Below are 228,893 nucleotides of genomic sequence, written 5' to 3' on the forward strand. Positions count from 1 at the left end.
AATACCCTGGAATTTAAACTATGGGGAATCAAACTCATTTGTGATTTTAATACAGAACTTCTTTAATATGATCCAACAGACGGACCCCTCAGCGGACGAGCCAGGGGCTCGGAGAGCAGAGGAATCCCTCGGCGGATGGGCCTGGGGCTCGGAGAGCAGACGGACCCTTTGCACAAGGCCTTTTTAGAAAGGGGAAAGCCAAAGCTGTATTAATAGGAAATCTGTGTTGCAGAGCCCCTAATTATCCTTGTACAGCCCCACAGAGCCCATAGGACTGAAAAGCAGAGCTCTTGTCCACCCCCCTGTGACTGGTTCTGGCTGTCAGCCGGAGGCTGTGGTCATTACTGGGACCAAATTGCTATTTCTTAACACTGGTTTGTAGCCTGTTCAGGTATTGCTCCAGGCTCCAACTCGGAGGTGCCTATCCGAGGGTCACCCAGCAGCGGTGCTAGTAGAGTGCAGCTGATCCTCATTAAATACACACTGTGGCTGGCCCAGAATGGATCCTCCAAGGGGTGAGAAGAAGAGTACCAGAGTCTCCTCCACTCCTTCGTTCCTGCACGGGGACCAGCCACAATGCTCCCGACCTTGCTCCTGTCCCCTGATGAAAGGTCGAGGGTGAGCCAGATCCACTCTCTCACACCACCCAGCTGAACCAGCCTGCTGTGCCCTCTCACGTGGGGGTGACGCCGGTGGGGAAAGCCTGGGCTGGCTGCTCCCTCCGCTCTGGCCAGCTGAGTCAGCCTGTGCAGAGCCCCAGGGGAGGGACTGTGACTGCAGCACAGCCCCTCCACTCCCGCAGCGGAGCGCTTCTGGCTTCAAACACCTGAATCTGGTCCAGAAGCGGTTCCGCTGTGCATGATCAGGCTCAGCTACCGATCCGTTCTGATGGGGATTTGGAGTAAGGGAATCAGGATTTGTCCCAGACTTTTTCTTATCAAAGGCGTTTTATGGCCTGGAGCAAAATACACAACAAACGTTAACACACTACAGAATACAAACCAAAGAAGGGAAATGGGAATATGGGACTGATCGCTCCAGCATGCACTGCAAGGAGCAGCCCACCTCTGCCCCTCCCCCTGCCAGGACAACAGGCAAGAATGGACCCAGCAGACTTTTCTGTTTTGGACTCTTGAGATTCACTGACAGTCCTAGCCAAGCAGGCACTTGAAGAATGACAGGCGTGGCTAGGTGCCTCTTCCATTCAGGACTCCTCCCAGGCTGCATGTGAATCAGCTAAACCAGAATTGCAGGTTTGAGAGAGCAGAATTGCGGGTTTGTCAGAGAGGAGGAGGGAAAGGTTGGGACTGGGAGACACTGCAGCAGCCCTGCGTGGGGATATACCCAGCAATTCCCCATGGAGAACCCAGAGGAAGCCGAGGTGGATATTGACACGCTCATTGAGGAGATGGACTATATTCCTGGTCACTTCCACCTGGAGATGAACCTGAACTTCGAGCCCTGCTCTGCTGTGACTTTCAGAGGGAGGGACATGAAGCTTAAGCGAGATAGCCTGATGTATGAGCTAGAGCTTGAGTCTGGCTCCCAGCGATTCACCATCAGGAACCTGCTCGGGGTCTTCTCCTTCCACCTGGAGGAGATGGAGCAAGCCAAGGAGATCTTCCTGAGCATCTCCCAGGAGGACCCTGACAACCTCAATGCCTGGGCCAACCTGGCCTGTGTGTATGACAGGCTGGACAGTGAGCAGGAAGAGGCTGACTGCACCAAGAAACTAGCCCACTTAATGGGCCTGGGCTCAGAAGACGCATCTCAGGGGGATCCCAGGCTCCGAGCGGCCCGCTGCCTGGCAGAGCAGGGCTATGCTTACGTCTTTGACATTGGGCTTGTGGATGAAGAAGACCGAATGGAGAAACTGACTGCCGGTCTCATGCTCTATGACAAGGCTCTTGCTTATGGGGAGCAGGTCAGTCACAGCTCCTACCTATGCGTAGATTGCTGTCTGGTATCACCGGACGTACTTGCCATGTGTCTTTGTAGGCCCTCTACCCTTTGGGCAGAGCAATTCAATCATGGGTTCATTATGATAGAGTAGGAACTAATTTACCAGCTAATAGCTGAGCTTGGGTATGACAGTGCAGACAAGTATAAGCCTGAGGGAGTAAAGTCCTGCCAGGAGAAAGCTTCTGGGAATCGCTCCTATCTTAGTGTTCCGCCCTCCTTCGTGCTGTGTCACTTAAAATTGTTGATCTCTATGGGCCCAATCCTGCAGATCAGCCCCTATAAAGGCAACACGATTCTGTAGCTGGATGGGATTGTGGAAAGTTTTAAACCCGTTTTAAGTTACTCTGGTCTTACGTGATCAGAATAAACAGTGTTCTGCACTTCCAGCCTTATCTTCTCTAGCTGTTCAAACAAAGGCGCGTCCTGCTGCACACGCAGTGTGTGGCTGCCCTTTGGGAGCTCATAAAACGCAGGTGGCTGGTATGCTCACTTAAGGGGAGCGCTTGGGTGGAGAGGTGGTTTTGTTTATCATTAGAATAAGAATTGCACGGTGTATGCTCTCTGAGACATCAGAACAGATGGAGCATCAGGGTATCACACACACTGAATTTGCTTCAAGACACTAACTGTTTTCTGTTGGCAAAGCCGCAGAAAACGTCCTTCCTTAAGCCATTCAGCTCAAGGCTTTCTGTCAAGTGCAAATACTTCTCAGCTGTGTTTGGAAAGGGCTTCAAGGCCTTCAGCTAGAAGGTGCTATCAAAATGCTCAGTAGTGCTACAGCTTAGTTCATTCCTTAAATTCTCGACCACAGACATGTTATCTGGGAAGTTCATAACTATTACAGAGAGACAAGGTGGGTGAGGTAATAACTTTTATTGGACCAACTTCTGTTGGTGAAAGAGACAAGCTTTTGAGCTGAGAGCTCTTCTTCAAGTCTGGGTAAGCTCAAAAGCTTGTTTCTTTCACCCAATAGAAGTTGGTCCAATAAAAGATATTGGCTCACCCAAACTGTCTCTCTAATATCATGGAAATAACATGGAACACTGCAAATAGTGTTGCCAACCCCCAACGTTCAAAAATCATGAGTAAAGCCCCAGAAAATCCTGAGATAGACTTAGCAAATCATGAGATTTGTACAGCTAATTAATCTGGGGTTCTTTTTCTTTGCCTCCTGTTTCCTGAGCCTTTACGCTGCACTCAGGGGACATTTTCAACCTTTTCTTTGCAACCCTGAGGGCTAGAAACTTGCTTTTACTTTTAAATGCAAGCTGAGATTCTCATGGAATCACATCACTCCTGGAGCTGGGGCTTTAAAAAAACAATCCCAAGAGTTCGCAATATTTCAGTGAAGGGCAGGATAGAGAACTCTAAGATAGAGAACTCTAAGATAGAGAAACAGATGAAAATGCATAGTAAAGAATAAATGCTGCATCATTCTCTAGACCCCCTGTTCTAGGATGTTCTGTTGTTTCAGTAAGATGAAAACTATCAGACCATTTTTTTCATTTTAATTAGGTGCGGGGGATGTCACCGGGTGACTGGCCCTTTAAGGGGAGATAGGTCCAGGGCCCCACCTGTGACCCACTTAACTTGTCTCCCCAGGTGGAGATGAGCAGTGCCACATTTTGTGTGGCTAGAATCAGGCCTTCTGGGGGTGGAGATAACAGAGAAGCCTGAAGAGAATCAAAGGGGAGACTCCAGGTAGGAAGCCCTGGGAGCTGCTGTTGCTAGATGGAGAGCAGGGAGGGACTCAAAGGAGCAGGAGAGCAGCATGAGCTGCTCAGAGACTCTCCCAACTGCCCAGGCAGGAGGGTTCAAGCCAGCAGGGAGCAGCAGCCAGCGAGGATGGCTGGCGGGTGGAGAGGAAGTCTGCTAGAGGAAAGACTCAGCAGGGCCCAGTCTGGGATCACTGCACCAAGGGTTGGGAGCCACCTAGGAAGGCTAGGGGAGTTCTTGTGTATCCAGACCCCAAGAAGGGGTGTTACAGGACACATAAAAGCCTATGCTGAGCTTACTGGGAGCCCAAGAGGGGGGAAACTGAGGCAGACGCTAGCCTGAAGCCAGAGTGGGTAGGCAGTGCCGCTACAGGGGATTCAGCGGCTATTTAAAATTCTGCAGTCTGGCATTAAACTTTTCACAGTCCCCGTTCTGCACAAAGCAGGGGGTTAGTGATGCAGGGCCGCTCGGTGTGACTAAGACGATGGTCTAACACTGAGCGATGTCATTTAGCGCATCACTCAGGCTATTGTCATAAGTGGACTCACGGACAGCACAGTTGTCCCCACATCGAGGGACATCACAGCTAAACACTGCAGAGCAGACAGGAGCTGCCAGGGTGTCAGCAGCCACATGTAATACAGTCAAAGCGATCTGTGCTCATGAAAGCCTTGGAATAGCTGGGCAGGCTTCTGATCCCAGGACGTGGGGTGGACCTGTCTGCATTACAGCTCTTAGCCCTGTTTCCCTGAGGCCCTTGACAGTGTAGACAGGCTGATGTTTCTTGTGACAAAGCCATGCTTATGAAAGGCACCGGATAAACAACCCTTGGATTATCCACCGAGCAAGCCCAGCAGACGCTGTAAAACAAGATGATAGCGTTTTTCAGGCACTCATGGCTTGGGCCAGTGATACAGACGTGAAAGGTTCCAGCCCACCACCAAAGCCCCAGGCCATCCACAGAGATGTGATTTTAGCCCTTAGGATGGTTCTCCAGGATCAGTCAAGCAGTGGTCAGTTCATACCCAGCCACCTTGCTATAGACATCTCTAGAGCGTGGAGACAATTTGCTTTCTGTTCATATTGCTGTTAACCCCCGCCGGTCTGTGTGAAGTGGCAGAAAGCAGGACAACTCCAGAAAGCAGCTGGACTTGGCCAGGTGTGTGTTTCAGAGAGGGGGGCCCAAGAATATGCAAACAGCAGCTGGGGAAATCACCCTATCAACACAGGCAGAGTTGGAAATCCTCTTCTGCAGCCTTCCACTGCTATGAGAGTAACCTCAGAACCGAACGTGTCCTTTTCAGTTTGTCACCTCTAGAAGGGTAAGGTATAAAGAGCAAGAAGGTTCTGCGGTGAATTATAATTATTTATTTTATTTGTATTACTGGAGCCCCAGCCCAGGACCACGGCCCCATTGTGCTAGGCACTGCACAAACCCAGAACAAAAGAACAGTCCCTGTCCTAAGGTGCTTACAATCTAAGGATAAGACCAGAGACAACAGATGGTCACAGACAGACAGGGGAGCACAAGGAGACAATATTGGTCATCCTGATAAATATGGTCTCAGCCTGACGGGTGTCAAGTTTTTTGTAGTGATCATGGCAAAGGAGAGTTTTAAGGCACAGTACTGGGACTGTGAAAATCTGGGTTCCTCTCCTAGTTCTCCCTATGTTACCTAAATCTCTCTGTGCCTCAGTTCTCCAGAATCAGAAGGATAAGAATCCATCCTTCCCTCCATCCTGTGACTGTCTTGTCTATTTGGAGTGTTAAAAGTTTGGGAGGAAGGGCTCTCTATCATTATGTTGTTGTCCAGTGACTAGCACAATGGGCCCTGATCTCGGTTGCGGCCTCTAGATCATAGAATCATAGAATATCAGGGTTGGAAGGGACCTCTGGAGGTCATCTAGTCCAACCCCCTGCTCAAAGCAGGACCAATCCCCAATCAAATCATCCCAGCCAGGGCTTTAAATGCTACTGTAATATAAATATTAAAAGTAGCTGGGACCCAGCTGGTGGGTTTGTATTGGGATGGGAATCTGAATGGTCTCTACATTCGGGGACATTTTAACAGAGGCTTGGTCTACACTAGCAATTTATGTCGTATTCATTACTACTTGCTCAAGGGTGTGGAAAATCCACACTCCTGAGCAATGCAGTTATACCGACCGAACTCCTGGTGTAGACAGTGCTATATTGACCGCAGGGCTTCTCCTGCCGACATAGCTACCGTCTCTGGGATGTAGAAATGGCTCTCAAGTTCCCAGTGTGGGGCTGGTTCTGCTAATGGCTGTGTTCAGCTTCCTCCCCTTCCCGAATGGTGATTCCAGCCACCTGAGCAGACGCAGGCTGCAGTGGGCACTGATGCAGTCAAAGTGCGCTGCCTTCTCTGCTACGCACCTGACCCCTGAGTGCTTAGTGAACATTACAGAGGCCTGGCTAGCACAAGCTGTGATTTAACACCACCATGAAACAGCTTCATCCTGTCGGAACTTGGTTCGGCCACAGTTAAGTTGAACCCATGATTGAACCTTGGTTGAAAGGCTGCATAGACGTGCTTTGGTCTCCTCCAGGCTAGGCAGCCGGACTGTGCTCGACTCCACTCCACAGGGTATTGGCTGAGGATGGTGCCCTGACTGGGTGATAATACAGCTTGGCCGTGCCTGTGTTGATGGTAGAGCCCAGAACTCTAACATGGCGCAGTAACATGACTCTTAACATGGTTTGGTCCCATCCACACAGGCCAGGCCAAACCATGCTCTAGAATGAATGGGGCACTATTGTTATAACACGGCAATATGCGTGGTGTAGATGGAGCCTCACCAGTGTCCAGTCCCAAGTCTGCAGCCACACAGACCGAAGCAGCAATTATCAGAGAGGTGTGAGCTTTCTCCCCTCAATAAATCCCAGCTCAATGATTCCACTAACATTATTCCCTTGTAAACACTAAGGGCCAGATTCTCAGCTGGTGTAAATCAGTGTCCCTCCATTGATTTCAGGAGAGTGATGCCAACATACGTCACTTGCAGATCCAGCCCTGGCACTGCTGATCCTCTTATCCAAACCACCCGGTTTATGTACCTGCCCCTGCCAGCCACTCTATTCGCTGTGCAAGGACACTGCCTAGGAAAAAGGTTGTGAATATACAAAATAATTGACTCTTCTATCAGCTATTCTGTGGGTTGCTCAAACCATTCCCGTGCTGGCCACCAGCCTTAGACATTAGGAGGGGAGCGATGTTTACAATGTTGAGAGCTGCAAAAATGTTGGAGCCATGTGGGCAGGTTGTAGGATTCTGAGGGGCTCCTAGTAAATCTAGTCCAGCAGCATTCATGCCCTTCACTTGAATAATCTCAGGCAGATCTTATCTACTATAGGGCCAAGTGGAATTGTAACTAAACTAAAGCCCTGCAGCCGCGGGGAAAGTGCGTGCAGGAACCCTGCAGCACCTTAGGGTGCTGGTTGTGTCTAAACTGCCTGTAGGTGTCCCTGCCGATGAGCAGCCCAACCTAACACCTCTGGAAGTGTTCGGAAAGGAGCAGGTTTCAGTTTAAAAAATGAGGGATTTGAATGGCAAATCTGCTCTCCCAGCTGGAGAGCTTAGCAAAAGCTCAAGTGAGACTTTAAGCCCCAGCCCCAGCCCTGCACTGTGTGGTGGAGACACCCTGTTCAGTGGGAGCGCCAAGAGGCATTGTTCAGGCAGTGCTCTGCCTCCCAGAGGTCCGGGTCAGCACAGGCATCTCTCTGTTCCAGGGTGCACTGTCTGCTCTGCTGCACAAGGGAGTGGAGGCATAGGCCTGCCCCCTCTGGAGCCATGAGTGTGAGCCTTGGCGGGCTGTGCATTCTGCACAGCGCTGGGTCCACGGCAGGTGTGAGTCTGTCACAGCTCCAGCTGCAGAGGCTGGGTCTTTAGTTCAGGTTGTAGCTGCTTATGCTTCTTAACGCTGGAGATCCCTGGTTCAGTTTCTGGGGTGTTGGTCAAGATGGTGGCTATCAGACTTGCACTTAGCAAAGCACAAGGGGCGGGCAGCGTCTTGGTGCCCTCTCCTGCTTTCTCGCTCTTCCACTGAAGGCCAGGCACAACCTGGCTCCAGAGAACGTAGCCAGGCGGCTTGTCAGGAGTGATGAGTGATTCTGAGTAGAGCTGCTTAGACATTCCCTAGTGGAACGCTTCTCCTAGAATGCCGAGTGGTAAAACTGGAAAAGTTTCATGGTGATGGCTCCCTTTTGACCAAGTTCCAATGGATCCCGCCCTGCCGGGCAGGTTTAGAAAACTGCCTGGTTTCCTGCCAGCTCACCCACCCAGCCCTCCACAGCCGACCGGGCAGTCTGGGTTTCCAGGCTCTAAACTCTCAGGCAGCCTGCCTGGTGGGGAGCCAAGAAGCCCTGGGAACTGCGACTCCCAAGCTCCAAGGCTCTCTGTTCAGCTGGGGCTCCCGGACTTACAGCTCCCTGCCAGTCCATCAGGTGGCTGCCAAAGAGCCCGGAAGTTCGGAGCGCCAGCTAATGGCTCCTCAGCAGCCAGAGCTTCCAGAGTCCTCGGCTCAGGGACAGTCCGCTGGGCAGAATGTCCCTCAACTGGGGTTCCATTCCCTTTCATGGAGACTTTCAAAATTGTTGGGTTCCATTCCAAATGGAAACATCTCAGTCCTCCCTGGAACAGAATTCCCTTTCTCCGCACAGCTCTAATTTTGAGGTACCCAACTTGAGCCACTTTAAAGAGACCTGTTTTTTGGAGGGCTGGGTGCTAAGCACTTTCTACAGATCCCTGCCCCCTTAGGCATGTCTCAAGTTGGGCATCCAAAAAGTTAGGCATCAAAATCATGTGTCGAATTCCTTTTTCATTTAGTGCTGGCTGCTTCCTTCTGCATCATGATCCATAGTCTTGCTAGGCCATTTAAGGTATGGGTTTATTTTATTTATGTGCACAGATAAAATGAACCCACAAAGAAATCAAAAAAGAAACTTAAACGGAATACCTTCTAAACAATCCAGCCCAGCTCAGCGCTCTCCAAACCCATTAACTTGCAAAATCTGCTCCACCACCAGGTCTAAAGGGAATAGCAATTAGCACTTTGCCCACAACCCATTACAATTAAATGCAAACAGAGCCACCAGATGGGAGTATAGATCACAAAGCTGGTTCACTTTCAACAGATCATGGGCAAAGTACCAGGAACAGTGCTTGGTTCAGCTTCAGCCAGGGAGGAGGAATAGCCTTTCCAATTGTATTCAGTTCTTCTAATGAACTAGGAGTGCAAGTTTCCTCCCTCCAACCTTAGAGGATCCCCACATGCTTCCCAAACAATCTGTAAGACCTTCACAAGTGTTGAGTACCCACAAATCCCATTGAAATCAAGGGAGTTGCAGGTGCGGAGCATCTGATTCAGCATTCCTAACATTGGTATCAGTGGAGGCTGAATGAGCGAGGGTCTGCAGAAACACTTCTCCCGTGAATGAAAGGCAGCCACCTCTGGTGGCAGCCAGGCAGGCGGCTGGAGCACACCATGGTGCACAACAGCTGGGCTGGGGAATGCTAGCCAACAACCGTCCGCAGGGCAAACTCCTGTTGTTACTAGAATGTGCCATGAGATGTTTAAAGTCGGGTTGGCCCTGTTAGGGTATGTCTACAATGCATGCTAAGCTCGGGCTCCAACTCAGGTTTCAGCCAAGCCCCTTTTCTGTCCACACACACACTCGGGTCAGCAAGCGCTCAGGACCCAGGTCCTAGGACCCTCCTAGTGGAGTGGGTCAGAGCCTGAGTCCCGCTGTGACTTGGGTCCAAGCAGTCATTTTGCAGTGTGGATGCAGGTCAAGCCACAGACCCAAGTCAGAAGGTCTGCATGGTGCAGTATGGATGTGTTAGCACTGCTGTGAGACCTGGGTCCAGGTTTACAATGCAGTGTGGATGCAGCATGGGCTTGGAAACACCAAGTCCACAAGCCCGGGTCCCACAGACCCAGGTGTACAATGCAATGTAGACATACCCCTGGACACCAGCCCACCTTGGGGTGCTGTGGAGCCTCCTGCCCCACGGGGGGAAAGCATTGTGCTGCAGGAAGACATAAGGCTCCCTGGAGCTTCCCAGCACACAAGGTGAGCACATCTGCTATCCTGTGTCTTAGCAGAGCGGGCTGGCTGCAGAGGGTGGGCAGGGCAGTGGCCTCACCTCCTGCCCACCACCACCACTCCTCTCGGGAGCCTAGTGCCCCAGGGACATCTCTGGACTTGGGAGATCACAGAAACTGCAATGATGCTGTGGGGAAAAGGCTCCGCCTTTGCACAGCTGCCAGGCACCATCTTCCCCAGGCTGCCCATGCACGACACTCACAGCCTTGATGTCTAAGGATCCTCCCAAAGGGCAGTCAGTTCCTTGGCCGCAACAGGATGAGAGGGTCATTGCAGGCACGGTGGGAGGCTGTGCTCTCGGAGTTTAGATGTTTGGAACCACTCGCTTGGCTCACAAAACTGTCCCTTAGGGCAGCTACGCACCTGGAACACTGTTAGCTGGCGTTTCTGCAGTGAGCTGGCATTTCTGCTTACAGCAGCAGGCTAAATATCAGCCAAGTGCTTTCAGATATTTATAGTGCACTGAGAATTCTCTTTCATTGGAACATATTTCTGCCACCTACGTGGTATTAGATCCAACAAGCCGACAGCTCTTCACCACAGAATCTCCTGGCTGTTTTGAAGGCTTTATATTTGTGCGTCTGTTATTCCTGTCGTACGTCCCCATTTGTCCTTCCCTTACACACCAGCGAAAGATGCTAGCCCTCTGCACCTCTGCAGCTGCTGCTGTTTGAGCATCTCAAAGCACTTTGCAAACATGAATAAATTTACCATCAACCCCTCTCTGAGGATGGCATTATTATTATCCCCTTGTAGCAGATAGGGAACCTGAGGCACATGAGTTAAATCCTTGTCCTACAGAGTATGTAGGAGTTTTGACTTCATTGGGGGGCCAGGATTTAACACTGCAGATTTGATGCTCCAGGGCCTTGCACCTTGTGTGTTATTTACACCAGTGAAAAGTGAGTGCAAACACAATCGGAGCAGATTGGCAACTTTTATAGCGACTCTGCACAAGAGTGAAAGCCTGCACGATGCAGAGACAAGGTGGGTGAGGTAATATCTTTTATTGGACCAACTTCTGTTGGGGAGAGAGACAAGCACAGACTTTATCCTGGGACTAACACAGTACCAACAACACTGCGTGCACAGTGCAGTTACCAAGAAGACTCTGAACTGAGCAAGGCGACACAGAAGGCCTCTGGGAGAGCTGAGAACAGAACTCCAAAATCTCCTGATTACCAGCACTGTGTTGTGCTCATGAGACCATCCTTTCTGCAAAGTGAGTGGAGACAAATCAGCCCTTACCTCCTGCTCCCTGCACGCCTGCATGAGGCAGCAAAGATCCTGTGTGTAACCCTCACTAACCCCCCCCCCAATTCCTTCCTCCCTGAATCCTCAGCACAGGGCAGGAAGGTGATGCTTTGTTTGGGAAAACTGTCCATTTGGTTTCTCCACCTCACTGGTGCAACTGGCTGGCTGGGCCTGTGCTTACTAAGCCGCTGTCCATGCCAATGACGCAGTGAGCAGCTACAGTATGGAATCGCTCTGATCTGGATATGATAAGCGGGAGCCAGGATTGTTGTAAGGCATTGCTTTGCCTCAACCTTCGGCTTTCATCACAAGAACACGCTAAACCATCCCCACCCCTTGATCCCCCAGCATGTGCCGTCTTCTGTGTGTCAGCCTTGGAGACTTGTGCTCTCTGGGGCAGGGGCTTGCTTTCTTTGTGTGCCCTATGCAGTGCTGAGTGCAGTGTGAATAATATAAGTAATACTGAGAATGTTTGCTCCTTTTAATTGTACCTGCATCCACCTCTTGGAAACTGCTAACCTGGCTAATATTGCAATCCCTCTGCCCATTGCATTATGTACTGTCCACCAAGACTTACCCCATTGCACTGTCCTGTGCAATTTCCATTTAAACAGAAAGCACTCTCTTCTCTGAGCAGAGTGAGGGGACTGTGCTGCAGGCAAAGAACCTGACAAGCCTTATCTCCATGTTGCTGGCCCAGACTGGCTCTGCTATGTACCATTTTTAAACACAGTAAAGTATACAACAACCTCATAGGATGCAGACTTATACAGACGCACACTTCATGGAAACCCACTTCTAATCTGCACGGAACAGAGTAAACACTAATAAACCACCCAGAGTGGAATGGTATAGCCCAGCTGCGGAAATAGGGGGAAGAGAGGAAATCCATGTGTCTGTGAGGACACCTGCACTCAGGAAGTGCCTTCTAATGGGTAGCGCTGTGGCCTGGGAGTCGGGATTCCTGTGTTCTAGTCCTCGCTCTGCCACAGACTCCTCAGACCATCCTTTCCCCCCTCTATAAAATGGAATTATTAGTGCTTTGCTTGTGAGCCAATTGCCATTGACACTATAGACCTCAAAGGGTTTTACAAAGGTGGATAAGCATTACTGTCCCTTCTTACCGATGGAGAAACTGAGGCACAAAGATTTGCCCAAGGTCTCACCGCAAGTCTTTGGCAGAGTCATAAGCAGACTCCTGACTACCCGCTCTGGCTCAAGGCACTAGACTGCAGCTGCCACTCTCTGTGGGGCACTCCCCCAGTGGGTTGAGGATTCACTCCTGTGTGTTTACAAGGTGCTTTGAGATCCCTGGATGAAAGTGCAACATCTACTGTGGAACTGAAAGGATAGTGTGAAAGGGCAGAGGTTTGCATGACATACTGAATGGGTTTTGAAAGGGACCACCTCTGTTTAAGAGGGATCCTTTGTGTCAGATTTTGGCTTGGTAAAAACTCATGGAGCGCCAATGGTGCTACACTGATTTACACAGGTGAGGATCTGGCCCAGCGTCTTTTATTGAATAGCAAAGTAAGAATGTTTTGAGTGTTGTTTTCCTGGCAAAAGTGCACGTTCGTCTTGCCTCAGGATGTCTAGTTTCATAGGCCAGTGGATTCGGGAGGGTGATTTTCAGGTGTTAATGATGACTTTCCTACAAACCTTTCCCTATTTCAGATCCCCCTGGAGGAGAAGAGAAGCTGGTACTTCACTATGGCCACTCTGTACATCAGGTAAGAGAGGGAGTGCCTGGCGCGGAGCTGGAATAAGAGAGCGGAACAGCACCAAACACCTTCTCCAAGGGTGCCATGAGAAATAAACAGTGGCAGATTACACTGGAATGGGGGAGTTTGCCTGCACCCTGGCAGACCATCTGCTTTGTTTCTTGGGCAGTTGTAGCAAGGACTATGAGATGCCTACGCCTGGCTCAGCCAAGGCAAAAGCATTGAGAGCAGGGACCGATAGCTCCAGTCTGGAATGGATTGTGACTGCCCCAGGTGACAGGTGCTAGTTAACATCTCTCTCCAGGTGAATTAAACAGCCAGTCTGTTCAGACCCCATTCAGGACACTATCAAAATCCCTGTGACAGATCCCCTAGAATGATCTCTTTGAGCCACAAGCCAGGGAGTTTCCTTAGTTGTTTCCTCACTAGCATGTTTAATTTGTTCTGGTTTCTCAGGGGCATTTTACCTTTGATTCCCTGTAGGAACTCCTCACAGGCCAACATTTCCTGTTCTCTGGTGACCATGGAGGGGAGGTGGTGTGTCCCTGGCTGTGGTGCACTATGGGAGATATTTCTTCAGTCGGATCAGGATTTGCCCCATGGTGCAGAGAAAGGAATTTTCTATGTAGAGATGAGTGGCTTTTTTCACTCTCTTTTTAGTGCACAGCAAACCAAAGCACACCCCTCTAGTGAGGCCTGGGCTAGCAAGCGGTGGAAAACAGGTAATGCATCAGGGGAACTGAAACCAACTTAGCATCACAGTACAATGGCGCCAAATGCCAGGGGGAAGTGGATTCCACAGATAGAGGAGGACTTGTGTAAACGACCGGGAGAGAAATCTTGGTTCCATTGGCAAAACTCCCAATTATCTCAGTGGGGCCCGGAGTTCACCCTATATCAGACTCGTTCTTTCTTTCTGCCTGGTAGGAGAATGTGCTTCATAGAGAAACTCAGATACCATGGCCATGGGCACTGAATTAGTGAATAGTGAGGGCAGAGTTCATTCTACCTGGCATAGGGTGGCTGGCCCTTTAAAGGAGTTGGGCCTAGCCCTCCTTTGCCTAGTTACCTGCCTCTCCAGTGATGGCTCTGAGGCCAGGGATCAGGTGATAGACTGCAAGTCACTGCAACCAGATCCACAAAGGTATTTAGGCTCCTAAATTCTGGGCCTTGGCCCTTAGATAACAGGCCAAACAAGCAGCCCAGCTGAGAGCGAGACCCGCGGGAGACTCTGGGTCTGGGCCTGATTTCATGAGTAGATTTGTGTTGTGCTGTTTGATTTGGAGAAATAAAACTAAGCCCTTAAGAAAGGGCCTTGAAATTCTGCCCCTAGCCCTGAGTCGCCTCCCACACACCCAAACTGCTGCTGCTGACCCAGCACCAGCCGCTGCAGAAGTCACGGAAAGTCATGGAATTCATGACCTCCGTGACAGACTCACAGCCTTAATTATAGTTACAGCTAGCAAACAGAGCATCAGGTGCGAGATAAAACCTCATGTTTCAGGGCTCAAAACAATTTATAACTAGTAGGGATTAGGATTAGACGTTTGTGGGGGGCAGATTACCCCACATCTGCCTACTGCAGGGTTCGTACCCTTTCCTGTGAAGTGTCTGGTGCTGGCCACTGTCAGAAACAGAATACAGGACTAGATGGACTGTGGGTCCAATCCAGTATGGCAACTCCCTATGTTCCACTGTTGCAATGCAGTGGAGAATCAGGCCCCTGAGTTCCAATCCTGACTCTTTGTTGACTCGCTGTGTAACCTTGGACAACTTGCTCTACCTCCCTGCGCCTCGGTTTCTAGTAAAGCAGGGAGAACAATATCCACCTCTGAGATCCTTGGATGATCCTTGGATGCTGTGTAACTGCAAAGTCTAATTAATCATCGTGCATTTGCTGTTCTAGGGGTGTGATACATGAGCTGTGACTAGTAAGCCACCCCCACCGATTGCAGAAGTGAACCATAATACTGAGCAATCAAAGCACTATTTGCTAAGGAAAGCAGTCCTATTGATAGAGGCGTTTGTGTAGCTAGGATCCAGTAACCAAACTGCTCCTGCTCTTACAGATTAGATGGGATCCTGATGAACAAGGGAAATGATGAGCAGAAGCGGCTGCCCTCCTTTAACAGAACGCTGGCTCTGCTTCGACAAGTGACCAAGTCCTCAAATTCTCACTACAGAGGTATGAGAACCAGCTCATTCCAGGCACACTCCATGCCTCTGCATGAGAAGCAGGGCTCAGACCGCAACTCACCAAGCTTTTCACACCTGCCTGCCTAAGGTTAGGCTCATACATGAACGTGGCCTTATATGCAGAAGAGCTAAGGACCTACAGATCCCATTTCTGGTAGCCACTAAGGCCCTGATTCAGCAGGGTGCTTAAGCAAGTGCCTAATTTAAAGTACATTAATAGTCTCATTGAAACAAATGGGACTAGTCGCATACTTAAAGTTAGTCACGTACTCAAGCACCTTGCTGAATCAGGGTCTAAAAGTTATCATACAATGGTTGTTGGGTGGCCTGGGTGAAATAAACTGATGGTCTCAGTCCAGTTCCTAGTCAACAGAGATCAGGGAAATAACATTTTCAACAGCAGCACAATTGCAGCTTATTGGCAATCTCAGCAGAGAAGCCAGGGAGCAAACAGATCCTGGAAAGTGACCTAACTTCTGATCCCTTAGAGATCTGGGGTGAGGTTGAAGTACATGGGCAGGGCAGTGCGTGGGCAGCTTGCACTGTTACTCTTCATGCTGCAGATAAACCAAGTACTCCAGGCTCCTGGGCACTTCTCAGAAGCACTAAATTCACTAAACTAAACTAACTTTGAAATGCGTCTTTTGCCAAAGCGGCTCAGTGAATTCTTGTTTCCAAAGAGAAATGTCCCTTCAGCCTGATTGTGCAGGATGGATAGCTTCTAATGTTAGTGTCTTTACTGCTAACCTGCTCTGACTTTTGTTCTCCACCCCCTCTAGCTCTGGCCTGGTGCTACCTCGGGATGCTGCTGGAAAGGAAAGAGACGTTTTCCACCACCCCAATGGGGATCCATGACTGTGGTTACTCTGGGACTGGGCCCCTTGATTGCTTTGGCAAGGTACTTTTTTACTTCATTGCTAGCGTGTAATGAGAAGACTTGTGGAAGTCCCCATTGCTCACTCCTTTACACCTACATCCCCCATAAGCCACGCAGATTGCCATCTCTCTCCTCTGCATTCCCTTCTTATCTGCTCCTTCCCTGTCACTCCATCCTCATGCCTCCTTTTCCCTACTCTGAGGCACTCCAGAATGAGCAGTACATATCGGGCAAAGCCAGCAGAGCTTAGGATCTCTGTTTTACACAAGCAGACCTCACCATCAAGGACACTGGGTCAGATTCTCAGGTGATGTGAATCAGCCTTGTTCCACTGATAACAAGAGCTACCACTTACTGCAGCCCAGGGGCCCAAGCTGTAAGATGAGGCTGGAGGAAGCATCCAGGGGTTAATTTTTGTTAAGGGTGCAGAAATTCTAGGGATGGGAGAGTCCCGGGGAATGGGGAGAAGGGAGAAGGATTAGGCCGGATGTTTGTTTTACCCCTCCCAGCCTTCACATCTTATACAAGCACCTGAGCCTCCCTCTGACTACACCCCTGCTCCCAATGCAGCACAGAAGCTGAGGAGCCACATGCTCCACTGGCAGCCCTGCCTGGGTTACATGTGCAACTCAGTAGTCCTGCCAGCTCTCGGGTTAAGATTATAATCACACAAGGCAGCGTTGGCATGTACAGGCCCAAACCACCCACCCAGTCAGGATCCAGAGCTAAACTCTCCCAGAACTCAGGGGTGGCTTGAGCCATTGTTTGGGCTGACATCCACCTCTACCAAGAACAGCGGCTAAGTCTATTGCCGTTATCAGTCGGGTCTAGCCTTATGGGAGTGCATGAAGAGGGAGGAAGAAGGAGTCTCCTCCCCCTTTCAATGCCCTATACAGAGCGCAGGCACAGTTCCAGTGCCTGCACGTGCCACTCTATGGAGGGCTGGCAAGGAGGCAGGGCTATAACCCAGTCCCCATTCCACAATGGCCAGCAAAGCTCACCTCATACACAACCATACTCTCCCTGCATTGCCTCCCAGAGTTCCCTGCTGGGATAGTGTGGCTCCAGACCTGTATCTGTACAGCCCTTAATCAGGCACCAAGATACTGTGGTAATGGGCCAGGTGTATTAACCTAAGCCAATTACTTTGGAGTTTTAAAAAAAGAGCACGTGATATGGAAACTTTAAGGTGCTTCCTGTTTCTGAGGTAGTAGCTGTGTCCTGTCTTAAATAATGTAGACGCCAAGGTGTTTATTAGTCCAGGGTGTCAAGGCCAAGTTGTAAGCAGCCAGACCTAGTGGTCAGAGCTGGAGTCCAAAGTCAGGAGTTGAGAGTCAGGCGGGGTCAGGAAACCGGGAGATCAGAATCATAAGCCAGAGGTCAGGAGCCAAGCCAGGTCAGGACACTGGGAAGTCAAGCCAGGGGAGCGGGAAGCACCTAGTCCAAAACAAGGTGAATCCCAGTTGTTCAGACAGCTGTCCTGTTCCTGACTTAAGTAGGGCCAGCAGGCCAATTGGCTGCTCTGGGACTCCACCAATAGGATGTCAGGGGCGGGCCCTCAAACTGGGGCTGTGTTTCCTAGGTCAGACGTTGTCAGCAGGCTGCCAAATGGAGGGTTGAAGTGTGGCTGCTCCCATGGGCCTGGGTTGAAGGCCAGGGGTTATGACACCGGGTATGGTTACTACTGAGTTAGCAGAAGGAATCATTGGGTGGTGGCTATTCTGGGCCAGAATCTAATGCCTCTCCTTACAATGGGTAGCTTATGCTCAGCCAATGATCCCATTGACTTTAATGGGGCTGGATCATGCATGGAGAGAGGTGCTACTCAATAAGACAGAGTATCAGAATCTGCCCCTAAATATTTAGGAGAAATGACCAGCTTTTTCTTCTTCCTCTTGTTGGCTAGGTGAAATGAGAAGTTGAGGCAACCATGTTTGTTGAGGGCATGTGGATGCCAAGTCCTGAGGGCAGCTGTCATAAATATAAAGGGAAGGGTAAACACCTTTAAATCCCTCCTGGCCAGAGGAAAAACCCTTTCACCTGTAAAGGGTTAAGAAGCTAGGATAACCTCGCTGGCACCTGACCAAAATGACCAATGAGGAGACAAGATACTTGCAAAGCTGGAGGGGGGGAGAAACAAAGGCTCTCTCTGTCTGTGTGATGCTTTTGCCAGGAACAGGAAAGGAATGGAGTCTTAGAACTTAGTAAGTAATCTAGCTAGAGATGCGTTAGATTCTGTTTTGTGTAAATGGCTGATAAAATAAGTTGTGCTGAATGGAATGTAGATTCCTGTTTTTGTGTCTTTTTGTAACTTAAGGTTTTGCCTAGAGGGATTCTCTATGTTTTGAATCTGATTACCCTGTAAGGTATTTACCATCCTGATTTTACAGAGGTGATTCTTTTACTTTTTTCTTCAATTAAAATTCTTCTTTTAAGAACCTGATCGCTTTTTCATTGTTCTTAAGATCCAAGGGTTTGGATCTGTATTCACTTATGCAAATTGGTGAGGATTTTTATCAAGCCTTCCCCAGGAAAGGGGGTGTAGGGTTTGGGGAGGATTTTGGGGGGAAAGATGTTTCCAAGCGGGCTCTTTCCCGGTTATATATCTGTTAGACGCTTGGTGCTGGCAGCAATAAAGTCCAAGGGCAAAAGGTAAAATAGTTTGTACCTTGGGGAAGTTTTAACCTAAGCTGGTAAAAATAAGCTTAGGGGGTTTTCATGCAGGTCCCCACATCTGTACCCTAGAGTTCAGAGTGGGGAAGGAACCTTGACACAGCAGTAAAGCAGAGTGCAGGAATCTGCATATTTAAAAATACCGCACCATTGTGAGTCAGTACCCGTGCAGCTTTTGACTCATCATCTGAGTCTCAACAAACTACAGTCAGTCAGTCACAAAAGCCAGTCTGTGAATAACACAGACGGTCCAATTGAATTCAGGGATGTTTGATCAGTACAGTGAAGGGCAGTTCACTGATGGAAAAATGTTTTGCTTTCTTGGTTTCAAAAGGCAATAGAAATAGCTAATGACAATCCTCCCACACTAAACCGACTGGCAAAAATTTTCCACTTCCTGGGCAAGCAAGAAATGGCTATGGGAATCTGCAATATGGCGCTAGATGTCCTACAAGATCCAGAGCTCAACTGGCAGGCCTACTGCACGCGGGCCAAGGTACGTAGCTTGTCTTTGACACCAAATCTTCAAGGGCCCATGCTACATTGTGAACCAGAGCCAGAGCAGCCCCTACCTTTGCCAGGGACTGGCCTTGTGGCAATATTTCTAGCAACCTCGTCATTTGCACAAGATTTTAGGCTATGCTAAACTTACCAAACAAACGCAATAACTCACATTTCTGTCTATGTTATTTTGCTTGATTTCTGGAGTGGCAGCTTGCACAGGCTTCAGCTCATCCTGGGAAGCCCATTGGAACATACAATTTTCTTCTGAAAGGGACTGCATCCTCACCTTAAAAAAGTAAGGCTCTGCTGCAGCAAAGCGCGTAGGCACATTCATCACTTTAAGCACATGCGCAGTGCCGCTGACTGAAATGGAACTATTCACCTGCTGAAAGTGAAAGATGTGCTTATGTGCTCTGCTGAAAGTGAAGCAGGTGCCTAAAGTTCCGCTGAATTGGGGCCTAATTTAAGAAACTAAGTAAGCATGTGCATATAGTACCCTTCATTTCCTCTTCTAACCTGTTGTACAGTGTTGCTCTGTGGTGTGAAACAGCGGCCATGTTCCACCCCAGAGGTGGCTGTATATCAGTGGTGGGTGAAATGATCCCTCTGTTTAGTTTGTTACTCACTTTGGGAAGCTTCTAGATAAAAGGCATCATAGGAGATGTACATTGTTGCTGTAAATATTAATAATTATGGAAACTGATCTGGCCCATCAAGGTATCAACATTTCTCTTACGCTGTCATTACACAAGAGCAGGTTGGTGGACTCTTGGGCCTGATCCAAAGCCCATTGAAGTCAATGAGAATCTTCGCATTAACTTCAGTGGCCTTCGGATGGGGCCCCAAATCTCAGGAAGGCGCTTGAGTTCCAGCAGAAGGTAATGCTGGTTTGCTGCCACTCTCCACCCAGAATAAAAACCTACCGCTGCTTCCCTCCTTCCAGGAGCCAGCCTGACTCTGTGTGTTTCCATTAAGGGCTTTATTTGACAGAAGATCTATGAACTTCCAAAATGCAGAATCCCTGTGTAAGACCATTAATCTGCTTTTCAAGCCCTGCCAGCTGAGTGCAGTCAGCCAACTGGAGAGGGCATTTGCCAAGATCTGCAGCCTCTCTGTGCCACTGGTGAATATTGGAGGGATCATTTGAATAAGCATCTTCATCCCTGAGTGGCTTGCCAGCTGATTCACCCAGGATACAGGCCCCAGGGGAGATTTCTCTTGGAAAATGGGGCTCACCAGGCCTGGCCTTGTACTCAGGAGTCAAATTCCTCTTCATGATCAGAGAAGCCTTTCACTGAGATGGCTCCTGGAAATGGCTCTGACTGTGCCAGGGGATTCCACGAGGGATTCGCGATAGCCGAAGCTAAACACTAGAAAAGAAGCTATTGTTGTCCTGGGCTATGTTATATGATAGTCAAAGCAGTCACTCAAAGGGAAAATAAGCTGGGGAGGAAGGATGGTCTTATAGTTAAGGAGCCAGTCTGGAGATCTGAGTTCAGTTCTGGCTCTGCCAGAGGCTCCTTGTCACCTAGGGTAACATTTTCAAATATTAATAAGTGACTTATTAGACTTACCTAAGTCTAATTTTCAGGCATTTGGGAGCCAAAGTCTTATTTACTTTGAATGAGACATAGGCTCCTAAATCACTTGGGATCTTTTGAAAGTGTTACCCTCTACCTGTCTGTACCCGGGTGTTCCTATTTGTACAATGGTGTTCATGATTCCTACCTCAAATAGACAGGAGTATTGTTACTGGTTATTTCCTATTATAACAGCAGCAAAATATTGAAATGGGAGTTGGTTGGTTTTTAAATAAACCTGAGATTAATTCTCACTTTATTTATTTTTTAAGACAAGAAATATTCCATTGCTTAAGAAATAAGTTGCCTCACAAGTGAATGTTCAGGCTGTCCTGGGTATCTTTAGTATGTGACTAGACCTATCCTTCAAAGGAGGTTTCAAATTTCTCTTGAAGCTCAGCTGCATGCAGGTATGAGGCCAAAAAATGCAGCATTAGGGCGGTTTCTAAAAGCCAGACAGTGTCTTAAATAGACTCAGCTTCAGAAGACTACAAAACAATATAAAACAATGGGCTTGATTCTGCAGTTCTTACTCAGGTAAAACTCCTAGGGTCGCCAATGGGGTGCAGTGGTGCAACCGACAGAAGCATGTAGTGCTCCCCAATTCCTATTCGTATAATAGTATCATTAGATCAATTGGTAGTTACATCCTCATCACTGTGAAAGGGGATTCCAGTAACTGGTCAACACATCTCCAGGAGGTGTGTGGAACTATGTTGTCCTAGGCACTCAGCCACTTTGGTAATGATCAAGATAGATAGCTCCTGGGCTCATGTAACCTGGCTTGCAGTGGAGCTACACTGATTAACCCCAACTGAGGATCTGGCCCAATGTGTTCCATTTTTTTTTTTTTTTTACTAATATTAATATATTTAGTGCTATATATGTTAAAACGGCCCTACAAGCATGAACTAACCCCAAATATTGTGGCAGGAGGGATAACATTGAAACTGGATGTATACCAGAATGAGTTTCCTCCTGTGTTTAGATCCACATTAAGCTCTATCTGCGAGATCTGGAACGTGCAAAGATGGGTTTGGGAGGCATGCCAGACAGGAAAAATCTCACCAGTGCTAAAGAGGACCTTGAAAGTGTTGTAAAGGTTTGTCCATGCTTGAAGACATACCTGGAGATAGGCCAGGTGAGTAAATACACAGATGCTCTCCCAGTGATATCAGTTGTTGCTTTTTTCATGTCTTCATGTTTTTATTTACATTCACTACTTAAAGAAACAAGAGGAACAATAGAATGTAGAAACATTGAAGGCTCAGTCCTGGCTCTTGGGGTATGTCTGTACAGGAAAAGCTGGACAAGGGCTAGCCTACACAAACTAGCTTGAATCCAGTTAGCAGTGAAGATAGCACAACGTGGGGTCCTGGGTGGGCTAGCGAGCCATGTATGTACTCAGGGTCCCTGCTGGACTTATACTACCTTTGCTGAAGCCAACACCGCATTGACTTCACTGCCGTTGTTACCAGTGCTAGCTGGATTCACGCTAGCTTGGGCAAGCTAGCCTGTGCCCAGCTTTTGCTGTGTAGACGTACTCTAAGAGCTGGAGGTGGAGGGAGGTGAACTGGAGTGCTCAAATGATGGTTGTGTATAATGTATGCAGACTGGCCCAGAGCATCGACTATGCTGTGGCCACTTTGCATGGTCCACTGGTGGATTCTGCTAACGAATGTTACCCCGGCGTAGTACAGTCATCTCAGGCAGTAGTAAAAGGCTCTGCAGTTTTCTTGTAAACCATGGCTGTGAATCTGCAGTCATTCTGTCATTATGTCCTTCTAGGTCTACTATTACATGGGTGTTGATGCCATGCGGGAACTATTCCCAGTGGATGAGACAGCACTGGACAATGCTTTGGAGTTCTTTGCGAAAGCCATGGAGTTTGACCTGGGAGATACACTACCGGAAATACAGCTGCTTAGGGGGAAATGCCTGCGGCTTAAAAATGAGGAGTCCAATGCCATTGGGTGCTTCAAGCGAGCCATAGAACTGGACGATGTGGGCTCCACCTACACAGAGAGTTTCCGGTGCCTGATGGAGACACTTCTTATGCTGTTCAGTCAGAAGAGGGTGAATGCCGAGATGCTGATGCAGGAGGTGGAATTGTGGGTAAAGAAGGCTGAGGAGAAATACCCAAAGCAGCGTGTCCACCAGGAGCTGAGACTGGTGTGTCGCAATCACACAACAGAGGTGATCGAGCTCTCCAAAGCCATGGTCACCAGAGGGAATACCGAGCTGGTGAAGATGCTGTTTGAGACAATAAAGACTGACTTTTCCAAGCCCAAACTAAATGAGCGATCACTCTCCTTCTGAACAACCGACGTCGGCATCATGTCATGCAGCACAATTGCCTCCTGGCTAATACTGTCTGAACACTTGTAGTTCTCTCAGATCTCATCAAACAGGCAGTAGACAATAAACTATTTAACTCTTATCTGCAGATCTCTGAGCAGTGTGCAGAAGTGGCCAAGTATTACTATCTGTTTCACAAATGGAGATACTGAGGTACAGACCAAATAATGAAAAGTGATCTCTGATTATGGGTGCCTCCAATTTTTGGAATGCATCCGATGAAGTGAGCTGTAGCTCACGAAAGCTTATGCTCAAATAAATTGGTTAGTCTCTAAGGTGCCACTAGTACTCCTTTTTCTTTTTGTGAATACAGACTAACACAGCTGTTACTCTGAAACCTCCAATTTTTGAGTTCACTTGAAGCTGTGAGTGCTCAACCCCTCTGAAAATCAGGCCCCCACTTTCTCAGGATGGACCTTGTCTTAAGTGATGTGCTCAAGGCCACACAGCAAGTTACTGGCAAAGCTGGAAGATCTGCCACCGTGGGACAACTCTGCCTCCATTACATTCTGGGGATGTGATTTCATCCACTGTAGAATAGCCTCTGTGCTGGTTTTGGTCTGCACTCCAATTATCCTCTTTTTCATTAAGTGAATGCAGCTAATGCAGAGCTCTGATCCTGCAGACTCATTGGGAATTGAGGGTGCTTAGCACCATGTGTGATCAGGCCACAATCCTTGGATTTCATTCTAAACAAATGAATAACACATCTGTTAATAAGGTAAGAAAGATTTTAGTGCAGGAAGGAAACATGATCTGTTGAATACTAGAAAATCTCATATGTTCAGTCTTTTCTACCTTATGCTTTTACATTGCCTCCCATCACCATTGTATCTGATCCCCCAACTCAGCTCTGCACTGGTCAGGAATCAAACACAGATCTCCCATACTATGGTGATAAGCGCAATATAAAAACCTGTATGAAACAGACACACACACACACAGTGAGAATTTTACCACTAAACCACCCATACTAATAGCTGAACTAATGATGGTTGTTGGGGGCTCCTGGGAGCACCTAGAATTCTTCTGAATTGGTAGGAAGTTTGAGGTGGTTTCTCTGCCTCTGATGATATTGCTGACTCTGGCCTGGTGCTCATAAAAATACTTCTGAGGGGCAAAGTTCTTCTAGCTGGGGTGCATCAGATGGTGCAGAATGCTGGGAAGAGGATAATTTCCTAACTCAGGGCAAGGGTTTCATCTCTCTCTCTCGTCAATGTCCTCTGTATATTTTAGCGGCACAAATTATATACCTTTCCAGCAAAGTTGTGTTTAATGTAAGTTTCTGTGCCTCATTCACTGGTTTTACATTAGTTATGAGAAAGCATTTTGCTTCAAAGAACTAGATTCTCTCTCCTTTTCCAGGGATGTGCATACCTCCAGCACTTAGGTTTATCACAGTCTAAGGGGGAAATGTTTGGGGGGGTAACTGTTAGCAGCACATCACTCAACCATACCCATATTTTATTTCATGTGAGGTGCTCTACCTACTTCTATTGGATTTCTAATGGAGTTTTAAAGATATGAAAGGTGCTTCCCATGATAATACTCTGGGGGCCTAATCTTGCTCCCGTATAAAATAAGTCACAAATTTCCCATTTTCTTTGGTGGGAAGGGAATCAGGCCCTGGAAGAAGAAGAACTTAATTACAATAACAAACAAGAACCAAGACACAGAGTTGGGCCTCTTTCCGTCTGCACAACAATAACAGTATGTAGAAATCACCTGGGCACAGTGGGGTCCAGATAACCATGTTTACTCAATACACACAACATGCAAGATCAGTTATACAGATATACTGCTACTCTGGCAGCTTTCTAAACCACAGAACACAGTGAGCACTACTAGAGGGTTCACAAACTATTTAAACAGATACTACCCAATTCCTATACGCTAAACAGGACAATGAAAGGGCCCCTGCCTACATTGTGGTTGAAACTGGACTGCTGTTTCTCTGCCTTTTAGGATGCTCCCAGATTATTTTTGAAGATGAAATAATATATAAGTGTTAATTATTATTACCTGGTAATGCCTGAAATTAATTATCCTCAGTTTCTGAGAATCGCTCTTAGAGTATCCCAGCTTCCAAGTAGCGGTACAATGAACTAGCAAGTAGGTATGTGAACCACTGCTCTCTGCTGGATGAAATCAGAACTGCTTAGCTGTTTGTTGCCACCTATAGGTGGTAATTTTCCTTTAGCTCAAGTGGTAGTGGCTGTGAGTTCTAACCCCAGCTGTTGCTGTAAAGTTCCAAATGGTCATTGAAATGGAATGAGGAGCTCCTTAGGGCTGGGGAGATACAGCATAGTGACAGTCACAAAGATCCTATAAGACCATGGAATTGTTACAATATTTATATTTCCTGTCAACATAATTTATTAAATGAAGGTAATAACATTTGTTTAGCAATTTATGACTCATCAGTAAAACAGACAGATGGAAAGCAAATTACATATTACAGAGAAGACAGATGATGTGTTTCATAATTACATGTAGTCTTACAGCATCTCTATCAATATTTACTGGGCGGGCAACATATAAATAAAAATGGCTGCATATCGAGTTCTCATTAAATAAAGACATTTACACGGTGAAAGTGTAAAAAGGGACAAACTTGCCATTTCTTCCACATTGCTACTGTCTATTGACATTGTTTCAATCATTATTATTCTTTATTGTTTGTTATTGTGGTAACGCCTACAAGCCCCAAATGAGATCACAATGTGCCTGGTGCTGTTTACACACACGTAACACAAAGACAGTCCCTGGTGCAAAGGGCTTACAATCTAAGTATGTGACGAGAGACAACAGGTGGATACAGCAAACAGGGTGGGGGATGAAAGGAAACAGTGAGGCAGGTCCTATTGCTGTCAGAAGCAGCCATCACAGCACACCAGCTATTTCGGAATATGTTGCCTCATTTCAAAGCAATGTCTGTAGAAATTAATTCTGCTGCATTAATGTACCTACTGGCCACTCTTTCTTGACTGACAGCTGAGGGAAGCTCAATGCACTCGCTGCTTGACAGCCTTTACCCCACCCCTGAGAGGGAGGGAGGGGAGAGGAGAAAGAGCCTGTCACTGTAGTGCAGCAGCAAGCCTCTGAGCCCAGGTCAACAGAGTCAGGCTTGTACTAATAACAGCTGTGTAGAAAGTGCTTCTAAGTCATGGCTCATGCTGGAGCTTAGGCCCTGAAGCCCACCCTCCTCCCTAGGCTTCAGAATGTGAGTTACAACATCTTCATGGCTAACTTTAGTACTGTAGCCTGAGCCCGAGTCTGTTGACCTGGGCTGGGAGGCTCACTGCCGCAGGCTGGGTAGACACACACACGAATGCATGCAACATTCACAGAACACCCTTTGTGTTAGAGTGACCAGATAGCAAGTGTGAAAAATTGGGACGGGGGTGGGGGATAAAAGGCACCAATATAAGACAAAAGCCCTGAATATCGGGACTGTCCCTATAATTTCGGGACATCTTGGTTACCCTACTTTGTGTCAAACTAGTGCTCAGTCTGGAGTTAATTACTTTAAGCCAGTTTGCCTTGTTGAAATATGCTCTGATCCTGCCCCGTACAGCCAACCCGAAGTGTTCAAAAATCACAAATCAGGCCCTCAAAATCGGGAAGACATTTTTAACATTTATAAATGTTGGAGTTTTTATTTATTGCCTTATGGTTTTTGAGCTTCTAACTTACACATGGGTCACGTTTGCAAGCTTTTCCCCACAACCACAAGGGCTAGTGGGTTACTTTTTTTTAAAAAAATGAAAGCTGTGATTCTCACATAATCATAGAATATCAGGTTTGGAAGGGACCTCAGGAGGTCATCTAGTCCAACCCCCTGCTCAAAGCAGGACCAATCCCCAACTAAATGATCCCAGACAGGGCTTTGTCAAGCCTGACCTTAAAAACTTATAAGGAAGGAGATTCCACCACTTCCCTAGGTAACGCATTCCAGTGTTTCACCACCCTCCTAGTGAAAAAGTTTTTCCTAATATCCAACCTAAACCTCCCCCACTGCAACTTGAGACCATTACTCCTCGTTCTGTCATCTGCTGCCACTGAGAACAGTCTAGATCCATCCTCTTCGGAACCCCCTTTCAGGTAGTTGAAAGCAGCTATCAAATCCCCCCTCATTCTTCTCTGCTGTAGACTAAACAATCCCAGTTCCCTCAGCCTCTCCTCATAAGTCATGTGTTCCAGTCCCCTAGTCATTTTTGTTGCCCTCCGCTGGACTCTCTCCAATTTTTCCACATCCTTCTTGTAGTGTGGGGCCCAAAACTGGACACAGTACTCCAGATGAGGCCTCACCAATGTCGAAGAGAGGGGAACGATCACGTCCCTCGATCTGCTGGCAATGCCCCTACTTATACATCCCAAAATGCCATTGGCCTTCTTGGCAACAAGGGCACACTGTTGACTCATATCCAGCTTCTCGTCCACTGTAACCCCTAGGTCCTTTTCTGCAGAACTGCTGCCTAGCCATTCGGTCCCTAGTCTGTAGCGGTGCATGGGATTCTTCCGTCCTAAGTGCAGGACTCTGCACTTGTCCTTGCTGAACCTCATCAGATTTCTTTTGGCCCAATCCTCTAATTTGTCTCGGTCCCTCTGTATCCTATCCCTACCCTCCAGCGTATCTACCTCTCCTCCCAGTTTAGTGTCATCTGCAAACTTGCTGAGGGTGAAATCCACACCATCCTCCAGATGATTTATGAAGATATTGAACAAAACCAGCCCGAGGACCGACCCTTGGGGCACTCCACTTGATACCGGCTGCCAACTAGACATGGAACCATTGATCACTACCCGTTGAGCCCAACAATCTAGCCAGCTTTCTATCCACCTTATAGTCCATTCATCCAGCCCATACTTCTTTAACTTGCTGGCAAGAATACTGTGGGAGACAGTGTCAAAAGCTTTGCTAAAGTCAAGGAACAACACGTCCACCGCTTTCCCCTCATCCACAGAGCCAGTTATCTCATCATAGAAGGCAATTAGATTAGTCAGGCATGACTTGCCCTTGGTGAATCCATGCTGACTGTTCCTGATCACTTTCCTCTCCTCTAAGTGCTTCAGAATTGATTCCTTGAGGACCTGCTCCATGATTTTTCCAGGGACTGAGGTGAGGCTGACTGGCCTGTAGTTCCCAGGATCCTCCTTCTTCCCTTTTTTAAAGATGGGCACTACATTAGCCTTTTTCCAGTCATCCGGGACTTCCCCGGATCGCCACGAGTTTTCAAAGATAATGGCCAATGGCTCTGCAATCACATCCGCCAATTCCTTTAGCACTCTCGGATGCAGCGCATCCGGCCCCATGGACTTGTGCTCGTCCAGCTTTTCTAAATAGTCCCGAACCACCTCTTTCTCCACAGAGGGCTGGTCACCTCCTCCCCATGCTGTGTTGCCCAGTGCAGTAGTCTGGGAGCTGACCTTGTTCGTGAAGACAGAGGCAAAAAAAGCATTGAGCACATTAGCTTTTTCTACGTCCTCTGTCACTAGGTTGCCTCCCTCATTCAGTAAGGGGCCCACACTTTCCTTAACTTTCTTCTTGTTGCTAGCATACCTGAAGAAACCCTTCTTGTTACTCTTAACATCTCTTGCTAGCTGCAACTCCAGGTGTGATTTGGCCCTCCTGATTTCACTCCTGCATGCCTGAGCAATATTTTTATACTCTTCCCCTGGTCATTTGTCCAATCTTCCACTGCTTGTAATCACATGACTCCGGGTGGTGGTGCTTTCGTGAAAACACCAAATTTTGAAAAACATGTGCTGACGTTGCCGCCGTGGGCAAGGCGGCCACTAGCCCTGAGAGCGGTACACCAGCTAGAGCGACTAAATTTCCATATTTAACGATTCCCTCCCCCTTTAAGGTGTTCCAGGCGGCCAGTGAAAGCACTGATCATAGAGTTCAGCCGCCCAGCGGAAGGAGAGTCTCCATTGGAAGGAAGTCCCTGCTCCAGCCACCCTCTCTATGGTATCAAGAAGACTGGCTTCTTCCGGCATATCCCCTGCACGGAGCTGTTTCGGGCTCTGGAGGCATCACGTGCCACGGAATTTTCTTTCTGATTGGCGAGCTGGACCTAGCCTCCGGGTAAGCCCCTTTTGGCGCATGCGCACATCGCAAGACCCTCGGCGTGGGGACGGGGTGAGGCGGCTGCTCGCGGGCGGGGGTAGGCCCGGGCTGGGTTTGCGGGGAGGCAGCGGTGGGGTCCCGCCGGCAGCTCCGAGGCCGTTAACCCGGGAGCCGTCACCCTTCTCGGGCCTGCTGTGCAGCGCGCAGCCCCGGGCCCCTGCAGCCGCGGGGGTCGAGCCCGGGAGCTCGGCCGGCAGTCCCCGCTGCAGAGTCGCCGGGCCCCAGCGCCTGAGGGGAGCCCGGGCCCGCCTGCCGCGCCCTGCCCTGGTGAGACGCCCGCGGGCGCCTTTGGCGGCCGGGAGCGCGCAGCGCCGAGCCCAGCGGCGTCCCCAGAGACCGCGGTGCCCCGCGTGGGGCGGTGCCCGGTCACAGCAGCCGATGCTCCATTTTATGGCAGATGGGGGGGGGGGGTCTCTGCAGCCTTGGCCACTTGGGTCAGGATGGAGCGTGGCTTGCCAGGGTGCGGGCCACGCCTCCGCAGCGCCATGAAGTTGGCTGCAGCCTGCCCCTCGCTTATGTCAGTGGAAGGTGGCCCTCACTTGGGATGTTCCTGAGCTAAAATAATTTATGTTCCTATTGGTATGCTAATGCTTTGTGTGCCTGGCACTCTGTCCCACTGCAGGTTTGACAGAGGTTCCTCCATGGCTCTTGCGATGAAATGGCTGCTAAGAGGATGGAAGGAATTGCTTCCTGGTCTGGCAGCCCGTGGCCTCCAGCAGCAGTATCGTTATAGGTGTCACCATGGTCCCCCTCACAGAGCAAAGCGTCTGGTGCTGTCCCAGCTCTTTCAGCCTCTGAATCTTCGAGAGGACAGTGTGGTTGGGCTGGAGAGCAAATCTGATGATCTGACATGTAAGAGCCAGAGGCTGATGATACAAGCTGGGTTAATCTACCCCTCTAGTCCTGGCTGCTACTACTACATGCCTTACACTGTTCGAGCAATGGAGAAGCTTGTCAAGGTGATAGACCAAGAAATGCAGGCTGTCGGGGGGCAGAAGCTAAATATGCCCAGTTTAAGTTCTGCAGAGCTCTGGAGAACCAGTGGGCGGTGGGATTTAATGGGCAAAGAGCTCTTCCGACTTGCAGACAGGCACAGCAAAGAGTACTGTCTGGGGCCAACTCACGAAGAGACCATCGCAGACCTGATTGCCTCCCAAGGGAACTTGTCCTATAAGCAGTTGCCACTCCTGCTATATCAGATAACACGGAAGTTTCGAGATGAGCCCAAGCCCCGTTTTGGCTTGCTGCGCAGCAGGGAATTCTACATGAAGGACATGTACACGTTTGACACCTCTGAGGAAGCTGCTCGCCAGACCTACAGCCTGGTGTGTGAGGCCTACTGCAACGTGTTTAACAGCTTGGGGTTCCGCTTTGTCAAAGTGCAGGCAGATACGGGCAGCATTGGGGGGAGCATGTCCCACGAGTTCCAGGTCCCCGCAGATATTGGAGAGGACAGGCTGGTGATCTGCTCCAACTGTAGTTTTTCAGCCAATGTGGAAACAATAAATCCTGACCAGACAGACTGCCCAGTTTGCAAAGGAAAACTGGCTGAGACCAAAGGGATTGAGGTTGGGCATACGTTTTATCTTGGCACCAAGTACTCTTCTGTTTTTAATGTCACCTTCCACACTGCCCAGAACAAACCTGTCCTAGCAGAAATGGGTTGCTATGGCTTGGGCATAACTCGGATTCTGGCTGCTTCTCTCGAGGTGCTTTCAACAGAAAACAGCATCCGTTGGCCAACCCTCATTGCACCTTATCAGGTCTGCCTCATTCCCCCTAAGAAAGGCAGCAGGGAAGAGATGGGTGCAGCGCTAATGGATAATTTATATGACAGTATTATTGAAGCCGTGCCTCAGATTAAAGGGGATGCTGTGCTGGATGACAGGACTCACTTGACCATTGGTAAAAGATTAAAAGATGCTAACAGACTTGGTTACCCATATGTTGTTATAGCTGGGAAGAAAGTTTTTGATGATTCCCCTGAGTTTGAAGTTTGGAATCAAAATGCTGGGGAGATCATGTTCCTTACTAAAGAAGCCATAATTGAATTGCTAAGTAAAGTCCAAGTTCCCTGACCTTCCAGTCTTTGGTCTGTGATCCTTGGTGTTTTATCCATATCTAAATGTATCTAGTTCCCTCTTTAAGAATTACAATTCAGGTGAAAGATTACTCTTGTTTGAGTGGAAACTGCACATGACTTCACGTGTTGCTAAGAACTGAGGCTTGTTTGTATTAATGGCACATATTTGGCTTGAAATCTAATCGGTTTCAAAACATGGGTCAAAAGTACTTTCAGATCCTTCAGCTGTGTCTGAGTCTCCCTGCTAACTTCTGTCGCTTCACAATCATGTTTCCCTGTCCTTTCTGTTTTTTCTCTCCTCTATGGTTGTGTAAAGGACCCACACAAACAAAGGGGGAAACCAACCATGGCTTTGATCCTATCAAGACTTAAGTGTGCTTACTTGTATTCACAGAAGTAGTGCCATGCTTGAGTGAAAATGCAGGCTCAGACACTAGCTGTCTGTGCAAGGGCAACAGTGAAACTGACTAGACACAGTTTTGTCAAATGTATGAAGGGGAGAGGGTGAGATTCTTCTCTGATCGCTTTCAGGTGTTGCATTCTCACATCCTGTTTAACAGGTTAGAGTAATAGGTTTAAAAAAAAAAAAAAAAACTTGAGACAGACATTTGTCCTTGTTTTAGTTGACTGTCTTCTCCCTTTAATTTGAGTCCAAATGCTAACTCTGAAGGTTAATAGGAATACAGATTTAATTAAGTTTCACAAATACCTAACCCAGAAAAATAGTGTTCATAGTCTTTCTCTTCTTCAAAGTGCTTTAGAAATGTTAATCTGAAATAATTAAAGTTAATATCAGTCACGTAGGCCCAGTCCTGCGCTCAGATTCAGGTGGGAGGACTCTGGCACTAGCATATAGGCTCATGCCTATGGGTGCCTATGGGTAGGGCTCCCTGCCGTAGGGTTAGGGGTCCTGAGGTAGGCCAGTTAGGGTTGTGGTGGGTACAGTCCCTGCACTAGGGGTAGGGTTCCTATGAGTAGACCACTTGGAGTTAGGATGGGGTTCCTACTGGGTAGGGCTCCCTGCCTTGGGGTTAGGGTTCCTATTGGTAGGTCTTCCCAACCTAGGTTTAGCGGGCCTATGGGTAGGGCTCCCCGCCCTAGGGTTAGGATTCATATTGGTAGGGCTCCCCATCTAAGGATTCACGTTTCTATGAGTCAGCCACTGGGAGTTAGGGTTAGAGTTCCTATGGGTAGGGATCCCCACCCTAGGGTTACGGTTCCTATGGGTAGTCCACTTGGAGTTAGGGTTAGGTGTTCTAGGGGTAGGGCTTCAGTCCCTATGGTTAGGGTTTGTATGGTTAGGCCTCTTGAAGTTAGGATTAGGGTTCCTATAGGTAGGGCTCCCTGCCTGAGGGTTAGGATTCCTGTGTGTAAGGATCCCCAACCTAGGGTTAGGGTTCCTATTGGTAGGCCACTTGGAATCTGGGTTAGGGTTTCTATGGGTAGAGCTCCCTGCCCTAGGGTTAGGGTTCCTATGGGTTGGGATCCCTGCCCTAGGGTTTGGGTTTCTGTGGGCAGGCCACTTGGAGTTAGGGTTCCTATGGGTAGGGCTCCCCATCCCAAGCTTAGGGTTCCAAAGCACAGGCCACTTGTAGTTAGGGATAGGTCATGGGCAGTGGGTGGAGCCCCCCTTCGGGGACGCTAACCCCCAGCGATACCCCTTTCTTGTGCGTTCCCCTTCTGTAGCCAGAGCCCTGAGGACTCCTGCCCTGCTCCCCACCCTTGGCCAGAGGTGCCCTGGGCTGGCCGGTGGCCTGAACATGCTCCCCCCTGGCTTTGGTCGGAGCTCGATCCCCCTCCCTCCCCGAACCCCACCTGCCCAGAGGAGCCCTGGGCCAGCCACAGCCTGGAGCCCCCCCTGCCCAGAGGTACCCTGAGTTCCCCCCTATACACACCTGCTTGGAGAAGCCCTGGGCCAGCCACAGCTGTGCCATGCCACCTCTCCCCAGATCCCAAGACGCCCTGGGGAAAAGATCTCTCTCGAAGAAGGTTTTGATATGCCCCATGCAGGTTCCATGGTGGCTGAGGAGCCAGTATTTATTACTCAGATTCCTCAGTTCCTCAGTAATCTCTCTGGAGTCCAGGGAGATTACGGATGAGCCCTGGAAGCTGAATAGCACATACTGCCTCCTCAGTTGCTGTGGAACCTGCATGGGGCATAATAAAGCAAAAACTTTGCCTGCCAAACCCCCAACCGGGGGTCCAGCGGCCCCGGCAGCTCCCCTGGCCTATTATACCTGCTGTCCATGGATAGGGTTCCTATGAGTAGGCCACTTAGAGATTGGGTTAGGGTTCCTATGGGTGGAGCTCCTATGTATAGGCCACTTTGAATTAGGGTTAGGGTTCCCCACCCTCCCCAGTTCAGTAGGGTTCTACAAAAGTCCTACTGCAAGGATCCAACTTCAGGATCTTGACTTTAAATACAACCATATTCTTTCCCGAGCTTCCCTCAGCTGCCATCCAAAAAAATATTAAACCAGGCAATTTTAAACTGTGGTGATTTGAACTTATGAAACAACATGAAGGAATTCTGAAAAATTCCAGATAGCATCAGACCTAAATGCTTCAGGTAGGACTGTGACTTGGAATGTTTTGCTGGCCTAGGTAAACTGGAAAATGACAGTCCTTTTCAGTCCCTTGGTCAGACATTCACAAAACAGTCTAAATAAGTTGGTGTCGCAGTCAATCTGCCTGCTCTTGTGTGCAAGATCTGGCCATTGGGAAAAGAAATTTACATAAGAACGACCATACTGGGTTAGACCAAAGATCCATCTAGCCCAGTATCCTGTCTTCTGACAGTGGCCAATACCACGTGCTTCAGAGGGAATGAACAGCATACGTAATCAAGTGATCCATCCCCTGTCGCCCATTCCCAGCTTTTGATAAACCGAGGCTAGAGACACGATCCCTGCCCATCCTGGCTAATAGCCATCGATGGACCTATCCTCCATGGATTTCTCTAGTTCTTTTTTGAGCCCTGTTATAGTCTTGGCCTTCACAACATCCTCTGGCAAAGAGTTCCACAGGTTGACTATGCATTGGGTGAAGAAATACTTCCTTTTGTTTGTTTTAAACCTGCTGCCTATTAATTTCATATGGTGACCGCTCGTTCTTGTGTTATAAGAAGGAGTCAATAACACTTCATTATTTATTTTTTCCACATCAGTCAGATTTTGTAGACCTTTGTCATATCGCCCTTAGTCATCTCTTTTCCGAGCTGAAAAGTCCCAGTCTTATTAAAAGTCCCAGTCTCCTCATATGGAAGCTTCTCCATACCCCCTAATAATTTTTGTTGCCCTTTTCTGAACCTTTTACAGTTTCAATATATCTTTTTTGCAATGGGGCAACCACATCTGTACACAGTATTCAAGATGTGCACGTACCATGGATTCATATAGAGGCAATATGATATTTTCTGTCTTATTGATCCCTTTCTTAATGATTCCCAACATTCTGTTCACTTTTTTGACTGCTGCTGCATATTGAGTGGATGTTTTCAGAGAACTATCCACAATGATTCCAAGATCACTTTCTTGAGTGGTAACAGCTAATTTAGACTCCATCATTTTATATGTCTAGTTGGGATTATGTTTCCAATGTGCATTACTTTACATTTATCAACATTGAATTTCATCTGCCATTTTGTTGCCCAGTCACCCAATTTTGTGTGATCCCTTTGTAACTCTCCGCAGTCTGCCTGGGACTTAACTATCTTGAGTGGTTTCATATCATTTGCAAATTTTGCCGCCTCACTGTTTACCCCTTTTTCCAGATCATTTATGAATATGTTGAATAGGATGGTCCGAGTACAGACCCCTTGGGGACATCGCTATTTCCGCTCTCCATTCTGAAAACTGATCATTTATTCCTGTCCTTAGTTTCCTGTCTTTTAACCAGTTATTGATCCAGAAGAGGATCTTCCATCTTACCCCATGTCAGCTTATTTTGCTTAAGAGCCTTTGGTGAGGGACCTTGTCAAAGGTTTTCTGAAAATCTAAGTACACCTTTGGGTCATGCCTCTGGTAAGGCACAGGTTCCATTAGCCATTCAGCTCACTAGTTACTAGCAGGCACCAGGAATGCAAAGGCTGCCTGGGGCTCTATGGACCTAGGTTCAAGACCCGTGGATCTTCACAGCTTGGTTATCAGTGCCACTTGCTGCAATTCTGGCTGGAAGGATTCTAGAGTAGAGAGAGAAGCCACGGATGTGTATCTCAAATGCAGGGCTAGCCCATGGCTGGTGCCTGAGCTCTAGGAATACAAAGCAAGAGCTGGGACTGGGCTGCTGGATAGCTGTTGTGGCTTACAAGTTGGCACATGAAAGATGTGCAAAGGCATCTCCCCCGTTAGAGGCACATCCTCAGCTCTGTTCTGGCCCATTTGTGCTGCTCAAGTGTTACCCGGGGTTCCCCCGAACCCAAAGCTCTCGGTAACTTTAGTCTATGCAAGGTAGTATCAGGACAAATCAAGGGAGACGCAGCGTTTCCGTCCGCTATCTGGCTAGCACGGATGAGTCAAAACCACGTGCTTTCACTTAAAGCCAGTACTTTATTAGTCTCCAGCATTCCCATTGGAATACCTTAACTCAAAGTCACTGCTTTGTTTAGTCTCAAGCACACGCAAACACAATAAGTTATAGAGCACCCCAAATTGATAATTACCCTTCAGGAGTTCGGAGCAGTATTCAGGTTTCCCGCGGCCAATCTTCTGCCTATGGCTGGAGATCTTCTTGATGTGTCCATGAAGCAATCCGCTTGACCCAAACCCACAGTTCCCCTCTTATACTCAAAAAGTTACAGAGACATGTCAATCAAGAAAAGCGTTACATAGCTGACCAAACAAAATCAGTCTCGAGGCAAGAAGCAGGGTTTACAAAAATATATCATCAAAAAAAAATTGTTAAGCAAGCAGTTAATCTAGCAGTCGTACTTCCCCATAACAGCAGCCCTGAAATATATCCAGACTTCCTGTTTTCCACAGACACTTACCCCAGCATATCAGAGAGGGTGTAGAGTCAAGCTCACTTCATGTGATAGCAATTCCCCACTGTGCCCAGCTTGCCTTAATTATGCTAAGTGCAGAATAATTTATAGTTCATCCCAATAATTGGCAGTGGCCTAGACACCTGGCTGGTTGCTAAAATGCTCCTCTACCCAGGTAGTGCAAAGTTGTAGCAATGTTGAGTGAAATGGCCAGCTGAGGATTCACACAGCTGGTTGCGGGACGGGGAGAAGGGCTCTAGGCCACTCCCACCACAGACCCCACATTAGGAGGCATGGCCAGAGTGCTACTGCAGCCAAGTGATTCCCTAGCAGACATAACAGCTCTTTGAGGATCATGGCATCTGGCTGTGACAGAGCCACTCTGAGGTCATGATGGCCCCCAGGGGAAGAAGGTCCTGCACCGAGCGTAGTTCAGCCATATTTGAAGGTAAAGGCCTTAGCCTCTAGACTGGACACTTTTAAAGTCTTTGCGGGGTCTGAGAAGTCTGCTTAGCCTAGCTCACTGGGTTGGCGTGGGAGGAAGGGTGAGATCAATAAAATTCATGTGCTGCCTCTCACGTTCCGCAGACCGTCCTTCAACAGACCCCCTTTCCAGGGCTGGAGATTGCGCTGTGGTTCTACCCCGTTTAGCAGGGGTGCTGGAACAGTTTTTATAGAGGGGGTGCCAAGAGCCATTGAACCAAACTGCAAATCCTGTATGTAATGGAAATCACTGCAATCCAGGAGGTGCTGCAGCACCCCCTGCACCTCTAGTTCCAGCAGCTACACCTTTCTGAGCAGAGCCTCTCTGAAATCTGCCTGCTACAACAGCTAGGCCAGACACGCAGCCCCTGGATTGACTAAGTGCCCATACAATGGATCTCTCAGCTGAGGACAGGGATGTGAAATGCTTCTTAAACGACCGATGCCCACCCCGCACTCTGCTGACTTCCCTGCAAACGAGGGTGTTTTCAGTGGAGCTGGAAGATGTGGTCTTGCTCTCCCCAGGGTTTTTGTGCCTTTACGTTCCATTGCCATTAATGCCAACCCTTCTGCTGGGTTTAACAAAATATTTATAATCTTTTCACTCTCTTGTTCACTGCGTTTGACTATCAGTAAAGAATGTGGTATTGTCCTCTACAAAAATCCAATTTCGGTTGTCCGCAGGCGTGGCTGTGAGTTAGACATTTTAATCCCTACCTGGGGACGTAGGCTACTTAATCTCTTATTGAAATCAATGCAAAGCAAAGCTAAGATGTGGGAGGAAGGGGTATGGGAGGGTGTGTATAAGACAGGGTTCCAGATCCAGGGTGAGCCCATCATCCCCCTGGCAGAGGGGCAGGCGTACCAGCACCTCGGCCCGCCGACGGGTTTCCGTGTCCGGCAGACACCTGAGGACACCATCCAGGAGATCTTGCAGACAAGATCGTCCGGCAGCTGGTGAAGAAGTGGCAGTTCCTTCCCCAGAGAGCCAGCAACAAGCTGGTCTATATCGCCCACAGGCATGGCGGAGCCAATGTCCCCCGCATGGGTGGCCTGTGTGACGTCGCGGTGATCACCCACGCCTTCCACCTGCTGATGTGTCCCGATGCCATAGTAAGGAACATCGCAGCAAATGCCCTCCATGACGCAACAAAGAAGCGGATCGGCAGAGCCCCCTCCAACCAAGACACCGCCAGCTTCCTGAGCGGTTCCCTGGATGGCGAATTCGGACGGGACGGGCGCAACATCGCTTCACTGTGGTCCCACGCTCGCAGTGCCACGCGTCGCCTGGGGAAGCGCATTGGCTGCCACTGGGAGTGGTGCGAGGAGCGCCAGGAGCTGGGAGTCCTGGTGCCGCAGATCAGGTCCGACAACAACACCATCATCACCCCGAGTGCCAGGGGCATGCTGGAGAGGACCCTAAAGGCAGCCATCCACTCACTGTACATGGAAACCCTGAAGCGTAAACCGGACCAGGGTAAAGCCTTCGAACTGACCAGCAAGTGGTACGCCAGCAACCACTTCCTCGCCAGGGGCGGCTTCACCTGTTTCGCTGACTGGCGGTTCATCCACTGCACCCAGCTCAACTGCGTCCCGCTCAACGGAGCCATCCGCCACGGAAACCGAGACAAGTGTTGCAGGAAGTGCGGCTACTCCAACGAGACCCTGCCCCACGTCCTGTGCAGCTGCAAGCCCCACTCCAGAGCCTGGCAGCTGCGCCACAACGCCATCCAGAACCGCCTGGTGAAAGCCATCGCACCACGCCTGGGGGAGGTCACCATGAACTGCGCCATCCCTGGGACCGACAGCCAGTTGTGACCTGATGTGGTAGTCACCGATGAGGCCCAGAAAAAGATCATCCTCGTCGACATCACGGTCTCCTTTGAGAACAGGACCCCGGCCTTCTGCGAAGCCCGAGCTCGTAAGCTGGAAAAATACGCTCCCCTGGCCGACACCCTGAGAGTGAAGGGCTACGAGGTGCAGATGGATGCCCTGATTGTCGGAGCCCTGGGCGCTTGGGACCCCTGCAACGAGTGTGTGCTGCGGACCTGTGGGATCGGTCGACGCTATGCACGCATCATGCAGCACCTCATGGTCTTGGACACCATCTGATGGTCCAGGGACATCTACATTGAACACATCACCGGCCACCGACAGTACCAGGAGGTATGAGCCTGTAGGATATCGTGCATCAACTATGGGAAAGTGACTGAGAGACTTTTTCCATTAGACCATATGAACTGGAACCAAAACTCACTGAACATTAAATCTCACCAAATGAGGATAGATCCATCCTCATCATCGTATCCACTCATTATACTCCACACCTGAACATAGCCATTATATGGACAACATACCCCCATATCTCAATGTCTGTACTTTGACCCATTAAACTTTTGCCCCCAATCGGGGAGATTGCAGATTATGCATTCCTTACGCCACCCGTTCCTAAACCGAATTTCGCACCCCTTGATAATCTGTACCTTATTCCCTGATAACCAGAAACTTCTATGCTTAAACTCTGTACCATTTTCTTTTTACTTCAACATTATCTTAATAAAAATCCTCACTTGGTTGACTTAAACATCCGATAGCAGATGCTGTTAAAGCCTCTAAGATGCTACAGTTGAGAGACCAAAGGTTAGGGGTCAAATTTTTCTTTATCGACACCCACTGAAGTCCCTAGGATTGTCCGAGTGTAGCTGAGAATAGCCCTTATTGACTCAACTGGAGTGTGGTGTGCTCAGAACTACTGAAAATCAGGCCCTAAGCTAATTTGGCACAAGGTGGGGGAATTCCCTCCTTAAACAGAAGGTGCCTGTCTCTAAAAAGAAAAATCATACCTAGGGGATGAACTAAGAGCCTCACAAAAACGCATGGAACTTAGATGTGAGGTTGCAAGTTCCTTTGGATTTCAGACCCTCCTTGTGGGGAAGAAAGTTTGTTCTTTTCTTTCAGACAGATCTCCATTTGTCATGGTAGTTAGAGTCCCCTTGTGGTTCACCAGTGATTGCAAAAGGGCTCTTGAGGAGAGCAAAGCAAACTGCACTATCCTATTATGTGCCGTCGACAGGATGTAGATTTCTGTACTGGGGGTCTGTTTTTCCATTGCCTTGTATGACATCTGTGCGAGGTGGCTGTAAGACTCTTCCATCTGACCTGGTGGCATTTTACCCCACTCTGCCCAGGCATCAATGACTGCACAAGGTGCAAGGCACTGGAGGATCAGCCAGGGTTTCTTTCTTGCTCTCACCAAGTTCCCCGCCAATTTTGCTTGATGACTTCCCCAGATCTCCCTGCTTTCATCCTCCTGGAGCTCACCCTGCTCCCTATAGTGTCAATGTAAAACTGCTGATGTTCAGTGGGAGCAGGATCCCATCTTTCATGAGGAATGGCCTTCAGCTGGAGTCTGCCTGCATCCATTACTGTCTCCACCTTCAGTCAGGGCAGGTTTCTGGAGACTTTCGCCTACGTGGGGGGAGAGATTAACTCATTGTCTTCTCAGAAGAAGGCAGGCATTCACCACCCCTCACTGACTGTAAACAAAATAGAAATGTTCATGTCCTGGCAGTTTTTCACTGAATCGTTTCCCATCTGGTCTTCAGAGCCTTTTATCCCTAAGTCAGTTTTCATGGTTCTTTTCAAAGGTCTAATTTCCCCTTTCCCTGCCTTTCTTTCCTTCCCTACCAGCAGCTTGGTTCCCCGTAGCCTGCTGAGCTCCAAAGAGGATTTGGGCTATCCTTTCCATTTGACAAACCCACTACATGGCCATATGTTTGCAGACCCACTGGCCCCTACCTTGCCCAGAGATTCCCCGTGCTGAGGGCGTCTCCGTGGGCTACGGCACTATAATGCCAGGAGGATATGGACTGCCATGGACAGTTCTACTGCACTGCAATCATGGCCTTACACACCAAGGGCAGGATTTGCTCCAAAGTCAATATCAGGAAAATCCATTTGTGACCGGGGTCCCAGTGCGGGCCAACTGAGTTCACTCAATTAGGGTGAACTGCAAAGAATGGGGCAGACAATTCCCCAAAAGCTGGTGGATATTCCTAGACTTACCTTTACCAAGCCAGCATAAAATAGCTTCTTTATTATCTCACTGGTTGCCCAGAAGCCAACAACATACTTCCCTTGAAGTAACCCAGCCTCAGGCCTCCATCCAGGTACCCAAGTCAAATATGAGGAAGATTTCTGAAAATCTTATTTTATCATATAAAAGAAAAGGTTCCACAGGATTGGACACATTACCTCCCAGATTAATGAATATTCCGGATCTTACCCAAATACATGCTACAGCCAATTATTAACTAAACTAAAATTTATTTAAAAAGAAAGAGAGAGTATGGTTAAAAGATCAATATACAGACATAAGTTCAATTCTTGAGGTTCAGATAAATAGCAGAGATGGTGAGCTTTGTAGTTGCAAAGAGTTCTTTTTAGAATTTAGTTCATAGGTTATAGTCCAATGTCCCATATCATATCCAGGGTGGACCAGCTGAACTGGGATCTCATCTTGTGACTCAAACTTCCCCTCATGAAGCTTAAGCAGATCTGAGATGAAAAGGATCAGGGCCCAAGTATCTTTTATACAATTTCAGGTCGTCTTTGACAAGTTTGAGTCCCTCTGGGAACAATAGGTAATCAGGTCATCTTTGAAGTGGGTCCATCACCAGTACTTAACTATACGAATTAATATTAGACAATTGCCTGTTCCTCCATCATTCACCAATGATCTGCTATACATTTCAAAGAGAGATGAATACAGAGAGATCCCGTGTTTACAATTCATTTAAATGCTAGGATGTTCTTTTGATCTCTGAATTAATAGTTATACTGACAGACAGGAACTGTCTGTTTACATGGCTAGCACCAAAGATACACACAATTAATATTACCTCTAACTTCTAACAACATAGGTTTGCATTTCAAAGTTCTAGCCTATTTATCATGAATGGCCTTAATTACCATTCACATACCTTTCTAACATGACTTTAAAGGTGGGCTCTTGGTCATTCAGCCTGCAAGCTGCTTAACCCTTTCTGGCCATGAGTTATATTTTGTATAAGTTTTGCTGCAATTATATAGCAGTAGTAGCAACAATGGTTTGTATAATTATATTTTAATCAGACAACATCACACCATTAAATCCCACGTTTAGGGGAGAATTGCCTTGTTTCCATGACAAATTCTCCATCATACCTCTCTATTGTGACAGCTCCCCCTGCTGGTGTGTGCTACAGTGACCTCTCCTTGTCAGTCTTAGTCCATGCTTTCCTCTGTCATTGTTATCTCCTGAAAGAAGTTGAATCTACCTGACAGCTGTGAACATCCAGCACAGACAAGAAGTAATTAGATGTGGCGATTTCCCTCCTGCTCAGTTAGACCCGCAAACGTGGTCGGACAGACCAACATTAAAGGTGCTTTTGGCAGGATTCAAAGTGTTAACAGTTTGCTATACGCTAGGGTCTAGATCCTCAGCTGGTGTAAATTAGCATAGGTCCATCAGTGGAGTTACACCAATTTACACAAGCTAAGGTTCTGGCCCTAGAAGCTTCTCCCCGACAACCTCAGTCTAGGGTTGAAAACTGCAGTGATTAATTCTAATGCTATAGATGGCTAGATAAATACTGAATAAGAATATGTATGCTGTAAAAAGGAGTTCGCAAAGTAGTCTGTAGAAAGACCTGTAACGGATTCACCATCTCCACTGAACAAATGGTACTACATCCCACTCATTGAGGCTGCCATTTTAATAATTCTTCTCAGCTGGAGGCACCGCTTTATAATGCAGAATAGGACAGACAAAAATCTGCTTTTCCATTAGAGAGCATGGGAAATTAGAGTCTGAGTAGTTGTAAACTCCTTGATGTAGCTTATTCACTTCTGGTTAATTCAACACTTGCGTAAACTCTGTTACATTCATTTTTAAAAATGAAGATATTTACATCAACTGTGGAAGTCCCTTTCCAGCTGTCTAGTAAGAGAGCTATTCTACAGTCCTATTCTGCATTTTTCCAACTGTCAAATTAGCAGCCTCCTCTTTGATGGCTTCCTATTTTTAAATATTATTCACAAGCATTTTTACTGGTTTACATTTCTTTGTACTTAGATATAGTGATTAGAATAACTTGTATAGCACACTGGCATTTTCCTTAAAGCACCAGTAACTGGAAAAGCTGAACACGCTGGTTTTTAGTTTGCTTTGGCATCATTTTATTTACTTTTAAAAAATATATTTAGCCTGCTGGGTAAGAGAAGCATCTTTAGGCCACAGATGAGATAAAATAAATTGAAAGCATGATTGTAAAGAATTTTAACCATAAATTCTCCCCAAATGAACTTTTTCTTTCGTGCTTGAGAAACAGAAATAGGACCAAATTCTGCTCTCATCTGATGGACACAGGCTTCACTGGGGCTGCACACCTGCACAGGGACTCCCTGCTCACAGATCTAATTGCAGGATTGGGGCCAAATTCACTGATTTCTGTCGACACTGGGGTTACCCTGGATTTACACTGGTGTAAATGAGAACAGGGAGTATCATACAGTGTTTACTACCTAGCTATACAGTGCAACTTCTGTGTGCTTCTCATACCTAGCTAATCTATAGTATTTGTGGAAGATTTTATTTTTGTGTAACTCAAAGAACACAGACTGTATTGTTTTTAAAACAGCAGTACCCAGCTGATTGCACACGAGTGGGGCCATTATTGAGAAGTGAAATGTATGTTTGAAAGGGAAATGAGCTGTTATGCAGAATCGCAAGCCAGCTGGACTGGACAGCCCCCTGAAGACTTGATCCTACTCCCACTGGAATCGAAAGAGCCTTTGATTAATTTCATTGTGCATTTACACTTCAGTGAAGTCAAGGCTCTCATGTTTCAGAGTAGGCTGCACAGTAATCTGTGTAAGGTGGCTGAGGGCAGTGATTGTCCAAAGCAAGAAACTGATTGGCTGTTAGATGCTGTCTTGGCTTCATCACCAGTGCCTGTTCAACACATGGTTATGACATCGATTGCACTTTGGCTTCATTTGCATATTCAAACCAGTGACATTTGGTAGGTAACCATAACAAGCTGGGGTAAAATGACTGTTCCTGATTCTGTTACAGGAAGGCTGCATGTGTACATGGATGCTCCTCTTCAAGAAGGTGCAAGTGGCTCACTGGGGCACCTTAGCCTGATGCTTGAGAGGAAGAGTCAGGCATAGACCACAGGAGCCAACAGTATCTCTTGAGCAAGTCATGGGAGCGAGAGAACATGAATCCAGTCCATGGAGGTGAGGAGCCAGGCACCGCTCTGAGGGTCCACGAACACACCCCTATGACCCAGGAGGGGGAGGAAGGTACCAAGAGTTTGGTCACTGGAGGTGAGGAGTCAGCTGATGTCCTGATGACCCAGTTGTGCCCTCTGAGGCTGGAGGAAGTGGTGGTGACCAAGAATGCTCTACCTGATGGCCTGTTGGAGCACTGCACAGCACAGGCCACTTCTGAAGGTGAGGAGCCACGTGTGTCTGGGGGGATGAGAGGCCTGTGCGTACAGTATCCACACAATAAACATTAGGTGCTGCAGTGTCTCCAACCAGAAAGATCTCCAAAGAAATGGCATTGGGAGGCCTTGGGCCCAGCTGCGTCCTAACTACCAAGGTGCTTGTATGGCCCCAACACCACAGTGCCTTTGAATATCACCCAAACATTCACGGATCAGGCTCCCACTTTCAAAGGTGCCGCGGGCACTCAACACCCATTGGCTTTCAGTGGAAATTGGGTTCCTAACCCCCCAGGGAAAATCCCAACCTCAGTCCTCACAGCGCCCGTCTCAGGTGGGGAGGGTTATCATCTCCGCTTTACAGATGGGGAAGTGAAATACTGAGAGAAACTGGGCTGGATTCTCCAGTCTGCCAAGTTCTTTTTGCTGCATGCACCTCCTGTGCTGGAGATGCTCTTTCAGGCATTACCAGACTGTGGTAAAGAAGGAGTGGAGAGGTGGTGTGAGATCATGAGGCTCTACCCACCTCCTAAGGGCCTTTAAGTCAGCAGCATAAGCCACATTCCACTGCAGCTTTATCTTGCACCAGAACTAGGCATCTGAGACTCAGGGAGCTGTGACTGGCTCCCGGACAGCCACCTCTCTCCACTGCACCCAAGTTAAGTGACTTGCCCATGATCACACCAGAAGTCTGTGGCAAAGCTGAGAATTAAATCCTCATCTCTTGATTCCCATTTCTGTGTCTTACATACAAGACTCGCCTCCTCTGAATGCCAGGGAGGGAGGGGCAGCAGGTATTTCTATATTCTTTTTCCCCCCCATGCACCCCTTTTAACCAGCTACAGCAGAATTTTACCCTCTCCCTTCTTATCAAATTCAGAAAATTCCAGTGAAGCTTGTGGGACAATAAGGCAGGATGTGGGAGAAAAGGAGGACAAAGTGCAGCCGGCACTGGAGATGATGGCACTGAATGATTGCAATATGGTAGGAACATGCTCCATGTCTCTAGTGCAGAGGTGGGCAAACTACAGCCCGCAGAACCCTCCTGCCCGGCCCCTGAGCTCCTGGCCCGGGAGGCTCGCCCCCGGCCCCTCCCCTGCTGTTCCCCCTCCCTCGCAGCCTCAGTTCACTGCGCCGCTCGTGCAATGCTCTAGGCGGCAGCGCAGCTGCAGAGCCGCTGCCTGACGCGGTGCTCTGTGCTGCTCAGTGGCATGGCTGGCTCCAGCCGGGTGGCATGGCTCTCTGTCCTGGCGCTCTGGGCAGTGCGGTAAGTGGGCAGGGAGCGGGGGGGTTGGATAGAGAGCAGGGGAGTTTGGGGTGGTGGTCAGGGGGCAGAGGTGTGCACAGGGGTCGGGGCGGTCAGTGGGCGGGGAACAGGGGCGTTGAATGCGGGCAGGGGTCCCCGGGGGGCAGTCAGGAAGGAAAGGGGGGGTTGGATGGGGCGGCGGGGGGGCATTCGGGGCAGGGGTTCCAGGGGCAGTCAGGGGACAGGTAGAAGGGGTGGTTGGACTGGGCAGAGGTCCCTCGGGGGCAGTCAGGAATGAGAGGAGGAGTTGTATGGGGCGGTGGAGGACAGTCAGGGGACAGGGAGCAGGGGGGGTGGAAGGGGCAGGAGTCTCAGGGGGGCCGTCAGGGAACAGGGGGGTTGGATGGGGGCGAGAAGCAGGGGGGGTCGGATAGGCGGCAGGGGCCGGGCCACGCCTGGCTGTTTGGGGAGGCTCAGCCTCCCCTAACCGGCCCCCCATACAATTTCAGAAACCCAATGTGGCCCTCAGGCCACAACGTTTGCCTGCCCCTGCTGTAATGTCTCTCTCCCCTCACACTTCTATGCACTTTAATCTAACCATCCCATGACATTTATCATGCACTCAATCCAGCTAGGCATTTATGCAGTGCTTCTAAGTGCCTAAGGTTCTGACCTCATTCCATCCACTCAGCGCACACATTCAGGGGCCAAGTAACTTGATTTCTGATTTTACTTCTGTGGGCGGGGGGGGGAAGGGGTGCGCTTGTGTATTTAATAATTGCTTCACAACAGAGAATGTGTGAATCTTCAGGAGGTGTTTTGATGGGAGCAGTGTCTAATGACTGATGTTTGTCTCCTTTCCACACTTATATCACATGTTCTTTCCTTGCTTGGGTGGGTCCACGATCCATGAAGGAACTTGGCAGGGATGTCAGCGGGCACGAACAGAAAACGAACTCCCTTCACAGCCAGAAACTCATGGTTGTCAAGCAGATTGTGGTGAGTAAGATCTGCCCATGTGACAGAGTGGGATGGATGAGCTATATCTAGAATTTCAAGGAATGCTGCTCTTAACCTGCCTTACGACAGCACAGATGACACAGGCGTGGGCTCAGACAGAGCTCAGACACTCCAGAAGCAATGAGCTGTGTTATCCATGGTATCCTAATAAAGGTACTCATTGAATAACCAGAAAGGTTAATGTAGAGGGAGGGGGTAGCTATAGAGGGCCACACATGGGTGGTGAGTTTTCCTGACAGGGGGACACTGTTCCAATGTATGTCTTTGTGTATTTAATTTGGAAGGACTCTACTGCAAGCGCCATACAAAAGCAAGAACACTTAGCATTACATTGTCACAAAGGAGATCCCACTGGCCCATCTGTGTTGCCCAGGCAGCAGCAGACCAGCCTGGCACCAGGTCAAACTTTCGGGCAAGCCACCTCCCAGTTCAAGGGATCTCTTCCCCTGGGGCGAGGGAGTTAATGCAGAATCCAAGAGGCAGCCCAGAAAACAGTCGAAAATAAACCAACTGGAATAAATGAGCCTTGCAGAGTACTTTAGAGGTAGCCAGTGAGTGGCTCTGGCCTACATCTCCTGAGGTAAATTCCTCAGCAGAGGACTCTCCACTGAGAAAGCTCCATCCCTGGCTCAGCTAGAGAATGGACTTGCCCCAGCTCACTCTGACTGTCAAGCAGGGACACAAGGCAAGAGGGTCAGAGAGGGCTGCTCATTATGGTTTTATTCACTTGGGGGCCTGGCTGGGACTTTGGTCTGGCCTTGGGGGTCAGCCACCCCCCTGTGCTCTCTGGAGATTGGGGTCACCCCCTTGTTAGGGCAGAGGGACAAACACTGGGGTTGGCAGTGCTGCTGGGAGCTCATCACTACGTTTGTCTCCTCTGAGATTCACAGAAGCATATTAAATCGCTGCCGCAGGATTCGCTGGACTTGCGCTCCAGTGCCGTGCGCCGTCAGGGGATGCTGCTCATCACAGACTGCAGGTACTTGGACGTCTCACCCTGACTCTGTGGAGCCAGGAGTCCCAACCTCCCAGGAGGGACGTCCAGCTCCCATTGCCGAGCATTCAGAGGGATGGAACGGGGAGCACTCACCTTGCTCGCTGCCTGGCTGGGTGGGTTGTTCAGACTGACATGGAGGATCTTGAATCCAAGCACTGTGAATGGAGTCTCCCCTCCCACTCTGTTCAGATGTTTGCAGAGGTTCCCCTGTGAGTATGGGCTAATCCTCTCCCCAGCAAAGATACAGGATGCCAGAATAGCCACACCCCTGCTGCTTTCCCCAATGCCAGTCCTATACTCTGCCAGCAGACGAGGAAATGTGGTCTCCCGGTTATGGCCCTGGACTGGCACTCTGGAGTCTGGGATCACTTCCTGGCTCTGCCACAGACTCCTGAGTGGGCAAGTTGGTGTTTCAATTTCCTGTCTGTAAATGGGGGTAGTAATGATACTTCCTCTGCCTGTCTTGGGTAATTAGATTGTAAGCTCTTTTGGGCAGGGCCTGTCTCTAACTATGTATGGGGGCCAATGGGGCCCAAATCTCAGTTATGGCCTCTAGGCACGACTGTAACACAAATAACAATAATATTAATTAGCCCGGTCCCTGCTGTTCTCATCCATGCTGCTCCTTTATGCTGAAAGCATTAGCACAAACCTCTGTCGGCCACGTTTTCCCTTCCTTTCTCACGGTCCCACAGTGACAGAAATGAAAGTCCTGGTGCCCCTTCCACAGCAGGAATGCCAATAGGTGCTTATTTTTCTACTAGCAAAATGAAGCCGCCTCTGGAAGGTAAAGAGAAGTTGGATGTGGTCATTGTCTGCGTTGCCAGCATCTTTGCCCTGCCCTCAATCAAGGCCTTGCAAAGGCAGGAAGGCCACAAAGTAAATGTGAAGGTAATTCATTGTCCTCTTCTGAGCACATTGCCTCTGTGTCCTTTGGTTGATTTACACCCACTCCCTTGGCTTGCCTAGAATCTGAATCCTTCCTGCACCATCAAATGTTGCTTAGGCACAAATAAGGCTCGGCCATCCCTGTGTATCCTGGGCCATTCTCTGCATGTCCTCCATGTGTTACGTCCCATAAGGGTCCCTCTCAAGGTCCTGTTTGATGGAGGGGTTCTTTAAGGCAGCCCCTTTCCTGTGTTCCTCCAGCTGCCCAATGGCACACCTGCCATGGCAGACACACTGGCTTCATTCTTAACACATGGCCCAGATAGTTCCATCTTTTTTTCTGCAGAACTTTGGGAAGTTGTGTTTTTGTAGCTTAACTCCTTTCTAGGAGGATAGGTGGTTGGCCTATCACTTGACTCCCAACCTGGAGGACCCATGGACTGCTTTTCATCTGGTCCCCAGCCTTTGACTTGTCCAGCTTGGGTGTCCCTCCCGGGAGTTGCAGCTCTAATCACCATAGCTCACAGGGTCTTTGGTGCGCACAAGCCTTCCCAGCACATCAAAGTTCTTTCTCCAGGGAAGTTTGGTTTGCCTAGAGCTGATTAGAAAAGCTTTCCCCCTGGTGTCTGGTGAGTAAGAGGCATGTGCATGGTGTGAGGTGGAAAAAAGACTGGAGATAACAGAGCAAGGAGGAGCTCTCTCCACGCTGCTGAGACGATTACACCCTGAAGCTGAGTCCTTGCTGGGCTTTGGGTCACGAACAGTGTCCAGAGCCCAGTGATTGTGTTGCAACTTCCCTGTCCTACGCCATGCTGCCGATGGAGCCCTCTGCTGAGAATGACCAAGAATCTGGTTTCATATCAGGCCTCCTGGCAGTAACAGCCAATGGAGGGATCTGAAGCAGAGATTGTAAAGTGTGTGTGCGGTGTCACAAGACCCCCACAGACAGGCTCCTAGACGTCACAGGCTTTGTCTGATGCCAAGTGCTGCGGCTCTTCTTTGTCTTTTCAGGATTTGTACAACCAGACTGTGGATGCCCTGGAAGTGATGCTGAGAGCTCTCCTGTCAGAGAAGCCAACCCCAGCTGAACTGCAGAACTTCTTGGATGTAAGCAGCATTGAGCTGGTACGGGCAGAGGGTGGGGGAAGTGTCATCTTGTGGCGGTGTGAGGAGGGGAGGGTATGAGGGAGAGACGGGAGGGTTTGTGTTTCTGTGTTGTCTCTTGAATGGGACCCTACATCTTGCTCCATAGAGCGGAGATCACGTGTAGTGTTAGCTGCTTCAGGGCAGTAGAAAAAGTCATTTCAATTGAAAACAAGGGAAAGGAAATCTGATATAGCTTTTCAGGAGGCTCGTCCTGTTCTTCACAGCCAAGGACTCCCTTTGTCCTTCCTTCCAGTCGCTGACAGCTATGGCAAGGCTCGCCCTTTCCCCTGTCCCTCTCTCAGAGGAATGGGAATGGAAGGTGGGTCTCTAGCATCAGATTGTGGAGCATTAACTCTGGGGTTTCCTGTCTAGCTGGGCGAGTTTGAAACCAGAAGTGAAATAGCAAAGACTCTCACCCTCCTTCCTACAGAGGCTATCAGACCTGGAAAAGTAGGAATGGCTCTCAGGTGCAGAGGAACCCACTCCTCCCTTCCTCTCCAGAGGGATTGAGTGATCCACGGATGGGGGAGTAGTATTCAGAGGAGACTCACTCCCTTGCTTCCTACCTAGAAAGTCCCTGAGGCCCAGGATGAGGAGGATTGTGAGATCTACCTGAGTCTTATCTGAGTCTCTGGACATGACAAAGGGCTCAGAAGGAGAATGGGATCAGTCCTTTGGAGGGATGGAATACTGCAGCAGTCCCTCAACACAGTAGGCTGATTACGGGACACTGCAATCCTGATGAACACAGGGGTGAACCGTATGGTGCTAAAGCCAGATTTACCTCTTTATAGGGGTATGTGTCAGGGGGATTGTCTGACACACAAATCCTGCAAGGGAGCAGGACTCAGACAGCCTGTCTGGTTAATACTGTGGTGATCAGGTCAGAGAGAGATCAGCTTTCGGGGTTCACTGCAACACATGCCCCTGTTCTGCAGTTTCTAACACAGGCCTCCCTTGCTTATTCCTGCAGCACTTGGCCCACTGGATGACATCAGAGAAAGCTCATGAGCGAGCGAGGGCTGTGAAAACCAGTGTCTGCCTGTTACAAGCGGCAGTCGAGCATCCTAAGTTCTGTGTGAGTGATCTCTGACCCCTGGTAGCCTGATGCCATGCTCTTTTCCCCTTGTGTGGCACATTTATGGCTACTGATGACAAGTTCTCTTTGTCCACCAAACCAACATACTGTTTCCTTCCCCCTTTGATTTTCACTCAGATGTCACACGAGTTCCCCAGGCTGGGGCTCCTGATTGGACGGCTGGCCCTGCGTGTTGGTGACCCGGAGAAGGAGATTGGCTGCCAGGCTATGGAAGGCTTGTATTTCCTCTACTCCCTCATGTGGTGCCAAAAGGGTAAGAGGGGGCTTTCCAAACGCAGAGGACCCAAAGCTCCTGCCTGTGTACAGCTGGACACGAACCCTAACACAATGATGAGTCCCTGTAGGAACAGGTGTCTTCTTGGAGAACTAGGCTAGAACACAGCTTGTAAGCAGACGACCATCTTCCCTTCTCTATGCTATAAACGGATTAGTTTAGAAACCCCAATAGGTCTTTAGGTGAGAGCCCGCTAGGGACTTTGCTGCTGCTGTTGATTTTCTGTGGAAGGTGCTCAGATGCTGTGTTGGTGGGTGGCACTATAATACTCATGGAGGGATGGATGGAGAGCAGGGCCACTGTTAATGAAGGTTACATTTAAAAGGGGTATATTTTGTAAAGGGGGGTAAGGGCAGAGTATGCCACAGGAACTAAGCTATCCGTAGGTCACTGCGAGTGTGTAATGTTTTGAGGGAAAGAACCAGTGAAGAATATTCTCTAGGGAATAGGATAAGGCTGTTAGATATTTTCCATGGTAGGGTGTTTGTTGCGCAACAGACCTGCTGCTCCTTCAAGCACTGTGACTTCAAGCCTGAAGTGCAGCTATGGTTCAGGAACATGAATGAGAATGGGAGGAAGCCAGTCATTTAAGGGCAAAATGGGAAGCCTTTCAAACATAGAATCATAGAAATGAAGGGCTGGAAGGGACCTTGAGAATCATGAAGTCCAGCTCTCTGCACTGAAGCAAGACTGAGTACACCTAGACCATCCCTGACAGGTGTTTGTCCAACCTGTTCTTAAAAACCTCCAAGGATGGGGATTCCACAGCCTCCCTTGGAAGCTTATTCCAGAGCTTAGCTGTGTTTAGAGTTAAAAAGTTTTTCTTAATATTACCCTAAATCTCCCTTGCAGCAGATTAAGCCCATTACTTGTCATACCTGCAGTGGGCATGGAGAACAATTCATCACCACCCTCTTTATAACAGCCCTTAACATATTTGTTATCAGGTCCCCTCCTCAGTCTTCTTATCTCAAACATGCCCAGTTTTTTTTTAACCTTTCCTCATATAAAAGGTTTAGAAAACCTGACCTCTTTTTTTGTTGCTGTCCTCTGGACTCTCTCCACCTTTCCCAAACGTATTGTCTTCTCCTAGAACCTGAGAGGAAGATGGGGTCTGTGACAGCAGTGCTACATCAAATGCCCAAAGAGATCTTGGGTATCTACGAGCCCACCAGGACTTGTCAGAACATCTCTGAAATTGTTAAGGTGAATCCTCAACACAGCCAGAAATACTTTTCATTACACCCTGCATGTGTGTTCCCAGTGTTGTACCTCTCTGTATACAGTGCAGAGCGGAGCAGGCTGAAAATAGGAATTTCTGTCCTGTGGAAAATTCTGATATTTCAACATTTTTCATCCCAATTTGGGATGAAAAATGTAAATATCAACATTTTTCACAGAATGGAAAGTTCAAAAATATTTCAATTTGGAAATGTCAAAATACTTCATTTTGGCTCAGTTTGACATTGAATTGTATCAAGCTGCCACGGTGTTTCATGGGAGTTGTAGTTCGGGTGCCTCTTGCCCCCATTCCCTTTCATGGTCCAGGATCCCCAGGTGGATTACATTTCCCGTAATGCACTGTGGCAGTTCAGCCAGAGGGGGATCCGGGGTGCATCATGGGAGTTGTAACCCAGCCCATAGAGGAAAATGGGGGCACCTGAACTCTCATGAGATAGTGCGGCAGCACAGGTGGATACAGATTAATGTCAAACTGAAATATTTCAATTTTTTTTCTTGTGAGGAAAAAAATAATTTTCTGGAAAAATTGAACAGAAAATTCCTGACCAGCTGTTGCTCAGAGCCTGTCAGCCATAATACTTTCCTTTCATCTATATTTCACAGAATAACTACCTGTCCTTTATCTAAGGCTCAGTGAGCACAAAAGAAGATACCTATGAAGCTTGGTTGGCCTCACGGACTGAATAGTTTGAACTAGTGACTAAACAATATCTACGGGAGTATTTGGTTTGAAGCAGTGACTAAATAATACTCCCAAGGGTATTTGTTTACAGGATCCCATACACGCAGCTCAGGAAAAAGTCGAAGGTTGAATGCATCACACACCAGAGCAGTTGAGCTCTTGTGAAGCATTGGTAAGGTTGAATGGCCTTGAAATTGTTGGAGGCAGCTCATTCTTAAATAAGTTGAAAAAAGCCAAACTCGTCCTTGTCTGGATTCTGCTTATCAATTGTGCCAGCGGCAGAGTTGGTGTCCAGCTAGGTCACCTACATCAGGTGCTTTGGTTGTGTTCTTCCAGGGATTTGGACAATTTCTCAGCCCAGACCAGATGGCAGACCTTCTCCTGACAGCTGTAGAAAGCCTGAAGAAGGCCAATGAGAGCACCATTGAAGCATCAAAGACTATTCTGAATGTAATCCTGGAGAAGTACAAGCATAAGATACAGATGAAGGTATTAGGCTCTTGGGAGTTGGGGAGCATTTAGAATCTCCTGTCCTGGGGTACTGTCAGCGGGACTCTTTCTTCATTGTGATGCTGATATTTTAAGTGTTGCAAGTGGACTGTCTGAAGCTGGGAAATGAGCCTTTGTTCCATTGTCTCGGGACTTGAAGACTGCATCTGGAAGCACAGGGGGTTCTCTTCAAGCTGTTGCAGTTCCCTCTTGTTCTGGTTAAAGAAGTCCTACTGATTTGCTCTTCAACTTTGTTTGTAGCTATCAATCTCTCCTACAAAAGACTAGAAAATCTATCACTGGGAACACTCCTGCCTTGGCAAGGAGAAGGACCAGGCAAAGTTAGAGGTCTTCTATAATGATGCTTGATGTGCTCTCCAGAAAGGTGGAATTGCTCTCATTAATAGTGTCTGCCCTATTATGCTCTGATTCTTACCCCAGAAGGAACCCCTTACACATGTGCACGCACACACACTCTAAGCTGTATTGTTTTCTTCTAGGTGCCAAAGATTGTGGACAGGATCCACTCCCAGCTCAGAGCCATCCATCATTCCCATGCCAGACAGGTAGTGATGATGGCCTTATGCCTCCTGGCTCGTGCTTTCATGGAAGAAGTGTCCACAGCCCTTCTAAAATGTCCGCTTCCGCTGGACAGGTATGAAACTTCCTAATGACCAGGATACTGACAGCTCACTCTTTGGATTCCTTATTCCTTCCTCTCCTCCTGAGAGGTCTCAGACTGGCAGTAGCTTCCTTGCTGTGCAGAAAATGTCTTTCTTGCAGGGTTAGATTACACCACTAACCACTGAGAAATGATACCCCCTCTGGCTTCCATCCCATAATGGCACGAATCACAGATTTGCCCAGATGCCTTATGTGACATTTACTAACTATGCTATTCGATGTGTGTCACTCGCTTGCTTGCAATGAGTGGAAGGGGGGAAATCCCACAGAGGAGAGCACCTGAGGCTAAATTCTCAGTCTGCAGAACTGGCGCATGACCACACATACAGCTGCCTGTGCTTGAAAAACAAAAATCTGCATGTGTACATGGGTTCTTGTGTGCACTGGTACCGTTGCCTCCAGATGCTGAACATGCTCTCCCTAGACTCTGGGTGCCTCTAACCACAACTTAAAATTCTCAGTAGTTGGGGGGGAAAAATCAGAGTAGATGGCTGAAGTCCACTGCCCCTGCCCCCCCACAGCTACCGTCAGATACAGTCCCAAAACATGATTTCCCCAGGCCATTGAATAACCCTCTTCGACCCGTATCCTGTCTGCTCCCCAGACAGCCAGGGTAAAAGATGGGCTTTGTGGTGTGTTCCGAAGGGTGACCAGTCCAGGCTGCAGCAGACCAAGAGGGAAAATCCATTCCACAGCTTCCACTGTTCTGTTTCAAGGGTGTTGCAGCTTGAGGGCTTTCAGAAGCTGCAGCTATGGCAATATGTTATGGGGAGAGATGGTCTCCCAGGTAACCCAGAAGTACAGGGCTTTCTTTGTTGGTACTCATGATGGGTTCCCCCCGGGAGTGCCACCAGGAAGTGGGGTACCACTGAGCCCCCTTGACCCACCAGCCTGGGCTCTCTTTTACACTGCACTGCTGTGACACGCTCGCTCCAGCCTGCACTTTCATCAGCACACATGCAGGTAGGGACACACCCAGCTGCAGTTACATGCAGATGCTCTGACTAGCTACTGCATGGGAAGACTCCAGCTAGGGTATTTCCCAGCTATTCAGACACACACCTCCTCTGGAGTGTAAACCCAAAATTATACCGTCTTGCGCTGCACAGGGAACTGTACAGCGTAAGCTCATGAAATTCGCCCCCTCCTTCAATGTGGAGAGGAAATGCAACAGTTTTCTGCCCCGAGTTATGACTTCCACACACTGGGGACACACTAGTTTTAGATAAAGCAAAACCAAGCTTATTAACTACAAAAGATAGATTTTAAGTGATTATAAGGGATAGCAAACAAATCAAAGCAGATTACCTAGCAAATAAACAAAAAACGCAACCTAAGCATAATGTACTACATAGCTTGATATGAATAGCAAATTCTCACCATAAGTGATGATACAAGCAGGCTGTAGATTCTTAAGGGGCAAGCTGCACTTGCTTACCGCTTGAAATCCCCAGGTGTTCTATTCACAGGCTAAAAATCCCTCTAGTCTGGGTCCAGCACTTCCCACAGTTCAGTCTTTGTTCCTCAGATGTTTCCAGGAGTCTCCTTGGGTGGGGGAGTTAGTGAAGAACTCTGATGATGTCACTCCCCTGCTTATATCGCTTTTGCATGTGGAAGGAATCCTTTGTTTCAAAGTTTGGTTCCCACGCCAGTCAGTGGAAAAATACTGACATCCCAAGATGGAGTCCAGCACCAGGTGACCAGGTCACATATACCTGTAGTGTCACAGCAGCTATTCCTTGGAGGCTGTCTGTAGCATCCTCAGGAAGGTGCCCCAGGCAGGAGATAAGCTTCTCCAAAGGCCTATTGTTCTCTCTAATGGCTCATTAACTTGAATGGGCCCTTCCCAGCCAGCCATCTAGACTGAGAGGCTTTTGCCTTGTGGGCGTTCCCCAGGTGTAAACACATTTGAAATACAGATACATAGTCAATATTCCTGACTTCAGATACATGCATACAAATAGGATAATCATATTCCGCAAATCATAGTGTTTTCAATGATATCTCACGTGACCTATCTTGCATAAAATACATCATAATTGTGTCATAATCGTATCATCATAATATCACTGTGAAGAATATGGGGTGCAGTGTCACAGTACCAACACCCTGGAATTCCACTTGGAAGCCCACGTGCAGCTCCTAGAACACCAAGGTGATGTGCTTGCAGCGTCAAGCTCCATTCAGGAAATGAACTGCTGCATTCTGGACCAACTTTCGCTCCTGAATGGTATCAAGATGTAGCCCCAAGGGACAAGTGGATTACAGGCGTCTAACCTCAAGGTGACAGATAAGATCAGCAAAGTGCCCATGTCCAAACCAAAGATCACACTTGGCTTACCAAGCAAGATGAGAAAGCCCTTTGGCATGGCTGTGCCCTGGGCTTCAGTAGTAGCCTTGAGTCTAGTACGACCCCAGAACTGTACACTGACTCAAAAATAATGGTCGTCCCTCATTGAGGTTAGTGGAGGTGATGTGATTCTAGTCAGTTTTTCTGGTTGTGTCCCACAACCTTCCAACAATCTCTCTGCCCTGTCTGGGCTGAATCTCAGCCAGCTCGGCCTCATCCAAGCTCAAGTCTCCTGTAGACCTGGGGCCATCCAGTCCCCTTCACCAGCGAATCAGCTGTAATGATGATGATATCCAGCTGGTATTGTCCACAAAGAGCTGGCACCATTGCCCATGTTTCTTTTGTCACCCACCTAGCAGCCTTGTGTACACATGAAACAAGAAGTGAGGGCAGAACTCTACAGTATTCCACAGAAGATCAGTCTGGGGGGTGGACAAACCATTCACCGTAATCACTCTCTCAGCCATGCCATGTATATAGGAGCAAAGCCACTTCAAATGGGTTCCATCTACTCCTAAGCACACTTCATGATCAACCATATCGAAGGCAGCTGACTGACCTAATAAAATCCATGTGGACATGTTGTCTTCAGCTGTAGCCAAGAGACAATCAGCCAGTGCCACTTGTGCAGCTTCAGTCCCATACCCAGTTCAAAACCCAGGGTGAAGGGAATCTAAAGACTGCAAATATTGTCATAGGTGCTTTGTCTCCACCTCCATGACGATCCTTCCCAGGAGTGGGAGATTCCGTACGGGTGGTAGCAGGACACAGTGGGCTAGGAGCCCCCGTGCATTGCAGGAAGTAATGGTCTGTTCATGGCAAGGGTGTATTTGTGATTGTACATCCCCCAACCCAATGTAGACACTAGGTCTGCAGTGTGGCGAGGTATATGTGTAGAACCAGCAGTCATCTGTGACAACCCCACATGCATGTGTGTGACCTGAATGTATCTTTTAGGTAAAAAACATGGCTGGTTATCTTCTAGCAGACTGCAGGTCTGACAGTGATCTCAGCCCACCATGTTATCTCAGGGTGATGGAACATGTAACATGGGTCACTTACTGCTTTAGGTACATAGTTTTGTTTTCTTGGTATCTGGGATGAGGCCCCATTGTAGTCACCATCTCGCCGATGGAGCCCCTGACTCTAGCTTAGATGTCATTTGTCCAGTCAGACTGTAGTGTTGGCAGAGCTATGTGTATCCGATCCGGCATGCAACTGTCTGTCTCAACTCGTAGAGATGCAGCTGGGATGTGGAGAACACTGGCCAAAACAGAGGCAATCTGTCACTCCCACAGACTTCTGGATGTGCTGCTGAAGGAGCTGCAGGAGAGGCCAAGCACCTCTGAGGATAAAGCCTTCTTCATACCTATAGCTGTAAGAAACTATTCACACATGACTCTCCTCTTCCTTCAAAGAGGAGAGAGGTCCACGTCTGAGGGATGTATTGCTGTGAATTCTCCCTGGGGAAGGGATGGGGAGAGCTGCCCTGTATCTCTGGCAGAGCCCTGAAAATGCTCCCGTTTTCCATTTCTTTGCCTTCCTCAGGAAATGCTGTGTCCCAGACACCAACTGTCTTGTCATACACGGCTGGACAAAGCTCCCTGTGGAGCCCATTTAGCTACTACTTAATGACCTGGAGAGGACTCACTGGTGCCATTCCCTCTGCTTCCGCAACAGGGACTGAGCAGTCAGTCTCCTCCCACTGTCTGCAGCACTCCACCTCCTCCCTCTCCTCTTTTCTCCTGCTCAGGGTCCAGGCAGGCTAGCTCCTGCCTCCATTGTCAGAGGGTAGGTGCACTGCCTCCCATCTCCATAGTGCTTCCTCTCTCCAAGGCCTGAGCACCCCACTTTGGTAGCAGCCCCAGATATAGCTGGTCCTGGTCAGTAGGACTCAAAGCATTTTCCAAAGGAAGTCAGTATCATTATCCCCATTTCACACATGGGGAAACTGAGGCACAGAGTGTGGCAGTGACTTGCCTAAGGTCACCCAGTAGGCCAGTGGCAGATCTGGGAACAGAATCCAGGCTTCCTGAATCCCAGTCCAGTGCTCTGTCCATTAGGCCATGCTGCCTCTTCTTTGGCATTGAAACCCTGGTCTCCTGCGTGGCAATGCAGAGCATTAAGCGAACGGGTGGGGGTACCATGACAAAACAATGCAACCTCTTCTTACTGGCAAAGCCCTGGGCTAAGCAGCCTTGCTGGGGTCCATGCAACCGAGGACTGGATAGGAAATAGAAGTGCTGGGGAGAGGCAGAGGATTTTACCTGCATTTGTTTCCCTCCTTCAGGCAGCCAGTGCTCTGTGCGAGGTGTTATCTGTATCCATGTGCACACAGACGGTGACACGCTTCTATCCCCGCCTCCTGATGGCCCTGCTTGTTCAGGTGCACTATAGCATTGGGCTCAGCCTGTCCGACAGTGGGGTCTCCAGGAAGGAGCTCATCCCTGCATGGTAACTACTGAAAGGTTGAGATGCTAACTGTATATATCAGACTCCTCCCTGGGTTCAGCTGCCTGGATAGGTTACTTGTCATCATGTTCCAGGCCTTTTATGGCCTGTCCCCACCCTCCCTATCATAAGAGCATAAGAACGGCCATACTTGGTCAGACCAAAGGTCCATCTAGCCCCGTATCCTGTCTTCCGACAGTGGCCAGTGCCAGGTGCCCCAGAGGGAATGAACAGAACAGATAATTATCAAGTGATCCATCCCCTGTTGCCCATTCCCAGCTTCTGGCACACAAAGGCTAGGGACACCATCCGTTATCCATATCATCTTTCATTCACTATTGAGAGGTCGACTTTTACCTCCAGTCAGCCCCCAGTGCCAGCCTCCGTCAAACAAGCACCTTCACTGACCCTCCCACCTGGGTGGCGTTCCGCATACACATCCGCCAAGCTACTTCCAATCCCTTCTTTAAATGCTCCTTTGCCACGATGCCGGCAAAAAGCTCGACAGCAGTCAGGCTGCTGGGGTGCTGAGACCACTGCCTGCCATGCGGCCTGGGATTGGCTCATTGTTTGCTTGGCTCTGTCTGTCTGCCTCGTCTCATGCTGAGATGTAACCTGTTTGGGGCAGAGACCATCTTTCACTTCTTGCTTTGTACAGCGCCTAGCACAATGGGGTCCTGGTCCAGGACTGGGGCTCCTAGGTGCTACTGTAAATAAATACAAATAAATAATTATCGTAGCTCCATGCTTTCCATACGCTCACACCAGTGAAACCACCCCTCAGCACCCCAATGCTCCTCCCTCTTACAAGCAGTGATGTTACAGCTCCGTGCACGTGTGCTGTGCAGGGTGGGGTGTCACTGATATAGCACAGTTTCGTGTATGTGCAGTACGCTTACACTCAGCATGGTGTTGGGCTCAACAGCTCAGTTATAGCAGTGCAGGTACAGTATGGGAGCCGTGTGGGCTTGGCCTTGGAGGTCTCGTGTGCAGTACTGGGCTGGCCATGCTGCCTGTTTTAGGCCTCAGTGCAGTGACTGTGCATTGGACATGGAGTGCAGAGTTGGGGTTGCCATCTCTATGACATCGCAGTGCACTGCGAGTCCCGTCTTGACACAATGCAGGTATCTGGGGCGATGGGATAGAGGATTGCTCTGAGCAAGGCCGGTGTTGCTTTAATATGGGTTTTGCTCTGAATGCAGCTGTGTTGTGAAGACCGTGAAGACCCTTCTCCTAAAAATGGGATGCCACTATGAGTTCACCTCTGTTGAGAAGGAGGGAGGCTGGGAACTGCTCACTAGCTCTGAGGAGCACCATCGCGGGGTAGGCCTGCTTGCAAGGTGAGAGGCAAGAGCTTTGCTCTTGACAGATCTCCCCATTCCTCCCTTCTGCCAACTTCCCCCCATCCCTCCCTTCTGCCAACTTCCACACACACACACACACACACCCCTCGCTGACTCACCTCCTCCGTAATAAGGGCATCTGTTTGCTCCCACAGAGCCATGGTCCACTATTCTTGCTGTGAGCTATGGCGGATCCTGTACCTTCTGGTCCCGTTCCTCGAACGAGGTGATAAACAGCACAAGCTCACAGCGATGGCCTTTTTCATTGAGGTAAAAGTTATTGGCTTGCATCTATTGTGGTACAAAAGAGCATGAGCTGCATCTTCCCTTTCTAGGCTCATCAGCTGACCTCAGACTCCAAGTGTCTCCTATATCTGATTCACTGAGCATTTGGGGGAAGCCTGAATAGCCTTTGAGAGTGTTCAAGAGACTATGTGCGTGTGTCAGAAATAGCGATAATACTTTGCCCTTCTACAGCATCTTCCTTCTGAGGATCTCAAGGCCCTTTGAACATTTCTCCCCACCGCAGCACATTGAGGTAGATGAGTGTTATCAACCCCATTTTACAGATGGGGAAACTGCGTCAACAAAGCCTTAACTCCCCAAGTCACATAAAGAAGTCTGTGGCAGAGACCAGAATAGAAACCTTTTAGTCCTGTGCTTTGGTTTGTGCTCCCTCTCTTTTCCTAAATGTAGGTTTATAGTATGTAAGTATCTTTTATAGACAGGCCAAAATTCTCAAATATGGGTACCTAGCTTTGAGTACCCACTCTGTCTTTAGGCACCTGAATAAGTAGCCCAATTTTCATAAGTGCTGAGCACCTGGAGTTCCCAGTGCAGTCTGTAGTTGCAGGAGCTCAGCACCTCTGAAAATCAAGCTGCTTAATTGAGTCCCTAAATATGGAGTTAGATGCCCACCTTTAAGCACCCATGTTTGAGAATTTTGGCTTTTAGGACAGTCAAGCACCTTCGTAATGGCAAATTATTTTGAAATGTTTGTCCAGTGTGTATCCCAAGTGCCTTTTTCCTTCTGCAAAATGTGTGTATAGTTCCAACTCTTATTGCCACCTGCTGCTACAGCTCATACCTGACCTATAGGTTTTTCATTGTCCGAGCTAAGGAGAAGAATGTTTGTAAATTTCCTTTACCTTGTGATGGATGTTTGTAGTTCTAAGAGAATCTAACGACTAGCCATGGTTTTACTGATATGGAGAGGTTAGAGAGACAGCCCTTGAGCTCTCAGGTACTGTGGTAAGCATAGTAGAAATACCTCTAAATAAATATTAGCAGTGAGCATTCTGTAGAAACAAAATAGGAGTATTTGGTGCCAAGGTGAAGACATTAAACGTTCTCCTTGAGAACTAATCACCAGTTCCCTTGTAACTGCTGGGGGGCTGGAATGGGAGGAGCCAGTATTGACCTACACTTAGGGTTCCAAAGTGAAGCTCAGCCCTAGTCTATTGCAAACTCCCCTGGACTTGGTTGGGGCCAGAATTTCATGGCTGGTGCTTGCATGGGAACAACAAAGCTGTTGCACAGCAGAAAGGGGGTGTGGCCAGCATGCTGACTCCCACACACGAGCGAGTGGTCTGAGATCATTGCTTGGGTAGCATATGATTCACCTGCATAATCTCAAAAATCTCGTTATGTCAGCCCAAGGAATGGGCATCATGCCCACTGCAAACACAAGGGACGGTTTTTGCACTTGTTGTTGGTGCATGGAATAGACTTCATGCCCACTGAGGGATAGTCTATAAACATATGGAATGAAATTCTTACCTGCCTTGAGCACAAGGAGCAGGCTTCATTCCCCTCTAGGCATGGCAAATAGACTTCATGCATGCTGGAGCATTTACAACAATTTCATGGTAATGTTCATCCAGAGAACAGACAGACAGCCCTCTGTTTTACAGCCTGTAATTGGCCTGCTCTTTGTGTTTTTAGCTTCTCCATATGCCACAGGCAAAGCGGCTCCCAGAAAAATATTCTGTGATCCGTCTGCTGAAAGGACTGACTGACCCAGATCCAATTATCCGAGCGTTGTGCGTCAAAGGACTGATCACCATGGCAGACTGGCCAGGGAAGGTGAGATGGAATCCATTTCATTACGCAATCAATATCCGTGTAATTGCTCCAGAAGTATCAGTAACACTAGTAGAAATCTAGAGTAACTCTCTCAGCACTAAGAAACTACTGCTGATGGAAGTGAAACAGATTCCATTCCTGTTGGTGCAGAACTAGAACTGCTGGCCTGGACCAAGCCTAGGTGAACAGCATCTAGAATTGCTCCAGATCCCACCCTTTCAAAGCAGGCCCAGAACCATTTACCTCGATCTGGGATCAGTGAGCAGCATTTAATATTGCTCCAGATCTCAGCTTTGCAAAGCATATAAAAAAACCTTTTAACTGGATGGACTTGAAAGTGCTACTGTGGATATCAGTGAAACTTTCAAGGAAGAGGCATGTCCTCACTGATAGGGCACTACCAAATTCATGTCCATTTTGGTCAATTTCACAGTCATCGGAATTAAAAAACGTAAATTTCATTATTTCACCTATTCAAATCTGAAATTTCATGGTGTTGTAATTGTAGAGGTCCAGACCAAAAAGGAGTTGGTGGGAGTGTGGGGGGTCTGCAAAGTTATTGAAGAGGGGTTGCAGTACTGCTATCCTTACTTCTGTGCTCTTGCTGGCGGTGGTGCTGCCTTCAGAGCTGGGCAGCTGGTGTGGTCTTGCCACCCTTACTTCTGCGCTGTTGCCTGCAGAGCTGGACCCTCAGTCAGCAGCTGCCACTCTCCGGCCACCCAGCTCTGAAGGCAGCAGTGCAGAAGTAAGGGTGGCAATACAGTGACCCCCCTAAAATAACCTTGTGACCCCACCCCCACCACTCCCTCTTGGATCAGGACCCCCAATTTGAGAAACACTGGTCTCCCCCGTAAAATCTGTATAGTAAAGGGTAAAAGCACACAAAAGACCAGAATTCATGGGGGAGATCAGATTTCATGGTCTGTGACACGTTTTTCATGGCCATGAATTTTGTAAGGCCCTGCTCATTGGGTATCTAACACTGCACACTAGAGACAGGGTAGGAAATATATTTCTGCATTACCAGATAAAATGCAATCTGAGAACTGTTTATGGATTATAGCAGTAGTTTTCAACCTGTGGCCCACAAACCCCTGGGGATCCGTGGACTATGTCTAAGGGGTCTGTGAAAGATTGTTGTTTACTTAGAATAGTGCTTTTCAACTTGTTGTCTGCGGACCCCTGGGGGTCCACAAACTATGTCTAAGATTTCTAAAGGGGTCTACACCTCCATTCAAAATGTCTTAGAGGTCCACAAATGGAAAAAAAGGTTGAAAACCACGGGATTATATTAAAGAGGACTAGTATTATACATTTATATACAAACATGAGCAGAAATCAGTCATTTCATTAGCAATGAAATAAACACAAAAGGGAAAAGAAAACCTCATGTCAGCTTTGTTTCAAAGGGTTTTTATTATTGTTTGCCTCCTATATTCACACATTGTGAGCCAAAAAAAGCCTCACACCATAGCTATGACAAAGAAGTGAATTGGGGAGGGGAAAGAATGTGATGTAGGCTGTAATTTTCAGGGAACAGGGTATGAATTCTGTGGAAAGTCCATTTTAAGCTAACCTTGCCATTTTCTTGAGGGCTTTTTCAGTATTTGGAAAAATTCTCTGATAATTAATGTCTCACATTGATTGTTTTCTTTTTAAACTGAAAGCCAGAATCCTTGGTGAGACAGTGTGGGGTGGTTACTGCATCAACTTCTTCTGTATAGGAGATAAAGGTCCTGGTGCCAGCCATGATAAACAGCTTGTGTGGAGTGGACGGGAGGCTGGTTGTGGAGGCTCTTGCTGATGTGAAGAAGATTCTCAGAGGCTTGGATGGAGCAAGTTATGTTGGCTGCATCACCAGTCCCCTTAGGCTCCTCTTTGATGATGTAAGACAGCAGTAAAAAGAAAAGGAGGACTTGTGGCACTTCAGTGTGAAAGGGCTGAGGGAAGGGGAGGTGAGGAGCATGTCCATTGCACACCAGCACTCAGTTGTATCAAATAATGGAAATGAAACAATGTCACTCTTCCTGTTTTCATTCCCTTCATTCTTGTTTCTGCCCCACCACAGTTGTCTTGTGCCTGTCCCAGCCCAGTGGACCCTGCTGTCTATGACTTGGAGGCACAGCCCATGCTGTAGCCATGCCTAACAGGTTAGGCCCCTACTGTAGCATGTGATGGGGGCTGTTCATGGTGTGATACTCACATGCTACAGCTGCGCATGTTGTACATGGCATATTCAATTACACAACACACTTTGTGCAACCGAAGGAGTCGCAGGGTTGAAAGAAGAGCGATTTCAGCTCTTATCATATATACTGACCTGTGAAGTGCTGAGTGCCCTCAACTGTGATTGATGAAGTCAGTAGGAGATGAGGGACTCAGCACCTTGAAGGATCAAGCCCTCTATCTGTATATCATGCATCGCGAGCACCACGTTGCACAGCTTTCCCTTACCAAAAAGGGAGACTGTGTGTGAGATACATTATGGTAGGGGTTCTCAAACTTCATTGCACCACGACCCCCTTCTGACAACAAAAATACTACAGGACCCCAGGAAGGGGGACCAAAGCTTGAGCCTGCCCAAGCCCCACCACCCTCAGGTGGGGCGGGGGGGGGCAAAGCCAAAGCACCACTGCCCCAGGCCGGGGCGGCCAAAGCCGAAGCCCAAGGGCTTCAGCCCCAGGCAACCCTAGCCTCGCTGCCCAGGGCTGAAGCCATTGGGCTTGGGCTTTGGCCCTGGGCCCCAGTAAGTCTAAGCGAGCCCTTGCGACCCCATTAAAAAGGGGTCGTGACCCACTTTGGGAGTCCCGACCCTCAGCTTGAGAACTGCTGAATTATGGGAAATGTAGTCCAACTTGGGATCTTGGCCCATAGAGGAGAATGGGAATACAAGGCGCAGACTACAACTCCTGTGGAGCACTGCAATTCCCATTTTCCGCTGAAATCTTTTGGCCAACATATTTCAATCAAAAAACACATTTTCCACAGAAATTTTTTGTGAAAAAAATTGTTTTGTCAAAAGCCCTGATGTGGACCATGGAGCAGCATAAACAGTGCAGTAATTTTCAGTACAAACCAAGAGGAGTACAACAGTTCACTAACAAGACCCCTGTCTTGTTGACTTCCTCTGTTTGTGTGTCTCTCAGGAGAGAGAGAGTGTGCGTTCTGCTGCCATTTCCTTGTTTGGAAAAATGGTCAAGAAGGTGAAGAAGAGTCGGGGGCTTATGAAAGAGGAGGATGTCTTGGACAGCTTGATCCCATTACTTCTGCACCTGCAAGAGGGCAACCCTGACATGGCTGAGGCAAGTTCCTACAGTCATGTAGCTCCGAGCCTCAATCATCACTATCCCCAGACACCTCTTTCTCCTGCTCCTCCTTTCAATGTAGGATCTTCTCCTAATCTATCTACTCTAATGTGTTTCCTTCTGGAAAAAACTTAGAACTTCCCTATCACCTTGTGAAGAAGAAATTCCAGGAGATTCATTTTCATTGCAGGTTATTAACAGTTGGAAAATATTGCCAGTTCCCAGTCTTTTAACTGTGGGAACTCCATCCTGTCTTGTAGAAATGTAAGAATGCCTTGGATGAATGTTCTCGACTCCTGGAATGGAGACTACCTAAACAGGTGGGCAACAGGAAGGCCTGGCACAATCACCAAGAAGATGTGGATGAAATATGTCAGTACCTTGTAAGTAATCTCTGGGTTCATTGTTAGAACTGTGTGTTGATTTGGTTGAGGGAGGGTTTACACAGAGTAAGATACCCATTTATCAGGCTGTGCGGGTAGGGTCATGAGGGATTGTGTAGGGTCATCCCTGTCATTAAGCTTTCATTCTGTGCATTATTGATGTCTTAGGTGAAGACACGTCAAGAAAATGTCCAAAGGTTCTTGTTCCAAAGCCAGTGCTACCTCAGCAGCACACAGCCTTCTTTACGAAGGGCTGCAGCCATGTTCATAGGTAAATACAGAAGAATTTGCATTTCTTTAGCCAATTCCATAGAAGCACTTTTTCAATCTGTTGCACTGTTCCTTCTAGTAGTGCAAGTTAATTGCTTTTTGCCAGATACCCTGATTTCTTGACCTTATAGGATTTAGTATTAGGTGCAATACAGAAACAGGAGTCACTCCTGGATTTTATGCTACCAGAATACCCCTAAGAGCTCCACCCATCAGCAACTAATCCTGTGGGCACCTCCAAAATTCCCCTGGATGCTCCTATAGGAATTTCTCTACAAAAATGTATGTCATCATCTTGAAAGCCAGCCTCTCAGTATGACCCCAATCCAAAGCTCATTGGAGTCAGTGGAAAGACTCCAGTTGACTTCAGTGGGCTTTTTGATCAAGTCCTATCTCCTTAGCTTCTCCATCTCAGGATTTAGGAACTTGTCCAAATACCTGAGGGCATCCTTGTGAGAAAGACAAAAACTGTGGAAGTCCCTATTGGAGGGTGGGAGAGTAATGGGAATGCCCTGCTTTTAATGGCATGTTCAGGGTTCCTGGTTATGCACATGGACAACATGATGGAAATGAAAGATTTGGACATCATAAGTAATGGTAAGTAAAGACCTCATTTTTAAATTCCTATGGCCTTGGATGAGTATGTGTGTGTCTGAGTGTGTATGTGTGTCTGAGGAGGCACTGGGATTTATATGCACAAAGATCAGTACTCTTGCTGTGCAAGGAACTATATAAATAGTATCGGTGATAGTTTGACTCTATACCTCTTCTTCCTCTATGCTTTATTCTTGTTGGCACCCCCGCTCGCATGTGTTTGACTACCACTTCTATCAACACTGATGACTCTCAAATCCACTCTGGATCTCTCAAAGTTCAGTCTCTTTTTTTACACACACTCCAACATCTTATATTGTTTGGCTCACCATTAATTCAAAACTCAGTATAATGAGAACTAAACTCTTCTATTCCCTTTTTCCAGTGTTGTAGGCAACACCACCATCCTTCTTGTCAACCAGACCTGTAACCTTGAATCATCTTTGTCTCCTCTCCAATGTCCATGCTATGACCAAATCAGGTTGCTGCTTCTTCCATCACTCTTCAAAATTCTGCTTCTTCCTTTCTGCTCCGATAGCAAAAGCACTTGCCTACTCCCTAATCGTCTCCCAGACTGATAACGGCAAACTCCTTCTGTCTGGTCCCTTGCATACTCAGTTTATTCCCCGTCCAATCCATCCAAAATCCTGAACCAAAACCATCTCTGTGTTATGACTGTATCATCCCCCTTCTTAGAATGCCTCCACTAACTCCCCTTCACCTTCCATATCTGTCAAGATTCCTTCCCCACTCTGAACTCTAGGGTACAGATGTGGGGACCTGCATGAAAGACCCCCTAAGCTTATTCTTACCAGCTTAGGTTAAAACTTCCCCAAGGTACAAATTTTTACCTTTTGTCCTTGGACCTTATGCTGCGACCACCAAGCGTGTTAAAGAAAAAACAGGGAAAGAGCCCACTTGGAGACGTCTTCCCCCCAAAATATCCCCCCAAGCCCTACACCCCCTTTCCTGGGGAAGGCTTGATAAAAATCCTCACCAATTTGCATAGGTGAACACAGACCCAAACCCTTGGATCTTAAGAACAATGAAAAAGCAATCAGGTTCTTAAAAGAAGAATTTTAATTAAAGAAAAAGTAAAAGAATCACCTCTGTAATCAGGATGGTGAATACCTTACAGAGTAATTAGATTCAAAACATAGAGATTCCCTCTAGGCAAAACCTTAAGTTACAAAAAGACACAAAAACAGGAATATACATTCCATTCAGCACAACTTATCTTATCAGCCATTTAAACAAAACAGAATCTAACGCATATCTAACTAGATTGCTTATTAACCCTTTACAGGAGTTCTGACCTGCATTCCTGCTCTGTTCCTGGCAAAAGCATCACACACACAGACAGACCCTTTGTCCCCCCCCCCCCCCCCCCCCAGCTTTGAAAGTATCTTGTCTCCTCATCGGTCATTTTGGTCAGGTGCCAGCGAGGTTATCTTAGCTTCTTAACCCTTTACAGGTGAAAGGGTTTTTCCTCTGGCCAGGAGGGATTTAAAGGTGGTTAGCCTTCCCTTTATATTTATGACAATATCAAATTCAAGCTTCTTTCAAAGCCTTACATCAGTCAGCCCCAAAGTGTATATTTGATTTGATCTCCTTTCATGCACCATCTCCACTACTGTGCCACCGTCATCAGCTTGAATGCCCCTTTTTTAATTCTCCCACTACTGCCTTTGTAAGTTCTTCCATGCTCCTTGGGGTGGCTGTCTGTCTAGATATTTTTATCCCATGCACCAGAGTGGCATCTGAGCATTCATAGATGTGTCCATGCCTCATGGAGTTAATGTGAGATCTTATTAATGTAACCATTTTCCTAGCTCTTCCCTTCCCCCCACCTACTCCCCTTTTTTGATCCTCACTTGTTGTGTTATGTCTGAACTTATGCATCAATCCTGCAAGTTGTTCCTCGTGATCTGACTACTGTGCTCATGCAAAATCCCATTGACTTCAGTGAAGCTCCCTGCAGGTGGAGGCATCTGCCCCCATGGAACAACTTGCAGTATTGAGGCCTTACATCATAATTTCTTCAGGACCTGCACAGTGTCTAGACTAGTTCCTGTGAAGCACCCAGCACATGTTTAGGCATCAAGCATAACAAAGTCCTGTCAGGCAAGTACTTTTAAGTACTTTATGGTAGTGTTCCGTGGGTGCTGCCGATGAGTAGGAGGATGCAGAGGATCTAGCCGGGGGAGGGGGGTATGTTACAGGTGCTGTAGATGAGGGGGAAATGCAGGGGAGGGCTTTAGGAATGGTATTTCAGACAGCTGAATGTGAATATGCAAAGACCCCGGTGTGCGGTGCATTTCTGGATATAAATGGTTCTTATGACAGTTCTGTAGTTTCCAGTAAACATTTTGTCTTTTGTTTCAGCTCTCGGGGGCTTAATACATGACCCTGAGGCGTCCGTGTGTATCTTTGCTGCTCAGGCACATGAACGCGTCCTGGCAGTTTACTGGAAATTAAAGTACGGCCTGGTTGAGCAACACAAAGTGAACAGTGACTCTGCTGAGAAACACAAAAGCCCCCCAAATGCTCCTCCTACCGAAAGCACCTCATCCAGGCTGTTCAATGCCCTCAACCTCTGGAAATTAGCTGCCAAGCACTAACTGGCTCAAAAAGAGAGCCAGGGCTTATGCCCCACTGAGCCCCATGCAGACACAGCCAGACTCTGATTATTTTTCTCAATGTGGCTGCCTGCTCTGTTTTCCCACCAGAGGGAAAATCAAAGGGACTCTGGAAGGGTCATTAACATGCCAAAGAAAGTGAACTGAACATGGGTAATAAAGAGCATTGGGAGTTTATTGCGAACAAAGCCTGCCAGGCAATCTTGACTTCTTTTCTGGAGCAGAATTATAGTGTTGGTGGGTGTTGGCCACATGTAATAGCTGGATGTTAGTGCCCAGTGCCTTCCTCAGAGAGCGTCTCTGGTTTCTTTACTCACTGAGCTCTCTGCTGCCCAGTTATCAGTTGAGAGCTTTCCTGACCCACACAGTTGGGGTGGTTTCTTACCACCCCCACCAAGGGTAGAGCTGTTCCTGTGGGGGAGCAGGCTTCACTCTTCCAGGGCAATATCTGGACCTGACTCTATGCACTTGTTTCCTCCTCTGGGTTTTCCTCATTGATTGTTGTGTTTGGGGGGCAGGGGATATTCCCTCTCTTTGCTCCTGTCCCTAGGGCTGAGAGGGAGTTGGCCCTGTTTGTGGGGATGGGGGGAGAAGAGGGGCTGTGTCTCAGCCCTGTCCCTAGGGGGGGAGGTGTCCCTGTCCCCCAGATCCTAGGTTTGTGGAGGGGAGAGAGGGGAAGCAGGTACTCAGCCCTATCCCTAGGCAGTTGGGGAGCTGTCTCTGACCCTAGGCTGGGAGTGGGGGGAGTGGTCCCTAGGTGGGTATGACATGGCAGGAACTCTCCCTAACCTGCGGGGAAGCTGTTCCTGGGTTTTTATGGGGCGCGGGAGCGGTCCCTGACCCCAGGCTGGGGGGGGGGGGGGGCTGTCCCGGGGTTTTTATGGGGCGGTGGGGCGGTCCCTGACCCCAGGCAGGGGGGTGGTGGGGGCTGTCCCGGGGTTTGCAGGGGGCGGCGGGAGCGGTCCCTGACCCCAGGCGCGGGGGGGCCGTCCCGGGATTTGCAGGGGGCGGGGGGAGCGGTCCCTGACCCGAGGCGGGGGGGGGTGTCCCTGGGTTTTTATGGGGTGGCGGGAGCGGTCCCTGACCCCAGGCTGGGGGGGGGGGGGCTGTCCCGGGGTTTTTATGGGGCGGCAGGAGCGGTCCCTGACCCCAGGCTGGGGGGCGCTGTCCCGGGGTTTGCAGGGGGCGGCGGGAGCGGTCCCTGACCCCGGACGGGGGGGTGGTGGTGGGGCTGTCCCGGGGTTTGCAGGGGGCGGCGGGAGCGGTCCCTGACCCCAGGCGGGGCGGTGGGTGGGGCTGTCCCGGGGTTTGCAGGGGGCGGCGGGAGCGGTCCCTGACCCCAGGCGGGGGGGTGGTGGGGCTGTCCCGGGGTTTGCAGGGGGCGGGGGGAGCGGTCCCTGACCCCAGGCGGGGCGGTGGGTGGGGCTGTCCCGGGGTTTGCAGGGGGCGGCGGGAGCGGTCCCTGACCCCAGGCGGGGGGGTGGTGGGGCTGTCCCTGGGTTTTTATGGGGCGGCGGGAGCGGTCCCTGACCCCAGGCGGGGGGGTGGTGGGGCTGTCCCGGGGTTTGCAGGGGGCGGCGGGAGCGGTCCCTTACCCCAGGCTCGGGGGGGGGGCTGTCCCGGGGTTTGCAGGGGGCGGCGGGAGCGGTCCCTGACCCCAGGCCGGGGGGTGGTGGGGCTGTCCCGGGGTTTGCAGGGGGCGGCGGGAGCGGTCCCTGACCCCAGGCCGGGGGGTGGTGGGGCTGTCCCGGGGTTTGCAGGGGGCGGCGGGAGCGGTCCCTTACCCCAGGCTCGGGGGGGGGGCTGTCCCGGGGTTTGCAGGGGGCGGCGGGAGCGGTCCCTGACCCCAGGCCGGGGGGTGGTGGGGCTGTCCCGGGGTTTGCAGGGGGCGGCGGGAGCGGTCCCTGAACCCAGGCCGGGGGGTGGTGGGGCTGTCCCGGGGTTTGCAGGGGGCGGCGGGAGCGGTCCCTGAACCCCGGCTGGGAGGGCGGTGGCGCTGTCCGGTGCCCGTGGGGCAGTTGGCCCAGGCCCCCGCGGAAGCTCCGCCCCGGGGCTCGGGCAGGAGCGGAGCGGGGCGGAACGGAGGGCGCCGGGCCGGGCCGCGGGGGAAGCGGCGGCGGCGGCTGCGCGGCAGGCAGGCAGGAAGGAAGGAGCGAGCAGGGGGGCGGCCGGAGCCGGAGCCGATGGAGGCGGCCGAGGGGCAGGCGGAGGGGGCCGGGCCGGCCTCTTTCCTCGACAAATTCCGAACCCAGCGCTACACAGGGGGCTTCAACCCGGAGAGCTGGGAGCAGGTGCGGGCTGGGGGCCTTGGCCACAGGGCGGGAGGGGGGCCACCCTGCGAGCGGGGGTCTTGTCCCTAGAGATAAGGGGTGGGGGGCGAGGCGGTGGGGCAGGAGGCCCGGGGGGCGGGGGGGTGTTGTCCACGTTGCTGGGGGGCAGGGGGCCGTCCCTAGAGATGGAGGCTGGTGTCTGGGGACCGCAGGGGGTCTGATTCCCAGCGATGGGGGGAAGGGGACTATCCCTGGAGATGGGAGGGGTGTTTGGGGGCAGGGGGTCTCGGCTGTAGAGATGGGGGCAGAGGGATCTGGTGGGGGGGAAGGAGCTGGCCCTAGTGATGAGGTGTGCAAAGACAGGGTGTCCTACTTGGGCCAGGGAGGGGTCTCCTGTCTTTTGGAGAGGGACTGTGATGGTCTGACAGAGCTGGCAGGTGGTGTGTGTGTGTGTCTCCAAATGTGGGTGTCAGATCAGTCTGGGCCCTGGAGAATAGTGTGGATCTCCCGTAGTGAGGAGGCAGTAATGGCACCAAAGTTTGTGGGCCTAATGCTGGGACAATCGGAACAACAGAGGTTGGAAAAAAAAAAATCTTGTGTGGGATATGAAATGTCCCAGTGAAATGCTGACAGAGAAACTCCTCTTTCCTTCAGATGAATCACAAATGAGGGGCTTTTGCTCCCAAATTGAGGTGGGTGTGCTCTGAATGGCTTCTTCCACTCCTTCAATGTAGTACTGGCTACCTGTGCCCTGACTGGGTTGATGTGCTTGAAGAGAATATTTTGCCAGACCATATTGATAAGGACTTAACGATTTCCAAATGTGGACTTAATTCCAATTCTGTAGTTGTGTTTTCCACTCTGGCTGTTATTAATAGGAATTTGACAAGATCCCCATGTTTATGAAGAAATCCCCTGCTGAAATTGATCCTGAACAGAATCCCGATTTGGCATGCCTTCAGTCAATCATTTTTGATGAGGATCGATCTCCTGAAGGTATTTCATAATTTCATGAAAATTTAAATCTCTGCTTTCACACCATTCTGGTGTTGTGCTACTGCCCTTTGGGATTATCCTTGGGATTTGAGGATTTAGTTGTTTGTAGGTGGGTGTGGTGGATTCTAGACATCTGCTTTTCTATGAGTGGGGATTGGGTATCTAAGGGGTGTTTGAATTTTTAGGTATGCTAAGGTCATAGGCAGGGGCGATCTGTCGATTGCATTGCACAATGAAAGGTGTTTTGTTTTGTTTTGTCTTTGCAGACCAAGCAAACACCTATAAGAATGAGGGGAATGAATACTTCAAGGAAAAGAACTACAAGAAAGCTGTAATCTCATATACTGAGGGGTTAAAAAAGAAATGCAGTGACCAAGATTTGAATGCTGTGCTTTATACTAACCGAGCTGCCACACAGTTTTATCTGGGTAATGTCCTTATGTTGCATTTTATGTCTGACCTAGATTCTGTGTAACCAAAAATGACTAAATTGCTTTGCCTGTCATGTGCTTTCACTGTTACAAATTTTTAAAAGATTTTCAGACAGTCAAGAACTGTCCCTGTGGCTCTCAGAGAGACTGGGTGAGCAAGGTAATATATTTTAATAGACCAGCTTCTCTTGATGAGAGAGAAGCTTTCAAGCTACACAGATCTGTTGTTCCTCAGGTCTGGGAATGGTACTCAGTGTCACAGCTAAATACAAGGTCGAGCAGATTATTTAACAGAAGGGGCCATTCAAGGTGAAGTAGCCCTGTGGCTCTAACTCTTTTTGCAGGGGTCAAACCTTGGAGCTTCTGTTTTGCACAGTGCTAAATTTAAAACTTGTGGCCGAAGCAAAGTGCTTTGGGGAGGAGTGTGAAGTAAACAGGTTGATGCTGGGCTTCTCTGGGCTAATTCCTAGAGCTGCTTTGATGAAGGTCCTGGCTTGGCAGTAACACCGTGAACCTAGGTCAGGGGTTGGGTGCAGGAGGACAGTGATAAAACTCTGGTTCTATAGAGAAGAGATAAGGAGACAGAGAACTATACATGTGCATCAGATTTTGGTAGGCCTGTGTATTCTCATAGGTCCCACTGAGATCCATGCAACAAAACAAGGAAGTTATAAATATTGAGAACAGTCTGTTGTATGTTAAATGTAGTAGTCTGTGCATTGTCTGTCCTAGTTCCTGCTATCCACCCTTCACTTTCCTGGGCATCAGATTTACCCCAATCATTTATTTCTATTGTCATTAATGTGCAACCTCTATCTGTACCTGTCTTGTGGTCATAGAAGATGCATTGTGCTGTGGCTCAGGCTAATGATTTCTGTTGCCTTCAAGTCTACTTGTATTTTAGAAGTTGTTCATGTGAAATGTTCTGACCCAGGTTTTGCTTTGTATAGGTAACTACCATTCTGCTCTCAGTGATGTGATTGCAGCAAGAAAGCTAAAACCCAACCATCTCAAAGCAATAATAAGAGGTAAGATTTTAAAAACAAATGGATAGTATGGCAGTATTTTGAAGTACAAAGGTAATTTAGAAATGCTAAATCCAGATTAACGAAGGGATGGGGGGTCACTTTATTTTGCAAAACTATATTTTTTTCAAGGAGTATTTTACTCTGTGTATAATAACACAATGATCATGGATGTTTCAGTTAACTAATCAAAAGGCAAGGTTTCAAAATGCTATATAAGGATAATTTGTTACATACTGTTCTTATGGGTAGACTGTCAGATTTTTTTTATTATGTTTGACTAAATGTACTTTTTATAAGTTAGTTAGTTTGTTTCCATTTTATAATATAGTTTTGTTTATCTACCTTGAATGACTGATAGTTTGTAATGCGCTTGTGCTTGTCACTGTATTCTCCGTCTGAAAGAAAATCAGTTACTGAGGTGCTTTATCCTGCTTAGAATACATTCCGGGCAGGGGAGGGAGAGAATCCCTTCCTGACCCCTGAAGCGTGAACTTTCAGGATCAGGTGGAGTGCCCCAAGGATCAAGTGGAATGCCCCAAGGGTTGGTCCTCGGGCCGGTTTTGTTCAATATCTTCATAAATGATCTGGAGGATGGTGTGGATTTCACCCTCAGCAAGTTTGCAGATGACACTAAACTGGGAGGAGAGGTAGATATGCTGGAGGGTAGGGATAGGATACAGAGGGACCTAGACAAATTAGAGGATTGGGCCAAAAGAAATCTGATGAGGTTCAACAAGGACAAGTGCAGAGTCCTGCACTTAGGATGGAAGAATCCCATGCATCGCTACAGACTAGGGACCGAATGGCTAGGCAGCAGTTCTGCAGAAAAGGACCTAGGGGTTACAGTGGACGAGAAGCTGGATACGAGTCAACAGTGTGCACTTGTTGCCAAGAAGGCCAATGGCATTTTGGGATGTATATGTAGGGGCACTGCCAGCAGATCGAGGGACGTGATCGTTCCCCTCTCTTCGACATTGGTGAGGCCTCATCTGGAGTACTGTGTCCAGTTTTGGGCCCCACACTACAAGAAGGATGTGGAAAAATTGGAAAGAGTCTAGCGGAGGGCAACAAAAATGATTAGGGGACTGGAACACATGACTTATGAGGAGAGGCTGAGGGAACTGGGATTGTTTAGTCTGCGGAAAAGAAGAATGAGGGGGGATTTGATAGCTGCTTTCAACTACCTGAAAGGGGGTTCCAAAGAGGATGGATCTAGACTATTCTCAGTGCTAGAGGATGACAGAACAAGGAGTAATGGTCTCAAGTTGCAGTGGGGGAGGTTTAGGTTGGATATTAGGAAAAACTTTTTCACTAGGAGGGTGGTGAAACACTGGAATGCGTTACATAAGGAGGTGGTGGAATCTCCTTCCTTAGATATTTTTAAGGTCAGGCTTGATAAAGCCCTGGCTGGGATGATTTAGTTGGGGATTGGTCCTGCTTTGAGCAGGGGGTTGGACTAGATGACCTCCTGAGGTCCCTTCCAACCCTGATATTCTATGATAACACGTAAACCAGAAAGGATCCCCAGGGCTGCTGAACTCTGCCTCCCACCATCACAAGCAACCCTGTCATACTATCCCACTCATAAATTTGTCCTGTTGTCTCTCAATTCATTTTAAGTTGTTTGCTCCCACAGCTCCTATAGGGAGGCTGGTCCAGAACCTCATTCCTCTGATGGTGAGACACCTTCTTGTAATTTCCAGCCTTAATTTGTTCAAGGCCAGTTTATACCCATTTGTTCTTGTGTCAACATTGTCCTTTAGCTTCAATAGCTCTTCACCCTCCAATGTATTTATAGAGGGGAATCGTATACCTTCTCAGCCGCCTTTTTGCTAGGTTGAATCTCTTCCAGTCTCCTCTCATAAGATAGGCCCTCTCTTCCCCGGATCATCCTAGAAGCTCTTCTCTGCACCTGTTCTAGTTTAAATTAATCTTTCTTTGAACATGGGTGACCAGAACTGCACACACTGTTCCAAATGAGGTCTTACCAGTGCCTTATACAATAGCATTTAATATTTCTCTATCTGTACTGGAAGTGCCTCTCCTGATACATCCTGGGATTGCATTTTTCACAGTGCATCACATTGATGACTCCTAGTCATCTTTGATCAGTCTCTCTCCTCGTCTGTTGCTTCCAACTGATGAGCCCCCTAGCAGGAATTCTTCTTCTTAGACCCTAAATGAATGACCTTGTACTCTGTACTATTGAATTTCATCCCATTTCTGTTACTTCAGTCTTCAGGATCTCTTCCTAGAAGAGACAAGTCTTAAATCTTTAAAATAGTAAAGCTCCAAAAGGTTATTGCTGCAGTATAAATTTAAAGTTGTTGTAAAGACATAATACTCCATTGATTTCAGAGCAGTTACACCGTCAAAGAATTTGGCCAATTTTCAGAGATTTCTGTTTCACTTATCTCCTTGCTACCCCTGCTGAAATCCTATCATTGAGCCTGATCCTGTGAAAGCAAGCTAGCAGGCATGGTGTTTGCTACTTCAAATAGCCTCATTTAAGTCATTAAACTTCCTAGTTGTGCTTGTTTATATTGAGGGGAATATAGACTACTCTTCGTATAAACCAGGGGTGGGCAAACTACAGGCCGCGTCCAGCCCGTCAGATCTTTTAATCCAGCCCTCAAGCTCCATTGCCCTGCTCCTGCCGGGGAGCGGGGTTGGGGTCAGGGCCTTGCCCCGCTCCATCTGCCTGGCAGTCCCACGTGTTCAGGACCTGTGTGACCAGCGTGAAGACACGCATGTTACTCTGGCTGTACAACCCAAACACACCTCACATGCCAGCAGAGCCTGGAACATGCAAGCCCACGTGCCTGCTGCTTGTTGGCTTAGTAGTGTTAATTTTCCATTGTTGAGGATAAAACAAAGAGTAGTTGGCCAGGGAGTGCTCAATAGCGGTTTTCAAAGTTGTGGGCTGTCAGAACCTACGTGGGAGGTTTCTGAGAGCAGGGGGCTGGTGAATCTCAATGAGTTCCAATGACTGGAAGCTGATGCCCAACAAATTCAGGCTAGAGAGAAAGGGCGTGGAAAGGGAGTAAGTTCAGTTTAATTATTGTAATAAGTTATGATGGTATATTTATAATAGTAAATAAGGTTTTATGTTTATTTCCACTAAAATGTATCTTTATTAAATAAAGTTTATTTTAATATCTCTGAATTTGTTAATTTTGTGAGCATTCATGGCCCGCCATACAATTTCCATACCTAGATGTGGCCCTCAGGCCAAAAAGTTTGCCCACCCCTAGTATAAATAGATTTATACACTGGTCCTGTGTCTGAATTTTTAAAATTTCTTTCAGGAGCTTTGTGTCATTTGGAGTTAAAGAATTTCCCTGAAGCAATGGCATGGTGTGAGGAGGGTCTGAGGATAGATTCGAAGGAAAAGAAACTTGTGGAAACGAGAGCCAAAGCTGACAGATTAAAGGTAAAAACCAAAACAAAACCTGCCCATGGCAATATAAGATTTACCATGCCAGATCAGACCATTAGTCCATTACCCCACGTCATGTTTGGGAAGTACTTTGGGATCCTCAGATGGAAGGCACTTTATAAATGCTAATTGTCATTTTTTTCCAGAGGGTGATACAGTTTCTGTCCACAGGATCTAAAGATCATGAAAGATGGATTGGATAGCCTAATGGGTCTCTTCCAATCTTTAACTTTTGAGTATAGGTCTTGTCCAAATTCAGTGCATCCAATTTTACAGCTAGTGGAGCCAGCATCACTGTAACTAACAAGGGACGTGGTGCCATATTGGAGACCGAACTGCTTATTATGGCTTTGGTTCTGTAGATAAAGAAAGAGACCTCTTAAATCATGATTGACAGAAATTAGCCAGGTATTCCCTACTATTGTCACAGAATGAGAATGCTTCCTCCCATACCTGAAAGGTATAGTCCGCTGGTTAGAGCAAGGGACTTAGATCCCCAGAGTCCAGGGTTCATTTCTGTCTCTCACTGACCATTGGGTGATCTTGGGCATGGAATTAGCATAATTTTACCTTCTTTAACCTTCTGTTAAATGGGGATAACAATATTTGCCTCCCTCACAGGGGATGTTGGAGGTTGAATTAATGGTTGTAGAGAGTTTTTGAGCATGGAAGAAAGGTGCTATATAAGGACAAAGTGTGAGTAAAATACTAAAAAAAAAAAAAAATCGTCTAACATTTGCATGAAGTGGAATTGAATGGTGATTCCTAGCCATGTCACTGTAAAGAGATGCACTGAGAGGAATCATAATTTTTCTGGTGACCCAAATTGGTTTCACAGCTTTTCAGTAAAATAGAATAATGAGGGATGTTGACTTATTTCACATGATTGTGATGCAAACTTGTATTACGTGCAGCGAGCTGAACAGCGGGATGTAAGGAAAGCAAAACTGAAGGAGAAGAAGGAACAGTCTCAAAAGGAAGTCTTACTCACTGCTATAAAGGTATGTACCTAAGATGTGTTTAGGATTCTCTTTTAAAAGTTGTCTTTCTGAAAAGTTGCTCTTCATATGTAGATATTCAAGTGACTAAACTTTGATTTTTAGGTCATGTTCTCAAATTGATTCTTTCAATGTAGGAAAGGAATATCAAGCTGTTTCTAGAGGCCTGTAAAGAGGAAGATGAAATATCAGATGGTCTGGCTGAGATGTCTTTAAATGGACTGAGTTCTGACAGTGCTACGGGCACAAAGGTCTACTTAGATGATAATGGCAGTCTAAACTGGCCTGTGCTCTTCCTGTATCCTGAATATGGGCAAACGGATTTCATCTCAGCTTTTCACGAGGACTGCAGGTGATTTCTGCTTCATGTGAAATAATGATTATATCAGATATTCTGTTTCTTTGCTGAAATAACACCAGACTTCCAAAGTAGTTCAGGGCCAAAATCTAGATTTTATGAGTTCATAGTGGGGAGGAGTGTGGAAATCTAATGATAGTGATGTAAAGGTGACAGGTTATCTCAAGCATGTCTTACTGGAATCTGTATACCATATATGTTACAAGAACTCTATTTAGGAATTAATCAGGACAGTGTTTTGAAGCCACCAGATGCCTTAGGTGCCAGGAGTCCAGTTGTGCAGGTCTCAAAGGAAGAGAGAAGTTAAAGCTGATAAATATAAAACACCTCCAAAAATGACCTAAAATAGCTCTTAGAGACCTGATATTGTCCTGTTAACTCAAGGCTTGAAGTGAGTGCTGCATCACATTAGAAAGGGGGAAACTCCCCTTCTCTTGATATGAGCTTTAGTTTCTAGCCCTGCAGGGTTACAAGTTAATGAACTTGAAATTCATAACACTTTATGGTGGCATGTGTATTAACCAAACGTAATATTAATAGATTATTTTTTGTTTTAAATCTCATTGCAGATGGTTAGGTAAGGGCTTTTAATGTTGTCCTAATGTTGGAAAGCAAGAGCATTGTACTGTGTTCAAGATCCAAGAAAGTGAAAGTGAATCTGACAAACCAGAGCAGTTTCACTATGTAAAATGACTGAAGTGCAAAAAGTAAACAGGCGGCATAAACAGTGCCATGTAAATTAGATTTTGAAAGTTTTTCATTCTGATCTAAGACACTGTTAGTAACACAGAGAGGGGAAATCAATTTTAAATAAATATACATTTATCTTGGCAGTATGCCTGAAAACATTGAAATCAAAGATTAATGGTAACCTTGGTAGCATTAATGGTAACATTTTTTGTTGCACTGTGAAGGTTGTTAATGAAAGTATGTGTTTAAAGCAAAGGATAAACTTCAGTATGTGAAGAGTATGTTTCTGAAACTTACATTGGCCTGAATATAATCAGATAATTAGTCTTGAAGCTATTGTTTAACCTGCTTATTACTGTAATCTTTGCCATCATTCATATTTAAATGTATGAATTAGAGAAGTTGAACTAGTAGATTTATTAACATGGATTTATAGTAGCTACTGAATGCTGTATAATGCTGTGACTAGGGTCATAACAAGATCCACCTTGACTTTTAGATTTATTGATCATATACTGGTGATGTTTGCTGAGTTACCTCCTTGGGATTCGGAAAGAAAATATCATCCCAGCAACCTAGAGGTAGGAAATTTAGCCCTTCTTCTGTTTTATATTGTACATTGGTTTTTTTTAATTAGTTTCTCATAAGCAGCTTACTAAGTATATAAAATATATATGTAAAATTTTTGTTTAGCATGCCTTCCTGTGAAATAAAGGTGCGGGCCACAAATTCATTTGTACATTTCAAGGCTAGGAGGCTTCCTAAATTTATTGCAGCTGTTAGAAATACACAACACTGTTTAAAGTAAGAATGTGAAAATTCTCTCTCTCTGGATTTATATTTTTTATTATGAGATATTTTATTGCCTGGATTCCCATGTATGTAATAAGAAGTAGACCAATAGGTTGTTAACCTAATAACTTTTTAATCCATAATTTAGTGAAAAGTGTTCAAAATAATGTGTACACTAACACATGATAGAAAAGCATAGGGATAATTGTTAGAATTAAGTAGCCTAGCTCTGAGTTGAATGCTATTACCTATGGAGACTTGATGAGATTAACCCTTTAGAATTTAATTAGGCTCTGACTACATTTACAGTAGTTTTCAGTATATTCCAACATGAATTACTCGCATACAAGTATGTGGGATAGTTATTTCCCACTACAGTTTCATATCCCCAGGCAGCATTGATGGCCCTTGGTGCACTGAGCAGTCCTTTCTGAAAGCATGATAATTCCTCAGGCACTACTTTATCAGGATGGACATTTTGTTGATAAGTGCCAACAGGCATATGCAATCTAAGGGGCTTAAAGACGTCAGGATAAGTTTTGTTTTAGACCTAGCTGCTGTAATAATGATTCTTAAACAAAACAGGCTAAATTTATCCCTTGGGTAACTATAATGAAGTGACACCAGGGATGAAATTTTAAAAAGTGGTCCCAAGGCTTTGATTCCCATAACCCCATCACTTCATTGACAGGCAGAGCACTTCACCTTCTTAATGCAACTGTTCTTTGGCTGGAGACAGTCTTATGCAAGAGCAGTCATAACAGATCAAATATATATTGGTTTATATAGGGAAAGCCGTGTAGATAGTAAATAAATAAAAAGCCTGCAATCTATACAAAACAAGCTGTTGAAAGGTTTCTATGTCTCTGGATTTTTTCCCCCACCCCCTGCTAGTCCCTTTTAGGTAAATGAAGCTCTAAGAGCCCTTAGTGGTACATCCATTTTAGAGACTAGAGGACACACATGCAGATGCTCTGTTGTATGACCACGGGTGTGATCATGACAAATCTTTCAGCAGGCTTTTAGCTAGTGTCCCTGGTACCTCTGGCTTGCCCACAGGTGTATCTTAAATATTTAACCTTATGCCACATTTTATCCAGCTGTATTTTGAAGATGAAGCAAGAGAAGAAATGTACCAGCTGAACACAGAAAACACACTGCTACAAGTGCTGCAGCACCAAAGGTGAGCAAGTGGCCTGGACCTGCATTTTGTTCGTTCATCTGCCGTGTGAGGAGAAGTAGAGTCACGCTCTCCATGTAAACTTCAGGTGCCTCCTCTACAGGGTTAAATCGCTTTTTAAAAAACAAATCACACTTCCCAGTCAGACTTTTCGTATCCATAAGCAGGGGAGGAATAAACCACAAGAGAGGGAGAGCGCACTAGTTTTCGGGTCTGCATCCATAATGTGTGTGTGTTTGGAAGAGCAGAAACAGCAAAAAGCTGCCTCTGTGCCACTTTATGTAACACCTCAGTGGGTTATATGAAAATTGCACTGTCATTGGTCTGCTGTTTTTGCTCACACACACACACAGTTATTAATGCTGTTTCCTAACAGTGAAATAATCAAGTGCATGGAATTCAGTGGAATGAGTGTATTGAAGGGATCAAGTGTCTGGTACTGTTTAAAAATGGTTGTATCTACATGAGCAGCCCACAGTGTGTATGTGAGATCCAGAAAAACCCATGCTGATAAAGAAACTGACTTCAGCTCCTCAGAAGCTGACAGGCTGACCCTAACCTGCAGTGTAAAACAACAAAAAATAGCCTTTAGATTGTGCCTTTAGATTAAAAAAGAATCTATCCTCTGTGTGTGGGGGGAAGGAATACTGTGCTGAGTCAGCATACCACTTCTTTTCTAGCTAGAGATCTTGCTGCAAAGTCACCAATAAAAACTCGGACCTGGAATCTTGCTGTTCAGGACTGCATCTTAATTATCATTCCATAAAACTCAGCAGCATGCATAATCCTTGCCACTAACCTGGCCTCTTGCAGCTTTACACTGGCAGGATGAATGTGACGTTCAGGGTGACAATACTATCTTAATTTTAATTAGAAAAGTTGTGGGGAGAGGAATTGATTCAGGAACCACTCTCCCCAGACGTGCACAGACCTCAATATAACAGGCGCTGTGAATTCAGCCAAAAAATTCTTGTCATCAGCCCCCATGAAGCCAATGTTTTTAATTGTTGAAGAGGGGCCCAAGCTTTCACTCTGTATAACGCTGGGGTAGAAAGGAGGAGGATGAATGACTTTTTTGTGTTCATTGCAGGTACTTCGTAAAGGCTGGGACACCTACTTTTTTGGTTTTAGTAAAGCTTTCTCCTTTCTCTAAGAATTACTTTTTTGGCAAGAAGGTGCATCGACTAAAATGAGCAAGTGCAAGCCAAAAAGGGACGAGAGAAACCCTTGCTGTGGGCTGTATTGTTCATATCCACAGGTGGGAACACTCAGTCTTTCCACCTGTATATTTTAATAATTTTTTCTACTTCAATCAAATAAATGTAACCACTATTGGACCTTTGTCTTACAGTTCTTGCACATGTAGAACTCCCCTTGGAACAAAGTCACCGAGTTCTGAGTGGATACGGACTGAAGCTTGGTTCCCTCCCCCCCGAAATAGATAAATGGATGGTAGTCTTCTTTAATCTATTGAAATGGACTGCTGTTCCCTTAAGCCTTGTGCAGTGTATGAATGGCAGCTCTGCATGTGTGCCAAACCTTAATTATAGATGAAGTGACCTCAATTTTCAATGTACTTGCATTGTGGAGGAGTGAAGAATTCCACTGCTGACCTCCAGCACTGGAATGGTTGTAGTTAACTGGTTTTGAAGTCAGTGGAACTGGGATATCCTCTAGTAGCACTGGATGACTCTGCATTAATCCACTGGCCCGGAGCAGTCAAATCAATTCAGCAGCAGTTCATTCACTAATGCACTGTGCTATTGAACGAAGGAATGCCAAGCTCTTTATTAAGAGCTGTACATTTACTGATCTTTCACTACCCTTTCTTTTTGTCTGATGTAGATTGCAAATAAATATGTTTATGGTAAGTAGACAGGTTGGTGCCTAATGAATTAGGCTGGCTCAGTTTCCTTACTGTATTCCTGAATGGGAAATTGTGCAGATATCCTCAAGGAAATACCATACAGTAGTTTCAAAGTGAGAGAACATCCTCGTGTATCTCAATAACCAGTAGTCACCTAGGGCTAGCACCGAGTGAATTCTGATTCTACAACAGCAGGCTGCTCTAGCTTCTAAGTTTTTTTTTTTTTTAATTTTTAAAAATATTGGTTCTAACCTAGAGCTCCCTGGTCTCCCCACTTCCAGAGCTACAGTGATCAATAACAGGTGGAAAGATACACTGCACGTGTAGTCCAACTAATGCATCAGCCGTTAAAAACAATCCAGCTTCTAACAGAAGCTGATATAACTTTTACCTGAAAGAACGTAACCCACCTTAAGAGGACTCTCAAGGGGTTGGAGCATCTCACATCAAGGCTGGATTTAATCTAGCAGCTCTAAGCAACTGTATCAGAACACTACTTTACATCTACGTAGCACCTCACTGTGCATAAATAGTACACCCATTTTACAGATGAGAACTAGGAGGTGAGTCTAGGGGAAGAGAAAACGGATCACCACCTCCCTGCTCTACCCTCACAACCATGCTATCTTTCAGAAACTCCAGTAATTAACAGCGATAGAGGGGCTTTGGAGTTAGGCTGGTCAGCTGTCACCACTGTTGAGTGGAATGACTGTTGCTCAAGGCTACAACTATTAGTATTTTAACTTTGTTTACGCAATCAAAGCATTGTCAATAAACACAGAACAGATCCACTCCATGGTACGGCACATAAGCCAAGGTGACTAGTTCATAAGTCAACAGAGGTGAATTTTGCTTCCTATCGAGTATGATGGGCCATTTGGTACTCATATGCCCATTTATTTAGATACAGTATAAAGTTAGGGTTTAATCCAAAGTTAGTTATTTGGTCAAGAGAACCTGTTTGCCCATTCAGAAAAAAAATAACTGGGCTTTTCTGTACTTCAGTGCACACACTGGAGACCGCCTATCTGGATAGCTTGATCAAATAAGCGTGCCACGTACCAAAGATACCTTTTAAAGTAATCAGAGGTGCTGCCTACATAAGCCAGGCAACTGCTTGTACAGAAAAGATCAGTCTGTCATCAAAACACAAGATCACAGGAAGCTTGGAAGCTTCCTGACTCTTCCCTTTAAAAAAGTCTTTGACCTGCTGCCTCTTTAACCTTCCCTGGTTCTGGCTGTAGCTGAGCTACAGCCCCTTTCAGTGGCAGTGTAAGATGGTCTGGAGAGTCTGCTTTGACTAACTCCACGTAAGGTAGACAAAGCCACCTGTGAGGTACTGCAGAGAGCAGCAACAATGCAGAAGGAATCAAATGATGAGGAACAGCCTAAAAACTAGACATGTATAGCCGGTTTAAAGAGATGGCTGAGGGCTGTTGTGAGCACCACTTCATGGGCAGCCACTTTCATTAACCCCAAAGTAATGATCCACTTCATAGCAGCCAGTGTGATGGGCCATTACTTTTTTTGGGAGGAATAGTTAGACGTAATGTGATCAGCTAGAGGCTAGATTTCCTAACAGTAAGGATCAATAACACTATAGGTCCCTGGCCCAAAGGAAGTAAAGAATCTCTTTACCTGCAGATACTGAAGCTCATACTATCCAAAGTGTCAGTCATGTTCTGTAGCGAGGCACAGACTGGAAAAGCTAATGCATCTTTTTCCAAATCTTAAGTTCTGGCCATGCAAACGAACTGTTGAGGTTAAAATTGCCTTTTTCATTTATAATATACAAAGGTGAGCAGCCATGTAGGACAGACTCGAACCATTGCACAATGCAGCACAGGTTGCAGAGGGAGGAGATGCTGGGTTAGAATATCACCGGGCTAGACAGTTTCTTGTATTTTGGGTCCAATTCACTCAGCGTAGCATAGGTTTTGTTTGAAAACAGGCCAATATCCTCTCCTAGCCCATAGCGCTGCTCAATCAGGTGTGCGTCTGCTATAACCTCTGAAGTCATCTGTCCGAGCCTGTAGGCATTCTGTGCTGCCAAGTGGCAGAATGGAAGATTGTGATCTGCAAGAGAGAGAGACAAGCCATGAACATTTAATGCAAGTCAGTGTAGATGCAGCCTCTCCTTAAATCCTTCCTTCCAACATTCACAAGATTCTGTAAAAGCTTGCAAGCCTAATGGGCTTCTCTTCCAGCCAGATGTGTGAGCGTCTACCCAGGATTTGCTAGAAATAATGAACTAACCCTAGTGTAACAGAACTTAGCAACAGTCTGCTGATGAGGTGACTGTTAGATGTAAGTAAACCTCATTTAATATCTTAAACAGGAAACTGGCTCCATCGTCATTAACGAGTTCGCTGGGATGAGGTGTAGCAAATACAGTCAGATTAAAGAACGCACAAGCAGAGCTGATATAGAAAGAGTAGGGGAATAGCCAAGACCTGTCTATTTTGAAAGAAGCCGAAGGTATGTCCAGGGAGCTTGCTGCCTGTTACAAAGCCGGCCAGGATAGGGACAGAAGAAAGCAGTTACTCTAATGTGAAGCTGAAAGGTACTAGCTTGAGAGTACTAGAGAATAAAGTATTTCTATTTACCCAAAAAAGAAGTGCAGCTTTGGCATCTCCATGTTGCTGGGGGGAGACCAGCTCTAGAAATCAGAAGGTCATTCAGTCTCCCCACCCACTCAGTGTCTGGCCAGTAGTTGTACCTACATCCTGGACTGGACTGAGACCACTAACTCATGTCACAGAGGCACCCAGACAGCTGTCAGTTGGTAATGACGTTCAGACACTACAAATTCAGGCTGGATTCAAACTGTGCCCTGCAGATACAAAGCTTCACAGCCTGCTATAAGTCTCTGTACAGAAACCCCAACTTTCTAGGACTTCTATCTTCTTCAGAATCTAAACTTTCATTATTAAAAATAAAAATAGAGTTTTTCTATCAGAGTCTTGCCAAGGTAAGATTCCAGTTTCCAACATTGTTAGTGACTGATAAAGCTCATCTCAGAATCAAACTGATTAAAAACAATGATCAGAATGGTGGGGTTTTAGGAGTAGGGTTAGAGACCATGACCTGCAAGGAGTAGACACAAAGCCCTTATACCATGAGAAAGCTTGCAGTCCCAGGCTTCCGGTGATGTGCATTCTCTCAGCTCATTGATTTGAGAGGAGTAGCTCCTTAAGGAAGGGATGCTCAAAAGCACTCAGGTGCTTTACTTCCACTGAAGTCAATGCAAATTGCACAGTTGACTTCAGTGAGAGCAGGACTCCCCCTCTGCCCTTTACTCCATGCTCTGCACTATGAGTGTCCAATCCTGGTTGCAAGCATCCAAGGGCTATCAACATCCAACATGGCAAATGCAATTTCCAGCATACAAATTGTGCACATTGAGAGTTAAGGTAGAAGCCTGGTAGTATGGCAGTGTGATGTAATGGACATGCCCCTGGACTGGGAGTCAAGAGAAGGCAATTCTCTTCCTAGCGCTTTCACTGACCTGTCTGACTGTAAGCAAGTCACTTCACTTCTCTGTGCCTCCACTCCCTCCCACACTTTGTCTTGTCTATTTAGACTGTAAGCTCTTCAGTTCCGGGGCCATCTCGTAGATACTTATATGATATATAGCACAATGGGACTCCAATTTCAGTGAAGGCTTCTAGACATATAACATATAAGAACAAATATTTAAAATGCAGCATACCAGGTATAAAAGTGACCCAGATCCACATCCCCCAGAAGGCTGAAAGGAAAATTCAAGTATAGCTCTCTCACTAAGGTTGAGGGCTCAGCATCTGTTGGTGTGGTACTTAAAGAGGCAAAGAGGTTCACTCTCAGCCAGCCAGCGTTCTTATCCCAAGGTCACCGGGTTTGTTACCAAGCTGCTGTTGCTGTCTTCAGCCTGTTCCCAAAGAGGAGGCAAAACCAAGGAATGTGGTTTCGTTCATACAATCTTTTTATTAAATGAGGAAAATCTCATCACAGCTACAATATATGATTGCTGGAAAAGGACTAACAATTTTCTCTACACCCTGAGTGACGTTTTCGGTTTGGTTTTTGTTTTGATTTTACTCCTCACAAACATAGGGAGGGTAATAAATCCCTGCTGGAATTACTGAAGGCATTAAGTAAAGCAGATCAGTTAACGATGGGCCCAAGACACACAGGTTAGAGCTGGAGCTGAATGCTAACAGAAGCTGAGCACATTCATGGGCTCACTCTCATTCACCACCTTGTTAATCCTGGTTCAAATTAGTTTGAGAGAGAGAGTTCCTTAGTACTGCTCACTGGGCTAGCACCAGCCCAACATGCTGACACATGGGCAGTCAGTGTTCAGGTCTGGAGGAGGTGACTAATGGGCAGGGGCTGGGAGAGCTAGAGAAATTATGTGTGTGACCTTTAGGCAGAGGGTGCATGTCCTGGCCAGAGAGCAGTTATTTTGTGCCATGCACTTGAAAGACTGCTGTGCCACCACATCTCTAGTGGCTCCTTCACTCTCTCACCTTTCATTTCACCAAAATCCCTAGCCCCGTGGTTGCAAAAATCATCCAGTTATGAACCAGTCAAGAAGTGTCCTGTTGACTGTGAACATAGAAACAAGAGCCCTAAACAAGATATGGGCTGTCCCCATTTGTCTCAATGAGGTGTTAACCCTGAAGTCTAATGACAATAACTTCTACAACATGAATCATTTTAGAAGAAACATTCAGCTACTCTGATTTTGGGGCAGAGCTTTAGCAGAGTACCACCACTACACTAAGCCCAGATTGATACCTGGCAGGAAGGATGGGTTACAGAGTAAATACAATAAAAAATAGCAAAAAACAGCCACAGCCACCCCAGTGTTACATGGATAATGGTTATTCCTTGAAGTTCTACTAGAATGAAGTCGCTTTTTCTTGGCAAAAGCAGCATCTGATTAAAAATAAAGCCACAGCAAATAAACAGCTTCTGTAGGCTAACGGTGCACAGAAGAGTCTGGGTTTTTGTTTACTCTGCCAAGACCTGAGCTCAGACAGGCCCTCAGGTCTGGTTCTCCTCGTAACAGTTGGCAATATCCCTTGTCCCTACAGAAGAGAAGAAAACCGTGGTCTTTACTCGGCTGTATGCGTCAATGTTGCGCCCAAGTGTAGCCCAAGGAACAGCGAATCCCAAGGGTCTGGGATCAGGATCCAAGGAAGGGACTGATTTTAAAACCAACTGGGCCGCACCCAAGGATGTCTGCACGGTGCAGCAATTCCCAGGGTTCACCAATTTTTCTACAGGTGATTTGTTACAGCATTCTCCAACCTGGCTGCACCCATAGGCCTGAAAAAGGGGGTCCAGTTCGCCTGGTCCACAGAGTCTCAGTCAGCCTTTGACTGACTGAAGAGGGCATTCACCCCGGCACCTATCCTGATTCACCCAGACCACCCAACCATTTACAATCAAGGCCAATGCCTTGAACTTTGCCATAGATGCATTATTAGCTCAACACGAGGGGCCACCTGCAACCAACTCTACCCACATGCTTCCTACTCTTGGAAGTTAACCTCAGTGGAGAAAAAGTATGACAAGGAGCTACTGGCTATTAAGGTTTGGGCTCCTCCTTGACAGAGCCTGAGTCCTGACAGATTATAAGAACCTGGAACACTTAACGGACTGTTATATGCCTTTACCAGCGTCAGATCCACTGGTTCCTCTTCTTCGTTCGTTTCAATTTTGTTGTAAGGGATGAGAAACAGGAAGGTGGCTGTCCTTTCCCACAGAGACAAATACATTAAATCTGTCAAAGAGCCCTCTGCCACCATGCTCAAGGCATCCAACTTTGTCAACAGGATGATCGTCAGCAGTCTGACATTCTCCATCTGCTCCCCGATGACCCGTTCATAACCCAGATCTGCCAGACCCTGAATGATATGGGTATCCAACCTGACTCTGAGTTCTGACTACAGTATGGCCTCCTCTATTCCAAGGGTTGTCTTTATGTTCCAGAGGGACAACCTAGGCTCCAGGTATTGAAACTATCCACACTTTGACACTTGTGGGTCATTTTGGCCAATTCAAGACGTGGAATCTGTTCTCGAGAAGCTTCTGGTGATCAGGCCTTTGATCTTACATCATGGATTATATAAGGTCCTGTGATTATCAAGATCCCACGATCAAAGCCCCTAGGTCTTGTCTAGCCTCTGACAATGCCTTTACAGCCTTGGTATACTATATCAGTGGACTTCATTGTAGAACTGCTATGCTCCCAGGGACACTCGCTAATCCTGGTTGTTGTCAACCGCCTAACTAAGATGGTGCACTTCATTCCATGCTGTTCTATTCCTACCACACATGACACTGCTCAGCTCTTCCTGGAAAATGCCTTCTGCTCCCATGGGGTACCAACGGGCATTGTACTGGATGGGGGTTCCCAGTTCATCTCCTGATTCTGGAGGGAATTCTCAGACTCCTTGGCATTGAGTCCCTCTGCTCGTCTGCCTATCACCTGCAGGCTAATGAGCAAACAGAGAGTCAATCAAATTGCAGAGCAGTATCTTTGCTGCTTTTTGAGTAGGGTGATCATACTGTTGGGGTATGTAAGGGTCAGAGGTGAAAGTAAGCCGGTACAGTCCAGTACGGTATACCGGCAAGAGGCGGTATGCCGTGCTGGACTGGACCGGCTTCCCCAGGCCAGCGATTTAAAGGGCCTGGGGCTCCCTACAGCAGCCGGAGCCCCAGGCCCTTTAAATCGCCCCCCGAGCCCTGCTGCCGTAGCCTTGGGGTAGTGGCAGCAGGGCTCCAGTGGTGATTTAAAGGGCCCGGGGCTCCAGCTGCTGCAGGGAGCCCCGGGCCCTTTAAATCGCCACCCGAGCCCCACTGCTGGAGCCCTGGGGTAGCGGCGGCAGGGCTCCAATGCTGATTTAAAGGGCCCGGGGCTCCCAGACGCCGCTACTGCAGCCAGAGCCCCGGGGCCTTTAAATCTTGATTTAAAGGGCCCGGGTCTTTAAATGTTGTCTCTTCACTTGATCGATAAAGTTGCCACCCTTTTCCCTCCCCTTCTGCTTGTTAAGGATAGATAAGCGTTGCAGCTGCATGAGGAATATGGTTGTCTGAGGGATGCCCTTTAAGTGAAGAAGTGCTATCTCCCCCCTCCCTTCCTTTCCCAGCTACATAAACGAGTTCGGGGTCATGGCCCCCTTCCTCCCTCCCCTGTGAACTGCTGATTAAGGGAACTTGTGGCTACAATTACTGCAAAGAAATGTATCTTCAAGGTAAAAATGTCTGTATAATATGCTTAATGCTGTAAACAGGGGCGGGTATAATTATATTCAGTTTATGGCTATTAATATTCATTATGTGGGCATTCCTATGATCAAAAAGGGTTTTGGGGGCATTGTAGTAAATGTGGGTATTTACATATTAACGTAGATAAAAGAGTGTGATGTGATTAACTCAGGGCTTACTCGACAATTGGGTCGAGGGGAACAAGTACCACAATAAAGAAGCCCGTTTACTCAATCTGCCTCTGGGTCAGCCTGCTCATTCTCTAACACCTACGTCCCGTTCTGGCCGGGACAGTCAATTTCTTAAGCCCTGTCCTGGCCGGCCTGACTTTTTTGGCAAAAGTGGGCATTTGTCCCGTTGGTGCTTGCCCACTTTTGCCAAAAAAGTAAGGTGCGCACCCCTAGCAGGGCGGAGAGGAACGTGCGGGGGTTTGGGGGGTGAGTGGCAATGGCAGCTCTGTGGGGGAAACAGGGTTCCGGCAAGCAACAATGCCAGCCGTGTGGAGGGCCAGCCAGGGCTCGGGCGAGGAGCGACGCCACGTGGGAGCAAGCTGGGCTCAGACAACAGCCTGCACATGAGGGAGGCAGAGCTCACGCCAGCGACTCAGGTCAGCCCTGTGCATAGGAGGGGCAGGGCACAGGCCAGCCCCATGTGCAGGGTGCCTAATTGGCTACACCACCTGATTGGTTGGAAGAGTCAGCAGACCAGCTCTTAAGCCCAACAGCAGTTCAGCGGGTGCTCAAGGAGTTTGCCCACGGCGGTGATAGCTCCTGCTTGTTCCTCATCCTGCACCTGCCTTGGACAAGACAGTCATTGCTGATTCGCTGCGTGACCCTCTGTTTCTCCACCTGTATAGTGCAGCCCACAGGTTAGCGATGTGCAGTTTCCTTCACCAACTTTGGAACGGTGCCTGGAGCTCCTCCGATGAAACACCTAGACCAGAATATCATAAGTGCACATACAAGTGACGGCTGAGGACAGCTGGCCCTGTGCTTTGGGCGCTAGCCGAGGATGCAGGAGTCCTGGGCTCAGTTCCCTGTTCTGCCACAACCATCCTGTGTGACCTTGGGCAAGTCACTTAGTCTGTAAAATGGAGATGACAGCATCTTCCTACCCCCCCCCCCCCGCCAAAGGTGCAGTGAGGGTAACTGCATTACAGATTGATAGGTACTAGGGGCCATATGAGTACCTACAGCAGACAGTAGAAAGGAGGGGTGCATTGCAGGTGTGGAACACAGTGGGTGAAAAAGCATGTGGGTGTAGTGCATGGGGCGGGCAAAGTAAATGGGGCAAAGGTGACATTTCCCCCCCCCACCTCCAAATCAGTTGCATCTCCTCCCAGACCTTCTGAACAAGCAGCCCCCACCCTCTGGGTAGGGTCTATGGGGCTGGTCTGAGGGCAGGCTGTGCCAGGAGGGTTGGTCTGCAGCAGCTGCTGTGGCTTTGCGGAGAACTCCTTGGGACGCCCACCCACACTGCCAGATAAGACCCCTCCCCACTCCTTCTATGGTCCCTGTAGGCCACCACGCAGCCCCTGCAGCCAGGGCTCCCCCCCCCCCCCCAACAAGCCAAAAACCGCCTCCCTCCAACCCAAGCAGAGAGAGAGAGAGAAGGAAAAGCCGATTCATAGTCTGTTCACTTGCCCACTGCCAAAGTCATGAGCATTTGTCCTCAGCACATTGCAATATGTTATTGCTGCTACTAGCCTGCTTCTTTCTGTCCCCTCAAGGCTCCCTGCCTGTGCCGGACTGAATGGGACCCCACTGAGAAGGCCTCCACCCATGCTTTAGTGTTTGCACAGCCAGAGAGGACCTTCCCCTCTTGGCAGTTGGCGATTGCTACCAGCTTACACAGGGCTATGGTGCGTTCCTTGGTCAAGCTGAGCTCGCTCAAGAAGTCCATGGTGTCTTTAATGAGCTCGCATTTCTTGAGCTTTCCCTAGAGGTAATTGTGGCAGAGTCTCTCCAAGAAGTGACAATTGTGGTGGTCCTGACTTTAGGCGAAAATGAGGATGTCATCTAGGTACATGATGCCAAATTAGCCCAGGAGCTGAAGGTCAGATCCTGGTTCATAAAGTGAGGCAAGGTAGGGACAGGGTGGGAACAAGCAGGAGCTAGCACAACCATGGGCAAATGGCTTTGAGGAGCCATTGAACTGCTGCTGGGCTTAAGAGCTGCTCTGCTGTTGGTTGGAAGAATCAGGGGGCGTAGCGAATTAGGCAGCCTACTGCAGGCCAGCTGTGCTCATTCGGTTGCCCAGAGACTGGCTCTGCTGCAGGCCCTGCTTCCTGACAATCACGCCACTGGAGTCAGGAAAATATTATTATCCCCATTTGACAGACGGGAAATTTAAAGCAGAGAGAGAGGTTAAGTGACTTGGCCGAGGTCACACAGGAAGTCAGTGACAGAACTGGGAGTAGAAGCCAAGTCTCCTGATTCCCAGTTCTGTGCTTTGACCATTGAATAATCTTCTCCCACTCCATGGGCCTTATGGCCGGCAAAGCGTCCCTACAGAGTACACAGAAGCAGTGGTTGCTGCTTTGTGTTTTAGCCAAGATGTCGGCGTGATCTTTTGTGGTGCAGTTGCCACCTACAGACCAAAAGTGAGCATCACATCAAATGTCGTCTAAGCTTCATAAATAAAAAAACTGGGACGGTCTCTGATATTTACCCTAAAGCTGGCCTTTTATCCGTGCAAAGCATTGGCCTTCCACAGCAAATTATCTGCCTCAATCAAGGAAATTGATGAACCGACCATTTTTTACTCCCCAACACACCTTAAGATGAAAGACGCCAGGTTTCCATGCTAGACGGGATAACAAATTCTCCTTTGCTCAAACACTTCCGGGGCTGGGCTTTTGAAGAAGTCGCTAATGGATTGTATTTGTCACATCCCTTTAGTGAGTTAGCTCAAGAGTGTGGCGTTTGGGTGTGCATGGAGCCAAGCTCACTTCCACAAGCTGATTCATTCACACCGAGAACATTGGGAGGACCAGACACCACTAATGTGAGTCGTTGTGTTACCTAGAGAGGGGCCAGAACCAAACATGCCCAGCCCTGGCATATATGTTCAGATTCAAATCTAAACTTGTCGGCTGGTTCTGCAACACGCGGAACCAAAACTTCAGATCTGAACACTCCCAAATGTGGGGGGAAATTCTCATCCAGGTTTGGATCCAAACTCTGTCCAGGGGACCCATCTCTGGAACCCTCTAGGCTTTGGGCAGCCAAAATCAACATTCAGCCTGGAGAAGGAATTCTGAGAATCCTAGGGGAGATGTTAAACTAAAGCATGAAGGAAGAGCCAGCACATCTCTCCCAAGGAGCAGTGAGGAGCATCAGCCAGCAGGTGGGAGTAGAAGGGAAGGTTTGAAGAAAGTGCTATCTGCTATTACAGCGGGCTTGGAAATTAATTAAAATAAACCTTCTGAGGAGCCACATGGCCATTGCTACAGCCCATCAATGCTGCCTCCTGCTTTATTTTCATTCACCTGAAAGGGTTTGGCTGTGTGAGACACCATCTTTCCTTACCACATCTCGACACACTCAGGGCATAAATTACAGGAGTGGCCTCAGTGCGGACAGCCTTGAGAAAGATGTGCTGTCATGTAATTATGTCTTGTTCCCGCTGAAAACAAAAATATTATCCAATCCTTGAAACCATTTTATAACCACCAGGGCTTTGTGCTGGAGATGGGCAGGAATCTGCTCACGTCCCAGCTGCAACCCTGTCGCATAAATCATCCCATCAGCTTCTCGCTCACACCTCTCCTTCACCGAAAGCCAGTGGGTTGTTTGTGCAAAGTGTTTATAGGGGACAAAGAATCCTGTCCACTCCAGGGTCAGTCTCTCACTGGGAGTTTGCTGTTGCTGCTTTAAAGAATTTGTAGCCCTGGACTCATTATACCAAAAATTTAAGATTGAAAAGGGGATTGGATATGGTTAAGGATAGCAAGAATAGCCAGTTATCCTAATGTATAACAAAAGTTTGGCAGCAGCATTAAACCTCATATTTCAGGGTTGAAACCAATCTCTATTAGAGATCAGGCTGAGACCTGTGTGGGAGGTGGATTGTCCCACATCTGTCTACTGCAGTGTTCTTACTCCTTGCTTGGAAGCAGCTGGTATTGGCCACTGTCAGAGACAGGAGACAGGACTAGAGGGTCCCTGGCTCTGATCCAGTCTGGACAATTCCTGTGTTACCATGGAAGCTTTCAGCATGTCTAAACCCACGCAGACTGCACAGACCTATGCCAATTAGGCCGTTTCTAATCCCCATGCCTTTGGTGACTTGGGGACATCCATTGATTGTTAATTTTAAAGAGCGTGGGTTTTTTTTATTACACGTTTCAGTGAATTCTTACAAATGGTTTGTCCCTCGCTGTCCAGCTTGCTGAGTGCCATGGCAAGGAGCTACAGAAACAAAGGGATGATCTGTTGATGATTATCTGCAGAGATATTTGTGGGACTGCTGAAGAACAAAGAACAAGCCAGTTTAGATGCAGCAGCATCTTAATGGAGGGAAGGATTTTTGTGCTTAGAAGCCTCTTTGAAATGCACAAAGGTTTCCAAAGTGGCCCTGTATTGGTTAGCGCACAGTTAAAATGGGTCTGGTCCATCGAACCAAGCCTGAGGGCATGATGAGCAGCTGTAGTGCCTTCGGCAATGCTCTGAGTGAGAGCCCTGACTGTTTAGCACAAATCTTGTCTACGAGTGTTGAAATATTTCAAAAGCATGGTCTTCAGTCAGCCTGGGGGAGAGGATTTGATTCATTTGAACCCCGCAAAAGCCTTTCATCCACATCTACCAGGCTGTCAGATTACAGACCGGGGGAGTGAGTACTCAGCATAATGAATAAAACACACGCTCACCAGAGGAGGACTTGAAATTGCTGAAGATGTTCCTTGTCATCCGGTTGCAGGGATTCAGCAGACAAACCAGTGCCACAGATCGCTTTAGAAACACCATTCAATGTATGTAAATGACTAAGGGGCATTTTGATCCCTGGGCACACACATGTGGCATCTTTTAACTTACTAGAGTTTGGCCAGTAGTGATTCAGAACCGTTTTTTACGGCCCACCGCTTGAACTAGGCAAGTGCCAATGTCAGCATCAGCTAAGTGTGCAAATCCCTGTGCACACTTGCCAGCCATGGTGGTCTATACAAATCCATTTTAGTAGGTGTGCAATCCTCACTCGTGTGTATGCATCCACAGAGGGACACATCCATTTAGACATACCCTTCTACACTCCCCCAGTTGAAAATTCAGGTCAGCATGACGTCCCATGGAACTTTCCTTAAGTCCTGGTCACGTAATAACCAAGGCAGATTGCTTGCTCAAATGCAGCTTGGGCTTGTAGTGAAATTTGCTACCACGTCATGACTGTTCAGTGACCTGTATGTAATAAATTAGTGATCTCAATCCAGCTGCTAGTGGACAGATTGCTGCATTACAAACATCACCAGCAGAATTGCTGGACTTTGGGGTAATTCCAGCACTGGATGGGCCAGGATCCTGCAAACACTTACACACATGAGTAATTTATGCATGTGAATGGACTGCTTGAATTCATTACAAAAAGTTACTCACATGCATAAGTGTTTGCAGAATAGGAGCTAGAAATTTCTGTCTCATTGCCAACCAGTGGTGGCCAGTATGAGGCTCAAGTGTGGAATGTCATGTCTCTTTAAAAATAGATGATGATGTACATGACGTGCTATGTGTTCCCATATGCATGAATGTGCTACAGATTATTCTCCGGCTTCTAGTCTGTGTGCAAAATAGCCACTCCTCTGTTTCAGTGATCCCTTTACAAGCGAGCACATATTTTTCCAGCTAACGTGCTCCACTGGTGAAGTGAAGTGAATGGTTTGTATGTGTGTGGTGAGAACATGCCGGTTATTGGCAGTGGAAATATTGCTAAGTGGGGTTATGTTGATCACTTAATTTTAAAGCGAGGTGGATGTTTAGCTGTTTCTTTAACTTTGCTTGTTTTCATAGACTCATAGACTTTAAGGTCAGAAGGGACCATTATGATCATCTAGTCTGACATCCTGCACAGCACAGGCCACAGACTCTCACCCACCCACTTCTGTAAACAATCCCTTGACCTATGTCTGAGCTACTGAAGTCCTCAGCTCATTGCTGTTGTGGGCCAAATGTCTGTCACCTGGAGGCTGGATCACTGCAATGCACTCTGCATGGAGGACCACAGCTTAAACCTATCCACCACATAAGCTGATGCAGAGTATGGCAGCCTGCTCGTAAAGCAATACCGCCTGGTAGCAGTATATGTAACCCGTGTTTTGGGTCTGCGCTCGTAGCGTATTGGGTTCTAGGTGGAGTTTTGGCCTAAGGCCCTAAACAGCTTGGGACCTGCTCGTTTAAGAGACTGCTTCTCCCCAAGCCATACCGCCACCGCTGTGTTTGGCAGAGGATCTTGAATTAGCCACTCTTTGGAAGGACCTGCTGGCAGAGCATTTGTCATAGGGCCCATTTCCTTTGGGCTATGCTGCCTCCCAAGGCCTGAAATAGCCTGATTCTGCTGACCGTCTGGGCATGTTGCATAGCCCACGTGCTTGGATGGGCATCACTGGAAGGTGGCCTTTCTGTCTAGTGGAAAAGCGCCATGGGGCTTTTTAAAAGGGGTACGTGTCACAAGACTGGTGCACAAATGCTGTGTAGTAGGGTGGGAGGAAGAAATGCTACCACTCTGGTGAACTTTTATTGTCTATCTCCTACAATCTTGTGTCTTAATGTATGTCAAGGATGCCTACAGCCTTGGTTGGGAGCCCTTTGGTGTGGAGTTTGAATAAGCCTGAAATCTAATTACATACTACAACTGGGCTACTGGTGAATGTTGGTCAGAGTTAAAAGTTGCAGAGTGTGTGTGTAGTGCTGGGGACGTGCTCGGGAAGGCGCGCACCCTCTCTGTAGTGCCGGGGACGTGCGAAGGGAGGAGGGCACTGCGTCTGTAGTGCCGGGGACATGCGAGGGGAGGAGGGCACTGTGTTTGCAGTGCTGGGGACGTGCTTGTGGAGGAGTGCACCACATTTGCGGTGCCAGGTTAGGGTTGCCAAGCATCTGGTTTTCAACCAGAATGGCCAGTTGAAAAGGGACTCGGGCGGCTCTGGTCAGCGCTGCTGACCGGGCTGTTAAAAGTCCGAGCGGCGGCGCCACAGGGCTAAGGCAGGCTCCCTGCCTGCCCTGGCTCCGCGCAGCTCCTGGAAGTAGCGACATGTCCGTGCGGCCTCTAGGCAGAGGGGCAATCAGGGACGCTCCACTCACTGCCCCCGCTCCCTCAGTGCTGGCTCTGCAGCTCCCATTGGCCCTGGCCAATGGGAGCTGCGGGGATGGTGCCTGCGGACACAGGCACCACACAGAGCCCCCTGGCCCCTCCACCTACGGGCCGGACATGGCACTCACTTCCAGGAGCAGCGCGGAGTCATGGCAGGCAGGCAGGGAGCTCGCCTTACCTGCTGCATCGCCGACCGGGAGCCACCTAAGGTAAACGCTGCCGACTGGGAGCCCACCCCCCCTCCAGCACCCCAAACCCCTGCCCCAGGTTGGAACCCCTCCCACACCCTAACTCCCTCCCAGAGTCCGCACCCCAGACCACTGCCCCAGCCCTGAACCCGCACCCCCTCCCGCTCCCCAACCCCCTGCCCAAGCCCGGAACCCCCTCCTGCACCCCAAGCCCTCATCCTCAGCCCCACCCCAGAGCCCACACCCTACAGAACTACAGACTTTGTGAGAACCAGACTCTACCGGCCACGTATTGCACGGGACGTTGAACAATACTCCAAAAGCTGTTCTCTGCATTGCCAGGAAGACATCGCCCAAACACTCAGCTGAGTTAGTTCCCAGCACAAGTAAAGGGCTCATGGATCTGGTCTGTGTGGACTCTTTATCTCTTGAACCAGAGCAACACCACCAATGTCTTGATCATCACGGAACACTTCACGCACTAGGCACAAGTTTTCCTGACTAAGGACCAACATGGTAAAGGTACTCTGGGAACAGTATTTCCATCATTATGGCCTGCCGGCACGAATACAGTCTGGCCAAGGCAGAGACTTCAAGAGTAGTTTAATGAAGGAAATTGCTGCAGGTGGCAGGTGTTAAGAATTCCCACTCCGTGCCGTAGCTTCTGCAGGGTGACCGTCAGCAGGAGCTTGATCCTGCTCAAAAGCCCCATCGGAATCAGCCCATAAGTCATCTTGTGCATGCTTACAACTTCACCCAGAATGAGTCTACCAGATTCTCACCCGACTACCTAATGCTTGGTAGGGAAGCTTGTCTGCCTGTGGATATGTGCTTTGGAGTATCTCCAGATGGCGCCAGTCAAGAAGTCTACGTGCAATACGTAACGCAGCTTAAAGAACAACTGAGTGCGGCCTACAAGTTCCCAAGGAATGCTGCAGAGAAAGGGAACTCCAGTAATAAGTACAGATACGACAGACAAATAATTGAACAGGATTTGCTACCTGAAGACCATGGACTCATACAAAAATCTCAGTATCCCTGGGGAGCACAGTTTCAGCAGCCGTTGGAGGTCTGGCCCGTACATCATAGTTCAGAAGCTACCAGACATTCCAGTGTACCACTTGAAGTGAGAAAGTGGACCAAGCAACATAAAAGTTTTGCACAGAAACCAGCTTCTGCCAATAGGACAGTTAGTTCATTTTCTTGAAGCACCCACAGTGAAACCCCGTGATTCACCCAGTGGCTAGAAATCAGGAACCCAAGTCATCTGAAGGAAGTAATCTTGCTCCTCTAGAGGAAGAGTGCAAGTCGGCCTCAGATGATGAGACACAGTGTGTTTATCCATCGCCAATGCTTTTTGACACCCCTATATTTGACAGGCACCCTTCTTCTGCTGCAGAGAAAGCAGTCACCGTACCCGGTCCTGGAGCACAGCTCCAACAGAAAGGCATGGTAGAAGTACGTAGAGCACAAGAAAGTGAGATTATAGATGCTAGCACAGTTCCTCAAGTCACACACCCACCTGACTTTACCCCTAAAGTCGCGAAGACTACAGCGAACACAGAAGAAGGATTTTCAGAGGAAGCAAGGCCTCAGAGACTGATAAAGCCTGTGTGCCATCTCACCTACGATTCCCCTGCAGTGCCTGGTGAGTTTTTGTTGAGTGTGGTGCAAAGGTTCATATCAGCTCTGGCTAATTTTGTCAGATGCTGTCTCATGTGTTCCCTGTGAAGGTTCATACTATATAAAGTAAAAGATAAACGTTATGATGTGGTTAAGCAGGAATTATGTGTAACCAGATAGCACTGTTTAGATAAGTGACTTGCAGACCTTGCAGTTTTGGACATTGGACACTTTGGACTTTTGAACAGTTAGAGTCTAAGTCTTGATGGCGGCATCAAGATTAAGGATGTAGCCCCCCCCCCACACACACACACACACACACCCTCTTAGTGAGGGGGCTGTGCCCCAAGAGAAGAAACTCACCTTTTAGGCCTCCATGCGGTCCCCAACAAGAGTCCTACACTGTTGACTTCCCAGGCAGCAGGAGAGGGATGCAACTCCCCAGTCACCCTGGCAACCCTCCTCCCTCGACAGCACTTCCAGGCCCAGCAACTGGCCAGTCTGTAACCTCGGCCTACAGAAAAGCCTCAGGAGAAGACAATCTGCTCCTCCTTCCCCTAGCCTGCCTGCAACAGGCCGAGACAGTCCAGTTCTCCTCCTGCCACCATCTGCAGCCTGCCTGCCCTGCAGCCAGCCCACACCAGAGCTGGGATTTGGGCTCCAGAGACCTAACTACAACTGAACCCAGGGGTTCCAAGCTTTAAAAACTGTTCCAGGAGAGAGTGGGCAGTTAGTCCCTCTCCAGCAATCCCCAGGGAGGACCTGCTTGCCTGCATGAGTCTCCTGCCTGCTCAGCCAGAAAAGGACCCTGAGTGAGTCCCCTGTGTTAGAGTTAGATAGGTAGGGTTTAATGTCTCACCATTAATGCACATTGCATGTGCAAAAGGGCTTTCAGCTACCTGAATCGTCAAGCCCTACATTGCCAGTTCCCAGTGTAGTGAAGTGTGTTTCTAACGCCATCTCCTTACAGGCCTGCAGCATGTCTCTATGTGCAACACCCAGGTACCTGAGCCATGGGAACAGAGAGCGGGGAGACTCTACTGTTTAGGAGCACTGGGGAGATGTGTGATCACCTGACTTCGTATCGGTGTAGCCTTTAGTAATTAAACAGCATCATTAAATCTCTCTAAGCATTTTAATCATTTAATATTTGTATTGTCCAGGTCTCTTTAATCAAATCCTAACATAAAGTTTTTAGTTATTGTTTTAAAATTTGTTTGCGTGTGTGAGTTTGAATTATTTGTGAGGTCTTGCGTGGTAGCCACGGCCTTAGTGTGGTTAACCCCGTGTCTCACTGGAGGCACCGCCAAGCAGCGTGAATCTTCAGCACACCAAGCAGGGGCAGCGTCGGGGGCCTACCAGCAGCACCGTGAAACTAGCCCAGAAAACAGAAACTTGGGGACTGTCCAAAGCCTGTGAAGTCCCCATCTCCTGTCCGCACCTCATACAGGTACTAAGCCAGCGCCAAACGGGGATTACATGTGTAGTGGTGGGTTAGTTACTCAGAGGTTTGCAACCGTCAGTCTGGTGTAGTTCTTTGGTTTTTAAATCAAGAATAAGGTTCTCACAGAGGGATTAACTCGCACCATTGCATGCAGGGTGTAGGGTAGGTTCCTAGTTACACTGTTAAATGTAACTGGCCAGTTCCTCAGCCAGTGAAAATCGACTCAGCCCCACCTGACTTCAGTGGACTTACATGGGCCAACATCAGTGTGCTGTAGGCCGCATCCTGCCCTGAGGGGAAAACACACATCTGATTGACGTCAGTGAGGTTTTCACAGAAGTATCCGAGGTCAAAATTGACACTGCTGTGTGCAGTGTGGTGAGATAAGGTTTCTGTGAATGCCTGCCCGTTTGCCGTTCCTGATTTCTGTGTGTTTCAAACTGTAACCTTAAGCTAAGCTGTTCAGGTTACTGTAGTGACTGGCTGCATTAGTCTCAATGCCGTCAGGCAGGGATCCCAGCCACGTGGCTTTATACTTGTTCTTTTCAAACCCGCAGGCGCCCTGTTCTCAGCCTGCGCTGGCCACGTCCTAGCATTCTCCCAATGTAACCTTAGTTGAGCACTTGTCTGGTGCTGGCTCGGGAAACCGAAGGCGTGACATTAACAGCTCAGCTCCCAGAGGGAGGGAGAGACTCTTTCCTTAGAGAGAGCGAGGGAATGGAACTTGGCCCTTAAAATCCAGCCCTGCCTACATGACAGCTGAAGGAAGGAGGGGCTGATGCCTACGTAGAGGCAGTTCCATAAAGGCCTCCCTGTGGTACAGTCCCCAAAGGCAGTGCTGGGTGGTAGATGTGGAGCCCTCCAAGGCAGAGCTGTTAGAAAGAAGCTGTCCAAGAATCAGGCCAACGTATGGATCAGCTCCTGCCTTTGGAGCGTGTTTGAGGTTTAGGCAGTGTCAGCCTTCGGCAAGTTTAATCATTACAAACGTCCCCAGCCTCAGCCAGCCAGTTCTCCTACGCTCAGTTTTCTTTTGAAGGAAGCTGGAATTTCATAACTCAGCTGCCCAAGAGTGGGTGCACCTGTCATGGTTTCCAGTCAGAGGAGGTGTCCTTCCATTGGAGTGACAGGAGCTACAGTGATTGGTGTCTGCGCTGTGGCGGTGATTTCTACCTGCATCGCTCTGGCTGTGTGTCTGACCATTAACAGGAATCCCCCCCAAGGTACAAAGCCAAACCAGTAAATGCTTCTTGACCTTAGATTCTGGCTGATTGGCTCCCAAGGGTGCATTTGGGGCAAGTGGCTAAATTATTTGCATGGGAAAAAGAAGCAGAAACAAACTGGATGGGAGCCAGCTGTGCTGAAAGGGGAGTGGGGGAAGAGAAAGTGAAGACACTAAGGTGTGATAGATGTAATGATGATTGTGTGATAGCTTTGTGGATCAGGGAGAATATCTTACACCATTCATTGTGGAGGAACAGGCTTCATTTGTTAAAAATAAATGGGGTACCTGGAGTCCGTCTGCAGAAAGGATATGTAAGGAGAGCTTCCCCAGAAGTGACACTGCAATGATAATATAAATGCCATCCCAAGGCTGTGTAAACACTGACTTTACAGGTGGGAGAGCTGTCCTTTCAAACTGCATTAAGCTAAACTTAATATACAATTTGTCAGCCTGGAGAGGGGATTTATATTTTGTTTGTCTGCCTGAGTTGTAACAGTCTGTTACTGACATAATGTTTAGAACTGGGAGACTATACAGAGCAAGGTGTTTTTTAATTAGATTTTTAACCACTGCCCTTGCAGGGATCAATGTCTACATTGTTATGCATACGGAGATCAAAAATGCATGGTCGTCTGACCAGCACTGTTCATGTTCATCTGAGCTAAGACGCTCACTGTGTTCGCACCTGCAGTAAGAACTAGGAGTCACAGGACTGTTCCTCACAATTTACAGTCACTCTTGGCACTAACTCCATTGTGTCCCAGCCAAAAAGTCTGCTTAGGCAACAGGTGTAACCCTTTCCCCACCCCCATTGTGCTGCAGCTTTCCACTGAAATCAGCAAAACAAAAGGACATAGTCTGTAGCACTGTTTCTTCTGTGTGGCCATAAACATTTGGGAGCAGTCAGGCAGTTCTCTATTACTTCCCTTCTGGTCCCACTCTTCAAAACCCAGCTATTGCTTGGGTTAGTTTCCCATTTGGTTCCCAAAATTAATTGCAATTAAATCGCACGATTAATTGCACTTTTTAAAACAAGAATAGAATACCATTTATTTAAATATTTTGGGATGTTTTCTACATTTTCAAATAGGCTGATTTCAGTTACAACACAGAATGCAAAGTGTACACTGCTCACTTGATACTTATTTTTGATTACAAGTATTTGCACTGTAAAACAAGAAACAGTATTTTTCAATTCACCTAATAACACCACAGTAATGCTCTTGGAACGCCAACAGACGCTGGTCGGCGACGGGCAGGATCGAAGCGGGGAACCTCAGGAGCTAAATGCTTGAGCCTCTACCCCATGAGCTAAAAGCCAACTGCCTGTGAGCGAAGGCTGTAGAGCAGACTCATTTATATCTCTCTTTAAGTGCTCGCGGATGGGACAGGACACCACACTGAGGCGGTGTGTAGGTTACACAATCTCTTTATCATGAAAGTTGAACTTACAAATGAAGAATTATGTACAAAAAAATAACTGCATTAAAAATTAAATAATGTAAAAGTCCACTCAGTTCTACTTCTTGTTCAGCCAATCACTCGAAAACAAGTTTGTTTACATTTATAGGAGATAATGCTGCCCGCTTCTTGTTCACAATATCACCTGAAAGTGAGAACAGGCATTCACATGGCACTGTTGTAGCAGGCATCGCAAGATATTTATGTGACAGCTGCACTAAAGAGTCATATGTCCCTTCATGCTTCAACCACCATTCCAGGGGACATGCATCCATGCTGATGGCGGGTTCTGCTCGATAACGATCCAAAGCAGGGTGGAGCAATGTATGTTCATTTTCATCATCTGAGTCAGATGCCACCAGCAGAAGGTTGATTTTCTTTTTTGGTTGTTCGGGTTCTGTAGTTTCCACATCGGAGTGGTGTTCTTTTAAGACTTCTGAAAGCATGCTCCACACCTCATCCCTCTCAGATTTTGGAAGGCACTTCAGATTCTTAAACCTTGGGTCAAGTGCTGTAGCTATCCTTAGAACTCTCACATTGATACCTTCTTTGCGCTTTGTCAGATCTGCTCTGAAAGTGTTTTTAAAATGAACAATATATGCTGGGTCATCATCCAAGACTTCCATAACATGAAATATATGGCAGAATGCGGGTAAAACAAAGAAGGAGACATACAATTCTCCCCCACAAGGAGTTCAGTCACAAATTTAATTAACACTTTTTTTTTTTTAAACCATCATCAGCATGGAAGCATGTCCTCTGGAATGGTGTCCGAAGCTCAAAGGGACATAAGAATGTTAGCATATCTGGAACGTAAATACCTTGCAATGCTGGCTACAAAAGTGCCATGCGAATGCCCGTTCTCACTTTCAGGTGAGATTGTAAATAAGAAGTGGGCAGCATTATCTCCTGTAAACGTAAACAAACTTGTTTTGTCTTAGCAATTGGCTGAACAAGAAGTAAGACTGAGTGGACTTGCAGGCTCTAAAGTTTTACATTGTTTTGATTTTGAGTGCAGTTATGTAACAAAAAAAAATCTACATTTGTAAATTGCACTTTCATGATAAAAAGATTGCATTATGGTACTTGTATGAGGTGAATTGAAAAACACTATTTCTTTTATTTTCACAGTGCAAATATTTGTAATAAAAATAATACAAAGTGAGCACTGTACACTTTGTATTGTGTTGTAATTGAAATCAATATAATTAAAATGTAGAAAAACATCCAAAAATAAATGTCAATTGGTATTCTATTGTTTAAAAGTGGGATTAATCACAATTTTTTTTTAATTGCGATTGATTTTTTTTAATCACGTCCGTTAACTGCGACTAATCAACAGCCCTAAAAATTACTTATTTCGAATCTTCCTTGGTATTTCAGACTCTGCACCCAAACCAGCCTTTGAGACAGATGGAGACCTGTTAGAATACCTGCTAAATCTGGGGAGCATTGACAGGAACGATGGATTGCTGGTCACCTGGTACCATTCTGCAAACAAAAAGAGCGAGCTGGCGGATGCCTTGAAGAGTAAAATATATTTTTTCCATCTGTAATAACCTGTGTAGCTAGGAAAGCTAAGATAGCAAGGGGAGCAGGGTCTCACACTTCAGAGTGTAATCAGATCATCTGCAGGATGCAGAAAGGAATTTTCCCCCCCCTTTCTCACTGGGTACAGCACTGAACAATTGACTACATATTTAGTGGGGAGTTTTCCTTCCTTTGAAGCATGGCCAAAAGCAGGATGCCAGACTACGTGATTCAGTGGTCTCGCCCAGTCTGGCAAATCCTAGGTCCCTGTCCTTTTTGTTTCTAATTACATGATATTGGAAAGCCATAGGGTCAGATCCTGGTTCCACTGATGTCAATAGCAAAACTCCTGGTTGACTTCAGTGGGGCCAGGATTTCACTCAGGAGAGTTAGTTGCCAGCACGCAATGTAGGGAGCTCCGGCAAACACTGAGAATATTCGATGTTGGAATGATTTGATCAAAATAGTGGCACCTGAGCATTTGTTGAGTGATTCATTTATCAATTTATCTGATTGGGGCAAAAAAGATATTTCCTACCCAGAAGACAATGCTGAGGGGCTTATCCCACATTTAAGATAAAACTAAATGGATTGAAACTGGGCTTTGTAATAGTAAAAAGTAGAATACTTAAGGAAGAGAAGAGGGCTGCTCAAGTTTAGTGTTCAGATGAGAACATCATTCCACACACTGAACCAAGCAGCAGAAATCCCGGATATGCTGAAAGTTAGGGCTGACCTGAAGCGATAAGCCGGGCTTGCTTATAGCTTCATGAGATAAAGCTAGTCTGTAAAAGTTGAATGTTTCGTGCCACATTCACCTGAAGCAGTTTTATCTTGTGGTGATAACGTACAAGAGGAAAGTACAGAAAGCTCCATAGTGATGCAAGACAGTACCAAAAAAATCAGCTTTTTCCAACCTTGAGAGATAAATCACAGATTAGGGGTTTATCTGCTAACTCAGGTTCATCACAGAGCATTTGGAACCATTCCAGAAAGAAAAACTGAAACTTTCCAGTCTGGTATCACTCACCTGGAATGGCCAGGGACTAGTTACAGCTGGAAGAGAGGGGGGATTTGTGGCCTGATCTGAAGCCCAGTTAAATTAATGGAAAGACTCCTGTTGACTTTAAGGGGCATTGGATCAGGCCTTTTGTTATCATCTCTCTAATCATTTAATGGACCATAGGGGCTCCTCCTTTCCCTGGCCATATTTATGATCAGAGCAAAAACTATTATCCTGGAACTGGTGAAGCTGCTGGCTGCCTTGTAGGTGACCATCCCACTTAAAGAAAGACATTGCGGCTCCTTGGTCTAGCAGAGGCAGGAAACATCACATATGTATCTGTGAGAGACACAGGGCTTGAGCCTCCAAGAGCTGAGCATTGTGGCCCCTATCTAGTAAAGCACTTAAGCACATGCTTAACTTTAAGCACCTGAGTAATTCATCAACTTCAGTATGACTATGCACAGGCTTAAATGCTTTGCTGGGTAGTGAACAGAGTGTGCAGCACCTTGCAGGATTGAGCCCATAGGGAGCTGCCTTCATATGTTGTGAAGACACTGACAAGTGTGGAGGGTGTAATTTACATACACAGACTCCAGTCAAGGATTCATACTGTGAATTCATTGCGCACACAGGTGATGTCATGATCCTGGAAGCAGATGTCAACATAGAAGGACATAACACTCCTAATGAGACCGACAAGCCCATCATGGCCCATCCCCCCGCTACTTACAGTGACAACACTCTTCAGGAATGGCTGGATGTCGTCCTTAACTCATCTAGCAAAGGTAATCTAAAGTGCTATGCCTTTAAACAAGCTGATGTAACCTTTTGCCCTGAGTGGTCTATGAACATACGGAATTCGGAAGCATGCTCTTCACACCCCATTTGGCAGGGAATGAAGGGGCAGTGCTGGGGACTAGCAATAGGCAATGTTAAAGATATCATCATCATCATCAATTATTTGTACGACCATAGTGCCAAGGAGCCTTAGTCCTGGACCAGGACCCTATGGTGCTGTAGAAACAGGCCTCCTATTTACATTTGTGCATAATTGGCCAGCTGCTATTATCAAATACAAATGGAATTTCTCAATGGATTCTTTCTCGGACAGGTATCAAGCTGGATTTCAAAAGCATCAAGGCAGTTGGCCCATCTCTGAATATTTTACTAAAGAAATCCTCGGAAGTGAAGCTCAATAGACCTCTGTGGTTGAACGCAGATATTCTAATGGGTCCCAATGTCCCCATAAACACTGCAATTAACGCAAGTTTGTGAGTAAAATGCATTTTTCTTAAATCACTTTCATGGCTTATTTTGCACTTTTCAGTTACTTATATCCCAGGATGTACTGACCACTTCCATAGCTTTGGAACAAAATACGCTGTTATACACTAGCAACAGTCCTCTACTGCAGTAAGAAATCTGTGACCCCAAGAAGCGCCAAGAATGGAGTTCGGTTAAAGAGCTGACAAAGATGGGCAAAAAAAAGTTTATATAGGAAAGAAGACGACAACCAACCATTTAAGATCCCAGGTCACTGAGTGCCTAATCCAGCTATTCACGTGCGTGGGGGGCTTTCAATAGGCTTTGGATCAAGCCCCCGGAGAACATATTTAGATTCCAGAAATCACTCCCTCCTCCAGTTGCCTGCTGGAGTCTTGAGTTTAATAATCCTTGGTTACCCTGTAACAGCTGGTAACACTGTTAGCCAGGGCTATGCAAAAATTTTCCATTGAAACTGTTTGACAGAAAATTGTGTTTTTAAACTAAAACAGCTTCCCATGGAGAATTTTGACTTTTCATCAAAAAATCTAAACCCTTGAAAATTTACAAATTCTGATCTGGGGACACCACCACGGTGACTCATGGGAGTTGTATCTTGGAGGTCTCCTGCTCCCATTCTCCTCTACGGTAAATAAAGGAGAAACTGATTTTTGAACTCTGTTGGTTTAAAGTGATCTGCTCAAATTTCTCAGTGCACATACTGTTATTAATAGGAGCTCTCAGACTGTATTTAAAAAATTAAAACCTACATCTTTAAGCCCACAAAAAAGCCAGGAGTTACAGAGTTAACACTGAAAATCTGGGGTTTCCATCCCAAATTTAGCTCAGACTATTTTGGAACACACACACCCCACCGGAAAGGGAGTTAAAGTAGGAGCAACAGAATGGACTTTTAAACTCCGCTCTGAACTTTTTCCTCTCGTAAGGAAAAAAAATCCTGTACAGTTTAATAGGAATCAAACCAGTGGGGTTCTACAGAAATTACTCTAAAAACCTACAGAGTTTCTATTTTCTATACAATTGTTAAATCAACCTCTGGCATTTTAACCCAGGATTTCAAAACGCCAGAGTCTTTTTAAAAAAAAAAAAAAATTAGCTGGAATGGATAGCCCAGCCCAAAGTCCAAACTTTCTGAGGTTCACCAACACCTAGACTCTATTTTTGTACAGTTTTTCCAAATTACTACGTCTTTTACTGCATTGCTCAAAATACATGGCAATCCGAGCATGGACTGGGGTAAAGTTCCTCTTTTTATTCAGGATTCTGTCACCAGACAGGTATTTTCACTCAGCACCATTTGCAGTCTTATGTGAATCAATAGAGAGGCCACTTCTGCTTCATATGAGGAGCAAGCCAAGGGTCTAATGGGTTAGCGTTGAGCTACAGTAAAACCTACCTGTCCACAGCAAAATTTCCCAGTCAATATGCATCACCGTGATGAGTTTCTACTGTGGTCTGCCCAGACTCTCACCTGTTTCCCAAGAGGCGGGAGGGGGAGAGAGTTCTTGAGAGTTGCCTATAAAAAGCAGTGTGTGTAGTACAGTAGATATAAAAGGAGTGCCATCTGGTGTGTTGTTCATAAGTTTGTAGGTTTAATAAAGTTGTTGTTTACTGGCTTCTTGCTTGCAGGTCTTAACAGTAACTGTTGCTCTGTACGTGGTTCCTTTAGATTCCTCTCACTCGTCCAGGAGAAGTACCCAAACTGCACACTCTCTCTAGGGTGGACGACCCTCTATTCATTTCTGTTCCCCAACAAAACCTACACTCAGAAAATGATTCAAGAGATGCATAGCATCGCGGGGACGCTGCCCCAAAGGGTCACCTTCCCTGCCAGGGCCGTCCTGTTGAGATTGGCTTGGCCCCATTTCAGCTGGCTGCTGGCTCAGTCGCATAGGTAAGGAGTTAACCACACAAGTTCATCTTTAGTCCTTTGAGCAGGATTAACTAAACCACTTAAACCAGTGGTTCTCAACTTTTCCAGATGACTGGACCCCTTTCAGGAGTCTGATTTGTCTTGAGTACCCCTGGTATCACCTAACTCAATAACTACTTGCCAACAAAGTCAGAAATGAAATTCAAAAGGGTGTCACAGCCTATGATTACTGAAAAATTGCTGACTTTCTCATTTTTACCATAGAATTATAAAATAAATCCATTGGAATATAAGTATTGTACTTCCATTTCCCTGTGATGCTTGAGCCTGTTTTTCCACTGGTGAGCCGGGTCTGAAGCCCAAGCCCTGCCGTCCAGGGCTGGAGCATGTAACTGTTTCGTGGGGGGACCCTATGGCGTGGGTCCCCGGGCAGTTGCCTTGCCACCTCCTAATGCCAGCCCTGCATCTGTGACCCCCCTAAACCCATCCCATGACCACCCTTGGGGCTGCAAGCCCCAGGTTGAGAAACACTGATCTAGATGAGTTGAGTATGCCCTAGAAGACCTCTGCGTACCCCCAAGGGTCCACATACCCCTAGTTGAGAACCACTGACTTAAAGAACGGTACCGGCCACCAGCACCTTGCCTACACTGCAGCTCCAAGTGGTCGGGCCTCTAAGTACAAATTATTCCCATGTCACAGAAACCTTTCTATAGTCAGACACTTGCAAATAAACAACCCTTCTACAGTGTCTCTCATTAAAAGAGAACTGCTCAGGGTGCTGGACAGTGTCATCTTTCCAGATCCCTAAACCTACAGAGCATCACTTATTTTCAGAACTAAAAACTTCCATTTGAAAGGGACCAAACTAGCTATGGCTAATTAGACAACTGTACCTCCAGTATTGAAAAGCCAGCCAGAGAACCTGCGAGAATCCCAGGCCAGCTCAATGCTCTCTCTTCTCCACAGGTATAGCCTGACTCTGTGGCAGGGGAAGATGGATCCAATCACAGTGGAAGATCTCCTGTTCATCCGGGATAATAGCCGTGCTGAACAAATCTATTACGACATTTACAATCCTGTTCTCTCTCAGTTCAAGGAAGTAGCATGTATGTTTGTATCACAGTAGCGCCCAGAGGCACCAAATGAGATTGGGACCCCACTGTGCTAGGTGCTGTACATACACATAGGAGGAGACAGTCCCCGCTCCAAAAAAGCTTATCTAAATAGACAAGACAAAGGGTGTGAGAAGAAACTGAGGCTCAGAGAGGTGAAGTGACTTGTGTAAGGTGACAGCAGCTCAGTGGCAGAGCTGGGAATAGAAGCCAGGGCTACTGACTCCCCTTCCATTGCCCTGTCCCCAAGGCCACACTGCCTCCTAAAGCTACACCAATTTCAAAGGGGCTCAGACCCACGGTGGTGAGACCGTCCAAGTGCGCCTTCGCTAGCAGCTAACTTGAGCCCACTTGAAAGAACAATTATGAAAGGCAGAGAAAATGTCCTGGCTATATTTTGATGTGCACTTATGCAGTGAGGGTGCTCTATACTGTAAATAGGCACTTGCTCTGGGACCTGTAACAAAGTTTCTTTGTTTTAAAGAAAGGGGTTGTGCTCTTTTTTCTCCTTTTTTGATACACAGGAGGCCTGAAAGATTGTTTAAAGGTTTCTTCTGCTAGTTTTTTACCTTGAAGATATCATAAGTCTGGTTTCCAGTTAGTGTTGCTGGAAGACTTGTTGAGGCCATAAAGGATATCTATCTGATGGCACACACTGACTGAAAAGGCACAGGTGTTGAGTCTAGAACAAAGGCATCCTTTCTCCCGAGCATCCGTTACCCATTAGAGTTAAGTAGGTGTTAACCAAAACAAATTCCCAGAGTTTTAAACAGTCTGGGCTAAAAAAAAAGGTCTTCCTCCTTCAGTAGCTCCTAAGCTAGTCTTTTGTGATGTCATGATTTCATTAGATCTCTGGGTTCTTCCAAGGTAGAGAAGACCTACATTTCTAAAGTCATAAAATTAAAGTAGAAGAATTAAAAAGTAAATTCAAGGTTTCCATTATACATCGAAGAAACAAACAAGGAATCATTAGAGAGACAATAATCCATTTTCTCCCCTGCCTTTTGCAGGTTACTCATCCTGTACAGTCAGGAAGTATTCGTCCCAAGCTCTGCTCTCAGGTCCCTCTGCACAACACATGGGATTGGCAGAATTTGAGGCTGACCCTTTCAGTTTGGGAGCAATGAGTCCCTCTACCTTCCCCTACCGCCTCCCGAACTAGTAGGCACCCTTTTCTCAGAAGTGTACTTGCTTCCCCTCTGGTACAAGAAGGATAAACAGCTGTACTCCACTTAGTCAAGATGGGGTTTTATTGGCTCTATTCCAGAGACCCAACTTAACTTAATGATCATGTGTACTACTTAAGACTATTAGCTAAATTGCTGCTTATTGGGAACACATTCAAGCTAGGTCAAGGGACTAAGCAGTGTTTAACTATATGTGAAATTCTAGGCTGTGATCTAGTTTGAGCAGAGTCAGATGACAAAGTGGTAAATATGGTCTACACGATAGTTTCAACTGTTACCATAGTTGGTACAGCTGTCATGATGGCAAGTTATGGCTCCTACATGGTATCCTACTGTAGCCATAGCCCTAAAGACAAAAGCACACACAGTACTCTGAAAGGGAATGATTTTACTCAGCATTTTCCCCCTCCTCTCAACCCAACAGTGAATTCAACAAGAAAGAGATTCTACTATCCTGGAGGCAATTTGCTAGATTACTTTCACCCAGCAGACTCCGATGAACTATGGATAGAGTGGTATGGGATGGATCACTATGAGAACAGGCTGGAAACACTGTCAATTCTTAAAGGTGAGTAACACGTCTTTCCCCATGTACCGATCTAACAGAACTGGAGGGGTTTTCATAAGTCGTCACAGACGTGGCAGTTCCTAAGAGTTGTAGCTCATGCTATAGTTCTCAGACTAGGGTCAGTAAGTCCCAGTGAACTTTCTGGTGGCCTATAAACCCAATTTACAGACAGCAGTGAGGCAGGTTAGGTAATTGAGAGCTTGGGAATGGATGACAGGAGTAGTCTATGCATCTCCTAGAACAAAGCCTGCAGAACATGTTGCAAAAAACACCACAATAATGAGAACAGTGTAAGGAGACAGGGTGAAACAAGGGGATATAAATGGGATTAAACTGAGCACAAGGTTATTGTAGGGGGGTTTCAGTACTGCTAACCTTACTGCTGCAGGCGGTGGCGCTGCCTTCAGAACTGGGCAGCTGGAGAGCGCTGGCTGCTGGCCAGGAGCCTAGTGCTGAAAGCAGCAGTGCAGAGATAAGGGTGGCATGGTACGGTTTTGCCACCCTTACTTCAGCACTGCTCCTGGCAGGGCGCTGCCTTCAGAGCTGGGCACCCGGCTCTGAAGGCAACGCACAAATAAGGGTGGCAATACTGTGACTCCCCTGTAACTTCCTTTTGGGTCAGGACCTCCAATTTGAGAAACGCTGGTCTCCCCATGAAATCTGTATAGTATAAGGTAAAAGCACACAAGACCAGCTTTCATGGGGGGAAACCAGATTTCACGGGTCCTGACGTGTTTTTCACGTCGGTGAATTTGGTAGGGCCCTATCTATGAAATAGTCTATGAAAGCAGTAGGAAAAGACCCATTGTTGGAGTAATATAAAACCAGGCTGTTTCAGGCAATGAAGAATCTATATGAGGAACAATCCTGGGTTAGGTTAGAAGCAGGATTAAGATTCCCAAATGCTACTGGTCGAAAGGCCAAAAGGTGGAAGGTTACCTCTTACCCTAGTGTGAATCTCACTATGCTACCAGATATGAATCAATTATTTTCCCCATCCCCAATTAACTATCTGGAGAGGATACACTAGGAACTGGTGGATGATGCACAGAACAGTGAAAGCGCTCGTTATCTGCAGTTAAGAATACACTTTGAATCAATTACGCAGGCAATCAGTATCTATCATTGTTGTATATTAAATATCATATAGTCCAATGAAAATTAGCGGTTGAATTGTTTCTACCCAAACACATATAATGGAGCCGTGTAGCTCCTTTCCTCCCTTTAAATCTTAGTGCTAATTACACATAACAAATACATTGCTATGTTAAAGGGATCACTGAGGCTCAGGCTGTTATGTACTATCTCCCTTTCCTTTGTTCTCCAGAAAAGAGGGGCATGATTGCCTTGGACATTGCATTACAGAACAGCACCAGTGGAAATCTCATTCCCGTTGCACTGTATCCATCAGCAGGCCTCCCCCTGGAACAGTGTCTAGTTACAGTATACAGACATCTCAATCCTTGGGGGATATTCCTGAACATAACAGAACCTGGAGCACTTCGCCCTACTCTTGAGCTCCTTAGTAAGCTATATGCCCAGAATCTGTTATGGAACCCCATCTGGATAAGCATGGCTCTCTCCTTTGGAAGCTTTGAGACACCGGGATACATGCAAGGTGAAGAATTCTTAACAGCCATCAACATCATTTTCCCGTATGTTACCATAGCCCCTGGCTGGCCCAGGGAAGTGCTAACTGCTGGTTACACCGGCCCATTGGTAGAAGATATGCTCACACTCTGTAAGGATCTCTGGCAACAAGTGTCATTTCAGCTGGAGGCTGTGGCGCTGAGTAGATCATGGCTGGCAACTACAAAGCTGTTGGAGATTTCACCCAGCTACACCATCACTGTGCAACACAGTTACACAGAGGGTAGCTACTGTGGTGGCTTCCCAGGACTCCGGTCTATCCGAACACATACACAGAAGGGGGTCTATTATAACATACCAAGACAATGCAGAAGTGCTTTGATGGTGGATGTCGGGGAGGGATAGCTCAGTGGTTTGAACGTTGGCCTGCTAAACCCAGGGTTGTGAGCTCAATCCTTGAGGGGGCCATTTAGGGATCTGGGGCAAAAATTGGGGATTGGTCCTGCTTTGAGCAGGGAGTTGGACTAGATGACCTCCTGAGGTCCCTTCCAACCCTGATATTCTGTGATCACTGTGTTTTCAAACCAACTTCTTAGAACTTCCCTGAGAGCCTGGTAAGTGCCCCAAGTTTTTCCAGGGCCCATTTGTTAGGAAAACTTCTCTTCTGAGTGATCAGCCTTGGCAAGCATTACTCTGGCAATCACAGTAGTGGCAGGTCTGTCACTGACTCCTGCACTTGGGGGACTGGGCAGTAGAACTATTCTCTAAATAGAGTTTAATTTATTTGGTTGTACTTTTTGCTTTGAACACGTCTCCCAACAGATCCCCTTTTGGTTTGTAGTGTCAGGCTGTTCAGTAGTTAACACACTGGCGGGGTGGGGCGGAAGGGACGGGCTTCTCTCTTTAAGGAAGGATGGTTTGTGGTTAAGGCAGTGCACTTGGACTCAAATCCTGGCTCTACCACCACACACACTGTGATCCCGAGCAAATCCAATGGGGCTAGATTATCAAAAGAAGCTCAAAACCCCACCGCTCCCAGTGGGATACTTCTGACTAGATTTTTGAGATTAAGCACCCAACATACCGAGCCCTTTTGAAAAAAAAAAAAAAAAATCAGTCCTTAATCTCTGTGTCTCCGTTTTCCCCATCTGTAAAATGGAGATGGGATTTCCTCTCTCCTACCTTTTGTCCGTTTGAGCAGATTGTAAACTCTTGGGGGCAAGGACTGTCTTTCTGCAGGTAGGTGTAACCTCTAGGAGCTGCTGTCAGACAAATAATTGTTTTAAATAAATGTAATTTCATCTGCTTGAGCTGGAGGCCTGTTTTCTGGACACAGTTTGGTTGTGGGGTTTTTATCTATGGCTAGTTATTGCTAAGGTGGAACTCTCCACATAGCCCAGTTTCTCCCCCTTTCGCCTTGGAGGGACATTTTCTTTACAGTGGTTTGCTTCAGGTTACCCCCAGGAGATAAGCACAGACTCTAGCTCGTCAGCATCCAGCTCGCTCCCACACCAGTTTCACAGGCACTGTAGTTTGTGATCAACCTCCACAACAAAAGTAAAGAAGTGGTGGGGAGAGGGGCATATTTCTTCTTCCCAGCTAGGATCTGCCAGTACCTTTCAGAAAAGCGTACGTATCAAGAGTGCGGGCACAGTGTATTTTTGGGTGTGCTTTAATGGTCACTTCTCCATACCTATGGCCGTAGTCAGCAGCAAGAAGTCTTGAGCCTGCCTGAAGAGATCTAGAACTCAGCCACGAATCCAGGAGATGCCTGGCTGGGATGACTAATATTTTAATCAGATATTTGAGTTGCACAGTTGAACATCACAGAATAAAGGCCCAAAAAGCAGGAAGACTGGAAATCCATCCCCGTAGTTGTGCTTTATTTACCAACAAAGGAGGGGAAAATCCTTCAGACAGCAGCAGTGCAGGTTTAAAAATTCTTAAACAAGAAGAATCAATTTCCCACAGAAAACAGTTCAATTTCCCTTACTCTGGGGCTGATCAAGAAAAATACTCAGTAACTAAAGAAAACCCGGCGAGACGAACTCCTGAGGTCAGAAGGTGAATGGGGCTTCTTTATTACCACTCCCATTCTTTTTATGGTGTGTGAAAGACAGAACATGGAATTGCAGCACATCAATGAGGTATCCTGCATCATAATGCCTAGTGTGTCAAATACAACAGTACCGTGTTACAGGAGACCAGGCTGGCCTTCTCCCCCACCCAAATCCTGTCCTGATTTACTTCATTGGATTAAAAGATGGACAATTCCTCCATTGGATTACAAGAACTGGTGAAAAAAATAATCCATTTAGTAACCTTTACTTTTGTACAAAGGTTCAAGTGCGGGTGATGCTGTCAGAAAGTCAATTCCTGAACATGAGGTTACAAGACAGAATACAAATAAAATAAGGCTAGTGCTTTTTAAGCAGATTACACACTGCTCTAGCCCTAGACCTTAGAGTGAGCTGACTGACTTCACAGTGAAACACTGGCCATGTAGGAACCACGTGGACCTCTCTCCCCATCCCACCCCAGGCCAAATTTTGCACTCGGATAAACCATAATAGTTGCCACAGAGTTTGGCCCTAATAATCCCTCTCCCTGATTAGGTAGATTGGCTCCAGCCATTACATTTCTCACCATCATCAAGCACACTAGAGAGAAGAGCGAATTTTAGTCATGCTACAATAGATGATTTCAAGTCATTGTGCTCCTAGCAATGCCACTAACATTATCTAAGTAATTACTCTCCATGTGCTCTCACCTACACAGACCAATCGCTTCAATATGTACAAGATAGTCACACAGCACTGTGCAAAAAGGGCCAACAGTCACAGATTCTGAAGCCCGACTGCGATCTCATCCTTGTTCTTCTGCAGGAATCCCTCACAGGCTTTGAAGGTAACATAGAAGTCCGAGGACAGTCCTGCAATGTTAGTTGTGACGTAAGCTAGGTATCCTGGAGCAGCCTGGTTGTAATAGGACACCTGAAATCCACAACACATTCATTAAGACAGCTATGGAGACATCCACAGGCGGAAACCTACATAAGTCATTTTCTAATAAGTACAGCAGCAGCATAGGTACTGGCTTCCTCTTCCCATGGTTCAGCAGGGGCTCTCTCCCCAGTGGCTCTGAATAGCGGAGAGGTTTGGGGATGTACAGACCGTAGAACTGCCAGTTCCTCTGATCCAGTGGCTGTGAACCCCCCTTGGGTGCAGAAGGGTAGTAGCCACTATCCCAGCCCATAACTTTGAATAGCAGCTGTGGAAAGGTTCCTCTGCGGCCTGGGGACAATGAATACCCAGCTTCTCGCTTAGTTCCTACCAATCCCTCTGGCTTTGTGTGGGCAAGGGTGAATTCCAGCCTTAGTGCTCAAAGCAAAGCCAGCACACGAGGGCTTGGAAAAGTTGGGGTTGGACACAAATACGGTGGCCCAGACTGTTCTGATAGCATGGAAAGGGGAGATTTTGAAAAGGTTTTTAGAATTTGAAAAAACCTTTCAGTCCAGACTACAGTAGTTGAAATGCAGTTCAACTATTAGGCCTCCATTACGTAGTATTAACATTTCCTCTTGTCAAAGTGACTTGAGTTCACACTCAGACCACACTGGTACATCCACTCGGCAGGGGACAGCCTGGGACATGCAGCCCTTTGGCAAGGGAGGGTTATTGGGACAGGGCTGGGAGTCAGAAAATCTGGGATCCATTTTCAATTCAATGCTTCCTCTGTCCCCGAGAACAAGTCATGGAATCATGCTGTGCCTCAGTTTCCCCACCTGTAAAATGGGGGTAGCCTAATTTATCCACCTGAGCAATGTGGGCAAATGTGTGCACACGAAGGTGAGGTGTTATGTGAGAGTAAGAAGGAGGGTGTTGGAGGGGGGGATGGGGAGAGGTTTTTGTTTTGTTTTTTTAAAAAGGGAGGGGCTTGAAAATTGAAGGACTCCAGCTATTCCCCCAAATCCCCAACCCAGCACAGACAGGGACGTGCAGCACCAGACTTGCAGGCCCTTCTGTTTGCCCCCTCTGAACCGGGCACTGGGGAGCTGAACTAAAGCACACTAGTACCAACCACAGGTCAGCATGCACGAGCTCTTGGTTATGGAACACGGGTAAAGGCCACAGTGATTGTCGCTGGGGGACACAGCTATCCTGAGATAGCTGAGAGAGCCGAAAGCCTCACCTTGGTTAGCTCAGCTGTCTCCTGCCAAATACAGAAGCCAGAACACATAGTCTCCCCTCGGGTGTACTCGGGGTTGGGTGGATGGGTGGGCAGCGTGACCGACCTGAACGCGACGACATATGGGTCACTGTAAGAGAAGGAAGCCTGCTTAGGAGCAGTTCACAAGTGTATTGAAAAGGTGAGAAAGGAGCAGGATTTTATGCTAACTCCCGAGTTAACCCTGCTCAGATCAATGCCAGGAAATGCAGGTGGCAGAACTGCCCCACAACTGCTGGCCCAACACATGCTCAGTGACAGAATGGAAATGACCTCTGCCTAGAGATTCACGCATGGAAACACAGCACTACACGGTCACAGTCCACCTTCTGCTTCTGCATTTCTTCTTGTATTGACTTCAAAATAAGTAACATCCAAGATATCTTGAAGTGATTTAAAAAAAAAAAAAAAAAAAAGAAATCAACTGAAAACAATGAGGACAGAAGGTGGGGTGGGGCGGGGCGGGAGGGAAGCTGGGATCTGGCCTCTATCTACAAATCTCATCACTGTGGCTTCAGTGTCCTTTGTGTTTTTATCATATTGGGTATCGAAAGCAGGTAAGGTATCCCTTCCCCAGGCACACTAAGGCAAATACATTGCAGTCAGAGCGAGAGCTCCCAATCCACTTGGTGCCAAGGGACTGGAGACTCGGATTTTCAGGAGCCTAAGGGAGTCAGGCACCCAGCTCCTACTGAAATTCAGTTTCCTTGAGACTCCTCTGAAATTCCCAGCCAAAGAACTGGGCTAAAAAGAAGGCTAGGGTGAGAATAGTCAGGAACAGCATGTGACAAGTATTCATCTCCTAAACGGCACGCCTATGCTCACCCTTCTCTAGGAAGGGGTAACTGGAATGAGTTCCCCGAGTCTTTCGCCAGAAGGCATGATGTCCAGACCCTGAATCATTCTGTGGTTCTTCTCAGAACCATCTCCAATACAAACTCCTTCTGGACTCGTGGGCCCCAGAACGGGGCACAGGATTCTAGTAGCAGTCGCACCAGTGCCAAATAGAGAGGTAATAAACCCTGCCTACTCCCATTTGATAGTCTCTTTTTTAATAGAGCCAAGGATCACACCAGCCCTTTTGGCCACAACATGGGGACTCATGTTCAGCTGATTGTCCCCCAGGATCCCAGTCGTTTTCACAGTCACTGCTTCCCAGGAGAGTGTCCCCCATTTCTGTAAGTAGGCTGACATTCTTTTTTCCTAGCTGTACGAGCTTACATTTAGCCATACTGAAATCCATACTTGTTTACACGCAGCTTACCAAGCAATCTAGAGTGCTCTGTATCAATCTAGATCTTATCTGCAATACAAAAAGCTACATATTGAAACACACCCATATTCTATATGCAACAAGTTACTTTAGATCCCTCTTGCAGCCAATTGTGCAGTGAAAAGCAAGTTGTGTAGCAGTGCCAATCACTCCTCTGTGTGATGTTTTCGGATCCACAGAGATGAGGCTATGAATTAACTATTTTCATGGTAAAGTATTTTTTCACTCACTGGCTCATTGTAAATATTTGCCATGAAAATGATCCTTTCTTCAGTAGGTCATAAACCAACCATCTTGCAAGGGCTGTGCATCATTGGACTTAAGTATGGGGTTCCAGCAACTGATCAATACACTGCACTTGTCTACCATAGACACTGAAAGACAGCCCAGACACATTTGAACAGGAGAGAAAGCACCATCTGTGGGGATTTTAGAGAGAGATTCATAGATTCATAGATATTTAGGTCAGAAGGGACCATTATGATCATCTAGTCTGACCTCCTGCACAACGCAGGCCACAGAATTTCACCCACCACTCCTACAAAAAAAAAAACCTCACACCTATATCTGTGCTATTGAAGTCCTCAAATCGTAGTTTAAAGACTTCAAGGAGCAGAGAATCCTCCAGCAAGTGATCCGTGCCCCATGCTACAGAGGAAGGCGAAAAACCTCCAGGGCCTTCCAATCTGCCCTGGAGGAAAATTCCTTCCCGACCCCAAATATGGCGATCAGCTAAACCCTGAGCATATGGGCAAGATTCATCAGCCAGATACTACAGAAAATTCTTTCCCGGGTAACTCGGATCTTACCCCATCTAATAACCCATTGGGCCTATTTACCATGAATATTTAATTACCAAAACCATGTTATCCCATCATACCATCTCCTCCATAAACTTATCGAGTTTAATCTTAAAGCAAGATAGATCTTTTGCCTCCACTGCTTCCTTCGAAAGGCTATTCCAAAACTTCACTCCTCTGATGGTTAGAAACCTTCGTCTAATTTCTAATCTAAATTTCCTAGTGGCCAGTTTATATCCATTTGTTCTTGTGTCCACATTGGTACTGAGCTTAAATAATTCCTCCCCCTCTCTGGTATTTATCCCTCTGATATATTTATAGAGAGCAATCATATCTCCCCTCAACCTTCTTTTAGTTAGGCTAAACAAGCCAAGCTCCCTGAGTCTCCTTTCATAAGACAAGTTTTCCATTCCTCGGATCATCCTAGTAGCCCTTCTCTGTACCTGTTCCAGTTTGAATTCATCCTTCTTAAACATGGGAGACCAGAACTGCACACAGTATTCCAGGTGAGGTCTCACCAGTGCCTTGTATAACGGTACTAAAACCTCCTTATCCCTACTGGAAATACCTCTCCTGATGCATCCCAAGACAGATAGCTTTTTTCACAGCCATATCACATTGGAGGCTCATAGTCATCCTATGATCAACCAATACTCCAAGGTCCTTTTCCTCCTCCGTTACTTCTAACTGATGCGTCCCTAGCTTATAACTAAAATTCTTGTTATTAATCCCTAAATGCATGACCTTACACTTTTCACTATTAAATTTCATCCTATTCCTATTACTCCAGTTTACAAGGTCATCCAGATCCTCCTGTAGGGTATCCCTGTCCTTCTCTAAATTAGCAATACCTCCCAACTTTTTATCATCCGCAAACTTTATTAGCACACTCCCACTTTTTGTGCCCAGGTCAGTAATAAAAAGATTAAATAAGATTGGTCCCAAAACTGATCCTTGAGGAACTCCACTGGTAACCTCCCTCCAGCCTGCCAGTTCACCTTTCAGTAGGACCCGTTGTAGTCTCCCCTTTTAACCAATTCCCTATCCACCTTTGAATTTTCCTATTGATGCCCATCTTATCCAATTTAACTAATAATTCCCCATGTGGCACGGTATCAAACGCCTTACTAAAATCTAGGTAAATTAGATCCACTGCATTTCCTTTGTCTAAAAAATCTGTTACTTTCTCAAAGAAGGAGATCAGGTTGGTTTGGCACGATCTACCTTTTGTAAAACCATGTTGTATTTTGTCCCATTTACCATTGACTTCAATGTCCTTAACTACCTTCTCCTTCAAAATTTTTTCCAAGACCTTGCATACTACAGATGTCAAACTAACAGGCCTATAATTACTCGGATCACTTTTTTTCCCTCTCTTAAAAATAGGAACTATGTTAGCAATTCTCCAATCATACGGTACAACCCCTGAGTTCACAGATTCATTAAATTCTTGCTAATGGGCTTGCAATTTCTTGTGCCAATTCTTTTAATATTCTTGGATGAAGATTATCTGGGCCCCCCGATTTAGTCCCATTAAGCTGTTTGAGTTTCGCTTCTACCTCAAAAATGGTAATGCCTACCTCCATATCCTCATTCCCATTTGTCATGCTACCATTATCCCTAAGATCCTCTTCAGTCTTATTAAAGACTGAGGAAAGTATTTGTTTAGATATTGGGCCATGCCTAGATTATCCTTGACCTCCACTCCATCCTCAGTTTTTAGCGGTCCCACTTCTTCTTTCTTTGTTTTCTTCCTATTTATATGACTATAGAACCTTTTACTATTGGTTTTAATTCCCTTTGCAAGGTCCAACTCTACTTGACTTTTAGCCTGTCTCACTTTATCCCTACATGTTCTGACCTCAATAAGGTAGCTTTCCTTGCTGATCCCTCCCTTCTTCCACTCCCTATATGCTTTCTGCTTTTTCTTAATTACCTCTCTAAGATGCTTGCTCATCCAGCTTGGTCTACAACTCCTGCCTATGAATTTTTTCCCCTTTCTTGGGATGCAGGCTTCCGATAGCTTCTGCAGCTTTGATTTAAAATAATCCCAGGCCTCCTCTACCTTTAGATCCATAAATTCTTCAGTCCAATCCACTTCCCTAACTAATTTTCTTAATTTTTGAAAGTCAGCCCTTTTAAAATCAAAAACCCTAGCTGCAGATTTATTTTTATTAATCCTTCCGTTCAGTTTGAACTGAATTAGCTCATGATCACTTGAGCCAAGATTATCCCCTACAACCATTTCTTCTATGAGGTCCTCATTACTCACCAAGACCAAATCTAAAATGGCATCCCCTCTAGTCGGTTCAGCAACTACTTGCTGAAGGAATCCATCAGCTATCGCATCTAGGAAAATCTGAGCCCTATTATTATTACTAGCACTCATGCTCCAGTCTATATCTGGAAAGTTAAAGTCTCCCATGATCACACAGTTTCCATTACTATTTACTTTATTAAAAACATTAAAAAGGGCTCTATCCATATCCAAATTAGATCCCGGCGGTCTATAGCACACCCCAAGCACTATCCCAGGGGAGGCTCTAATAGTTTTCTTCCCCAATTTAATTTTTGCCCAGACAGTTATATCCATTTCATCGCTTCTTATTTCTTTACATTCTATCTCATCATCGATATACAGTGCTACTCCACCACCTTTACCTTTATTTCAGTCTTTCCTAAACAGCACATACCCTTCAATACCTGTAGCCCAGTCATGACTACTATTCCACCAGGTTTCTGTTATCCCTATAATATCTGGTTTCACTTCCTGCACCAGTAGCTCTAGTTCCTCCATTTTGTTACCTAGGCTCCTCGCATTAGTGTACAAACATCTTAATTTTTGCTGTTTGGCCTCACTCACATTCTGTACCCTATTAGGCACGGTTATTTTACTACCAGTATAACCTATTAGACTTGTATCTACACTGCCCTTCCTCCTACCTACGGCTGTATCCACTCTTACTTCATTTTCTTTCCACTCAATGCTAAATTCTGGCGTGGAGATTACCTGGACATCTCCCAACCATCTCCCCCAAATTCCTAGTTTAAAGCTCTCTTAATCAGTTGTGCCAGCCTCCATCCTAGAAGTCTATTTCCTTCCCTACTCAGATGAAGTCCATCCCGAGACAACTGTCCTCTATCCATGAACGCCTCCCAGTGGCCATACATCCCAAAGCCCTCCTTATAGCACCACTGCCTAAGCCATCTATTGATAGTCATAATCTTGTCACACCTTTGTTGCCCTTCTCTAGGAACAGGCAGAATCCCACTAAAGATCACCTGAGCCTCAATTTCCTTAAGCGTCCTCCCCAGCCTAACATAGTCTCCCTTAATACTTTCCAGCGAGAATCTAGCCGTATCATTTGTTCCCACATGAAGGATAATTAGGGGATTCTTTCCCGCTCCCTTTAGAATCCTTTTCAACCTCAGGTCTACATCCTGTATCTTAGCACCTGGAAGACAGCACACCCTCCTATTTTCTGGATCAGCTCTGGTTACAGACCTATCTATTCTTCTCAGTAAAGAGTCCCCAATCACATAGACCTGCCTTTTCCTAGTGACGGTGCTATTCTCCAGTCTATCCCCTGTTCCCTCTGGCTGCAAGATCTTTCCATTCCCATTCTCCCTTGTAATCCTTTTTAACCCATCCTGTATCCTCCTGGGGCTCATATTTGGTGTAATCTCCATTAACTCTTCCCCTTTTCCTATAGGACTAGCTGCTCTTCTCTTCTTCCTTGCCCTTCCACCTTCAGTGACTACCTGCTGAGCCCCTTCTTCATTTTCCAACTCTGCAAACCTGTTCCTAAGCTCTATTTCTCCTTCACTAGCCCGTCTTTTCCTCTGCCTAGTTCTTTTAGTCACATGCTTCCACTGACCACTTTCCTCACCCAGTCTCCCCTCAGAATTCCCCAGTCCTGCTTCCATCTGCAAGTCTGAGCTTTTCCCTTCAGATACCTCATGTCTTTGCTCCATAATCTGCTCAAACCCCTTCCTAAACTCTACCAGACTTTCCACCTGCATCTCCAAACCTCGGATCTTTTCCTCCATCAGCTCTATCAGACGGCACTTCATGCAGACAAAACTCTTACCAGGTGCCCCCACCAGGATCATGTACATACCACAGCTTCCACATCCAGTCATCTTCATTGTGTCTTCTGCTACATGGGTCACTCCCACTGCCACCTCTGAATCTGTCATAGCCTTCCCACCTAAATCCTGTTAATCTGGGAAACACAAACCACACCAAAACACCACCACCCACAGCAAAACCAAACCCCACAAGACAAACTCCCCTTTCAAACTCCCACTCAAACTCCCCTGTTTACAGCTCTGTCTGCTAGCTCCTGTGCCGCTGCAGCTGTCTGTGCCGCTGCCTGACTGGCTGGCTGCTACCTTTATAGGACCCCTAGTCAGTGAAGCCCCGCCCCCTAATCAGGGCTCAGCTTCTCTCCCAGCACAAAGCCCCTACAAGCCTCTACACCTACAATACAAAACCAAACACACACAAATACCTTCTCCTCCAACAGAACTCCCACTCAAACTCCCCTGTTTACAGCTCCGTTTGCTAGCTCCTGTGCCGCTGCAGCTGTCTGTGCTGCCAAGCTAATACTAAGCACAGACTTTGTAGCTCTAAAAGCTACCACCACACTGACCAAACACGAGACGTTTCCAGCCCCAGCACTGCTGTCCCTGTTCTGTGCACTGACTGCCAGTGAGTGAAGAACGCTGAGCCCTGCACAGGGTAAGCCCGCTAGACCCAACATGCCACTGGAGCCCTGCTAATTTACGTACCCTTCATCACAAGGTTTTCTTCGTGACGCCAGGATGACAAAGTCCTGAGGCTTCTTTTCCTGACTAACCGTCTGACTAAGCACGTGGTAGATCATGTCGTCTTCATCAACTTGCTGCACGAGCTCAGCGCTCCTGGAAAGAGGCAAAAGGACATCCCAGAAAGGATTCAGGCTGACTTCCAAGATGATGTCATCTTCCCAGCACCAGGACACCAGACACCTTCCCTTAAAAGATGTCCTCCCTCTCTCTCAAGAGTGTTCCATCGTACGTAGGGCCCTACCAAATTCACGGCTGTGAAAAATGCATCCAACCATGAAATCTGATCTCCCCCAAGAAAGCTGGTGTCCAGCCGGGGGCTCCTACCCTGTGCATGGTCCAGCTGCTAGTTCCAGCCAGGGACGGGGATGGACCAAACATCCTCTTCCCCTGCAAAGACTGCTCCCAGGGCAGGTCAGACCCACCTCAGGGAACCACCCCAGCCTCTCCATGGCTCCAGCTGTTATTACGCCCACCCCTATGCGGGGAGCCAGTATCTCCCGCTGTTGTCACCTCTCCATGCAGGCAGCTGTGGCTCCAGCTGTCAGCCCCCCACTCAGACAAGAAACAGACAGAAAAACCAGGCCTATGGTAACCTGTCCCCCATACCCCGTGACCCTCACTTCTCTGCTGCTGCTGCTAGTGGTGTTGGTTTTAGAGCTGGGCACCTGGCTAGCAGCCTTCCAGCTCTGAAGGCAGCACCCCTGCCAGCAGTAGGGCAGGGGTAAGGGTGGCAACCCCATGACCCCCCTCCCCCACAGTAGCCTTGTGACCCTCCCACTCTGACCACCTTTTGGGTCAGGACCCCCTCAGTTACAATACTGTAATATTTTAGATGGAAATATCTGAAAACCTGAAACTGACTAATTTTAAACCCCCGTGGCTGTGAAATTGGCCAAAATGGGCCATGAATTTGGTAGAGCCCTAACCATATGGTGTTACTCAGCAGTAACCCAGAGACTTCAGATAGAAGCAGTTCAAAGCCAGAGAAATAACAGCCAAACAAAAGCCAGTTAGGACAAACGTACAATCAGTCATAGGGATCAGGAAAAAAAAAAAAAAGCTTTCTCCACTGTAGTAGAGCCACCTTCCCAGATATATCAGCTTTCCCAGGGACTACAGGCCAGATTTTTAAACACATCTAAGCACCTAAAGATGCAGGTCATGAAAATCCCCCTGGGCGCCTACCTGCCACTTTGGAAATCTGACTCTATTTGACTCCCTGTAGTACAGCATTTTCTTAACAAAATTAATTGCTCCAAACAATTCTCTTTTAGTCACATCCCGAAATCCTTATTAGGCTAAATATCTGCTGCCTTCTGTGGAAGTTCATACTTGGCTCTCCCTTGGCAAGAGGCTGAGCCAAACCCCACTACTGTCAACAAGCTTCAGATCAGGCCCTGAGTTCTTCAGCTTCTGACCCCAAACGTTTCAATTGTATTGTCAAGTAGGATGCAAATCCTTTTCACGTATCATGACATGACACCTCCTGTACCTTCTCGGTCCGGTTTTGTTTATCTTTGAAGGATGGGATTGGCCTGAAATTAGGAGGTCGTTTCTTAGCCTTTCACTGGGATGTTTGGTTTTGGTGGAGGACACGAGGTTCGTGGCTGGGATCAGAGCCACAAAGATCACCGGCTCACTGTGTGACCTGGGAAAGTCATTTCACCTCCTTGTAGCTCATTCAACCCAGCAGTAAAACTGACTAAGGAAGTCCAGAACGCTCCCACTGACGCACACACGCACCCCACCCTCTTGGAGCTGACAGTCCCTGGGAAAATAAGTTACAGCTCCTTAAACTTCACAGGCTGCTCCTGGGAGTGGAGAAGTCCTGGATTCAGTGCAAATGAACAACAGGACAGGCCACCCACCCGAGGCTGTAGTACTGGAAGAATGAGGAGCCCTTACAGAGGTGCCCTCTGTGACGGATGCTCCAAAGATTATGGTATCCATTTTATAAGTGTTTTATGTATCTGAATGGGCTAGGGATTGTATTTCTGGCTCCATGGGGCAGTTACAGCGTTTCCTGCAGGAACTACAACCATTGGGGGATAATTCATGCAAATTCCCATACAGCCAGGTCTGGAGAAGCCTCATCCCCTGGGGGAAATTGCATAGACTGATTTGATGTGGTTCATGGGGCCTGGCAAACAAAGAACTGAAAACTGTATGAAGTGACCACTTTGATGTAGGGAGAGGGCCCCCCCGCCCACACACTCACACTTTTTCCAAGACCTGCAGGACATGAGACAGTGACCCAGACACACAAGACCTGCTAAGGACCTGAATGACTCTGAAGCCTGCCAGGGTCTCTATGCTGAAGATGGGTGACTGCCTGCTAAGCAAAGACTTGCATGTAAACTGTTCATTGTTTTTAAAAACATTTTCTCTGTAATGCTTTTCTTCTGAAAAACTAGTACTTGATTTATGGAGGCTGACTGGTTGCTGGTTAACCCTGCCATTGCCTTAGAGAGAACAGGGCTTGACCTAAAGTTAGATCTGCTGAGGTGATTACCATGAATTGCAGTCTACAATTCCCAGCCCGGAGAGAATGGACAGTGGGATCCTGCCCCAAGGAGAGCTGAAATCTCAAGAAGGCCACAAAGGGATCAGAGGTGCAGTTACTTTGGGAACTGTGACACCCTCCTGCAAAGGATATTTTAAACCAGACAGGCGTATGATCCTGGCATAAGATTCCCCCTCTCAGTAAAACCAATTCTAATGACCATCCAAGGCCATGGGAGAGCTAAGAACATATGTTGGTCATAGTGTATAGTCACAGTACAGCAACTTCATGGAGTTGGGAAGAGGACTACGGCACACTTTACAGGAAGTTCGACCCCTTTATAGAGGACAGCAACATAGAATGTTAAAGCTACGGGCCAGCTCACTGCTGTGGTTACACGCCTCTGCCAGCTCGCAGTCTCAACTGCAGTCCTAGGCTAACAAGACTAGAGGTGTCACCAGCATGCGGGCAGAACACTTGACTAACTTGTGCCCGGGGCTGGTCTCCAGAAGATAAAAGCCTTGCTACTGTCACCAACAGCTAAAGGAGAGTCTTCTTCCGCTCAAGTGGCAGAAACTTGTGCTTTAGGAGATAAAGGTCCTGGATTCTATTCCACCGTACAACCTGTGAGCAGTGTGGCAGCCAGCTCCGCCGTCGGTACATATCCAACCACGGACTCCCTACACTGTACGCTACTGGTTTTGGAGTGGGGTGGATGATGGAGGGGAAAAAGCACTTTGCATGGCTTGAATGAAGAACCGTTTTGGAATGGGAAGTTGCTTTGAGGCAGGAAAGCCAAAGGAAAGAAATTGGGGGCCTTTCTCCCCCCATCCCCAGTAAAACAGGGACCATCACTCCTAACATGTTAGCTGCCCTCCAAGTACTCACGCATAATATCTATCCCATTCGTGCCTCTTTCTTAAGTCTGACAGAAGGAAGAAAGCCTGCATTGCATCAATGCAGAGGGACATCTCTATTCGGAAGGAGAGGTACTGGTCTTCCTCCAGCGTGTACATCCTGACCTTTGAGAGGGAGACAGACAGAACAGGTGAGAGGCACAGCCTGCTGTCTTTGTTAAAACAACATTTGATTTTCCCCAAAAAGATTCCTTCATATTTTTACTTTATTATAATATAACCAAACAGCTTTGATCTCTCTCTCTCCCCATTACATTAACATGAAGAATCACATATCCCTGGTGGTACACGAGGCCTGTGTTTTATGAGCTGGTTCTGGTGACACCATTAAGCCCCAGGAGTAAAGCACAAAACAGTTGTCCAAGAGAAGTTTACAGGCTAGCTAGCCTGGGTGTTGAATGGAAATGGGTGAAACTGAGGACAGCTCTGGTTGGTGGGTTCCGTGGGATTTACTACAGCAGATCATACGGCATCGCTGGAAGCCATGTATTTTACATGTACATAAGTGTGTGTATGCAGTGTACGTTTGGACGTATATGGAACGTTGATAGTATAGACACACATTCATTGAATACATGCGGTACAACCCCCTTTATTCAAAGTGTTGTGGGGACATCAAACGCTTTTGGATACACTAGGATTCAAGTAACTGGGGGTGGGGAATGACTGAAACATTTCCTCTGATCTTAACATGAGTTGTTTCCACTCACTGTAGGCAGCCCAAGAGACTAAGAAGGCCGTGTTTACTTGGGGGTGTGGCAGGGTTAAGTACCTTGTCTATTTCTGTGGCGAGTACCCAATTGGTTTTCGCTACAAGAGTCTTCAGTGCAGAAACATTGTTGTAGCTCAGATAAACCTACATAAAAACATCATAAGAAAACACAGTAGAAATCACTTTGACCTTCAGTTATGTTTTCCTATATCTAAACTCATTGGATACTATAGCAAAGCTTGCAGCTGCTCGGATACTGAATTAATCAGAGTAAATCAGGGGTTAAGAAGGAATTTATTATTCCAGTTAAGATCCCTATAACACATGCTGTTTTAGGTAAGGTTTCATCCTTCTTGTTTCCACAGAACATATTTATTCATGTATAAACTTCTAGCTGCTACTTAGTACCTGCTGCTGGGCCTTCCTACAGCACATGGGGATTAGATGCCAAGGGAGGATATGACCAATACTTACAGAGACAGTTATTTTACCTTGTTACTTTGGTCCCAGGGCACTGACAATGGCACTTTTGTCTGTTCACAGGAAATGATGTATTTTCTAGGGAAAGCAAAGAGAATTGCTTTTAGTTACAGCAGTACTGATCTTCAGTATGCGGCAGGGAAAAGGACATCTCAAACCCATGCTGGTGAAAGAGAGAGACAGTGACGTTAGCAGCCGTGTTTTTGACTTCAACAGCTTCTCCAGCAATGATCTACAAAAGGAGTGGAGGAAAAACACGGTCATCTTATGAATATCTTGGGACCAGGATCCCAGTGGATTGAAACAGCCATTTCTTCTTGGCTCAACTTGAGGGAGCTCAGAGCAACAAAAGCCTCAGAAATCCTGCACATCATTTGCCGGCGGAAGGGAGAGGCACAGGGTGAAAAGAACCTTTAAGGATTACTTCTGACAAAGGCCAGCAGTGGTCTGAATGAGACAAGACTAAGGCCTCGTCTACACTAACACTTCTGTTGGTCAGGGATGGGAGGGGCCTAAGCCACAAAGTTCAGGGCTGGATTGGAACAGGAAGGGCTCCCAGCTGGGCTTTCTGGTCAGGCAGGCCGATCTCTGCAGGTGGTCAGGGAGTGGCATAGGCAAGCTATAAATGCATGGCTTCCACCCAGGCACCCCCTCACGGCAGCCCTGCAAGTGGCCCTTGGCCTCATTTTCCCTTGATTTCTCAAATAACCCACGTACTCTGAAGGCTCTACTGAGTAATTTATTACCAACAGTCCCACTACCATGAACCAGAATCCCCTCAGCACAGTGCTAACAGTATATTCATCCTAACAGTCCAACTCCTGCATCTCTCCCCCACAGCCCAGCCCAGCCCAGCCCCCAGGTACAGCTGTGGTGTTTCCCACCCCACCCCGCCCCTCTAGCTGGGGTGTTTCTCTGCCCTGTTTCCTTCCCAGCTATGGTTCCAGCTCTTGCCCAGACACATCAGCAGGCTCACGCCTCCATCGTACCCCAGGCTTTGGCCCTCTCTGGCCAGCAGGCATCTCCCTGGGCTGCTCTCAGCCTTCAGCGCTCTCTGGCCTGGGGACATTTGCAGATGACCCTCTGATCGCCCTCCTCTTTCAACAGCCTGATCTAATGCCATTGCTCAACCAGGGAACTCTTACCACTCCGTCCTCCAGGGGAATCCCCTCCCTGCAGCTCTGCCTGTGAACTCGCTTTACTTTGGATTCTCCCCCATCCTGAACTCTGGGTTCTAAGCTCGCCTGCCAAGCTCCCTCTCGGAGTTCTCAACTCCCCTCTCAGGCCCCTGAACTCTCATTTATAACTCCCCCAGGCACCCCACCCTCCTCCTCACACCCAGCTGGGTCACACTTGGACAGGAACAGGAGAGCTGAGCCTACTTTCATTTAATGGGCCAGCTACCCTGTTACACATGCAGACAAGACCCCAAACTAGGAGCCAGGAGATCTGGGTTCTATTCCCAGCTCTTCCTCTAACTTACTGGATAACCTCTTTGGCAAGTCCCTGAGAGCCTCTCAGGGAAATGGTTTTGGGTGCCCACAATCCAGGACCTGCTTTTCAGAAGTGCTGAACACCCACCAACTCCAAATCAGATCAATGGGAACCACACCTGCCCAGGCCCTAGGGTCTAAAGCAGGGTGCCCAAAACAGGTTGCTTCTGAAATCTGGCCTTAGCATCTCCATTCCAGTTTCCCAGTCTGTTAAATGGGGATGGTACTTATCCACCTTTGTAAAGTGCTTTGAGAGCCACAGCGGACGTGTTACTGAAGAGTTCGTCATTCGGTTTGTAACAAAATCTGAATCGTTTGTGTTTGGAGGTGCACAGCAACCCAAGCTTGGATTAGAAGAGCTTGGGTTTTATCACTGGAGCAAACACTATATTTGAACTGTGCACAAACAGCAAGTCAAATTTGCAGGATGCTGTTTATTTAGGGTCATTTGATGGAAACCTTTACTGTAACAGAAAGGATCAGAATTCATCCCTGGACTGGTGTAGTGAGTGAACAGCTGATGCTAGACTCAGACAGATACAGCACTTCTTAGGGACCACGCGTTTGTTCTCATATTGGCCTGGGGCTCAAGGGAAAGTTATGAAACTCCTGGAAGCAGGAGGGCAGATGCCACAAGACATTCCAAGAAGAAAATATTTTCACTGCTTAATTGCCACACTTCACTACAATCTTATTCTCAGGGACTGAGATACTGGGGTATAATTTGTCTGAGAACACCAGATCTGTAATCAGAGACATGATATAACCAAGGTGAAGAGTTGAAAAGTAACAAAATAAAGCAGCTGTCTCTTTTGCAAGGCTTCATTGCAACCACATGACCAGAGAGGACTCCAGGAATAGGGATTCACAATGGGCGGAGAAGACAGGACTCCAATTGCACAGGCAGACAAAACAAGTGGAGAGACTGGGAGAAAAATAATGTTCATAACAGATGTAAAACTGACCAGAGGCCAGCTTCCCACTTTCCTGCAGATCAGGGGCAGCAGTAAGAAGCCTGTTAGGGCGAGGAAAATTCAAGTCCAGAGAAGAGCCATTAAGGATCTAGAAAACAGGGCTGGCTCTAGGCACCAGCAAAACAAGCAGGTGCTTGGGGTGGCACATTTCTTGGGGCGGCATTCCGGCGCCAGCCATGCCGCCCCTAGAAATGTGCCCCCGCTGCCCAAACAGCTGTTTCGCGCGGCAAGCCTGGGAGGGAGAAGCCGAGTGGTGGCGCGCTCAGGGGAGGTGGCGGTGGTGGAGCGGAGGTGAGCTGGGACAGGGAGCGGTTCCTCTATCCCCCCCCTCCCCCATTACTTCCTGCGCTCCCCTGCCCACCCTTGCTCACCTCCGCTCTGCCTCCTCCCCTGAATGCGCTGCCTCTCCCTCGCCTGAGAGGGAAGGGGGAGAAGCGGAGCGGCGGCACGTTCAGGGGAGCAGGCAGAGTGGAGGTGAGCTGGGGCGCGGGGTTGCGGTGGGGGAAGCTGCAGGAAGCAATGGGGGGGAATGCGGCAGAGCCGGGGGCAGGACGAGCCATGAAAAAGAAGTGGGGGCAGCCAAAATTTTTTTTTGCTTGGGGCGGCAAAAATCCTAGAGCCAGCCCTGCTAGAAACCACGACCTATGAGGGAAGATTGAAAAAACTGGGTTTATTCAGTCTGGGGAAGAGAAGACTGAGGGGGCACATGATAACAATTTTCAAGTACATAAAAGGTTGTTACAAGGAGGAGGGAGAAAAATCATTTTCCTTAACCTCTTAGGCTAGGCCAAGAAGCAATGGGCTTAAATTGCAGCCAGGACGTTTTAGGTTGGACATAAGGAAAAGCTTCCTAACTGTCAAGGTGGTTACACACTGGAATAAATTGCCTAGGCAGGCTGTGGAATCTCCATCATTAGAGACTTTTAAGAGCAGGTTAGACAAACACCTGGCAGGAATGGTCTAGATAATACTTAGTCCTGCCATGAGTGCAGGGGACTGGACTAGACGACCTCTCGAGGTTCCTTCCAGTCCTACAATTCTATGATTCTCCAAAATCCAGTCAATTACTGGTCTTGGATGCAACTAGGGCTATTATCAAGGTTCTGCAGATACTCCATTAAGCTGAAAATAGCAGCTTCCAGGGGGAAAAACTGACTATCCAATATGTTACTTTTTCACTGCTTGAGGGGACGACATAAGAGGTGTGTGCACTCTTGTAATAAATAATAAAAAATAATAATAAAATTTTGCACTTTTTACCCATAGTTCTAAAAGAGTTTTACAGAGGCAAATGAGCATCATTATGCCCGTTTTACTGAAGGGGAAACTGAGGCACAGAAATTCAATGATTTGTCCAACTCTCACAGCAGAGCCAGGAATAAGGACAGCAAGAATACAAGGAGCAATACACAAATGGAACACATGATAGAAGTTGTTTGTTTATTCCATCTTACCCACTAAACCGTACTGCTTCTCTTGTCCTCTGAGAGCACCAAATATTCAAGATCTTTAATCCTGGCTCTGGACAAATGCTTGGTAGTCTTGGGCAAATCACTTAGCTCTGCCTCAGTTTCCCCAAGAATAGAGTGAGGTCAATAAATTCTTCCCTTCATGCCCCACAGGAGGGAGATAAAACTGAATGATTATAAAGCACCTCTAAGATGCGTAGCACTAGAAAAGGGCTAATCACTATGATTATTACAGATTGATCTGGTCTAGCTATGTATTTTTGTGTTCTGTATCTGTGCAGATACTATAGTGCATTAATCACCAACGTATCTGGATAGTGTAGTGTGTTTTGACAATAATGGATGTATAAAATAAGCATAGCCCTGTGATGCTTTGTTTTATACACAGTTTCTACTTCTGAATTCAGACAGACAGTTTCTCCTGTGCTGTCCCTACCATCTTCTCTCTCTCCAGCTCCCCTACAGAGATCTGCGTTATGTCTGTGTCTTCCTAACATTCTATCGTTTGGCACTACACCACTTAGCCCTCAAGTACCTTTTCACAGAATCGTGGGAATGGGACCTCGAGAGGTCATCTGGTCCAGCCCCCTGTGCTGAAGCGGGGCCAAGTTCATCTAGACCGTCCCTGAAAGAGGTTTGTCCAACTTGTTCTTAAAAACCTCCAATGAATTACAGAGATTCCACAATCTCCGTCGGATCATCATCGTCTTTATAGCAGCCCTTAACGTATTTGAAGATTGTTATCAGGTCCCTCCCCCAGACTTCTTTTCTCAAGACCAAACACGCCCACCTTTAACCTTTCCTCATACATCAGGCTTTCTATACCTTTTTTCATTTTTGTTGCTCTCCTTTGGACACACTCATATTTTTCCAAAAGTGTAGCACCCAGAACTGGTCACAGTACTCCAGCTGAGGCCTCACCAGTGCCGAGTAGAGTGGGACAATGACCTACTGTGTCCTACCTACAATACTTTGTTCATACACGGCAGACTGATGCCTCTTTAGCAACTGCATCACATTGTTGATTCATAATCAGTCTGTGATCCATTATAACCCCCAGATCCTCTTCAGCCATACTACCACCTAGCCAGCTATGCCCCATTCTGTAGTGCATTTGATTTTTCCTTCCTAAGAGAAGTACTTTGCACTTGTCTTTATTGAATTTCATCTTTGGATTTCAGACCAATTCTCTAATTTGTCAACGTCGTTTTGCATTCTAATCCTGTTCTCCAAAGTACTTGTAACCCTCTCCCAGCTTGGTTCTACAATAATCACACTTTCCACTCCATTATTCAACTCATTAATGAAAATATTGACTTGTACCAGACACAGGACAGACATCTAGAGGACCCCTCACAAATACCTCCAGTTTGACAGCAACCTGCTGACAATTACTCTTTGAGTACAATCATTCAGCCAGTTGTACACCCCTCTCATAGCCATTTCATCCGGAATGCATTTCCCTGGTTTGTTTATGAAAATGTCATGCGGGACTGACATTTTCCTTACTTAAAAATTCTCTCTCTCTCTCCAGGTAGATCATGTCTACTGCTTCCCCCCATTCACCTGGCCAATAACCCTGTCAAAGGAGGAAATCAGGTTGGTTTTTGCATAATCTGTTACTTGGGTTTGACAAATGCATGGTGTCTATTTCTTATAACCCTATTATCTCTAGGTGCTTACAAACTGATTGTTTAATAATTTGTTGAATATCTTTCCAGGTATCGAAGTTAGGCTGACTGGTCTATAATTCCCTGGGTCCTTTGTGTTCCCCTTTTTAAAGATAAGTACTATGTTCATTCTTCTCCAGTCCTCTGGGACCTCATATCCTCCATGAGTTCTTGAAAACAATTGCTAATGGGTCTGAGATTGTATCAGCTTGTTCCTTAAATATCCTAGGGTACATTTCATCAGGCCCTGCCAACTTGAATGCATCTAATTTATCTACATATTCTTTAACTTGTTTTCTCTCTATTTTAGCTAGTTCCTTTCTCTTTGTTGCTAAGATTGCGTTAAGTATCTGGTCACAATTTACCTTCGTAGTGAAGACAAAATGGGCATTAAACACTTCATCCTTCTTGATGTCCATTATTAGCTCTTCCTCCCTGTTAAGTAGCAGCCTACAGTTTCCTCCATCTTTCTCTTCTTCCTAATGGATTTATAAGCCCATTTCTTATTGCCTTTTGTCCCTTGCTAGCTGAAACTCATTTTGTGCCTCAGACTTTCCGATTTTGTCCCTCCATGCTTGTATGATTCTGGCGTACGCATCCTTAGCAACTTGTCCACGTCTGCCCTTTTTGATAGATTCCTTTCTGATTTTCAGATCCTTAAAGAGTTCCTGATGGAGCCATACTGACCTCTTACTATTCTTTCTATCTTTCCTTCACATTGGGATAGTTGGGTTGCACCTTACTACTGTCTCTTTGACAACTGCCATCTCTCCTGCACTCCTTGGAGTGTCTTTCTGCTTCACGCTGAGCTCAGCGCCGAATACGTTGGGCTAGGAAGGCAACTGGGAGTCCGGCCTGAAGTCTAATCCTGTTTCCAACACTGACATGCTGGGGTGCTTTGAGGAAACCACTTGAAGTCTGGTCTCAAGTTTCCCCAACTGAACTCCCGGAGTGCTGGAAGGTTAAGTTCCTCCAGGCTTTGAGAAATCCTCACATGGAAGGTGCTATGTAAGTGCCAAATATTATCACAGCCAAAGCGTGCAACCTCTCCCCCACACCTAGGTGCTGACTTCCTGCGTTCCCGGGGGGTGCTCCACCCCAGGCCCTGACCCCACTCCACCAAAAGCCCCCGCCCCGTCCCTTCCCAGCATCGCTCCTCCCCCACCCCGCTCCTTCCGTATGCCGCTACACGGCGGGTGGGAGAAAGGGGGAGGAGCTGATCAGTGGGGCCTGATGGTAGGTGGGAGGTGCCCGGGGGAGGGGAATTAGCTGATCCACAGGGCTGCCAGTGGGTGCTGAGCACCCACTATTTTTTTTCCCCCATGGGTGCTCCAGCCCCGGAGCACCCACGAGTTGGTGCCTAGGCTCCCCCCACCACCCACCCCTCTACCTTCCATAGTACAGAAAGCCATGGGTTACCTCCAATTATCCCAGCCTTTACTGAGTTACCCGCATGTGATCATTCAGAGCAGAACATGGACTGGAATAAAAACACTGTTCTATTTAAAACACCACATTCCCCCGTTATTTTTCCCTGCTTAGTTTGAGGCGGATCCGTTTCACTCACCTGTCCAATCGGATTTTTTTTCTAGCACTGGCTTCTCGGTACCGTCTCTCGCCATCCTGTGGAACGGAAACACGTTCCTTAGGTTAAAGTTTTGGAAAAATAATTAAACGTGTTGACCGGAAAAAAAACAAAAAAAACGATTTTTCAGCATTAAGGAAGCGTATGCGCGAACCAATCCCGCAGCCTCTGCTGGTCTTGGTAACGGCCATAGCTGGGGAAATGCATGGAACGTGAATGGAAACACAACACTGATCTTGTCCACGCTCTGGCTACCAGGTTTGTTCTTGGTTAGCTCTAACCAGGGCTATTGTTTGCACACACTATGGTTAATGCATGGCAGGCAACCCTAGCCGTTACCAGTGTCTTGCCCCCACCAGCAGCTTCGGCTAGGACTGTCTTCCGGGCAGCAGGTCAGCAGCACTGGGTTTGTTGTTGTTTTCGCAGTACAGACAGAACCTCCCAACTGTGCCTGCGCGACCGGGCTGGCTGATTCTCCCACCGAGCAGTCCTCTCAGCAAGCCATCGCACATGCTGCTGGTGCTACTCCGTGTAGGTGCCTGGCCTGTGGGGAGTCTACCCCCTGAGGAGTCAGAACAGGGGAGGTGATCAGTTTTTCCCCAGAATGCACAGATGCAACAGAGCTACGCAATGTGGTAGAAGTGGATACCTAACGCAGCCGGCGCATCTGTGCTGTGTGGGAGAACGGGGGGGGGGGGGGGGGGGGCGGCGGCGGGGAGAACCTGCTGTGCAGACAACTCAGTTGTGTTTGTTGTAGCCAGGACACACGTGCATCCCAAATTGGTTACAAAAACGTGGTTGTACTTGTTATGTAGACAGGGCCACTGGCTGAAGGCAAGTTAGCATTGTGCAGCCATTTGACTTAGGGTAGAGGATACTGGTTAAATGCTTGTGTTGCATTACTTCCAGGCTCCCCTGCCACACTCTGCTGGGCAATGCTGCTGCTTGCCAGTTACTATGCTGGCTGTGAATTTCCTCTGATTTTCCAAAGGTGCTGATATAGCACCAATTGTCTTACAGCAAATATTTCAGTTTTACTGCCGTTGGCATTAACATTCAAGTCACTCTACTGATTTCACAAGAACTTTTTAAACACACGAGTCCGTCTCCTTCAGATTCCATGATTTGTTTAAATCCACCATGGTTACTGAGAAATTCATTACAGTTGACTCAGCATTGCGCAGTATCTGAGATCTGCTGCCCCAGAACCAGCCAACCACGATAGCAAGCTGCACTTGTTTCTCAGTGAATTAGATAAATGCAATACAATTAAAGGCTGTCAGGCTTGGGGCAAAACAAGAGTCAGCTACATCCTACTTCCCCAGATTCTTACATCACTGCACAAGACCACCGATGTGGGCAAGGTCACTTTCTAGGCCCTGATTATGGTTTCCATTCTTACCCCAGCTTCTGGTTTCACCATCGGAAGGGTACTGGGCTGACCCTCTCGATCCAAGACAACAAATGTCATAAAGGCACTGTTGATATGTCTTCGACTAACTTCCATTTCCTGTCGATAGGCCTCGACACAAACGCCAACCTCCATGCTGGAAAGAAAAAAGGGAAGCAGGTCATCTCTAGTGCCTGGGGCATAAAGCAACGCTACTACCTAGCGAAAGGAATCCAGTGTGCCATACGTTTCATTGCTTATTTACCAATAAATAAGCAGAGGAGCCTAAGAGTGGACCGACTAGATCAGTCCAGCTCAATCTGTAGGACACGAAAAAGGCAAGGACTCAAGCAGAGTGTGTGCAGCTTTTCAAATTTTGATGCAAGTTTTCAACAACATTTGAAATGTCAACAAAAAAGGGAAATCTTTGCAATGAAATCTGAAATTTTCCCCTCCAGTTTTTTGACTAAATCTGGTCACTGGAACTGGACAAACCACTCTATTATGTCAAGTAAATTTTACCCACAGACACACAGCTCCCATGGATTTTAATGGATGTTGCATGTACTTTGTCTGAGAGCAGATTTAGGGCCCAAAAGTCTATTTTGAAAATTCACTGCTTCTCATATGAGATTTAAGGAGGTTGATTTTGAAAACCCACAGTAAAACCGATTTTTTCCTGCCTGATGTTTAAACCTGGCCTGATCTATGTAGGAAGGAAGTAAATAAAGACACACAGTGATTGGCTGCAACAGACTAGATGATTTAACAGGTCTTTTTTATCTTTTATTTCTATTAATTTATTGATTGTGAATTTATTTTTATTTGAACCCATTTCAAGCTATTTGAGCCAATTCAGATTTATTCGCAGAACGATCTACAACCCGAACTTCTGAATCAACCTGATTTTACAGTCAGTAATGTATTCTGCAATTCAAGGGGAAAACACTGCTCTGCCTATCTGTTAACATAGCTGATCCCTTTATGTAGAACCAGATATTGAAATTGTTTTACAACAGATATTGAACATTGACAATTCCTTCCTGTTCAATTATTTTTCATTTGTGTAAATCCAGCAGTCAATAATTTTCACAGTTGTTTCCAAAGACAAGAGTGCAAGCTTCTGTTGAATGTTCTTATCAAAATCCATTCAAAACCCTGAACCAGAGAAAGATGTACCTGTTTTTGAATGCATTATTAACAATAGCTTTTAACAGGAGACGGTCCCCAACTTGTGATGGTCCCCTGAAATGGAACATTTCAATGGTCTTCAGAGTGGGGTGGGCATGGCACAGCCGGCTGTGGGAAGGGAGAGAGATTTGATTTTAAAAAATGCACTCAAAATGAGGAAACTATTTAGCCAAGCCAACATATCAACCAGTGTGCATGCCCTGCTGCTGGACAGAATAGCAGACCTGCACAAGTGTCTGTGCATAAAAGGGAAACAACTCAAGCCAGAGAGCCCTGAGAACAGGACAGGAGGCCAGTTCTTGCCAGGTGACACAGGTATATGCAGCCACCCCAAACCAAACACTTTGATGTGGCCCAGCTATCACCATTACACAGTCCCCAGCAACGCTCAGCCAGCCTGAGATATTTGGGGCTATTTGCTGCCCTCAGAAAGGCGGCCACTGAGGTCTGTATTCCCCTGAGAACACGTCTTTTGCCTCGGCCCCAAGTCTCTTAGCCCCGATTCCCCATGTTGTGACTAATCATTCTCCAAGCTCAGAGGGTCACTTGTGCAAAGAGAAGCACCCTTTTCCTAGCTAACTGAGGGAGCAAATGACGGGGACCACACTCTGTGCTTCCCATGCGGCAGGGCAAAACTCTGCCAATAAGCCACGACCAGATCAGCTCATTACAAGCCAGTCTCTGTAGTCAGGTCACTGGTTATACCTCCTTTCCACTCAAAGAAGGATCCTTACCTCCCCCTTCGTCACTAGAGCTAGAGAGAAAGGAGCTCGATTTAAATAAACGTCATCTAAAGAACAGAGTCCTTCACAGTGCATCTTCCTCCTGCTACTGCACTGCAGTGTTAGCATTTGGTAGGCGCCCAAATGATGGCGCGGGACTTGGGCCCACATTTATTTTGGCAGAGAAGCAAGAATGCAACAGTCACACAGGCAGTGGAAGGATACCAGCAGCCAACCCAAGTGCACCTGGAGCACTGTGTACATTTTATGATTAAATAATTGGGCGGGGGGGAAGGGGGAGAGAAATTTGGTCTGAATCTCTGCCGGTGCCCTTCAAGTGCAGCTGTTCTGGGGCTATCGTTCCCATTCCGAACAGAGATTACTCCTTGTTCAGTACAAGTCAACCTGAGAACTCAAAGTTAGTCTCTGAAGATCAAAAAACTAAACACAAAAAAGGTAGATGATGAAAAATGAGATAAGACATTTAACTCCTTCACTACCTCCCTTCCCATCGCATCACACACAGAGGATGCAGAATACACATAATTAATGCATACAGAGCACCATCTAATGGACAACTGCTGATTTATCTATGACAAAATACATTAGTCCTGGACGTCCTTCAAGGTTTATAATAAATATCACCCAGTTCTTATATAGCTCTTTTCATCAGTCACTCTCAACGTGCTTTATGAAGGCGGGAATCATCACTATCCCCTTGTCTACAGACGGGGAACCAGAGGCCCAGAGCAGTGAAGTGACTTGCCCCAGGTCATGAAGAAATGTTTCCAGGATCACAACAATACACTAGAAATCTCTCCCTGGTCACGACATCGCACCAGACTATGCATTTGTACATGAATCAGAAACACTGCCCAGCTTTGCAGAAAAGCTGCTTCCAAACACACACAGGGGAAGAATCCTCACAGGGGAAACGTACTGCTACCGTCAGGCCAAGGGCGTTACGCTCCCCACAACAGAGCTGCCTCACCAGAAGGAAGGCGCACATGAGACCGTGAAGCCACAGTCAAACTGATTCTGTGGGATTTATTTCGATGGTGTGATTCCCACCTCGTGTGAAGTGAGGCTTATGGGACCCAAAGATGCCCCCCCATGTCATCTTCCACACCTGACACAATGTGTTAAACCTTGTGGTGTGATGCAATGACGACATCGTGATATAGGAACTTGTCTCACTAGGCAAACGCCAAAGATGGCATCCCTTAGTCAGGCAGTCTATCCAAAGCTGGCTCCCAAGAGTAGCGCTCGGGAAGGGCAGTTTGAGTCCACCCCATCTCAGGCTGTGAGGGCTGGGCCTAGTCAGTATGCAGGGAGGAGATCCGCAAAGCTACATTGCCAGAGAGAGACAGTGCTCTTGGCACCTCACTGGTGGTGCTCTTCCCTCCGACTCAATGCCAAACCCAGGCCCAAGCAGGGCGCTGGAGTGCTGGGCTGTTGTAGGCCCAATGGCCTGACTGGAAAGAAAAATTAGGTCCTGACCATAGTGATTGTTAAAAGTTCAGAGGGTTTTTTCTTGGCAAGAACAGAGGAACTAACCCGTTGAGTTGTGGGCAGATAATTACCTGGCACCCTCCCCATGTCATTTCAACTGCACAGAATTCTTCCTCCCTGACTGCTGTACCATCAGGCTGTGCCTCACTACAGGACTAGGTAATGAAGGAGCAGAAGATGCTAACAGCACACGCAATCAGAACCTCTCCTGTGACAGAGGCATCTCCAGCCTTGGGGAGGAGAAGCTCAGAACTGCACCTTGCTGCTATCGTGGCAACGTTTTCCATCCACGCCATGATCTGGCCGCCGAACGTGTTTCCCTGATGATTGGCATGAGGGGGCAGCACCAGTTCCACACTCTCCACCCTTGTCTTTTCAGCAGGCACCACGGTGTTGCAGTCTCCATTCTCACACTCTGGCATGAAAGAAATACATGTTTATCAGAGTGGCGTCTGGAAAAGACTCACCCCACCAGGCTGATGTTATTTGCACAATTCATCCCTCAACTAATTGCTACAAAACAAAAAACAAACACCATTTTCTCATCCACCACCATGCCCTGCCCCCTTCCAGCCCAGGGGACTGTCCACTGCCTTGCTGTCTGCAGAAGGATTCCCCCATTACACCTATGCCAGTGTCACCAGCCATCCAACTGAGGCTTTGAGAGCAGCTCATTGACCCCGCTCAATGGAGGAGAGCGTTCACTGGGGAGCAATGCAAGGTGCTCTTCCCCAAAAGAGATTGGATGCGTTCTTCTCAGCAAGCTCCGTCCCTGAAAGCCTATGGAGTGTGAGAGGAGGGATCAGATCCAACTCCTCTCTGTGGCTTTGCAGAACATTACCACCAAGTGTTTTGAACAGACAGCACCTTCCATCAGAGGAACTCTAAGCATGGTACAGACATTCATGCACTTGCCTCACAATTGTTGTGAGGCCGATATTCTCTCCATTTCACGGAGGCAGAGAGGTTCAGCACTGCCCAAGGGTCAAATCTGTGACAGAGGCTGAAACAGGACCCTGATCTCCTTCCCCACAAGCCCTGTGCTGCAGACACAGCATCACCCTTCTACTAGCCCACCGGAATAAGACAGTGCAACGTGGGGGCCTTTTTACAAAAGCAATAAGCCCAGGCAAGAAGCAGCAATACATGGGGAGTGTATTTTGGGTGGCTAGGACCTTATAGTGGAGGCCAGGTTTATAGGATAGAGGCAGCAGAGTCTGGAGGACAGCACTGAGAGCTAGGAAATGCTGTCTTTTAACCCCAGCTCTGCCAGTGACTCACTGTGTGGCCCTGGCAAAGTCACCGTCTCGCTCTGCCTCAATTTCTCCCACCTGTAAAACGGGGGGAGTAATTACTTACCTACCTGGCAGGGATATAGCAAGGAATAGTTAATACTTGTATAGCACTCTGAATATTGCTACCCAGTAACCGTACCCCAAGTTGTGGAATTATTTTCCTGACACAGACATGACAACTGTTTTTGGACACCAGCTCAAGGCAGTCAGGCAAGCACCGGGCACAGTTTTTAGTTTGCTTTTGTTCAGGGGCAGGATCCGCAGGGCAGCTTACCAGTCTGCATGGTGCTGTTGGTGAGGAGATCCTTGAGGGTGTCAGTGTGGGCCAGCCGCATTCGGCGGCGCTCAGCAGCAATGCTGTATTCCATCTTCTCTTCCTCTGTCTGAGGAGTCAGCGGCTTTAGCTTCATCCACATGCCAAAAGAGGACAGAGTGTTAGTGTGTGGCTCTTTCCCCATCTCCAAGCTGGTCCCAGGGGGATGCAGTTCAATGATTAAAGGGGACATAAAGGAGGGAGAATGTTCCTATTTATCTGAAGGACGTTTGTATTCTAACGGATGTTTCCAGTGATAAACTCCAACATTCCACATGGGGAAATCTGATTCCTTAGGGGACTGAATTCTTCTACTCGCTTTTAGAGGTGCTGCTTCTCTACAAGAGACAGAAATCCTCCTTGTGCCTTTCTTCCCAAACAGCCCTAAAGCACTTTAATCACCGCACAAAGAAGTCCTTTGCATCCAAAGCACCTTCCATCAGGAAATCTCAAAGCACTTTACCAACACGAATGACTATTTGCTTTACAGTAGCACCTGCAGACCTCAGCTGAGGTCAGGACCTCATGGGACTAAGTCCTGTACAAACTTGCAGCAAAAGATTGTCAGTTCTTTGGGGCAAGGACTATCTAAAAAAACAAGACAAGGGGTGAGTGGGGAAAATAGAAATGGACGTGACTAGCCCTCACACAGCAGGTCAGTGGTAGAGTTCGGCATGGAACCCAGGCGTTCTCACCCCCAACTCCAGTGGAGGAGGTCCCTTTATCTGAGGCAGGCAAGTATTAACCTGACTTTACAGATGGGGAAACTGGCACACAAGTGAAAGAAAGGGGAGTGACTTGCCCACAGTTAGAAGGAAGCTTTTGTCAGAGCCACGAATAGAATACTGATCTCCCGACTCCCACCAGTTTTCCTTAACAACTACCTCATGCTTCTTCCACAAGAATCACTTCTGCCACTCAGATTAATCTGGACCCCTCTGTGCAGGGTGGAGAACAATTACATCAGGCTGATTTCTTTTTATTTACATACAGACTTGTTTATTTTAAAAAAATAGGCCTATTTAAATAAAATTTGAATTGACAACCTATGCTAAGGCTTAATTTAAAATATTTTACAGCAAATGTAAGTACAAAATACATTACGCCGTGTATATTTGCTCCCCAGTTTTAAAGAAAGTCAGCCCAGTGAACTGGCAGGCAAGCACCTGGAGCCAGAGTTTGTGGAAATGCTAAACTAGCTTTAGACAGCTGTAACCTCTTCTGCAGGTGCACAGAGAATATTTGCTTCCTTTCAGTTTATTCAGCTAGTTCAGTTCAATGACTAGTTTGTTCAAGGAGAAGAAATGAACTGGGAGTTGAAAAAGCAGGAGAGCTTGATTTTTATCTTCCAATATGTGAATAAAAACTAGGTGTGAAAGGATGAGATATGCTAGTTCTAAAATATTGAAGGACATGGTGACCGGAAACAATCTGTTCCCTTTGCTAACTGAAGATGAACAGTTGATCATCTAAACTTAATAAATTGGTTTTAAAATGAAAAACATGTTCTGATAAGCTTTCTTTTAAGTATCCAGCACACTTAAGGCAGTTTTATTTAATAAATAAATTAAAACTCTGTTTCTGTGCGTTTTTAATTGCATTTCCATCCAAATACAAAATTGGAAGTAAAAATTAATGTAGGTGAATAAAAAAAAAAAAAAAATGCAACTTTCACCTTTTTCTAACACAAATGTAAAAAAAAAATCTGAATAAATGTAAGTTAAGCTATCTAATTGCTTAAACAAACATATACAGATCCTCCTGGTTAGCAAAAAGCAGTACAAAATTTAGTGCAGAGAGTATAGCTGGTTGAAACACAACGTGATTTAATGGTTACCAGCCACTGAGAATCAACCTATCTTTAGGAAAAGGATTAAAAAAGTACAAATGCAAAACATCATTGTTTAAAAAAAAAAAAATGGATAAAGTCAGGGTTTTCTGCTTGATGGTTAAAATCATGACTAAAATTGGTGATTTAAATCAATCCACCCTGCCCTTATGCACATGTCAGCAGCTGAGCAGCACACTTCATGACTATACAGTGGTGTATGATGTGGAGTGAAGTCTACCCCATATTCACCTTAGACGACAGAGGAGGTTTTAGGTGAAAAGCAATTACCCAAATTGGAGTTTGGCTAGGACTCTGGGACTAGCTTCCAGCAAACTGTCGGATTTTTAATAGCCCTAAAGTACCAGGAATTAAGTTTTAGGTCTCATACAAGACTGAAGAGAAAATTGGTTATCCCAAGAAATCCTCGGCTTTAAAAACATTCAGTAAACGAATAGGAATGCCATTTATTTGTTAATGTTTATAAACCTACCTACCAACCCTTTGAGAAATCTAGTCCCTTCTATGAAGAGAACCAGCTAGGCAGGCAGCTAATCAAAAAACAGTTTATACAGATGTTACAGGGTAAGTTATTATTTCACCTTGACACTGTGGTAGCACTTTGGGGCCCTGATATGAGTGGCATCATTCTGCTACAACATATACAAACACAGTCAATACAAAATGACCCACTGTCTTCGTACATATGCCAAAGAAATTGTCATAAATGGTACAAAAATACAACTAAGAATTACATTGTGTCAGACTTAGAGTTCCAGCAGACATCAGTAGTGTCACATTAAAAATAATCCTCACACTTGATTTTATGGGCCTAATCAGGGCCGGCTCTAGGTTTTTTGCAGCCCCAGGCAAAAAATTTGCCACCTCAAGCTCCGAGAGCGCAACTGCCCATGCAAAAAAAAAAAAAAAAAAAAAAAAAAAAAAAAAAAAGGAATGGCTGGAACAACGCCCCTGGAATTGTGCCGCCCCGAGCATGTGCTTGCTTTGCTCGTGCCTAGAGCCAGTCCTGGGCCTAATCCAGTGCCCTTTGAAGCACTGGATGTCTTTCCAATAGATGCTGGATCAGATCCCAAAAGTAGGTTCTTGTCAGTGCCAAGAACTGACAGGTAGAAATTACACCAGCTTGATTTCTGCAGGATCTGTTCCTACCTTGCCAGTTGCTTTGCCTTGTGCAACAAAAGTAGCATAGGCCTTACACACATTCCACTGCTTCCCGCTGCACAGATCTTCATAGCTGACCTGTATGCCAACCTGGAGGGGATCACAACAGAAAGGCATTGAACAGAACACGACCGAGAGGGGAGATTTGTTCAGTTTGAGTTATTTCTATTGGGGGAAAAGAGGGTTTGAACGACCTGACAAGGCACTATGTGAGAAGTCTGAGGATTCAAATCCAGCGAAGAATTATTTGGAAGAGGAAGAGGATGTGTTTGTATGCTAGCTCTACACAGCGTCCTGGTGCTTGGTCCCAGTTTAGCAACTGATCATTTTGATTCCCTTTAACAGGAACAGTGAGAGCAACAACTGCATTGCAAGTTACACTGTTTTCTAGTGAACAGATCACAAGGCTAGTTCCCTGGTCACCAAAATGAAAACCCAGACACCCCAGATCATACTGTCCACTGTTCCCTCTAAACTGCACACACACACAGATCCGAAACACCGCGCACACGGCCTGTCAAAAATTTGCACAGATGAAATTTTTTGCGCACACGGCCTGTCAAAAATTAGAGGGAACGTTGATACTGACACTCCCCTGAACAAAGGAGACCAACACACACACCAAAGACTAGCAGAATAGAATCACCCTCTAGGGATTACTACTCGATTATTAAAATGGTCAAAGTTAAGGAAAGAGAAAAGAAGAATCCCTTATACTTGGGTACACAGTAGGCACTGACATGCAGGGTCACAGTAAAGCTGAAGAGTAGGAAGCCCCAAAAGATAGCAGGTTAAAGCATACAAACCTCCATGCTAGAGTTAAAGGCTCGGTTTACTTTGGCTTTGATGTTAACAACTTGCCCAACACTGGAAAAAAGAATACAATAAGGCGTCAGTGGAAGATGCCAATCGTCCTTGCTAGAGACACAAAACACAAGTTGGAAACCAACAGTGCTACAACAGAAAGCAGCACCTTTCGCAGCCTGACTGGTAGGAGCAGCATTGCAGGTACCTTCCTCTATTGATAAGAAATGCAGCAGCTTTTGTGCTAAGCTGCCATCATATTGGCCTTAAACTAACTATAGAAGTGCACACACGCACGCACCCTTCCTACCTAAAGAAATCAGACCAATCCCTGTTCAGAAAATTGCATTTCTTGATTTAGGATACTGCTAGACACCAGCTAGACTTTGCCAACTAATGTGTTATAAAACTGAACATCCTCCCATCGCCTTTAAAAAAAAACAACTAGAAATTAAAGGCAAAAAAACCAACGTTAATGCTACTGCAACACGGCACAGGTAATCCCTCAAAAGTCAGGAACTGCGAAAGTTAAGTAAATCAGCCTGTTAAAAGACGAAATCAACTTGAAATCTAGTCAGTTTTTACAAGAGTTGGATTCAAAGTAATTTCAGACCCCACTCCTGCCCCCAAGCTTCTTTACTAGTTTTGGGGGATTTAAAACCCAATTTTCTTGTTTTTCCAAAATGTTTCTGTCCCCCAAGGGAAAGACCCAAGGAAACTGATGGGCCCACTCTACACGGAAAACAAGGAAACTGCCAAACAAGATGCAAAAAGAGAGAAACATTTTCCTTCCTTCAGTTCTATTTCCGTTGTAGCCATCTTAGGCGCTACGTGTAAGCCGCGGCATGTAATAGGCACTACTGTAGAACAGTCAGGGCTCTCTTGTCGAACGTGATCAGTGTTTTTGTGTCAGCTGCCTCTAATAAGAAAAAACAATTTGCAAAAAGCTGACAAATACTACATTTGTGATCGCTGCAGCAAGCGTGCGAGTATGGAAGTGGATGTACTGTAAAGTTTCACTACAATTTCATTCCAGCTGAGCATGACACATGCCATACCTATGCCCTCTTAGTGAGGAAAACCATCTGCCTCTGATATAGTGCACATTGGAGATTCAATCCTACAAGATGCAGAACACCCTAGATTTTGGGAGCCGCCCTGAGAGTTTGTAGGCACAGACATGAGCCCTTGGTCCGAGAGAAGAAGCTGCATATCGTTAGTTACGTTTTCTAGAAGCCAGAGCAGTGAACGGCCAGTTAACGCTACATTTTACATCACACCTCCTTGGGAACGCCGGCTCTTCTCAATTCCAGTAGAGGCTGGCTTGGTGTTGGCATAAAAGTGATCTCGGATTACAGAAAAAATGCAGCGTTTAAGAGAACGGCCTCAGTGCAGGTCAAAGCCAGTAGGTACTGAATACTGGTGTCAATCAGGTTAATGCTACTATAACACACGGCCACTAGGTTAGGCCAGCTGCTCAATCTAGTCTACTGCTGTAACTTTCCGTATTCATACCAGACATCGTTCTTCCCATGCTGCTGCCAGGGAGGCATTATTTGAATCTGTCTGATACAAAAGAAAAGGAGGGTATGGGTACAAAGGACATCGTCCGCTCTCAGTGTATTGTATGTCATCTACAGAACTCACTTCACCACGTTTTAGGAATAACCTTTGGTTTTGTTGGATTCATGGATTATTTCTGTTGCTGTCACCCTGACTGGGAACTCTGGGGGATCAGGGTCCCAGTGTGGTAAGAACTATGCAAACAGAGTAACAAGATTACAATTCCTGCCCCTAGAGAGCTCACGCTTTAAGTTTACGATAAGATGCATAAGGTGAATGGACTAGACTCAGTAGACAAAGGGAAGGGATGTGGGAGGAGATTAGGAAGAGGTGGTAACACAGTAGAACATTCCCACTTTGCATGGTAAAAAGTAGCCCCAGATTGCCCCCTGCCTAGCCTAGTGTTTGCTGTTTATCCAATACTGTGCATTTTTAGAAGTAGTTTTCCATTTGCTCCTGTTGATTTTTGCTGTAGACTGCATTAGAATGGACAGAACTGGAGTCAGGAAGTCAAAGCCTTAGTGGGACAGACCTCTGGCCTTAGAGCTCCCCTAACCCCATGAGACCCAATCAGCTTTCTCTCTTCACTTCTTGCACCTCATGGACTGATACAGCCCAGTGCTGTAAAAGCTAAGGGCCGGTGCCAGGGTGCATGAACTCACTCACAGGTCTCTTCTTGAGATGAGCCCACAGTCGAGCCCTCTGACACACATACCAGCACACACGTAAAGGGACACTGTCAATCTGAAATCCAGTCAGTTCTTCTTAAAAGCTAAGTGAGTAGTTTCAGGAACTGCACGTACCCACTGCCAATATCTGTGGTTTTACAAAGTCATATTTTCCTGGTTTTTTAAGTGTCTCTCTCTCCCCGGTTGTGGGGTGTGTGGAGGGGGAAATAAAACACACCATGCCCTCAAAGGAAACAAAAAGACAGACTATGGAACTGATCCAAAGCCCACTGGAATTAATATAAAGGCTCCCATTGGCTTCAGTGGCCTTTGGATCAGGTCCTTGGATAAGCCCACCCTGGGAGGAAGGACAGCCTTGTGCAGAAGGCCCTGAACTAGGGCTTAGGAAATCTGGGTTCAGTTCCAGGTTCTACCCCAGACTCCCTTAAGGGATCCCTGCAGGTGAGCCCACAGCACCCACTGAAACCTCTGGAGCGGTGAACATACAAAGCTTTCCAAGGGGACAGGTTACTGGCCCAATGAACTTTCAGATCTTCTCTGGAGCGGTGTGTGCTCAGCAATCCCAACACTCCTGCAGTAGCAGTGACTAAAGGCAGGAACGTTATGGCACAGACAGCAGCAGGGTTCAGACCTGCTTTAAGATACCGGTGAAATCAATCTAGATGAGCTTACTGAAACAGGACCTCATGTTTCAGGTAATTCCTCCACAGATAAAGATGGCTACAGCTTTTCGGCAGAAGAGCTATACATTGTTCCAGTTTAATCCCTGCTGCCTGCGTTCCCTCCCACCTCACCACGTTTTACATAATGGATCTTCTCCAAAGATACACATGGCTGGCCCACAAGTCCTGGCAAGCACGTATACACACACCGGCACAGCACATGCAATCAGGTGTCCTAGCAGCTGGCTGCAGGGTCTGTACCAGACGGCTAATTACATACAGCTTCCAGGCTCTCTCCTTGCTTTCGAGTGGGAGGGGCACATGCTTTATTACTGAAGGCCCGGAGTTCTATCTCCCGCATCGATGACCAAGGGGTGTGTGTATGTAAGTGGCGACTGCTGGCTCTTTATACAAAGCAGACACCACCCCGAGGCAGTGACCACACATGAGGCCGGATAGCACTAATTGTAACGATCACTTCTAAATGTTTCAATCCCGCTCCGTCTACAACAGGAGCCCATTAACCAGCCAACAGAGGCTCAGGCACCCCTAATCTTCGGCCTCTGACCCTCAGATTATGTTATTATTAATCCCGTTTATTATGGTGATGTTTAAGGGCCAACCAAGGTGGTGATTGGCATGGTACAAACACAATAGAAGGTGGTCCCTGCCCCAAAGAGATTACAGTCCAACTAGACAAGACAGACGCCGAGCGAGGGAAGGGGAAGAACACACAAGCAGGGTGACCAATGTGATGAACAGCACACTAGCTCCAGTACGTTTTGCGGGGCTGGGTTTAGTTACGACGGGATCAGCTAAAAGGAAAGAAAAGTGAAGGGAGAAGGGACACAGAAGGGAAGGGGGCGGGGAAGAAGAGAGTAACAGGACAGGTGTGGAGCAAAGATGTGAAGAGATGAGGGAGGGGGAAGGAGAGAGCAGACATCCTGACCTCTACAGCGCTCCCGATCATCCCAAGACACAAACCAACAGCACAGCACACACTGATTTAGTGAGATCACTAGACTGCCCCTGACTCCCATGACTAGGCAGGAGTCCCAGCGAGCTGGATTTCTCTGCCCAGACAGTTCCAAGTCCCGTACAAGGTCTTGGTCTGCACCAAAATCAGCCATGGAAGTCAAAGCAGCAGAGAGCCATTGTTCCGCCCCAGCCTGGAAGCGCAAAAACACGGGCTGGGATGTTTTTACCTTTTTTGTTCTAAGCTGACATTGGGCTCCCGAGTGACCCCAGTCATGCTCTAGAGACAGAGAGCCTTGCCTAGGAAGAGCGTTTTAGAAAAAGAACTCCTCAGCTAGCTGCTTTCTCCAGATCATTCAGCACACCACCGAGCAGGAAAGCGCAGCCCTGGCCCATCTTCACTAGGAGATCTAAACACGACTGAACACGATTCTCCACAGTGCGTTTGGTGACAGGACAGTGTCGAAGAGGACAAGCCAGGATCAGCATCAGGTCAGCTAGTCGGGGGTAAACCCTGCTCCTAGCATGAAGCTCAATGTGACTAGTCCACATCAAGTCCCCTGGCTCAATTGTTAAAAATAGGAGTTTAAGCTTCATTAAAAGGTTTCTTTTTGAAGAGGATGAGACCTTAGAGCAACGTCAAGCTTCCAGCCCAGGACAAGCTGACAATGATAGCGCCATGACTTTGGAGAAGGAGAATTCTGGCTCTCTACTGTGGCCAGTCACTGGAGCGGTACCAACTAGAGCCCTGTGCAGGACCACTTGTAATCCCGCTCAGTTTCGCAGAACACAGCTGTCCCCCTCACATCTGCCTAATGCCTGAATGGAGGAATAGCAAGGATTAGCCTCGATTCCTGGTTTCTATGAAGGTGAATTCTTGAGAACCTCTCAGCCCCTCTCCACCCCAAATGCCTCTGGAAAGTTTTGTGATCTCTACTTGGAAGATATAGTTTGGACTCTAACCCTCCTAGGAAAATGGCAACTCTCTCACTCTCATCAAAATTTGCTACGTCAGGCATCTAACTATCATCATACTGGGTGGCAAGGGAGAGTCCCCAAAAGGCCATTCCAAACAAAACAGCCAGCTTTTGGAGATTTCACTCATTTTCAGCTAATTCATTTTTCATATAGGGATCTTTTCCCTGCACCACAGTGGAGAAGCTGCAAGGGCAGGTCAGCAGGATTACAGGGTTTCCACCATGGAGTCCAAATCTATATAGGTCCAAACGTGATGAGTTTTCCCTGAATGTTTGTAGAAACTCTTATGGGAGAACTACTAGTCAGCCCTGATCTATTAGATGGCAATCTGCCTTCCTACCTAGCTGACAAGCAATGCCAGGCCTGAGCCTGGAAACAAATACAAACACAAGACTCCTTTCAGGAGGGCAAGGGAATCTCTCCCTACCCCTCTCAGGTTTGGATCTTGTTCAGTCTTACTGCATGCAGAGTAACCAGCTCAATGGCTGTCCTGGAGAAAGGTGGCCAACTCCCATCAGCCACTGGGGCTGGCAGGTTTAAACCAGGTTCGAGCTTGAAGCCTGCTCCCAGTGGCTGATGGGAGTTGAAGGTAGCCAGCTAGCTTAGATCTCTCCATACCATCTATCGCAACTGGGTCCAACCGCTACCTAGCTTCAGCGCCAGTAGACTACAGAATTAAAAAGGAATGTTAAAACAAGAGTCACAAATACCTGTGTTTAAAGCTTATTTAGAGTAAGTGGTTGAATCCAGAGGCTTGATTTAGTTACTTTAACATTTTTAAGAAGCCTCAGAGCACTCTCTAAGACATACTGGTAAGGCTGTATGTTCCCATGGCATTCTATTTATCAGCCGTCTGCTATTTATCAGCTGTCTACATAACAAGGGCCATAAATTCCTAACACACACATAAAAGGTGGCACATTACATGATGGTGTCTCCATCTCTGGAGCACAGACAAGATGTAGAGGAATTGGTCTTCAAGATTAAATTATTTTAAACAATCACCTGGCCATTTTTCACTTTATTTCATCAAATAAATCAAAGTCTATTAACACAATTACCAAAAGATTAGTGGGAGATTCCAAAACCACCAATCCACCTCTTTTTTTTTTTTTAAAAGCTTCTCACAAATTTACATTTCCCTTTATTAATTTGATTTTTACTAATATTGGCTACTATCTTGGACCCCCTTTGTGATTTTGCTATAGATTTTAAATGGAATGGAGGATTGCTGAGAGACGTCAAAGTGATTGCATGTGAGACAGATCTCCATTTATCCACTTAAAAGTTAGCAGCATGAGCAGAGGCAATGCCTGCTTCTAGGAACAGGGCTCTGTTTCTCATCTAGTCAATCTCACATAAGGATGATCTAAGAAACCAACCAAAATACCCAAATCATTTCGCACAGGCCACCTATCAGTAGCCGAAGTGGGAACTTTTATCACTACTGGCCTAGGACAGATTGCTCAAGGGAGAAGTCTCCACAGCTACTCCCAATTCCTGAGCCATCTAGACGTCATTTGTCTATATTTTATATACTGACAGAGCAACAAAAGTACAGTTAAACATATGACATGTTAATGTTCTGTCTGGGGCACTGTAACACTGAAGAAGTCTTGCCAAAGGATTTTTCATCCCGTACATGACTGGTATGCCTGTAATTAATCCTGTGCCACTCCATTATTGAACTAGCTGCCCTTCTGGATCTCTTTCAAACAGAAGAGAGGGGTTTGATCTAGCTTATTATTACTTCACTAAGATTGCTGCTGGATAGTCTACTCCAGCTGCTGCAGATTAGCAATGAGACACACTTAAAAAAAATAAATAAATAGATGTCAAGGTTTGGTTTAGAAAACAATCCGAACAGGTGACTGAATGCTCATCTCAAGCTCTCAAGGCTCAAGAGCTGGCTGCTTGTCTCCGGAGAACAGATGGGTGTGAAATTTCTGGTACTGTGCCTTCTACCTCCTGTCAGGTTAGAGATACAGGTACCACCTCTCCTCTCCTTCCTGCGTCTGACTGGGACAAGAATCAGATGTAAAATAAATGGAATACATTAAAAAATAAGCCTCCAATAAAAGGCTTGAGGTTTGGGTCAAGGTTCAGGTCAGTTCTCCTATCTGAATCAGTTTACCCATCAAAGGACCGTCCATTAGCAGTTAATGCACCATCAGGATTTTCCTAGGACGTCTGACAGGACAGAAGACGCATGACTGCTGGATGCAGCCACTACCTTCAGGAGCAGCCGCGCATTTAGAGCCATATGGGATGGTTTAGAACTGTGATGGTAGCCCTTAATCATGCCATGGACATTAGAAGAAAGGAAGATATGCAATGAACTAACTGACCTTTTCTAAATTGTAAAGGGGCTTGAGGACATTAAGATATCTTGTACCTACAGCTCTCAAATCTGCTGATGGACAAATGTTGGCCCGAGCTCACGAACTGTGTGTGTCCCTTTAATAATGCAATACCTGCAAATCACAGGGAGCCTTTAACACAGTATTAACATTTTCAGGGAAATGGCATCTTAGATTGCTTGCACTCAAAAGTTCAGAAACTTCGCTGGATCTGAAGTTATACATTCAGTTCTTCACAGAGCCACACAGTGCTCTCACTGTAGGAGGCATTAGGTCTTGTAAGCCAGTAAGATTATGAATAAGTCCACATGCAGTGCAGTACAGTATTTCATTCAACAAAGCTTATGGAGACAGCAAGGAGTTTAGAATTAAAAGTACTTCTTCACTTCTGACTGCACACTAGAATGTTACATTATCACATGCCATTAGACAACTTCTGGGTGTTCCACCCCAGAGCTGGCTGCATTTCAGCTGTGGGTGAAGCAATGATCCCTATATCTCCTTACCTACTCTTCCTGGCATGTTGTCGGGTTTAGTTAACGGTTATCAAGGGACTGGAGATCCTTGAATGAAAAGGTGCTACAGAGGTATTTACAGACAGCCTTGTCTTCTGGGCTATAAACACTACACGTACACTGCAAAATGCAAACAAAAAAAAGCCATCCCTGCAGCAGCAAGGCTCAAAGCCAGGGTCAAGTGACTCGGGCTCCTGCTGTGAGGCTAAAATTACCAGTGTTAAACATTCCCACTCAGGCGGGAGCCTGGGCTCTGCAACCCTGTGCGGGGGATGAGTCTCAGAGCCCAGGCTCCAGCCCAAGTGGGAACACTGCTATTTTTAGCTCCATGGCATAAGCACAAGTCAGTTGAGCTGGCGCTAAGACTCACTGCCACGGGTACTGAGGAGTTTTTGGCAGTGTAGATATACCCTTAATCAACGGGGGCTGCTTGAACAAATAAAAGAGCAGCTAGATGAGGAGGAAAAACCAAGAGGATAACCAAGCAAGAGCCTCCCAAATGAACTAAACATCAATATTATTAGATAAGTAACATGAGGTTGTTCATTGTCAGATCCCCGGGGGATTCTAGCCCTTAACATGTAGGTATATTGTAGGGTCCGTCTCAGATTCTGGGTTCAGAGCCACTGTCTCTTACATTCCCTTCCCTCTGGACTGGGTTGAGGGGATGTGGTTTATTTGTCCAGAACAGAAGGGATAATTAACATGGTGTACAAACTCCAGCTCCTGAATATTTGCTGCATGCAGAAGAAGAGACTTTTTTCAAAGCCAGCAAACTGCAAGAGAGGAAAGCAAGGCATTTACCTAATCGTGTGCTCAAAATAGATATCATCCACGGAAGCCGTGACGCAGGGGCAGCCAGCATGTCTCTCGGCTAAAAAGGAGAACAAACCGCATCAGTTACCTTCAGACAATCAGTGCACCAAATAAATGGACTTGTTCTGTTCTTGCAACTCTAGTTGCAGATTTTGAACAGACATATGGAACTCTGGTCTCTGCAGATCCACATTGTCCAGTGTGTGTAGGACACAAGATTTCCTCTATGTTGAGGGTCACCACAGGTTGCATGGAGAAGATGCCCATTTGTTCTTCCCTTAATCAAAGGCTGTATGTGTTTAACATCGGCCAGCATACAGATTACCTGTCTGATCTTTCCAGTCAACAGACATACTGATCCCAGTACACTAACTGATCAAATTAATGGAGCAGTTTTCTTAGCTGATTTTCCCCCTAAATCTGTCAAACATATTGTAACAGTTAAACCAAGTGTACATTCTACTAAACAGAGATAAATTAGATTAGATTTTTAAAAAAATTATATCCGTGTGTCCTCAAGTCTCCCTCCACATTCTTGTCTGTTGCTAGGATGTCTATTTATCTTGTAAGCAATTGGTGGGTAGTTTATATTTTAAAGACATCCTAGCTATACCTTGGAAACTGCCTTGTTATCTCCCGTGGCTAGAAGATCTCCAAGAGCGTGGGTTCTATAAATACTAATACCTACCTCTTATATGGTGCTTTTCGTCAGCAGACCTTAAAGAGCTTCACAAGCGTGAGCGTATTTAGCCTCAAAACACCCTTGTGAGGTCAGGAAGTGCCATTATCCCCATTTTTACAGATGGGGAACTGAAGCACCGAAAGATTAAGTGACTTGCCTAAGGTCACACGGAAAGTCTGTGGCAGAACAGTGAATTGAACCTGGGACTTCCAAGTCCTAGCCTACTTCCCTAATCACTGGCCCATCCTCCCTCTAAAGCTTTCTTGGAAGTGCAATCCCCAAACTGGAAACCCAATTAAGGACAGCATCATGTATCAAGCTCTTGCCAACATTTTATTTTAAATCCCAATGCCTATTTGGTTTTTACAACCTCATTTGATAAGGAAACGTGACAGCGGGCAAAGGCCCTGGGTACCAAGTTTCAGTTAGAAGCTATGCTTAGGGCCCTCATTTACGGCCATGAAAAACGCGTCATGGACTGTGAAATCTGGTCTTGTGTGTGTTTTTACCCTATACTATACAGATTTCACAGGGGAGACCAGCGTTTCTCAAATTTGGGGTCCTGACCCAAAAGGGAGTTGCAGGGGGGGCATCACAAAGTTATTTGGGGGGGGGGGGGGTTGGGGAATTGCCACCCTGACTTCTGCACTGCCTTCAGAGCCGGGCAGCTGGAAAGCAGCAGCTGTTGGCTGGGCGCCCAGCTCTGCAGTTAGCAGCGCAGTAGTAAGGGTGGCAATACTCTGCCATGCCATCCTGACTTCTGCGCTGCTGCTGGGGGCGGCTCTGCTTGGATCCCGGCACAATAATCTTGCGACCACTCCCCACACCCTCCCAAACTCCTTTTTGGGTCAGGACGCCTACAATGACAAAAGCATGACATTTCAGATTTAAATAGCTGAAATCATGACATTTACGATTTTAAAAATCCTATGACTGTGAAATTGACCAAAATGGAGGGTGAGTTTGGTAGCTATGCTGTATGTAAGGACAGATAACCCTTGAAAACATGGTACTGCAAGATGAGTGGTGACTCAGCCTCAGCAAGCGCTGCATGAACACCATGCTGTGACAGCACCTACAGCCGGACACTGCAGACGGCTAATTTATAGGACTATTACATCTGAGTCTCATATACACACGGGGGGACCAATGTCACCATTTCGGCCCTGCCAGCGTTACATTTTCTAAGAGGGGTTCTCCAACCTTTTCCTTCTGTGGACCACTTCATAAGAGCCTTCCACAGACCCACTTCCAGACCACAAGGAAGAACTCAAACTGTGGCATCAGAGTCTTAATCCTGGAGCAGAGTTTCATTACAGTAAATTGCACAATTGTGTTTGGGAGAGCTCTCAGATCTACCCATCCACCTCTTAAGAAGCAGGATCCTCTTCCATGCTAACCCTACTGGGATCTCACTTCTTCGGTTTCTGGGGAACTCCCGTGAGAGCAGTTTGCCAGGATTTCCCTCACCATCTCACTGATGCTTTGTTCTGAATTGCACCCCAGCTCACCTTCATATTTGATCCCCCAGTAATTTGAAAACCCTTTCATTTAAGGACTAGATCAGTCATCCCCTTTTATTTGCTTCCCCTCCACATTTAAGTTTTCCTGTTTGTTTTCCCCCTTTGTTGTCATGTTAAGATACAGAACTTGTCAACCATATGTCCCATAGTCTGAACACACTCATATACATAACCCTGTTCTACTGGGACAGAACTGCTGTACCTGACAAGGTTATTGGTTCATCTAGTTTAGCTTCCTCCCCTTGGCCCCAGTTCAGCAAAACACTTCAGCAGATGAGAGTAATCCCACCCCTCACCACCAAAGCACTACTCGCATGTGCTAAACTTTAAGAGCAAGTCCCCTGGTTTCAATGGCACGCACTTAACCGTTCTGCTGAACTGGTGTCATAGGATTGGGATGCAGGCAGTCTTGCCTAGTGGTTAGACCAGGAGTCTGCTCTGAGGTTGGCACTCATGCTCTTGAGCCACTACAGACGGCTTGACAAGCACACTCCTGTATTAGCCAGGAAATGGACTGGACCTTTTAATAGCAGGAACACATCTGCTAGCTAGTTTTTACCAATGCTGTTCCTACATATTCTCTTTATAGATCACGTTTCCTCTGTTAATACTTGATCAGCTGAAAGTCCTGTACCAAAGGCTGTACTTTTAGCTCTCTATTATATTTTAGGCTGTCCCTTTTCAGAGGTATCCTGTCCACAACAACTTCCATCCCGATAGTTTGAGCTCTTATGACCTCATCAGATGGGCAGAGAGGAGAGGGAGCTGGGGGGGTGGGGGGGGAGAGATGCCACAGAATGGGGGACCCCATGACTCATTTGAAGACAAGCCATGGAGATGGTACCATGGTGGTGTCCCATAGATGTTCAGACCAAGCACTGAACAGATCACTATTGAGGTACCTGGGAATAGAAATCTGTGACAAGTTATTAGAAGGTTACATCCTTTATTCAGGGATGTTCTCTAGTCTCTATAGAGAAATGAGGGGGTACATCAGCTGATTTCATGGCCAACAGGAAGGCGGGCGAGTTCTATGGAGAATGGAGGTGAGTGAAAAAACTTCCCTGCTGCTCACAAACAGGGAAGAATTAGTGGGGGAAGCAAAAGTGGACGGGAATCTGGGAGGCAGTGACCATGAGTTGGTTGAGTTCAGGATCCTGACACAGGGAAGAAAGGTAAGCAGCAGGATACGGACCCTGGACTTCAGGAAAGCAGACTTCGACTCCCTCAGGGAGCGGATGGGTAGGATCCCCTGGGGGACTAACATGAAGGGGAAAGGAGTGCAGGAGAGCTGGCTGTATTTCAAGGAATCCCTGTTGAGGTTACTGGGACAAACCATCCCGATGAGTCGAAAGAATAGTAAATATGGCAGGCGACCAGCTTGGCTTAACGGTGAAATCCTAGCGGATCTTAAACATAAAAAAGAAGCTTACAAGAAGTGGAAGGTTGGACATTTGACCAGGGAAGAGTATAAAAATATTGCTCGGGCATGTAGGAATGAAATCAGGAGGGCCAAATCGCAACTGGAGCTGCAGCTAGCAAGAGATGTCAAGAGTAACAAGAAGGGTTTCTTCAGGTATGTTGGCAATAAGAAGAAAGCCAAGGAAAGTGTGGGCCCCTTACTGAATGAGGGAGGCAACCTAGTGACAGCGGATGTGGAAAAAGCTAATGTGCTCAATGCTTTTTTTGCCTCTGTCTTCACGAACAAGGACAGCTCTCAGACTGCTGCGCTGGGCATCACAACAACATGGGGAGTAGATGGCCAGCCCTCTGTGGAGAAAGAGGTGGTTAGGGACTATTTAGAAAAGCTGGACGTGCACAAGTCCATGGGGCTGGACGAGTTGCATCCGAGAGTGCTAAAGGAATTGGCGAATGTGATTGCAGAGCCATTGGCCATTATCTTTGAAAACTCGTGGCGAACGGGGGAAGTCCCAGATGACTGGAAAAAGGCTAATGTAGTGCCAATCTTTAAAAAAGGGAAGAAGGAGGATCCTGGGAACTACAGGCCAGTCAGCCTCACCTCAGTCCCTGGAAAAATCATGGAGCAGGTCCTCAAGGAATCAATCCTGAAGCACTTACATGAGAGGAAAGTGATCAGGAACAGTCAGCATGGATTCACCAAGGGAAGGTCATGCCTGACTAATCTAATCGCCTTCTATGATGAGATTACTGGTTCTGTGGATGAAGGGAAAGCAGTGGATGTATTGTTTCTTGACTTTAGCAAAGCTTTTGACACGGTCTCCCACAGTATTCTTGTCAGCAAGTTAAAGAAGTATGGGCTGGATGAATGCACTATAAGGTGGGTAGAAAGTTGGCTAGATTGTCGGGCTCAACGAGTAGTGATCAATGGCTCCATGTCTAGTTGGCAGCCGGTGTCAAGTGGAGTGCCCCAGGGGTCGGTCCTGGGGCCGGTTTTGTTCAATATCTTCATAAATGATCTGGAGGATGGTGTGGATTGCACTCTCAGCAAATTTGCGGATGATACTAAACTGGGAGGAGTGGTAGATACGCTGGAGGGCAGAGATAGGATACAGAGGGACCTAGACAAATTGGAGGATTGGGTCAAAAGAAACCTGATGAGGTTCAATAAGGATAAGTGCAGGGTCCTGCACTTAGGACGGAAGAACCCAATGCACAGCTTCAGACTAGGGACCGAATGGCTAGGCAGCAGTTCTGCGGAAAAGGACCTAGGGGTTACAGTGGACGAGAAGCTGGATATGAGTCAGCAGTGTGCCCTTGTTGCCAAGAAGGCCAATGGCATTTTGGGATGTATAAGTAGGGGCATTGCCAGCAGATCGAGGGACGTGATCGTTCCCCTCTATTCGACACTGGTGAGGCCTCATCTGGAGTACTGTGTCCAGTTTTGGGCCCCACACTACAAGAAGGACGTGGATAAATTGGAGAGAGTCCAGCGAAGGGCAACAAAAATGATTAGGGGTCTGGAACACATGACTTATGAGGAGAGGCTGAGGGAACTGGGATTGTTTAGTCTGCAGAAGAGAAGAATGAGGGGGGATTTGATAGCTGCTTTCAACTACCTGAGAGGTGGTTCCAGAGAGGATGGTTCTAGACTATTCTCAGTGGTAGAAGAGGACAGGACAAGGAGTAATGGTCTCAAGTTGCAGTGGGGGAGGTTTAGGTTGGATATTAGGAAAAACTTTTTCACTAGGAGGGTGGTGAAACACTGGAATGCGTTACCTAGGGAGGTGGTAGAATCTCCTTCCTTGGAAGTTTTTAAGGTCAGGCTTGACAAAGCCTTGGCTGGGATGATTTGATTGGGGATTGGTCCTGCTTTGAGCAGGGGGTTGGACTAGATGACCTCCTGAGGTTCCTTCCAACCCTGATATTCTATGATTCTATGAAAGAAAACAAGGGTCAGGCAGTGCACAAAACGTGGTTTGGCTCAGAACTGGCCTGGCCTACCTTACAAGCAGCCCTGAAGCCCCGAGCTAGCCCAGTGGATGCTGGCGTTGCCGGATGTCCAGTTGAAAGGGGCCCAGTACACAGTGTCCGATCGCATGTACTGACTGGACACCAAAAGTCCAGCTACCACAGGTCAGGGGACCAAGGGAGGAGGGGCTGGGTCGTCAACCCCCCTGCTCAGCTGAGGGCACCTCCTACCTGCATCTCGTGGGCAGGCAGGCTCCTGTCCTAGCCCTGGAGCAGAGGAAGCCCAGCTGGTTGGGGGAAGGGATCGAGCGAGGAGGAAGGGGGAGGGGAGAGAGAGCAGTGAGTGATGGGGGCAGGGCCTCGGAGAAAGAAGTGGGGTGGGGGGAGGTTCCGGCTCTCCTGCTGTAGCGTCCAGTTTTCAGAAATTAGCAAGTTGGCAGCCTTAGGGCGTAGCTCCTGGTGGGCGGCCAAACTCCGCAGCGCCGCTCCGCTTACCAGAAAGGCAGGCTGTGGTGTCGATCCACTTCAGCAGCTGCCCGACGCTCAGCTCGCCGCGGTGGTTTGTGTGGCACGGCAGCACCAGCTGGCTCATCTGCACCTCAGTGGGATTGCGATACCGCTCCCTGCTCTCCATGCCCAGCGCTGGATCGGCCAGATCCCCAGTGGGCAGTGCAGACCCTGAGCCCTATTGGGGAGAACACACTGGAACTCAGCTCCTGGGGCAGCAAGCAGGGGCCCAGCTGCAGCCTGCCCCACACCACAGCCCCACACAGGTGTGCAAAGGGGCAGGAAGGGCTCATGGCCACCTCAGGCAAGGTGCTTTGGAGAGAGGGACTCTCCCACACCCCATTGATAGAAGCAGCGTCTGCTTGCCCCTTAAGGCTCAGGGCTGGAAAGGCCCCATGCCATCAGCTTGCAAGGCTTGGGGCTAAGAAATAGCCCCCTACTATAAAGCATTTGGGGGAGCCACAGCAGGAACGCATGCAACAGTCCAGGTTAAAAAAATATTTTTTTTAAAAAGCAAGAGATTCCCTTTTCCCATTAGCCTGCGGGGAGGAGAGAACCACACACTTTGCTCAGCTAGAATGCAAAGATAGGGAGTGTCAAAGGAGGCCCAGGGTGGTAAGCCCCCAGTTCCCCAGCGACACTGAAATTTCATGGAACTGAGCATCTAACTTGTTAAAATCCCTCCCAAAGCATGGCTGTTATCAGAAGAATGCCTGTGTAAAAGTGGCACCTTCTTACATGTGTATCACTTACCTGACTGGCAAAAAAGCCGTTTCTCCTTTCTGGTTAGCACAGCAGAACCAGCCCAGATAGGGAGAGAGGGCAGCATTCGGTTCTGCCTTGGGCATCATTAATCATCATCTATACAGGACCAAGAAAGGGGCCACTTGGTGCTCAGCCCCAAAGAGCTCGCAGCCAGGGTGGGCAGAATTGTCAGCCAAGTTCCAAATGAATCTTCACTCCTGGAGATGGGGCTAAGCCAGGCCACAAACTGGGTCTGGACCCATACTGCCCCAAAGTTTGGGGTGCAGTGGTGAGGTTTTGGTTCTGGCTCACCTCTTGCTACCAGGCAGGAATTGGAAATAGTGCTGGGCAGAAAATACTCTTCTTTTCTCCCTAGGAAAATCTCAACAATGAAAACCAAAATATTTTGATTCAAGTGGCACCTTGTGGCTGCTGTAGTCCCATGGTAGGCCAGGGCCAGGGGCTCCTGACAAACTTCCTCCCCTCACCAAGAGCAGAGAAAGTAGTGCATTGTGGAAGGTATAGTCCAGCCAGAGAGTTTAATCCCACGAAAGAGAATGGGAGCATAAAGCAGCTGGGACTACAACTCCCATGAGGCAACACAATGCCATTTTTAAATGAAAATATTTCAGTTACCAGCCAAAATATTTCAGTTTTCAGTATAGCATGAAATATAAATTCTCCACAGAAAGCCAACACTTTTCAAAAGAAAAAAATCATTTATTCAAAGACCCAATTTTCTGTTAAAAACAGTTTAGATGGAAAATTTTCCACCAGCCTGCTTTTAAATCAGAAAGAGCACAGCATGGTTTTCAGATCACAGCCTGTTTGCAGGGCTGGCCACTCTAGTACTCTCTGAACACTATCAGATCAAATACAGACCCTACGTTGCCATGCCCGTCTACAGTCAGACTAATAGGAACAGCAACAACTCCTGCAGTAGTTTATTCCACTTACTATGTACCATATTTGAGCCTTGGGCTCTTTGAAAGCATATTTATTTTAGTTTGCTTTGTGGATGCACAGTAGTTTGTACCTATCCAGTTTCATAGCTTCCCCTGTAAAGTCAGTTTCCCCTGTTTCAGAGTAGCAGCCGTGTTAGTCTGTATTCGCAAAAAGAAAAGGAGTACTTGTGGCACCTTAGAGACTAACCAATTTATTTGAGCATAAGCTTTCATGAGCTAGCTGTAGCTCACAAAAGCTTATGCTCAAATAAATTGGTTAGTCTCTAAGGTGCCACAAGTACTCCTTTTCTTTTTCCCCTGTTTGAGAGTCTTTTACAAAGCAACAGGGGAGAGGAAAAAACCCACCAAAAAAAACACAAACAAACAATCTAAAAAAATGGAAGCTGTGATTGTAAATCCACAAAAAAACAGCCAGGGAAAAGTAATTTTTTAAACTGACTGGACAACCGCGCTTTGTCCTTTTACATCAGTGAAGTTACAGCAGGGATGAACTTGACCTCTGATGAGTAACTGACCAGACAGCTGTCTCGATTTTGTTCCTCAAAACTTTCCTCTTCTTTCTGAGCAAGCAGCATCTCTTTATACAAAGTCCGTGCTGCAGCAGCTTCTCTTTCGTACGGTCTGCAGGCGACATCTAAATGGTTTTGTTTTCAAAATTAAGCCTTTGCTGTTGAAATGTCCCTGTCCTTTTGGGCTTGACACAGCTGAACACAGCGCACTCTCTCAAAGCAGCTTTATCCTCCTTCCTGCTTGTCTAATAGGAGAGCTCTGTTTCCATAGCTACTGTTATACGACGTTCCAGAAATGGTTCAATTCTCAGGTTAGAGATTACAATGTGTGTCAAGTACATTTGTATTAAAATATCACACCGTCACCCATGAACTGGATTCCAGGTCCTCCACTAGCCACAGAGCACTGCAGGATCGCTGCATTCCGTGGAATTCACAGGCCATAAGTGTTACATGCCAGGAGGAGCTCCGTTTTCATTAACTCTTGCGGAGTCTTTTTAAAATCAAACCTGCTAGTCCATTTTGTGACTTCCCAACCTCCCCATGCTGGCAACATGCAGGAAGACTATTTTTAGAAGTCAGCCTTAAAGTTACAAACCAACCAATGGTGGTTCAAGATCTGCGATGGAGAGTAAGCAGTATGTGTCTCTGCGGAGACTCCTCCTTTTGAAGGGCTCTTTGTTTTGCTAGACCTATAGGAAATAAACTGATGGTACCTATTGGTTTAAGAATGAATTTCCTCGTCCCACACTAACTCTCACACTGATATAGCACTGGCCTGGCCAGGTATATTATGGAGAAGTTATGCCTTTGGTATTGGCTACAGCCAGAAGTATGACACAAGGCTAGGACCAATGGCCTGCTCCTGCTTGACAACGCCTCTGTTCCTGACATCTATGCAATCCACAATCACATGGCATTATCTGCTGTGCCAGAAGAGAAGAATACCTCTGATTAAATTACAGCATGCTGCACAGGACAAGGTTTATGAGTAGCCACAGAGCCCCGGCAGTCTGCAGGATTATTCCAATGGTGAGCAGGGAAGCTGGATGCCATTGCAACAGAAAATACAAGATCATCTCAGTGGCCACACTATTTATTAAGCATTTTTATGACCTTTAGAGACCGGCAGAATGGAAGCTCAAACCAGACTCCGAGGTTCAAAACCCTCCCAAACTTCAGTTCACATTCCCCCAGCCCTCGAGTCCCATTGGTCATTCTGTACTCCTGGCACGCAGCCAGTGCCAGAAGCAAAAAGTTCCACCAAAAAAATATATATATATATATGCCACGAGACAGGTCGTTCTTGCTTTATTTCTGGTCCTTCTGAAGCAGGAAGCATTGGGAATCTCAACCAGCCGGGTCATGGGAGATTGCCAGACTCAAGAGCTTTTTGAAGAGGAGAATCTAGGTCAGGCTTTTCAGACTCAGTTGCCTAAAGTTAGGTACAGGAATAAGTGGCCTGATTGTCAGCGATGCCGAGTACCTGCAGCGCCCCTCTGAAATCAGTGCAAGTCATGGGTGCTCAGAGCCTTTGGAAGAAGAACAAGAAAGAGTCAGGCCACTTATTCCAGTGCCTCACTTTATGCTCTTGAGCTTGAAAACTCTAACCCATGTATTTAAGTGCCAAAATATGGAGCCAGCTACTGAATGTTAGGCCCTCAACTTTGAAAATTCTGGCCACAAACTTTTGGGGGCTTCTGTGAACTGCTGCCTGCAAGGTAAACTCAGCAGTAAACTTGGCTCTGCTTTGGTGAACAAAACGTTTATACAGATTGAAGTTTGCTACTTGATCATTTATAATCCTCTTGTTTTGGTTTGGATGGACTCAGCCTTAGACTTGTATGGAGAAAGCTATTCTTTAGGCAAGTCATACCCTGGAATGTATTTGCAACATACAGATTTTCAAAATGACTGCCCCATAGGGTGACCAGATGTCCCGATTTTCTAGGGACAGTCACAATTTTTAGGTCTTTTTCTTATATAGGCTCCTATTACCCCCCACCCCCGTCCCGATTTTTCACACTTGCTGTCTGGTCACCCTACTGCCCCATCCTAAAACTATCTAGCGTCTGGGCTTCAACCCCTCCCCCTAAAAGCCTCAGATATTTACACTTACAAATAAGATCTCCCTCTCCTCCACATCTCCCAAAAGATAATTTTGCTTTTTGGGCCCTAATAGATCAACGTAGCTCCATTTGAATCTAGTCTTCTGGTGGTTGGATTTTTGTACCTCACAGCTCCTGCAAATCTTGAGCTGGCCTTTCCTTGAACGCCAGCAGGTTTGTCCCTTACAGCGGAAAGCGAAGATGTACACAGAACACAGCCTCTTTCATTTAAAGAATGAAGTTGCTAACCTGGAAGCCTACAAGATGCAAGCCACACACACACACACACACACACACAAAAGAGAGCGAGCGAGACACACACACACACAAAGACCAATGGGATTCAGATTTAGAACATGCCACCATGCGTGCAAGTGAATTGGGGAAAGACAGCAGCAGCTGATTTCAGGGGCAGGCAGTTTGTTTCTGCCTGACATAACAAGTCTCTCCCAGCACTGCACTAACTAGGCTACTGCGCACAGCCATCACCATGCCCTGCTTGGGGGAATGCATGTGAGTTTTCTGACTCCTGCCGCTGCGTGCTTTCTCCACCAGTGCAGCAGAAGGTACATGAGAAAAGAGCCCACTGAAGGTGTACCAGGGAAAGCAGGAAGAGAGCAGAAGAAGGGTAGTAGTGTGGGAACAGGAGAACAGCACATAAGTGGGGCATAGCTCTTCCCCCTACTTCCTGGCTCACTGAAGATATCCCCGAATGCACCACTCAGGTGACATGGCTTGCAGTGAGACTTCTGGTTATTGAATTGCCACATTCTGCCTACGTGCGTGCGTGCGTGCGTATGGGTGTGTACACACACACACACACACACACATATATAGGCAGAATGTGGCAATATCTAAACATATGCGTCATACTTCCCTCATTTTACCCACCATACTATTCTTACCCCTAAAGTATTTCATAACTCAGGGCTACTACATTTTCAGAGGTTTATCTGGTCCAACCCTCAAATACTTTCTGCTAATGGTCCCGGTGCTTGAGAGACAGATTAGAGCAGTGGTTTTCAAACTTTTTGTATTGGGGACTCCTTTCACACAGCAAGCCTCTGAGTTTGACCCCCCCCCCTTATAAATTAAAAAGGGGGGGTAATTTAATGGGGGCTCAGAGCTGTCAGCCACATGGAGCTGAAGCTCATGACCCCCATGTAACAACCTTGTAACCCCCGAGAGGTCACGACCCCCCCTTTGAGAACCCCTGGATTAGAGGGATACATACGCTCTCAACCGGAAAATCCTCAAAAATAAACCCTCTCTCTAGAATAATGGTGCCCTCCTCCCCAAACAGGGAGACTGCTGGGGCTGAGTCAGTCTCTCTCTCTCTCACACACACACAAATTAAATCCAAGGTCTGATTAAGTCTTGTGGTGCAGCTAGTAGCTCAAGGAGTCAAAAGAGAAGCAATGACCCATGAAACTTTCATGCTCGTCACCAATCTTGTATCAGTGTCACCAGGAGCTTGCTGCAAGAGCCAGGCTGCTCTGTGGTCTAGGGCAGTACTTCTCAAGCGATCTGATGTGGGGAACCGGCAATTTTTTCCCCCCCCAATGTGTGCGCAGACCGGCAGCCGATGGACCACCACTTTGAGTAGCACTGGTCTAGGGAGAACAATTCCTCCCAAAGAACATGCCATGCCCCTGAAAAACTCCAGGATTCACCAGAACTCCCTGGGACTAGGAATGAGGCTTTTGCTCACTGGAAGGAGCTTCACTCGTTAGAGAGTACTCCTATCTGCATATATGTAAATTAGTTACTAGATAACATGCTGGAAATAGTGTTCAAGAACACGGCATTATTCCTTGGATTTGTAGGACCAAGGCAACTTATTGTGCACTGCAAATATCTTACTTGGGCTGCTCTTCACACCAGTTGATAACAATTACCCAGCACAAGCCATCATGCTCCAAAATTATGTATCACTTATGTATCCGAGTTGGCTTCTTAAATACCTTCATGCTGTTTCACATCTGATACTCCTTGAGGAAACATAGGAGCCCTTATAACAGGGTTATTCAAAGTGATACAAGGTACAAAAGGGAGATCTTGGAAGAGTGTTGCCATTTTCATAATGTAATAAAAATACTGTAATGGTAAATAATAATTAATTATAAATAGTGTGTAATAAGCATGTCATAAAAACAAATTTTATATTTCCAAGATCACTGCTTTTATAATTTATACTCAGGTAAAGGAGAAAATCCCTGGAAGTATTCATTTTTAGGAGGTGGTTTGTGAGACTTGACCTTTTAGTGAAAGGGGTTCACAGGTTGTTAAAGTTTGGGAACCACTGCCCTAAAGAGGTGGGAGAGGTTTGAAGGAAAGTATATAGCGAAGTTCAGATAAATACCAGATAAACCAAGACGTCGCTGGAGAGTTGTCTGAAGCCCTGTCCTACAATACAATGTTTCTTGTGACCCAAAACGGCTTTCATGAGATGATCTTGGAAGGGATTTCAAGAAGCAGGTTGGTGCTGGAGGGATGCGTGGAGGGGGCTTGGCATGGCCGATACTCTGCCTTTGAACAGCCATTTTTTATTAACCTAACACCCCACTTCACAGGCTTAAAGTGACCAGAAATCAGACCTTGAAAAACATTGTAGGACACAAAAAACATTTGGAATGGTGCGTGGGGCTTTAGGTTCACACTTTAGAGTCGCAAAGTGACTCTATAGATTACTATTAAGCAATAGAGACACTGTCTCCCCCCGCACAGGTGGGGAATATGCTGCCTCCATACACATAATACTCAGTCCTGTACGGCCCCAGAGAATGAGAATCAAAAGGCTTGTGGTAAGATAGCAATCCACCACTAGAGTCAGCTGATCACCATATGACAGGGGTATTAACCCTTATTAGAGCAACAGGAGGCAACTGGGAAGAGAGCGATCTTCATTATATGAGGACTAGATCCAGAGATTATATGAAAAAAAAAAAAATCCAGTGAGTAGCTTCCTTTAAGGCAAAGTGCTCTCTCTTAATGAGCCAAGGAACAAGGCAAAACTACCGGGTACACATACAGTATTTACAATCAGCTGCACTTCCCTGGAGAGGTTTAGATTCTTCAGGCACAAGTGATGAGTCCATCGAGTTCTACAGCAACATTACTACAGCCCCACAGGGATGCGCACCTGAGGCAGCCTGTAGTTGGCGAGCCTTGGGTTGGGGGAATACAGAGTGGTCAGCTCATTTCCACATTCTTTCTTGTAGCTCCCAAATGACTGTCAGAAGCTGGCATTTAGAGCAGCATCTCGGAGACTGATCTCTGCCAGGGAAGGCATGAGCAACATCAGGGTGGTGGAGGGACTGGTAGGAGAGCTGTTTGTGATCTATGGACCAGTATAAAAAGTTGAGAGAGAGAGTCCCAAGTGAAAATAACCCAGCAAGAAAGAAGCAGCAGCAGCAGCCCCTGCTCATATATTTGAAAGAGACTAACAAACCACACTGCCGTTTTCTTTGGAGGAGAGGGTAGAAGAGATTCCTTGCAATCAGTGTTATAAGGTAACCTGTGAAAGATACATGAGCACTGAGCCAAGCCAAGATATCTGTGGCAAGTATTTCCACTAACCGGGTGTCCAGCATGTTTGGTTATAAAGGAATAAGGAATCTAAAAACCACATCACATATGAGACAACTTGACCAAGCTCAGATCTTTATGTTCCAAGTAATAGCAGGACTTTCAGTGCAGAAGTCCCAGAACGATTGCATCCCAGGATATCCACAGCAAACTTTGGACCACATCCAACCCCCTCTTCCTGACTCCACATACCAAAACATTTTCGGCATTAAGACTTGAGCTGCTGTTGTAACACACAAATAACTTGAGACCCCATTCAGGATTGGCATCCCATTGTGCTAGGTGCTCAGACTTGAAGGTAAACAGTCAGGTGGAAAGTTCCCCCCTCCAGATTTTTTTGGGGGAGGGCAGAGGGGAAAGAGAGGAGGATTTAGTGCTTCTTTCTGGCCTTGATTTAGTTTTCTTTCAAGCAGCTTCTTCATTGAAGGGGTCTGAACTGCTTGCCCCACAATAGCTCCTTTGCTTTGGAGGAAAGGGCCAAGATTTTCAGAAGTGGACTAGTGATTTTGGGTGCCCAACTTGAGACAGAAGCCTGACTTTCAGAGCATGGGAGGCTCAGCACCTTCTGGGGAAGAAAAGCCAAAAAAACCCACACAAAAAAAAACACACCTAGGGCTAATGAGTGATTAAAAAAATTAATTGCAATTAATCGCACTGTTTGTTAAATAATAGAATACCATTTATTTAAATATTTTTGTATGTTTTCTACATTTTCAAATACAACACAGAATACAAAGTGTACAGTGCTCACTTTATTTTTATTTTTGATTATAAATATTTGCACCATAAAAAAATTGTATTTTTCAATTAATTCAATACAAATACTGTAGTCCAATCTCTTTATCGTGGAAGTGCAACTTACAAATGTAGAATTATGTGCAAGAAAACCTGCATTCAAAAAACCAAACAATGTAAAATTTTAGAGCCTGCACGTCCACTCAGTCCTACTTCTTGTTCAGCCAATAGCTCAGACAAACAAGTTTGTTTACATTTGCAGGAGATAATGCTACCCGCTTCTTGTTTACAATGTCACCTGAAAGTGAGAACAGGCGTTCACATGGCACTGTTGTAGCCAGTGTCACAAGATATTGACATGCCAGATGCGCTAAAGATTCATATATCCCTTCATGCTTCCACCGCCATTCTAGGGGTCATGCATCCATGCTGATGATGGGTTCTGCTCGATAACGATCCAAAGCAGTGCAGACCGATGCATGTTCGTTTTCATCATTGGAGTCAGATGCCACCAGCAGAAGGCCGATTTTCTTTTTTGGTGGTTCAAGTTCTGTAGTTTCCACATCAGAGTGTTGGTCTTTTAAGACTTCTGAAAGCATGCTCTATGCCTCATCCATCTCAGATTTTGGAAGGCACTTCAGGTCGAGTGATGTAGCTATCTTTAGAAATCTCACATTGGTACCTTCTTTGCATTTTGTCAAATCTGCAGCGAAAGTGTTCTTAAAATGCACAATATGTGCTGGGACATCATCCGAGACTTCTATAACATGAAATACGTCCTCTGGAATGGTCGCCAAAGCATGAAGGGGCATACGATGTTTAGCATATCCGGCATGCAAATACCTTGAAATGCTGGCTACAAAAGTGCCATTCAAATGCCTGTTCTCACTTTCTGGTGACAAGATAAACAAGAAGCGGGCAGCATTATCTCCTGAAAATCTAAACAACCTTGTTTGTCTGAGTGATTGGCTGAACAAAAAGTAGGACTGAGTGGACTTGTAGACTCTGAAGTTTAACATTGCTTTGTTTTTGAGTGCAGTTATGTAACAACAAAAATCTACATTTGTAAGTTGCACTTTCACAACAAAGAGACTGCACTACAGTACTTGTATAAGGTGAATTGAAAAATACTATTTCTTTTGTTTATCATTTTCAATGCAAATATTTGTAATCAAAATAATATACACTTGGATTTCAATTACAACACAGAATAAAATAGATGTGAAAATGTAGGAAAACATCTAAAATATTTAATAAATTTCAGTTGGTATTCTATTGTTTAACAGTGCAATTAAAACTGATTAATTTTTTTGAGTTAATCATGCGAGTTAACTGCAATTAAATCAACAGCCCTAAAACAAAAAAAATACCCTTTTAAAGGGGCACTCTAAAACCACTAGTGTCTTCTGAAAGCCCTGGTTGGCATACTATGCAAGCACTCGGGTAAATCCTGAAAAGCAAGGAGAGACCAAAATGAACAAGGCAATTTGGAGAGGGGTAAAGGCACTTCCAAGTTACCTACTCAATGTTTTAAAAAGCTGAAGGCTCAAGGAAGACCTGCAAAAAAATGCATCTTTCCCTGCCTGGTTAGAATTATTTCTAACCAAGGTTTTGATCAGTTTTCAGAAGATAGGCTTTTGTTTACTTGCCCTTCAGGAAGGGAAAGATAATGACACTAATAAACGACTATTCAATCTGAACAATATGAGCAAGAGAAGTGACAAGCAGTTAACTAGACAGGCGCTATAATTAAGACCATGCCAGTGGCGGGGGCTGACTCCCCCCCAGCCCCAGGAAGGTAGGAATCAGGACCTACAGCAAAATGTCTAAGTACTGGAAATTAGGCTTTAAAAATAAAGTATACTTTTTAACATAACGAAGACAGAAACTTGTCATCCCTCAGTTGTCACATTAAATTGGCCTCGTTCACATTTATTTAGCCACACAGAAAGGAATTAAGGGATAGGTGCTTATTACTCCAGTTTCCTACAAGGAATTTGTTAAAAGGTTTAATCTTTTAAAGAGAGACAACACACAGTCTCCGCCTTTATCGGTTCCATGCTCCCAAAATGAGCAGATCCAGCTGGCGGACGGGATCCTGCCCTACCCAGGGGTAGAGTGATGGACGGGGTGATCAGAAGAGGTAGAAGCTTCCAACAAAGCACACACTCAGACGTAGACAGTTCAGTAGCAGTCATTTTTAAAAAGGACTGCAATAGCACCGGAGACATTTAAAGCCACTGGAGAAAACACACTGCAAGAGGGATGGGTCCCCCGCCCACCATCTCCAAGTTCTAGCCTGGGCTGGTTCAGGCCAGCAATCCCGAGCATGTGCGAGATTGATTTAATATTTACCGTACACACTGAGGAGTCACTGCACAGCTGCGTGCCTGCAGGGATTGTTGTTCTTTTCTAACATGCCTTGGGTAGCATGCGGCGTGCTGGACTCTGGGTCGGCCGAGGCAGCATGCTTAGTCCTGGAAAAGGGCAGGAGAGAGAAGCACCAATGCTAGCTGTGCTAAGGGCACTGGTATCGAGGCCAGCTCCTCTGGTCCTCGGAGCACCAACTCCCAGGGCTCAAACGTGAGTCCAGGCACCCAAAAAATGGTCCAGCAATGAATGCAGTGAGCGGTGCTGCCCCAATGGATAGGTGGGGGGTGGCCTTTCCCTCTGCTTCCCCCCAAGGAACAGTGGGTTTGGTACCCAGGCCCCACAGATCTCAGGTATCTACCAGCACAGCTTCACACTCCCTTGCAGGCAGAGGAGCCAGAGCTTCCATTTTACAAGGTCTCCCATAGTGAAGGAGGTCTATAGTGATGAGTTCACACAATCTAAGGCGCTGTTAATTCCTGAGCAGACCCCCCACAGGTCTGAGGAAAGTGGGTTACATTTCATAAGCACTTTAGTTACATCAGAGCCCAAGTCCCAATGGGACTTTGTGAGGAGCAGTGACAGGGCCCTAAGTTAACAGGACAGGTGGCTTCCTCACTCCGTTTCAGGCACTTGGCTGCACCAGCTCGGAGACAGGTCAGCCAAGAAACACCTGAGCAGAAACCACCCAGGGCTACCAGCATGGAGAGGCCGGAAGGTGACGAGAGTGCACTCAATTTCACCCTTTGCTGTCTTACAAATTGCTCTACTGGGTCAGACCAACAGCCCATCTAGCTTAGTATCCTGTCTTCCGACAGTGACCAATGCCAGATGCTTCAGAGGGAATGAACAGAACAGGACAATTATCAAGTGATCCATCGCCCGTCATCAAGTCCCAGCTTCTGGCACTCAGAGGTTTAGGGACATCGCAGAACATGGGGTTGGATCCTGACCATCAGGGCTAATAGCCATTGATGGGCCTATCCTCCCTGAACTATCAAATTCCTTTTTTAAACTCTTTTATAGTTTTGGCCTTTGCAATGAGTTCCACAGGTTGATGGTGTGTTGTTGAAGTCTTGAAGTCTTTTCCTTTTGTTTGCTTTAAACCTGCTGTCTACTAATTCCAGTGGGTGACCCCTAGTTCGTGTGTTATGTGAAGAGGTAAATAACACTTCCTTATTCACTTTCTCTACACCAGTCATGATTCTGTAGATCTCTGTCATCCTGCTCCCCCTGAAGCATCTCCTTTCTAAGGTGAACAGTCCAAGTCTCTTTAATCTCTCTCCCCCCAATCTGGAAGCGGTTCCATTTCCCTGATCATTTTTGTTGCCCTTCTCTGTACTTTTCCCAATTCTAACATTTTTTGAAATGGGGCAACCAGAACTGCCTGCAGTATTCAGCCCTATAATAAAGTTGGCACCGGCTTTCACAGAGCCCCTGCCAAGTCCCAACCACAGATAAACTCCCCTAGTGGCAGTCAGCTACAGAGGGTTGGAAGTGAGGCAAAACCAGGGGGTGCTAAACCCACAGGTAGGACAGTGCTGCCCCTGCCAGGAACAGCTGCCACAGGCTATTGCTCCACTTCCTCCTCTCCAAGCTCTGGGGCTGTCAGACTTTGGCACCAGCTGTGAAGCCATTAAAGGGAAACAGCAGTTTCAGCTCATGAAACATCAGTAATTCCCAGACCTGGTGTTTGTGTGACTGACTGAGCAGCCCCCTTTGTGTACAGCACTAAGCCAGGCTGCTCTGGGCGCAGCACAGAGACAAATCCAAGTTGCACCCATTGAGCTCTTCAAGGGTTTCCTACTGAACATGCCTCATTAAAGCTGCAGGCCTTCCAGCAGCTCTGCACATTGCTGTTTAAGAACCTCTCCTAATAGGGGCTTGCAATTCAGTGTTGGGAGCTTGCTTGAAGCTCGCACACACAAGAGACCAGTGTTCAGAGTTAAATCTCTTCAGAAAGGATGTTCTGTTTTCCACTATTCTAGACAGAGACACTGGATTGACTCCAGAGGGGATGTATAATGCGGTGCAAGTTACACATTACTGAGTCTAAAAGAACCTGCGGCTTTCATCCTGAGGAACCAGAAAAGAGGGAGTGTAGCAGGAAAACATTTTCTCATGCTCTGCTGCTGTTTAGGTAGCTTCCCCTCACCCAACACTTTAATGTAAGTTGGTATAACTTGCATACTGATGAAAGCATAAATAGGTTTAAGGGAGTAGAACTGATCAAGAGTGATACACGGGGTCACACCGCCACTCAAATTTGACCCAGCCACCCTTCCGTCATAGCGAGCAGCAGTGCCAGGATGAGCAGCTGGTTCCAGTGGATCCACAGCATGGCCAGCCTCCCTGCAGGGAGTGGTCTGAATGGCTGTTATTCACATTAGAAGATAAGGGCCCAGTGCTGGGTCAATCCAGCCCTGCTGCCAGGTGCTATCGTATAATACGAACAATTAACGTCACAGGGTGATGGAGGAGATGAAGGACCCACAATTCAAGTCCTCACAGAGTGTCAATCAGATTACTTCCCCAGCAGTTGCAAATATTCTTAGTTATATCAACACTCCAGCAGGCACTGAGCAGATGGAGGTATTTGGGAAGTACTTATTGTCTGGTTATTCCAGCATTAAGTGGGGTAAGGGAAACTGAGGGGGCAGGAGGTTCCACATTAAAGGAGGGGGGGAAAAAAAAAAAAAGTCAGTCATGGCTTAGGAGTTTTCTGGTCAGTGGAAACCACAAACAGGAGAACTGAACTATGCTATTATCTCAACAGCTGGGATGCACTCAGCTTTGACAGAATATTCCAGGGTGTCAAGAACTGCAAAGAAAGTGCCTAGGTTATGTACATTAATTTACACTCTGGAGACCCGGAAATATTAACAAGATGGAAGGGTATTTTTAGAATATTCGGCTATTGAAACTAAGCAAGGAAGTGTCTGTCCTCATTAAAATCTTCACTCTCACTCAACTGTCAAATTTTTAAAGCTGTTGACTGATGCAGCCTTTAGCGGTCACCATGGCAACAAGATACATTACCTAGGCGATGATGCTCTTATGCTGTCACCCCTTGAGTGACCCAGTTCTACAAAAAAAAAAAACCCACCTTCAAGTGGAATTTTTTCTTGGCTTCTGCCATGTTCAGTTTCTGTGCTGCTGAAGGCGTAATGAGCCTACATGCCTCCAACATGCCAGCAAGATCAAAACCAGGACAGCTGGTGGGAGAGAGAGAAGATTCCAGAATATCTCTACAAATAAGGATTACACTGGATTAAGTGCAATTTGGAGGTGGTGACGATTTATCTGTGGGTAAGTCAAGAGCTGGCTACTCGGGAAGCTATTATTCCAATCAGCCGTTTTAGCGCACACACTCAATCTCCTGAAAATTCACAACATAGGTTCACTGGTTAGTTTCTTGTTGGAAGAATGTGTTGTCCAGTCAGGAAGCAGAAACAATACCACCTGACCAATCGCAACCCCAGCCGAGAGGAGACTGCTGTTTGTTTTGGAAACCTACTGGCTGAGCAGACTGTGGAGTGGGTGCTCCGGTTGGCAGAGAAGGACAGGGATGACCGCTCCATCGCCCTGCTCCTCCTTTAACCCGTGGGGGTGCAGGAGAAGACATCATTTCACCCTTGTTATGTACAGAGCTTTGAGAACTGTGCGGACGGCATGCGAGTGATGACTGTACATTTAAGGTCTGGAACATGCTTGGTTGGATGTATAATCCACACAAGGAGAATGTGGGTCTTTGTCCCCCTCTTGTGGCTGGCCCACCAAAAAGGATCACGAGCTGCTACTGCTTGTTCCTCTGAGGCAGAGTCACGGTTAGGTGAAGTGCTAGGAGCTTGTGCTTTTAGCACTGTGAAGACTGGGCTCAAGATCACCCCAAAGAGGGTCAGTTACAGGTATTTCACACTGAGTTACTTGGAGACCGAGCTGGAAACAGAGTGGGTCAGACGTGACTTGTGAACAAAGAGCATCCCGGTGCTGACCTTTCACTTCTGTTGCTCGTCTCCAAGTAGTCATGGCACCTGGACTGCAAAAGGCACGATTCGGCTGACTGGAATCTGGAAAAACAACATCCCTCCCCCTCTCGTACTCCCTTCATGGCTTTCTCCCAGAGCCAGCGCCTTCACCTCCCCCCCGACCCCCGGTCACAAGCCCCCTTCCATCTTTTAATCTCACTGCTCTAAATCCTACCATACCTTACTCTAGCTCCTCTCATTTTATACTCTTCTCTCATCCAGCAGAGATTTGGTGACCCTTACAGGAGATGAGTTTGGTAGGTCTCTGATCCGTCTCTCATCACAAACCAACCACCCCACTTTGCACTAACTGAGAAAAACTGCATGGGCCACAGAGATTGAACTGCTATCCTATCCAGAGGGGAAGTCTGTCCTTCCTTCAGTTCAAATGCTGTTCCCCGCCCCTCCCCCTCCCTCCATCATGTCCTGCCTTTCATGGCTTCCTCTGCTAACACTGTGAGCAGACTGAAGATCTGCTGGGCCAGCGGGAGAAAAGCTGCACGGGACTCTGGGACGCTGAGCAGCCTGCAGAAGATGCACCGTCATCCTGAATGCCTCTCAGCAGATGTCACTTGCGAGGCAGGACAGGAGGATGGGCAAAGCTTAGGGTTGCCAACTTTGGTTGGATGAATGCCTGGAGATTTCATCACATGACATAATCTTTCGTTAAAGATCAATCTTTCATTCCTGGAGACTCCAGAACAACCCTGGAGGGTTGGCAAACCTTGGCAAAAAGCAGCTGACTGCAGGAGGCCCCCTTCCTTTGATAGAATACATCCAGAGACAGGCTGGCCTCATTTCCCAGCTTCCTTTCTGAAAGATACTCCGTCTCTTTACCTTAGCCTGACCCCCATGCCGCCAACTCTCATGCCAATTCTCCCTATCCCCTTCAGGCTCCTCAACGGAGCTCTCTCCTATCCCTCAGGAGAACTCCCTTCCAGCTGCTGGTCCGGCCTTGCTGGGGCAAGCCAGAAGGAAAAGTGCCACCTACAAAGTCAAACACTTTCCTACCGCACCCTGGGATTTTCTCTGAAGTCTCCCATCCAAGTTCCGAGCAGGTCCAGTCCTGCTTAGTTTAAGGAGTTCAAGCAGATTGCAACATGATTGCGGTCATTCATATCCATTCCAGAGTGAGGCCACACCCACATACCAGCTCCTAAGACGGAGCTATCCTCAGCCTGCTAACTGCTCACTATAAAAGTGGCCGAGCTTCTATGCACTGCCTGTTTCCAGGCTGGTCTCTTATTGCCACGGGATTGTCCCTTCCTGGCTCCTTTCTATGCAACCTCGTTCAAGGTAACGGTGCTCAGGAGAGACCGGTGCAGAGGCAGAGTGGAGACTGAGAAACAGGGTGTGGCGAGCGTGGGGGCGCTAAGTGGGGATTGTTGATCTGTACCCCGAGGTGAGGTTTATTCAGAGCATTTCGGAGATGGAATGGTGGAATGTCAGCGCAGAGCAGACGGACCCAGCAGACTCCCTCCCAGGCAGGAGAGTAGTGACTGCAAGCCAGTAAAGCTGAATGGGTCTAAACCGGCAAACAGCAAAGCATCATGGGGGCACTCTCTTAGGGCTTGTCAACATGGAGAAGTTCACCAGCAGTACTAGGTGATGGGATTTTAATGCTATATGTAGTTATCCTGGTGTAACTCCCCATGTGGACACATCTGAAATAAGGGGCCTTTGGGGTTTATTATTATCTGTGTTATCATTGTTCCGAGGAGCCCCAGTCATGGACCAGGACCCCATTGGGCTAGGTACTGTACAAACAGAAGAGACGTGCCCCAAAGAGTGTACAGAGTGTAAGACAAGAGACAGACAGACAGGGGAGTACAGGGAGTCAACGTAATAGGCAAGGTCTCAGCACACCAGCAACCTAACTCTTGTCAATTTTTTTGTAGGCATGGCAAAGGATGAAAAGACTTCACACCTAGGCCCCGTAACAAAAGCCAATGAATACGAGGGTAATTGGCCTCAAGCACATACCGAGGGGGCAGGGCTTTGAGAAAAGGGAATTTCCTTACTGAGGGGTGGAGGGGGTAGGAAGACAGGAAGGAAGAAAGACCTCACTAGCAGATGAACAAAAAAAGTGCTTTTATAATTGAGTTAACACCATTTTTTCCTGCAGTGAAGACAAGGCTGGATTCCAAGAGCACATTGGCCTCCTAAAAGAACTTAAGTTTGGTCTTTTCTTTTCCTGCAACTGCAGAAGGAAGCCCATCTAACTAAGGCCTGGGCTACATTTCAAAGTTAGAACAACTAGCTACGTTGCTCAGGGCAGAGAAAAATTGTGCCATCATGAGGGTGACCTAAGCCAAGCCCCACTGTGCTGCAGGTAGGTTGACAGAAGAATTCTTCCATCAGTCAAGCTACTGCCTCTCAAAACTACATCAATGGGCAGAGGAGGGGACACACACACACACACACACACACACACACACACACCCCTTCTGTCAATGTAGGAAGTATCTACACTATGGGGCTACATCGGCACAGCTGCAGTTGTGTAGCTGTATGGTAGACATATCCATAGTGTATAGTGAAGTGTAAGGTTAGTCTCCACTAGCTACGCATGGCTCTTGGTTGTTTTCACAGCAGTTTCTCTAACACTTTGTTCCGTTTACGAATAAACCCGCTTGTTTTTGAAAAGTGGTTGGTTGCTATCTCATGGTCACAGGCGCCTGAAGAGAAGAGAGACAGATATCCACTCAGACCTGTGCAGTACTAAGTGGCTAGCACAGGCAGGGTGCTGTATCCATATCCTGGTCTAAAAGTGGGAGAAGTGCAAAATCTCAGTCCCAAGACAGGTAAAGGCATGAGGGCTGACAGCTGAGGGGATGCATAAAGAGAGGCCAGAGATGCAATCAGCTCCATAATCCTGACACAGGTTTTGCACCAATATAGCCAAGCACCTTCCACCCCTAGCTAGGTCACTTTGCTTATTCGTGTAGGTGACCAATGGCACATCACCACATGGTATCCTTTCTGCTCCCTGTTTAGATGACAAATGTGAATAGGGGAGCCAGTAAATGGAAGGCAGTGTGACCTAGTGAATAGGGCACTGGACTGGAATTCAGAAGACCTTGGTTCTATCCCCAGCTCTGCCACTGGGTGACCTTGGGCAAAAATCACTTCACATCATGCCTCAGTTAGCCCATCTGTAAGATGGGGATAATGACACTGACTTCCTTTGTAAAGCACTTTGAGACCTGTAGAAGGAGAGCTAGGTATTAGTAATTAAACAAACCATGGATGCTCTCATCCACACACAAATGCCTTGATCACAAAGGAGACATTCATGCATGGCAAATAAAAATGGAGTGGGAGGGAGGAAGTATTTACGTGGCTCAACTGCCATTCAGAATCTAAGTGAACTCTGTTCTTACCAACTCCAAACAGCTGGAAATTAGAAGTGGAAGAGACGTTCATGATCATCTCGTCTGTCAACCATGCACAGGCGGGAAGAGGTCAGATTAATAAAAATCTTGTGCTCTGTGCAGCAGAGTTTTAGACAACACAAGAAACACACTACCTCCTTTGGGAGACCATCCCACCGTCTTACAGAATACACGTCTTTGCCCTGATATTTAACCTGCATTTTCCTTTGTTCAGCTTCATCCCATTACTCCTCATTCTACCCCCTTGAAGAATTCCTTCCAGTTCCTGGGGATATTTAAAAATGGGAAAAAATGAGCAGTGACCATGTAGATCTCATGGGGGATTATTGGTGTGTAATTAAGCAATATCCATAGTAACAAGCAAATCTGCATGTGTTAAAAAATTAACTTGACCTAGTTTGAGAAATTCTAGCATCTCAACAGTGCATCGTGATTCCCAGAAATTCACCAGTGCCAACAAAGGGCCCTGTTCTGAGGAGAAGGAGCTTTAAATAAATTATCTGCAGCAAAGGAGGAGGGTCAGGGAGAATCGGGGAAGGATGGTGGTTCAGTGAGTCAAGTCACCTAATGATTGCTGACATTTTACACATCACATCACAAGGCTCCTCAGTGGAGAGAGAAACAGAACAGCCAGTTTCCTGCCAGAACAAAAAGGTACACTCAGCGCTGGTCACCAAGCCTTGCTCCGGTGCAGATGAAGTTTAAAGATGTTGCGAAAGTTTAAAGACGGTCACCATGAGAAACAGGAAAAACGCAAACGATCCAGCAGACATAGCAACTGAGGTCAGGAGATATATAGATACACTCAGTGGTTCTGAGATGTTTTTCCCTTCACCTCCCTTTCTAGAGAGGCCATTGTTGTAATGTGTGGCCTCTATTTATGGGTTTTAGACAGCTGCAGTTTACCATAGTATCTGAGTGCCTTCCATGTAGAAAAACTCATGAGCAGCAGCGAAGTCTGTAATGGACTTTATTGTCTGAGACCCTGGTATTTTATCATCATTGAACACGTATATTGCAGTAGCCTCCGATGGCAACATGCAGGCTGGCCCCCCCATCATGCCATGCAACATACAAACACATCACAAGTGCCCCATAGTCCCTGCCCTTTTTATCTTAACTGAATCTTTGAATGCTGCTTTTTTATGTTGTTTTGTTGAACTAGTGGAGCTGCCTGTCCAAGGAACAGGCTTTAGAAGTTAGTCCTCCTAACTGACTTGCTCCTGGTAAAAAGTTAATGAAATAAAGCACTAGCAAATAAGAGTTTTTCAAACGCACAGTTACCTGCAATGAAGCCACTCTCACACTACCGAGCGGGGCAAATTCAAGACCTTACAGGTCATTTCAGGACTATAATTTGTGCTGATCTTCGAAGGTCAGTCTTGGGCATCAGGCAGTGCTGCTGATCTTCAAAGAACCCGAGCAATCCATTTACACTGGGTTGGATCAGTTTTCACATCCAAGGATGACTCAGCAAGCGAGAGGGATAGAATTTGTTTGTTAAATTAAAAGCTAATACCATGGCTCCCCCTGACTTTTGTAGGCCTGGCAAGAGACCCCATGAGGGCACTAGCTGAAGAGGGTAAGAACAGGATTAGCGGACTGATCCCAGACTAGGTGAGGGAAGCAAAGCCTAGCACACTCCCTCCTGAAAGCTGAGAAGAGGAGCATCTGTCTGAAAGTAGCGAGTGTGGTAGTTAGCAGCTGGGCCACCCCACATAAGGGCAAAAGCAAGGACACCCTGCAAAGATTCATCACCCTTTGGAGAATCCCCCACCCATTGCAAGGATAACCCCTGCAGATGGGTGCCACTGAAAGACACCACTGTAGGGCACTATCAGAAGGTAGCCCTCTGTCTTCCGTTTGGTAGAGAATGACTTCTCTCTTCCCTCTCCATGCGGAGTATATTAGCTCAAATAAACATCTGATTCTTTTCGGCATCTGTTGTGGCTCAACCTACACGCCCTTGGGAACTGGTCCCCTTAGGGCCCATTAGGCAGCAGGGCTTGTTTACGCTTTTCAAAAAAGGTCTTGCCAGCTTGGAAGAAAGAAATCAGTGTGCAAATCCAATGCCTTCCAAGACCTTCCCGCACACTGCTGCCTGCCTGAATGCATTGCTTTCGCTACACTCCCACGCTCGTTTCACACTCGGCCCGTAAAATGACGTAGAGCATTGTTCAGAGGCAGCAGCCTGCTAAGGCACCACACGCTGACCCCATGCAATTCGCAACGTAGGAGCCACTAAGAGACAAGCTGAGTCATATAGCAAGGACACACACCAGAAAAACAAATGGACTAGAATGAAGTCCAATTTGGCTCTGGACGAGCTGGATTTTGAGTGTTCTCTGGCAGCACATATGATGCTGAACTATGATTTTGTTCAGCATTTGAGCCATGCTGTGCTCTAGGCAAGCAGGAGAAAGGTGGGGCCAAAACCAACCCTGGCGTAAGTGGATCAGCTTCAGTTTGTTAGCTGAATGGCTCATTTGAAATGGACAGCCCAAGCCACATGAGAAGCCTTTACCACTGACAAACATGGGTTTCTGGTCTGTGTCAGATCCCCTTTCTCCCCACCCTCATCTGTGTCAGATTCCTTTCCTCCTCTCCCCATCTTCGGGGACCCACTTAAATAAGCCACCAAACAGCAATAAAGAATAGGGTCAATAGCACAACAGGTAACTAACTACCTTGCTTATTGCAAGCCTGTTGTGTACATGTGCAAGAGGTAACTCTTCCTCCGAGCATTGCAGTTCCAAGAGTAATTTTGTTGGTTTCCAACTGACTATTGTTACTGCCCCTGTGCTCGTTAATTTCTTAAGATCACCTCACAAAAGGATGCCCACAAAAGCTGAAATGAAAGTCAGCTTGTCAAGTCACTTGAAAACAAGTTGTGAAGCATAAGGATAATAAAAAGGAGCACTTGCATGCTGGGGTTTGTGCAGAGATGGAAGGTTTCATTATACAGCCGTCCTACTGAGGATTCCAAAGTCCCTACTGATTACTTTGTGCAAAAAGAGCCTTAACACAGCATGCCCTGAATGCAAAGGTCATAATACTATTATCACATGTGTTGTAGCAGCTTTCATCTAGAAAGATTCCAAAGCATGGTGGGAAGCGGTTGGTAAACCTCACTGGCAGGCAGGCATTGCTGGGGTAGAGCAAAGTATGTGTTTAAACCTCACACAGGAACACCACACAACTGCTCGACAGCAGCAAGTTAATGCTTGACATTTGTGTAGCTTACAGTTACAATTTGCACACAAAACCAGAGTCTGTGATGCCTCTGTCATCTCCTTGGCCCTCCTTAAAAAAACCTGTGTCTTCCAAAAGGCCTGTAAATTCGGTCCTTTCCCCAAAGGGGTATTTTTAAAAAGCACCTGAAAGGGTTAAAGAACACAGGATGCCTGCTAGACAACTCCTCTCAGTCACTACCAGTTGCATCCCGTTCCCCATCCCCCATCTATATGGTGCATGGTTTTAATTAAAGCCTGGTCCTGCACCACTATGGTCAATGCAAGTTTTTCCATGGACTTCAAAGTCAGGAGGATCATGGCCTCAGACTGTAAGCTCCTCAGCACTGTAAGATATCTCTTGCGTTTGATAATTAATGGTCTCCAGCAGCTCCTGAGGTTGAAACAGGAGCAGATTTTCAAGAGCAGCTCCAGGCCAGATTTTTGACCACTTAGCACCCACAGGTGGGCCAGATTTTCACAACAGCTCAGCTCCCACTGAGGCATCAAAATACAAGTCTAGACATTCACGAGTTTCATTCAATGTGCGAGGAGTTCTTCTGAAAAGTACAGCCTCAATTTAATGAAAGGTTTAAGCTTTTTGTCCAGTATTTCACCCAGTTGAGCTCTCTTATTGCTGCAATGCTAACAGCACAATTAGGAGTAATACACTCTGCTGGAATAATCGGTTAGCTGCAGAAATCCGATTCTGGCATCTTCTTCTGGTGCCCACGCCGTAGATTAATGCTACCAAATTGTAAATCTGCATCCTGCATCCACACAAGTGGCTTCCCCTGGCGATTTGCACACTATTTATGAAATTAACCAATACAGATCATAAGCGTGCTGTATGTGACATGCAGCATGTATACAGGCTGCCTGGTTTCATGTTACATCCTCCTCCAGGGCACTGCACTGTGCCACACAGCACACCCAAAACCCAGAGCTTTCTGCTACATGCAGAGCAAGTTTAAAAAGTTAATTAGTTTCACTAGAGCTAAAAGCCACCCTAAGTTACTTCCTCATCTAGGAAATGTTTGAAAGTTTGTGTCACTTTCCTTCCCAAGTCAAACACCAGCCGAAGCCAAAACAGAAAGCTGTGTAAAGTTCAGCATGGAGGCAGCTGTGTCAATGCAAAAAGGATTTAGCACTAAACATGTGTACATCCAGCTGGCAGTGCTCTCTCAGCTGCCTCACCAAAACCAGGTGCTCCCCAGGATCAACAGCTGCCCCCATTAACAGGCTTCTCACTTCCCAGCAAAACTGCCTAACAGTTTAGCCTCCCAATCTCACCTCAGCCAGAAGGAGCTTCGCATTTGCTGAACAGGCCAGAGTAATGTTCCTCTGCAACAGACCAGAATTGTAACAACAGGATCAGGCAGTGACCTGTCGTGAAGGAGGAATACCAGACCACCTGCTTGTACTTTTCACCCCCCTGCTCTCTCTCACTCTTTTTCCTCTCCAGGCCTTTCAGGCAGAGCCCCTGCCAGAACTGTCCTTTGGATCAGAGGAAGCGGCACTCTCCTCAGTTCCTTACAAACAGTCAGCTGAAGTTTTCTTAAGGTGGCACCTATAAGTTCTTCCAGATAGCTACTTTGCTTTGTTTACTGGCCAATTCTTTGACTCGCTGGCTCTACTTTCGAACTTAGAGTTTTGCTTCCCCTAATCTTATATATTAATTACACACACACACACACACTCTCTCTCTCTCTCTCTCTCTCTCTCTCTGACCCTCAGTAAGACACAATATTCATGAGAAACTGCTACAAATGTGATTAGGAACAAAACTACCAGTTTCGAAATTAAATCACCCAGTACAAGTAAAATTATAAAAGGAAATGGTTGTCAGACAAGGTTTCCACAGGTATGACACAGAGATACCCAGATCTAACACCTACATGTGTCATTTGACAGAAGTATTAAGAGAGAAGGTTGAGCAGACTTTCGGGAATTGATTTTCTTTTAATCTTTTTTCAGGAAGCAGCTAGTCTGTGAATTCTAATGTTTTTCCACCTGTTCCTCAGCTTTGGGTTTAAGACCTACTTACACACAGGTATGACAAGCTTGTAACACACTAAAAGAAAAGGAGTACTTGTGGCACCTTAGAGACTAACCAATTTATCTGAGCATAAGCTTTCGTGAGCTACAGCTCACTTCATCGGATGCATGCTGTGGAAACTGCAGAAGACATTATATACACAGAGACCATGAAACAATACCTCCTCCCACCCCACTCTCCTGCTGGTAATAGCTTATCTAAAGTGATCACAATGTGTATGTAAGGGGAGTGATCACTTTAGATAAGCTATTACCAGCAGGAGAGTGAGGTGGGAGGAGGTATTGTTTCATGGTCTCTGTGTATATAATGTCTTCTGCAGTTTCCACAGCATGCATCCGATGAAGTGAGCTGTAGCTCACGAAAGCTTATGCTCAGATAAATTGGTTAGTCTCTAAGGTGCCACAAGTCCTCCTTTTCTTTTTGCGAATACAGACTAACACGGCTGTTACTCTGAAACTTGTAACACACTGTGCATTTGCAGTGGAGTTTTTATTCCATCTCCCACCTTGAATAAAATAAAAGTTCAGTGGGTTATTCCAGGTTAGCCCTGGATTCCTTATACATGTGGTGTATGTGACCCCACTGAAAGTGTTAACTTGTAAATGCCAGCTTTGAGAAACTGCTTGATCAGCTATCTTGAGGGTGGTCCATTGTTGCCTAGCAATGTCGGTTTGTTCCGATGACAATGTTTGTAAGGTGGGTAGGAAACTTGAAGGGGTGCAAACTTTAGCAGGCCTGAACTGGTTGTCTTCTGCAGTTTAATTTATCTCAATCTTGTAAATTTACCTCCGGTATCTAAGGGGTACAAATCCACACAGCTTTATTGGCTTCAATGGAGTTATGCCAATTTACAATAGCTGAGAATCTGGCCCTATTATTATTGAGCTAAATATAACAATATTGATTATTAAAAACAAAAAGGTACAAGTGATAAAATACTCTTTTCACAGTGCCATTGCAAGAGAGGTAGAAAGACTCAATGGAGCTTACAAGGAAGAGGAGAATGGCTGTTTTTGTAACACACCATACAACCTCTCTAGGAGTCAAATCAACTTTATACAAATATATATTGAGCCATATTCTTACACTCCTTTAAAAGGAGCCTTGGAAATAAGAAAATTAAAAGAGCTACACTTTTACACACACATGCGGCTTAATTTTTACCATTTGATTTCTAATGCAGACATTAAATTCAAACTGGAAACAAATGTGCACTTTTTTTTTTTTTTTTAAATATACAGTGAGAGTAATTACCCATTGGAACATCTTCCCACGAGATGTGGGGGAATCACTGTCACTAGGCATCTTTAAATCAAGGTTGAATTAATAACTTTGATGCACGTGCATAAGCGTCTGCCGCATCAGGGCCTTACTTTGGTATTTACTATGGTAAATAGTTGGGGGGGGGGGGTTAAATTATGTGCTAAGTGTTTGCAGGCTTGGGGCCTAAAAGCAATAGTCTGTTCAACTATAGATTATTGGGTTGGAGACAGGAGTCACTTGAAGAAGTTGCATGGCTTGTGCTGTGCTGGAGACCAGACTTGGTCCCACCTGGCTGCCCAGGAAGCACAATTGATGAATGGTTTCAGAGTAGCAGCCGTGTTAGTCTGTATTCACAAAAAGAAAAGGAGTACTTATGGCACCTTAGAGACTAACCAATCTGATGAATGAACATTCACCCGCGGTTTCAGTTTTTAAAGTTGCCGTTGTTCAGAGGTTCAAGAAGCTGAACAGCACTAACCTCCCCTGACATGATCCAGGGAGGCCAAAGCTGACTACTGAGTAAATGTGTCCATTTTTAGCCTGCTGAGAAGGTGGGGGGGGGGGGAGGGGGTTTCTACTTAGATATTCTTTACTCTTGAGCGGTTGGGGCTTTTTGTCGGGTGTTGCCTGACTGCACATCTTTTGCCAAGGCTTAAAGAAAGAGCGATCAGAGCATTTTATAACTAGGGACAAAACTCAGCAGGGGAATAGTGTTAAAATCTCCACAGGAATTATTCTGTGCTTTCGATTTTGCTTGGTTCTGTTTGTAAGGGGACATCAGTGATTTAAAAATAAAATCAGACTGAAGTCGAGTTCTAACTTATAGTTAACTCTTACAGTTACCGTAACAATAGCAACAAGGATAAGAGGAAAATAGTGGATTGCTTTTCAGTTTATTTTATGCATTTAATAGCCCTTTGACTAGTCATTGTTTCCCCTGGATCAGGTCCTAATGGACTCCACAAAGGATGTAAGTCAATGGAAAGACTCCTATTGACTTGAGGTCTGAGTGATTAGGGTCTGATCCACAGCCACCCATGTATTCTACAATTAGAGCCATCTTAGGGACCCCAGTTTCAGTGCAGTTGTAACTGTACATTTAAGATGGTCTGGTCTCCCCAGGCAAAGCCACAACGTCTTATAAACATGGTCAGAGCACACTGTGTGGCCACTGCGTCCCCTAAGAGGTCTGTAACAGGCAAAGTTTTTGGGTGCTTCCAGAGAGCATTTTAAAAGAATTCTCCCACCATCTGTGCTAACAAGGATGGGAGTGCCGAAATACCCCAGCTTTCTCAAGACCTAACATGCTCCAGGGATATGTACTGTTTCTTTAAGTCTGGCACAGGAAGCCAAGCAGGAGTGGGGCTGAGGGAGGTTCTAGGCAGAAGAGATTACAGCGAAGCAAAGACTGGTTTTAGGAACAGCGCTGTTTTCCTTCGTCTAATTCCATTAGAGTTCCTTGTTCAGTATTAGTAGAAAGTGTCTGATTATTTTGCCAATGTCTTGGGTCACTGGGCTCCGCCATTTTACCCCATACCATCTAATCTTACTCTGCAAATCCCTGCTTGAAGAGCTTAACCTCCATTCTCTTCACAGGCCTCTCCCCTCCCACAGAAAGCAAAAAAAGTCCTAAAGTGAGTCTGTTTTTCCACATCAGTCTGCAAAGGGAACATTAGGTAGCAAACAACAAAAAGGTAAGAACATAGGACAGGTCATACCTGCTTGGACCCAATCCTGTGCTGAAATGGTTCATCTGAACGCTCGCCATGGGAAAGGGGCAGGGGAGTGCTATTTTGCCTTCACGGCTGCGTTTGCATCGTTTTGGTGGCCGGCAAGAAATCTCCGAAACAAGCCAGGATTGGGGGAGCCTGCTACATGTCCGTATCCATGAGACGGATGCAGAGTAAGAACCATGTTTGAAACAAAAACGGGGAGCATCCAATCGCCCAGGATCAATGTGCTTGCTTCCAATCAACCCTGTTTTGCAGCACTAACCTGGCTGTTCCTGAAGGGCGGGGAGGGCCATAGGTTGGCTTTGTCTCTTTATACGCTGTGGGCCTGATTCTCCACAGCCATGCACCTAGCATCATCACCTGTGACAAATGGATACCAAACCAGAATGGGAGCATTTTACACCCATTCTGCACTGGTGTAAGTGATGATGAACAGGAATGGAGCACCAGGCCCTGCCTATCCCACCCCCTACCACGAGGATATTGTTTTTACATTGAAATGTGGAGGCAGTGTGGCCTAGTGGACAGAACACTGGACTGAGACTCAGGAGATCTGGTTTCTATTCCTTGCTCTGCCACTGGCCTGCTGGATGACCTTGGTCAAGTCACCCCCCACCACACACACACACACACACACTTTGTGTCTCATTTTCCCTACCTATAAAATGGGGATGCTGTTGCTTTGTAAAGTGCTTTGAGATCTACTGATGAAGAGTGCTACATAAGAGGTATTAAGTGTCCCAACATGCTATAGGATGGCTTTTACGGTCTTCTTCAGGTTATTAAGATAAAGGACCACCAGTTGGACATCTTTTCTGCAGCCCCTTTGAGATGTTGAAAACCAAAACAATGTTCTATGAGGTGGCATTTATATGGCATGTTTTCAGGCATGGAACCATCTCCGAGCAGAGACTCTTACATATGTTATCCTTAAATCCTAACCAGCCCATTAATCCAGTTTTAGCTATAGACACCACGGAATGAAGACCTGAGCTTCTAATCTTTGAAGTGTATTGAAGAACCCAACACTACCTGCCCGTGAACCAAGAAGATAAGGTAGACCATGAAATCCCTAGTCCCTTTGACAGAATTTCACACTGGATGGAGTTTCGGACCAACTGAAGGTCAGCGTTTAGAAAGCCTTGGTAAGTAAAACAACTTTATGACTTGCCCGACAAATACAAAGGTGGATCCCAAGCTTAAGGAGCAACCTTTGGATCACTCATATTCTGTGCAGGTCTTTCAGGCTCTCAGTCCATGAGGAAGCCACTCACCACCCAAGAACCTGCCCTTGGTATCTAGGATATCCCTCATCAGCCACTTCTAAAGCCATGGGGGGCATTATGGTGCATCTGTTATATAGATTAGCCCCTACTCACTGCGTAGTATTGCTGAGGTCAATGGGACTACTCACCTAAGTGCTCCTCTATATGACTAAGCACAGCACAATCAGTCCCTCAAGCCTTGTCTAGGCTAAGTTACCCACTGCTGACAATGGCTGACCACAGGCTGTCATCCCCACTTCTGAAATGGTGCTGGGCATGCAGTTTGTCCTGGTCTATGCACTAACCTGCATTCAGCACAGGCTCAGCTGCAGCCATCAGGGATATTTTCTTAGCACAGACAAGGCTTTAGTATTCTCATATCAGCCCAAGGGCAATGCAACTCAGCAGCATTTGTCCTACTGTCCCTCTTCCACAGAGCCATAGAAAGTGGAAGTTAGAGACTGAGGGAGGGATGGACGGTCATCCCGCAGGGTCACAGCTAGTCTACCTCCCTGCCTCTGCAGGCTGGCTCCCTACAGAACGGCTCTTTCAGGATTAGGAAGACCTGTTCTAGACCCTCTGAGATCTCCCTCCACCCCAAGAGATGTTGCCATTAGATATTACTGGACAAGTCACTAGGAGTCCAAGATACAGACTGGCCTTTGCCTTGTTTTGTGCTCGGTGTTTCTTCCAGCCTGGGACTGTTTTTCAGGTGAGATCACAGCCTGCCCTCCTCCTCTCCCGGACCGCAACGTGCGTTGGCCGTCTGCTGTTAGCGCCACTCGCCCTACCTCCCCATAGTTGATTCATCCACAACTCTGGCCCTGGAGCCACTTCTTTTCAAAACAGTGCAACTGCATGCTGGGATCGCTACTAGTGAAAGGTTATGTTCACTACTAAAAATTCTAGTGGTTTCTCGATCACTGCTTGCTTGTTAGATGCCTCCACCCAGTGTCTCTTTCATCAGGCTAAGCTCTTTGGGGCAAGCACTGTAATTTATTATGTGCATGCGCAAGACAATAAGGCCCATCCTGGCTGAGGGCTCCGGGCGCTACTGCAATTTAAAGCATTAACAAGATGTTTAACAACCAACCAGTGATCCTGTCTATGACCCCAGGCTCCCTCTTCCAGAAACGTCAGACCAATCTCCTTGCACTTTGACAAGTCTTTTTTTTTTTTTTTTAAAAACTAGTGTCCCAACCAATGGAGTTTGCGCCAATTTTCTCGCATCTCACAGTCCTATAAATAGATAAGCCAATTGGTGTGTTGTTTCCACTTGCTTTCACATCAGGCACATTCCTGGCTGAAGATACAGGGAAAAGAAAGTTTCATAAAAATAATTCAATGCAAAAAACTCTATTGTTTTCTAACCCTCTTTTTTCAGTAGTCTTGGGCAGCTACCAGAGAAATTACATTAGATTGCTTACGTCTCTACAGTGTGCTTGATGTTCAAACAGTAGTCATAAACCAAGCCTCTCTCACTGGACTGTTTTTGCATTTAAAGCAAAACTCTACCTTCCAACCAGATTTGAACCGATTCCTGCTCTGTGTTTCCAATCGTGGAAATATCCTTCCACATGCATCACACACTGTACAAACACCGCACCGGCCCTGATCCCACATCAAGTGCCACATCCAAGGATCCTGTGCCTGCATCAGTGCAGGACCAGAGCCCTATTGCATACTGGGATTCCCACACTGCAGTCCCAAGAAACCTGAGGCAACCAAAACCTGCTTCTACTCACCAGCTGTTTAAGGAGGAACCTGAGCTCAGAGTCAAACCGTGGCCCCCTGCACAAAGCCCAGCTAGACAAGGTTTGCACAGGGAATGTCCAAGGAGTGCAGAGAAACTGACTCCTCCTCCCATATCCACAGTGCCAGGCTCGAGCCTGGGGTGGGGAGGCAAAGCAGCTGCTACCAAGTCATGCACCATGTGAAATTAGAGCCAGGTGAACTTCAAATGCAATGTTTCAGAGTAACAGCCGTGTTAGTCTGTATTTGCAAAAAGAAAAGGAGTACTTGTGGCACCTTAGAGACTAACCAATTTATTTGAGCATGAGCTTTTGTGAGCTACAGCTCACTTCATCGGATGCATCCGATGAAGTGAGCTGTAGCTCACGAAAGCTCATGCTCAAATAAATTGGTTAGTCTCTAAGGTGCCACAAGTACTCCTTTTCTTTTTGCAAATGCAATGCAAAACTAATGCAAAACTCTGACACAGCTCTTCTGACCCCCCCCCCACACCAAGTTGGCTGGGGCTATGAGCCTGCTCCTGTTCTCCATCTCCTCTGCTCAGCCAAGCCTCAGAGGCAGAGAGCTCCCAAAACCCACCCCACAGATTCTCACCCCATGGGAGGCAGTGGAAGGGACTCTGAGCTACTCAGGAGCCAGTTGCAAGTGGCTCTTTGAGACAAAGACATCCCTCCTATCTGATACAGTGCCAAGTTATATCAGCCCCCACTGGCACAAGGGTTCCCAGCCACAGAAAGCCCACCTGGAAGACTGCACAAGGCCCCTGCAATCTCTGCTCTCCTGAGAACCGCCACAAGAGCAAATAAGGTCAGCCAGGAGAACATGAGAAGGAGCCAGAAGATGCAATGATTCAGTACATCCAAACCAGACAGACTGGGCAGCCTCTGGTAGTGCAGCTATGGAGACCTGGCCACAAGTCAAAACAGCACTGCCTCAGCTAAGCCCCTCAATGCAGACACCTCCCTCTCCCCACGCCCCCGGGATCAAATCCTCCCCAGACATGCCTGCTCCCAAAGGTGCAGAGTTCCTGAACTGGCAGGGCGAGAGATATCAAGCAAGCCCTGTGTATGAAGGGAGTACCCAAGAATAGTAGTGGATACAGAGCAACATCTTGCACAAGCCAGTCTTATCATGGCTTCAGGTAGCAGGGGACAGGTGATGTGTTACTCAAGCAATCGTTAACTCTGAGACAGGGCACAGAGCTGATGCAGTACATCATACTTGAGACTTCAGTGTCTCAGCATGCTCTATCCAACAGAGACGCCTCTGACCCGCAGCCGAAGATGGCATGGGCTCTTTGGCACCATATCCAATGCCGTAATACCAGTCTATCAGTGAACCAGAGATTAGCTGTGTAGGTTCAGGGTACCTTTGTTTAGTATATTTCTGATTTGCCAGAGCTCTGTGGTAAATATTGGAAAAAAAGAACTGTTCGCTAAAACTGGCGCTACCCTTATTTTGTCATAGCAGACAGACAAGTGCTTGCAGTAGCTATCAACGTGCTATTGATTGCATGCCATCCATCTGGCATGGGTTTCAGCTGGAGTACACATCCTTCAGTCCCACTGCATCTCCTGAGAGGTGCCGTTTCCAGAACATTTTATGGCATGCTTTTCTTTTGCACAGGCTTGTTTACAATGTGGACGGCTTTATGACTGGGGAAAGAAAATAACCTCCATAATCATGCACTACCATCAGCCCTCATTATTTACTCTTAATGATTTTACAGTATTTTAACATTAGTCCCTGAGAAATTTTAGTTGTCCCAAGGAGAATAGCTGCTTGTAACCATTTGCTAATTACAAGTATGAATGTCAATTAATTCATTTAGCTAATTATCCACTCTATGAGCATCATGCACCAAAGAACTGTAAAAGACAGGCATATGGTGATAGATTGGAAACAAGAACATAGTGTGTGTGTCTGTGTATTCATCCAGTAGACTGGGGGGACGTGTGTATGTTTAGTTAGCATGCCAGAACACCCCAGATGAATGTATTTAGTCAGTGTAATAGCTAGGGGAATACAACTGCTATAAACCATAATTACAGCATTATGCTAATTGTGCCTGAAAAGCATCAGACCTATCTTTGCAACTTTTGTTTGGAGACTTGAGCATAGGTCAAGCATCTAAAGTGTTTCTAATTGTGCTGCTGCCTTCAACGTGGGGGGGGGGGGGGGGGAAGAGAGAGAAACTGTTTTCAATTGCATTTAGCAAACCTCTCAAAAATAATCACTTGTCGCTCAAACAAACAGCCTAACAAGGAAAAGGAAGTCTCTCACAAGCCTAATTCCAAAAAGAGATGTAAAAGTTAAAGTGGAAGGTTATGAGCTGTAATTTTGCTTTATGTTTTTACATGGCATCTTTGGGGGGAAAGCATGGAACAAGCCAATAGGAAAAGCAACACCTCAAAAAAAAAAAAAATAGTAAGCCTGTTTGCTGCCCAAGACGACATAACAAATTAGCGTAAGTCTCTAAAGGGAAATCATCATTACAAGTTAGTGTGCAAAATTAACTGTGATGCATTAAAGAAGATGTGTTAGGAGATCAAAAAAATTATTGATTCTTCCTCCTGCTCTCTGAAAGTCACAGGACAAAGAACTGCAAGTTTTACACTAAACCCAATCAACTCGTGTTCAATGAGATTAAAGTTTTCTATTACAACAGGACAATAACAGGTTTCCAGAAGGAATCTCTAATACAGCGTTCAAAGAAAAATCACACACAGTAATGCGGTCTTCCTCCCCTCCCCCCACGTCTGAATGCTCCTAAACATTAAAGCAGACAAGGTTCAACAGAGCACTCCAGTTACAGACTAACCACTTGTAGAGGGTAACAGATAACTTCCAGATCGGAATTCTAAAGACTCTGGAAGGACTAGTACCAAATTCTGCCTGTGAAGTAACACCACTGGCCTTCAGTGGAGGTATTTGGGACTGATCCTGGTGGTGCTACATTAAAATCAAATGTTGTTAGTACGGATTTACCTGGCTTTAATGAAAAATTTGACCAAGGACTTCCACAACTAGAAAATCCAATTCAGTGAGGGTGAACTATTAGCAAACAAGCCAACTGCATGTGTGTGATCCAAGGTAAAATAAAAAATGCAGCTTGCAAAAATATTTACATCTCTAATCAAGGACCAGCACTACTAGTAAGAACGTTTCCCTGAGTGGGAATAAACTCTCACATTAGATGGTCTTTGACTTGGAAAAAAATATGAACTGCAAAGAACAACAACAAAAAATTTTGCTAGGGCTCTTTATACATCCCAGAGGAATAGTAAAGATAACTCCAAGTTGTGTTTGGGTTTTTACATTTGAAATAGCAGGTCCTGATTGGGTAGCTTTGGCAAGACTTTTGGAGGGTTATGATCATGACTTGGCAGATGATGCCAAACATGAGCTCCACCTCTGCTAGCCCCCCAGTGAGGGAGGAGGAGATAATGAATCCTGGAATTGAGTCCCTCCAGGAAAGGCAAAGGGAGTAAGGGGAGTTATATATTTCTGATCTAAAACAAGCTGACTGGTTTTCAACTGCTGAGGCCATTGCCAGACATTAGAAGGTGCAGGAAGGGGCACCAACTGGCTTCTCATTTCCTTTTGAGCATGGAGTTGTGTGAAACCAGCTCATTGGGCAAGGGGACTATTTACAAAGGAAGCTTTTTATTACTCTCTGGAATGAAGCATGGAAAGGCCCTCACGGAGGGCCCTCCATGGAGCCAGGAGCAGCTCAAGGACTGTTTGTGAGTATTCATGGCTTGTCATACAATTTCCATATCCAGATGTGGCCCTTGGGCCAAAAAGTTTGCCCATCCCTGACCTAGAGGGTGGGAGGGGAATAGAACTCATCTATATAGGTTGAAATCTGAGGCAGCAGTGGTCTCTGACTATGGGTTTGTCAAGTGCTTATTACGCAGGGGCCCTGCTGAGCTGGGAACTTTATGGACTCTACTGTAATACAAATTAATAAATACTCATAATAAAAAAGTCTCTGGTGTCATTCATCCAACACTTTATACCAAGAATTTTTTTTAAGATTAAAAAAAAAAAAGGCAGCCAAAATTCAAGTCTCATCCAGAACATCTCTACTTCCACCAGGCACAACGACTGTTAGACTAATCTTTTAAAAAGCTGCCTGCAAACGTTTATGACCCCCCTACATTAGAACCACTATGTGCGACATTACTCCTCTGGCCGCCGATGGGTCTAGAGATACTATTGGTGTGTTTTATTCTCTTTTTGAAGGAGGGAAGAACTGACTGAACAACGTTATTTGAAAAATACCCAAAAAGGTCAGGATCTCTTTGATGCTCACAAGTTACTTGTGACTAAAGCCGATTACTCTGCATAAATTAAAACTCCTTCATTGCAAGTGCTGGAGCTGAGCTAACTACAGGGCAAAATATTGGATTTTGTGCTCTTGTGAAAAACGATCATTACTTCCCAGATGTGCCGGTTCTTCCGTGGGATCATTCGTCAGTGGGCTTCTCGCGCAAAGAAATCGAAATTTAATGATGTCATGACACGACTGATTAAAATTGTTAATTACTTTTGAGCGAAGACTCTGACCTATCAGCAGTTCCGTTGCTTCTTAGAGTATGTTAAACAAGAAAAAAAAATTTAAGTCATGTTCATTGGCTCAGTAGAAGGTGAACAGAGTTGTACAGACATTCTGATCTTTAATGAAAATCTCAAATAACCTTCAGCAAGCAACAAGACACAGTAAATTCTCTCCATTCTCAACCCCTCACCCAGCCAAGCACCACGCTGATTGCTGACTGAACACATCATCCCAACTATATACACATTACCTAACCCCCATGGGCTGACTGCAGGCTTTGAACCCAGGACCCAAAAGCGTGAGCCTTTACGGCTTAGTTTAGCCTAGGTCCATCAGCTGGAAGCAGCAAACACACACAAAACTTGTATATGGATCAGCCACTAGAGGCAGACAGAGACTCTCTTCCGGAACGAGCCTAGGTTATATGCAGCAGAACCAAGTGCAGAACCATCCTCATCCTTCACACAGAGCTGCGGCCTCAGGAAAACGTCCCATCAAGAGAAACACAAGTTGGCCTTTTCAGCGCCGTTTAGAATCAAGGAACATCTGCGTTCATTGGACAGAATCTACTCGGACGTGCTCATTGGGAGCTGACCTGAACAGCAGCCAGCCAGGCCAAAGCATTTCAAATGTGGGTCCTCAACTCATAAGCGCCGACTCCGTGGGTGCTCTGGGGCTGGAGCACCCACAGGGAAAAATGCCAAGCTCCCCGCTCCGCTTCACTTCCTCCTTCGCCTCATCCCCTGAGCGCGCCGCGTCCCCACTCCTCCGCCTACCTCCCAGTGCTTGCCGGCACCAAACAGCTGTAGCAAGCTCCAGGAGGACAGGGGAAGGAGCGGGAACGTGGCTCGCTCAGGGGAGGAGGTGGGGCAGGGATTTGGGGAACGGGTTGGAATGGGGGCAGAAGGGGGTGGGGCAGGGATGGAGTTGGGACAGGGACAGGAGCAGTGGGGGGGACGAGCACCCACTGGCACCAGTAGAAGTCATTGCCTATGATTCAAATCATGCAACTAACTCCACATGAAGCATCTCACTACATGGCCTGATTTGCAGAGGTACAAACATCCTGAAGCCACTGGCTTGAGTACCTAGATGCTGCAAGGTCAGGAAACAATGGGATTCACAGAAGTTTCATTTAGCCAATTCTTTGCATAATGCTGAAGGTAGCCCACTTGTTCTAATAGGAGCCAGGGGTCCTCAATACCTCTGAAAAAAGCCAGGCAATCTAGTAATGTCTTCACTCAGAAAAGAGGGTGTACTCTTAATGCGAGTTAGCTAACAGCAGGACTGGGCTCCCCCACCGCAGATAGAGTTAAGATGATTAGGGGGAGTCTAGCTTAACTCGACTTGCTAACGCATTCGGAAGCTGCAAGCGGCCATGTCTTCACTAGGATTTTGCCTCGTGTTAGCGAAGCTAAGACGAGTTTCTCCTAACGAGACTCCGAGGGAAACTCTGCGGGACTGCAGAAAATGCCCCCCACCCCCCGCAGAATTCCTGCACAAGGTGCGGGGACGACCATGGCTCAGTGGCGGGGGGGATTGCTCCCCAGAGGCCAGGCATGGGGGGTACACAGGGTTACCTGTCACTACCCACCCCGCATACCTGAAAGCCCAGAGCTGCCCAGCCAAAGGAGGCTACTAGTCTTGGCTCCGCTGCAGCCGAACGCTGCCTCCTGGGTCTTAGTGCCAGTCTTGCTCCTGTGTTCTGGGAGCCTTCCTGTTTTCTGTGCACCAGTGAGTGCCTGTGGTGGGGCCTGGCTGGGTAAGGGGTGGGGAGGGGGAGGAAACGAGGGTAAGGGGGGTGACGGGATGAGACGGGGAAGAAGAGGAGTTGCGGGAATCGCAGAGGGAAGTGGGAGCCCGGCATGCGGCGTCCCCTCGGCAGCAGCTGGGGCTTCCCCGATGGTCAGCAGGCCCACCTAACCCGTACCCTGACAAGCCCTACCCCCCTACATCTGGATCCCCCTGCTGAGCCCCAACCAGCTGCACCTGGACCCCCACCCCATCAAGCCCCACACCCAGACCCCCCACTCAGACCCATATCCCTACACCCGGACACTCCTGCCAAGCCTCATCTCCCCACATCCAGACACCCCCCACACACACACACTGAGCCCCAACCATCTTCACCTGCAGAATCCCACTGCCCCTGCACCCGGAACCACTCCCCCAACGAGCCTGTGCATCCAGATCTCCCCTCAGCTGCCCCCACCCAGAGTGCCCCACATAGAAACCTCTCACCCCACACCTGGATCCCCCCCACACACACTAAGCCCCTCCACACTTGGATCCTGCAAGACTGAGCCTACCCACCCACACCTGGTTTGCCTGCTAGGGGTGCTGGAACAATTTATATAGTGGGGGTGCCATGGAACCAAACCGTGAACCCTTTATAGAATGGAAACCACTTCAAGCTAGGGGGTGCTCCAGCACCCCCTGCGTCCCTAGTTTCAGCACCTATATGCCTGGCACAGAGGGGCAGGACCCCAGCATGTTCCTGGAGCAGGCCCAGCCCTTGCATTGTCAGCGTCAGGTGGAGCCGCTGAGTCCCTGTACCAGGGGAGGTGGGGGCCTGCCGCAGCCACATTTATTTGTTGACAAATAAAATTTGCAGAATTTTAAAATATTGTGTGCGTATTTTGGGGGGGGGGGTGCAGAATTCCCTCAGGAGTATAGTGAAAACAAGGCCTTAGTTAGGCATCTGATGCTGCTGTCCTCATCTTGAAGCCTTTTTTCCGAATTTACAAGAGGACGATTCAGATGCTTTCCATAGCTATGAAGTACTGAGGTCACAATTGGCTGTCAGGAATCAGGGCCTGCAGCCAGTCTCTGGGCAACCTAATGAGCGCAGCTGCCCTGCCTAATTGGCTACAAGGAGCAGCAAACCGGCTCTAAAACCCAACAAGAGTTGCCAAGTCAGCTTATTACAAGCTACTTTTGGCTGTTTTCATGCAGTTGCAGCCTGCAGTTTTTTCCGCTGGTCTCCGAGGTCTGCCCTTTTTTTTTCCCCCTGTTGGACTTCACCCCTTGGCGTTTTTTGCCCCAAACCCCACCCAGCATCACAATGCATGGTTTCAAACCCCCACCCCGCTTATTTCTTGCGGTTTTCACAGGTTTTTTGGACCCAGTCCCACTGGTCTGGATGGCAAGCTGCAGGAGGAGTTCAGCAGCTGCCCACAACAGGCACTGACTCTGTGGGTGCTCCGGGGCTGGAGCACCCACAGGAAAAAAAAAAAAAAAAAAAAAAAAAGAGAGATAGTGGGTGCTCAGCACCTACCAGCCACCCACCGATCAGCTGTTCAGTGGCAGGCAGGAGGCGCTACCGGGGAGGGAGAGGAGCGTGGTGGGAAGGGGCAGAGTGAGGGTGGGGCCTTGTAGGAAGGGGCAGAGTAGGGGCAGGGCCTCAGGGCACACACCCAGAAAAAAGAAAGTCATGCCTTTGTGGCCCAAAACACACTCCCACAGCTGCAAAAGCTCCAGCCTGGTTGTTCCAGCTCTGCCCCTGCCTGGCTTCATGCCAGGTAACCCAGTCTCCAGCTCAGATTCCTGACTGACTGTTGGCTTATCTTCTAACCCCTAGGCATGACTCCTGGACTACAGACAGTCTTTGTTCTGTGCTTGTACAGTACCTAGCACAATGGGGTCCTGGTCATGACTAGGGCTCCTAGGCACTACGGTAAAAGCTCTCATGCTATGTAACTGTGCATCGCTATTGTAATTCATAGAACACACACGCTGGTCATCCAGATTGATGGTCAGTGCAGGGCTGTTCCTTTCTGTGTTTTTTCTCTAAGGTTCACTCTAGTTTTTGATGTCCCAAATGATGGGGCTTCTAACACTTCCTTAGGGTGGTGTCTATACCACAGCGTCCATGGCTCTGCCCCGCACTCTACTCCAGGACAGAAATAGGGTTTTGAGAGGCTTGTCTAGGTTTTTTGCAAGTGACCCATTACACTTGCACTGGAAATCATGTTCTCACACATGGCGAAGGCTGGACATAAGTACTACTCATCACCTGCACTTCTAGGAGGTCACTCTACAACACGCTGTTACTCCCCAGCTGCAAGAACTGTAGCTATACACAGAAAATGGTCTTCAGCCAGCCACCCCTCCCCTGCCAAAAATAAAACCGTCTATAACTTGGAAACCTGATTACAAACGGTTTTATAGACATCTCAAGAAAGGTTCATTATCAAATGACAAAACCTACTAGCACATTAGTCTAGTAAATCAAAATCTTGGGTAGTCTATGCTAGCCTCTGAGACATCTGCATTTCTCGTGGAGATGGGAATCCTTACCACCGCATTAATCCTCCTGCTGCTAGAAGTCTCCTGCCCCACCCTGCATTCCCAACCAATCATGCCTTGAAATCCATGGAACCTTGTCTCAAACACTGAGCAGCCTCCAGCAAGTTAGACAGCAGATCCAGCTAGCTAGTTGATGCAAGAGCAACCCTCCCAGTCTGCTGGCCCACACTTACACTTTTAGAAAAGGAGTACTTGTGGCACCTTAGAGACTAACCAATTTATTTGAGCATAAGCATGAAGTGAGCTGTAGCTCACGAAAGCTTCGGATGCATACTGTGGAAAGTACAGAAGATCTTTTTATACACACAAAGCATGCAAAAATGGGTGTTTACCACTACAAAAGGTTTTCTCTCCCCCCCGCCCCACTCTCCTGCTGGTAATAGCTTATCTAAAGTGATCACTCTCCTTACAATGTGTATGATAATCAAGTTGGGCCATTTCCAGCACAAATCCAGGGTTTAACAAGAACGTCGGGGGGGGGGGGTAGGAAAAAACAAGGGGAAATTGGTACCAATTTCCCCTTGTTTTTTCCTACCCCCCCCCCCGACGTTCTTGTTAAACCCTGGATTTGTGCTGGAAATGGCCCAACTTGATTATCATACACATTGTAAGGAGAGTGATCACTTTAGATAAGCTATTACCAGCAGGAGAGTGGGGCGGGGGGGGGAGAGAAAACCTTTTGTAGTGGTAAACACCCATTTTTGCATGCTTTGTGTGTATAAAAAGATCTTCTGTACTTTCCACAGTATGCATCCGATGAAGTGAGCTGTAGCTCATGAAAGCTTATGCTCAAATAAATTGGTTAGTCTAAGGTGCCACAAGTACTCCTTTCTTTTTGCGAATACAGACTAACACGGCTGCTACTCTGAAACTTACACTTTTGTATCATTGCCGACAAAAAGGCATGTTTTCCTTGCTATCAGTGCATCTTGGACTCTTTCAGAGCCGGTACGACATGTTTGATCACTTTTAGCTAACGTGTGCCCGATACAACAGGAAGCAATTGTTATATTTTAAAGGATTTTTCCCCCACCAGAGCCAGGAAGACATGATTCAAAGCTAGGCATGTGTAATTCTTCTCTCTCACACACACACACAAACCACGTCTCATGCTTGACTTAACTTCCATATATCCTGTGTGTATATATGGTATTTGCACATGCCAATAGCCAGCGAGGCCTAGCTAACCACAGGCATGCACAAATACCCCTCTGGCACGTGCTTATCAATGTTTACACCTGTAAATTGGATATGTGAAAATGCACAAGCATAATTTCACACACTTAACTTTGCATGCCTGAGCCAGGCTTTCAATCAGCTACTCTTGGCTACAGGGAACCTGGCCTCAGAGCGAGGCACTCGTGGGCAGCACCCACTCCTGCGCTAGTCTGTGTCTAGAGTGATATCTAAAACCTCCAAGCAATAACAAAAGTTAGCTGCCACACTGTGTGCCTTCAGTCAAGGCCTAGTCTATTGATTCCACCCCTGCTTTCACATACTTGCAATTAGAATCGGTACATTAGGGGACTGGCTGGCACAGGGTTCTATTCATGCACAGCGGGCACGCTTTCAAATTGCAGGATTTTTGTTTTAGAGAAGGGAAAGCCAAGAACGGAACAAGAGTAGCATCTCCAGGAGAGAGCACAGCACGTGTCCTCTGTACAGGCTGCAGCTGCTCAGAGAGCAAAATGGCTGTAGCCTCTACAGAGCGCTTAGCACGCTAATGCTCCAGAACACAAAAAACAGACATCAGTTCCACAACTACGTCTGCCCTGAGGTGTAGTAATAGGAGAGACAGTCTTTCACCTACAACTTGAATCCAGACAATCAGATAGTGATCTCAGTCCAGTTCTTGGAGGACAAGTTCCACATCACAAAAATCCACCACTTCGGTCAGGCCCACTGGGGGCGGTTTCCGAGAGGTGAAGACCCCTGGTGGATGTGAGGCAGGGAGACCATAAAGACTCAAGCTACCCTTTCACCTGTTGGGGTGGGGTCCCATCACATTGCGCTGTGGGTGCACCACGCTGTCTGGATAAGTAGCGCTAGCTGCACAGAGCTGTCAATCCTGTAGACTTCGCCGGCATGACATTTATTTTAAAAGGAAAACAAAAAGGAAGGAGGAGGAGTGAATAACTTTAAAGTCTGAGCCACGTCTGTCATGCCACCCTTTCAGCTAGCTATTCCACACACTGAGAAGTTCTCAAACACTGACCATACGAGATAGCAGGAGGGCTAATTTTTCCTTTAGTGGCAGGGGGGAAAATTCAATTACAAGGTAACCTGTTTTTCCAACTCCTCCATTGATATTTAATTTTCTAAATCCAGAGCTCATGCCCCACAATGAAAAAAAAAAAGAATTCATTTGACATTTAGTCAGAGCTTGGATATGTAAAAAAGTTTTAGAAAACGGGAGGAAACACGCAGTTGGTTTGAACACACATCAGTGAACAACATTTCATCCGTGACAAAACAAAACTACTTTACGGCCAGAGAAGACGACAAATGGGGTGCTGCAGTTTCAAACATCTGGCCATTCTCCATCACCAAGTCCAGCCCACAACCCCTTTCCTTTGTGGAGGGGGAGCAGGGTAAGAGAGTGGGAGCCAATGCACAGAGCTCTCTGTATTTCCACCTTCTCATTGGTGATTGAGGACTGATCTCACAAAGGCAAAGCACGCAATACGCTCAAACGCCGCGCAGTTGGGCTGCATCGGCTGGAGGCCAGAGACCTTCCCCCAAGCTTCATGTGGCCAACACCTCCATCAACCGATGAGTATCACATCAATCCTGAACGGTTCCTGCAGCACCATCACTTTTCCTTGCATTCAGCGCCAAAGGGAGCTTGGAGAGCAGAAACAACAGAAGGGGTCAAAGACAGGGTACGGTCTTCTTAAAAAAAAGTCTACAACACTTTATTCTGTCACTTAACTCGTGTGCGAGCCGTACTGCCTGCTACTGGATGCAATCAGAAACACTCAACTGTGTCTCATAGCTCCTCAGCCATTAGCCGGCTTTTGTGCCCACACGCTGGTCATACGCAAGGCTAAGTAAAACATGAAAGGGTGCGTGCAGTTACACACTCCCAATTGCCAGCACCTAACAAAGTCTCCTCTAGCTCAAGTACTACAGGGCCAAGGCCTTTGGAGCAGGAGGCTCAGAGTTCTAGCCCTGCTCTCCCCACAAAGCTCAAGGGGCCATGGCGGTCAGCGGACAGGCAACTGTGGGCCAGCTCCTTTTTAAAAAACAAAACCACTCACAACTTGGAATCATTTACCAACATCAGCTCTCAGCTCCAAGGAAGACCTGGGAACTAAAGTGCCTCCAAATAGAAACAGGAGGTAGTTTGCTGATTCCATTACCATCTGTGAAGGTGGCTTCACACAGATCAGCGCCCATGGCTACGCCCAGCCAGAGCAAACTCTACTCCATCTCAAAAGCCATTGCTTGCGGCAGTAATAGGGGAACTCTGAGGCAAACCGGTCTGCCTGATAGGCTTTGTTCTCATGTTATTACCCAGAATGCTCTTCCAGCTCATTAACTGTTAACAGCTGCGCTTCTGCCATAGTCCGTGTTCTAGGCTGGATGCAAAAGCTATCAGGGGCACTCTGTCCATATTACTCCTGAAAGGCTTTGTCCACATTCATTGCCATGGCTTAAGCAATGCTGAGCACCCATATCTCCCATCAGTGGAAGTCAGTCCCATCAGGATCAGACAATTAGTTTCCAGGCCTGTAGTGTGTCTATTAACGGGATCAAGTACAACTCCACCCTGAAAATCCCTGTCTATCAGTCTGCCTTGTCAGATTGTTCAGTACACTTTGGTACTTGAGTGGATTCTCTACGGGCATTGGCTACAAACACTGGCCAGCCATTGCTAGCCAAAATCCATAAGACATTCCTTGAGCAGAGCACAACCAACAACAGATATTCAAGTTACCCCTTTATTTTGTAGCTAGATTATTCAGTTTCGATCTTATAAAACAGACCTTAAGTTGTACATGAGTCCTCTATTTGGGAACTTGTATTTCAGTCCCATTCGTTTGGGGAAAAGTAAATGCTTCCTTTTTTGTTAGAAAGAGATTACAAATCTCATTTGGGACCCAGAAGCTTTTCCCAGCCTCCTCTACAAACAGCATCTATGGACCATGTTAAGGCCAAACTCACTCCCCTCCCCTTCCTGAAAAACAAAAATGGAACAGAGATCAGCTCAAACCCATTACCTTACAGGTTCCTCCCCCAGGAATGCTCAGCTCACACTCTAGATCCTCCTTCTCAGAAAGCCACTCCCATCTCCTTAGTTATCCAGGTGAGTTAATAAGTCACCTGCCTCATTGACCTAGAAGAGCCCAATTATCCTTTTTCATGGGGGATCAACCTGTTAATATGACATTTCGGGGAAACATTACCAGCCTACTGCACACAAGAGTCCTGTAATCTCAACGGATGTCCCTAAACCAAATGGGTGTGGAAACCAACCTCACCACTAGTGGCCCCCCTCTTCAAAGTCATGTTTTCAGGGAACACCATGGGGAAGCTTCCTGGCTACACACCCTGTGGCCAGAAGGAATTGTCACATGGGTCCCTTCACCAGCTCTGAATTCACTTCAAACTGTGCAGGTTCCAGGCAGGAGAGGGAGCCTCAGCAAAGACTGAGGAAGGGCTAGATCATCTGACCTAAGTTAGAGGGGAAAGAGTTTTTCCATCATTAGATCATCAGGCCAAATCCAGCCCAGATCAGGAATAATAATAATCTGAAGCAGCTATCCGATGCTGCCTGTTTTGTGACCAGTGTGAAATGATTTCACAGTCTTGCTCAATTGCCTAGCAGAAAGGTTTCCATATCACAAAACATGGATCAGCATGGTTGTCAGCATTCCCAGCAAAGAGGCGAGGGACTGAATGGACCTTTGTGCCGGTTAAGTGGGATAACACGTAGGTAGGGGCAGCTTTCATACATAAGCCAAAAAATAGCACAGGAAGCAAACAGAAGAGTTCAGTCTACAGGGTTGTCTCGGGCACCCTCAAGATGGATTAGGCAGGTGAGACTGAAATCCCTTTACTCCTAGGTAGTCTCTAGCTCAGGACAGAGGCCTTTCAACAGGGGTTTGCAATGCCATCATCCAGGCAGTACCCTCCTCTATGGGCCCGTGCTTTGCATAAATGCTGATTTTCACACAAGGGAGAGAAAGATATATTTTTCTGGAAGCATTTTCGTGCCCAGACTGCATCCAAAATTGAGTGGGGGGAGGGGGGAAGGGAAGAGGAAGGATGCTCCCAGGAAGCTAACCCTCTCCCCGACAACTACAGCTGCTTCTTCCCTGGACTACTCTTTGGGCCCTCTCTTTGCATGCATCCTGCCCTCATGCCTGTGATGAGACGCTGCTCCCGAGGAATGATTTGCTGCCAATTCACACCGGCCTTCTGCAATCTCCCAGCCCAGCTCCTCTTCCCTCCCCAGCACCTTTACATTTCGACAAACTCTGAGCATCTAAGTCACCACTAGAGACTATTTCCAAAGACAGTACATTCTTCTGTAGCAAATATGCCTCCCACACCTGCCCCCAGCTTTCCAGTGCTTATATAACACGAGCAGAGGAACAAAGATTGCTCCCCAAACCATGGGGATTAAAAATGCCTCCAAATTACAGACTACAGCCAGGCACAGCAAATGGGCTTGATCATCCTTCACGCCACATAACCTCTCCCACAAACAGACCCTCCGAAGTAGGAGAAAGTCCTCCCTTTGGGAAAGGAACTGCTTGTCGTCTGAAGTATCAGGCACGTGCCTCCAGGGGGCAATGTTGCTCCGAGCTTCTGAAGCTCGCCCATGGTGATGTTCTCAGGATGTCCCCCCCCCCCTTTTTCCTCCTCCCTCCCTAGTGCCAAATGTCAGCCTCAGGAGGAATTAGCCATCGCAAAAGCCCTGGGGAGGAGAAGGGAGCTGGGAATGCAGAAACTGTCAGGGTCTCTTAGGCAGGGCATTACACTTCTCAGCTTCCCTCTCCCCATCACACCAGGCATTAATTTGCAGCTCCCAGGCAAGCCTGCAGGAGCTCTGATCCGGGGGGGGGGGGGGGGGGAGAGGGAGCGGGGGAATCTAGTTTCCACCCTTCCAGATATTTGGTGCCTCCTCCCTTTCTCTCTTCTCCCTTTGCAGCTTAATGTGCAATAAAAACAGCATTGACCCACCAATGCAGCTGATTTATTTTCGCCCCTCCCCCCACATCAACAAGCTATTTCTACACTTCCCCGGCCCCCCACCCCACCCAAATCCCAACCACAGACCTCTCGGCAGCTGTGGCGGTTACTTGACCGAGAGAGAGGGGGTCAGCACTGGATTTTAATTCTATCGGAGTACAACCATTTTTGAATGGGGGAGCTGCCTTAGAGCTGGTCCCAAATTGAAGGAGTTTCCGTGCACGAGGAAACAAGATTTGGCAACTGCCAGGGTGATCTTTGCACTTGAGATTCCCCTAGCTCCACCCAGAGCAGCGGGAGCGGGGACGGGGGCTTGCACTGTTGTTGTGTGTGTGTGTGTGTGTGTGTGTGTTTGTTTTTTAATTAAAAGAGGGGCAGGGAGGCCGGCGAGAGCAAATAAGTTTTGCATCTGATCGCCGAGGATAACTTAAACCCACCAAACCAAGCCCCCCCCCCCCCCCGCCCATGTTTAATTGAAACCATCTCTGCAGTGGGAAAAGCCAGGACCCTTTTCCTCGGTGTCCTATGAAGCCATCATCATAAGGAGCATGCAGAAGGGGGGCTGGGAGTGGGGCTGCGAGGGATAAAATGCCGCAGATGGGGAGGGGGGGTCACCGTTTTGATACTGTGGTTACTCGATCTGACCAAAACAGGCAGGAGAGCAGCGGCGACAAACAACAATAGATCAAGCACCAGCGGCAGAGGAAATTCCTTCCGGGATGGACAAAGCAGAGGGAGGAGGGTTCCATGGATGGAACGCTGAGACACCGGGCTCCGCCAATCAGCAACCAGCAGCCAGCAGTTTCAAGATGCCCCTTCTCTTCCTCCTCCCCGCCCCCCCCTTCCCTGCTCTACACAAGAATTGCTGAGACGTTTCCCTACACACGTCTGGGTAACCCTGACAGTGCTGCTGCAGTAGAGATTTCTTGCTTTCTCCACACACCAGCATTGCGCAGCCCCCAAGCTGCACAAGTTGGAATGTTTTAAAGGGCATGGATTTTTCCAACCATTTGGTTTTATTTTATTTAAAATCATGGTTTTGCAACAGCCGGGGGCGGAGGGTGGGGGGTTGGCCATCTCTAGCTCTAGGGGTTATTATATAATAAAGTTGTGTTATTGATATTGTCAGTCTTGGCCAAAGCACCAACCGCACAGATGACTTTGCTACATCCAAGGACAAAAAAAAAAAAAAAATACATCTTCATAACATAATATGAAAATGAATCGGCAGAAATGTTAAGTCAGAGAAAGTGAGCTCAGCCCTTCCACAGATTTTAGGGGTATTATTCCACTAGCTGGTAGCTTAAAGAAGTGGTCAGATGAACTTTCCAGACAGACTTGGGTTTTAATTTACACCACTGCTATTTCACACGGTGAATGGTTCGGGATCAGCTCTCATTCAAGAATCCATGGAGTCACACATAACCAAAAAGGAATGAGATTGGGGATGGGGGAGAAGGACAAAATCCAGTGTATTCTAAACCTAGTCTCACAAGGATGACAACTTCTTTAGCCAGATGGGACATAGAACTTAGCTCTTGACAAACGTATGCCTAATACATCTGTACATTAACCGACAGTGAACTTAGTGTGCAACTCACTGTTTTCATAAAAGGGGCATCCCCAGTTCTCCTGTTCTTTATAAATTAATGAAGAGAATTTATTAATTATGCACTTACAGAATCTGCTTGCAGATTGCTACTTTCTTGCTGCGTCTCTAGGTACTCCATAAAAACCCTTCATACACTAAAGCTTATTCTTTTTCTGGAAGTTCCAGAACTTCAAGGGCCATATGTTTTCCAAGAAGAGAGAAATAGAAAACATTTAAAGGATCTTTAACTCAGTCCCAGTCTAGAAACTGGTTGAAACAGAAGTGTCAAGAGAGCTGGATGCTTTGGTACATTATTAGTGGCTTGTCTAACAACACTAATGTTCCTAAGGCTATATATGCAGCTGCTGTAGTAAACAGGAAACTAGCCATAGCATAACACAGTTTTATGCTTGCTCTTTTCAGCCCACTGAAACATCTAGAGTTTCTGACTTGGCTGTAAAAAGTCCATTTAAAAAAAAAAAAAAAAAAAAGGATTTCCCTTTGGAGTCCAAACCTTGTACGTCCAGATCGTCCACTGAAATTAATTTGCTCCGAGAGGAGTTTTGGGTAAGCAAGAAAGGTTAGTACCTCCACTATCCCCCATGCCAAACACACATATTTTTAAGGGTACAGGTAATTAACCATTGTAACAGCTCACGATTCTGCATCACTGGGAATCTTTGCATCAAAACTGGAAGTCTTTCTAAAAAAAAAAAAAAAAAAAAAAAGAGATGCTCTAGTTTCAACCACAAAAATATTGGCCTTGAAGCAGCAATTTGTGGGTGAAATTCTGTGATCAGTGTCATGCAGGAGGAGATTGGGCTAGATGATCATAATGGTCCCTTCTGGCCTTAAACAAAAACCTCAAAACACATATAGTTCTACCTGCAAGGCCAAAAAGGGGGTGATGGTTCTTTACAATACTTCAAGAGGATTGTCGCTGATTTGCATTAAGGAGACTTACAAGTGACAGCCAGGTTACTATCCTGGCAACAGCTTTCTGGAGCACTTGAGTGTGTCATTTGGGCTGTACTTATTCTTGACATTTCTTTAGTTTCTCTTCTCAGTGGTGGGAATCCCTCATTAAGGCAAGAATCTGAGCTGGAATTGTGGGAAACGAGTGTCCAAATCCTTCAGCGGATTCAAAAAAAATCTCAACCCAGATCTTTAGCCATTTTTAAGACTAAAGAGTAATTTGGGATATTAAACACAATATTTAAAAAACTTATAGTCAGTAATCCATTTGCATTTCTATTGCATTACTGGTGTCTGACAACAGCAGCCATTGCAGGCTAGACGACTTTAGTGGGGGGGGGGGGGAAATCTAAAAAGAAAGAATCTCTGGCTTGTTTCACAAAAGCTACAAATATACATTTTAATGGGTATTAAACACTCAACCTGAGCATGTATGTATGTGAGCTAGAGACATACCACAATTCAACAGAGGATGGCTGGATGGCTCTAAGGATTAGCAATGGGATAAGGAATCTTTCGCCACTGGATCAAATCTAGCAAGGGTCAGTTTTGCTGCCAACCCAACACTGCTTAGTGGCCTGCTGGAAATGAATTGTTTTTTTCCTCAGTCCAGTTCCCAGTGAGCTACTGTTCCTATCAGACGTCACCAATAAGAAGCCAAGACTGAGCGTGGAATCTGAGCTCTCTTCATGCAGAGGCGTCTGCCCTCATATAAAAGAGCAAGGCTCCTTGACAGGGCAGTATGAAGATGTCACACTTACCTGTCCCCTGAGCTGTGTCCTTACACTGGCAGTAGATTCCACCTTCTGCCCCACACCACAAGATAACATGGATGAAAAATTCCAGGTATTTCAAACAAACAAACAAACAGTAGATTTCAACCTCTCCAGACACTGTCTGGAATGGTTCCTTGTGATGACTTCATTTAAATGCAATCCATGTAGAGTGTTCTCCACTGCCACTGATGTGTGAAAATCTCACAGAACCAAGAGTATTTTCTTCCCGGTAACTGGTCTGAGTAAATGCTTATTAAAAATAATAGCAATTTGGATCTCAGATTATAGATCCACAATAACTGAAAAACCCACCCACATCCTATAGATTTCTAAAGGAGAAAGCACTATGAGAATTTGAAAACAGTTTGTTAAAATCCAATCATACTGCAAAGTAAGGGACTTCGAGATCTTGGTGACATGCACGCAATTCCATTTATCAGTGGGAGAAAGCACAGGGCCCTAAGCATTTCGCTCTGTATGAAACGTTACATTACACGCTAACCTGGTACAGTACATCAGTCTATTACTGCAGGCTTTCCCATCTAACTTAACCCCTGGGAAGCGATCCCTCAACCATTTCACCAACAAATAAAGGCGATCAGAGGAGGGGATTAAAAACAACAACCACCACCAAGTAAAGCTCTATTTGGTTTTCATTAGGGAAACAGCCATTCAAGCAAGCAAGGGAAATTTGGAATCAAAGTTCAGAAGCAGCATTTGTCCATTAGGCCTTCCTAAAATGAAGCCAGAGAGCACAACATGGCTAGATGGAAGGCAAGCTGGAGGAATCTGAATGCAGGAAGGAGTGGATGTTTGAGATATTCTAGACTCGTGTAACTTGAGCACATCTCCCTTTGCTTTTTTGCTTGCTCTTCCCCCCAAGTTTTTGGCACCATTAGGATCTAGCTCTTGAGCTCAAACTTTCAAACCTAGCCACAGCAACCTGATCAGCGACCTAACCCTCCTGAAGTCTTCTTGCACTAGAGCGCTGCTTCGTTATGGCCTGATACAGACAAAGGAGTGTTGACTTTAATTGACTTTAATGGAAGCTGGGTCAGATCCTTTAGAGAAAGTAGGTACAGCCATCTCTTACATACCTTGTTTTGCTTCCTGCAAGTCCAATCTACCTGCCATACTTCACCCTTACAACAAGGATCATACCAGGGGAGAAACATTGCCTACTGCAGACCTTAACTTCATCTGGTGCAAAATGGCAACTCGGAGTGCCATAGATCTGGTCTATACTTAACATTTAGACCAATGTAGCTGCAGCACTCAGGCATAAAAAATTCACCCCCAAGTGCTGTATGCTGACCTAACCCCTGGTGTAGATGCAGCAAGGTCAATGGAAGAATGCTTCCCTCTATTAGGGTGAGCAGATGTACTGTCCCAATTTTTCGTTCTTTGTCCCGACCGATGCACAGTCAGGACGCCATTTGCCCCGATATTGCGGCTTTGGCCGCTCCGGCTTTTTTTTTTTTTTTTTTTTTTTGCGCTTCCCCCATGAGTCCTGATATTTTGTCCGTTTCACCTGGTCACCCTACCCTCTATGTACCTACCGTCATTTGGGGAGGTGGTATTACTACAAAAAACCCCTTCCGTCACTGTAATCTGTCTGCATCTACACTGCAAGGTTATACCGGCCTAGCTACAGCGCCGGAGCAATGCTGCTGTAGTCCCCGGAGAATAGACGCAGCCTGACTGTGTCCACTGTTAAAATTCTTTTTACCGATTAAGGAAACCGCACATTTTGTTTAAATGCCTTCTCAACTTTGCATCAGAAGTCTAATGGTTTCAACACCCTAAAATGTAGAAGTCACGGGTGGTGGTGGTTATAATAGTCGTATTATCCAGAGCTTTTACACTTGCTCTTTATAAAAAAAAAAAAAAAAAAAAAAAGGAAACAAATTCTGCATATTCTATGAGAAGAAAAATTCCTACTGTGCAACTTGCAGTCCAATCAATAAAATTAAACCCACTCTTTCAGTAAAGCAAAATCCTTCTGAAAGAAAATTTGGGCTTTTAGCATCGGGTCTTTTGGGGGACAGAAAATACCTGAACAATGATTAAATATATTACTTACAAAAAAACAAAGATCTACAATTTATCCAAAATAAGTCATCTGTACAGGTTTGCACTGGTAATACGTAACAAGATCCACTGCGTGAAAGAACACAGGGTTGAGAGATACACAGAACAAGGCCATCCCTCTTAAGAGCAAGGTCTGCTCTTAAACCCCCACCAGGAAGCTGTGTCAACATTCTCCAGGCCCAGGTGATCACCGCTGGTCTTTCTGTGGCATGTTTACCTTACAGCACATTTAATCTATGGGGATTTCTCTCTCCACCCCTTCCATCTGTTCAGTCACTCTGGGTGGCAGAACCATAAATAGAGATCTTCCCATCGCTTTGTCTGACTGCATGCTAAAAACAGAAAATGCATCATTGATGGCTGTAAAGCCTCCAACCCCAAGGGCCATAGGTAACAATCTTATTAACAAAAAATCAAGGGATTCTCTCTCTCTCTCTCTTTCCCCTACAGCGATAAAGCAGCTGACTTTACAGGCTTCAGTATTAAAAGACTTGGCTGGCCTACAGATGGACTAACTTTGACAGTCGGCCCATGTCGGAGGGCTTTCCCAGAGGCACCTATGTTGTGCCTTGTGTACAGTGCATGGAAGCTTTGCTAGGTGGTGAGCTACCAGGATCCCTTTTGCACCCACAACTGTTACGGAATCACAACCCACACAAAGAGGCGTCCTGCTGTTCAGGAATAGGGTGTTTCCTGGCTTAGGGTATGAACACTCCCAGACTCAGAGCCTCGATGACAGCCAAGTGACCCATGCCTTCGAACTGATGGCAAGGACTGTCCACTGGGTCAGAACAGGGGAATGAATAGGAGGCCTGCATTCAATTGCAGCCTGATCCTGTTTCTAACACTTCACACGCTGAGCAATCCTGGCTATAAAATTAGGGCTCTCAGTGTCCGCTAGGACTTCTAGCTGCTACAAATAATCAATCGAAAGACTCTCACTGACTCCAACGGACATTGGATCAGGCAGCATGGGAACTATTTTCCGCTGCCAGTAAGCCAACACTCTCTGGACAAGGCTTGACGTGCCAAATCTGTTGTAACAAAACATTAAGGGGACAGGGAAGTGTTTTCTAAAGGAAGTAAAAGACAAAACTCCTAAGGTGAAACATGTCTGCATTAGCCTGCAGAGAAGCTGATCAGGGAAGGCACTACAGCAACAGCATTCAGGTGCACGGCCAATCCTCAACTCACTAAACAGAGCTCAAACTGGGAGTGAAAGAGCTGTGGTTCTCCTCCGAGCTCCATCTCCTGTCCAAGTCCCGCCAACTTGAGGAGACAGCGCAATGCCACTTGCAGTAGATCATGTTCTGAACTGCACAATCTTACCTGCTGGGCTGGGCTCCTCAGGTTTGCCCACGCTCCCTCAGCTATACCCACAGGCAGAACTGGATTAAGACCCAAGCATGACAGCCACACGCCTAGGTCACTGCCAAATGTTAAGATGCACAGGTGTGTGCCACCCCCAGAAGATTAGCTAATGAGTCCAGGACATTTTCCAGGCTTCAGTGTTCCCAGAGTCATGTCCTCCCAATAGAGGTATTTTCCTGCTCTTTTCAGACTAGCCATTTCGCTCCCTGTTCTCTGGGCAAGGACAGCTATTGTTGAATAGCCACATCACTCCCCACCCTAGTCAACTGATTCCTATATCCACACAGAGATATCCCAGAGATTAAAGTTGGAACATTTGGACCAGTCTACCAGGGTCCAGTGTTCTTGAAGGGCAACGGTGACCCAAGGACCTCAATATGCCAACTGGCAGAGAGTACAGGGATCCCCTAGGTTCACCCAAAGAACACCATGCAAGGTCTCTAATAAAAGCCTGTATCACACAGGTCATCATAACAACTGCAAAATTTCCATACGGATGTTGTATAAGGAATTATGTATATACACCAAAAATATGTCCTTAAGGTCTATGACTAGGGACTGGTCACCAGAAAGGCGAAAGGCAGGTTTTCTTTCAGACAAGAAATGTTTGTCTGTCTGTTTACATGTAAATTAAGTATGGTTCACAATGGGCCTTCATTTGCAGTCTGAGCCAAATGTTAGAGAAGGATTGTGAGATCTTCAAAAGAGGAAATTTGCAGGATGAAGTGAACCAGCCAGGGAGAGCCCTGGTTACAAGTAAGGACAATTTGGGGGGTATAACTAATGGGTATGGAGGTGCACCCTCATCCTTCACTTAGGAAGTAAACCAACAGTGGGTTTGCTCCATGAAAAAGGGATCTCAGATAGGTTTGGTTGAAAATGTAGAAAAAACTTTAGGTGAGAAACGTTTTTAGAGAGGAGAATAACTGGTTAGTTAAGTTTAGGTTCTAGAATGCATGTTATGATTTTGTTTCATATAGAACCAGTGCTTCGTCTGTAATGAAAGAGGTGCCAGGGCTCAAGCAATTTTTTATTTTCGTAACAGACTTGGCAAACCCAGAGGTGCCAGGGCTATGAACTGCCAGCCTAGAGGTGCCAGGGCTCAGCCCTGGCACAAATTAAGCCCTGTGTGTAAACTTTCATTCCCATCTCTCACACTGGTAATTACTTGAACCTCTTCATTCTTAAAATAAGTTTCCTTTTGTTTTACTGTTGAACCCAAGTGTTGTGTGCATTACGGGAACAGGGGTCGAAGGTAAAACTGGTTAACTGTGGTACGCTGTTCCTTTGGAAACAGGGCATCTGGGATTTCTGAGGATATCTAGTGATCAGGGGCTGGGGTGCATCTACTGCCAACCTTCAAGGCAGGGTTGGGGTAGCTCAGAGGAGCGGACAGGCTGGTTGGGGTAAGGAGCAAACACCCGGCTAGCACATACCAGACTCCCTCACGCTGAAAGCTGGTGGTAACAAGGTGGCTCACAGCCCTGGGTCCCCCAAAAAGTGTCATAGCAACCCAACCACATCTCAAGGGGTGGCGGGGGGGGGGCAGATCTGAGCTAGTCTAAACATAGCTATGGATCAGCTCCATTGGGATATTCTACTTACATGGCTTAAGTCAAGTCTAGGAGGCTGCCTGAAGTCAAGTTGTACTAGACCTCTGGTACCTAAAGAGCTGCTACTTGATATCCATTATTTAAACTATTTCTACTGTAAGTGTGAGGGGGAATCAAGCATTAATTTTACCATTGGTCTTGGAAACGCTGCTGGATTAGCACGTTCATAAACACCGCCCTTGGATACCACAGTGTAAGCACTTTACATATACTTAAGGATAGACCTAGGCTGGCCTCAGTTATCTGCAGAATAGTCACAGCTGGCTGATGACTATGTATGAGGAGCAGCTCTCATGCAGTGGGGCAAAGACGACCATTTGGAAGTACTGCTTACAGGACCACAGGCTGATGTTCATGGCTACTTGTCTGAGGACAGGAAGAGACAGACAGAAGTGGCACTTGAAAAGCAACATACTTTGTACTATGAATGAGAACACCCCCCTGAAAGGAAGTTACCTTACTGCACCAGTTGCACCCCTGTACCATTTCTAGTGAAGATGCTCTATGCCAACGGGACAGAGCTCTCCCAGAAGCAGAATAAAACCACCTCTGTGAGCGGTGGTATAGCCCTGTCCACACAGCACTTATGTCAGTGTAACTTATGTCACTCAGGGGGTGGTTTATTCACACCTAAGTGACGTAAGGTAGGCTGACATAAGCTGTAGTGTAGACATAGCCTCAGAAGCAGTAGAGCCAGGAGTAGGTAATGGCTCAGATACAAGATCTCCCTCCCCAAACAATGCCACAGAAAGGACCTTTGAGCATGGGGAAGAACTGAATGATCTGAGAGGGAGAAGGTGCTAGTGCCCACTCATGAATGGGTGTAATGAAGGTGCAAGTAGATCTGGGCTATACTTAATATTTCCTCTCTCTTTCTGGGATTTAAAGAACAGTTTTCTCCACCTCCACCCCACATGTACTTGGATCTCCAGGGCACTTTTGGAACATACAGCAGCCAAACTGTCCAGGTTCACCTAGTTCAAGGCCAGATGATCTGCTGGAGTGAAGAGAACACGTGGGTGACAAAATGCAGCTTGAAACTCTTTAACATTCACCTTCAGAAACACATTCCTACTGCATTTGTAATGGAGAACGCAGTTGGGTATTTTCACACTGCAAAGAGATGTCATTTCATAATTTTACCATAAACTGCAGGTCATAAATGAAACAGTGGAGCAGAGACTTGGATCATATGTCCAAATAAATCACTTCATGGAAGCCCACATACAGGCAGAGATAGCAATAAACTCTTCCTTGTGCCTTTTGAAATACAACCTTGCTTGGCCGTGGCCTCCTTACATCTAGCAAAGCTTCAGAAATATCCAAAGGGCAGTGCACAAACAAAAAGCAGCAGATATTAACTGGTTACTGCTTTATCAAAGAGGGTCTTCACTACCTCTGTTTTTCTCCCCCTTCAGTCATTTCCCACTCACCCCCTTTTGAAAAGATCTGATCAATTTTTCTAGTGATCACCCCATTTCTCTCTCTCATGCTCGCTTGTCCTGTTTTCCTCCTCTCCCCCTTGGCTTCACCTTGTAGCACTTAACGGAGGACACCACTGGTAGTGATAAAATGGCTGTTCCTGAAAATTTATGGAGTTTATCAGTGAATAACTCCTGGAGGTGAAGTGGTCATTGAGCTGTAAGTGGGAGCTGTTTATTTAGTCATAAACTCCTACAATAGCATTGGTATGGCTCCTTTCCCCAGGATTTCTTCTCAAGAAACGTTTGGGATAGTGGACTTTTAAAAGTCACAAGAATTATCTCCATATGAGGAGAGATTAATAAGACTGGGACTTTTCAGCTTGGAAAAGAGGCGACTAAGGGGGGGGTGGGGGGAGAGATATGATAGAGGTCTATAAAATCCTGACTGGTGTGGAGAAAGTAAATAAGGAAGTGTTATTTACTCCTTCGCATAATACAAGAACAAGGGGCTACCAAATGAAATTAATGGGTATCAGGTTTAAAACAAACACAAGGAAGTATTTTTTCACGCAACGCATGGTCAACCTCTGGAACTCCCTGCCAAAGGGTGTTGTGAAGGCCAATACTATAACAGGGTTCAAAAGGGAGCTAGATAGATTCATGGAAGATAGGTCCACCAATGCTATTAGCCAGGATGGGCAGGGATGGTGTCCCTAGCCTCTGTTTGCCAGAAGCTGGGATTGGGTGACAGGGCATGGATCACTTCATGATACCCTGTCTGTTCATTCCCTTTGGGGCACCTGCCATTGGCCACTGTCAGAGGACAGGATACTGGGCTTGACGGACCTTTGGTCTGACCCAGTATGGCTGTTCTTATCTGTTTGGGGATTTTCAGGGAGATGACAGATTCCTGGCCTGGTCCAGGCAAGTATTAACATTCAGCCCCAGTTTAAACCTCAAGAGGAGGTATGAGTATGACACAGCATGCGTTCCCTATTTCCCATAATTTGAGAGATTTGGTTTTTGGAATGAGGAGGAGAGAAAGGGTTAAGTACAGTTTCTCAGGGCTGGGCACAGCACAGAGTTAGAGCAAACCATTTGAATTCATATCATGATTAGGGGAGGGGACTTCAGGGCTGGAGCCATCAAGTTTGCAGCTCCTAGCCAAAGGGGGTTGGTTGTGTCTCAGCAAGAACAATCTTGGCAAGTCCTCCTCTAGAACCTGGTGATCCCTGCATCAGACTTGAAGGGTTCTCCACCCCCACGGGGTACAGCGTGAGAAATAAGCCACATGAAACCTACATCATCCTTGCATTGCTGCGTGACTAGGGTGTGGCTGTTTGCTCAAAGCAGCACAAGCCTGGATGGGTTTGCCCCAGGTAAGCACCCAAAAGCATGGATGATTAGACCACCCTTAGCTGAACAGCTTGTTCTGCAAAATTAAAACTAAAAGCCTGGCAAGAACAGGGTCTTGAACAACTTTCGCACTCCCATTGAATGCACACACACACACACACACACACACACTCAAAAAGCCCAGCTGAGTCCTAGCTTACGGTGGACACTGTGCAATTCGTTACGTAACGCTATCTTTCCAGAAGCAGTTTTATTTCACATCCAGGCCAGCTACTGTGTCTTCCTGGTTTATCTGTTTTTTGAATTTATGATTTAACAACATTTGCAGATCCCTCGATTGTTCCTTCAAAGTAGGAATGACTGAAAGATCTGCAAATACCCTGGATATTTGAGTGACTGGAGTCTGACAGTTCTCCAAACTCATAAGTTTTAGATGTAAGCTATGGTTCGATATTAATCATTGTATTGTCTCCCATTGATACTGTACACAGGGGGAAACACTGTTGCCTTTCAGTGGCAAGATCCTTTCTAGGGAACAGTACCCATCAATATTCTGTAAGACATCTAGAGTTCATCCCACTTCATTCTCAAATGTGAACCAAGAAGCCTCCACCGCATTTTCACCTACCACATGCAGTATGTTCCCCACAGGTTTCTAAGGCTCCTTCTATCATTCTGCAGACATTTAATAAATCAAAAGTCATTTCAACTCTTGTCCAGCAACATTTCCTCTTGCAGCAGGTTTATCTTTGAAGGGCAGGTAGTTCCAGATTGTTGGACTTTTAAGCCCATCCTGCCACCACATTGCATCTAGGAGACACACAACGTGGGTCCTCCTTATTACGACAATTGAGCTATGTATCAAGTGCCATCATTAGGTGGGTCTCTTGGAGTAAGAGAGCATTGCACTGGTAAACAACAGTTGGTCCACTTGCTGGAGCAGCACCATTAGCCTAAATTGCCATGCAATGCCTTGAGTTTGAAAGGCGTTCTACCAAACCTTGATTCCATTCTGTGGGAACTAAGAGGAAGGGCACATGCAGTGACCACGCTGATGTCAGTTTGGGGACCAGGATCAAGGATTTTGTATCCCTCTCTCTACAAACTGTTTGTCAGACTTGAACAGTCTGGGAGAGACACACCAATGTCATCGGGGAGTCCTTAGCAAACCAGCTCCTTATCAATGGAGATACCCGACACTAAGTAGTACCCTTACCCCATGACTACTTGTGGAGTAAGACACTGTTCCGTGTGAGTAAGGGGATTGCAGTCCAGCCTTATGAAAGTTTGGCTGACCCCCCCGAACCTGCCCCCCCCCAGCCCCAAGGCTGTCGCAGGTTGCCAGGCATGTGTAGATAAAAGAAGGGATCCCTGAGCAATAGTCAGGCTGAATCTAGTCAACTGCCAGTTCAGAAAACCAGTCTGTCAAGAATGGAAGAGCTTTGTTTTGTTGACCCCTCCACCCACGAATCTGTCTGCATCTGAGACACTGCCATTCACTTCTGTCTCTTGGAGCCTCTCTCTAAAACTCCAGCCACATCACCTGGTTCCAGTGGTGCCTGAGGGTAGATCTACACATCTACACTTCAAAGAGAAACCCAGGGCACCCCATCTCAGAGCCCTGGGCAATTGACTCAGACTTGAGCTGCAAGGCTACAAGTAGCAGCATAGATATTGGAGCCCAGGCTCCAGCCCTAACATCTATGTGCTATCGTTATACCCACAGCCTGAGCCCCACAAGCTGGAGACACGGAGCTTTCTATGGTTTGGATGGAACATTCTTGTATCCTGGGCTGATGGTTTACTCCAACCCTTTCCCCTTCCTTTCAATCTTCACCTCAGCTCAATACCCACCTCTCCCCGCCCCAGCCCTCTAACTCCATTTCCCTTCCATGTCCCCTCTCCCTTCACTCTCTTCCATTTAGCTGATCCCCTTCTCCACCGCCGCCCCCAAAAATCATGGCACTAACATGCTGTTTGCTGCCATCACATTGTTCACTTTGCTTGTGTGTTCTACCCCTTCCACCATCCTGTAGGTCTTGTCTATTTAGATTCTAAGCTCTTCAGGACGGGGACTCTGACCCTGTTTGTACAGGGCCTAGCACCATGGAGCCCCATTTCTGGTTGCGCCTTACACGCTACAGAAACAAACAGGATTAACACCAACAGGCACTGAAGCTCGGGCTTCTTCATTTTTACACGGTAATTAAAGTGCATTAGTTACCTTAATGTAAAAACCTAGTGGAGACAAGGCACTGTCGTTTTACTGCAATGCTGTCTAGGCAAGGTGAACCACAGGTGGAGTGCAGGGAGATTTGTGTTGACCTCACCTAGCTACCTTGCAGTACAATCTACCTGCAACTTATCTCCACTAGAATTTTACAGCGAGGTAGCCAGTGTGCACTAGTTACCTCATTAAAACCCTGCACCTTTTTGGACAGTGAAGACACTGTCTCAGTCTCCTCTGATGTATTTTTCTGAGCCATTTTGCATGCATCCACACTAGACCAAGATTGTGGAGGGAAAGTGCATTAAACTGAGCAACTGCCACGGGAGACTGCCCGCTTCCCCTTTAGCAGTATTCCAATCCTGTTCTGTAACTATTCTACCAACCACGCACAGGTGCACACCATGAACACAAATACAGTTCACTTTCACAGTGACTAAGTAGAGACAGGCAAAAAGTCCTGTGGCACCTTATAGACTAACAGACATATTGGAACATAAGCTTTTGTGGGTGAATACCCACTTCATAGGATGCAAGCAGAGACAGACCCACACCTGTAATTCAGATCCTAATGTGCAATTCCCCTGAGCTGGAGGTATTTGGACTGGCAGTTTGGATTCAGACCCACAGTGCCAGTGGGGACTGGGCTTAAGATACAGAGATAAAGTCATTTTTAAAATAAATACCCTCAGTTCAGAGGCTTCTGAACCTTCTACCATGTCTGCTGTTCACTCTTGGTATTTCACTCAGCGCAGACAGCAAAAACAGACTAGTCAGTTTCTCTCCTTGGTTCTCAGTGCTGCAGGGGAGTGTTTGAACCCAAACAAAAATCTGCTTTTACCCTGAAAGATGTGAAGACAAATATCACGAGGGGTTTTTTTTGGTAAAAATAGGGTCTAAGTCAGCGGGTCTCAAACTGGGGTCTGTGGACCCCTGACACTCTGCGAGGGTACTCCAGAGGGTCCACAAGTCATGTTCAGGGCCACTGACCCCATTGATCAACTCCTCCACTCCCTCCCAGCCGTGTGCAGGAGGTGCTGGGAGGAAAGGGGAGGAGCAGGGACGGGGCACAGAGGCGGGGCAAGGGGGCAGGGCCTGCGGCTGAGCAGGGGTTGAGCACCCCCAGGGAAAATTAGAAGCCAGTTTGGGGGGTCCATGAAAATTTTTAAATCAAAATGAGGGTCTTCAGGTTCCTCAAGTTTGAGAGCTGCTGGTCTAAGTGAATGATCCTTAGGTCAAACTGCCTAGTAGCAATGCAAGATTTAAGGTGGTGGTGGAAACTAAAACCCACTTGACCCCAAACAATTGGGGGGGGGGAGAAATTGTTGTAGGGTTAACAGTTTCCTTTATACAGCAGTAGGATTTTCTGCCCAGTACTGAGTTCCAGGTAGGGAAGTAGGATCCAGGATTCCTAGGTTGTCTTTGCATCTCCATCAAGTTACCTTGGGCAAATCATTTCATTGTGCCTTAAGAATTTTTCAGATGGAAATTCTAAGTTACAAACTTAGCTGCTTCCCAAGGGTGTCTGAGAGACTTAATGTATGTGAGGCACTTGGAGACCCTGAGATGAAACAGGCCATACATCGGAAGTATAAATTATGTATTTTTAACTCTCAGGGAGACTAAGAAGCTGGTTTACATTCTCAAAAAGAAAAGGAGTACTTGTGGCACCTTAGAGACGAACAAATTTATTACATTCTGCGTCTGGCTAAGATAAACATCGAGCCGGTCATGGTCACGGGGCTGGTTCCACCTCTGCCCCCGTCCCTGAGAGCACTGCCGCTGAGCTCAGGCCTCAGGCCTTCACCTCTCCTGAGGTGGAATTTTGCAATGCTTCCACTCCTAGAGCAGGATCTAGGCTGCAATACCCTGTGTTTCAACTTTGCTTACCCAGCAGCTCCAGCTGGGTTCAGCAACTCCTGTTCTTCCCTTTGAGACACAAAAGATTGGTGAACAGTGCAACCAGAAAACCTGCTTACACCAAAGTACTGGTATTTACCACATTGGGAACAAAGCACAAGAGAAAAGGCTTTAAAAAACAAAAACAAAAACCCCACCAATTGTCTAAATGCACATCTATCTTCCCTAGGGCTTACCGTCCCTCCGACGTTAACCCAGGCAGGCCCAGCTTCCTCAGACCCCCAAGCAGGTGCCTGTCACAGCCTGGTTCCTCTCCAAACAGCAACTTTGCAATTACCTCCCTCCTCTTCAGAGAGTCCCCTCGGTTTCCTGGTTCTCAGCCTTGGCCCTGCTCATCAAAACCAGCTCAGCAGGAGGTCAAGCCAGACTCCTCAGAGCCAATGGCTTTGCACCATTGTCCTATAACAACCCTCAAGCATTTACTAAGGGTTAGTTTGCCCTGGGTTATTCATCTCCCCCCTCCTGCTTGCTCCTCCCAACAGCCTGCTATTTCACAGTAGCCATTCCTATATGCAGTATGACAGGTTTCAGAGTAACAGCCGTGTTAGTCTGTATTCGCAAAAAGAAAAGGAGTACTTGTGGCACCTTAGAGACTAACCAATTTATTCACGAAAGCTCATGCTCAAATAAATTGGTTAGTCTCCAAGGTGCCACAAGTCCTCCTTTTCTATATGCAGTATGTACAAGTTACAGAGCAGCTCCCATAGAGAAACAAGGTGGGTGAGGGAAAAATCTTTTATTGGACCAATGTCTCGAAAGAGAGAGAGAGAGAGAAACCTTCGAGCCGCACAGAGCTCTTGTTTTCTCTTATGCATTGTTCCTAATGTGACCCGAAGAAGAGCTCTGGGTGGCTCAAAAGTGTGTCTCTCTCACCAAGATAAGTTGGTCCAATAAAAGATTTTACCTCACCCACCTGGTCTTGAATACCTTAGGACCAACATGGCAACAGCTACACTGCATCGAGCAGCTCCATGTCCACCACACTCCCCTCTCTGCATGGAGATACAAGATCACCAGAGACGCCCTGCCTGCCTCATGCAAACTGTCGGCCAAAAGCAGTAGCAACTCATGAGTGTATTGTGAGTACTGAGAGAGTCCACGGTTTTCTTAAAGGCCCAGGTCTGGAGACAAGCAAGGACATGAAAATCCCAGCTTTCGTTACGTAAGTGAGTTTCCAGCCGTCATGGTTGTAGAGAAAAGCTTGAAAATGTGACCCGAGGGAACACTAACTGCTCAAACCCCAGAAGGCAAACTCAATTTTTTTGGAGCCTGACTCATGATTTTGAATGCCTGGAGTTGGTGATACAACTACCAGCAGCAGGGCTCAGTGTGGTATTTCTAGGAAACAGCTGGGCCTGGAAAAGTCAAGACCATTGCTATACAGATGCTCATTCCATTGAATATTGCACTAACGTTTTTCCAAACTAGGGGGCCATGCCTATGCTTCTCTTTGTAACCAACCCTTCTCTGTAGGAACAGACTGTGTGTTTAGTACCATCCTTTCAGTTATGAAGCCACATTTTGCTACCTATGCACATAAAGGTTGAGGGGATTATGCCCTCTGTGCAGAAGGGAGTTAATGGCCACGTCCCTCATTTACAGCGAAGGAAGGAAGTCTCCTTCCTAAAATTGCTACATTAGCCCGCCCAGTTACAAATGCAGTTCTGCTCTGAGAAGTGCAGACAGAAAATGCTTGGGGGTGGGGGTGGGGGTTACATGTTTCTCAGTCCCCAGCAACTCTCAGCTGAAATTTGCCAAGTTGATCAGCAGTATTTAAAAAAACCAAAACACAACATTTCCCTCTCTGAGAGCCCCACAAACTCACCCTGGGCTCAGAGTCAAGCTGGGATCTTCCTGTCTTGTACATCACAGTAAAGATTCTGCAGAACAGGGGTAGGTAGGTAGGTATATGAGAGCAGAACTTGAGCATCCTCAGAATTGTTAACTTAACTGCAGAGTCAAGCCAAGGTAGTATCCAGCTCATTCTTCCACTACTGCTGCTGTGCTAATAGGAGAAGAAAACCTCTTTTGGTCACCAGTGGCGTAGAGACCATTACCCACAGGAAGCAGGTGGGGTCTTCCTTACATTGGGGGGGTGTTGGCTAAAACAAACCCAAGTTCTTTCTAAAAAGAAAAGGAGTACTTGTGGCACCTTAGAGACTAACCAATTTATTTGAGCATAAGCTTTCGTGAGCTACAGCTCACTTCTTTCTAATTTCCATGGAAGGCTTTCAGAATTCCCCTCCCAAACCAACTCCTGAGCTCAGGCAGAAGACCCCAAAGACACTTGGCTCTCAGCTCCCCCAACAGCTGATTTATCAGGATCGTGTCCCTTTAAGAGAGGGGCCACCAGCAGGATTTGAGAGAAAGGGCTTAAACGAAGGTTCCTCTCTCCTAGGATTGTACACTGGGTATGTTAGTCACAGATCAACCCCAGGCTAGCCCTGCCCTGAGGCACCAAATAGCAAAGCCTGAGCCAGGAAGGACACTTGGAGCCAAAGCACCAGCACAGTACAAGCAAAACTAAAGGTGGGCTCATCAGCCCTTTTTTGGCTCTCTCTGTGGGTGGCGGTGGGGAAGCATCCCATATAAAAGCATGTTGGGCCCAGTTAGAGCACAGCCAGCCAAAGTCAAAGTCGTGTTAGTCATCCTGTTTTCTAACAGACTGATTTTTCCTAGCATTGACCTGGCTGCAAACTCTTCTTGCTACCCCAATTCCACCCTGCCCTGCAGAGACACTGCACCTTTTCTTCATGTAACTAGATACAACGCTTGACACTCACCAGCAGGAGAAAAACCCTTATTGTCCACAAAGCTTAAACCGTAGCTCTAAGTGGCTGTGGAACGGCTGGACGGGTGGCTCAAACAAGCAACGTTTTGAAGATGCTCCGAAGCAGAGCTTGGGAGCCCCATTGGCGCTCACCTGGGAGCTTGGAATACAAGCCCAGCTACTCTCTGGCTTGGCGGCCATGGGGCTTGTCCTGCTGTCGAGCTCAGCTCACAACACAGGGAGAGACAGTTAGCGGTGTACATTTGGTCTAGCTGCTGTGGCCATTTCCTGGTCTCTCTGAAGAGAAAATAAGACCCCTGAGGTTAAAGCACTGGACTGCACTCAGCTTCCTGCTCTGCTACAGATGTGCTGTGCAGCCTTGGGCAAGTCACTTGGGTAGGTCTACACCATCAACAGCTGGGAGCAAACCTCCCCACCCGGGCGGGCAGATTCGCACCATCAGGGCTCGAGCGAGCACTAAAAATAGCAGCATAGACATTGCAGCTCGGGCTGGAGCTTGGGTGGGCTTGAGAGCACGAGTCACAATGTCTCCTGCTCTTTTTATCAGGCTAGCTTGAGCCCCAACTAGCACAAGTTGGTCTCCCCGGCCTGGGGCTCTCTCCCGGTGGAGGCTAATGGTATGTCTGCGCTGCCCTGTGCTGCAGTTTTTGCTCTGGTAAGGGGAATGATGCCACCTACCTCCCTGCGGCAAGGACAGGCTTAGTGAACTGACCTTCGTACAGTGCTTCGAACTCCTGGGATGGGAGGCTGCGTAGCACAGAACGGTGAAATGACAGTGTCCAGAACAGGCACCCGATTACACTCAGAGTCAACTGGAGACCCGAGTGCCTCGGGGTGGAGATTTTACTCGGTTCTTAACCCTCGTACAGCTCTCAGCTGCTGCAGCGACAGATGCCACAGAAATGCCTTCTGAGATAGAAGCCTGCTGTGGTATTCCCCAGCTGCTGTGCTCTTATTTTGTAGCGTGGGACTTTCGGTCAGGGAAAATGTTGCTTTAAGGGAGGTTTCCCCTCATTTATTTACTTGTGCAATGCACGGGGGGATTGATGCCTTGGCCAGAGTGCTGGAAATTTTGCAGCTGAGAAGTAAGTGTATGGTTTGGGTCAACTGTACAGCATCCCTGTGTCCCAATTAGCCATGACTGTTCTCTTCCAAAGTAATGCTAACTGCTTATTCACACTCGTATGCCTCTTGCTGCCTCCCCAGGGAGTAGGTTACCTACAGGAGCCATCCAGACCTCTAGGGGCAGAGCCACAGCAGAGCTATGACAATTTACAGCTGCTGAGGAGCTGCCACCCTCGTATTTACTGTAAGGAAAATGATGTGGTTTTTATAGATCAGAACCAAGTTAGTGCTTTGAGCAGTGGGAGCCCCGGAGAGCCAAGTCCTCTCTCCAAAGCGCAGGGACAACACGGACAGCAGCAGTGCTGGCTTCAGCGAGCTGACCCCTGGCCGCCATACACACACCCCTCTTTCCTGCAAAGAGGAGAGCCAGTAGTTCAGCAGCCATAACCCATTCAGTCCCTGTCTGGGGAAATCCCAGCAGCTTAATTTTACACCCACTACTACAGTAAATGGACGACGATGACGACACTGGGCCAGATCTGGATTAGTTAACCTGAGGTGAAGAGCTCCCAAACCTTTTAATCAACAGCATAAGTCTTGCTTTATTCCCAGAGAGCCTGGTGTAGGGTTAGAGAGGGAAGCCAAGGCTAGTGGATAGGGAGCTACATGGGAACTCCTCCTCTGACCTGCTGTGTCACCTTGGGCCAGTCACTTCCCCTCTGTGCGCCAGCTTCCTCTCCCACCATTGGCCTGGCCTATTTCAGATACACACCCACCCCTGACTGCAGCAGACGTAGGCCTACGTGAGCCAGCTTGCTGAAAATAGCAGTGTGCCTATGGCAGCTGCCCAAGTACAACCCTGCCTGTGCCCTTGGCTACGTACTCAGGTGGCCAGCCTGGCTTCCCAGCTATGGTTAGCGATCCAGCTTACATGTGCTTCAGTCAGACACCCTGACTGCAGTGTGGACACACCCTTAGACTGGAAACTTTATAGCCGTACTAGGTGTTAGTACAGTACCTGGCCCAACGGGGCTCTGATCTCAGTCGGGGCTAGGTGGAATTTTAATACAGACAGGACTTCTGCTTCTAGATACAGTGGATTCCATATGCCAGTCCCTCCCCCATAGTTCTCAGCTTGGAACCTGCTCAGAAGGAAAGATCGGAAGCTGTTTGAAGTCACAGGACTGCACCATTTCTTTCTTTTTGCCTCTTGTGGAAGCCAGTTAATGCAGCTTCCAAGGGCTCAGAAAGGCAGCACTGCCAGCAAGGAGGTTATCAGGAGACTCCTCAGTGCTGTGACTCACCTGAGGCAAATCTAACCGGATTCTCTCTCTCTCAAAAAAAAAAAAAAAAAAAAAGCAGCCCCTACTCCGAAAGCCTGGTCGACTCAGAGAGTAACAAGCCTCCCTCAAGCCAGTCCCCAGCCTAGTGGCCGCTCCTCCTCTGTGATTCCACCTTGGAAACCCACCACTGTGCACCTGCCCCACCCATTCAGCAACTGGGGAACAAACTCTGGCACATCCTGTTCTGAGCCCTGGACCCTAGAAATCAACCTCCCAGAGCAAGCCAAGCCAACATACCACCTGCTCCAACAGCAGCATTGCTGCCCCCTTGGAACCACTGCCAGGCAGACTGGAATGGGAGTCCAAGAGGAATGAGCTCCCCCTGGAAGAGGCAGGAGAGCCGCTTTCTGGCTAGGGGACAGCCCAAATCAGTGCTTTCTATGAAGGGAGGCGAATCGCCCCTGTTATAGCAGGGGAAGTGGGAATCGCAATTCTCCCAGCTTTGTCACAACCCAGCATGGCCTCGAGAAGAAGGGCGATTAGAGCCCTGCTCCAGTGCCTTAGCCACCAGGAGATCTGGGGTCAGTCCTAGCTTAGGCACAGGCTTCCTGGGTGAGCTCGGGCAAGTCACGGTGCCTCAGTCCCCTATCTGTGAAGTGGGGATACTCCTTCCTGTCTTCTACTGTGTGTCTGCTCTAGTTAACTGGCAAGTTCTGCAAGGAAGGGAAAAATCTCTTACCATGTATAGGTACCCCTAGCACAGTAGGGTTCTGATCTTGGTCCAGAGCCTCTAGGTGTTACTCTAAGACAAGTAGTAATACTATTCTGTGCACCTCTGGGCCCGTCCAAACTCAGTGCCTCAGACTCCCAATACCATCCACCTCACCCGGGGACGACGAGACTTGCAACACATCAAGATCCTTGGATTAGAAGCCCTGTATCATTGTGGGAGGGCCATTAGGACACATCTTTCTGCCTTACCTGCACGTTGGCTCTCAGATGTGGTCTCAGGAGTTTTGTTCCCCCTGCACGCCACCGCCACCCATATTTCCTGCTGGTAGTCTTCTTCTGTGACATCTTGCTCAGATGTTTGCAGCTGGATAACCTGTAGACAAAGGTTGCCTGGAATTAGCATATCAGGCATAATTTGTATTTTTTTTGTTATAAGACAGTACTAGCTAGAGACCGCAGCCGAGGTTGGGGGCCCATTGTGACCAGCACCATAAAGACACATTAAGAGAGATTTCCTGCACCTCAGAGTTTACTGCATGTATGCCTCCCTCCTTCAAATGAGATGAAAAAGGGACGTCCTGATGAGTTATTGTCATTAAAGATCCACGGCACTTTGAGGAAATAGGGCATTTCACCTCAGTGTCCTACTGGCCACATTTTAATTCTGATTGTTACACTCCAGCCACTTCCATTCCATGCCAACGGCAGGAGAAGCCATTCCGGGGTGGTAGGTGCACAGCTTGCAGAGAGCTTTGGCACCCTTCCCAGTGAGGTGCTGTATCAACGCAACACATCACCACACCTCATTCAAAGCTAAGGCCCATCCAGCCTAGCAGAACGTTCACGTCTCTGCTCTATGAGAGGAGCAAAGCGCCGTGGGAACCTGGTTCTCAGCTTAGAGCTCACCCTGACCTCTCCCCCAACAAAGGAGGAGCTTGCAAACCAAGGGATACTTGCAGGTGTTTGCAAGCTGGTTTGTAGAGTACTAAACAAGCCAGGGA

At 46.9% G+C, this 228,893-nt stretch overlaps 6 protein-coding genes across 8 annotated transcripts; 5 read left to right on the plus strand and 1 right to left on the minus strand.

The window, feature by feature from the left end:
• The first annotated feature begins 1,357 nt into the window (after window positions 1-1,357).
• Window positions 1,358-23,110, plus strand: TTC22 (tetratricopeptide repeat domain 22). Its single transcript, XM_074962301.1, has 7 exons — window positions 1,358-1,924; window positions 12,734-12,789; window positions 14,850-14,965; window positions 15,756-15,874; window positions 18,861-19,022; window positions 21,599-21,751; window positions 22,399-23,110. Exons 1-7 carry the CDS (start codon window positions 1,358-1,360, stop codon window positions 22,927-22,929), a joined length of 1,704 nt encoding a protein of 567 aa, XP_074818402.1. The 3' UTR covers window positions 22,930-23,110.
• A 5,961-nt stretch (window positions 23,111-29,071) lies between these two features.
• On the plus strand, window positions 29,072-31,277 carry PARS2 (prolyl-tRNA synthetase 2, mitochondrial). The gene is made up of 2 exons (XM_074962303.1): window positions 29,072-29,113; window positions 29,724-31,277. Exon 2 carries the CDS (start codon window positions 29,743-29,745, stop codon window positions 31,177-31,179), a length of 1,437 nt encoding a protein of 478 aa, XP_074818404.1. The 5' UTR covers window positions 29,072-29,113; window positions 29,724-29,742; the 3' UTR covers window positions 31,180-31,277.
• A 15,019-nt stretch (window positions 31,278-46,296) lies between these two features.
• MROH7 (maestro heat like repeat family member 7) lies at window positions 46,297-69,469 on the plus strand. The gene is made up of 20 exons (XM_074962364.1): window positions 46,297-46,386; window positions 47,298-47,386; window positions 48,169-48,295; window positions 49,304-49,399; window positions 50,412-50,516; window positions 50,655-50,790; window positions 51,905-52,017; window positions 53,072-53,224; window positions 53,725-53,879; window positions 57,497-57,635; window positions 58,549-58,712; window positions 59,912-60,049; window positions 60,208-60,322; window positions 61,997-62,137; window positions 63,862-64,023; window positions 65,284-65,439; window positions 65,703-65,825; window positions 65,994-66,096; window positions 66,630-66,692; window positions 69,075-69,469. The coding sequence occupies exons 1-20, from the start codon at window positions 46,297-46,299 to the stop codon at window positions 69,308-69,310; spliced, it is 2,604 nt and encodes an 867-aa protein (XP_074818465.1). The 3' UTR covers window positions 69,311-69,469.
• Window positions 69,470-71,475: 2,006 nt separating this feature from the next.
• On the plus strand, window positions 71,476-89,954 carry TTC4 (tetratricopeptide repeat domain 4). Of its 3 annotated transcripts, XR_012640597.1 has the most exons (11): window positions 71,476-71,619; window positions 72,477-72,594; window positions 72,861-73,022; window positions 73,976-74,053; window positions 77,362-77,486; window positions 78,407-78,493; window positions 78,628-78,842; window positions 80,038-80,119; window positions 81,431-81,513; window positions 82,601-82,768; window positions 82,862-83,334. XR_012640597.1 is itself a non-coding variant. In XM_074961677.1 (10 exons), exons 1-10 carry the CDS (start codon window positions 71,512-71,514, stop codon window positions 88,571-88,573), a joined length of 1,173 nt encoding a protein of 390 aa, XP_074817778.1. In that variant the 5' UTR covers window positions 71,476-71,511; the 3' UTR covers window positions 88,574-89,954. The 3 variants fall into 3 exon arrangements, 2 of the variants coding, with proteins under 2 accessions (XP_074817778.1, XP_074817779.1); XM_074961677.1 differs by lacking the exons at window positions 82,601-82,768; window positions 82,862-83,334 and adding an exon at window positions 88,459-89,954; XM_074961678.1 differs by having other exon boundaries at window positions 82,601-83,337.
• Window positions 89,955-102,212: 12,258 nt separating this feature from the next.
• On the plus strand, window positions 102,213-115,262 carry FAM151A (family with sequence similarity 151 member A). The gene is made up of 8 exons (XM_074962304.1): window positions 102,213-102,411; window positions 105,258-105,404; window positions 107,043-107,195; window positions 107,522-107,681; window positions 109,364-109,588; window positions 110,537-110,676; window positions 112,294-112,437; window positions 113,765-115,262. The coding sequence occupies exons 1-8, from the start codon at window positions 102,276-102,278 to the stop codon at window positions 114,430-114,432; spliced, it is 1,773 nt and encodes a 590-aa protein (XP_074818405.1). The 5' UTR covers window positions 102,213-102,275; the 3' UTR covers window positions 114,433-115,262.
• Window positions 115,263-115,877: 615 nt separating this feature from the next.
• ACOT11 (acyl-CoA thioesterase 11) lies at window positions 115,878-228,261 on the minus strand. The gene is made up of 16 exons (XM_074961679.1): window positions 228,142-228,261; window positions 161,849-162,038; window positions 155,747-155,816; window positions 147,203-147,263; window positions 146,385-146,486; window positions 143,348-143,477; window positions 142,037-142,193; window positions 139,533-139,652; window positions 138,366-138,510; window positions 136,946-137,001; window positions 129,784-129,850; window positions 129,353-129,436; window positions 128,552-128,685; window positions 125,122-125,253; window positions 118,219-118,345; window positions 115,878-117,020 (listed from the first exon to the last, which is right to left on the minus strand). Exons 1-16 carry the CDS (start codon window positions 228,235-228,237, stop codon window positions 116,865-116,867), a joined length of 1,827 nt encoding a protein of 608 aa, XP_074817780.1. The 5' UTR covers window positions 228,238-228,261; the 3' UTR covers window positions 115,878-116,864.
• Between the last annotated feature and the right edge of the window lie 632 nt (window positions 228,262-228,893).

Source organism: Natator depressus, chromosome 8 (assembly GCF_965152275.1).
Source record: "Natator depressus isolate rNatDep1 chromosome 8, rNatDep2.hap1, whole genome shotgun sequence".
NCBI classification, from domain to species: Eukaryota; Metazoa; Chordata; order Testudines; family Cheloniidae; genus Natator; species Natator depressus.

Bases quoted from the DNA above. Each gene is read 5' to 3' on its own strand.
- TTC22 (XM_074962301.1), top strand. From the start codon at position 1,358: ATGGAGAACCCAGAGGAAGCCGAGGTGGATATTGACACGCTCATTGAG. The intron at 14,966-15,755 runs GTATGAGAACCA...CACCCCCTCTAG, and splicing joins CTCAAATTCTCACTACAGAG to CTCTGGCCTGGTGCTACCTC. The intron at 15,875-18,860 runs GTACTTTTTTAC...TGGTTTCAAAAG, and splicing joins CCCTTGATTGCTTTGGCAAG to GCAATAGAAATAGCTAATGA.
- PARS2 (XM_074962303.1), top strand. From the start codon at position 29,743: ATGGCTCTTGCGATGAAATGGCTGCTAAGAGGATGGAAGGAATTGCTT.
- MROH7 (XM_074962364.1), top strand. From the start codon at position 46,297: ATGAAGGAACTTGGCAGGGATGTCAGCGGGCACGAACAGAAAACGAAC. The intron at 52,018-53,071 runs GTGAATCCTCAA...GTGTTCTTCCAG, and splicing joins ACATCTCTGAAATTGTTAAG to GGATTTGGACAATTTCTCAG. The intron at 53,880-57,496 runs GTATGAAACTTC...CTCAACTCGTAG, and splicing joins TGTCCGCTTCCGCTGGACAG to AGATGCAGCTGGGATGTGGA.
- TTC4 (XM_074961677.1), top strand. From the start codon at position 71,512: ATGGAGGCGGCCGAGGGGCAGGCGGAGGGGGCCGGGCCGGCCTCTTTC. The intron at 78,494-78,627 runs GTATGTACCTAA...CTTTCAATGTAG, and splicing joins TCTTACTCACTGCTATAAAG to GAAAGGAATATCAAGCTGTT. The intron at 81,514-88,458 runs GTGAGCAAGTGG...TTGTCCCTACAG, and splicing joins CAAGTGCTGCAGCACCAAAG to AAGAGAAGAAAACCGTGGTC.
- FAM151A (XM_074962304.1), top strand. From the start codon at position 102,276: ATGGTTTCCAGTCAGAGGAGGTGTCCTTCCATTGGAGTGACAGGAGCT. The intron at 105,405-107,042 runs GTAAAATATATT...TTGCGCACACAG, and splicing joins GCTGGCGGATGCCTTGAAGA to GTGATGTCATGATCCTGGAA. The intron at 107,196-107,521 runs GTAATCTAAAGT...TTTCTCGGACAG, and splicing joins CCTTAACTCATCTAGCAAAG to GTATCAAGCTGGATTTCAAA.
- ACOT11 (XM_074961679.1), bottom strand. From the start codon at position 228,237: ATGTCACAGAAGAAGACTACCAGCAGGAAATATGGGTGGCGGTGGCGT. The intron at 118,346-125,121 runs GTACGTAAATTA...CTTCTCTTACAG, and splicing joins AGAAAACCTTGTGATGAAGG to TGACCCATATGTCGTCGCGT. The intron at 117,021-118,218 runs GTGAGGCTTTCG...TGTGGATTTCAG, and splicing joins AGACAGCTGAGCTAACCAAG to GTGTCCTATTACAACCAGGC.